Source organism: Lutra lutra, chromosome 9, assembly GCF_902655055.1.
Source record: "Lutra lutra chromosome 9, mLutLut1.2, whole genome shotgun sequence".
NCBI lineage: Eukaryota > Metazoa > Chordata > Mammalia > Carnivora > Mustelidae > Lutra > Lutra lutra.
The window spans coordinates 124,908,851-125,197,208 of record NC_062286.1 but is presented as its reverse complement, the minus strand read 5'-3'; the positions used below and the strand labels follow the sequence as shown (position 1 = coordinate 125,197,208).

The 288,358-nt window shown below is 48.3% G+C and overlaps 2 protein-coding genes across 2 annotated transcripts; both read left to right on the top strand.

Annotated features, from left to right (window-relative positions):
• Positions 1 to 90,283: 90,283 nt before the first annotated feature.
• Positions 90,284 to 93,668, top strand: MAFB (MAF bZIP transcription factor B). Its single transcript, XM_047746506.1, has one exon. The coding sequence runs from the start codon at positions 90,681 to 90,683 to the stop codon at positions 91,650 to 91,652; it is 972 nt and encodes a 323-aa protein (XP_047602462.1). The 5' UTR covers positions 90,284 to 90,680; the 3' UTR covers positions 91,653 to 93,668.
• Positions 93,669 to 252,411: 158,743 nt separating this feature from the next.
• Positions 252,412 to 253,694, top strand: LOC125109920 (V-type proton ATPase subunit E 1-like). Its single transcript, XM_047747004.1, is given in 1 exon segment — positions 252,412 to 253,694. A coding segment is annotated over 1 exon segment (681 nt). The 5' UTR covers positions 252,412 to 252,472; the 3' UTR covers positions 253,154 to 253,694.
• The last annotated feature ends 34,664 nt before the right edge of the window (positions 253,695 to 288,358 follow it).

Sequence of the window (288,358 nt, the reverse complement as noted above, 5' to 3'; positions counted from 1 at the left end):
GAGTTTTGGGAAAGTTAGAGTAGCCCAGTGCTCCCTGGGTATAACATATGAAGGACATGGTGGGGGGTGAAGCTCGAGAGAGAAGCGGGCGTGCCTCATGAAGGGCTTTGCATTTTGTTCTCCTGGCGCATTAAGGAGTATTACATGGTGGGATTAATGTGATCGTATGTGTTAGGAAGATCACTTTAGCATCTGTATTGAGGGCGTTAGATACTGGTTGCAAGGGGAAAGGGGAGATTGGAGGTTAGACCATTGAAGAGGCTTTTACATGCTTCTCTGCCAAGTTGCTTTCTGTCCTAAAGCAGACCTTACTAATAGAATACTATACTCTTTTCCACTGAGCCTAGACTCTACCTCAGAATCTTTCTTAACATAGTTCTTTTGTCAGGAACAACCAATCAGTAGGACTTGATTCACTTAACGTACAGGACATGCTCTTCTTACACTAGATAATTCTGGGGTAGGGGTAGGGGTAGGGGGGCTCTTTCTAGCTCTGATGGTATGGATTTTTTTTTTTTTCAAAAATGTGAACTCAACCAGGAGTCTTTCCTTTCCTTTCCCTTCTCTTTCTTTTTCTTTCTCTTTCTCTTTCCTTTCTAAAATATTTTATTTCTTTATATGACAGAGAGAGAGCACAGGTAGGCAGAGCAGCAGACAGAGGGAGAGGGAGAAGCAGGCTCTCTGTTGAGCAGGGAGCCCTACTCAGGGCTTGATCCCAGGACCCTGGGATCATGACCTGAGCTGAAGCCAGACACTTAACCGACTGAGCCACCCAGTCGCCCCACAACCAGGAGTATTTTCAGTTTGACACGGAATAATGCCTTAACTCCAGATTGTATAGCTCTAATGGTAAAATTTCCTTTACTTGGAGCTGTGAGAGGAGGTACTTTGAAGGAGCCCACCAGTTCCTTGTCAAAATGCATAGTTTCAATGATGTGTTGATTTTCTTCGTGCAGAAACAATATTGCTCCTTTGCCCCATGTATACACAGCAGGGCTCAAAGATCCCACATCCTTAAGGAAACTGGTTTCAGGAAAACTGATAAGGAGGCAATTTCTTCAGGGGAGAAAGTTTGGGTGTTGGTGTCGACCACACTTGGCTTCAGATCCCTGACCTCTGGAAGAAGGCAAACATCTTCTGAGTACCCTGTGTGTTGGTCCTGGGCTTGGTACTTTCGGATAAATTTTACAGATGGGGAAATGGAGGCTCTGAGACATTAATCCGACGCTTGGAAACCACAAGGCTTTGAATGAATTACCCAGGCTCTCTAATTTTCCATTTGCTCATTTGCAAAATGTGGCTGACAAAGCCTATCGCACCAGGGGTTCCAGGAATGGAAGGAGACCATCACCTGGAGAGCACCTCGTGGCTGGCAGGTGTGCCCCCAAACCAGCTCCTCCCTCCCTTCCTTTTGGCAGAAAGGCCATCTGCATCTTCAGTAAAGAGAGTCTCAGTTTCACGTCCTCAGGGAGGAACGTGTCTTTGCTCTGGGCTTCGAAATCCCTGGTGGCCACAACTTAATAGACTCACAATTGGTTAATTTTCTCCTGACATTGATCAGCAAAGGGTCGGGAGGGCACGTGCAGGCGGGCCGGGGAGGGGCGGGGGAGTGGCGCCGCCAGCCACGGGGCCTGGCCTCCCTAACCAGAAATTCAATAACTTTTTCATATAAATTGTCCGTAAGAGAAAACTTCTTGTTTTCGGCAGTTGTCGCTGCTTCAGCATTTTTCTGTACAAGATGAAAAACTTTTGCATTGAGCAAAATACAGATTTATGGTCAATAAAGTGAAGTTTAACAGTTTATAGGGGCCATACTTTCTTTCTTAAAAACTGATATTAAAAGCCATTTTTCCCAGTCTTTGTAAAAATGGCTCTTCTATCAATCAGGATCCCAGTTTGTTTAAGTGACAGGAGAATTAGGTAAAACTCTCTCATCAGAGGGCCTCCCGACAGGTGCCCATCATCCCCTCCTGCCCAAGAGCTCTGGAGGCAACAGGGGCCAATTCTGGAAAGGGAGGATGGTCAAGCTGGAAATCAAGAAGTTCCGTGGAGCTAAAAGGGAGCAGGACTTCAGATGGGGCTGGAGGAGAGGGAAGTGTAGCGTGTTGCTCATGTACCCCAGATCTGTCTGGTCCTGCTCATTCATCTAGCAAATGTCCACTGGGCAGCTGCCGGGCGTCTAGGAGAGCCTGAACTGGTCACCGGATGAGAAAGATCCATCGCATCACATTCCTGCCCTGAGTGTGCCCGCTGCTAAGAAACTGAGCCAAACAGATAGAGGGTGTCATTGGAATCAGGAATGGGGATTATGGGAACGTCAGGAAAGGATGCCTTGCCCAGGCTGAGGGCATCTGTGAAGACTTCCTGGAGGAGGTGGCGGCAGCAGCCAGGAAGGGAAGCAAAGCCCAGAAAAAGGGGCAGCAGGATGGGGTAAGAGCAAGTCTCCCTTCCAGGACCATCTTCCCCCGGAGAGGACAAGGAAAGTGGGGGTTTGTCTCCCAGCTGCCCCAAACCTCTTTGTCACTTTGTAGCTCCTTGCCCAGGGCCCTTCCTGGCGGCTCCCAGTGCCCCTGTGGACTCCTGGTTGTCCCCAAAGCCCTGGCAGGTCTGACCCCATCCATGGGAGGCTTAGCATGATGGGTAGACCATACTTCCTTTTCCTGCCTCCACTTCCCTGTCCCCATGCCGCAAGGCGACTCCCGTGGGGTAGACATTATTGCGGTGCCGATGCTTCCTGACAGAAGCGACCGGGCAGGAGAAAGAGTCAAAACTCCGTGGTGTATGACTCTTGGGAACCCTGGGAAGAAGAGCAACAAGAAAAAAGGTACTCTGAGTGGTTTGTGAGGCTTGCTTCCTTTCTGCAGGTCTGTTCTTCCTTCTGTCTCGGATAGTGTTATCCCGCTTTAGTCCTCTCTGGAGCCCAGGGTTCGTTGTTCCCCACATTCTGGCACCACCATCTCTCCGACGTGTGGAGCTTGATCCCCTCCTGGCCATGCGACCTGAACCCACACGACATGGCACTCATTGACCTAAAGAAGTGATTCTCGGAGGCACAGCAGCTGGGGTTTCCTCCCTGAAGCACGCTCTGCCCGGCTTCCCCGGTCACAAGGGGGATGGTCTTTGACACCTGCGTGCAGAACTCCGCAGCCCCCCTTGGTTCTTCTGTGGTTAGTCTGCCCAGGGCTCACCTGTACCTGAAAGATAAAGCACCTGTCACCTTTCTCTTAAAGGCAGAGGCTGCCGCTCTGATGGGACAGTTTCCTTTGCTTGAGGTTAGTCAAAATCCTTAGACAGGGCTCATTCTCTGAGCCCAGAGCTGAGAATCCTCCCAGGTACTGGAGGGACAGGAGGCTGTTCCTTCCATCCCAAATGGGCTTGTGCCGCACTCTCTTACGGAAACAGAATGCGGGCCACGTTCTGATTTTTAAAAGCTTCTGGAAGCCACATTTTAAAAGCGCAAAGAAACAGGTGAAAATAATTAATTAATTAATGTTAATTAACCCACATTTTAGCACATCTCAATTTGGATGCGGTGTGTTCAAAAGTGCCCAGTGGCTCTGTGTGACTAACAACTATTGCATTGAACAGCACAGATGTGGAATGAAAATGCATGTGTAGGGGTGTGTGTGCAGGCAAGAGAGAGAGAGAGAGAGAGAGAGACGAGGCTTCAGAGAGACCTAGGAGCCATGAGGAAGGTCAGGAAGAGTTTTTGCTGTGGGAAGGTATGCTGACTTTATCTTAAAAACAGGGGGGCAGACGTAGAAGGACTTTAAGTGGACGAGAGTTGTGAACAGATTCACATTTCAGGAAGATCCTCTGGATGTACAAAGGGAAGGTACTGGGAGGGGCAAGGAAGTCTGGAGGCAAGAAGACATAACTGGGTAGACTGCACAGATCCTGTTGGATGTGTAGGTGTGAGGGGAGCCAGAAATCAAGGAAGACATGCCCCGCCCCATCCAAAGGAACAAAAACCAGGCCCTTAACTGAAATTCAGAACAGAAGAAGACATCCAGGTTTGACGGTGGAAGATAAGGGTGATGTAGGACACATGCATTGGGTGTCCTGTGACAGTCCAAGCTGAGGGGTTTATTGGAGAATGAGTGTGTGGATCTGGCCCTGGGGAGAGACGCATGGGCTGGATGTGGAGGTTGAGGATGTACTGGTTATGGGGAAGCCCAGCCATGCCTCAGACTCCCGTGGACCTTAATGGGGTTGCTATCTCCTAAGCCCGTCGGAAGTGTTGGTAGGGACAGCACACTGTGGTGCTCTGCAAACATGAGCCGCCAGATGATCACGCTGGTTGTGGGGGGGTCTCTCCTGATCAGGAGCCTGCCCTCCTAGACTTTTGTGTCCATCCAGCTGGGCCATTTAGAAAGGTCTAGGACAGGTGGTTGTTTTGGGGGGAAGTGGGGCCTGAAACTGAGGGACCCCAGGTGAGCCTGCGTCTGTCCTAGAAACTAGCAGCTCATCAGCTCCCCCATCACGAACACCTGTCCTTAGTGTCCAGTGCTGTCCTTGGTGCTGGCGAGGCTCTGAGGCATCGCCCAGACTCCCGGTTCAGAGCTGAAGCTCTCTTCCACCTGCTGCCGTAGAGGTTGTCAGAGCAGGGTCAGCCCTCATTGGCACTCACCCTGGCTGCTCACTTGTCCTTGCTGGGGCATCAGTGGCTGCTCAGTACGGGGTCTGAAGGCATGGCCCCTGTGCTCCAACTTGGAACAATGCTGCAGGGTCATCTCCGCCTCAGAGCTCCCCCCAGGGCCGGCTGAGGCCGGGTTGTTGGGACTCATCATGGCCCATCCTTTCTCTCTCTGCCCACTGCTGCAGCCTGTCCCTCCCCACGGGCACAGAGAGACCCTCTGCATGTGAGTCTCTACCTCTGCATCCACCTCCTGGGGAACTCAGCCTGCCTGCCACAGTTGGCTTTGTTGTTCATTCTAGCCATGAGGTCCTGGTGAGATACTGCTGTTCAGCAACCCCCCACCCCACATCTCAGGCGTTTGCTCACTTGACCACCAGCTCGCATCCTCTGACCTGCCTTTGTGCTGCTTTATTCATAAACCCTTTTGTGCCCCCATTCCCACCCTGTCTCCTTCTTCCTGTCTTGTCCTCCTTGCACGTGAGGAGGCTCTGACCCAACACAGGACAGGTCCTAACCTCCAGGCTTCTTCCTCACTCCAGTTCTGTGCCCCCTGGAAACTGGGTCAGAGACAGAGGGGGTGCCTGGACACCGTCAGCCTTGGTCTCTGCGTTTGTTTGTCACAGCTTCCTCGGGGGTCCCTGAGCCGGTGAGGTGGAGAGGGCATCTGAGGGCTGTGTCCCTGTAGTCCCTCGAGCTGGGCCCCGGGGGCTGGGCTCAGATTTCTGCAAGGATCTCGAATCGGAAGAGCCTAAGTCGTAGCTCACGTCCCCACTGAACAATGAGGCTTGATGAACGGGGTGTGATGTGCAATTGCTGATGAATATCGAGCTGATTCCCTGTGACTCTCAATGTGGTGCATGTGTGAGAGCAAAGCTGTGCTGTCCCGGGAGGGCTCCAGAGGGGCTCTAAGTTTCACAACTTCCTGGCCTCAAAATCAATGTGTACAAAGACAAAAAGAAGCAGCGGAACCCGCAGAGCAATGTTTCCCAAGACGAAGCCTGACATTATAACTGTCTCTTTAAGTTCTCGTATTGTGCACGCACACACACACGCACGCACGCGCGCACGCACATATTTTTTTTTTCTCAACTGCATCTTCTGACTGACAAAGCTCTTTCTTGCCAAGAGCGACCGTTATAAAATTATGACTTGCGCATATATAATGTTTGCGTTCAACAAGAAAACAGAAATGCCACCTTATTTTGTGGTTACAGCTGCGCAATTCACATCCGGCTGGATTGATCCTATTAAGGTTATGCAATCATCTAATTGCAGAGACGAGCCTTGAGTAATAACTCCAAATGCTCACACTTCCATCGGCCCGGCAGAGCCGTTGCCGAGCCCTGATGAGCGCTGGCAGCGCGCGGGCCCCATTCTCCGCTCTGGCATTGTCTGAATCTCCATACCCAGCCGAGGCCATCTACCCACTAACGGATCTATGACAAACAGACCCATAACAGAAAAGCTGTTTGGGTTTCAGATATATCCATGGCTCTTTGGGCTGTTTCCAGCTCTTTGAGGCAGTGTCTCCTCTTCCTGGGGGGGAGACTGCCACCACTCACTTCCATTCCTTCTTGTTGTCAGGAGGGCTGTGGGTGACCGTTGAAGGAATTTAGTACATCTTCACCAAACTCACTCCTATCGAGGTCTCAGATCAAGGCTCTAAGGTCACTTTCTGAGAAGGAGTGCCTCTCCAGAATTACCAGTGATATGTGTCCTTGCTGTGCTGTTTCTTTGTAGCCTGGAATCGTTTGCAGTGGTACCTACAAATCTCATGGGCTCCAGCCTCGAGGCCTGTCCTGAACACAGTCACCTTCCCCACCTCCATTGTCACCTGGGTTCCAGCTGCCAACTCCCCTCACCTGAATTAATGCCTCACTCTCCCCGCTGGTCTCCTAGCTTCTGCTCTCTTGTCTTCTCCTCTAATCTGCCCTCAATTTAGCAGACACAGTACCTTTTCAAAATGTCAGATAATACCCTCTTTCTACTCAAAACCCTTCAATGGTTCCCCAACTCACTTGGAGTAGAAGCCAGACCCCACACAATCTTGTGGAGTCCCCTCTTTGATCTCATCTATGTCTTTCTAACCTTCTCAGTCTACTCCAGTCAGACCAGTCTCCTTCTTCTTCCTTGAGCACGCCAGGCATACGCCGACCTCAGGGCCTTTGCACCTGCTCTTCCCTTCAGCCAGAATGCTCTTCTTTCAGATAATCTACATAGTTTGTGGTTAGAAAAAGCATAGAAGGAAATCTACTGATGGAATTACATGTAATTTTTATTGTCTTTGATGAGTTTTCAGTGTATTCTAAATCTTCGGCAATGAATATGCATCACCTAATTGTTGGGAAAATAAGGTGACTGTATTCTTTTTTTAAAAAAGAAATCTTAGTTTCTGCCTGTACTTCTGATTTGACTTTGCTATTTGTAGATATAGCGTTTGGAACAAAGCTGAGTTGGGCCCTTTGCCTTTGTTTTCAATGACTTAAAGTCCTCCCTGGGCTGCGGCTGAGTGCTGATTTCCTCCTTAAGGAGATTCTGTTTCATGGGCCCTGATGTTTCATTAGTCCTTAGTTCCTGTTTTGAGAGCTGGGAGGGCATGGAGTGTTCTAATCCAACCCCTCCCCTCCTTATATGTGGCCTCTGGGTGCTCTGTCCTCCCCAGTGTTCTTGCAGTGGTCACTGACCATAGAAGCTTCCAGCTTTGGTCTTGACATCTGCTCAGGATTCCAGGAACTGTGTCTCTCCTTCTGAGCTTGGGTGACTGTTCTGGCCGAAAGTACCCTCTCCCACCCAAAGTCCTGATGGCTCATCTGGGCCTGTTGGCGCTTTTGGACAAGTCCTTGTCTGTGTGCCCTCTGGCGATGTCATTCTTCAGCCTGGAAAGCTGTGTGGTCGGGCCCCTGCTTACCCCATACTTCTTCCCACTCACATATACACAATTATTTGGGGTTCCCTCTGCATTGATTTACTCCCCCACTTTTTTTTTTAAAAACTGTATTAAGATCTAGGGTATCTCTTCCTCTGGTATGAACACGGAGGATGACTTTATTTCTAGTTTGTTGTTCAATGTAATTCACTAAAGCATTTATGGGTCTCCAGCTCAAGGTTAATCTTTGGTGATGAGGCTGGAGGGAGCATGGAGAGGGGACAAGCCTTTGCCAGCTCCGTGCAATATGCTGGGAGCTTTACCTATGGTTTTCAGTCACACTGAGTCAGAGGACCCAGATGGGGGAAGGGTCCTTATGAGGCAGCATGGCAGAAGTCCTGAGTCAAGTGCAGATGAGATGTTATGGGAATGCTAGTTTCTGCTGGGATGGGGTAAGCAGTCAAAAGATTTAGGGAGAAGGTCCATTCAAGTGGGGTCTCAGAAGATAAATGACTATGTTATAGCAGCTGCCCATCTACATGAGGGTAGATGGAGCTCTTTGCCTCTCTGAGCCTCAGGGACCTTACTTCTGAAATGAGCACAGTAATTGCTGTGATAATCACAGGCTACCTCTCCAGGCCCTTTTTACAGTTTGCTTGAGGACAGGTCAGAAGTGCTATGGAATGAATGTCCTGGGCCGGGGTTCGGGGGCCCCTCAGCCGGTTCTTTAGGTGGTCTAACTTAGAGGTGCGTGTCCTCCACCAGCCCCAGAGTTCCCGGGGTGCTTGCTTTCTTGACCATGCACCCTTCACTGCCTTCCCTGATATACTTTTCCTCTCTTCCTCATGCTTCCTGGGATGACCTCCTAAGGACACCATCTGCCCTAGGATCCTTGTCTCAGGGTCTGCTTCTAAGGGACCCAAATCCGGGTGCCTCTGGGGACAGGAGGCATCGCTCCCCACTGTCCCCCTCCCCCACGGCCTCTCTCCCAACCCTTCCCTCTTGCCCCACCACACAGCATCTGCAAGCAGGCTTTAGTTCCTGATTATGACAAACACAGCTTCTCGAGCATAAGACCCATAGACAATAGGAACCCAGAGAACACCTAGACTCAGCAAAATGCAGAGAAAGGGTGGATTTTATTTTACAGCATGTGTGGGAGCAAGTCTCGAGGGGCTGCCTTCTCAAGCCAGCCTGTCCCTTGTGATCTCCAGCCCCAGGGCTGGAGGTGGCTGCAAGGAGGGCAGGGCGCAGTGGTGGGGGAGATGGTGGGAGCCAGGTCTGTGGCTCTTCCAACCCTTCCTCCGGTCACTTAGAGCTGGAATACAAGACAGGTCTGTGCTTCTGGGCCTGCCCTTCCCAGGACCCCTTCCCTCCCAGGCCACGGTCTCCCTTCTCAGTGGGGCATTCGGGAGAAGGGGCTCAATCTGGGTCTCCCACCCTTTGGCACAGGGAACTGCCCGCTTGGCCACCATTCAGCTCATCCCATTCAGCCGCTCTCCCAGCCAGCCATTCCCGCCCTGGTCCCTGTGTCTAGTCCCTGCACCTAGATTTTTGAATCAGTTAAAACTAGCAAACAGGCCCTCGAGCACCTGCAGGGTACCCAATCCCCAGCCAGGAGGCCTGGCACACATCATCTTCAGATGAGGAAACGGAGGTTGGACAAGGAGCTCGAGAGGCACCGGCTGGCAAAGTGAGTCCCCAGCAGCAGCATCCCTGGACCGGGAGGCTGGACTCAGCATCACCTACCGGCGCCTGCTTATGGGAACTGCATTTTCGAGGTGGCAGCAGAACGTGTGGTGTTCCCACCAGCACCAACATCTGGGGCAGGGGCGGGGGCGGGGTGGGGGTCTTCATTAAAATGCAGTGACTCCATTGGCACCAAAATAAATGTGACATTTATCAGAACCTGCTAAATCTATTCAGCGCTGGCTTCCTTTGGAAGTGCAGGGTTTGTGCCGTGGGCCTGGAGAGAAAAGATCTTCAGCTGTGAGAAAGGTGGGGTGGCAAGACGGGAAGGAGGAAGCAGGAAAGGGCAGGCTAAGAGGGGGTGAGCAGCGACAGCAGCCAGCTCTCTCCAGTGCCTGGGAATCCTCCGCCAAGGGAAGGGATCGATTCTAGGGCCGAGATTAATCACGTCAAGATGGTTATCCAGCAAGGAGTGGGGGTGCTGTCACCTGATTTGGAAAATAAAACAAGAGTAATGCCCCCGAACCTAAACCAGATTAGACTAAACTTTAAGGAGCCCCCAGAATGTTGCCGGCACTTTTAAATAGGTTGTTTCTCACAATAACCTGGCAGGCTACTTTTCATTCCCACTCTACAGATGGGGAAACCAAGGCACACAGAGCCTAAGTGAGCCACTGGGGGTCACTTACCTGGTGCGTGCCGGCTCATGACCTGAGTTCTGTAAAACCATAGTGTAGGGACAGAGATCTTATTCATGAGGTCTAGAGAGGAGGGCTTGGAGTAGGAGACTGCAGTCTGAGTCTTGAAGGACCATTTGACTTTGCTCCTATTTGGACCTCATTTCTCCATGAGCAAAACATAGTCCTTAAGATCCCCCTGGTTCTGGTCACTTTGCACATGCAAGTATTTGTGTGCTTTTGGTCACCTAGCATGGAAAATCCTGAGCCACCCATTCTCAGACTTCTTGCCTGGGCTCAGGTCTCTGGATTTTAATAGAAGCTGATGGTCTGTGTGTCCTTGGGCAAGTTACTTAACCTCTCTGAGCCTTTACATGCAAATTATTTTTGTTGTGGTGAGAATGATGAATAACAATTACAGCAAAAATTACTGGGTGATTATCAAGTGTTGGGCGTTATGTCACGTACGGGAAGATTACATGAAGATTAAATGCAGGAGTTATTTTCATTCTCCCTATTTTAGAGATGAGAAACCCGAGGCTTAGACACCATCACATTACAATGATATAGCAAGATTCCTGGAGAGCAGTAGAAACTCAAGGGTTTTCTTTCTCGCTTCTTAACTGGCCTGTGTGTTGCTAATTCCTAAGGACTCCTCAAACGGGCTGAACCAGGAGAGTAGCCAGGAAGTGTGAATAGAGAAAACAAAACATCTCAGGGAGGAAGTTATTTATTTTTCTCTTGGAAGAATGGGACACGGCCAGACCCAGGGTTAGCTCAAGCGGTTAATTTGGAGGGATTCTTTCTCCAATGCCCCTGGCACCTTTGAGGAACCTCTTTTCCCAAGGCCATCGGGAGGACTTGCGTGGGTCGATGAGCCCACAGTTTGCCCAGAGTGTAGTTACTAGCTCCCCTGAGTCCTGCTGTGAAGTCATCAGGGAGGCAAATGGTTCATGGCGAGGGGTTTGTGATTAATGGGAGAACCCGAACCACCCTTGTGTGTGGGCTGCAGGATGCCTGGCCCTGGGCCGGATGCTTTGCTTAGGTGATCTCATTCTCTTCTGAGCAGTGGGCACTCGTATCCCCATTTCTAAGAGGAGAAGACTGAGGCTTGATCATGCCATCAGCCACTGGCTGGGAGACAAGAATCCAATCAAGGACCTGGTCCTCCATGTCCTGCTCTCTTTCCTCGGGACACAGACATTTTTCTTTCTTCCTCTGAAGGGTTAACGGTGAGGCAGTCAGAAAGAAGTGCTCAGTGCAATTACGGCGGAACAGTTAATACGTAATTGCATATTTTTGTAAACAAGTTTAGAGGCTTTTTCAGTGACCTCTCTGTGGCTTTGTGGTTCTGCAAATAAATTCTCTTCCCTTTTATACTCTGATTTTAATTGGGAGCAACGGCTCTGGTACTATGGCTCTCACAGCCCCTGGCGCTGTTGCTGGGTGTGTGTGTTTATGTGTGTATCCTGCACAAGTGTGCTTGGACGTATCGTGTGTGTGTGTGTGTGTGTGTGTATGCATGTGCGTGTGTGTGTGCGTGTGTGTGTGTGCCCTTGTGCCTCTCTGGGACCACAACAGTCAATGACGCTGCAAACTCATGGCCCACTTTGCTGAGAGCTCCTGGATGAGGAATCTGGCATTTCCAGACCCTGAGATGACTACAAAGATCACAGGGATCGTTCATTCCTTCGTTCCACCAATATTTAATGAGGCCCTTCATGTACCAGGTTCCCAGGAAAAATAGCCCTGAACGAGGCAGATCCAGTCCCAGAGCGCCCAGGAAACGTTCTCGAACTGTGTTTAATATTTCAATGAACAGCCTCGAGGCCACCCACGTTTCCTGAAACACTGAGCTTTGCCCTGGGCAGAAATTATGCTGGTTTGATGGGGTTACCCTTCTGGCCAGAATATTCTGGAATGGTTATGACTAGTCAAAACTGGAAATGAATGAGTTATTACTTAAGCCGTGTAGGGTGGGTGTTAGACAAGTCTTTTTGAAATAGGGTCTCTTGGTGGGGGGCTGCAGTGGGTTCCATTGTCAGCATAGGGGATCCTGGTTTCCACCACATCCTCCCCCGCAGCCCCGTCTCCCCACCGCATGCTTCCCTGCAGGCCTCTGGAGGGCTCCCCAGATGTCCCTGCTGTGGCTGTTAGCAGTGGGCAAAGAGGGCCCCGAGGGACCTAGCCAAAACCGCCCCTCGTTCAGAAGGCTGTAGCACTGTCAGATTCTGTTGCTGCTTCCTGCGCTGTTCCTCCCTGGGCTGCTCCGGCCCCGTCCTCCCAGGTCGCTGGGCCCTGGATCCAGGCCATGCTGGCCACTGCACTCCCTCCTGCACTTGTATTTGGGGGCCTCTGCTACGTTGCGAAAGAGATCCTCAGTTGGAAGTGCAGGGGCATGGGTACCCCTTCTGCAGCCAGCCCCTCTCCCGCCAACCCTGACCATCCTCCTCCTCGTAGCCCCGCAGACGCCCCCGCCCCGTGGCAGGGAGAGGCCCCTGGAGGAGCAATGTTCTCCCGGCTCCGCCTCTAATCTGCTGACTGCTGAAGCAAGCAGAAACCTGCTCCAGGAGCTCAAGGATGTGGTGTGCTGGGTACCAGCTGGGCGCCGGGTGGGGGAAAGATCGAAGGCCTGGGGGGTGCGGCTTGGTCCAGGTGTCTCAAGTATGAAGCGATCAGGAGGGGGCTGGGTTTCGTGGCCGCCCGCTGTGTCCTCAAAGACCGAGGACCTTCCTGGACTTGACACAAGACCCATCCCAGGGCAGGGGCCAGCAAGGCCTGGACCTGGACTCTGGACCTGGGACCTGCAGAGTCCCAGCTCTGATGCCCACTGGTCTTTGTGCCTCAGCTAGCTCTTTCGTGAGAGGGACTTAGCCTACACCTGCCTTACAAGGGCACAGGTGTGAGCTTTGGGAGTAAACTATGAAGGGCGGTGTACTCAGACTAGGAGGGCTCTGGGGTCAGACTTCTGGAGTTCAAATCCTGGTTCCACCACTATCTTGCTGTGTGGTTCTGGGCAAGTGACTTAACTTCTCTGTGCCTCCATTTCTCATCTGTAAAGCAGGGATAATAATAGCTCCTCATTCAGAAGGTCATTGTAGGGATGGAAAGACTTGAGAGATACACATAAAGGGCTTGACACAGTGCTCGGCGCCCAGAAGTACTTCATAAACGGCAATGTTGGGCTGGCGTAGAGACCTGACTTTGTCTTCAATTCATCCTGAAGGGCGCTTAACAGTTCCAAATCTCCTCCTTAGGTCTTTGCTCTTGACCTGGCTCTGACCTGGTGCCAAGTCTCTGCCTGTGGGGTGGGGCGCCAGGAGGGCTCCAGCCAGGGAGTGTGGGGCAGTGCATGCCTCTGTGGGGCCCGTTGTCCTGGGTTCCCTCGTAGGGGCTGTGGTGGGTGCTGAGCCCGTGACCCACAACAGGACCCTCAGGGCACTCTGCCTTTCAGAGCAGGCACGAGGCCCCCAGAGCAGCGACCAGGCGGGGATAATTGGGATGTTGCGAGGCAAAGGGGAAGGAAGAGGCTCCGTAGAGAATTCTGTCTGCTCGACAGAAGCAGCAGATCTGAGCTGACATCTGGGAAGCATTCAGAGTACGGCTGGTGAGGAAGTGTTTTACGTGGGGAAAGATCCTCTGGGTCCACCAAGCCCACCGTCCACGGCGTGGATGCCGTCGTGTTTTCCGTGGGGCCTCCTCTCCTGAGGGTGTGGTGGCTGGATTCCCAGGTCTGGGTGGTATGGATGAGACACAAGCCAGGGGCTGGCTGGGGGTCCCGGAGGGAGGGGTGGAGGGTGTCCTTGGGGCTCAGGGGCTGTCGCGCTGCCCCCCCTCCTTTCAGAGCTGGCTGCCTGTGCTTTTCCTGCTCTTGTCCTGGACCCGCTGTGCCGAGCAGCTCATCATTGCCTTGGGATCCATGCTGGCCCCTCCCTGACCACAGGATGTTACTGAGGGCTTAGTAGGCACTTTGCTGGTACTTTAGAGGCATTTGGTGTCCCCGCTTCTATGAACATCGTCCCTGAATGGACACGTGGCTCCTTCACAGCCTCTTGGCTGTTTGGCCTGAGTCACCAGAAGGTACTGATTGCTCTGGGTTGAGGAGGCCAGGACTTGGGCACCTGGAGTGCCTCAGGCCTGGCTGGGACTGGGCTGGCCAGCCTGACACGTCCCCCTGCCCTCACCCCTTGTGCCTGTGACCTTCCATCCGGACCTTTCTTCCCCCTGAAGTCTCTCTGGGCCTCCGTGTGTCCCCTCCTGGTGTTGCTCCCTTTCTGGGGGCTCCCCACCTTCTGCTGTCTATGACTTCAGCTTCTCCGGCTGCCAGTCCCTGCCAGCTCTTCCCCTCTGGCCCTCTGGGGGGATGCGGGGCAGGAGGCACTTGGTCTGCTGGGATCAGCAAAAGCCTCCTACACTGTCCACACACACCGGCTATGGTTCCTGTCTCACCCTCGGAGGCCTCCTGCCAGTTCCCGAGTCCTCAGCCCCTTCAGGTTTCCTGAGAAAATTAGTGTTGAGGTGGTCCTGGCTGGTGGGGCCAGCAGTGGCTGGGCTGGATTCCCATGGGAAAGCGTGTGTGTGTGTGTGTGTGTGTGTGTGTGTGTGTGTGTGTGTTCCCAGGCTGTGGCGACACAGCCCCCCTTTCGCATGGGCCCCTCTGCTGGCTCAGCCCCTCTGGCCACAGACCACCTGGGTTGCCCCACGAAGAGCAGAGAAGTCGGCACTTCGGACTAAGGAGGATGGCTGCGGTCCACAGCAGGGCATGGGGGCGAAACCCACGCATTTCCTGGCGTGTCCTTTCCCGGGCTCCCAGTTTGGCCCAGGGCTCATGGAGAGGCTGGGAATCAGCAAGCCCCAGCTCCTCCACGGGCAGGGGGAGCAGGACGTGGGGTTGGATTGGTGCCCTGGCTGGGTGTCTTCAGGCCGCTGGCCTCACCTCCTGGAGGTCATAACAGTGGTGGTAAAAATCTAGAAAAGTGTGTCTTTTTAGCTGTGCTGTGAGGGTGCAAGGTGTAGCCTCTCGGAGCTGTGCTGGAAGGGGCAGCCTCTCTAGCTCTTCTCCGTCCCCACTTTTTTTCCTTTTCTTTCTTTCTTTCTTTCTTTCTTTCTTTCTTTCTTTCTTTCTTTCTTTCTTTCTTTCTTTCTTCTTTCTTTCCTTCCTTCCTTCCTTCCTTCCTTCCTTCCTTCCTTCTTTCTTTTTTGATTTAATTTATGTGACACAGAGAAAGAGAGAGTTCACAAGAAGGCAGAGAGAGAGGGAGAAGCGGATTCCCTGCTGAGCAGAGAGCCCAATGCTTGGCTCGATCCCAGGACCCTGAGATCATGACCTGAACTGAAGGCAGAGGCTTAACCCACTGAGCCACCCATGTGCCCCCCGTTTCCCTCCTCTCTGCCACCAGGTTACAATTGAGAACCTCCAGGGTCCCAGGCCTCCCCTGACAGATGCTGCCTGGGGAAAATGTGTGCGTCTGCTTTGTGGCCATCTCAGTTAATATAACACAACAACAGAAAAAAATAATGTGAGATCTCAGGCTTCAGGCCTTGCCACCTCTGATATCTGACCCAGGATCTGCATTTACACAAGCTTGCGGGGTGATTCAGGTGCACACTAATGTCCTCGGTCTAGGGAACTAGCGAGGCTCGGCTTGGCTCCACTCCTTCCCAGCTGGGTGATCTGGGGACAAACTGATGAATTTCCCTGGGCCTCAGTTTCCTAATCTGTAAAATGAGGAGAATAATAAAAATATGCCACCTGGGGTGGTTGTGACAATGGAATGACAGCGTGCTGGTGTACCCTGCTGGCAAGCTCCAACCCCACGTGAATGTGACTGTGTTGCTGCCCATGCCTCTCGCTCTTCTGGCCCTGTGGATTTATTCCGATATCAGAATGAAAGAGGCCAAATCTTCCATTCTCCCACAGCACAGATCCCAGAAGGCGACCGCTCACGGGTCCTAGAGCCAGACACCCTGGGTTCAAATCCAAGCTCTGCCTTTTGCAAAGAGGGCGACCTCAGATCAGTAACTTCTCTGAGCCTTTGTTTGCCCACCTGTGAAAGGGGCTACTGTGAGGATTCACGAAGCCAGCAAAGGCCCTGAGAGGGCTGGTACCGGGTCAGGGCTTGGCAATAGCCTTTCCAACCCAGGAACTGGTGCACTGTCACTTCCACTGAACACAAGTCCCATGACCAGCCCGGATTCAAGTGGGAGGGGAAGTGGACCCCCCTTCTTGGTGTGGAGAGCAGGGTTGGGGGGAATTGCTGGCAGACAAACCACCACAGAGGATTTCTGCTGCCAGTTTTTAAACTACAAGTCCCTCTTCTTCCAGAGTAACCATTGCTATTACTAGTGGTGGGACAGACGTCTTTTCTGGGCTGTAAGAGAAGGCAGAGAATGTTCTCTCTCTCTCTCTCTGGGAAGGTAAGGAAGGCTCCACTGCCTGGGTACAATGAGAGCGGAATGTGGAGGCAGTGCGGGACGGAATCCAGGTGGAAGGGTCTGTAAGAACAAAGGCCTGGAGGGTCATGTGCAGGGGCCTGCCTGTCGTCCCAGTGTCTGTAGGCAGGCCCGAAGGTCTCAGGATGATCGGGGTGGCGGCAGATCTGTAGGGGTGTGGGTTGTACTCACCCACACTCAGCACAGGCAGGGAGAGAGGGGCCGGAGCTGTCCCCACCCCAAGGGGAGCCCAGTGTGGGTGGGGGTCTCAGTCAGGGGTCTCAGGCAGACCAACTAGCCTCTGCAGGGCACATCTGAGCCATCATTCTCCGACTGTTCAGGGGCAAGGCAGCCTCGATTTCAACCGGGTTCTCCCCACTTTCCTTTGAGAGACCAATTACGGAACAGTTTGCACCACAATTACCGGCGTTAAAACCTCTTGGTTCCGTTTGATGAATTTTAGTAGTAATTGAACAGAGGCAGCCATCACACAGGAGATGGTCCAATTGAATCTGCCCACGCGCTGAACTGTGAATCCTAGCTCTTCCCGAGCGGCCACAGCCATGGCCATGGCCATGGGGGTCGGAGGGGCTGCTGGCTTCCCTCCTGCAGGGACCTTGTCCCAGCCCATGTGAGGGAGGGACCGGAGGTGATGGGGGCTGCCTCCTATGAGGGACACCCGGCTGTTAGGGTCTGCTTTGCCTCCTGCAAGGGACAGCCGGCTGTTAGGGTCTGGCTTGGAGACAGGTCTGGAGGGGGGCTTTCAGGTCTGAGAACCTGTAATTGCTGCTGTTTCAGAGCCCAGAGCTGGACTGCATTCATGCCTGTATTTATTATTTATTGAACAAACACTGCTGTAGTGTTTATAGTGCACTGGCCTCTATTCTGAGTGCATCATAAATATTCACTTCTTTACTCCTCACAGCAGCTCCAGAGTTAGGCATGTTATTATCATTCCCATTTGATGGATGAAGAAACTGAGGCCCAGAGAGGTCAATTAAATTGCTTGAAGTCACACAGCTAGTAAGTGTTGGAGCAGTACTCCAGACCTCCTCTTCTTGTTTTCTTATTCTCTGTGCTGTCCTCTCTTGGGTGTTTAGGAAAGCCTCTGGAAAGGGCAAGGAATGGTCTGGACACTCCTAGTCTGGAGTGACAAAGAAGAGTGGGTCACAGGGCCTGGGTACCTGCTTGCCAGTGTGAGGAGGAAATCAGATAGGATCCCTATGGTGGGTGAGACTCCTGGGAGAGTCAGGGCTGAGTGGTCCAGAGCCACTCCTCACCCGGGGCTCTGTTCCCACTCTACAACCACAGGGCTCAGGTTCTGTTTTGAGCAGGGGGAGGCCATATCACCTTGTTGCCCTTCTCTCCAGCTCATGCCCAGCCCCTGCAGGGTGGAGGAAGGACGGGGAACCCTCTCTGCTTTCAGAAGTTGGATTCTTTTTTTGACTTAGAGTCAGATCAACTTGATACCAACTCGGTGCCTTGGACACTTGGCAGGAAACATTTCACAAGGAAACACCATTTACCCAAGATCACATGGTCAATGCGGTTGAGTCCGGCTTCAGAGTTGGCTCCATTTGACTCCCAAATTCTACTGTACCCCTTGTACCTCACTGCCTGCCCATCAGGACAAAAGTAAGCATGGCTGGAGATGGGCTCCAAGACCGTCTGTGAGGCCTCGCTGACCTGTGGGTGGGAGTTGTCTGTTTGGCTGTTGTCCCTACTCGATTGTTAGGGTCTGATCTGGGTCTGAATTATTTTAGGTCCACCCCAGGGCTTGGCCTACTAGTAGCTTTTGGTATTGGGGGGGTCAATGGGATGGGAGATTGAAAACAGGCAGGGGCGTGCTAGAACCTGAAAACCATTGCTGGATGGAAGTCCCTTTCCTTGAATTTGGGAATTTCTGCTTAAATTAAGGGGCCTCTCAAGTGGCCAAGTTGTTCTGCATGTCCCATGCTGCCCTCTGGGCATCTGAGGATGGTGGAGTGGCAGCTGAGTTGGTTTGGCTGGGAAGATACCCTGGGGCTCTTTCCAGCAAAATCATTGGATTCAGTCTTGCCTATTGCTCAGAGACGGTAATCCCATAAACCCATGGGGGTCACCTGGAAAGTTTATCTAAATAGGGATTGCAGGGCTCCCCCCTCATTCAGGGGGTCTAGGGTGGGGGTGGGGTGGGGTGGTGGTGGCTGAGAATTTGCATTTCTAACAGGCACCCGGGTGATATGGACACTGCTGGTCCAGGGTCTAGACTTTTCATTTTGACCAGAATAATGACTTTTGACATTTGTCCCTTGACTCCTGTCTTGGGGGATGTTCCTGAGGGCCCTTGGGCTGTGCTCTGACCCCACCCCAGCCCTCAATGTGGGGTGAAAGGGGGTGTAGGGAATGAGCTAGGGGCAGGGCTTCTCAGGCAGGAGCTCTGCAGAAAGAGCTCTGGAGCTGTGCACGATGGCCCTGGGGAGCAGCCTGATGGCCATCACTGAGAAGGGGCTGAATCTGAGATTGGGCCCCATGGAGAATTCTAGAAAACCTTCTGAGGCAAAGCTGGGAGGCTGTGTGGAGCAGCAGGAAAGAGCACACTTGGAAGGCTCTGCCTCATTCTGACTGCGTGGGTGCAGGATTTTGAGCAAAGTACTTTCCTCGATGCCTCAGTTTCTTCATCAGTAAAGTGGGGCTAATACTACTTTCCATGGTCGGTGTCAGGATATAATTGAGATTATAAATGAGAGTGCCGCCAGTGAGTGTTGGTCCCCTGTCCCTTCTCTTTCCCCACCCCCAGAGGTTTCATTACCCTGAGTTACCTTGGCTTCCCTCTCTGTTCCAGCTTCTGCCTGTTCTCTCTGGCCACTGGGCCATCAGCCTACATTGTCATAAAAAAGAGGCTGGATTTTAATTTGTGGAATGTTTCTTTCTTCTTCTCCCCCCCCCCTTTTTTTTTTTTTAAGAAAAGCCTAATTAGGAAGCCCGTTAAATGCCTGCAATTCCAATATAATTCTATTAAATTCTCCCTGTAAAGTTAATGTTACAGACTTTTTCACAGATGTTTTAATTAGGCATTGTTATTAAAGAGAATACTGTAGAGATTAAAACCAGACCCTAAATGGGGGAAGAAAGGCAGTTTTCTTGTGCTGGGTAAATGGTGGCAGCCGTTCGCAGCAGGTCATGAAAAACACACACGAAAGGAGAGGAAATGCTTGGTGTGATCCGCCGTGCTCAGCAAGAGGGAGAATGCCCACGCCCGCTCCTGCCAGCCAGTACCACCTCCGGCCTCACCAGCGTGGAAGACAGAAGAGAGGCAGCCATGGGCAGAGGCTCGCTGGCCAGGATTGGCAGGCTTTACGGGGTGGGGGTGGGGGTGGGGGGGTGGTTGCCTTGTAATTGCGGTCGTCCCATTTGGGTTTGGCTTATCTGACCTCTATGGCAGCCGTGACTTTTAACTATTATATAGATGAGGAAACTGAGCCTCAGAGACATGGGGTCATCTGCCCAGGAGGACACAGGAGGAGGCCCGGGTGTCGTGCTGGCTTGGGTTTCTAGAAGCGGGGTTCTGTGGTACGGTGTTGGCTCATCTCTGCAACAGCGATATAATCCTGTGGTTATATGTAGCCTGAGCTGGGGAGACTTCAGAAAGACCTCAGTGTAAATCTGCTCCTCACTGGCTGTGTGTCCTTGGGCCGTTTGCTTCGCCTCTCTGAGCCTCCGTTTCCTCCTGTGCAAAGCGGGGACAATAAGAGGCCCTATGAGTTTGTGGGGGTAAAATGAGATAGTGTGAAAAGGTACAAAGCACGGGCGGGGCCTGGCAGATGGTAGGTGCTCAGGGAGCAACAACAGACTTGATAAGGGCTTTCAGCTGGCCAGTGGCAGGGCTCCCGTCTAAATGGTCTGGGGTCTGTCCTCTCCCTGGCAGTGCACCCCCTCATGCCCATTGCCTGCTGTTGCTGTGCCCTGTCCTCTGGAAAGTCAGCTCACCTTTGATGCCCGCCAAGCAATGGGCTGGATGGAGAGTGTGGCTGGCTCAGGGAAACCATCCCTCTACTGAGGATAGGAGTCCCTGGTTGCCATGGAGACCCCGAGGGAGCCTTCTAGCTCCCTCAGAGATGTGCCGCCCAATTCCCCATGCATCTCGAAGGAGAGATGGGGTGGGGGGGGTGAGGTCGGGGAAACCTGGATTCAAGTCCTATCTCCTTTTGAGAGCAGTAAGGAAGCCACTGGCACGTCAGGCTGTGGCCCCAGGCCTCTGAGAGAATCTTGCTATTCCCGCCCCAAGCCCCTGCTCCTGCACCCAGCCAAGAGCCTGGGTGTGAGCAAGCACTCCCTGGAGGCGCACAGGTGACCAACCCACCCTCTAGGTGTATCCACGGACATGCTCAGATTTACCTTGGGGCTAATTTTCCTGTCCATCCTCCAAGGATGTCAGCCAGGGATTATCCAAATAATGTTTATTTCAGTCCTGTGACCCAGATTGCTCTGCCACGAGCATTTTCTAGGGATCTTGAAAAGAAGAAAGAGATGAAAGTGGAGACCCCACACAGGTCTCGTCCCTTGGGTCCTTCTCCCCCAAGGAAGCGCTGCTGATTCTCGCTTGTGAGAATCCCTCTCACCGCCTCTGCCACCACCATTCCACTCATGCTTTGGGTCCAGAGGGAGATCCCCGGGGTGACTCTTGATGAAGAAAGCACTTCTTGGGTATGTCACCACGAGATCTCTAAAGTGCCAAGGACACACCAGCTGGTAGGACGTGTTTAAGATCTGCTGGAGGTTGAAAGATGACTTCGTCTTCCCAAACCTGGACCTCCAGGGCCTTTTGTGTCGAGGACATAGAGCAATGCTTGATGATCCCCTCTCTTTGTAGGTAGGAATGTATTGTGGCCTATGAAGTCAGCTGGCCTGGATTTGGTTCCAGTCCTGCCCCTTCCTAGCTGTGTGTGCCTGAGCAAGTCGCTTCACCTCTCTGAGCCCTAATTTCCTCATTTCCTCATTTGTAAAGTGGGGATGGTCATCCTATGCCCAGGTCCCAGGATACTTATGAGGATGACATAGAACAATGTTCTAGAAAGCATCCGATGTATAGAAGTTAGTTATAAAAGGGGATGAGCAGAGCAGTGACAATGTACACACACACACACACACACACACACACACACACACACGGACAACATACATAATGACCCCCAACACTGGTCCCATAAGCTATCTCTAGAGAGTAGAGATGAAGGCTGCTACTTTTCTCCCGAGTTTGAGTTGTTTAACCGTGAGCCTGTATGATCTTTCCATTAATCAGAGAGAATCAGTGGCAAAGCCAGTGCAGAAGCCAGAGGTGGGGTGGAGGATGGTGGTGGGTGGGAGTCAGCTGTAATGGGGCAGTCACAGGTGGCTGGCTGGGCCACCCCTCCCATCCGGACATTTGACCCAGCTCTGGGCCCCAAGCAAGTAGGTTTGAGCCCTGGCTCTGTGACTTCTCAGCCGCCTGACTCCAAGTGACATCCTTGAGCCTCAGTTTCCTTGTCTTTAAAAGAGGAATAACTAAGCCTCCTGGCGGGGCCGTTGTAGGGGAAATGGGAGTGGACCTGAGATGTGGGGACATGTGCGCATGCCAGACAAGTAGCCATTTGGACTCTTAGGTCTTCACGTTGTTGCCTCTGCCCCAGGAGGCGGGACTCACGCCCTGAAGTCCCGTGAGGGCCCTGGAAGTGACTCTGGGTCATTAAATCCTACGGGGACCAGCCGGTCTTCATCCTTCTTGACATCCTAGCATCACCCATCCTGCTGCTCTCCCTGCCCCTGGAGACACCCTCTGCTTCCCTTAGCTTCTGTGTCTCCTACTCTCCCTCTGAAGAGGAAAAGGAGGGGGCAAGGCTAGCCGATGTGGATCCTGCGGGGCTGGACTGAGGGGTGGGAACTCCCCTCTCCTCAAGTGGGAGTGCAAATCATCTGGAACAATCTGTGTGTCCATCAGGAAGGATCTGGTTGAGAGCGTCACCATCCCCGGGAGGCCGCGCAGCTGTTGGGAGTGAGTTAGACCATGTCTTCCAGACAGGTGAGCGAGTCCCTCCCGGAGACAGTGAACAAACAACTAGAAAGTAAAGCGGATAGCACTGTCTCATTTTTATGAAGAAACAGGATGAAAAAATTCCTTAGAATAGCAGAGATTAAGAACTTTTTTTCTGAGTCCCTCCTGGTCCCTTGCAGGAACGTCAATGATAAGAATGGCCGGGGTGATAATCAGGTTTTTGTAAAAAATATGAGAAGCCCTTGCGTAGTGAAATTCTGAGTGGGGCAAGTCAGGACGCCCGCAAGTGGACTCAGCTTGGGGATCAGGAGCCAGACACTGCGCCTTCATGGTCAGCCTGGGGGACAAGAGCACACGGCCAAGCCTGGGGGGACAGAAGAGTCTTCTCGTGGCCCCAAAGACAGACTTGTGACCTGTGGCCGGGCTATTCCTGGTTACTATTCCCTGCCTCCCCTCCTCTGCCCAGCATCATGGGGAGGGGAATGTGGGCTTATGGGTGGAGAATGCTGCTTGCTGCCCACTCCTCCGAGATGTTCACATTTTAATCTCCAGGACCCACAAATGTTAGGTCACATTGCAAAGGGGAAGTAAGGTTGCTGATGGAATTCAAGCTGCCAATCAGGGGATCTCAGGATAGGGAGTTCATCCTGAATTACTTGGGTGGGCCCAGTGAATTCCTTAGAGTCCTTGAAAGATGAAGGAGGGAGGCAGGTGAAGTCAGTGTGGGAAGGTTTCCATGGGAGGACCAGCCTGCCCCTTGCAGCTTTGACGATGGCGGGAGATGGTGAACCCTGGCACGTGGGTGGCCTTGACAAGCTGGAAAAGGCCAGCAAATTGATTCTTCCCTGGAGCCTCCAGAAAGGATTGTAGCCCCGCTGGCACCTTGATTTTTAGCCCGGTGAGTCCCACTTTGGGATTCTGACTGTACTGTCAGAACTGTACGGTAATGAACGTGCATTGTTATAAATCACCAAGTTAAGTGGTAATTTGTTATAGCAGCTGTGGAAATCTCATACAGTAGAGACCACTCTTTCAGGGGTCAAGGTTTTAAGGGCCAGGAGTGAATGTCATCCTGTCCCATCAGGCCTTTGTGTGGCATGGATCCTCCACTCCAACCCAAGTCAGGGACTGTGAGACCTCCAAACCTGTCTCTGGTCAAATCCCGAGTCCACAGTTGAAGCGACCGGCCGCCTTTGGGATGAAAGTGGAGCTTCCTGCTCTGTGGGGTGGGCATGTTGGAGGGTCACAGAGCAGCCTCCCTCAACCTCCCCATTCCTGGCAGCCGCTTGTGGAGGAAGGCGCCGCTTGTGATCTGGATTTGAACCCCAGCCACACCACCCGTGCTGTGTGACACCAAACAAGGGATCTCATCTCTCTGAGCCTTGAAGTCTCAACCCGTCAAACGGACGTCATGCCATCCTCCGGAGCTGATGTGGACCTGGTGAGGCCTCCACTAGGCTGTTGTCCCAGGAGTCCCCCGCAAAGTCTCCCCAGATACTCTGCAGGTACCATCCGAGACTTGCCAGGGTGATGGATGGACGCCCCACACTTGACTCTGCCAATCATCCTGTTGACAGACACGTCACAGAGATCTCTCTGGCATTCCACAGCACCTTGGCAAAGTGTCTTTTCTGTCATGGAGGCCTAGTGTTTCACAGGGAGGCACCCTTAGACACTTCTAAGTGCTTTTGCCAGGCCCCACCAAAAAATTTCAGAGAGGGCTGCCCATGACGTGCGCTGGAACTCACCAAGGGCCAGAAGCACAAACGCTCAGCTTCTGTTGGGCCCAAGAGAGGCGGGCTGGCCTCATGCAGTGGGGTGGTTAGGGGAGCCGGAATAAGGGGCAGACCCCTGGGCATCTTCCCAAAGAGGTTCCAGTTCTGGATGTCTGGGATGGTCCGGGATTCTGCTTCTGAGAGCCCATCCCCAGGAGACTGAGAGGCAGGGGTCCATGTACCATTCTTCCAGGGGCACTAGGATAGTCGCAAGAGCTTAGTGCCAGGCAGGCCTGGACCCAAATCACCCTGTATCAACTGCGGGACCTCATCCGCATTCCTTTACCTTCTTAGGCTCCCTTTCCTACCCGTAAACGGCCTTGTCTTATACCAACAAGATGGAGTGTTTTCTAAGTGGTGGTTGTAATGCTAGCTGTGGGCATCCCCTACTTGGTCTTCACGATGGTTATCAAGGTGTGAGCTACTATTCCCAAACTCTGGAAACCTTGCTTGAACCCACTGCCTCCTCCTCTGTGGGACTGTGATGCTGAGTGGTAGTGAGGAGGAAAGATCTGTAGGCACAGTGCTGGGACCGTGGCAGGTGGCTGACACTCACTGCCCAAGCCCCAGCCTGTTGCTCCAACCGGGGGTGGGTTTGGAGCTGTCAAGGACACGGGGATGGGGCTTGCAGAGCGTGGAGGACTCAGAGCCCAGGGGTGGACATCAATCCCTCGGTGAGAATTCACCGAGGCTTCCTAACATAGGTAGAAGTGAACTTGGACCAGGGAGCATGGCATGCCCTGTGCTTTGGCCGGGAGAATCACCCAAGTGCATCTAGAGATAGTGGAGGATGGTCCCAGATGGGAAGCCCTCCCAGGGGAAGGTCTGCAGGGAGCTGGGACGATTCTGCTAGAGTGGGGCCCCTCAAGCTGGGTGATTCTCATGGACTTTTCAGAGGCCACCCTGCCCTGCGGGAGCCCTGCTTGGTCCAGGGAAGCCCCTCTCAGGGAAATACTGCGTCGGCACCGGGGACAAATGCAGCTGAGGGGTGGACACGAATAAAACCTAACTCACTTTATCAACAATAGAGCAAACCATGCCAAAGGGAGCATTTGAAAGTGAGGGGGAAATGAGTGAATAAATGAGGGTCACCAGTTTACCTGTTAATTTTTTTAAACCTGATCATTTTATAATAAGCAAGATTTGGCTTTTCTCACCTTAGCATTTCCCAGCTGAGTTTAAATCATTGAAATCCTGTGGATTCATGCTAAACACCCTCTGTGGTTCTCTTAAGAACCAAGGTCAAAAGTCCAGCACTGGCTTTTCTTTGAGCTGCTAGGATTGTCTCCTTTCATGCACCCAACAAATATTTACTGAGCATTTACTGTGAGTGAGGCAATGTTTTGGGCACTAGGGATGTATCAGTGAACACAGTAGACAAAAGCCCCTGTTCTCATGGGGATTAGATTCTAATGGGGGGAGAGAGGAGAAAACCCCAAACCAAAAAACCAACCAGCACAAACATTAGGATATTAGGGGTAGCTGGTTTAATTGTATATGGGAGCTGTCTCTACTGTCCGTGCTGTTTTTTTGTACATTTAAAGTTAATACGCAAGAAACACAAAAGTGTGTGTGTGTGTGTGTGTGTATTTATGTAAATGTGTGTGTGTGTGTGTGTGTGTGTGTACATACATATAATGAAGAATAAGTCAATCAGGGAAGAAATAAGGAAATTGTAAATGCTCTGAGACAGGAATAAAGGTTGTCTTTTTTAAAAGTCTGGTCTTTTTGAAAAAATGATGTTTAAGCAAAGATTTGATGGAAGATAGAGGGCTGGCCATGGGCCATGGGGATATGTGGGGAGAGGATGTACCCATTAGGGAAAGTGAGTACAGAGTCTCAGTGGTACCCAGCCCTCAGGAGGACCTTCAATGACCCTGGTGTCCAGATCCTTGTGTGGTTCCCCCCACCCCGGACACTGAACAGGGCTGCTCTGTGTAATAAGATATTAATGAGATGGGACATCCATGGCTGGGTCATAAGGGAAATGACAGCTTTGGTCTTGCTCTTTCTTGGATCTTTCTTCCCACAGGAAGCCAGTCACCATATTGTGAGGACCCTCACTCAGCCCAAAGGTGGGGTCCACACGGGGAGGGAATAAGACCTCCGGCCCACAGCCAGCACAACTTGCCAGGCTGTGAGTAAGTCACCTTGGAAGAAAACCCTCTAGTCTTTAGGTGACTATAACCTCATGGACACCCTGACTACAATCTCATGACAGACTCTGAGGCGGGAACCCCTAGCTAAGCTGCTCCCAGACTCCTGACCTGCAGAAACTCAGTGAGATCAGAAGAAAAAAAAAAGTGTATTGTTGTAAGCAGCTATAAATCGGATTCATTTGTTGGATAGCAATCAGCAACCACTACAAGTCTTCAGGTGGGGGCATGCCTGGTTGCTTGTGGAACAGCAAAGAGGCAATGTAGCTGGGCTGTCAGGTGTAAGGAAGACAGGAAGAGATGTGGGTAGATGGCCTGAGTCAATCTTCCTCCTGAAGTAAAAGCTTCCTCTCTGTGGTTATTACTATTATTTTTTTAGCATTTGGCCTTTCCTGAGTGTTTCTCAGCCCAGACCTTGGGAATGAGCTGTGATGCCCATTTTCCTCACCCTTCTGGTCTTCTGAGATGGATTTAAATCTTCTCTTCCCAGGAAATCTGTGGTGGTGTCATCCTTCCTGAAGTGGTTTCAATGAGACCTCATGTTGAAACTGGGCCAGTGCCTCTTGGGGTATTTTTTATTTTTTCTTTTAAGGGCCAGATTATTTTGGTAGAGAACTAGCATAGGTTTGAACAACAACAATGAGAGACACAGAGGGAACAACAGCAACAGAGGCAAAGATAGAGACAAAGAGAGACAGAGAGACCAAGAGAGAGTGAGAGAAGGAATTTGATTAATGTGAAATAAGTTGTGGCTCTGAGAAGAGTCAGTTGAGGCGGTGAGAGGTGGGGGAGGCTGAAAAGAGAAGTTGGCAAAGATGGTGGGTGAGGGTCATGGGAAGAAGGATAGCAGAGATAAGGGTGTATGAAGAGGACCTCTGCTTTCTGGGAATTTGACATAGTTGGTGTGGAGCCTGGAAAGAGGGCAGAGGAAACGGGTGTGGCATGCAGGACTCCTGAGTCTGAATTCCCTCTTATGGGCCAGAAGTTCTTCCCAGTGGCTTCCAATGCTTCAAGGTGGGCTCCAAATGGTGGCCCTTCTGAGTCCCAATTAGTCACAAAATCCATTCTAAGTTGGAGTTAGGATAGAAGGGAATTTACTGATTTACATAAATAAAAAGACCACAATCTGATGTCCTCAAGATCCATTTGCTCTCTTTGGTTATGTCTTCTGCCATAATGACAACACTCTCCTTTAGGCTCTCCTTTTGTGGAGCCTCTTTCTCAGGTTGAATCCAGCAGAAGAAGGTAGTTGGTGTTTGAATCATCTATCCAGTGAGTAGCCAGACTATGTCTGGATAGATGATTCAGCTCATATAGACCATGTGCCTCCTTCTAGGCCAGTCACCACCACCAGTGGATGCTGAACTTTGGCCAGATTTAGAGCCCCTAGATTGAGGATCAGAGTAGGATGGAGGCTCAGGTGGAAATCAGGGGCTTGTTCTACCAATAGGTGGATGGGGCACATGACAAGATGTGAATGGGGGCATATCTAATAGGATAGTCAAGAATGTTGCCTCATGAGTATGTAGGAGAGCATGGTCGGGGCACCAGATCTATTCACTCCAACACATGGTACAGAAAGTTCTCCCACTGAATAGTCCAATAATGGAACGTGCCTTTATAGAGTCAATGAGCTACCGTCTCACCAGAGCCCTGTTCACACTGTCATTCTTATTGATTTGTTTTATGCTATTTTGAGTCTTTCAACCCACTTTTATTACTTAGGGTAATGCTAGTTGCTATGAGAGATACATTCTACAGATCATTGGCTTAAAACGATCTTCCCTCGAGTGAAGTCCAAAATGTGAATTCTTGACTGGCGGCACAGGGGCTCTGTTCCACAGAGTCATTCAGGGATTGAAGCTCCTTCTATTCTGTGGCTCTGCCATCTCTTTGTGTCTTAGTCTTTTCTTGCAGCCAGCTGATAGGACAGGACAGAGTAAATAAAGCAGGGGCACCTGCTTCTGAAACACCTCTGCCTGGTGGGGAGCCACATGTCACTTTTGTTCATATCCCGCTGGTTCCATCTTGGCATGAGGGGAACTGGGAAATGTAGTCCTGACAGAATAGTCGTGGCCCAGCGTCTCCATGTTGTGGAGTGGGGAACCTGTGTCTTGGTGGGCAGCTAGCCAGCTTGCTGCCCCCACTGAGCGTGCTGCCCAAATGATAGATTTTAGAGTTACAGACTAAAAAATGCTGGGAGTTATTGCCAGAGGTAACTGTGGGACCGCTGAAGGGTTTTAGCAGCAGAGTTAGGCATGTGGCCATTCCATGCCCCAGTGACACAGACAGGATGCTGGTGGTGAAATAGAAAGGAAGGAGGAGACTTTCTAGAAACCTCAGTCAGGTGAGGGCCATGTTGTCCCCACCCCTACCCCAGTTTTGAATGGCACAATACCTTGACGCACCTCACTTTTATATTCCCTCCATGTACTGAGGGCCCACCATGTGCCTTTTGGAAATAGTAGCTATTGATAACTTAGCAGTGTGAAGAGGCTGGTATTATTACCTGCAACTGAAATATAAGAAAATTAAAGTTCAGGAAGGGGAGCAACCTGTCCAAGGTGTGTTGGCCCTTCATTGGGTCGTCATGGAAGATGTTGATCTGTATTTGGAAATTTGGGGGGACTCTACAGTGCCAAGCATGCATTCACCCTGTGGCATGTTGTCTTCTTGCTTAGGGAACAAAGGGGTCTGAGTATCCCATGGTGGTGGGGCGTGGCTGGCAGGTGGATTAGATAGCCCTTTGTGGCACACCTCCCCCAGGTGCAGAGCTTCAAGCAGCACTCTCTCTGTCCCCCTGCCCATCCCACTGAGTCACCTCCAAGTTCCCAAAAAAGATGCTCTGCGAGTCCCCCTCCTCAGCTTTCAGGAATCTGCTCTGGGGCTCCTGGCCCTGGTTGGGAGGGGGACTACAGCCATATTCCCCCAGCTGGAGGAGCCCGTTCTGCTGACTGGACAGATGGGGCCCACGCACCAGGACCTGGGGAGATGGAGAGGAGAAAGTGGCTGAGCACAGCTCTGCGAGGCTTGGTGATTTATGAGGAGTAGCTTCCGCGGGCCATCTGGACCAGGACCTTCAGGAAGCACATCCTGTGTGGAGACGCAGGCAGTGTGGGAGCCCTGCCAGGGAGGAGGGAGGGGCTGGGGAGGCGGGAATCGGGCAGAGCCAACATGGGAAAAGCCCCGCCAGCGAAGTCGGACAGATTCAGGTTCTTCCTTCCATGTGTAGAAACTTTGGGGCAAGACCCCAAGCACTTGGGGCCTCAGTTTCATCAATTTTAAAATGGAATGATAATCATGTTGTGCTGTTGAGAAGTCTAAATGGATTATTGCTTCTAAAAGTACCCATCCCACTGCCTGGAAGGAAGAAAGCTGGTTACTGAATGTTGTCCATAAGCTAAGCATGCAGCTGGGTGCTGGGAACACAAAGGTTCCTCCCAGTTTGCGGTCGAGTGGGGGAGGCAGACCATTTTGTGTCATGGGGGATATTTACTCCAAACCCCAGGAGCATAGAGGTAAGAACCAATAATGCCTGGAGGTGAAATTTGGAAACTAAAAGGGGAAATAGGAGCTCAGTGGAGGATGAAGAGGTGGCAAAGGGAACAGTCTGAACACAGGCATGTCAGACTGAGGCCAGATGTTGGTTTATTCATTTACAACTGGCAGCCCTGACTGATCCACTGGGCTCCAAACCCATATATCCAACCGCCTACTTATATCTCCGTTTGTATGTCTGATGGACCCTGAAACGTAGCATGGCCAAAACAGAGCTACCGGTCCCCTGCCCTTCCCTCTCCATCCACACCAGCCTTCCTCCTCGTAGCTCATCCCTGTCTTGGCAAATGGCACCACTGTCTACTCAGTGACATAAGCCAAAAAATCTAGAAGACATTTCTCCCCAATTTCTCTATATCCCTCACTATATCCAGTGGTACCACATTGTACTACTTCATATATGTGGTCCTTCCTGATATTGTGTGACGTGCTCTTGATCTCATATCCCCAGATTTATCTGTCAGCAAGTTCTGTCTGCTTTCATGTCCCAAGTACATAGAGAACCCATTTCGTTCTCTCTGTCTCCACTGCCACCATCACAGCATCTAATTCTTTGACTCCATGTCTGTCTTTTTGGGAATGAGCATCTAATCTCTTCATAGCTACCAGAGTGATCTTTGCAAAACAGAGACAAATTCAAAGACTCCCCTGTGGAAAGTCTTTACCTGACAGTCATTTTCACAGTAGTTCTGTGCAACGACTTACTCTAAAACTCTGTGCTACACAGTAATAAATGTTTTTTTCTTGCTCTTGTGTCTGAGGGTTGGCTGAGGGTTCCCAACACATCCAACACCCTCTGTTTGCTCAAAACAGGTCATGGAGCCAAGTCCAAAGTCAAGGAGAAAAGAAATGTACTCCATCACCTTGAGGTCATAGGAAGGTGTAGATATATAATTTGTTACCGTGGGATAAAGAATTAGGACCAATAACTCAATCTTCAACAAAGATTTTTAGTGGCTTTCCGTTAAACTTAGAATATGGCCTAAACTTTAACCCCCTCAGGCTCTGGCCCCGGATATGGCTCCATCCTCAACTTTTGCCACTGTTCCCTCACCTATTTCTCTCTAGCCATGCTGCCTTTGTGGCTGTTCCTCAAACTTTTCAAACTCTTCTTCTACCTCAGGACCTTTGCATTTATCATTCTGCCTGTCTGGATCACACTGCTCGCAGATCTTCACATGATAGTCTCCTTCTGGCCCCCAGGTCTCAGATGGAATGCTGTTTACACCTGGGGAGCTCGTTAAAGACACAGATGCCTTGGCTCCACCCCCGGAGACTCCAAAACGGCAGGTCTAGGGGTGTGTCTGAGGACGAGATGCCCACTAGTGATGTCAACGCTTGTGTTCTGTGGACACATTCTGATTAACGCTGCTGGGAGAGGAAAGCATGCCCCAGGAGTACTGGGGGGAGGATGTGCCTGGCCCAAGTCTGTTGGGGTTCAAGGAAGGCTTCTGGAAGGGGTAGCAGCTGAGCCCATCCTTGAGGGAGGAGAAGGAGGTGGTCAGGCAGACAAGACTGGGTTTTGGGGTTACCCCATGACTCTGCACGCTTCCTGGGTGTGAGCTTCCGAGTTACTCCCACCCCATCCAGCCCAGGCCCTGCTGGCACAGCCTCCCATTGGGAACTAGAACAATGACATTATATATGACCACTCTCCGAGCTTCTTGAGACAACCAATTCCACAGGAAGTCTTAGAAAGCTTTTTTTCTCTAAATGATCTTTTTTAGTGTCTGTCACCCAGAGTTGTAGAGATTTTATATCATCTATGAAATCCTATTAAGATTTTATTTCCTTATTTTCCTTTTATGATGACTGGGATTTCCTTCCTGAGAGAAGGCCTCAGGAAGTGGGAGTGCCTTGGCAACAGTCAGGCCTTGGCGAGGGCGCGCTCCTGGGGCAGCCGTAGCCTCAGGGGCAGAGCCACTGACAGGCATTCAGGGCTGGTGGCATCCTTCAAGGTCCAGTGGCCCATTTACCCCTGACAATACCCTCTCCAGAGCCTCCCATGACCCAGGAGAGGCAGCGATGGGACTGTGGAGTCAGGTGAAATGATCTAAGAGCCAGAGGGTCCGGGGTGAGCCTGAGCGCTACTTGGAGGGCTGGCCTTTTGGGATGCTACCCACTGGGATGGCTTCAGACAGCTGTTTACCTTCTCGAAACCTCATTTGTACCTGTGTGCACACGTGTTGCGGTGAAGGTAAGATGGGGTCAGTGCTTCGGAGGCTATGGCCCGTATCAGGACTCCTTATCTACTCTCTCCTTGGATAGAGCCAGCGAGGAGGCACCTGCTGCTTTGAAAAGCAGGGTGGTGAGATCCGGTTGGGTCTGGAGGTCATTGGCCAGCCTGGTGGCGATCTCTTCTGACTTCAGGGTCTCTTTGTGTGAATCACAGGTCCTGGGAGCCACTGTTCCCCAGCCCTGCCTGCTGATGAGACTCCCTGGCGAGGACAGTAACCCTAGTGAAGGCTCCGGTCTCCTCTCAGGGTTATTAAGTATAAATCACCAAGGTGCAGGCTTTGGTGTGGGTCTCAGTGTTCTACAGGTGATTCTAATTATGCAGCCAGGTGAGCATCTCATTTTAGGGGCATTCGGTCCGTCATGGATCCACCTTGAGGCACTAGCCCCAACTCGAGTTCTCCCACTTGCCCACAAGGACAGCTCCAAGGCATCTGTTAAATGGGCACCTGCTTTGTTCCGGACACAAGGTGCAGAATGCCAGTGGATCTAGGTAACTCCAGGTTGAAGTTGAACCTGAGACTACATTAACAAACCTCACCTATGTTTTATGTGCTCTGGGTGCACCTGGATGGGCCTCTGAGGAGTCTCCTGAGTTTTGCTGGAGAGCCCCTTGTATGTTTAGGTGTAAGTGTCATTCCCCACATAGTGGAGTTTGCTGAGTTCTTTCTCTCCTTTCCTCGTTTCCTGCGGACACCTGCAGTCCATGAACTGGGGGAAGGCATCTCACCCCTCCTGGCACGGCCTGCAAGAATGCAATCCCCATGTCCTGTGTGCAACATCCCAGATATTGGTCCCAGTCCTTGGGATCCCACAGATTAAGCTGCATTGGGTCTGGTGAGGATGTGAGGAGCTTAACCTTCCTCTCTTGGGGTCACACACTGTGTCGTGTGGGTCCCCCAGTAGCATGGCTGGTGTGCTAGCGTTCAGCCACTCCAGCCTCCTCCTGAAGTTTCTTATTAGAGGACCAGGGCATGAGTTCTCGGTCCAGATCCCAGACCTGAATAGCCCATCATGGCCTCCTTAATGTATGTCTTTGGCTCTTTCACTCCAAACCAAAGACATAACTGACTCTGATCTAAACCGACTCAAACACATCACTTTCTGGCTGGTCCACCCAAAAGTGCAGCTTGTAAGCCTGGTGTACTCAGCAGCCTCTCTTAGAAACCCAGGCCCAACTCAGTCACAGGTATGGACTCAACTCTCGTCAAAGCTGGGACTACAAATTCCAAATCTGTTTCATTCTCCTGGTCTCTCAGTTCAGCCCCACTATTATTCTGAAGGAATAATAATATCAATAACTACTATTTATTAAGTACTGAAGCGGGGCTGGCATGATGCTAAGTGTTTACGGGGTTTACCTCATGTAAACTTACCCAAGTTTATAAGAATAGTGTGGGGGTTATTATGACCCATGTTACAGATGAGGAAGCAGAAGGTGAGAATGTTAGGTTCCCATTGTCATTTAGCATATAGGCAGTGGCACTGGGGTTTGGATCCAGATCTGGATAACCCAGATGTCCCAACTCACCATCCAGCTGAGCTGTTTCTACAGCCCTTGGGTGGACTCCTGGTACTTTTTCCTCAGGGGCTCATGGATCGTTCAGAAGATAAGCAGGCCTTCAGACTTGGCAGGAGACTGGGATCATGAGTCAGGGTTTCCTGTTTTCTATTGTCAAATTCGATGGCATGTGCCCATCTCTTTCAGTTTCCTACATCCTCCACACTCCCTCAAGACTCCATTTAGACAAGAACTTAAGGTTGACTGTCAGAATGTCAGAGCCAGCAGCGCCTTGGATGGACCACCAAGTCCACCCCCGTCACCACAGAGGAGAAATGGGTTGGTCTAAAGACACACCACGAGTCCACAGGAAGTGGGTCTGGGACCCAGGGTCCTGCTCCCAGAGCTTGGGACTCACCATGTGACCTTGCATAATGACTGCTCTCTGAAGCATACAGCAGGCAGACAGATAGCCATGGAAGATGTCTGTGCACTAAGCTAAGCCTTCAGAGTGGCAGAACTTTGACAAAAAGACACCTGCAGTGCAGACCCACTCTAACAGCTGAGGCCAAGGTTGTCTATTGAATCAGGGCTGTGGTTCTGAAAGGTCTGCTCCTCCCCTAGACATCTTCCTCTCCTATCCTGGGGCACATCTGAGAATGCTAGCTACTTGCTCATGCCAGTTAGAAAGTCTGGGGCTTAAGTAGTTTGGGGACCTCAAAAGGTAATAGGACAGAGCAAATCTAGCCCTCATGCTAACTGATCTCAGAGGATGAGTCTTCCCACCAAAGGTTTTGGTATATGCTGAGCAACCTGCTCTCTGCAGAAGAAGAGGGAGAAAAGCCCTGATTTATAGCACATTCCCTGTTGCACAAATATGTCAATCACGGCCACTTTCAAGTTACTGACATGATATTAACCAACTTGCAAATTTCCTGAAAATTTGACATTTGGCTCTGTGAGATACAAGTTGACTCCAGCACACCCTTGTCTCCAAATCTTCAAATGCCTCGCCAGATTGGGATGGTTAAACTTTGTAGCAGGTTTCCATCCTCATGGGTATACCATGAAACATGGGTGGATGGGAGTGTGCCGAATGCCGGTAACTTGGATTTTCCATCGATAGGTCTTTTTCTATGATACCTCAACCTCTGTTGCCTATCTTGATGGAAACGTTGCTGTTTCTACCCTGTTGCAGAACAAATAGAAGTGTGATGGGCAGGTCCCAATCTCCAATGCTGATTTCATATAATTTTGACAGTTTGATCTCATGTCTCACAGTGTGATTTTTTTTTCTCACCCCTCCTGTGATGGCAGAATGTCATGTTGGGATACAATGCTGGGGAACTGTTTCCCTCTGATCCTTTCTGTCAGGCTGCCTTTCCCCCTTTCCAGGTTTATCCTTGCCTAAGTTCAAGGTTTTGCTGCATGTACCTTGTAAATTTTCCCTGCCCCCAGCCTGGGGCATCTGGAAGGGGGAGATGAGACTTCATGGTTCTAAATCGCTCCTTGGCACATGTTTTCAGACAGGAGTGAAGAATCAGAGATTCGGTTTGAACACAGAAACTGCAGACAGATGTGCTATTTTCACATCTGGCTACCTGGAGGTACAGCTGCATGTGGCCACCCACTCTCTTCGCACGTGTGGGGGAAGGGATGAGTTCCTTCACGGGCCTGCTGTGGAAAGGATGCTCGGGTCCCAATCGGAGGTGCCAGTCTGACTCTGGGGATATTTTCTCAAATCTGGGTGGTCTGGCAGACAGGTTGAAGGGTTGAGGGTAGGGGACATCCTTGAGTCCTTGGTCAGCTCCTCATACCTGCTGCGGGTTTGTGAAAGCACAATTACCCGTTTTATCCCTGTGACTCCGATCCCACCTCTGTGGGGGTTAGGTAAACCCATTCTCTGGATGGCACTGAGCCAGAAAATTAGCAATGATCAATGAAAGGGGAAGGATGATGAAATAAAAGTGGAGTCTCAATTATGCTCTAAATGAGCTAGGCGATGTTAAGTCTTTAAAAGAGGAGGGGCTAGGGACAGGAGGAAGGAAAAAATGATCACTTGGAAGAATTCCGCGCCCTAGTCTGGACTTAGCCATTGATTTCCTATTCCAGTCCCACAGATGGACCATAAAGGCCTTGTAGAGTGCATGTCTCCCCTGCTCTATTTCTCCACAATCTGCATAAAGGAAATGTAAGTTCCTCCGCCCTGCTTTTCTGTCCAGTGGCCCTGGATCCTGGGCGGGTCTCAGGGAACGAACGTGTGTGGGCATTACGCTAGGGATTCGCGTTTACCAGCTGCTGGGAAGTTGGATTTGTGGTTTCAGGGTACAGGATGTTTCTGTGCGAACCACGGTTAAAGTTGCTTTTGTGAAATTTTAAAAGTAATTTGTTGTGTTTGTATGAAATGGCTGTTCTTATGAAATTTCAGTGATTTAAACAAAAACAACTCCCCCCCCCTTAAACTCTGCTAAAAGGCAAAGTAATTAATGTTGAATTTGGTGATTTGCCCTGAAAAATGCAATCTTTGGGACAGCCTGTTATCAGTCATTTAGAATGGAAACCAAATGTTTTCTTCCATATCTATCTATAATGTAAGACTTATCCCCCATCTGGCAAAACCTCTTTCTGGTGAAATGTTCAGAGTGAAATTGCATTAATAAGTAGACATCAAGCAAAATTTACTATATGCACTTTCAATGGTCTCTGTAAACCAAGTTGCATGTCGGGCTTGTATCAATAAACATCTCTACCTGCGGGTTTTCAAGACAGATTAACTTAGAAGAGCCATTATGGGATAAAAGAAGAGGGCATGCTGGGAGAAAAATGAAATCAAACATTCACCCGTGCAAACACTTCCTTCCTGGATACTGTTCAGATTTTAATTTCTTTCTTTTTTTTAATATAAAATAAAATACAAGATGTTGGTGCTGTTTGGAGATAGCCCACATCTGTACCATAATGAGATGATTCTCCTGAGTGCAGTTCTCAGTGGGGTATTTATTTAATCCGTATTGGTTTTGGACCACAGCCTGTAATGAGAAGGGACCTGGGCGGAGGCAGGAGACGGCAGTTGGAAGTCTGTACCTTTTTGAACATGAAAGTACAGAAGGGTCGTGCATGTATTTAGGTTTTAGTGAAAATTCAATAACTTTAGCTGCAGACACTTTGCTCTGGAACACTAATAAAAACGGGAATGGTAATAAAGGACCCGAATTCGAGCTTCTTGGAGATGAAGGCTGGAGCCATGCCAGGTTTACAGCTGCCCTGATGTTGAAGAATGTCCTGGTATGTTTTCTAGGAGGGTGCGTGGGGCAGTGTAAGGGCTAGGATGATTTCAAAGCAGTTTGTAACAGCACCTGAGCCTCAGGGTCCTGTGAACACTGAACAGGCCTGGCTCAAATGGGATCACTGAATAGGGAGGGCTTCAGGAATGCTCAAATTTCCTGCCAGCAAGTGTCCTGACCGACAGACTCATCTGATCTGGAAAGGCCCTCTTCAAACCGGTCACTCTCTGCTGGGATCTTTTTGTCTCTCTGCAGGACAGTGGTGTGGGAATCTCATGGATAAACTGGAGTTTGAATCAAAAGGGCTCAAGAGAAGAGCCACCAACTCACAGCTAGCTGTAGGACCAGCCTTTGGAAGTTGGAGGACTCTCCCTGAATGCTCTAGCCTCTCCCTCACCATCACCAGGCACTGCCACTCTCTCCCATGTTGGGAGGCTTGCTTGCCCAACAGCACATCCTTGCACCTGAGCCCAGGCTGAAGTTACAGACATCTTAGCCTCACCAAACCTTCTGGGGGCTCTGACCCTCCAGCCTTAGGAGGAAATCAGCTCTGGAAAGAGAGATCTGGGATGAAGTCCAACCTAGTGCTGTGCCTTGGTCCTGGGTTTGACCATGTTTGCTGAGAGTCCTTTGAGAACCTTCTCCTCCTCTACCTTCTCCTCCTCCTCCTTCTCCTTCTTGTTGTTGTTGTTGTTCTTCTTCTCCTTCTTCTTCTAGTTTTATTTATTTATTTTAGGAATCTCTACACCCATCATGGGGCTTGAACTCATGACCCCAAGGTCGAGATTCCCATGCTCTTCCTACTGAGCCAGCCAGGTGCCCCAAGAACCATCTTGCAGTCACCTCTCATTCTTCTCTGCTGCAGGCTGATGCTCTCAGCTTACACCAGGGCTGATGCTTTGTTGATGGGTTTGCCTACGTTATTAGAAGGTCATCTGAGAACCATCTGTTTGAGAAGCTCAGACTTCTCTTTGTCAGCCTGGAGATTCTCAACCTGTGCTAAGCTTTGCCCAAGATCTGGAATCTCCACGTGCTAAGAGGACTGATCGTTGCTACATTGCCAGGCATGGGACACGGTACATCACGTCTCAGTTACTAGCTGTGATGGCTCCAAGAGCTTAGTGTGCCATTTTTCTCCTTTTATAGATGAAGAGAGTGATTGGATTCTGGGTCTGTCTAAATTCCAGGCTCATGGGATTAATGCTGACCAGGGAGCCTGTGGGGTGGGTCCCTCCTGGAGGGTGCTCTTGGCACCTTCTCAGGCTCATTGCTGTGAACTGGGGAACACATGGGCAAGGTGGGAAAGCCTGCTACCGGGAGGTGCCTGCTCTTCTTCCCAGCCCACTCTCGCGTCTCCAGGCATTGCTCTGGACCCTTTCTGTCCGCTCACTGGGGTTGCCTTTCCCTTCCCCGCGGAGACCTGGAGCCTCTCGCCCAGCGGGGTTGACCTGCCAATGATAAACACCATTTAATTACAGAACAGGCTTTTCTGCCGTTTCTCTCAGCACGACTTCTATTGCTGAAGATTAAACTTCATTCCAATACCACTGAATTACCTTTTTAAACCTATTATTTCAATGTGATTAACTTCACTTCTTTTCATTTAGCTGTAAGCAAAATCTTGTTTACAAGGCAAAAAAAGTCTTTGCCTTAATATCGGCAATAATAATACAAACGAACATTGCAAGAAAATAATTTATGTGAAAAACAGGAAGAAATGGCATTGATACATGAGGCTCCTCTTCAATTAATAAAAAGGAGGAAATATTTAAAAACAATTTATCAAAGGAATATATACAGTTCATACATCATGCATTTGCAAAGAATGTACTAATATCCATTCCACAAATAGCTGCATGACCCCGGGATTCTAATTTCTGTGTGTGTGTGACGGACTCTGGGTTGTGGTTAAAATCCAGAGCCAGCGTTAGGTTAACAAAGTGCCAGGAGCGGCTTGAGTCTGCCAGACACCTGCCATGTGTGATGCCACATTCTCTCTTCTGAAGGTGGCCAAAATGCATCTGAAGTTTTTAAAGAAGGGGGCTGTGGATGGCAAGCCCGGGTGGGCAGCCCAGAACCTAGGGTAGTTTCTAAAGCCCACTTCCACCATCTCGTCTGTACCTCTTTTCAGGACTGAAATCCAAAGTGTTAAAAAGCATGATTGTAGGGGTGCCTGGGTGGCCCAGTGGGTTAAAGCCTCTGCCTTCGGCTCAGGTCATGATCTCGGGGTCCTGGGATTGAGCCCCGCATCGGGCTCTCTGCTCAGCAGGGAGCCTCTTTCCCTTCCTCTCTCTCTGCCTGCCTCTCTGCCTACTTGTGATCTCTGTCTGTCAAATAAATAATAAATAAAATCTTAAAAAAAAAGCATGATTGTATTAAGAATTGCAAAAGGAAGGAATGCTTGGTGATTAAAAAAAAATGTTTTTGTTTGAAGCAAATCCTGGCAGACTGTTTCCCAAAAGTTGTCAAGGCCGGGTGGCCGCTGGGAAGTGGTGGCATCTGTCACTGATGTTATGCAAATCTTCTCTTACTGGGGCCAGAGTGTGCAGAGGGGACTCGCGGCTGCATGTTGGCAAAACATACACCGTATGCTTCCACCCGCATTTCTCCCTAATTTATTTTGACCATTTTCTTTTATGGCCTTCCACGAGATGCACTTCACGGGGCGTTCTTTTACGGGGCGATGCAGAGAAATTAGCATTTACATCATATTTAACAGTTTACAATGAGTTCTTCTGCCCACACATCAAACAACGTGCTTTTATAAGGAAAACACGGATATCGGAATGAGTCTTTCCACATATGGTACTGTGTTTGGCTGACGTGTAGACTCCGTGAGGGTCCAAGAAGAAGAATGGAGAGTGAGCGAAAGGCTTTGCATGCCAGCTGGGGTGCCCAGCTTGTGGTGCCAAGCCGCCCAGGTGTCTCTGGGAGGAGGAGGTTGAAGGGATGCCTAGAGCTCAGGCTGGGGTGCAGTGGGGACAACCCTTCTGTCCCCTTCTTCCCCTTCAAATGTTTTGTCTCCTTGTTGCTCATCCTTGCCCCTGACCAGATTTTCCTGACTTTTCCTCCCTTCCCTCCCTCCCATCTCCCTGCCTTTCCTTCATCTGTTTGATTAGGCATATTAACTGAGCACCGAAGCAGGTCTGGCCCTGACCTGGGGGTTGGCATGGTTGGAGGAGAATCAGACACCCTTAGACTGTCTAGTCCATGATGTCTTTTGACATATAAAGTCACGCACAATCAGCGTGACCAACTTTGCCTCGTGGCATACATCATGTCGAACTCATCTACAAACTTCCGATGATGGTGGTGATGCAGACTGGCCAGGAGAGGGGGCGACAGACTCTGACCTGGAGTGGAGCCCTAATCTCACCAAGGCTCTTGGATCTTCTGTTTTCCCTGTTAGCACTCTGCCTTGTTCCACCCAGAAACTGATGAATAGTGTTTGTCAGGATCTTTATTTACATGTTCTCATCTCATCCTCAAAACGACTTTTATTTTAGAAGAGTAATGGAAACAGAACAGGTGTGGCCGCTGGCCATGCCGGCCCTGGTTCTGATCCTTGTTGGGATTTGCAGGGCTGGAGCCCGTGGGGCCCCTTTGAGAGCTGTTCACTGTGTCTGTGGGAGCCTCCAGGGTCTGTGCCCCTCTTGCCATCACAGAGAGGGGCTTGTCAGAGAGTGGGCATCAGCAAAGCAGCAGAACAGACTGACCAATCAGTCCCTGGGAGCGGCGGACTGCCCTCTGGGGCAGCTACCTCTCGAGGTGCCCCAGGATGCCCCCTCCAGTGGGGGGCCAGGAACTCTTCAACCCGGTAAGTGCGTTTTTTTCAAGGTGGAGGGGAGAGTCTCTGCAAGGCTGGGGGATGTGCCAGAAACCATCAGGGCAGGTTGACAGATGTGTTTCCAGCATCTGCCTCGCTCCTGGTGCTTGGCAGATGGGGCGCGGGGACCAGGCAGCTGAAAACCTGGATCAGTTTCAAACAGCTCCATTTCCCAGGCTGAAAGCAGAGCATTTCCAGAGGGCAGTCACGGAGGCAGCAGCTCCAGAGGGCCCCAGCCAGAAAGGTTCCACTGGAGCCCTGCAAAAGCCTGGTTTTGTTGGCTCAGGGAATTGTGGGTCTGAGTGAGCATTATCTGGCATTCTCTAAAATCCCTTATTTCTGAATCTGCTTTGTAGGTCTTCCTTTTACCTTTGGTGCCTGAATTCAGACATGTGATAACCTTGAGATATGCCCACTCTCCAGATAGGACTATCAAGCTGAAGGCTGGCTTGACCTTCTAGAGCTCTGCTGTCCCATGCAGAGTAGCCACTAGTCAGAGGTGGTTATTGAGCTCTTGAAATGTGGCTAGTCCAGAATGAGGTATACTGTAAGTGCAAAACCTTCACTGCATTTCAAAAAAGAGTGTAAAATATCTTAACAATATTCTTTGTATTGCTGACACATTGAAATCATAGTACTTTGGATAGATGTGGGTTAAATAGGATATATTATTTTTCATTTTGTAAAAAACATGGCTACTATGAAAGCAAACCTGACGATGGGGCTTGCATTCTATTCTTTGGGACAGTACTGTCCTGGAGGGCAGATCTGTTAGGACCATTCTTGGTGAAGCTGTACCCGTGTCACCAGCAAAATTTTCCCAGTAACCCTTATTGCTGAAGATGGCCAGAGCCTGGAGGTATGAGCTTGCCCTTCCTCTCTTGACCAGACTGTGAGTCAGACTGGCTCCACTGGGACCCAGGCCACTGTTTCTGAAGGGAAGGGGCTGCAGGGGTTTCTCTGAACAGTTTCTGCTGATCTGGGACCACCAGGATCTAGACACAGCCTCTGGGTGAGGTCCCAGTGCTTGGGGTTTCTCCCTCCGGCCTTTCTTCCTGTTCCTGGGGGTGGCTACCCTTGTCCCTGGCTGACCCACAGGACCAGGCTTTTAAACCTTTTTGGCCCTGTACCTTTTCTACCTTGACAGGCTGCCAAGTTCCAAGTAGGAGTCCCAAAAACTGGAGCAATCTTGGGAAGTAGGCAGCAAGGCTCATCTTGCTGAAGCCACCTCCATCCCGGGTGACCCCTGCCCCTAACCCCACATGGGGCACTCTTTCAGCTTGGGGCAATTGGAGACATGCATCCTTAGGGATGGCGGCCCTCAGACACAGGGCGTTATCTCTTTGCTCTATGTGCATCTCAGCCAAGCCCCCCCGAAGACGGGTTCTTTCGTTCAGAGGTACCTCCTCCTTGGACTCCCCAAGGGTATCCAGAATTCCCTATCTACCACAGTGGAGGGGCTCTCATAGGGGTGGGTAGGAATGGGCTTCATTTTTATTCCTCTGTCACTGAGACTGTACTTACCGAGCACCTGCCCCCGAGCACTGACAACACTGTAGCAAACAGAAAACCCCCACCACCCGGGCCTCTCAGAGCTCCCTCTAGTGGGAGAGGTACGCGCTCATCAAGAAATAGCTCCCAGGAGGTCTCCTTGCAAACGGTCAGAGCTACTCGGCCAAGGAAACTGGAAACTGACTAGGTCTTGGACGGAGGTGGCTGGGGCGAGGGAAGGCTTCTCCCAGGATGGGATGTTGGAGCTGGGATTGTATTTTGAAAGCTTTGCCTTTGTCCCCCTCCCGCTATGACAAGGAGGGCATGCTGAGGATCAGGTAAGACGGGGAAAACATTTACCGGCGTGGTTGGAGGCAGAATTGTCTGGAAGGCAGAATTTTAATGAGAATCACGAAGCAATCCAGAAAATCAGCACATCCTGGCACTGAATCTTGAGTGGAGCGGGCGGTACATGGGAGAGGGAGACTGGGCTGGAATCCTTAGGGGGACAAGGCAAGGAGTGGAAAGCTAGGGTGATGAAAGGGGAATGGGGGTGTGCCTCCCTCCTGTGTAAGACACCACTGCCAGGCAGCAGTGGCTAGACGAATTTGTGCAGGCTGCACACTGAGTACCTGGGGTTGTGATGGGCCTCGTGTCTCATTGGACCTCAGAGAAGCATCAAACGGTAGAGTGTGCCTGCTGGGGCACCCCCATGTTGGAAAGATGCCTGAACCAGGAGACCTAGTTCCAGCCCTGGTTTTGTCCCCCGACCCTCTGTCTGACCTGGGGCAAGCCCCTTGCCCTCCCTGGGATATGGCCTCCTCATCTGTAAAATGAGGGGGCTGGACTGGATGACCTCCAGGCCCACGTGCCCATCTCAGGTTCCGGGACCCTGGGAGTCAATGACGTGCTTGACTGAGCTGTTCCCAGCTGTAGCCCAGAGGTCGGGGTTCAAGCCTGTTATGAAGCTGCCACTCAGATGCGGCCACTTCTGATATTAATTTCCTTTCTCCCCACGAGGCGTGGAGGGCTTACGAATGACTCTAAGAATTGCCTCCGGCCTTGGGACGGGAGGTGGCCCTGCAAGCAAATGGCTCTGGAGCCCCAGAGCGCCCCCACCCCAGGCTTCCTGCGAACTGACCCAAATCATCTCTTACATGAGTAAGCCGGAATCGCGCTCCCAAGAATAGGAGGCAGGTGACCAGCTTTTATCCTGGTTGTCCTCAAAGCCCTGAATGAGCAGGCTTTCAGGGCAAAGGGAGCCCTGATGTCATCAGAAGTGCAAAGTCACGGACACGGCACGGCTCCGTTGTGAGCTACAATCTGGTAACTGGTTGAGCACCTGCAGGTGTCTTCCGTGAGCCCCTTGCTTCCTCTCTATAAAACGGGGAAAACAGAATCACCCACACTGACCATTATTATGAGGATTAAAATGAGCTCCCGTTACTTATATCACACAGAAGCACCTGGGAAAATGCAAAGCTGCATGTCAGTGATTATTATTATAAAATAATAATAACACTAAACGTATATATCCCTCCCGATGAAAAGAAATGGAGCTTAGAGATGTTGTGGCTAGTAAATATCCCCTTCATTTAGGCACAGTGCTGTAACTTCTACCTCACCAGGACTGATGAGGCCCCCCACAACCCCAGCCGATGTTTCAGCTGGGCAGTGGCTCCTGGAGAAGCAGAATGCCCTAGGTCACAGCTACCCAGAGAGGCCTGAACCCCTTTCTGATGGGCTCTAAGGGGGGATTTCCCTGTCCTCTTACACTGTTTGGACTGGACACACAGCTCTCAGATTCTTTCTCCTTGCAGATCTAGGGACAGCCACGGTCCCTTTCTTGGAAGGTCTTGATCACTCAAAGCTGATACTGTTCTGCCAGTAGGGCCTTGAGGGTGGGCGTGCATCCCTTTACTTTTACGTGGTCAGTGGGGGGCTGAGAGCATAGTTCTGTGTGAGACCCCTTGGTCAGATAGCCAGATGCCCCACTCCCGTCCCTACCCCTGATAGCAGCTTCAGTCTCAGGTGAGTCGTGACTGTACCTAGGGTGAGCCTGCCCTTGTCCTGGGCTTATGGGTGGGCCTGGACGGGGCAGGCCACCTGCAAGGGTGAGGACTACAGGGAAGGAAGTGGATCCTGATGTGTCTGTGAATGGAAGCCTCGCCCCCCCCCCCCAGGCCTATAGCCCCCTGCAGGTCCTGCCCCGGGGCCTGGGGACCAAACACTAGTTCCTGCTAAAACTTCATTCCTTCCGAAGCTGAAGCCTCTCAGAACCCCGGCCCAGAAAAGCTGTTTGGGTGGCCACCGGATACAGCCAGCAAGGACATATCTGATTCCTTTCTAGCTCAAAATGAAAATGTTTTTTCAGGGGTGGTGGTAGTGGTGGGGGGAATAAATAAATTAAAAAAAAAAACCGGAAACAACACCTTATCAGAATAATAAAATTAAATTATAACGGGGCTGTCAGTGACACAATATCTGAGGGTGACAAGATGTAATCTCAGTAAAAACACCGGATCTGTCTGTTTATAGATCTAATAAATTATGTTAGAATTGTGCTCTTATAAATCCAGGCTGTCGAGGAAACCCAACAACGAATTCATCAGTAGCTGGAGGAGAGGTCTGCTTCTCTGTTCCAATTGCTCACCATGTAGATAACAAGGAGCCTTACAGACGGGCTGGTTAAATGTCGTTTGTTTCAGAGCTGTAACACGGCACGGATCATTGCTCACACATAGTTACCCAATTATATTAACCTGTGCAGCAATACGGTGTAATGACATGACATTAAGGCAGCCACTGGAGAGGGGCGCCAACTTCCCTCCTGGCAGAGGACTGAGCCCAGCCATCGGCTTTCCCCGGGCAGCAATCTTGTCATTTAAATGCAAAACAAAAGCTCTTGAATGCAAGGAGCTGAGAGTCACTTCTCCCTGGCAGTCTCTGAAATCTGAGAGTCTAGGCTTTATTCTCTGTCAGCTCTGAGGGGCTTGCCCGCCAAGTTTTTTTTTTTTTTTTTAAATTCAGTGGCTCAGTTTTCTTCAAGGCCAAGAGTCTCCTCCTTCTCTCCCTGAAATTCACAATTTCTTGCCTGGGGTGTGTAGTTCTGGGATTGTCCCAAAGATCTGGAACAAGGAGGTGAACGGGAATGGAAGGAGAGAGGTCGGGGGACAACCCAGGCTTTCTGGGGAATTATGGCTTCGAGGGGTTCTAGTTTTCCTTTGTTTTGTCAGAGATAAAAGGAGCGGGGAAACAGATCTAGCTGACTCCAAAGCTTTGTGTTTCTTAGTCTCGGCACTGACATGAGGCTAGGTAACTCTGTTTCGGGCTGTCTTTCTACACCACTGGATGCTTAGCAACATCCTTACCCCTGAACCCTAGACATCAGTAGCATCCCTTCCCCCCACCTTTGTGATGACTTAACAAAGTCTCCAGACATTGCCGGAGTCATCCTCTGTTGAGAATACCTGATCTGGGGCCAGGCTTTCACTCTACAGACATCGAGCAGTACTCAGTGCACCAGATCTGTGTTGGGTTGGGGGCCCTTTAAGTTGCTCTAGAACTTTCTTTAAAAAGGAGTGGCCTGTCTCTGAACTTCCAGAGTCTCTCTTCTCTTCAGAGAGGTGACTCTGCCCTTCAGGCTCTTTGGGTTGGAATCCCAGCTCCTCTGCTGCATAGCAACCAAACCTTTGGGTCTTGGTCACTTCGTCTGTATGACGGGGATGCTAATAGCCCTGATCTCCTTGGGCTCGTTGTGAGGGTTAACTAATTTTTGCAGGTGAGGTGCTGAAGGCCGGGGCGCAGGAAGCCCTAGGCACTTGGTTGTTCTTCTTACCAGAGCCCATTCATTCCTGGGGATCCCGGGGATAAGGAGTTGGCTCGAACCTCAGGGACAGAGTTTGGTCAGGGGGTCCAGACAAGGCAAAGCAGGTGTCCTTGAGCAGAGCTCTAGTCTGAGCAAAAGAAATCAAGGGTGTAGGTTGTGAATGTGGACCATGTGTACCTAGAAGGGGCTCAGAGGTAATCATTGCTGCCCACTTTAAATCAATCGGTCAGTCAGACACGTTCATAACATTTTGTTACATGCTAAGTGCTATTTTAAGAGCTTTTCAAATACTACATCACTTACTCCTCATAAGAACCCTATGAGAGAGAGGGGTTCTAGCATTATGTCCATTTTACAGGTGGGCAAACCAAGGCAGAGAAAGTTTTGTTTTGTTTTAGCAACCTATCCAGGGGCCTCCTTTTAGTAAGTTGTAGGACTGGGATTTGAACCCAGGCAACTTGGTTCCAGGTTCCACACTCAACCACCACATTTTGCTGCTAACTCCAGCTCCCCTCACTCACAGGGAAAAAGATATGGGAGTAAGGCCAGGCTGGGATTCTGGGGGTGGCCAGTGCAGAGAGCTGCTTATCCCCCATGTGGGCTTGCTTCCCTCTTTCTACACTGGTCGAAACTGTTTTATCTTCTCCCCTTCCCATTGGAATGCTTATGAAAACACGCAAATATGGCCATGTTTAATGGCACCAGACCCTGGAAAATGAATCAGTGATATGTACATAATTTCCACCAATCCTTTAAAACCCGGATTAAGTCTTGAGGCAGAAAGTGGGGCCACAAGGGGGAAAGGGCAGGAGGCAGCCTCAACCTCCCCATCTCCATTTTGTGGTACTTGTGTTCTTGGGAGCTCAGGGTCTTCAATTCCCTCCCCCACACCAGCCACACTTTCCCCCCAGTATAGCTACCAATGCTGTCATACCACTGGGGTAGAAGTGCATCATGGGAGATGATGGACATCTAGGATGTGATGTTGGCTTTGGGAAAGGGTTGATTCTGGGACAAACATGGGAGTTCAGGGGTTGGACCTTGAATTTACACATATTCCTAAAGAATCACAGATTCTTTAGGAATATGTGACCTTCTCATAGTAACATGGCCAGTTGGCTGGTTCATAAGATAGCTTTACTCTCCATGAGCCATCAGATTCACAGTAAATATGAGACAGTAACCCTGGAAAATTGGAGAGGATTAGAGAATGTCATTTGAACCAGCTCTCTGGCATATGTTTTGGGTCCAAGAATTCAAACAGTGAGGACTCAGAAAACCTCATTTGATTTACCAGAAAAATCTTATCCCTGGACAGACTTTACTTCCTTCTTTCTTTCCTTCCTCCCTCACTCCTTCCCTCCCTCCCTCCCTCCTACCCTTCCTTCATTCCTTATCAAGGGTGATTAGGGGGAAAAAAGAGGCCGTGAGACACTCTGGGAAAATCTTCACCATAAACCAGAGAACATCGTATTCATGATGTAGAGAAAGAACTTACTTTTGAAAAAGACTGATTCTAGTAAACGGAAGAAGATTTCACAGCACATCTAAATGCGTCTTTTCAGCAAAATTCGGGAAAACATGCAGTTTATGATACAAGATATGAAAAATTAGTTGATGATACATCAATGTAAGATATGAAGATATGAGCAAAGTTGAGAAGAGTTAGAAATGAAATAAAGTATCAATGAAACTGAACAAGACTAAATACAAAGAAACAAAATTAACATCAACATTAGATACAGCACAGAGACAGAACTGGCAATGCAGAAAGTAGAATCAATAATCCCTTAATCCTAGGTGCCACAGTGTCATTATCTGTTCAATGTGGATAAAAGTGCCTGCTTCAAGGAGTTGATTTGAGTAGTAATTGAAATAAAGCACATAGAGCTCTTAGCAGAATATCTGGGATGAGGCATGCCTTTAATAAATATTAGCTATTAATTTTACAATTAAAAACCTTGTATAAAAAACTAATTTCACAAGAGAGATGGTTTTGGATTTAGTCTGTTGTGTGTTTGAACCAATAGTAGGCAAAGCAGACATTATGAGACTTGCAATCAGAAATCTTGCATAAACTTGAAAAACTAGCAAAATACAAGAAAAGCAAAGAGATTAAATACACAGAAGACAGAAAATGGTGCTCCATCATAAAGCCATCAAAGCTGCCTTTCCTAAAGAAGAGACCATTGGATATATTCTTTCACATACACGAAATACCTTAAGATATTTCCCAAAATATTTAAAATAAAAGCAAAATCTTTAAAAAGACTGTCAGAACAAACAACTGAAGTAACAATTGAAGGTGAACTAGAGGAAAACTTGCTCATCCTCAAGAAAAACCTAAGTGTATTAATGGAATTCCATAGACAACCTAATTTGGGAAATGTTGCTTACTGTATTTCCCTCTTGGAGGGAAATATCCAACACGGACTTTCCTTGAAATTCCAGCTCAGCAAAGGTTGACCTATATATAACCAGGTTAACTACACCCTGTATGATCTGACTTTCCATTAAAACTCTGGTCTCAACAGCTTCCATGCTCCTCCTTGCTCATTCTCCACCTCGCCACACTGTCCTTTCTGTTTTCCCTTGGATATACCAGGCATGCTCCCAGTTCAGAGTCTCCCCATGAACTGTTCCCTCCATCTGGAATGTTCTTTGTCAGAGCCACACATCTATGTCCCTCATTTCCTTCAGGCTTTTAGTCAGACATCATCCTACTGCAAGGCTCCCGATGACCCTGTTGAAATGTCCATGTGGCCAACTCCCTATGCCCTTCCTCAGCTTTATCTTCCCTCCAGCATGTGTCACCATCCAAAACACAATTTTATTTATTCATTTTGTTGCTAACTGGTCTTAGCATGGTCCAGCTCCATGAAAGCAGAGATCTCTGTCTATTCCAGGCACTGTTTCACATACGTAGGCATCCAACAGATACTTGAGTATGTGAATTAGTAAGGGAATGAATCCTAGAGGCAGACAGGAAAAAAGAAACAAACCCAGGTTTCCTATAAAGGACAAAGGTCAGACCGCTTTCAGACTTTGCCACAGCTCTGAAGACTACAAGATAACGAGTGGGACAATACTTATGGGATTTTGAAAGGAAAAGGTTATGATGCAAAAACACACTATTCTCAGCCAAGGTTTTCGTTTGCAAAGACAATAGATAGATGTGCAAAGTGTACCATTGATGAGGTCACCCTAAAACACAAAAGCAAAATAAATAAAATCCTTGAGGGCATACTCACCATGAACGAGATGGACCAAAGTTGGAGACTTACCCAAAGTTGGGTAAATCAAGGTATAGAGTCAGAGTAGTGAATATTAAAACCAGTTAGACATAGAACTGAGACCCTTATGTTATTTCAATATCCATAAATATAATTACTTAGCAATGTCATTGTCTAAAAACAATTTTTGGAAAAAATGAACATAATATAAACAAACAAAATTAAACTTTAATCATCCGGGTTTAAAATTTCTGGATTATATTAATGAAAATATGAAAGTGAGTTAGGGAGGAATTGGGCATACACTTTAAAATGCTTGTTTACTCCTTGTATAGAGGAAGAGTCAACAAAAATGACTTAATCTATTGCATTGGTCAACAGACAAACACAGGTTCAATTTTCACAAAGAAAAGACAATCGCTTAGAGAAATATTAGAAAGTATTATACTCTTTAATTAACCAATGCAAAAAAAGAAAAGCACAAAAAACAGTTTATGGGAATATTTTTGTGTGTAATTACTAGTATTTTTTTTTTTTTAATATTTAAAGGTTTTTCAAAATTTCAAAATGAGGCACAATGCTGATGGAAGATACAACTGATGGCAAAAACATTCCAGAAACAGAAAGTACAAAATAGCAATGCAGTAAGACCCAAAATTCTGGATCTTTAAATAGAATAAACTTTAATCAAAATAAACGAATCAGTTTTAGATCCGATTAAAACAAGCAAGTAAACAACAGAAATTTTGCACAGTACAAATTTTGCACAAACCTTAAACCTAAGTTGAAATGACACAGAAAGATAAAATAGGATTTAACATGAAAAGCACAAAACTAAAATAATTCTATTTTAATAAGGAAGCGATCCATAGTAAGAAATGACAGTCATGACTCTCGTGCCAAATAACATACCATTAAAATTCATAAAATGAACACTGTTAGCAATGCAAAGAAAAGTGATAAAACATACTAGTGTCAGGAGCATTTAATATACCTCTCTCTATCTTTGACAGATCATATAGCTAAAATATAAGTAAGGATATTGATGAGGATATATTTTTTTTTTTTGCCTGTATGTCACATCAAGAGCCTCTTGACCCTTGGAGATTTAGACAAAATTTTTCCCATTCCCACTTTCATGTCTTAAGGTTGTCACATGCTCCCTAAAAGCTACTATCACATAGCTCAATACTCAGCCCTCTGCCCATTCCCCCATAAGTTGTTTCCTTTCCATAGGCCCATACTCTTCATATATGATATGACCCGAAGAAATAGATCAGTCCCTCTGTTTCAGTGGGTTCCTTCCAGACTACCAGTGCCTATGAATTCAAATTGCTTCTCTTACTTTCCTTAGAATTCTGATAAAACAAAACCTTTCAATCTCTCTAAAATTATTCTCATTGATAACGCAACTGCCTCCAAATTTTTTTTAAAGTTTTTAAAAATTTATTTGACAGAGAGAGGCATAGCGAGAGAAGGAACACAAGCTGGGGGAATGGGGGAGGGAGAAGCAGGCTTCCCTCGGAGCAGGGAGTCCAGTGTGGGACTCCATTCCAGGACCCTGGGATCATGACCTGAGCTGAAGGCAGCTGCTTAAGGACTGAGACACCCAGGTGAGACACCCACCCCACCTCCAAATTTTTTGAACGCAAATTCCTAATTGTAAAACATTTTTGAGCTTACAGCTTCAACATAAGTATATTGTAAAATTATGTAGACATACCATTGTACTAAAATGTTGAACTCCATGCTCTGGAGACTAATACTTGCTACACTTTTGACTATATACCACTATGTTTAAAACCTTTCAAGCATATACTTTCAATATGCACATATTAAATATTAATCTTCTATGGGGTGACTATGACATATGAAACATATACAAAAATAGAGGTTAAAAGGGACAAGATAAAAATATATATTTAATACGGGTTTTAACTTTTTTTTTCTTGTACCCTATTAGATAATGCTATGATCCCCTCTGTGATGGACATCCCAAAGGGGAGACTATTTTCCAGGAAAAAAGCTTCTTTTCTGTAACTCTTGCATAGTAAGACAAATTAATCATATATAAACCAGAAAGAAAAATATCCATAATTTTCCTAAAATAAAAATTATGTGAGTCACATTCTCTGAACACAATATAATAAAGTAGGAAACATTAAGGAAAGGAAAGGTTAGAGGGAAAATATTTAGATAGTGGAAAGGAAAACAAAAGCTTTGTGTTAGAGAGAACCTAAACTACAAGTCATGGGATATTTAGATTAAAGGAATGAGAATATTATTCAGGAAACTTAAAAGGAATATGGCCAAAACTGTACTCAAAGATAAATACATTTTATCAAGTGAATTCACAATTAAAATAAGAACACAAAAACCAAAGAAGCATTTTATTCAAGAAATCAGGGGAAATGTGGATTTTGGGAAAATAGATGAAAATTTACATTCAGGGACAAGAGCAGAAACTAATGATTTAGAAAGTAGAAACACAGTAAAATTGACAAATACAAGGGAAGTTCCGTAGATGTCAATAAGATCTCTTTTATCACTTATAAAAAAGTCAAAGTATGGATCTAGAACATTAGAGTAAAAAAGGGTATTTTACATCCCAAAGATAGTTTTTAAGAATAACAAACCAGGGGCGCCTGGGTGGCTCAGTGGGTTAAAGCCTCTGCCTTCAGCTCAGATCATGATCCCAGGGTCCTGAGATCAAGCCCCACATCAGGCTCCCTGCTCAGCGGGGAGCCTGCTTCCCACTCTCCCACTCCCTGTGCTTGTGTTTCCTTTCTCGCTGTGTCTCTCTCTGTCAAATAAATAAATAAAATATTAAAAAAAAAAAAGAATAACAAACCAAACACCAAGCCCAGGTGGTTTTACAGGTACAGCTTTTCTAGTCTAATTTTTAATCTAATTGATAATTGCTTCAGAGCATTAAAAGAAAAGCAAAATTAGCAAAATTTCATACCAAAACCATATAAAGACAGAAAACTCAAGGTCAATCTATTTTTGAATGGAGATACTAAAAAATGTAGAACTCCATGTCTAATTTTAAAAGAGTAATACACCATGTACACGTAAGAATTATTTTAGGACTTCAAGGATAGCTTAATATTAGGAGATCGATATTAAAAAATTAAGTTTCTATCTGTTACTATGTCATGTGAAAATGCCTGAATAAACTTTTCCCACATGTGGAGAGGATATTTGAGATTGTATGCCCTAATATTTATTGCTGTCTCCGTGGAGTATGAAAAAAATCACTTCGTGGGATGGAGAATTCTGAGATGACCTCGTGGAGGTTGGCAATCATCCTTCAGAGGAGCTGAGAACAATGGGAGGCTCATAGTGTCCACATTTAGCCATTCCAAATCACAGGCAGCAAACAATGACTTCATATATGAGTCCCCATTGAAAGCCACAGACACTCCAAATGACTGGCATTGATTTGAAACCAAGTTACTACTTGGTAGTAGCAGTACCAACGGGCTATTCCTTATTGTATGCTACAAGAGAAGAAGCAACAGGGATTTGCTTAGTTAGCAATGGCTGATGATTTTCTAAAGTAATACCAGGGGAGCCAAGAAGTCAGTCATAATGTAAGAACAGATCATATGTAAGAAACAATGTTACCATTTTCATGAAGACTATAAAAGAGTTTGGTTAAACTCAATACCTATTTCTGATTTTAAAAATATTGCTTAACACAGGTTTAAAGACTCCTTACTTAACAAAATTTTGGTCTTAAAACTAATAGTCAATCGACACATAATGGTGAGACACAAAAACAATTTTCACTGAAATCAAGAATAAGATAAGAATGCCCGTCCACCCAGGAGAGACCAGAAATATCTCCCTAGTTGTGATAAACAAAAAATGTCTGCATCCATTGCTAAACGTCCCCCAGGGGGCAAAATCATACCCCCTTGAGAATCACTGTCCTAAGAAGTTCTAGTAAATGCAATGAGAACATTTAATTTAATCTGGTAAATGCAATGAGACAATGTAAGTCTTTAAAGTATAAATTATAACTATCGAAAGAAAGAACCGTCATTACTTGCAGAAGATGTGTTTAACATCCTAGAAAACTGAAACGAAGTAACTAGAACTCTATTGGGAGTAATGAAACGAGTTCCGGAAGTGGCTGGATACGGATTAAATGTGCACCCAAGAATCTATCCAAAATTCCAAAAGCAACTAGTTAGAAAATATCAAGAACCAAAAGATTTTTATTCCAATAGCAACTGTAATAGAAAATAGAAATAGTAATAGAAAAGCTTGAGTAATAATGAAGGAAACATATAGTTTTATGGAAGAAGGTATTCTTGGACCCACCTACAGACTGATCTTTTAAAACTAAAAACATGTTACTGATTGCTTAACACTGTCAACGTCTTCCCATTGCCTTGAAGTTAAAGACCTATCACATGCCCACTCTGGCCCTTGCTGACCCATGCAGAGGTTTGCTCCTGCTCACTTCCTGGTCTCTAGGAGGGCACAGAATATTTGAATGCAGTGTCACATGCCATCTAGTTCTGCTCTGTTCCAGCCTGTACACTCCCAGACCTTTCATTTTATAGAACGTAATTTCCAACTCCAGGACCAACCCCACCATCCTTCTCCATAAATATTCCATGAGCCAAAGTCTCTCTTGATAGTGTAGTTTCTAGAATTGAATGCAATACCCTGAGTGTGGTATGACCAGAGCAAAGTACTGTCCCTTTTTTTGGTTTAATATTTTACTTCTCTGTTCATTAACATTTTAGAATGCAGATGAACCTGCGTTTAATTCCTGGCTTTATGATTTATCAGCAAGATCTATGGCTTCTTTGAGCCTCAGTTTTCCTTTCAAAAAGAGGGGGATGGAGAACAGTTGGGATAGTAGTACATGACACTTGTTCTTTTTTTTTCTTTTAAAGATTTTATTTATTTATTTATTTGTCAGAGAGAGAGAGAGAGAGAGCGCACAAGCAGGCATAGTGGCAGGCAGAGGCAGAGAGAGAAGCAGGCTCCCCACCGAGCAAGGAGCCCTATGTGGGACTCGATCCCAGGACCCTGGGATCATGACCTGAGCCAAAGGCAGAGGCTTAACTGACTGAGCCACCCAGGTGCCCCCATGATACTTGTTCTTATTCCCTTTCAGTGTCCCAGTTAGTCATGTCCTAAGTCTCCCATCAACCTTTCCCCTTCATCATCACTTGCCATCCATGCCAATGTTGTGTTTGGTGGGCTCTTATTGAAGCTGACTGGTCAGATTCCCTGCCTCAATTTGCCATCAAATTCTCTTTATAGAGCAATTGTTGTAAAACACAACTTAGGTATATACGACTCCTCTACCGGTACCTTTGATGCCTCCCCACGGCCTCCCAAAGGTCCAAGTTCTCATCCACATTTGGGCTGTGTCTAACTTTCTAGCATCATCTTCCACTTCTTCCCATGGGGCATCCTACACCCCAATCTGGCCCAGAAGTTCCTTGGCTTGATAAGCTATGATCTGAGAGAGGAGGTATTTCTACACAGGTCTTCCCTTAGAAGGATTCTCAACTAGGAAAGGAAAGATCATAACCGAATGTCTTCCTTTGGAGCTACACCAAACTGCTTCTTACCAGAGAGAGGGACCCAGGGAGGGCTGTTGGACTGGCTGGGAGCAACAAGGATTCCAGGAGGATTTCTCTCGCAGTGCCAGAGAACCAGCCCTGGGGCTCTGGAGGCCCCATTTCTGAGAACAACAGCCTCCCCCAACCCAACACCTCATTGGTCACGGACACTTCCATTTCACGGTCAATTGGCCATACTTTCAATTATGTAGGAAGCTCTTATTTTACATGCAAATTCCAAAATGCCTCAGAAATCCGTGGAGAGGTCTAGGTATAAAGGACCAGGAGTTTAGGCCTAGGAGGTGGGAATATCCCTATATTCTCCATGACTATCCCTACTGGCCCCAGGACCCTCAGAGGACGTGTTCAGCAATGACTATAGTGACAATATGGGAGGTAAAGTATCCGGAGCATAAAAGACAGTAAATTTTATGCGGTCTAATGGGTTTTTTTTTTTTTTTTGGCATGTCATTAATAAAAGTCTATCTCAGACATTATGTTTCTATCTCAGAACACCTTCTTATCAATAGAATTACAGATAAAAAATTTTTTTCGTGGGGCTGAGTCTTGAGTTTTGATTTGGAAATCCAAACCCCAATTCAATGGAGAAGATTTTAGCCTCAGATAGGATGAGTTTCTCCCTCCTCTTATCTGCCTGGCCTTAAGCTGACAAGACAGACACCGGGCTGAGTGGCTGTGAGGCAGGCTGTCTGAGCCCTGTCCCCGTGTGGAATAGAGAACGAACCTCCATTCCAGAGGTTCTCAACCTTGGCTGTCCATTGGGATCACCTGGGCAGCTTTTAAAAGCCCTGATTCCCAGGCCAGTTGAATCGGAACCTCTCAGGGTGAGGTCCAGACTTGAGGAATTTTTCAAGCTCCCCCAGGGCTGCAACATTCATCTGAGGTTAAGAACCATTACACTTTCTCCCCTGAGAAGGTGTCTATGAACGCTGCTGTGACGTTATCTGCCAGGGAAGAGAAGGGGTCTGACGTATGCTGAGCACCAGCTGTGTGTCAGGCACTGCTGGGAACCCTTCTTATACTGAAACCTCATAAGAGTGTGACAAAGTAAGTCTTACCTCCTCCATTTCCAGGAATTAGCAGCTCAGGGGAGCAAAGTGACTTGCCCAGGGTCCCTTAAACCCAAGGAGATGGTGGGGTCAGGAGACTAAGTGGGTCTTTCCAGCTCCAAAGCATGTGGTTTAGTTTCATCAAGGTGCATGCACTAGGAGAACGGAACCTACCGTCCCAGGCTGAGGGTAGGTTTTTGGTTATCACCTCCCTGTCCTAAACTGATTTGAACGGTGTTCACGCTCCTCTCTGTCCCGAGAGGGAGAAGCACCTGCTGAAGGAGGAGCAGAGATGCAAGAACGTAAACAGGCATCCCCGTTCCTGATCTTAATGGATCTTCTGTGATAACCTCAGCACTCGAGTCGCCCACATTACAAGCCCTCCCGCGTGTACACTCACGGATACTTTCCATGCATGTGCCAACACACGTTCCATGCACATTCCATACACACATGCACACTCAGGCACGGAACAAGTACCGTGGGACACAGACTCTAGGCCAGGCGCTGGGCGTGTGTGGGTATCTAGGGAGATGGTTGATTGAAGAAGAGGTTAAATGTTTAAGCTGGAAAGACGGATGATGCGGGTGCTAAGCCCAGTTTTCCAGCTGTGTAAATTCAGCCAAGTCTGTTCAGTAGAAATTTTTTCTTTGCCTGCCATTACTGCTCTGTTGGAGAATTTGGGTACGCATCTCTCCGGGTGTGGAGGTGGGAGAGGGAGCTGGGGACAGCTTGCAAAAGCCAGTGTCCTCCAGAGTCTCTCCCTGAAGTCGGCCAAGGCCCTGGTGGCGGCAGCTGTGTCTGTCCTGATCCCTCTCACGCTGAGGTGTCAGCTTCCATGGGGATCAGGTATCAAGCCAGGACCGGTCAAGGCCAGCCAGAGGTGACCCGGAGGCTGGGGTGTAGGTGCGGGCATGTAGCACTGCTCGGGCAGAATCTTGAATGGCCCCCACCTCGACTCTAACTGATGCCTTGAGCAGTGGGGGCAGGTGTGGGCATCCTTTTCCCTCTGGGGCCCCACTGGGCTGCTCACAGTGCTAAGGCCTTGCCTGAGCCCTCGCAGAGAGACAGACAGATGGACGTCCCCAGGGAGGTAGCCCAGGATGGTGATGGAGAGCATGGGCTCTGGCCTTGAACACATCTGACCCATCTGGGTGACCCTCAGCCTTCCTCTGTGCTCAGCTCATGGCCTGGGACACAATTATAGATCTCTGTTGTTGGGTCAGAGGCACGAGTCTATGCCCCTTATTTTAATATCCAGGTTTGTTCAATTTTCCCAGCTTTCATCATTAAAAAACACATATGCAAACAAACAATGACAACAAAACTCCGTAAAACTGATTCAGAGGATGTTAGGGTGTATTAGAGTCATTTCTTCCTTGCTGTCCCTTAGCTGGGCTCTGCAGTGTCACAGTGGAAACAAACTGTGCCAAGTTGGACAGCTGAACACAGGCCTTTGGCCCAGAGTCCCCAGAGACCCTTGGGAAACTACCATGGCAGAAAAGCTTCACCAACATGGGCCGGGGAGTTGGGAGACCCAGACTAGAATCTGGATTCCATTCCTGTGCGACCCTGGGTAAGTTACTCAACCAGTCTGAGTCTCATCTTCCTGCTACACCCCAAACAAGGCCAGATTCCCTTGTTAGAGACATTTTCTCCTTCGACAGGCCTCATCCCTGTACCATCAGACTTTTCTTTGGGGGGTGGTTTGATTGCTATCTATTCCACTCATATAAGAGTTCCATGAACTAGGAGCCTTATCTAACTTGCTCACTGCTCTAACTCCAGGCTAGCCCAGAGCCTGGCATTTGATAGGTGCTTAGCAAATATTTGTTGAATGATGAATTCAGGAGTGTCCAAGATTGTGCAGTCAGACGCACCGATTTAAAGAAAGTGGCCTGTGCCAAGAGCTCCTGAGGGCATCCTATCAATAGACATACCGAAAAGCTGATCCATTTTACAGATCAGACAACTGGGCTTTTTGCCTCCAGACTGAGCTGCCTCAGACAGAGAAAGGGAGTGCTGGGGAAATCAGCACCTTGTAGGTGCTTCCCATGGGTCTTGGAAGGGAGGTCAGAGGACAAGAGTTGGTGAAGCTATGTGTGGACTCCTGTTCCCCAGCCAGGACCCCTAGTGAAAGGTACTACAAGGACTGAGCATGGCGCTGGGCATCAGGGAGCAGAGTTCTGCAGATGTAGCTGAAGACCTAAGGGGAGAATCTGGAGGTCTCTGGTAATATCACCCAGTAGTCATAGGATTACATGGGTCACGTGATTCAAGCATCAGATAAGGACAGCAGTGGATAGGGACACATTGAATACAAGAAGACTCTCTGAGTCCATAGAGTTAGAAATAAATATATTCATATACGATATAGTCACCCAAATAGAGAGCAGAAGGGAAAGCTTTTCTTATGCTATTCTTACAGTAGGATGTTCCTGGGAATTGGAGAATATGTGACGGGTTTCAAAAAATCACCATTTTGCCACCATCACAGGAATCCTTAATTCAGGCAAGAGGCATCAACAGAGTCAGATGAGTGAGTGCCAGGATATTTATATGTCTCCCCCAAAATTACTTACAGACAGCAAAGGGAAAATAGCATCTTTCACAGTGGAGAAACCCAGGGCCATCCCATTAACCTAATAACTGAGGTCAGTGTCACCAGTAATGGGACAGGTATGATGCACAGAGAAAGACACCTCACTTCTGCTATTTCAGCCCTAAATTCATCACCTGAATCGAATCAAGGCAACCAACCAAAGGACTTTCTGCCAAATAACTGGTCTGAACTCTTCACCAAATATCAAGGTCATGAAAGACCATCATGAGAGGGGAACTGGGAGCTGTCCTGAGTGGAAGGAGGCCAAAGAGACATGACAAGTAAAGGCAATGTGTCATCCTGGCCCGGACTGCCAGATAAGAAAGTAAATAACTGTGAGGACAATGAGCAGAAGTGGCAAACTCTGCACGTGGCCCATGAGCCACGGAAGAATACTGCATCTGTGCTGATTTCCTGATCTTGGCCAGCGCCTTGGTGGTGTCAAAGAATGTCCTTGTTCCTTGGAAGTGTGCCCTGAAGATTTTAGGGGTTCAGGGGAAGTGAGATAATGCATTGAAGACCTCAGCCCCAGGCACAACTAAGAGGCTGACAGGTGTTGCTGTGCCTAGAGTAAATCCTGACAGCTGCCACCAACCCCATGTGACTAGGAAGCAGCGATTCTGGTCCATCACCATCTCCGGACCTTCCTGCCCCCATGCCATAGCTCCCCATTACTCCAGAAAGAGGCTAAAGACCTCATGTTCTTCTGTTTATGTACTCTCTCTGTTCCCAGTCAGAACCCACTAGAAAATGCACGGAAACAAAATTAACTTGACAGGGAAATGGATATTTGAATGAAGCTTCTGCTTAAAACAATAATTCATCATGTTCCATCGTACGTCTCCACAAAACCAGGATCACGGGTGGTTTAGCTGAAATGAGGGAATTCATTACTCCCCGAAACATCTCTGGGACTCATTTCACAGGGCTTGGGGATTGTGGTGAGTGAGCGAGGGAACAGATATCCACCAAGCTCTCCAAACCTGCCGGACACTGTTGGGGCCTTTCCACCCCCACCCCTGCCCTCACACCATCCCAGTCAGCCCTCACGGTTACCCTAGAGATAAGGATCACAGAGAGGACACCCAGTTGAGAAATGATGGGCTTTTCGAGGTGGGAAGACTCGCCCTTACTCTCATCAAGGACAGAATGGGCTGCCTCTCTTCCTCCAGGGCTAGCCAGCCTCCTAGCTGAGCCAGGTCTGTCCCTGGGGCGTGAGCAGCCAGAAAGCCTGACCTGCAGTGGGGAGGTCTCAGCTGGGTCCCAGGACATGTCCTCCTCCTGGGACCTTTAACAGATGTCTCACATCTGTTAACGACACACAAGGTATTATGGAATGAGGAGCCCCAGTGACGATGCTCAGGAAGGCACTTCGTGTAATGTACTCAATCACTTATTCATTCATTCTTCCAACAGAACTTATGCACCTACTGTGTACTGGACCCCGGGGAAGTATCATGGGGCCTGGAGTCTAGTCTCAGAATCTGTTCTCTGTTCTCTGGATCAGCAGGATTACCTGGGAACTGGATAAAAATGCAAATTCCCAGGCCCCACCCCCAGACCGGCTGAGTCAGAAGGCCCCGCAATCTTGTCTCAGCAGGCCTTCTTGGTGATTCAGATGCATGCTAAGTTTCAAGAACTATATTCGAGGGCATGTAAAATAATGACAGACTGTGATAGCAGGAGCCAGGGACAGAGGTCTTTGATAACTTTGAGGGCTCTGACCATTGTAAACAGAGCCCAGGATTGCACAGAGATGCCCAGCTGACTTGCATCCTGCGGGGAAATCTGGCCTCTCCTTGGCCCCAGACTGAGCAGCTTTACTGAGTATATCCAGTAAGTGACCCATCACCTAGACTCAGTGGGGGCACACTGGTCCTGCTAGACATCCAGGGGGCCCCGAGAGATCAAGGCAGTTGAAAAGAAGGGAGCCTCTTGGGCTGCAGGGTAGTGAACACCTTCTCTCCTTTAGAAAGTGAGGGATGTCAGTGAGTTAACCAGGATTTGCAATGATTGATGATTCTGTCTGATGGCATCAAACATTGGGCAGGGAGTTTGGGAAGTTTTTGAGGGAATAGTTAGAAAACTCTGGTGCACACACACACAAATTATACAGGGATCTTATCAAACATTCAGACTGTCAGGCCGTACCTGCAGCTGATTTTGTGGCGGGTCTGGGGGAGGCCCAGAATCTGCATATTTTTCAAGTCCTAGAGTCATGGTTTGAGGACAGCCTTTGGGAAACACTGTCTTGTGAGACAGGCTCGCAGGCCAGCTCTCGGCTCGAGCCACGTGCTCAGGCTCAGCGCCTGACCATTCCTGGCTTCCAGGCACCTGGAGATGGGCCCGTGGGTCCCTACGGGTTTCTCAGCAGAGGATGAGTAACTATTCTCATCTGATGGGTGATGGCAGGGATGAGAAGGGCCTTGAGCGTGGCTGGGAGTGTTTAATGGCACTGTGAACAGCAGAGAAATAAGGAAGGTGTTCTCATTTTATAAAAGGCGCTTTGAAATCTAATTAGAATATGAAAGTTGAGAACTTGGTCTATTTTTAAACAAAGCATGGGTTCAGCAGAAACATCAATATGGGAGCTGTGAGCTGCCTGTTGGCCGTCACCAGAGCGAGCCAGGAGCTCCCTTCAGGATGAGTTCTTGATGAGGAGACAAGTGGAAGGAGAAGGAGGGGATCTGTTAGGGACAGACGGGGCTCTACGGATGTGGGGAACAGTTAGGGGAAGACATGGGGAAGGTCATGGACTCTCCAGACCCTCACAATGTCCGGACGGGTACCTAAAGGCAAAGAGCGGGGCAGGGCGGTGGGGGGTGGGGGGTTGCTGCCATGCGGGCTGCATGTGGCGTCCTCGGCTAGAGGCCAGTACACCCTATTTTGACAGTCGAGGAGAGCTGTGGGGGTGATTTAGTGAAAAAGAGCCCGAGTTTTTGGAGCCAGATCCGAAACTGAAGCTCAGTCCTGCTCACTTTCTCCCTGTGTGATTTGCCAAGTCTTGCAACCTTTCTAAGCCTCAGTTTCCCCATCTGAAAATGGTGATAATAATACTTTGAGAATGATGAAAGGGAATTAGAATAGCCATTGCCACTAACCTGCGCTGAACATGTATTATTCTGGTTGGTCTTTGCAACCATCTTAGGAAATTCTGGGCAGGAGAACATGCCTCATTCACCATAGTGTCTGGTACAGAGTAGGTGCTCAATGAATATTTTGTTTCCTTGCCCATCCTGGGGGGCGGGGGGCGGGCACTAAGGAGACTCCTCTCGGCCGGTACCTGCCCAGCAGACAGTGACGGCCTATCGCTGACATCTCCTGAGCCAGACAGAGCCTTCCAGAACCCTGGCAGGGTGTTTCTGATCCTGGGGCTGTCCATGGCAGAGCCGGCAGCTCCAGTCCCGCCTGCCTGAGCCACAGCACGCACAGAACCCCGAGACGCTCACGTGACAGCTCTGGTGCCACTTCCCAGGAACATCCCACGCAGATCTGCCTTCCTTGAAGAAAAGTAACGCAAAAGGCCATTTTTCACTTTTAAATAGCCTTCATTCTATGTCTTAATAAATGCACGTTTGTTGATTTGTGTAAGCATGATGTGGGAAGTCTGCAAATGGATGTAATCTGCACCGAGGGCACATGTAAGCACCAGTGAGCACTTTTGAATAATGAATCCCTCCCGTAAAAGACGGACGCTATTCATAATAATTCCTTGCTTTTCTCATTTTGCCGCGTACAGTAGCGATTAATCAATTTGCAATGTTATGTCACCCGCAACAAATTGCTAGCACCAAGACAAATTTATTGCTTTATGATAAAAGAACTTGTTTAGGTAGAAATAAATTAAATTTGGGGGGCTGTTGTTTGGGGGGTGTGATGTTCACCTAGGTGACCCATGGAGAGTGGGCTGGGAAGACGAGGGTCCAAGTGATCCCAGCGATGACCTGGCACCCCAGAGAGGACCAGAGGAGCCGCTCATGGACTGTGAGACGGCGCAGCTCAGATGGGAGACGGCACCATCCGGAGCTTGAGACGGTTCTCTGGAACGTCTGCCCCGGGTCTCCGCAGAAGGAAGTGTAATGTAGAGCTTTGCACGGAAAGTTTTGGACAGTTAGCAAGGCTCCAGGGAAACACACCCTCTTCACCTTCTATGCTTCATCTGAATGATAAGATTTCAATTTACCTCGCATCGTGAGGGAAGGGAACCTACATTATAAGAGCTGGGGATGGGGTTCAGAGATCAGAGGGTGACACAGGTCCCTGTGCTTGTTTACCGAGGTGCACGGGGACACGAAAATACCAGAGGAAAAGCGGCCAAAACTGTTACCAAAATTGTGCTGTCGTAAAAGTTGCATTCAGCAAATGATGTTTTTAACACACGTAACATTTAATTCTGTGTAATGGCTCTATTCACGCAGGCACTGTCAAAAGCTTTAATTTAATACCCTTCATGGAATAAAGGCCGGGCTGAATGGGCTCCCTCCACGGCACGGGTGACTTGGAGAGATGCAATCTGTGTTCCCTGTATCATGTTCACAGAAAAGCAGCTCAGGGAAGGGAAGCATTTTGCCTGAGGACAGAGCAAGGGGGTGTGGAGAAGCATCTGACTTCCAGGATATCACACACGTTTGTCATTAATTTATACTCCATTAATTTGGAATCTGGAGTGGAATTAGGGACTGATGCGTTAATTCTGCTCTCCCCCAACTCTCTCTCTCTCTCTCTCTCTCGGGAGAGACTTTTTTCCTTAAGCAATTGGATAGTCTAACATGATTTGTGAAAAACAGGTTTCAATTAGGAAGGATGTCAGTTGCATTGCCCACGGAAGTGGATTGCTCTGCCCCAGCTCATCAAAATCCATTCCTTTCTGCTCTCAAAGTAGGCACTGGGACCACCCTTCCAGAATACCTTGACACACCCGTTCCACTTGTCAGGGAAAGCACCCCCGTGACTTTCTTGGGCCACAGTCTCTGTCATCTCATCTCCTTTCAACCTTGAGGGAGGGAGCACGGAGGCCTCCTGCTCTCAGAAGCTCCTGCAGCCTCCTGCAGTATCTGAGCGGCCACTTGGCTGGCCCCCAACCCCAGTGCTGACATCCAGAGCCCTATGAACAACAGGGGACAGAGAACTCAAGCCCTCTGCTGGGACCCTTTCCACTGTCTAGGGGCTGGAGGGGTCGCCATTACCTGGCAGCCCTGGGGGGTTGCTGGACTCACCTGGCGCTGGCTTCTTTGTCTTCCATTATGCCTGCTTGCTGGGCTCCAGGGGCCCAGGTCCTGGCTGGAGCAGGAGCAGCCCTCATGATCCTGGCCGGGCCTGCGTGCTCCCTGGACAGCTCCCCAGCCGGGGGTCATGCGGGGGCTTCCGCATCTGTGGGGCTGAGTTGCCCCTGCTCACGCTGCCTGCCTGCTGGCTAATTCTGATTATTTCTCTTTCTCCTTGCTCTCTTGGGCGCCTTTATTCCTGACCGTGCATTTTCTCTGGGCTCAGGATTAAAAAAAAAAAAAAAAAAAAACAAAAACCCACACTGCTAATATCCTTGTCAGCCTTTTCCTGAATCATGGCTGTGCGGCTCTGGGGAGCCATGGGCCAGTGCCTTCTGGCCGGCAGACTCTGTCCCTGGGCCTTCCTGTCCTTGGGGTCCCAAAGCCCCCTCTTTGGGTCTCCTCATTCCCTGAAGGGTTGCCCAGATGCCCAGATGCTCTGAGGAATGTCCAGCCGGCAAGGCAGACAGGGCCAAGAGCTAAGTAAGAATCAAGCTGAGCTTTTCCATCTCACAGGTGACTTCTCTCAAATGCTATTTAGAAAAATTTGTTAAAGTGTTGTCCTCCGTGTTAGCTCGTTTGCTGTGATTAGCCCTGTTTCACAGAGGCCTGAGCAATTTGCTCCTCTGGGTCAGGACTCCAGTCCCTGCATGTGTAACGCAGGTACAGAGGAATAATCATCCCCACTGGACAGATGGGGTGACTGAGCCTTGTGTTCAGAAGGGCACATAGCCAGGAGGGGCAGTGCTCGAAGTGGGATTCAGGCACCATGGCATCCAGGCCAGCGTCCAGCCCCGGGCAGGGGTCTGTCCTAATGTGTAGCATGTGAAAAGCCACGTCAGTCCAGGCTGTGGAAACCCATGCTAGAAATCACTTAGAAGCCCCGGGCAGGGGAGTCCAGGCAGCTGGGGGGAATAGCCTGCTGATCTCTGTCTCCTCATATGCACGCGGGGCTGGGTGAGGAGCCCGTGTTGACACTGCTGAGGAGGAGGCTGGTTAACTGCCTCAGCTCATCACGCTGTGTGGCCTGGGTGGTGTCCCCATTTCGATCCACTCTGGGAACAACAGACCCAATATGAATCTGGCTGGGAATAGAAATTTCCACAAATTCTGGCTCAAGTCTGTCCCATTAGAGATTCAGGAAGAAGGTTGCAGTCAGTAAATGTCCCCTCCCCCAGACAGCCCTCCCTGGCTCTTCAGGACAGAGTAGACCCTCCCTCCTGGATTCTGAAGCACGTACTCGTGGCCACCTTCCTGTCGCTAAGGCCAGCGGTTCCCTTACCGTCCCTCACCACAGCTGGGCTGGGGCCATTAAACCTCTCGTCGAAGCCTAATACCTTCGTGCATCCGTCCATGTGCCGACAGCCCAGATGATCGGCCATGGTCACTGATACACAGTGAGAGGCCTTAGCCTCTCCCGGAGACACATCTCCACATGGGAATGCTGTCCCACGTGTCATGGTCAGACACAGTGTCATGTGCCCGTGCACACACATCCTTGCGGACAAACCCAGGCCCACCCGGTGACCAAAAGTCCGCTCATGTCTGTGCTTGACACTTTCTCCAGGCCATCCAGCTCCCCTGCTCTGCTGTGCTGAGCTGGCTGGCCAATGGGAATTGGAATTGGGCCTGCTCGGGCCCGAAGCGTACTGGGTACCAAGCTTTAACACGGACAACTTTGGGGACGCAAAGTCTATTCCCATGGGGCCTCTCTCTGTCTCTTTCCCAGATAGACGGTCTCGGTTATCTCCAGGAGGCATCTACCCGCATCTGCTCCCTATCAGATCACACCCTTCCCGTGGGCCCCTAGGGGCCTGTCACCACCTCACCTTGCCGCCTCAGCACTTTCTCAATAACTCACCAAGGCCAACTGTAGCTCACTCAGTGATTTTTTTTTTCCTCCCCCTTTGCCTCTGAAGCTGTTTTCCCTCTGGACAAATGCCTTCCTGTCCCCTGCCTGTCCCTTGGGCTGTTTGATCAATGGAATAGCCTGGGAGGAAGGGAAGGAGAAGCAGGGTGTCTGGTGCAGGCTGGTCTGTCCCCTGGGGCAAAGACACATCCTTTCCTGGGGGTGGGGGGTGAGATAGGCCCCGGGGCAGGACCTGGATCCTGGGTCTGATGTCTTGGGCTCCAGCCCCAGCCCTGGCCCTTCCCAGGTTTGTCACTTTGGGACATTCTCTTGGCCCCTACAGGCCTCAGTTTCTGTTTCTGTAATAGGAACCGGGCATAATCATTTGCATCTTACAGGGCTGGTGGGGGCATTAGACAAGGTTCAACACATGTATAAAGCTCTTGATAAATAAATGACAGAGTACTCTAAAAATGTAAGATTATTTTTTTAACCACGGCCTTCCCTCATCCTCATGGCCTCTAGGTCCCTCTGACAGTCGGGCTGGGGCAGGGTCTGGGCCTGTCATAGAAAGCAGGAGGCAGCTGGGTAGGTGGGGGGTGTCCTCATCTCCCTGTCACCCACCATTACTGCCTGTAAGCTCCGGGGGGATCACTCTCGTCCTGGAAACCAGGAGGGAGGGAGCCCACGGAGAAGAGACCCTCCATGGATGAGGACCATGTCCTTGCGGGTCACCTTACACATATTATCTCATTAAATCCCAAAACCAGCTGATAAGGGTTATTACAATTGAGGAGCACGAGGCTCAGAACGATGGCATGGGCCCCAAGTGACTGAGCGGAGACTTGAACTCTGGATTTCGGACTTCACAGGACGGGCTCCTCCCCAGCCTCCCGACTCCCTTCGGAACGTGGAAAGGGAACTGGAAAGCCGGCTTCCTTGTCCTCGGAGGCTTGTGCTCCACAAATCCATCCTGAAGCAGCGAGTCCCACTCCACGGAGTCACTCTGGCAAAGACCCAGTTCATGCAGCTGATTGGGAAATATGGCTCGTGTTTTAGGACCTTTGTATAAAGAGACTTGTTCGTGTCACAGCTTTGAAGCCACCTCTTCTAGGAGGCCCGCCTTCTCATCCGAAGACTGGTGACTTCTTCCATGAACTCACTGCGGGGGTGGTCCCGGGTAAGTTTCATTCTGTCTCTGGGCCTCAGTTTCCCCATCTATAAAGAAACATGATTTTCTAGGGGTGATGTCTCTGGGGAGCTTCCAGTGACCCAAAACTATGTTCCCCGTTGTAGAGCTCACGTTAGCTCAACAAAGTTGGTTTTTCTGTCTTACACATTCACTTACTAGAAAATCCTTACAGTGGCGAACCATGTTAATGGCATTGGGCTAATGCATTTAGAAAATCCAAGAGGAAGTTCATGTTGGGGGTAGAAATGGCAGAAATGGCTGCCCTGGTCTGACTCTAGGAACGTCAGAAAAAGAGGAATTTTGGGCTTCTGACGCTGTGTCCTTGTCACTGATTTAAGTCCTGGTTCTCCCTCATTTAGAGAAAGCAGCTGGGTTCCTGGTCCTAGGGGAGGGGCCCACCTTTGTCTCTGTCTGAGGGGACTGAAAATCTTTGCAGGAGCCTTCCTTCTGCCAGAAACGCATGTCCTGGGGCGGGGAGCAGGGAGGCTCTCGTGTTGGCCTCTCGACTGTCAGAGAGTCTTCTGGAAGGAAGACACAGTCCCGGGAGTGTATTCTCCTGGCACTTTCTTTTGGGGGTGGGGGAAAGGCCTCCATATCCTGTGACGACCGCCACCAACACATCAATATGTTGACAGAACGGCCCTCCTGCGTGGTGTCCGATTAAACACTGATCTCGGCGTGGGATTCAGGCTGACCCGTTCCGTTTGGCCAAATGCAAATGCATTAACCTTACCACCGGGTAATCTAATAAAAAGGATCAATGGTCTGATACGGTGCTTATGGAGCCATTTACTGCAAGCGACAGCAATGTAGCCAGGACCCAGACGGGCGGCTCGGGGGAAGCCAAGGGAGAAGGCTCGAGCTGGCTGTCCGGGGCTGACGTCCCCAGGTGAGGCCCACTCTGCCCGGAGACGCCAGGCCCAGCGGGCGAGGGAGCGAGGAGAGGGTTACTCATTCATTACTGCCACGTTAATCACTTAGAGGTTCAATTAAGTATAAATCATTAGTGGTATTTCAAGTTATTTTATCCAGGCCCACACGCGGCACACTTGACTAGCGGTGGGGAGCTTTCTGTCGAGATTTAGCGTACGAGTGAACAAGGCAGTCATATGGGTTTTTCTGCTATGAAATTGATAAATGAAGCGGGCATTCGAGGTACAGCAGTAATTTCTGTGGTGCAACGAAGTACTCGCTCCCTTGTCTCCTCCAGCGATGAGGGCATGGGCCCCTTTAATACGGCAGCTCTCCCCTGGGGGGCCCAGAGGCCAGGCTGCGCGGCAGGCCTGGGGTTTATTTCCTTGCAGAACTTCCCAGAGCCAAGCCCTGCTTCATTACCAGGAATATACCTGGGAAGAGAGGAAAAAAAAAAAAAAAAGAGGAGAAAGAGGAGGGAGGGGAAGAGTCCTTCACTCTCATTCTGGCTTGATTCTGTCATCGTTTCTTCAGAGTAGCAAGCAGGCGGGATGAGGAACAGGGAATCACCGTCTCAGCAGCTGGATCCCCTCTTCCCGAGGAAGCTCTTGTCCCCGGTGGCCGGCGTCCCTGTCTGGAAAGCATATTTTCTCCTAATCGGTTTTACAGCTCTTTTAAAGTAATATGTCAGATCATTTTCCCCATATACATAGTTAATGAAAGTAACCCTACAAATTCATTTTAAATAGATGGAAGTTGTTATAACCCTGATCCAGAATTTATTACGTTCATTACAATCTTGCTGAAGTAGGTAATGTAATGGACTATTACTTTTATTATCTTTTTAATCCCTCAAAATTATTAGGAACTGACTAATATTTGGCATCACCCTGTTAATGTTTAAACAGAAATTGATACTTTAATTCGTCTAATAAATGATGGGGGCACTCTGGGTGGAAACAGAAGCCTGATTGAGTTTATCTCGATCAGTCCTAAAGACTTTTAAGTGGGACTCAGGGGTCTGAATGCAATTATTTCCAGGCAGGGTATCTTCGGCAAGTACTCAGGAAGGACAGAATAGACAGAAGAGAGGAGATGGAGATAGTGACATAGAGACCCAGCCGGCGACAAAAAAAAAAAAAAAAAAAAAAAAAAAAAAAAAAAGACAGGAAAGCGAGAGGGAAGGAATTTTCACTCATACGTCTAAGCTGCAATTCTAATTCACAGAAAGCTCCGCTTGGGCTGCTACCATCCGGCCTTCGTCCTCCCCTCCTTCCCAGATTAAAAGGATTCCCCCCCCCCCGCCCCCCCCAACCATTCCTGTGTTAGTAATCAGCTTTATGGCTAAGAATTCTCAAGTGCTCTAGAATCCGTGCGTTGCTGTGACAAATGATTGGGTCACGTTCTCCTAGTGAGGAGTAGAGATCCTGCTTGCTCCTTGGAAAATAATGTTGGCTGCTCAATTTGCAAATTACCAGATCTCCCTGAAATGAGAGGGGGGCGGGAGGGACATACTGTTGTGTCTCTTCCAAAAACGCCAGGGCTGGGCTCTAGTTTGCCCTCTGTAGCCCCCTGACTGGTTCCTGCCCTGCCTGGACGGTGGCAGGTGGCATTTAGGAGACATTGAGCTCTTGCACTTTCTAGTTTTCACCAGGCAAAAATGCAATGGTAGCCACTTGAATTAAAAAAAAAAAAATCTATGAATTCTAACAGGGAGAGAGGAACCAAGTGCTTCCCTGCCTGGCTTGATAAGAGCCGGAGGGAGGTACATTCGGGAGTAGAAACACTGGCATTTTGTGTCGCACCAAGGCAAGGGTGTGTTTTCTAACAAAGAAAGCTTCCAGTTAGCAAAGTCACTAATTAGCCCAGAGGAGCTCATTAGACTTTAAAGCTGCTTTACTGTATCATGCCTTTGCTCTCTCTAAATGCCCAGCGTTTCCAAAGCAAGAAGTGTATTGATTAAATTGACTCAGCATGAAATGGATCTCGTTTGTGCTGACCCACAGAGAGGTGGCCTCCCGGCTTTCCTAGCACATGGGCTGGCCAGGAGTCCAGTGAGCGGGGTCCCGGCCGGTGGACCGGGGACGGCATCCTGCCTGCCCGGTGGCCAGAGCTGCATGGAGGGACCGGTTGCCCGTTGTCCGGTGAAAACCCGTTTTGATCAATGGAGGGAAAGCCTGCCCTTAACTAAGTTTGTTCCTGACGTCTTATAAATTGTGCTGGGTTGCTTTCGTCAACACCGAGTTGACAAGGACTCCACGTCGTTTGGGGCTTGATAAAGAGACGAAAAGGCAGCTTCTCAGCGTGTTTATTTTTAATAGACATAAAAAATGAAAAAAGGGGGCTTTCTCACTCCTCTGAACCCTCGTTGACAGAAAGATACTGAGTGTACTGAAGTGGAGATGTACAGTGGAGATCCTGGAGTGTGTGTGTGTGTGTGTGTGTGTGTGTGTGTGTGTGTGTGTTTGCCAAAATATCCTTGTAAACACAAGGACAACTTCAGGACTGAAAATGGGAAGCAGTGGGCTCCAGAAAGCTCCATCGTTTCCTTCCCCGGCATGAAGTGCCAGGGGCAGCATTCAGGCATCAACGATTTGGAGCTGCGGCAGCATTCTCTGTGTGTCCCAACACTCAGGCTGCCTTTGTGGGTGAGACACACAACGACAAATGCCATCACTTCCTACTGCGTGTCTTACACATGCAGCATTGTTAGCCGAAGCCACGGATTCTGAGACACCTCACTGGAAATCAACCCTTCTTCCTTTCTCTAAACCTTGTCTTCAGAGCAGTAACTCCTAGATGTATATGTGGCTTCTCTAGAGGAGTACGGTGCTGAAATAATTTTCTGGAGACCATCAAAGCAGAAGGAATATACCTTTAAAAGCCAATTCAAAGATATTCGCCACAACCGTGACAAAGGGCTAACGTCCTTCATATAAAAAGAGCTCTTTTACATTGGTAAGAGAGATATCAAGGGTCCAGGAGAGAGAGGAGGAAAGTGTGTGGGAAGGAATTTACCGAAGGAGCAGTTTAAATAGCTAATATTTATTGAACACTTAGTACTTACCGGGAATAATTTACATGGGATCTTTCACTCATTCTTTACAAAGATGCAATGAAGTATGTATTATTATTCTCATCCCTACAGAAAAATGAAAAAAGCTTTGAAAAGTTAAATAGTCAGCCCCAAATCATACAGACTGTGAGCAGGGAGCTGGGATTCAAGGGCCGGTGGCTTGATCCAGCAAGGGCATCTAACTTCTCTTGCTGTACTGCCACAAATTCACAGATACAATCATGTGCTGAAGTTGGAAAACAAGTTCATGTTTACTAGTGAACGCGAATATGGTAACTGAAAATTTAAAAAATGTTACTACTACATGCTGGCGAGGTTGGATGGCAACAGACAATCTTAAGCAGGAATTGCGATTGGACAGTCTCTATCGAGAGTCTTAAAAACGCACAAGTCACTTGATCCAGAAACGCCGTGACAAATAATTTATCCCAAGGAGATAGAAGTAGACACAAACCTATAGGCACGCATCTGCCCTAAAGCACAGGAAAACAGGCTAAAAGCCCCTCGTTAGGGAAGTGGTTAAGTGGGTTATGGACGGCCCATTGGATGAAATAGTGAAAACAATTAAAATGATGTTGTCAAAGGTTTGTGATACCATGTGATACCTCTCCGGAGGATGGGGATAAAGCAGGGTTATAAAGTTGCATGAATAATGTCGATTGTGTAGAATATGGAGAGGAATCAGAATGGAAGGAAATGTAAAATGTGAACCCGGGGGCGTTCTCTCTGTAACGGGATTCTGTGTGGTCACAGCTTTTTGTTATAAAGTATTTTTGACGTTTTCTACAGTAAACCTGTTCAGCTTCTAATAGGGAGCTAGAGGCATCCTTGATGACTTTTCAGTCAACTTCATAACTTTAAGTTCCCATCTAATGGGGATGAATCCCTGGTCCCCCGAGACCACATTAGCCCAAGACAGCGGGTTTATTGCTTCCTACATGGGCCCAAGACACCTAAAAGCAACCCGTGTGTCCTTCAGCTCTCTGAGCCTCCTCATTGTCTGTAACCTACCCAACTCCTGGGGTTATTGGGAGCACAAAATATGTGCAAAGGCCCTCGAACTGTGCCTGCATGGTATGGGTGCTCAATACACATGAATAGTAGAAATAATAGTAAAGCAGTCATGATGTGGCTGTTGTTTTGTTAGTAAGAAGGAAGAGCCAAGCATCCATCCAGCAGGCACTGAGAAGTGAGCCTAGACTGGGTTGTCCTGAGATGGGGCTTAGAGCAATGAAGACTAACAGTGTCCTGGTGCTCCCCGGCTCCTGATGCTGTCCAGGTCTCTAGGCAGCCGCTACACGGGTAAAAGTGATGGTCTTCAAGTGCACCCTGACGTCTATGCAGACGCTCACTTAACCCCTACATCCCGGACACCCCCTTGGGGCCAAGCACAGTGTTACACCTTTTCCCACAAGGATTTTCTCTCTTGCAACTTTGAGAAGCAGGCTTCATTGGCATTTCAGTTTAAGGCTCAGAGATTAGAAGTCACTCTCGCGGGTCACAAAGCCAGTAGATGGCAAAGCTGGAATTTGAACCTATGTTGATTTGGCTCCAGAAATGTTGGAGAAGACAGGTAATAATGGCTGAGAACAGGGCTCTGGAATCAGAAAGATCTGAGCCTTTGACTCTCTGTGTGGCTTCAAGCAAGTAACAAAGAAGCCCGAACCTCAGTTTGCTCATCTATAAGATGGAACAGTACTACAGCCCTCTTAGTCCAAGAAGCCAATGATTGTATGTTGTGCCATTGTTTTATGTCACACTAAGAAAAACAGAATCAACATGCCAATTAAACCATGATATAGTACTTTATTACCCCTTAGAATTTTAACTTCATACTTATGGAGAGTACCTTATTTAGACATAGATTGTTATTATAAGGCCTTTGTACATACATAAGAAGGAAAATACAAGAGAAATAATTTGTTTAAGGTATTCCTAAGACCTCTTCGTGCTCAGAGATGGGCTCAGGTTAGGCGAGGTCTGTGTGTTCCTGCCACATCGCAAGCATTAGTGGTGGGGTGACTTTAAAAAATGCTCCTTTATTTTCCTTGGATCTTTGAGCCACAGATACCCGTTCTGCAAATTCTGATGTGTGTTCCCAGACGTGGCAAGGACATCAGGCTGCTGCCCGGCTGACAGAGACTGTAATGAGCATCTCCATTTCAGAGACATTAAAGTGAGAAAAAGGAAGTATGCCCAATAGAATCGATGAGATGTGGTAGCTACCTTACAGGGTTGTTGGGAGGATTGAATGAGGTTGTGCCTGGAAAGGTCTCAGACGCAAGGCAGGACTGCGGTTAGTCCTCCGTATCACCACGACCATCACTGTCGTTGTGATCCTCCCCTCTGACGTGTGAGGCAGAGAGATGCGGCTCAGGCTCTGGACTGAGCCCCCATTTCGGGGCTGATGCACTGCCCTGTGCCGGGGGCAAGTCTGCTCTATTTCCCTTCCCTTCTCTCTCTCTCTCTCTCTCTCCCTACCTGCTCCTGCCTTCTCCCCCTGCCTCCCCGTCCTCCCTCTACTTTTTCTCCTCTTCCTACTTCTCTCTGTCCCTCCTTCCTACCCCCTCCCTAGATCTTCTACAAATAAATGGCCCTGTCACTCCAGCCCTCTTGGAGGGGCAGAGTGAATAGAAGTGTCTTTTTGAAAAGCTTGTTCTGTCTGACATTCCCGACCAGCTCAGGAGTGGGGCTTCTTTACGCTCCCCTCTCTTCTGCTCTAAGATATGCTCCTTGGGTTAAAGATTTATAAGGCTTCCTCAGGGCCTGGAGTGCTCCATCCCATGGTGGAGGCTGCTGGGCTGTGGACTCTGGAGGCCGATGGCAATCTCGGAGGGGTGTGTCCGTCCTGCTTCCGGTGGCTGTAGGCCGACCAGCTTTGGGCCTGCCTGAAAAGAAACCATCTATTCTCATTTATGATTCTTTAAAAAAGAAGTTCACGGCTTTTATGATGAGCCTTATACATGCATTTAATGACATCAAAGGATTTGATTATTGCATTAAGAAGAGGTCTGAGAGCTCTCTGGTGTCCTTCGCTTTAAGTATATTTTAACTGCCTACAATGAAAGGGACAAGACCCAAAACGAGCTGTGGCAACATCTTCATAAATTCTGAGCTATAATTGACGCACCTTTGCCGGGACCAGGAACGGCCCAGGCAGGTGGACACAGGAAGACGAAGAGCAGAGTTTCCACTTTCTCCCGGGCCTGGGTGTGGAAGGGAAAGCCAGCATCCAAGCCAGGAATGAGCTCGGGACTCAGATCCATCATGGGTCTACCTTGTGCCCAGTGCTGTGCTAGGCTCATTGCACATATTACTGTGTCTAGCAGGTCCTGGCCATTAGCCCCATTTTCCAGATGAGGAAACTGAACCTCAGCAAAGGAAGGCCACGTGTCCCAAGTCTGCAAGTGTCAGAGCCATGATCTGAAGACAAGTCTTTCTGAATCAAAGTCTCCGCACCGCCTGCCGCTGGCTCCTGCTTGGGCAGTGGTTACTGGAGAAGGAGGAGGGGACTCGTTGCTGAGGCCAGGGAAGTGCAGGCCTCCAGGGGCAAGCTGCTTCCTCCCACCCGCAGGGCCCCTAGCCCCTCGGACGGTGGTAGAAACGGAATCAGAACAGAAAAAGCCACTTGAAATGAACTGTGCCCAGACAGGCCGCCATGGTGGCGTGATTGATACTGGAGCATGTAGGTGTAATGAAACGGATGCCAGCTCCTCTGCACCTGTGATTTATTGAGGACAAATTTAAGATGAGAAAGGGCCCCATACCAGGAGCAGCACCCTCCCCTCCAAGGGAAAGAGGTCATCCATCACCAGCCATTGCAAGGGCCCATTGCGAGCGGCTCATCAGATGAGCCAATAGTCTCTTTGTTGGGGTTCCTAACAAGTGTTGGATCAGCAAAAGTCTATTTATGCTGGTGGACCTTTCAGGACTAATTTGTAGTGGGTCACTGATTCTGCTGGGGTATTATCTTCTTTACTACTCGGGCCAGTTGGGAAACGCGGCAAAGATAAATGGTTTTGGCTGCCGACTTGCTGCCGTAATCTACTGCTTCTGGACCAAAGATTAAGTTTTTTTGTGTTTTACCAGAAAGGGCCCACCTTGCAGACGAGATGTGCTTTGATTTACCGACTTGTGTATGGGACGAGGAGTTGTGGAAGGGTTTGTGGTGAGGGTTTGGCAGGTGGCCGAGAGGCCTGGCATCCTCACTCTCCGCCACCCGAAGGCCCTGGACGGGGGGATAGGCAGCTGCTGGAGCCATGCACGGTGTGGCTCCTATAGGCCCCGGGAGGCTCTCCTCCTGCTCACGCGACCCTGAAGCCTTGCCTGTTTCCCAGGAGCTGGCTCTGGGTTCAGAGAGGCAGACGGTGCCCAAAACTTTATTATTTAAAACTATGATACTAAAATAAATAAACAAACAAATAAATAAATAAATAAATAAATAAAATTAGTTATGGCCTTTCCTTATTATTTGGAAAATGGCATGTGATCCTTTAATACATTTTGGAAAAAATTGGAACCGATTTTTGGAAAAAATACAACCATGCAGAAGCCCACTGCACGGTGCTATGACTGTCAGTATTTTGGTTCACATGTTCATCTAGGATTTTTTTTTACCATGCACAAATGTATGCGTGCTATTTGACACAATTACAATCAGGCTGGTGTTACGCAGGGTTGTTGTTGTTGTTGTTGTTGTTGTTGTTGTTCTATGGTTTCGCGGTCCGCTTTTTACAATGAACATTCTACCAGAAGCAAAAGCCTTTGCCCATCGCTTAATCATTTTAATAAGCCATCTCTCTTTTTTCTTTCTCGACTGAATTTGTTTGGAACGACTCTGGTGCCAGTGGTGTGTTCCTTTATTCAGCAAACGTTTGTCCTACGTCTCCTCTGGGCCGGGGCCCAGGCGGGGTTCATGGAGCTGAACCAGACACGGTGTTTGTGCAGGGGAGGTGCTGGCCTTCATTCCCCAGGGATGTGCGGGTGCCCTGCGGGGAACTGCCTCACATGTACCTCTCACAATGGCCCAAACCCTCGATGGCATGTCACTCGTGAGCCCTCCAGGGTCCTGGTCGAATCATAGTTTCAAAGAAGGAAACCAGGGCCTGCTTCCCCAGGAGAGGAGGCTGCTGATGACTTCCGATATCCCTGCTTAGTTTTTCAGGGTAAACTGGGGACTGGGAGCCAAATCATCCTGTGTGGGGACCAGCAGCCCAATCTTGGAAAACTGGAAGAAGAGCCCTGCAGCCCCCGTGGGTCCAGATACCCACAGAAATAGCCAGGGAGGCAGTAAGATGTGACAGAAGGGTGTTGGCCCGGAACTCAGGAACGCAAGGGGACCGGAGTTTGAATCTCCTGCCCAGTGACCTTGAGCAAGTCACTTTTCTGAGTGATCTGAAAAGTGGGGCCTGTCCCCCTGAGCTCTGAGGCTTCTGTGCCAGTCACCACCTGGAAAGTCCCATGTGAACACTGGTGGTTGGGCTGGGCCCGCCCTGCCTCGGGCATATGTTCCGGATAACGTGCTGACACACACAGATGGATGGGCTCTAATTGTTCCAACAACACGTGTGCACATCATAGGGTCTTTCCTGGGAGGCTTTGTCTCAGGGCCATAAATCACTGGACAACTGTCCCCACGGTTGGCTGGGACTTCCTTCCCCCGACTGGGCTGGCTGATGGAGGGAGGGGCTGGGCAGGGCACAGGGCTGCTTTTCACCCTTGGTGTTTTAAATTTCTAATTGGGAGTCTTCCTTACTCAGCGATTCAAGGCTCCCTTTGTAGTGGCCTCCTCTCTGCCCCAGGGCGGGCTCCCTCCCTTCCTCACCACCCTGTTCCCAGATTAACATTCTTTAAGTAAGCAGAGCATTTTCACTAGGCCACTGGTATACCAGCTTTCCTGGCATTTATCTTGATAGCTTGCATGAGCATTGGTCAGCTGACCCAAGGTCTATGTCTCTACGTGGTGAGTTCTTTTTATGGGGGAGAAGTTTCTCTTGGTTCAAGACAGATGAGCTGTTGATGTCCCTAGACCTTCCCCAGCCTAGCAATTCTTATCTCATACCCATCTCCTTGCTCCCTCTCTCTGCTCCTGCCAACCCTCCTAGAGTTAACATTCCTGAAAACCCCTCCTGCCCCAGGACATTTGCTCTTGCTGTCCTCTTGGCCCGAATGTCCCTTCCTGGGTGCTTCACATGGTCATCTCATTGTTCAAGTCTCAGCTCAATTGTGCTTTCCTGACCATTCTTCACCCCAGACCAAACCATGTCCCCATGTTAAACTCCCTGCTAGCATGCAAAGCACTCCTTTCAGACTTGTTAGGGTCTATGAAGATCTGTGTGTGTGATAGCATTTTAACAAGGTGACTGTCAGTGCCTCCAAGACAAAGATGAACACCTTTGTTCGGGCATCTTTCTCAGTGTCTGGCACGTTGTAGGCTCTCAACAAATGGATGAGTGGATGGATAGGTGAGCGGATGAATTGGAGAGTAAACGAGGGAACAAATGAATGGATGAGTGAGCGAATGAATGAATGATTTCTAGGGTTGTGTGCGAAGACCTATTTTCCCTTCTTTGATGGCTAAGGGGCAAGGGAGGGTCCCCCGTCCTTCTCATCTCCGGGGGGACCAATCCTCACTCAAAACCAATGTTTCTAAAACCCATACTTGTGGGGCGCCTGGGTGGCTCAGTGGGCTAAAGCCTCTGCCTTCGGCTCAGGTCATGATCCCAGGGTCCTGGGATCAAGCCCCGCATCGGGCTCTCTATTCAGCGGGGAGCCTGCTTCCCTCAGGGCCCTGCTCCACCTTCTGTCCTTTCGCTCCTTTTTAACTGTTTGTTCCGAAAATGTCCAGACACACACAAAAGTAGAGAGAATCATAATAAAGCCTCATGCCCTCTTTATGTCACCTCCTCTCCCACTGGAGTGTTTAAAACAAATCCCAGACCTCACCTCACTTCAGATGTAAATACTTTAGGAGGGTATTACTAATAAATAATGACTTAAACATTTTTAAAAGCATGACTACAATACTGTTTTCACATCTCAAAAATAGTTTTTGAAACCCAGTTCCTTTTAGATCTACTCTTTGGTTGATGTTCAAATATTCCCGACTATCTCAAAAATGTGTGTTTAACACTTAGGTTATTCAAATTAGGCCGTCAGCATTGCATTTGGTTGATATATCTCTTTAATTTTTTTTTTTAAAACCTGTAACAGTCCCCCATCTTCTCCCCATGTTTGAAAAGTCACCTTTTCTTTCTTTCTTTTTCTTTCTTTCTTTCTTTCTTTCTTTCTTTCTTTCTTTCTTTCTTTCTTTCTTTCTTTCTTTCTTTCTTTCTTTTTATTCCAAAATACCATTTGCTTCATGATGTTTCTGGGCCATTCATTCTGCAGACCATTCCCCGCACCCCCCCGCCCCGTTCCGGCTGAGGGCCTCCTTATGGTGTCCTCGACCATGCTCCTCTGTCCCCTGTGTTTCCTGGAAGCCAGCAGTCACATTCAATTTCGGCTAGAAGCCATGGGGGTGGCACTCTGCACTCCCATTGCTTTGTGTCCTAACGATATGTTCTGTAAAGATGTTAGGATTGATCGGCAGCTCCCCCTGCCTTCCTAATGAACTCCTGCTCCCGTCTCTGTTTCCAATGCTATATGAGCTTGCTTGGCAGAACATGTCAGTTGAGAACATTGATGATACCAAGCAGATGTAGGAGCATCACGATCTGGTGGTGAACACCCTGATTTACATAAGAGGCTTAATTTCCCTGTGTCTCAGTTTCCATGACTGTGATGGGGCCAACAGGAGTGGCTTTGAGAGCTACTACGTGGTGGGGGGAACATTTGGTTGTCGACACACAGCACTGAGTACTTGCAGTATGCTAGTTCACTTAATGTTCCCGATAGTTCCATAGGTGTATGTGTCATTAGTGCCATTATACATATGGGGGAGGGGAGACACAGTGGTTGGGTAACTTGCTCAAGGACCAAGCAGCTCGTCAGTGGAAAAGCTGGGAGGCGAACCTGGGCAGCTGGGCTCCAGAGCCCACGCTCTTCAGTGTAGCGCTGGGTAACACCCAACAACTCAGCAGGAGGTCCCCTTCTAGATGTTTGCCCAGTCATTGCATGGGATGGGTGTCTGTTGGTTCCCCTGCTAAGGTGTGTCTGGGGGGAGAGGTGGACTAAGGTAGCCCCCAGTGGCCAAAAGGTATCCGCCCTTTGAACTTTACAAAGTCATAACTTCTGTCTTTTCTTTGCTTTGCTATGAGAACCAGCTGAACCCTGGCCTCAATCTCGAAGCAAAAGCAAATCTTGCTGAGCCGGGATTGGAACCCAGTTCTTCTGACTCCAAATTCAGGAGAGCCAGAAGTGATGCCAGCACGTTGGCCGTGACTACAGCCCTCCCTTCCAGGTAAGGGAAGCAAGGCCCAGAGAGAGGAGTGGTCACTCGGGGAACTCACAGAGCCTTGCTATAGCCTGGGCTGGCTGTTCTCCCCGCAGACCTGGAGCTCCCCAGAGTGGTCTCCTGTCAGGCTTGTATCCACATCCAGACCCTGGAGGGTGTCTGGTGAACTCTGGGCAGCAGGCCTGGTGGCTGGGGGGCCTTCTCGGCCTCTTGAGCTAGCTCGCAGTCTGGAGGTCCCGTTTGTCCAGTTGCAAAGCCCAAGACAATAATTAAAGATGGCTTTGGGTTCCCTGGGCAGGATCTGGCGCCAACGCCTTGTGGCTCCATTGGCGCCTTGAGCCCTGGGCACTCGCTAATGGACTGAGGCTGATCCCGGGACTGATTGGCAGCCAGACTCCAGGTCCTCAGGGGGAAACCTGGAAATTGTGGCCTCCAGCCTGGAGACACTTTCCCTTCTGGGAGCTGCGAGGGAGGCGGGGGGCTTCTGGTTGGCCCAAGGCAATGGGGTGAGGGAGAACAAACTGTGTGCCTCCCAGCTGAAATGAGCCTTCCAGACTGTAAAAAAAAAAAAAAAAAAAAAAAAATACTGTCAAAATACTGACTCCTTATTTCTTCTCTCTGCTGCCCCCCCCCTGCCGCAATCCAGGGCTGGCTAGCTCATTATTCTCCACCCCTGTCAGTGTGGGAGTGGGCCCAGGAACAATGCTCAAAGATGTCCTCAGATATCATATCAGGGAGCAGGGTGCTCCCAGAACAAGCCAGGCTTCCTTCACTCCTGAGATAGAGGAGAGAAATTAACCCTTTGGGCCACCTCTGAGACCAACTCTGTCTCCTGGGCCCAGAGCACAGCACAGGCAGAGACAAAACATGCAGGGAACAGCCCAGGGAAGGGAGAGCATTAGGGGGGTGAGGCTAGAGGAGAATGCCTTAACAGCAACGCAAGAATTTCAGACTTTACCTGGTTGGCAATAGGGATCCATAGAAGGTTTCAGAGGGAGGGCAGAAGAGAGGAAACTGGAGTCAGCCCAGAGTCAGGGCTCTTTCGTGAGCACATCAGGGAGGGTGAAAGGCAGACACAAAACGGAAGCATCTGACCTTTTTCTAGGACACCCAATACTTATGTGCTTTGCTCATCACCCAAATTTTATTCATTTACCCAAAGAGTGCGAAAAAGGCGCTTTAGGAAACTGCTATAAATCCAGTGCAAGTCACCATGGTAACCTGATTAGCAGCTAAATTAAGTTCATGATTAAGAAGAAATAAATAAAAATAACTCTCCTCCTTGGCTGGGGCTACCCACTGGGCCACTTGCGGCTGAGCAGATGCCCAGGCTTTGGACAGCCTGGTCCTGGGCCCCCTGCAGAGATGCTGGGGCAGGGGTGGGAGGTATGCATTTACAGCAGAGAAGCAAGGACCAGTGTTTATACGGCCTGGGGGTTGATGAGGCCCCTGGCGGCCAGGCTGGGGAATGCAGAATGCTCTTCTGAAGGCCCAACTATGCTTTTCACAAGGGGCCTGTGACATCCAGTGGTGTCTTCTGGATGGCCTGGACCAGTCTTCATTTGTAAAAGCATCCCTTCCCTGTCCTGCTACCCCTCCAGTTCCAGGGCCCTATATGCTGGGTGCTAGGACCCCAACACGGCTCAGACCTGATTTGGGTCCTGAAAAGGCCCAGTTTAGTAGAAGAAGCAGATTTAACAGATATTCTGGGCAGTCAGATCAATGCATTGGTGGAAGTCCACTTAGGTGCTGTGGAAACAGGAGCCAGTCAGGGAAGGCTTCCTGGAGGAGGTGATATGTGAGAAAAAGGCAGATATGTGGTTGCTGGAGGTGAGCCTTCATGGCCTTTTGTTCAGAGCTGGCTGGCAGACTGTTGGTGTCCTATGGCCCACTTGGAATGTGTTGGCATTGGCCCTGATGAAACCTGCGTGGTCTTTTGGGGGCCTGTTCTATTAACACATCACAGGAATCAATAGCAGGAGAGATGGATACAAAGAGAGGAAGGAGCCTCCCACTTACCCTTTCTAAGCCTCCTCCTGGCCAAAGAAGTCTAGAGCCAAACAGGCTTTGAATCTTCCTTCTGCCATTTGCTAGGCGTGGCCTCTAGCAAGTGATTTAGTTTTGTTGAGGCTTAGCCTCCCCCTCAGTACAATGGGGGGTGAAAATGACAGTGGTTCCTACCTTAAAAGCATAGGCCCTCACATGTAGAAAACACTACGATAGTTGCTGCTCTAACTTCACTCCCTGGGGAAGTCTGCCATGACTGGGTGGAAGAGGGAGCACCTGGGGGGTCATGGAAATGGCCTGCTTAGGTCTCTTTCAAGGGAAACAGCTGTTGGGCACCCTCCTTGTGTGCTTGGGCTGAGCCTACATTTCCTTCCAGGGGCTCTCATCCAGTGATGGAGCCCGGGAATGCTAATGCTGGTCCATTCCTATAAGATGTGGGGCTCCCAAAGGGGGACTTTGGCCTGGGACTGCCCCACGAGCCTGGCCTCACAGTCTGAGATGCTCCCTTCCCCAGCTCCCTTCTTCTCTTTCTTCTACCTCCCACAGATGTCAGGCCTGGTCTTAGTCTGAAGGCTCTCCTGCCTCCTCCTTCTCCCACCACCTTTACCCTTCACAGGGGTCTCCCCCAGTTGTCTGCCAAATGTCATTTTGACATTGGCTTCTCAATAGACCCAAAATTACCCAGAGGGTCAGAGGGAGAGTGCCAGAGTTGGGTGGCAGTGGGAGTAGAAAGGACACACGGCAGCAGATCACACAGGTGCCTATGGGTGGGGGATCAGGGCCTTCGAAGACTCCAGTCTCTGCTCATGTCTTATCCTCAAATGTTCTTGTGTGTGCACACACGTGTGTGTGTGTGTGTGTGTGTGTGTGGACAACTCCCTGCCCCATGCCTTCTTTCAACACTGTGTTGATTATAGTGTAGTGAAAAAGTCGGTTTCCACCAGAAGAAGATGAGCTCCTCAGTCTGTACGCGGATCTTAGTCTCGCAGAAGGCCTCAGGCACAGCAGCTGCTCGGCCAAAATACCCGAGGGCCTGGAACTGGTATCTGATCTTCAGTTTTTCTTTGAACAAATTTTTGTTTTCATTTTCTGGTGTTCTGAATTGCTTCATTAGCTTATTTAAGATTTTTAGTTCTTTGTGTGACAGAGACATAGACACATAAACACATGCATAAATCTTCACACCACCCCACACCCCGTCAGAAAAGAAACAACAGCCTTGCTTCATAGGGACCGCACCTGCCCGCAGACTTTTAGCCTGCCCCCTTCTCTCTGCTGAGCCCTGCTCCTTCCCCTTTCTAGAAAGGAGCTTGGAGTCTCTCAGCTCTGCTCTAGTGGATGAAGATTTTCTGGGCCCTCCCCCCTCCCCTCTCTCCTCCAGTTCCCAGCTTCTCCCCCATCTCTCCCTCCCTGCTCGGCAAGATCAGGGAAGCTGCAAACCCAACCCTTACATCAAAAAGGAACTTGAAAAATACTTGGAGCAAAAATTGCTAACTGTGCATCCTTGCTCTGTGCTGGCTCTGATATTAAATCAGGAAATGGCACTGAACAGCCGCTCCAAACACAGAAACAGGGGTTGTCAACACAGAAACCAAAAGCAATCTCTAACAGGCAGAGGTGAAAGGGACCTGGCATCAGGTTGGGACGGGGGGCCGAGGCCCGGGAAGGGATTCCTGAGCCCGGCTTGTCTCTGCCCATTTCTCTAGCACCCATCATGCAGCCAGCCTCACCGTCTCTGGCACTGAGTGCACCTTGTCTCCACAGGGAATGAAAGAGAGTTACGATGTTACCTAAATGCCTTTGGGATGCCCCTTTTCAATTCTGCAGATACTTACTGAGCACCTACTATGTGACCGACAGTGAACCAAAAAGATGCTTGTGCTTGTGGAAATGATCTTCTTGCCCTTAAGATAAAGGTTGGACTCTTTGGCGTAGCATTCAAGACCCTTTAAGCCTTGGCTCCAGCAGAGGCTTGAAGCTCTATCTCTAGCGCCCTGGAAACAGCTCCCCAAGTGCCCAAGACAGTGTCCCTGCTCTATACTTATGACCAGTTTTCCTACATTTCTCTGACACATTTCTGCTCAGCCTTTAAAGCCTTAGTTAACTGTTACCTCTGCTTTGCAACTCTGATCAGCCAACTCCTCTCCCCACATTTTCCATAGAACCAAGGGCTGGGGATCCCCCAGCCTTTTGGAGACCTCTCCATCATACCACCTCTCCAGGTGGGAATGGGAAGGTGCAATGGGAAGGTCTGCAGTTCCCTGGAAGGGAAGAAAGAAGCCATGGCCTTCCCTGGGGCCTCATCTCCCAGGACTGGTCATAGAATGGGCATAAATAGAACTGACGCAACAATGAAACATCTTGATAAAATTCATGGTTGGTGTGGCTGGGGGGAAACAGCTTATATTCACGTATTTCTGATGAGAAATTAAATAGATACCGCCTTTGTAGAGGCTAATTTGCCAGCATGAACAATGCAAATCGTATTCCTCTTTCAATCCAGCAATTTTACTTCTTGCTATCTCTTCTAGAGAAATACTTGCATACATGCAAAAAGGAATCGTTTGTTGCAGGATTGTTTGCAATTGTGAAATATCAGAAATAGCTCAAATATCCCTAAATACAAGACTGGGTTAAAAAAAAAAAACACTATAGAGCATTCACTGGACGAATTGCCACGCATTAGTTAAAAGAAAGAAGATCTCTGTGTATTGACGCTGAAGTTGCTGAGTAAAAATAAAAAGCAAGCTGTAGCTCTAGACAGAGATGTTAAAACTACATTGTTGCATTTTTTACTATGAGAAAGTAGGTTTGTATGTCTTGAAGAATTCATTTTGAAAAGACGAAAGGTAAGAAAGGGACTGAGTGACCACAGCCGCTCCTAGATGAAATGAGCTTGGGCTCAGGCACAGCTAAACAGCCTTTTCTCTCCATCAGCCCCAGGCGGTGGGTCCCAGCAGTGGGACGGTGCTACCTCTGGTACCCAGAAGCTTGTTCTCCAAGCTGTGATGAACATGTGGCGGGAAGCTAGACCCCTGAGGCTCTGAAGAACTTCCAGATAGAGGAAGAGAGAAGAGGGGAGGCCAGGAGGATGGAGTCACTCAGGTCATCCAGATGTCCTCTGAGTTGGTCCTTGGTCTGAGGAGGAAGGAGTAAGGACTGGTAGGAATGATGGTTAATCAGGGGAGAGGAGAGGGCCAGAGGGGGATGCAGGAAAGGCCTGAGGGTTCTGAGATGTCATACCGCAAGGGAGCCCTCCCATATGACTTCAATGTGTGGGATTTCCCTAGAGTGACTGGGACCTTGCCTTGGCTCTTGGACTCTTCTTCCCACTCTATTCCCAGGTAGGTCTCTCTAAGGCCAGGGAAGAGCCACAGATGACTTGTTCTAGGCAGTGAGATGGCTTGTGCAAAGGCCCTGTGGAAGAACATTGCTTGAGCCGTGGAAGAACTTACAGAAGGCAGTGTGCTTGATGCGCTGTGAGGGGAATGCAATGAGAGATGAGGTGGGAGACGTTGGCAGGAGCAGGTCATTCGGGGAATGAAGGCCATGCTAAGAATTTTGGTTCTTTGAAAGAATTTGTAGTAAGCTGGTGGGCAGGGGATGAAGGTAGAATGATCAGATTCATACAACCTGAAAACTGACTTCATGACCCTGTGAACAAGAAGAAAGTCTGAGGCAAGGCCTCTGTAGTCATCAAAGTTGAAAACTAAAGGTAAAGACAATGGATGGAGAACCTGAGATCTTGAGGTGGAGGAATGGATGGATAGGTGATGGTTGGGCTGTGGGAGGTGAAGGCCTCAGCCTTGAGGGGCAATGATGAGGTTTCAGAGTCTTTAATGCTGGCCCTGGGGTCCTGGGCAGGTAGTGGTGGGAAGGGAGCTCTGAGTGGTAGTGAACTTCTCACCAGCATCGAGTCATATTTCTCTCTCTCTCTCTCTCTCGATACTTAAGGGATGGATGAATAGGGCCTGAAGTTCAAACAGCCTGAAGGTCAAACTCAGACCAGAGAGAGGCAGAAGAAAGGGTCAAGGACAAGGTTAGAGGTCAGGCTGAGGCCAAGGGTAAAGGACCAGGTAAGAGGGCTCTGCAAAATGTCTCTCCTTTGGCTTGCATCCTGCCTTGATTTGTCTCCCACCCTGAACCTCCAACCCCACAAAGTCAGGGAAGAGGACCTAGAAGGACAAGAAGCCCAAGGATGCTTGACTGCCTTTGACAAGAAGGCATGTTCATCCCTGTGCTTCTCTCTGAGCCCTCAGCAGAGGCCTGGTACTGACCAGAGGCTCTCTGCTGGGACCGGAATAGAACCACTGAGTCTGTGGAGAGTTGGAAATCCTGACCCAGAGAGCAGATGGGACACTGTGCTGATGCCTGGGTCCCCAGGATGCACCTAGTCCCGATAGATACCACAGGCTTCACAGGATTCAGAGTCCTGGACTCAGGGCCAGAAGCTCCAGCTCATTGCTGTTGGGTATCCCAACAAATCACTTTACCTCTCAGAGCTTCCTTTGTGTAGGTGAGGTGAATCCTGTCCCCCTGCAAGTGCAGAAGTGAGGACAGAACAGGTTGATCAAACTTAGGACACTGCTATATATCTGTACTCACCTACCTACCTGCCTGTCTACACATCTCTGCAAAGTAAGGATAACAATAGTTGCCACCTCGTAGAGTTGTGAGAATTGAAGAGAAAATGGAAGGAAAAGGCTTTGCAAGTCCCCATACAAATGGGAATGAATATTATGATCAAATCCCCCATCTCTGTTGGGGGCAGTACTGCCCAGTGGGTATCTAACACAGAGCTGTTCACTAGGAATAAAATGTAAGCCAAATCCGTAATTTAAAAACTTCTAGTATCTCTGTTAAAACAAAATAAAAAAGAAGCAGGTGAACAAGTTTTAATATTAAATTCTCTTTCCCAAGTGTGTGTGTGTGGTGGGGGATGGGGGTTAAGGGTGTCTCTGGTTTCCAGGAGAGGGAGTGGGTAAAGGGCTTGGCAGAGTGGGGTAACTCTGACTCCCTCCTGAGAACCACTGAGTCCTTTGGGTGTTCAAGTCCACCAGGAACCAGAAGCCCAAGAAGACCTTTCTGGAAGGACTGGGTTGGAATCTGATGGGCATTGTGTGGAGACAGCGACAGTGGCAATGACAGCTGCCTTTGGGAAAAAGGAGGAGGAAGGAGAAAAGTCTTCTGCCTCTTCTTGGAAGCCCTGGGCTTTGGGAAGCTCAGGGGGAATGAGAGCAAAAGAATGTCCTTCCACTGGGCCTAGGAGGAGACAGAGAACTTAGGGCTCCTTGGAGGAGACAGGTGATCCAACTTCTGGGTGTTGCGGAGCAGAAGGCTAGCTCCTCCCTGGCAGAGCTCATCCTGAGAGGGTTGGGAATACTGGCCTCCTTGGAAACCTGGGATAGTACATCCCACCCAGTGCTTGCTTAGGCCAGGAGCTTCTGGCTCTTCGATTCCAAGCATTGCATTTGCCCTGCATCCGCACTCAAAACACACACACACACACACACACACACACACACACACACACACACACACACACAGAGCCACCTCCAGCACGCCTCCTGCTGCACTTATGCACGCACAGAGAAGCAGACTCGCTCTCCAAATACCTGCAGTCCTCAGGAAACCACGGGTGTACGGTGCATCTTGGGGTTGTGCGGGGCTGCGGGTGGCCGGGAGCGCTGCACTGGTCTGGGGGCTCACGGGAGAGCGCGCCGCGGGGCTGCTCTGGGGTTAGCGGGTGGCTTGAACGACAGCCGGCGGGATCCCGGGATCCGCGCAGCGAACCTCGAACCTGGCGGCTGGCGGTGGGTAGTGCTCCCTTGAGGATTAACTTCTTCGTGCGCCCGCACCCCGAACGCCCCAAGGTTCCGTGGTGCACAGCCTCATCGCTCATCAAAAGGAGCTGAGGAAATCCAAGGTGGTGCGCCCAGGACGCATCGCCTCTGGCCCAACTTGGTGTGGGTTAGGGAGAGGAGGTCGCGTATGCGTGAAAACTTCAGAGTAGAGTTTTGGGAGCAAGAGACGACAAACCTCTGTAGAGGGGTCTGACCATCAACCGCAATCCTAGGCTCCAATTCGAAAGGGGCTTGGGGCTCCGCGCACTACCCTTGTGTCTTCGGCCTCTTTCCCTTTGCTTCTCCTCGACTGTCCACTTCCACCATCACCCCTCTTTCCCCTACCCGCCAGCTAGGTTTTTAGGCAAGGAGTGCAGCCTCCAGGAACTGCCGGAGACCCATTGACCGGAAGCCCCGCACGCTGATCCCCAGAGCCCCAGGAGCAGAGAGGCGGTAGCGGCGGCGGCTGCTGCTGCAGGGAGCAGGAGACTTTAGGGTTTGGGGCGAGGAGACACCGCAGCAGAGCGCAGCAGGAGCCGGCGCGGGGGAGGCTAGGCGGAGAAGTGAGGTCCGCTGCTTTGCCGTGGCCTTCGCTTGGGAGCAACCCGCGTGCCTCATTGAGTCACCCAGTTCCAACATTTTTTGGAGGTGGTTGGGGGTGGGTTGGGAGGGGAGGGACTGGCTAGGCTGGGAGAGTAGCAAAAAACCGGGTTTGGGGGGAAGGTGGACCTAGGGATGGACGGAGATAACACAATCTGAGCCCAGGGAACAGGACTGACCACAACCAAGACGGAGGCACAGGGACAAAGAGGAGCGCGCCTGCCCAGACAAAGCCCGAGTTCTAGAGACCCTGAGACGGCGGCGGGACGCCCCAGGAGAGGCGGACGTTTGTAATCTCAGAGCCAGGCGGAAGGAACCCCTAGGGCCTCCATAGGCCACACTGCGGGTGATTCGGGTTTCTGTTTCCGACAGCGAAGATCAAGCGGACCGGTGGGGCACACTGGCCCGGCGGCCTCTCCGTGTACGCAGAAGTCCACAGCTTTAGGTGTGCCCTCTGAGCTATCGGGTGTCTTTACCGCCCCGAAGGAGGGTGCCGCCGGCTGGGGGTCAGTGCTTTTGTACAGCCCTGGCCGCTTCAGCCCGGGGCACGGACCCCGGACGCCCTCGAAACGTCCCCGCGCTGAGACCGCGGTGCGAGTGCGCTCTCGCCGCGGTCTGCGAACACGACCCGGGCAGGGCGGGTGCTTGTCCGCACTTCCAGGCTTGGGGCAGAGGTGGGGCAGCGGCCGGGCCCAGACCCTGCCGGGAGACCGCCGAATGGTTTCTGCGGAGAGCACGCTCCTCGCAAGGGGTTGAAGACCGGTTCTTCCAACATTACAGCTACTGATCCAGACCTCTCAATCCAAGTTTTAGTTAAAATATATTCATTTTATTAAAGATGGGCGGCTCAAGACCACACCCCACTCCTGCTCCACCGAGGGCGCAAAAGAATAGTTTTCCGATTAGCCAGAGGCAAATTATTTTACCTTCTAATACTAAAATACTATTTTACCTTCTAATACATACATATATATATATTTTTATATATGTATATCTAGCTGTCTCCGCACTGCTGTAGCCCACTTGACCCTTGCGCGCGGCGTCAATCGTGCTGGTTCTGCACAGGCAGCGGCCGGGACACACTCACCCACTGCACGCTTCTCCTGCCTTTCTCCGCGCGCCCAAAGCCGAAGAGCAGAAGGGGACGTGGGAGGCGGGTCGGGTCTCCGGGTACAGCGAATTTGCGATTTTTCCAGTTTCTGCCCCCCGGCCGGGGTCTCAGGAAGAGACTCTTATTTCGGGCCATCCTGAACCCGAGTCAGGAGGGTGTGCAGCGCCACAGCCCTGCCTGGATGCCTAGTGGGTGCTATGGGTTCCCCGTCTGCGCTCGGGGGAGGTTTCTCATCGGACAGCCCTGGGCCCCCTCGCTGTGGCGATTCCGCGTTCAGCCACGGGCCTAACTCGGTTCAGGACCGTCCCGCGCAGGGAGCTGCCTAGGGGCATCCCAGTCTCCTTCCCAGCGCTTCCCCCAATCCGCGCCGAGCCCGGGCGCGGAGTTTCACGCGCCGCGATCAGCGCCGAACTCACAGCTGAGTCCCAGGACGGGACCCGAGGACCTGTGCGTGGCTCACGGGGAACCTGTCCTGGGCCGCGGGGTAAACACAGCCTGGGTTCTGGACAGGCCTGGATTGGACCAGATAGGAAGATCGAGCTGGAAGATCGAACCCAGGCGTCGCTCAAGCCTTCCGGCCGAGGGCCGGGCTGTGCGGCGCGCCTTTGCGCACAGTGGCCACTTGGGGTCGCACTTTATGCCTGTTTGAGACGCTCGGCCCGGGGACGCCGAGATCTGCTAAATCGTTACAAAACGTTCAAACAAAAACAGGGTCGGTTCCCCAGCAGCCGAGAGCCACCAGGAGCACCGTCCTGAGCTGGCCTCAGCCCCAAGCCTCGCGAGCTCAGGGTTCCGTGCGTCTGGCTGGGGAATGGAATCCAGAGCCTTTCGGCCCATTCTCCACCCGCTCCCTTTTCCTGTGCTTTTTGGGTGGGGTGCGCGCGGGGAGCGGCTGGGCAAGGGGAGTCGTCACCAAATTCTGCCACCGCACCCGCCAGGAGGGGACCGGCCCCTGCGTGGCCCGAGGAGGGTCCCCTGAGGCTAAGAGTTGGATTTGAACACAACTCTTGGAGCCGCAAACCCACCCCCAACACACAAACACGCGCAGACCTGCAGAAACACAGGCAGGCAGGGCACACACTCCTCCGGCCCGCAGCCGCGCGGCCCACGGAGCGTCTCCCACTGCGCGGGGGACGCTGGGGAACAAAGGGCCCGAGAGGTGTCGTCCCGGCGCTCCTTCTGAGCCTCCTTGGGGGTGACACAGGCTGGGGGTGGGGGACCGAAGGGTAAAGAGCTAGGAGAGCTCGCTGAGGGGTGGAAGGGGCGGCCCGGCCTAAAGCGGGGGGCGCGCGCCCCGAAGGCGAGCGGGCGGGGCCCGGGGCTCGGCGGGAAGGGTGTGGGGGGCTGGGCCCGGCCCGCCGTCCCACTGGGCTCCAGCCCTCCGCCAGGCCTCCGCGGCTCTCCGCGGGCTCGGGCCGCCAGTCAGCTGACGCGGGGGGCGGAGGAGCTGTCAGGCGCGCCCCGCCCTGCGCCGCCGGGCCGCGGGGGCTGAGCAGCCATTGGCCAGCGCGCTGGGCCGCCCGGGCCCCCGCGCCCCGGTGACATCAGGAAGGCGATAAAAGGCAGCGGCGGCGCCGGATCCAGCACAGCTGCACCGCCGGGCTGCGAGCGGCTGCGATCGAGAGAGCCCAAGAGCAGGAGAGCTAGAGAGCGAGCGGCGGGCGCTTGCCCGGCGCCTCCCCTCCGCCCGGCCGCGCGCCCCGCTCGCCTCTCCACCCCTCCCGACTCGGCCCGGCCCCGGAGCGGCCACAGCCCCGAGCTCTGGGGCGGCGCGGGCAGCCTCGGGACTCTCCGGCGCGCCGCCGCGTCCCCAGACAAAGGCTTGGCCGGCGGCCCCGGCCCGCTGCGCCCTCGGCTCCCCGCCTCCCGGGCTCGCCGCTCTTCGCCCCCGCTCTCGGCTCGGCGCGCCCCGGCCGGCCGCAAAGTTTCCCGGGCGGCAGCGGCGGCGGCGCCTCGCGTTAGCGATGGCCGCGGAGCTGAGCATGGGGCCCGAGCTGCCCACCAGCCCGCTGGCCATGGAGTACGTCAACGACTTCGACCTGCTCAAGTTCGACGTGAAGAAGGAGCCGCTGGGGCGCGCGGAGCGCCCGGGCCGGCCCTGCACGCGCCTGCAGCCAGCCGGCTCGGTGTCATCCACACCGCTCAGCACGCCGTGCAGCTCGGTGCCCTCGTCGCCCAGCTTCAGCCCCACCGAGCAGAAGACTCACCTCGAGGACCTGTACTGGATGGCGAGCAACTACCAGCAGATGAACCCGGAGGCACTCAACCTGACACCCGAGGACGCGGTGGAGGCGCTCATCGGCTCGCACCCAGTGCCCCAGCCGTTGCAGAGCTTCGACGGCTTCCGCGGCGCGCACCACCACCACCACCACCACCACCCACACCCGCACCACGCATACCCGGGAGCCGGCGTGCCCCACGACGAGCTGGGCCCGCACGCGCACCCGCACCATCACCACCATCATCAAGCGTCGCCGCCGCCGTCTAGCGCAGCCAGCCCAGCGCAGCAGCTGCCCACCAGCCACCCTGGGCCCGGGCCGCACGCGGCCGCCGCGGCGACGGCGGCTGGCGGTAGCGGCAGCGTGGAGGACCGCTTCTCCGACGACCAGCTCGTGTCCATGTCGGTGCGCGAGCTGAACCGCCACCTGCGGGGCTTCACCAAGGACGAGGTGATCCGCCTGAAGCAGAAGCGGCGGACCCTGAAGAACCGGGGCTACGCCCAGTCGTGCAGGTATAAACGCGTCCAGCAGAAACATCACCTGGAGAACGAGAAGACGCAGCTCATTCAGCAGGTGGAGCAGCTTAAGCAGGAGGTGTCCCGGCTGGCCCGCGAAAGAGACGCCTACAAGGTCAAGTGCGAGAAACTCGCCAACTCCGGCTTCAGGGAGGCGGGCTCCACCAGCGACAGCCCCTCCTCTCCCGAGTTCTTTCTGTGAGTCGTGGCCGGTCCCGGCCCCCGCCCTTGCCCCGGCCCGGACTCCCCGCCCCGTGTCCCCAGACCCGGACTCCCCCGGATCCTGTCCCTGCCACGGCCCCAGCCTTGACCTGTTTGACTTGAGGGAGAGGGAGGAAGGGCGCGCGGGACGCGGGCGACAGGAGGGCGCGCGGGCAGGCAGGGGACCTTGGCCAAGGCGAGAGCGGCGCGCGCGAGCGCCGCCTCTTAGACTCGAGCAGAGCCAGAGCCAGACGAGGGGGTGGGAAGTCCCGGAGCAACTTTTCTCCAGGCTGGAGGGCGGCAAGGCATAGTCCCGAGGAGTTGCCAAGGCCGTCTGGAGACTCCTGGCTTTCTGAACTTTGCGCGTTAAGCCGGGGCCGCTGCCTCGCGGCCCGGAGCGCAGTCCAACCCAGGAAGAGAGCAGCGAGGAGAGGAGAGGAGAGGGACCCTGGCGTCCCGGCAGGCGCGAGGCAAGGCTGAGCGAAGGAAGGAAGGAAGGACAGAAGGACCTGTCCGTCCAAGGTCCGGAGAACACTGGCTCTCAGCCCAGAGACGCGGGCCTCAGTTAGGACGTTCTGCGCGCAATTCTCATCAATTTTATTGCCTGCTCGATTATATAGAAAAAATACGAAAATCTGCATTAAAAATATTAATCCTGCATGCTGGACATGTATGGTAATAATTTCTATTTTGTACCATTTTCTTGTTTAACTTTAGCATGTTGTTGATCATGGATCATAACCCCCTTTGTTTCTTTGAGTGAGAAGGGATGGCAGTGCAGAAACTCCAGCGGCTGCTTGCCGGGGTTCAGTCCCGGCTGTCGGCTTGTAAATACCCGCCCCGCCAAACCGCTTAGAGAACGTGGCAGCAAGCTGAGTGTCTTCGTTTGGGTTTATTATTATGGCATTATTTTTTTGTAAGTAAATAAAAAAAAGTTCTGGGCATTTTGCATCAGAAAACAACTTTGTCTTGGGGCACCCTTGGAAGTTGCATGTTTTCTCCCCTTTCCTGTCTCCATTTGGTCCTCTTGTCCCTTCCGCTTCAGTTTTCAATTTTGTTAGTGTTGAGAGAAAGAGGACTGGGGTCCCAGCTCCTGAGTACCAGGGCAGGGCAGCTGTCCAGTTCTGCACCCCACAGCAGCAGGACTGTCTTCGCTCCCACCTGGTCTTTTGGCTAAATTGACACCCTTCACTAGAAAGGAAAGGAAAATAGATATTATTTGCTTTTTAATGCCATCGGAATCACCCCAGGGTCCCTTCAAAAGCCTCCAGGCCCCTGCTAATTGCTGTGGCTGCCGAGCTTTTAGGGCGAGTGGACTTGGCCAGCCCGGACACTGCCCAGGGGTGACCTAAACTTGTGTTGAACCAACTGCCACACTCAGAAAGTACCGGAAACCCAGACATTGGCAAGTAATTTTGCAACTTTCAAGCGCGTCCTTTAGACCAACACATTATGTGTGTTTTTTTTTCCCCTGCTTTTGAGACAGCAGGTGAATTATTGGTGGTGTCCTCCCCAACCCCCTTCAGTTGTATAGTAGCTATAGGGAAAATCTGGGTGTTTTTCTTTATTACTTTTTTTTCCTGCAGGTCAGTAAAAGGATTTAAGTTGCACTGACAAAAATACCAAAATGAAAGCGTATTTTTTAGTTCCTATTTGAAATTGCTGGCGCTGCTGGCCGGATGCATTTTTGAGTTTGTATTAGTTGATAAATTAACAGTAATAACAAGATTGTATGAACCGCATGGTGCTTGCAGTTTTAAATATTGTGGATATTTGTCCTGCATCAGAAACGAGCTTCGGTTTTTACGGATTCAACTGTGTTGAAATCAAATTTGCTGCAACAGAAATTTGTTTTTATTTCATGTAAAATAAGGGATCAATTTCAAACCCTGCTTATGATATGAAAATATTAAAACCTAGTCTATTGTAGTTTTATTCAGACTGGTTTCTGTTTTTTGGTTATTAAAATGGTTTCCTATTTTGCTTATTAAAACCATGGAAATGGTGTTTATTTGGATGAGTCCGTGTTTGCCTGAATTTGACTTTCTTCTCTTGCCTTTTTAAGAGTCGCATCAATCTGGGGACACTCTTACCCTCCCCCCCAACCCATGGAGAAACAGACCATGTCTGGGCAAATCTCTCCCTTGCTTGTGTGTATGGACGTGAGGCTCAAATATGTTTCTGCTTCTCACTCTAGGTAGACATCTCATTTGGATCTGGTTTGTGAGCTGAGAGGGCATACACTTTTGGGGGGCATTCAGGCTTGGGGATCAGGACCAGCCTGCTAGCCTGATGGCTCTGTGGTAGAGATTGGCCAATCCCTAGAAGCTGGAGCTTCCTGATGGGGAAGTGAGGTCTTTTCGGCAATCAGACTCAGTTGGTCCCGTCACTCTGGCCCTTCTGTAGGGGCTGCGAGGCTCTCAACTTTCTCCTGCCCGGTGCATCTTCCTGCCCAGAGTGAGAGTGCCTGCCTGCACTGAGTGGAGGCCTATGCCCTCTTTCCCAGGGCTTGCAGAAGCAAATGGAATCCAGCACCAGATCTTGGGGCAGAAGGTCCTTCAGACTGGAAGCGCTTCCTTGTGGACCTGTGTGTTGCGGGTGGTGTGCTCTGGGCACACATGGAGCCCTCAGACCCACAGAAGGGCACTGAGTGGCTGGACCAGGATTTCAGTGACTCTCCAGATTGGGGGCCAGACAGGGTTTGGGGCATTATTCTGGTACAGTGACTCTGCCTGTAGACTGGGAGCTGGGCCCAGTTTCTTTCCTTTTCCAGACTCTTAGAAGAGTCAAGATCTCCCACCTAGGTCCCCCCAACTCCCCCCTCAGCCTTCTTGGAATCCTGTCTATAATTCCGAGTTGGCCTCAAATATTTCTGAGGGTCAGGGTGGGATCCCCCCCGCCAATCTCTCCCAAATCCAGAAGGGTCCTCAGTTCCTTTGGCCATGGCTGGGTCCAAGGGGCTTCTGTTCTCCTCAGGCCCAATATCTGCAGTCCCAGAGACTCAGCCTTCCAGCCCTGGGGTTCTCTGGCCCAGAGTTCCTAACATGGAACTTTGGGACCTGAATGGGACGGTGTAAGGAACTCAGGCTGCAGAGCCCCAGTTCAGAGCTAGAGCCAGGAAGGGCCGGGGAGAAGGAAGCAAAGGCTAAAACTAGCAGGGAGTAGCTTTTGGCCCAGGATCGCTGGGGGTGATGGTCAGGGTCTGGTAAAGACAGACCAGGGAAAAATCCCAAATGTAAGGATGCAAATACTACCCACAGTGATTTATATTTAATGGTGCTTAGGTGTTATTTAGTAGAAATCAGAGGTTCTAGCTTGAATTAAATTCCAAGGCCCAGTTCATTTCCCTCACCCAGAGATGTACCTGGCACGGAAGGCTCTGGCTGTGATCAGGGCGGAGGATGGTGGCTGAGTCCGGCTCTACCCGAGTGTGCACGGATGACGGGGCAAGAGGCTGTCATTAGGTGGGTAGTTGTGTGTACAGGTGCACACACACAAACTTGATAAGAGAACATCCACAAGTACAAGGGTATCCCCTGTGGAGCGAAAGAGATCTCTCTAGGCCAGGCTGAGCGCTGGAAGAGCCCCCTGATGCATGGATCCGGAGACCAAGAGGGATCACCTTGATTCCTTGTCGTGGAGGTTTGACGCCCCTTAGAATAACACCAAGCGGCATCTCCCACCTCTGGAGTCACCTGGACTCTGCTTGAACAGCTTCTAGGCTGGGGAGGGTCGAAAACTTCAAGGCACTGGTTTTCCTTCTCCAGATGCTAGAAACACAGACACCAGCCCAGCGTCTAGGATGACGCGGTGGGTCGGCCGTTTCAGAGTGACCCATTACATCTCTGAGAAGGTGACCACCCCGCCACAAAGTCCTACTGACACACTGACACCAGATACACAGACACCCACCACACCCGGCACCCACACCGGTGTCCTGGCAGGTGCCCCGTGTCCCAGCACCAACCCACTATCTGAGCGCCGGTGGGCCCAGGACACTCGCGGGCTTGAGCCGGGCAGAGCCGGCAGCGCAGCGCAGCGGAGGCCGAGACCTTGAGAGACTCCGGGGCAGAGGAGCCCCGGCCACATCTCAGCCCGCAGCCCACTGTCTCCAGCCGCCGCCACCGCGCAGAGCGGGCGCCCGCGCGCTCAGGAAGAATAGCTAACTGGGTCCCGAGGCCGTGGGGGCCGTTGGCAGCCCCGCGGCTCCCTGCAGTCCCCCGGCTCCTGTTCGATTCCCCCCGCTCCCCGCGGCTCGCGGGGCCCTTGCGATCCTCCGCGACCCCGGGGGAAAATCTTCCCAGCGCCGGGAGTCTTCCACGCCCGCACCGGGGCCACGCAACCAGCCTGGCGCCTGCACTGGAGGACGCATACCGAGTCAGACACACAGACCCCGCGACGCACGTGGGGGGGTGGCACACAAGGGCCCCGGGAAGGTGGCTTGCTCCAGGCTGAGCCCCTGCCTGGGGCGGCCCGGGTCAGGTCCCGGCCGGAGCGAACTGCCTAACACGCCCCGGGCCCTGGGACCCGGGTTGGCCCGGTGTGCGGAAGACTGTACCCACGGGATCGGTCGCCGCCACCGTCCGCGAGGGGTCGGGGATGGAGCTCAGCGCGGCATCCCGGGAGCCCGAGGTTCCGACCCGCGAGGCAAGGGTGGAGGCGTCGGTCCCGCTCAGCGGCCTCCCGCGTCCTTACTCTTTGCCATTTCCCTTTCCTTCAGCCCTTCCTAGGTAAACTCTTCACTTCGGAAAACTTTCTCCCTACGTTTTCCCTCCCAGTCCCTTCTGCTTTTCCTCCGGGCGCAGCCTGGCGAGGAAGGGCTCCGGCTGCTGACTCGGAGGTGTCCGGTAAGTGCGAGGAGGCGCCGGGCCGGAGATGGGGTCTGGCGGCCCCGAGACTCCGCGCAGCTCGCGGCCGAACCAGGGGCTCTGGGCTCTTGCCCTGACGGCTCCGACTCCCCAGCCTTCCCTTCCAGCCGACCCGCCGGCAGCAGGACTGGTGTGGACCGACCTCCAGCAGGGTCCCCGCTGGCGCTGACTAGAGAGCAGGCCAACCTGGCTGTCGGTGGCAGGAGCTGGGCAAGCTGGGGCCGGGCCTTAGATCCAGACCCCTCTTTTGGTCACAGCCAGGCTTCCTTCCGTCCAGGATCTCTGCACATTTTCGTGGCAGGATCAACCCAGGTCCCTGTCCGAGGGGCCCACCTCCATCCCACGCACAATCTAACTGTCCTCTCTGGCTCAGAGTGGGAGCTGCCAGAACCCAGCAGTATGGTCATTTGGCTTTTTCTGTGACTAGAACTACAGCTTCTGCCAGGCCAGGCAGCCCCCACCCCCACCCCTCAGCCACCCACCACTACCCCTCAAGTTCTTTCTCCATGGGCCCAGGGGAAACTGCTGGGTTTAGAGATTCCAGTGGGTCCCTTACTTGCTTACAGATGCAAACCCTGCTTCTGAGCCCCAGCTTTCAGCAGGGAAAGGCCAGAACCAGCCTCTTGCATAATGCTTCCCTATACAGCCAGCTATCCGAGGGCCTGGCCTTTCCTCCCAGAGATAGTGGTGTTTGGATTTGTTATGTAAGGAGAGGAGGATTAGAGGTTTACTCTGCCCCTCCTCCCCCCACCAAAATAAAAGTCCGCAAAGGGTGCCTTTTGCAGACCGCATCTTTTCCATCAGCAGCCCTCCTAAAAGGAGGCAGTCTGGTTAGAAGAGCTGCTCCCTAGCTTGGGCCCAGCAGAGGACCCTCCAGAGACAAGCCAGCTTGCAGTGCGGGGGGGAGAGTCCCCAGTCCAGGCTGGACCCGTGGGGTGGGAGAAGCCCTCATAAGGCTACCTGAGCTGGGCTTACCTGGCTTTGGGGACTAGCTTGCCACTGGGGAAGGCCGTTGCTGCTGCCTCTGCTGCTGTTGGAGTTTCGTCCTTTCTACAGTTTCTGTTCCTGAGAGCAGGCTTCCAGGCCGTGGAGAGCACCTCTTCCAGCACCACATTCCAGAATGTGTGTGGGGGGCACACATTCCTGGGTCTTGCACACCTACCTGCCTCATGTTCTACTGGTTGTTTCCATGCATCTTCCTCATATCTGAATGCCCTTCCCCATTGTGCTACACATATTATCTTAAAAGATGCGTTTAGATAAGAGAATCAGAGCTAACTGTTCTCACTTGCGAGAAATTAAATGTCGGAGATAGGTTGCGGCTCCAATTTGGAAAACCACCTAAATTATTAATAAGAGTTTGCTCCTAAGCAAAATTCCACGTTAGTTGCCCTTCTGCATTCTTTGCATGTGAGGTTGTTTTCCTGTAAGATAGCAGCTGCTTGTTAAACATTCCTTTTTATTTGTATGAAAAGGGGATGCTGTCCTCAGGCTGGTAGAGCAGCCACAGAGTCGATGGGAGAAGGCCCGATACTTCCTGGAAGAAGCCAGGTTCAGTGTGAGAAGGGGGCAGAAGTCCACAAATTCAGTGTCGCCGAGCCGTGCTTTCCTTTATAGAGCTCTGTGCATTTTACTAGGGTTTGTACTTCTTCCGTAGATAGATGGGAGTGGGAAGCCTAGAGGGTGCTCATTTCTGAGCTGGAGAGAGCAAGGCAGGCATGGAGCCTGGCCTGTGACGCCCCCATCAGGAATCAGGAGCTCACTTTCAAGTCCCCCTCTTTCTTCTGATTTCACCTTCACTACCTTGACCCTGCAAGGGTCACCTGCACCTGTTTCCCGGGTGAGGTCCTGGGCCAGGACTGGTCTGGGCATTCAGCTCTGCTTTTCCTGAGTGGGCAGCAAACTGCTGCACTTCCCAATGCATAGGCTTGGCCTCTGCCTTCCTTTGTGTCCTGGGAGCCGGAGCCTGGTACACCCGCCCCTTTCCTCCGGCAAGGGGCATCCAGGTCACGGGGCACAACAGGTGTGGCCAAATCATGAAGTTAGTCCTGTTAATGGCATTTCGCTTAGCTCTCTGAAGTGTGGGTGACTGTTGTCCATGCAGATTGGAGATGGCTAAGTAGGCCCAGTGTCACCCAGTAAAGGACCTGAAGCTCGAGTCCCCACCTATGTGATACCAAAATTTGTATTTTTGCCACCAGACCCCACAAGTTCACAATCTCTTCTCTGAAACAGCCTGGGAGCAAGGGGGTGGGGGTGTGGGGGTGGGGGAACGCTTAGGGGAAAATAGGGAGGGGTGGGAAATAGCCCTTTTGGGGGGGAGTTCCTTTTCTAATTCCCTTTGCATAGCGTTTTCACTTTCTTGGGTGTGTAATTACTGTTCTCCATCCAAAAGGCTCCCTGCCCAGACATGGAGATGGGCAATGGGCTCTCGGAGAACCAGAACAAATACGACAAGGGGGTTGGAGGGAAACTGTAGCTCTGTCTCCCATTTTAATCTCTCATAGAGAAGCCAGCAGTTTGTGGTGGTCCTGGTGTGTGTGTGTGGGGACATTGCTGGCTTGGGCATTGCTAGCTTGGGACACTGGTGCTTTTCAAAATTCATCAACAGACCCCTCACCTTTCCTTGTTCTCGGTTGAACTTTTCAGTAAATGGATCATAATTAGCAGAGCAAGTGTCTATAGGAGGAGCCTCTAGGTGAGGCAATTTGGATGGAATCATCCTTAGTTTAACCACAGCTGTTTCTGGTGTGGTATGGAAACATTAGACCTGCACAAGACGTGTTTATACTCTTAAGGCAGGCACAGGCATCAACATGTATGCATCTCATGCTTATATGCCCAGAGGCAGGCGTGTAGGTGCACATGCTTAAGTCCGTGTGCACTTCTCTGCTGTATATATGTAAACGCTCTCATGCCGTGGCCATAAAATGTGCACAATGTTGCATATACCCACATGGATTTATGCTGACATTGAACCACAGTGATCCTGCATGTATAACACTCACATGGGTCCATGCACATCTTCATATGCCCACATGCACCGACATACGTGCATTGCATATTGAACACTGGCCTTCGCACTCATTTGCACACAAGCACCATGTAACGAGTGAAATGTGGCACTGGTGGGGTTAATGGAGGCCCAGGCTCCCATAAATATTTATATGAAGCACTCAAGATCTCAAAGTGAGAGAGAAGAGCTCTCCCCACACGCCCCTGTAAATCACGCAGCTGCTTCGAGTTACCAGTCAGATCGAGACTGCGCGATCGGACTTGCTCTGGGGCCGATGCTCACATACACGCTGGTGCACACGGCCCTCTCTGGGCCTCCAGCAGACATCCCAGCAAACGTGCTCAGGTTGGTCTCCACTCCCAGAATCCTTTTGCGAGCTTGGAAAGGAAGCATTTCCAGGCTGCTGCCGCCGCAGATGCAGAATTCAAGGGGGAACAAACCGCTGATCTTATCTGAGACTTGGCATCTCCAGGGAAGACAGAAGTTATCCTGGAGAGACGGCACGTGGGGGCCTAGTGAGCAGGTGGGTGCAGGAGTGAGGTGGAGGGTCCCAGGCCAATCCAGGCTCCAGCTTCTGGAGCTGCTCTGGCCCACCAAAACTTTGGGTCCCAGGAGCCCACTGTCCCACTTCTCTACAGCAGCTGCAGTCCTGTGTTCGGTGAATCCTCTGCTTCCAGGCCTGCCACCCAAGACTATTCATTCAATCACTGAACAAATATTTGCTGTGTGTCTCCCATATGCCAGGCATTGTGTTGGCAATATAACAATGAGCAAAGCCAGAAATCCTCCCAGTAAAAGAATCCTCATGGAGTTTACCATCTAGTAAGACAGGACAAGTGAGCAGTTAGGTATTAAACTAATCAGTGCACAGTTTTGAAAGGAGAAAGCAGAACTGGACCTCTGAGAGCATCTATACTACAAAGAAGTTGACATAGACTGGGGAAAGAGTAATCAGGGAGGTTTCCTGGAGGAGGTGATATTTGAACAAAGCTATGAAGCCTGATAGACAACACCCAAGTCAAATGGGCTGGGAAAGAACCTTCTGGGTCTAAATTTCTTTCTGGAATAGGGTGATTATTCTCCTCAGGATACGTGCTTGAGTTATTCCCTCTACCTGAACCATCTTCCCCCAGATAAAGCTGTGGCAGCCTCTCTCACCCCCTTTACCTCCTTGCTCAGATCTATCTCTCCTTCTTGATGAAGCTTATCCTAACCCCTCTACCTGATCTGACAACCTGCTCCTTTCTTCTTTCCTGGGCCTTCCAGACCGGCCTTATTCTGTTCTGTTTTTCCTCTTCTTCTCTCCCCTCTTCCCGCACCTCCCCCATAATGCTAATCACCTTGGAACACTGGATTATTTATTCATCTATTGCTTACTTTCTGCCTTTTCCTGCCAGCACAGAAGCTCTGTGAGGTCCATGTCGGATGGCTGTTTGGTTCACTAATGTTCCCAAGCACCATGAGTGGTGCCTGGTATTGGTGAGGCAGTAATTGACTTAATAAATATACAATGAGTAAAATGTATTTAAAGAAGAAAGGAGTCGGGGCACCTGGGTGGCTCAGTGGGTTAAAGCCTCTGCCTTCCACTCAGGTCATGATCCCAGGGTCCTGGGATGGAGCCCCACATGGGGCTCTCTGCTCAGCAGGGAGCCTGCTTCCTCCTTTCTCTCTCTCTGCCTGCCTCTCTGCCCACTTGTGATCTCTATCTGTCAAATAAATAAATAAAATCTTAAAAAAAAGTTATTTAAAGAGGAAAGGGGTGGTTTCTGTGAAAGCATGACTTTGAAGGCATATCTATCTATCATTTATCTATCTATCGTCTGTCTTATCTATCTCTACCCATCTATGATCTATTATCTGTATCAATCTAGTTTTTTGATACTCCTTAAAATAAATACTGCTATTTTTTTTTTTTTAAAGTTTGTTTGCATGTCATCCACCAAAATCTTGTATCCCTCAGTGGTGCACTTTGGGACACATTCTAGTACCTGTGGGGAGAGACACTGACATCTGGTATGAGAGGCAGGTTGGAGGGGGCAGAGTGGGGTGGGACAGGAGGGAGGGAAGTCTGGGAGGGGGCCTGACCAGAGCTCAGCCTCATTGTTTCCCCCTAGATTTTTGGTGGGTCTTTGAAGAGAAAAAGGCAGGGGTGGGTGGATCAGAGATGGGTCTTGGTGGGCTTCAGATGGCAGGGAACAAACCAGCTTCCCTCCTGTTTCTGATCACCTTTCCTTCCCCAATTTATCCACCATATCTAATCTCCTGCAGAAGAAAGGACTCCTCTTCCCCCTTTTCCTGTTGCTTTCTGAGCTGAGAAGAAAGCCTCCTAAATACTCTGTCCCACTGACAAGTTATTTTTAAAAAGAAATAATGTCTCTAAATCTAACATTTGTGATTTTTTTTTTTTTTTTTTTTTTAAGAAAACACTCCACAAATCAGCAGCTTTCTTGTTTTAAGCAATCGCTAGGGTTTGGAGAGCAGGCTGCTTGGTAAACGCACTTGGTAAACATCCAGAAAAGATTGTATTCAGTGTCCTCAAGTCAAAATCAACCTTCCCCAAGCTCCTGCTTTGTGTTTCATTGATGCAGGAAGAGGCTTTCTAAAGGAGGAACGCAGATGAAGAGAGGTTGACAGGGTTCCCGAGGACATTTCTTGTGCACAGTCGGGACTGGAAAATGGAAGCGTGTCTGTGAGCAGCCCTCTGACCCCCTTCCACTCCCTTGAGCTCTTCACGACTTTTGGTTCTTTAGCTCACACCGGAAGGAATCAGGCATCAGGACATTTCACAGATAGGTAAATAGAGTCAGGCAACTCTTGCTTCGGAGCAGAGCCGGGAGAATTTGTATCTCCAGTTGGCAGCTTATCCCACCGGCCTGTGAGCTCCTCGAGGTCCCTATTGTTCTACTTCTTGAGAAAGAAGCCGATCTCTTGGGGACAGATCTGCCTTCATATCCCCTCTGTGATGCACGCTTCTGGCTTTTTCCACCACTGCACCTTAGTTTGGAATGTCCCCACTTTGTTCTGGGATCGTTCCCAGAGTCTCATAAACTCGTCTTCCAGGTCCCACCCTCGACTGGCCCTCCTCAGGCTTCCAGGGTCCTCTTCCAAAAGTTTACCTCTGGTCTCATCACTGTCTCGTTTGCAAAATCGACAGCCCGCTAGTCTGTCTTTGCCCCGGAAGAGAGCAATTGCCTCAAATTCCAATTCTACCTAAACCATGGCTTTGGCAGTCCAAGATGATGAGCCAGATTCTGAGGCGATTTGGGAAAGGTCAGAGGGCAGGAGCAAAGCACGGAGGCCCTTGGGAAGCATCTGTCTGGCCCTGAGATGAGAACCTCAAATGGAACCCCTATTTGCCTGCCTGCCCAGCTTCTGTCTCTTCGGGGTCAACCGAGTGACCTCTCCCTGGGTTTGATACTTTTCTATAATAGGGAAGTCGCACATCGGTTGGATTACAGACATCACATATCTAAAAGACTTTCCTTTTGCTTGAGGTCTCCAAAAAGGTTGGCTCTGTGGCGTTCTCTTGGGTGGCCCTCCTTCCTGGCTCTGGTTGCCCGAGGGAGGAGAGTGTACCCGAAAACCAAGAAAGGTCCAGAGAGCCCTGCTCTCAAAAAGTAGCAACATTTGTTTGAATGTGATGAAATTGTTGATTTGTAGTGGATTCATTCCACAGACTACAGACCCGCAAGCCTGAAGTCGGTTCTTGGGACTCCATCAGGGCACATTGTAAAAGTGTTGGTTTGCGGGGAGCAAAAGCACTTGGTGAGTACTAGGACCCAGAATGGGATCACTGAGAACATACAACGTCCGACTCCTGTTTCCATCTTTGAGAGGGACACCAGGGGCTCTGGCCTCAGAGGTCCTTATTTGACAAACACTTTCCATGTGCCTGATAGTTAAGCGTTTTTTAGCTAGTTATTCGTGTAACCCATATGCTAACTCTATGAGCCAGGGGGATAGTGCTATCCCTGTTTGCTGGAGGAGGAAACAGAATCACACAGAGAGGTTAAACAACTTGCCCAACATGCACAGCTAGTAAGTGGCAGTGCTGGGATTCGAGAGCAGGCGGTCTAATCCAGAGTCTGTGCTTTTGACTCTTCTATTTTTTTTCTTTTTACAAAGATTTTATTTATTTATTTGACAGAGAGAGAGATCACAAGAGGCAGAGAGGCAGGCAGAGAGAGGGAGAGAAGCAGGCTCCCTGTTGAGCAGAGGGCCTGATGTGGGGCTCGATCCCAGTACCCTGAGACCAGGACCTGAGCCGAAGGCAGAGGCTTAACCCATTGAACCACCCAGGTGCCCCATTGACTCTTATATTCTTGAGCCTGGGGGTTGGATGATGGGTGAGGCAGAATTTGCAACTGGCTGAAAAATGCTTCTGGGATTTTATTCAGTGAAGACTTGACTCTGAGAGGATAGTATCCACCCCACACCTTCAGACCACCCTGCACCAACCTTCTGAGCCACCTGGGCTCCACTGGGGACATTGCTTTCTTTTTTAAAAAATTCTTTTTATTGAGGTAAAAGGAACACATAACTTTATATTACTTTCAGGTGTATAACATAATGATTTGGTATTTGTATATATTACAAAATGATCACCATAGTAAGTCTAGTTAACATCTGTCACCATACAGAGTTATAAATTTTTTTCTTGGGATGAGAAGAGATGTTGCTTTTAAATGAATTTTTCTGAGGTATTGGCAACTAGTCCTGCTCAGAAACCATCTATGGCTCCCTAGCATGTCCAGGGCCCTCTCCAAGTTCTTTGGCCTGACCTTTAGGGCCCTGTGCCACGAGCCCTTGCCCCTCCATCCTTCACTCAACATCCTGTGCTCTGGTCACAGAGACCCCAGTCCTGCCTTGGGTTCCCTAGCCTTCCTACCTTGGCCTGAGCTGTTGCCCTCTGAAGTTCTCTGCCCCCATTGTCCACTCCTCTCTACATCACCTCCTTTTCAGACACTTCTAGGCCACCAGTGCCAAAAGAAAAACACTGTCTTGTTTCTGAAATCCTCATTGGGGCCAGAGTGGGGGCCTGGAAGTAATTCAGGCTGTGGAGCCAGGTGGACCTGGGGGTAGACCTTGCCCCTCTTTTTCCCAGTGAGGGCGGGGGAGGACTTGAGAAATTCACTTTGCCTCTTGGAGCCTCTGTTGCCTCTTGCTAAAATGGCAAGTATGTTGCCCCCCCCTTCTTCTGGCTGCAGGAGGGATGTGTGGGGACACAGTCTGTCTGTGATATCAGATGGGTGCTGGGGTGCAGTGAGTGCTGGCTGCTGGGATGATGGCGGGCAGGGCTGGGCCAGTGACTGTCACCCCAGGAAGATGCAAGCTCAGGAGAGGGCTGGGAAGGAGGTGGGACTTCAGGAAATGCTCCCAGAAGCAACTTGGAAGGATAGACTTAGCCGCAAGCCCAGACTCCCGCATTGCAGCTGGGAGACTGTCAGGCAGGTCCAACCGGTTCCTCTGGCCAGGATCTCGGCTGAATTCACACTGAAATTGATTGGCAGGGAAGGCCCTGGAAGGCGGCGTGCAAACCCCAGCAGGAGCTCCTGGGAAGTGGGATTTACAGCTGTGAAAGTACTGTAGGAAAGAAGCTGGAGTTTCAGCCCTGAGTGCGAATATTCTCACCCCCACCGGCTCTTTCCAGATGCTCAGGGCCCAGGGAGCCTTGAATGACAGGGCTTGCCAGCATTTCCTGGCATGGTCACAATGCAAACTTGCCACCCACCTAGGGAGCTACTTTTTGGAGAGAACATCTTGAGTTTAGGCCAAGGGCTTGGGTCCCTAACTAGGTGACAACACAGTTGGGTTTTTGGAACCAGGGTTTGCATGAGTCCGTATGGGATCACTGTGTCTTGGTACATGCGTGTGCCCCCGGGCTCATGGAAGAGTGTGTGTGCCCACGTGTGCCCAGCCACAGAAACACAACGTGCCTCTGGGGTGCAGGTGGGGGACCCACAGTATTAGAGAGTTTGCTTCCTTCTCAAGGTGTCAGATTTTATGTCAGCCGAATGGAGCTATACTCACGTCAGAGTTAAAATCTCCTTCGTGCCTGTAGAGAGTTTGATGCAGTTTTCCTGAGGCATCGTAGGTGCCTGACAAACAGTGATAGCTTTTTCATTGTGTCATAATCCAGTAACACTGTCTGTAGGAGCTCAGACTCTGAAATTAGAATTCGAGATCTAGCACACATGAGTTGTGTGATTTGGGGCAAGTTCGTGACATGCTCCCTGGTTTGGTTTCTTCCTCTGTAAAATGGGCTGATCGTGTTGGTAGCTGCCTCACAGGGTGTGTCATACAGTGCTTGGAACCGCATCTGGGAGATGCGCAGTGCCTGTGTGTTCGCTTGTGCCCGCCTTGACCACCACCATCGTCGTCATAGTCATCTTCGCGATCGTGGACATTACCTTGTTGGCCGTTGTCAGTAGCTACTTATTCCTCCAGAGGAGAGTTTGCTGGTCGGGAGACTTCTATGGCATTTCATGCTCAGACCTTCCAGAAAGTCTCCAGGCATCATCTGGGGTAGCACATGGCCCCGAACTGGAGTCCTGCCCCACTGCTCCCCACCCCCGCCTTGGCCCTTCTGCCCACGGAGCACTACCCATTGTGGCCTGTCCCTCTCAAGGCACTGTGGGTGGGGGGGTGGGCAACTGGCCCTCCACCCCACAGTCTGCCTGCTGGTGATGACAGCTGGCTCCTTCCCAGCCCAGAGGGATTCAAGAGCCTGGCTGGCTCAGCCTCCTGGGCTCCGAACAGCTGACCGCTGTCCACTCTTGCCTTCTTGTAAAGGTTCTCCAATCCAGGCCTCAGGAGGCCAGGGGCCACCCTGCTGCCTCTGACCCAGGCAGGGGGTCTCACTGGGGCTGAGGCGGGTCTTCACCCTGTCACCTGGCAAGGGCCCAGTTTCTCAGACAGTTCTGGCCCAGAGCTCTGACTCCACCACCTGGCTGAGGAGGCAACCGGGGGTCCAGGCGACCTTTCTGGGCCCCGCTTCCTTCGTTTGCAGTGTGGGTACTGTTCTATCGATCTGGCAAAGTGGCAAAAGAGGAAACGCGTGAAAACTGGTGAGTGTAGCAGCCTGCTCAGGTTGGGGGCTGTCAGCAAACACAGCCTTGATCTAGCTTCCCCGCCAGCACTCTCTGGGCCTGGAACAGGTCCAAGGGGACAGGACATGGATAGGGCTTGAAGAGGGCAGAGGGGCTCAGACTTGCTCCCCAGCTGGGCCTTCTGATTCCCTGGGGGTGGAGAGGAAGAGGATGAGTGGGGACCGTCCTCTCTGTGGAGTCCCTGCCCTTGCTCTGTGTGTGTGTGTGTGTGTGTGTGTGTGTGTGCATGAGGGCACTGCCTCTCTACCTACTGGAAACAGGTTATGGAGCCAGAAGTCAGGGGCTGCTCATGGCTCTCTTCCTGATGTCCCCAAGGAGCCTGAATATGGGCCACTGCCCAGCAGCTGGGAGTGGAACGTGGGTGTAAATTAATGAAAACATGTTCATCCTCAGGCACAAGTCGCTCATTCACTCAACGAACAGTTGGGAGCTCTGTGTGCTCCCCACTTCTGTATCCCCAACCTCACTCCCCTGCATCCATAACCATGAGCGAATGGGAGGCTGTGCCTCCAGGAAGCAGTTCATGAAAAGACTGAGGGGTGTGCCCAAGTCCTCCTGCTAAGTGGCTGAACTAGGATTTGAACTGAGGTCTGGCTGTCCCCAAGGCTTTGCCTCCTTGCTTCAAAGTCTGCCTTTTGGAACTCTAGCCTCTTGAGAAGGCAATCAGAGGCTTACGGGAATTTGTGGTGCAGGGTACAAGGTGGACACTGCAGGAGGGGGGCAGATGGTACTGAATGGAGGCCAGAGGAGGGCAAGTACTGGTGGGTGGACCAAGAGAGCTTAGGAAAGGGAAGAGGCAGAGATTATGTTAGTCACGCACCAGGACAGACAGAGCTGGAGGAAGGGGCCCTGGGAGGGGTGGGGTAGGGAATTAGCCTGGGTGAAATCTCGAAGGGGCGGTGGAAGAAGTTTCCAGAACAGCAAGTGGATTAGTGAGGTATCCTATTTGGCTGCACACTGAGGAGCAGGAAGACGGCTAGGATTGGAAAGAGGAGGCTGCATGTAGGTCCTAAGGGGCTTGAAGGTGTCGACGAGGAGTTTGGGTTTTACCGGCCACTGTGTTGCTGCTGGGCCATGGGGCCACCATCATGAGCATGGCCCAGCCTGTGGACATGACTACTTGAACGGGGCGTGGACACATGATTCAAGCTGGGCCAAAAAGCATTTACTTCCCAGGAAATTAGAAGTTGATCCTGGGCTGCCGGTCAGAACATGGTGGGAGCTTGAATCAGGGGGAAGGGTGAAGACAGGGAGCTGGGGCGGTCTCACCTGGGCCTTGTGCATGAGGCTCTCTGCAGAGAGGGAGGGATGAATGCTGAAAAGGTTTCAGATGGCTTACTGTGGCTGGGTATAATTGGGTCAGCCAAACCAGACTACAAATTAGTTAAAAAAAAAAAGAAAAAAAGGAGGCAGAAAGTAAAGGCAGGATAGAAGAGTGAGATGGAACAGAAGTGATGTTATGGTTTCCATGTTATATGGAGTCATGTCGTGATGGGTCCCTGAATTGACTCTGGGCTTCCTGGCGACCAATGGGAAGAAGGAAAAAAGATCACCTTTGAAATCTATAGTGCTCCTCAAGGAAACAGACAAATCCACTGCTTGGGAGACATGTAGTCATTGCTGGTTCTAGGGCAGGAGAGAAATTACCCTGGTGGATGGCCCAGTATCTGGAGAGATTTTGGTCAGGGAGGAGGTGAGTGGAGGCAGAATCCTGCTGTGGGAGTCAGAGACTCGATTCTACTGCCCACTTCATTGTGACCCTAGGTGGTTGCTTAGGCTGTCTGAGATTTCGTTTCTCCTACTACAACTTGGGGCGCCTGCTTAGAGGGCTCTGAAGGTGGCTTGGCATAGGTGATGGAAGTCTCAGACACACCGTTGTCAGTCCAAAGGCCTAGCCTGCCTCTCTCCTTCCCTCCATCCGTCCCTCCCTCTGAAAGCAGTCTCCCTTCAATTACCCTTTTTATTGCTCTCCTGCCCTCTCCCTGCCATAGGCTAGCTCCTCCCCAGGTCCACCCCTGCCCCTGGGCCAGGGCACAGCTAAGTGTCTGCTGGCATGGTGTCTCCTGGAGTCAGCAGGGCCCAGCCTGTGTCCACAATGGAACAGAATTCAGAGTCAGGACGCTGCTCCCCCCACTCCTAGCCTCCATTCTCCTGCGACCTCTTCTGTGCCCAGCTCCGGGGCGGGGGGTGAGAACCATGCCCCCAGCACAGCTAGGCCCCCCTCATGTGCTCCTTACCTCTTCCTAGCACAAATCCCAGGAACAGAGAAATAGTTCTATGCAATAAGTTGTGTTAATATCCATTTCCTGGTGAGGACATGTGTGTCATAAGGCATAGTCTGTTTTGTCCTCCACTGTTGTGCTGGGCCACAGGGCCTGCTACAGAGTCAGTGCTTGAAATATATGAATGAATGAATGAATGGAATGAATGAATTCAACAAAACCTTGTCATGGTGGGTTCTGTGAGGTCCTTTAAGGCCAGGACCCTATTTTAGAGTTAAGAACACTGTAACTCATCTTACCTTTCTGCCTCTTTACCAGGTCACTTTCGACTCATTCTTCAGGCCTCCCTCAGGAAAGTCACGCCACAGCTGCAGACTGGACTGAGCAACCCCCCACCCTTTGCCGTTACCCCCACCTCTTCAAGGTCTGGTCAGATTCCTGTCCCCACACGTTCACCTCCTGGGGACTGGTTATTTGATTTCATGACCCTCTTGAGTCCATCAGTTATGGGATTTTCAGGGCCCAGAGCAAAATGGAGACAAGGGGCCTCTTGTTGAATGATAATTGAGAAGTTTAAGATGGCAACACAGCATAAAAGTGAACAGTGCCCTTTCTAGCTGTGGGGTCTACACAGGTGACTACAAAGGTCACATGCCTGGGAAGCTGGCCCCGATTCTGTGACAGCAAGGACATGGTAGGGTAGTTTCCTGCTCCTTCCTCCTGCCCTGGGCCTAATCCAGTGCCTGGTCTTCATTAGCATCTCATTGAAACATCTGATGAATGAATGAATGAGAGCAGATTGTAAAGATCCCACTTTAGGGTCGTGGGATCATGGGGTGCTTGTCCTAGAACCAGTCAGAGGCAGGTGGTCAGAGCACAGCGGCCAGCTCTGTGTGGGGCCGGAGCAACCCAGCCTGATAAGACCAGTGGACTCTGCTCTCTCCAGGCAGCCAGCCCTCTTCTGATGACGTCCTCCTACCTGGCTGGAGGCCAGGGGCTGGGGAGAGGCTAGGACCTCTCTTCTGTAAAAACCCCTTTTATTGGGTATCTCCCGCATATCAGGTACGGCCCAGCGCATTTTTCGTGCATGATCTTTTACCCTCATTTGGCAGATGGAGAAATCAAAGGTCAGAGCGTAAACATGGCTTGTCCAAGGCTGCCACTCAGTTGGCAAAGGGGCAGAGGCAGCCACGAATGCCAGAGCTGTCATCTCTTAGACCAGTGCTCACTGAGAACAAAAAGTTTACCTCATGAGGGTTGTTCGCAGAATCCCACATGCGTGTGTGAACGTGGGCTTGTTCCAGAGTACAGGCCTTGGGCAACATTTGTGTCTCTGCTCCAGAGGCTGCTGACCTTCCCTGAGGCCCGAACAGGGACTGTTCTGCAGGTCTGCCCATCCCTGAGGCTCGAGGCGGCGCCGGTTGCTGACCTGCTCTGGTCAGTGTCACTGTCAGGCCAACCCAGCGGCCTCTGAGTCCCTGGTTTCCCTGTGTACCAGCTTCCTACACAGATCTGATTATGTATTTACTTCTGTGTCTTCATTTTTTTTATGATTAGAGAAATACTGGTTTTTAAGCTTAAAACTGTACCAAGACTTTGGGATACCTGTATAAGCTTGTTTTAAAAGATTAAGAAAAGGCAAAATGTAGACAGAAAAAAACAAAGGGCCAGAGGTCCTGATATCCTTCATTCCCACTACAGATCAGTCATGAATTTCTACACCCCCACCCCAAACACATACACACACACACACACACACACACACACTACACACAGACAGACACACATAGACACACAAACACACACAGAGACACACACACAGACACAGATGCCCACACAGACACACATAGACAGGCACACACAGACACCCAGATACGTACAAGCACACACACAGATGCACACAGACACACACACGTGTACACACACACACACCCTTTCACAGACTCCAGACTGCCCGCTTTGAGAACTGGGATATGAATGTTTTATGTGGAGGTCCCTTGTGACTGGGTCTGACTTACCCCCCCACCCCTCACCCCACTCCCAGAGTCTTATACCTGCTCATGTCTGCCTTGTGCCTTAAAAGCATTTGCTTTCGGAAACTTGGCAAGACACTTTTTTTAAAAAAAGCAAATGGGTCCAACCTATACCCTGTGTTATGAAACTCCCTCTTTCCTTTTACTTAACAACATGTTTTGGACATCTTGTCTGCACAAAGTCTGACCTCACCCTTTTTGCATGATGTTCCGAAGAGTTGCAGTTTGAAACTTGTTCTTTATCATCAAGCATCAGGGGGAAGGTCTCTGGAACAGAATGTGTTAAACAGCAGACTTCGAAGAAGGGTCCTGCTTGGGGCATCTCACTGTGGTCAGGTTCCCCGAAGCAGCAGCGGCTGGGGACGGGGGGTGGGGGTGGTCTGTGCACCATCTTGCAAGGCCCTTGGAATGCCTTCCAGATGAGAAGATCTGAGGCTCAGCCAGACAGCATTGTCTTGATGGACACAGGGGACACTGCCCTTTTAGACCTGGAGTTGCTGCCCAAAGCTGGCCAGATGTGGGGCCTGAGAACCTTCGCCGGGATGCTTCTGACCCTGGGGCTGGCAGCTTGTCCATTGCCAGTCTGCCTACGTCCAGCCTTTCAGAGCGCCTGGAGGAGGGCCTTTTCTTCTTCGTGGGGGGCAGAATAATCCCTACCACGGCCATGTCCAAATCTCCAGAACCTGCAAACAGGTTATCTTACGATGGAAGAAAGGACTTTGCAGATATGATTAGGGTTAATGACCTTGAGATGGGGAGATCGCCTTGCATTACCTGGGTGGGGCAGATGCCATCGCAGCGGTTCTTAAAGGTGGAGAAGCTTTCTCCGCCCTTAGCAGAGGGAGATTTGAGTGGGGAAGCAGGCTTGGGGAGAGGAGGCCGGGGGTGTGAACCAGGGATGCAGGCGGCCTCTAGAAGCTGCAAAAGCTAAGGAGATCAGGTTCTCTCCTAGGCCTCCTGCAGGCCCCTTGACTTTCGTGTCAAACTTCAATCTATCGAGCTATAATTAAAACGGTAATATTCTCCATTTATTCACCCACAGGTTCCTTCCTTGGTCATCTCTCTCTCTCTCTCTCTCTCTCTTCTCTCTCTCACACACACACACACACACACACACACACACACACACACACACACACACACAGTGTTACTCAAGTTCAGTGCTGATGCGTCCAGGCATGGCTGTAAGCAATCATTCGAGCAATGATGGTATTATTACTACCAATACTGATGTAGCAAACACGTCGATCACCCCTACCACGTGTCCTCTGCTAAGTGCTTTACACTTATGAATTCCTTCAGTTCTCATGACAACTTGAGGAGGCAGGCTATGCTTTGTTTGCCCATTTCACAGATGGGAACACCAAGACACAGAGAGGTTCATAACTTGCCCAGGGTCACACAGCCAAGAAGAGGTGGAGATGGGCTTCGAACCCAGGTTCTCTGGCTCACGTTTATAGGCTCACACTTAAACATACCCGTGCGCGTGCACACAGACACACACGTCCCCTCGCATTCTCACTCGAAGTCACACACTTCACCCTGCTCTGACCAGCAGCGTGTGCTTTCCTTTCTCCCATCACCCGCCAAGGGGCAGGAGGCAGACAGAACGGAGTCTGGAAACTCGGTCTACAAGGGGGATTTTCGTGGATTGTCTTCATGTCCAAGCGACAAACAATGTATCAATAAGAACCAAAGTTGCTAATTCCACCCCTGCCGCCCCGAATTTCTCATCTCCTTTTTGAAACTTCACTCCTTTCAACCGGATGATGGGTTCAATGTGTAATTAAACGTGAGTCAATGTGTCTGGCGTGGCAGAATTCCTCTGACCTGTCGGGTCTCCGGAGAGAGCTCTCAGAAGCTGCGCTCTGCTTGGCCTTCCTCAGCCATGGGGTCTGGAAACACAGCCCCTGCCTCCGTGGTGTCCTCCTCTCGATTCTCCCCTCCCCCAGGCCACAGGGCTGGGCCTGCTGAACAGCTGAAAGAGCCCGTGGACTGAAGAGATAATTGGTGTTTTCAGGCAGCCAGCGGCTGGGGTGGGGGTGGGGGGGTCACCGCTCTACTCCTTACCTGCCTCTGGGGCAGGGCTGGGTTCCCTGGAACCTGTCGGGCTGGTTTGGAGGTTGTTATTACCCAGGCTCCCTGGGAAGGGATGGAGAGCTGAAGAGGGGGCAGGGGTAGACAGGAATGAGGGATGGGGAGCATCGGGCTGGAGATTGGGGCTGGGGATGGAGAGGGGGAGGTTGGGAGGGGAGCACCGGGGAGAAGAATGGGGCTGGGAATGGGGAGGATGGGGATGAAGAGGAGGAGGGCTGAGGCTCTGCCTGGGCTCACTCCTGACCTGGCCTGGCTTCCCCAGTTCCCATCCTCTCCCCAAACTTCAGTCCCAGGAGAAGGATTAAATCTGGTTCTCTGGTTCAGCACAGTATATACTGTGTATATACTCAGTATATACTGAGCGGGGGTGGAAGCCTCTTTGAGAGTCCCCCAAATTCTCACCTGAGAGCTCACCGGGTGTGGGTTTGAGGCCATCTCTGTTTCCTGAGGCTCCCCACTCAATCCAGTGAGGGGGGTTGGGAGCTCTGAGGCTGATGTGCCTTGTGAGAAGGGGGCGAGAGGGCCATGGGGTCCACTCGCGGGGGCCCTGAGCAGTGATGGGGCTGTCTACACAGCCTGGGTTCTGGGTAATCAGGTTGGATACAGTTGCCCTTCTTCTTGCCCTCAGCCATTTTGCACCTAATTAACAAAATAATTAAGGCCCAAGTTATTTTTCTACTATTAATCTCCATGTCCAGTCTCACTACCAGCCCCCCAATGCCTTCTTCTGAGCATTTCCTTCTTTCTCTTCCCGAGTCCCCCTTCCCTGTCCTCCTTTCCTCCTCTCCTTCCCCTTTTCTTTCTCCCTCCCTCCCTTCTCTCCTCCCCCTTTTTTCCCTACTTTTCCCTCTCCCCCTTCCTTCCTCTTCCCTCCTTCCCCCTCCTGTCCTTCCTTCCCTCTCCCTTCCTTTCTTCCCCCTCTCTTCCCTCCTTCCTCCCCCCCTTCCCTTATCCTTCCCCACTTCTCTTTCCTTCCCCCTTCCTTCTCTCCTTCCTTCCTTTCTTCTCCCCCCTCCCTTTTCCTTCCCTTCCATCCTCCCTCCTCCCTCCTCCTACTTCCCTCCTCCTCCTTTCCCACTTTCCTTCCTTCCTTCTTCCTCCCTTCCTCTTTTCTTCCCTCCTCTTTCCCCTCCCTTCTTCCCTCTCTTCCCTCCTTCTTTCTCTCTTTCTTCCTCTCTCTCTTCATCCCTTCCTTCTTTCTCCCTCTCTTCCCTCCTTCCAATAAGCATCACAACACAACCAGCCCTGGGGTTTGGGCTGGGATCTTCCCAGAGCTCATAGCTCCTGGGGGGCTGGACTCTGTCCTCTGTCTGAGCGACTCCCTGCAGGGATCTCAGAGGAGGTGATGTTTGATCTGAGGTTTGATGACTAAGCAGTTAGGGGGAGGTAGTGGTGGGGCTGAAGCCAGCTGAGAGAATGCCCCCTGCATTCCCACTCTGTGCCTGTCACTCTGCATTCCCTTTCTCAGTGAATTCTCATGAAAACAGTATGAGGTAGACCTTGGGGCTCCAACGTTACCATGAAGGAAATCAGTGTTCAGAGAGGTCAGGTCACTTGTCCAGGGTCACACAGCTGGACCCAGGGGCAGAGGTGGGATTCAGACTCAGGCCAGTCTGTCACAATGCCATGTTCAATCCACTGGAGAGCTCCCTCCATCTGGAAGGGGATTCTAGGCTGAGAAGTGATCTGGGAGTTTGGAGACTCATCAGTGGCTATGAATGGTGGCGGCTTGCCCGATGTCATGGTGGAGTGGGGCTGGAGGGGCCCTTACAGGGCATGGCAAAGGCCAGGTGGGACAGCCATGAGAGTCAGGCTAAGGAATCGGGAAGGAGACCCTGAAGAACTTTACTGGGGCAGCAGCAGGGGTGGTGCTGAGAACACTCGGGACTCCAGAGCCTGCCTGGCGGGTCGGAACCCTGGGCAGACTGCTCACTGCTGTGTGACCCTCGGCAAGTCCACTAACTCCCAGGACTCGCTCATGTGGCAATGGTACTCCCTACTTGGTGGGGTTATTCAGGGCACTGAACGAGAAGAGTGTTCGGCACAGAACCTGGCACAAATTAAATTGAAAATTATTCACGTTTTCTTTCAGAAAGTTAAGGACTGGGGCTGGTATGGGGGATTGTCAGGAAGCCCCCGGAAGGGTGGTTTCAATTTCCAGAAGAGACATAGGGAGGCTGAGGGTGGCTGGGGGGGTGGTGCGGAGAGCGGTCCGGCAGGCTCGGGGAGCCCCTCCTCACAGTGCCCGCTGTTCTTACCCAGGAGCAAGGGATGGGATGGGGGTGGGGCTACAGAGGGGAGACAGAGATGCCAAAGGTCACCCGTGGGGCCCCAGCTCCTCCCAGGGAGACAGAGCCAGGAAGCCAGGAGAGGGCAGAGGGCAGAGGGCAATCCAAGCGTCTCACCACCTGCCGTGCTGGGGGAAGGGCAGGGCTGGGCTTGGGGCAGCCTGGATTTTCCTGCTGTTTCTCTGTGAGTACAAAATTGGTCCGGTCCAAGCACCGCCCCCCCCCCCCCCCCCCGCCCCCGCAGTTGATTGAGCTTTCCTGTCTCGATTGTCCAGCTGAAGAGGTGAAAATATCTCAAGGTCTAGAAGACGTCCTGCAGGGCTCAGGGGAGTATGTCCCTGGCTTTCTGGGAGGTTTTAAGGTCTATACCCCAGAGGAGTGGCTTTGGTTATTTTGCGAAGAGATGGACCACTTTCTTAGGTATAGAGATCACACCCCTGAGACATCTTTGCCCAGCACTTACCCCCCACTCCCCAGGCACAGCCAGTACTCTGCAGGGGCCCGTGATGCTTGGGGGAGTCCCACAAATATAGTTGTATTTCTTTAAACTCAGATGAAAAAGAGGTAAATCTAATTCAGCCTGGATTGCATTTTTCTCCATAGCAACACCGTCTTAAATGATCATTTTAAATATATTTTTATGGCATTAGGAGCCCATTCAAGCAAAAGTTCCTAGGTCACAAGAAAGACATGACACAACTTGGTCTTGGTGCCGTCTCCTCCCCCTACAGGACAAAGTCCTGGGGGACAAAGGACACAAGTTCTCTGGACTCGCAGGGAACTGGGTTTAACCATGATTCTAGCACTTGCCAGCTTTGGGCCCCGGGATAAGTCTCTTAGCTTCGCCGAGCCTCAGTTTCCTCTTCTGTAAAATGACACGATGAATGAGCCGAGGGCTTTTAGCTAGGTTACCTCTGAGCACATTAAAAGCATCCAGCTTATCAAAGCCATCCCCACCCCCCAAAAAAGGCATCAGCCTGCTATTCAAAATCATTCTTTTAATATATTTTTGCTGGTCCCTAATCATTCAGCTGCTGCGTGTTCCTCCACCTTTGCAGACTCTGGTCCCTATGCCACCCATGTCTGTACCCCCATCATCCTGCTTCCCGGTCCTGGGGACCTCCAGTGGAGGTTAGCTCTCTGCTCCTCGATTTCTGCTCCCTGTGGAGGCTCTGGCCTAAGATTTGTTCCCTTTCCTACCTCTGTGTTCCAATGGGTCCCCCTTGGACCCGAGACCCCCTGCCCATCCTCCACAGATCTGCATTCAAATTCAGCCCCAGAGTTGTCTGCGTTCACTTTTCTCCAACAATCTCCAGAAACGGAGGTCAGGCAACCTCTCATTTGAAATGTTGACAAGCTCAGCTACCTAATAAAATAAAAGCCTGTTTTTTCTCTTATTGCTGCCAAAGACATCATGAATGATTGATTGATTGATTTAAAGAAATTAAAACATGTCACATATTTTATAAGCAACTTAACCACCCATGCTGGAGTTTGGGTACCTGACATAAAGATTCTGGCTTTAAATGTGGAAATAAATATTTTTGAATACCGAAATCAAGATAAAATAGGAAAAGATGAATGGTGAGCAAAAATAATTTCTTTTTTTCTGAGATGACACTAAAAACTTCTGGAGCTCTATATTTCCCATAGTTGGATCCATGGCTTAAATTAGGGGAAAAACACATAAACTAAGAATAAAAAAAGAGTAACCATTGGCACAAAGATCCTAGGTCAATGAGTTGAAAAAACCCTTACCTCATTCCGTCTGCTCTCAGGCACCCAGAACCTCCTGGACCCTGGCCCATTGCTCCAGACTTGGCTTCCCAAGGCTCCCTTCACACGTACTTGCCCGGTAGACCCATTATGCTCCATCCCCAAGGTATGCCTTCCCACTTCAACTGTGTCGTTCCTTCTGCTTAAGAAGCAGAATGTTCTTAATGTTCCTCTTGAATGTAAGTCCCAGCAAGGAAGAAATCTTATCTCCTTCACTGATAGATCCCAAGCTTCCAGAAGAGTGCCAGGCACACAACAGACACCTATTAAATATTTGAGGAATGAAGGGTCAGCTCAGAAAACTCCTACCTATACTTCAAAACCTCAGTCAAATGTTTTTGCTCTTGGTGCTGCCCCTGTCCCCCTGGGAGCTGTGATCCCATACTGCTTTGCATTGTCTTCTCTTAGAGCAGTTTGCATATCAGCAGGCCAAGGAGCTCCTGGGCCTTTGCAGGAGGTAGACCTGGGTTCTAATCTTGCCTTTGAGACATCACTAACTCACTCAACAAAGATTTACTGAGCATCTGCTTCTTGAGTACCAATCCCTGGGAATTAAATGGTGAGCAAAGGCAGACTGGCGTCTGCTTGTAGAATTTCCTAGAGGCACAGCCCTTAGCCTGTCCTCAGCTGTGACACAAGTTCTACCCCTTCCTCAGTGGGGCATGGGACAGATTCAACTAGAAGTCACAGCCAGGCACTCAGTGCCTGCTGGGTGCTTGTAGATTTTGCCCAGGCCCCAGCTCCCTCACTGAACTCTGAGGTCCTTCTTGGGGTAGGGGAGGTTCCCATTTACTCTCTCTTCCCTGGGCACAGAAAAGGTGGACAACAAACCAAGGATGATCGAGTTACGTGCGCATGCGCGTGTGCGGCGCACACACACACGGTCAGACCTAACCTGACCTGACCACATGGGCTCTTCCAAGACCCAGAACACCGTCCTCTACCTCTGACTGGGCCTGTGCTTGGGACAAGCCAGGGTGCCAGAAATCCAGGATTCCCAGGTCTGGGAGGGCTCTGGGTTGTCCTGGGCTAGGGTGTGCCCAATCTCTGACCTGAGGTGGCTGTGACCCAAGATACGGTCCACTTTGACCCAATTTCTCAGAATCCCTGGGGACAGCCCATCCCACCCCCACTCCGGGCCCTCTGTGTGGCCATTCATACTCCAATGCCTGACATGTGGCCAGAGGGCCAGGCACCCGCCCCCTTGAGCAAACAGCAGTGCACGTGAACAGCATTTGGCCTCAAGTCTGGATGTGGCCAGCTGATCACTCAGGACTCTTACCCCCATTTTTAGGGGGTGGAGGGGCAGACAGGGTGCCTGGATTTGTGGGTTCTTGCCCCAATCCCTACCTTAAAGCCAAATCTGGTGCATATCTCTTCTTGTCTCTAGGCCTCAGTTTCTCAATCTGTACCAGGGTCTGGCTGGTTGGTAGGAGCAAGGCTTGGAGTCTTTTTAGTCTCTTAATTTCTCTATCATATTCTTCGGTTTGGGATGGAGAAGAACATGTGGGCATTTCAGTTTCAGGTTCTGCACACATTTCTTGTGGCCCTGCTATGTGCCAGGCTTAGCAGTCTCTGGGGTCATCCCCAAACTCCTTTTGTCTTGTGTTCTAATCTGACCAACCCGCTGTCTTCCTCATGTCCCTCCAGAATTTCTCACACTCTTGGGGACCTCCCAGGTTATGTGTCTCTCACTGCAAAGAAGTAGCATCTGAAGCTGGCAGGGAGTGAGAATTCCTGCTCCAAAAGAGAGCGGGAGAGTCTGATTTCTTAATGGGGGCTCAGGACTCTAAGAGCAGTTAAGTAAAGCGGAAGCTTCATGGTGGTGACAGCCTAGGAAGACAGACGGTGTTACTTCTGCCATATTCTATCGGTCCAAGAGGTCACAGATCCCTGTTTCAAGGGGCGTAGCACAGACTCCACACCTCAGTGAGAGTACTGTCAGAGAAATTAGAGCGATGCTTTCAAACCATGATACTATTGTGGATTTGGGGGATTAGGTCCATGGGCAGACGCTGAGCTAGATGATCAAGTAGGTCTCCCATGCAACTTCGCATCAGAGAAACATTTTGAAATCTCTCAGGCAGAGGAGGAAAGAGGCCTGTACCTGGACAGACCCGAGTTCAAATCCTGGTGTTGTCACTGAACGTCCTGAGTCTCAGTTTTCTCAGCTGAAAAATGGAAGGATGTATTATCCCTTCCTTAGGCTGGGGCAGCAGGGGGGATGTGGGAGCTGACAGAGTAGGGTCTAAGGTTTGGGCAGCAACCAAGAGCAGCTACTCTTTGGTATCATAGATGCTTTTGTATGGAAATGACAGTAAGCAAAATGCTGCACAAGGTTTCCAAAGCTTCCCGCCATCTGCCGCCATCCACCGCCATCCGCTGCCATCAGCGAGTAGGGGTGAATTCAACTGATGTTCTTGGGCCAGTCACTCTGCAAGGATCTGGAGATACACGGATGAATACAACAGAGCTATCAGGTTTTGGGAGATCCACACTGGGGGGACAGGGCAGACAGAGGAGCGACGGGGGGTGGTGGGGGTTGTGGTGTGTGACAAGAGCTCCCATGGCTTGGCGCTCTGTGGGTCCTGCTCCTTGGCGGAGTTTCCTTTGGTCCTGTCTTAGTCCATATGCCGATTAGCAATTCAGTTCCAGTCCGACAGCTTCCTGAAGTCACAGGAATGACCAAAGATGGGAAAAGCCCATTTGATAAGAACCCCTGCGAATAAGGCCCAGTTGTGGGTGTTGGCTGGCTTCTCAGCTACGTAAAGCTTCTTAGTTCTGTGCCAAGTGTTGTCTGTGCAGCTCTTAACCAGTAGTTTCTGGGGTAGGTGCCTGTGTTGATCCCCTTTACAAATGGACACTGAGATTCACAGAAGCCATGTGGTGGCTTGTCCAGGGCCGCATGGTGTCAGAGTGGCTGAAACACTAATGTCACTCCTGAGTGCATGAATGGAACTGAAGTGTCCTGAGAGTGGCAGAGACACCTGTGTTCTGTGCAGATAGGAACCCCTCCCTGCCCCCCTCCTCGGGGTTGATTCTTACTGAATTCCACTAGAGTCCCTCCAGGGGAGGGAAAGGGAAAGACCTCAAAGTCATGGCGGTGGGGCACTCTCCTTGCTACGGGACACAGAGGCCGACCAGAAGAGGTAGATTACTCTCTCAAATCTCCAAGGGGCTTTTGTGGGCCAAAGAGAGCTCTATGCTCCCTGAGAAGCCAAACTTGACCAGCTATTAGCTAGCCATCTGGAGCTGTCTGAGAACCAGTCTGGTTCCCCTGTGAAGTGGTGAGCTTCTTGTCACCGGGGATGTTCAAGTTGTGTGAGGTTCGAAGTGCTGCAGAGAGCAGGTTCGTGGCAGCTGAGTAGTTGGGTGGGCTTTCTGCCTCTAGCTTGGCATTGAGCTGGTGCTCACACCAGGGGGTCATCCAGGTTCAGGATTGGGGCTCCCTTGGTTGCTCAGTAAGAATCATTGTTTGGCTCCAGGGAGCCCCTTGTTTGCTAAGGAGGTAGGAAGTAGTTTCGTGATGAGCAAGGCTCTTATGTACATTATTTCATTTGAACTTCGTCTCAATGCTAATCATTGTGGGTATCATAGGGGATTATGACAGTTGAGCAAACTGAAGCACAGAGAGGTTAAGCAACTGGTTCAAAGCCACACAGTTACTGGTAGAACTGGGATTTGAACCCAGGCCTCTGGCTCTGCTCATTGTTGTCCTTGCCTGAGGACCTGGCAAGAGCAGGATGGACCCTTGGCATCTCTGGCCCATTCTGCTGATAAGGAAAGTTGTTCCATTGATAGGACCCCTGAAGCACTGCTGGGCTGGGGGACCCTCAGCTAGACACAGTTTTGACCCACCCAGTGGTTGGTGCTGGACCCAGGAATTCGGCCCCAATCCAAACAGGGCAGCAGGGAAGAGGTGAGCATGGTGCAGGAACAGGGCTGGAGGTGTCAGGGGAGAGCCCCAGACAAGGATGCGACTGGTGGGTGCTCGTCCAGGACTTTCCAGAGTGATCCTCAGCCCGCTGTTGGGGGGACCTGCCTGGTACACCCCCTTTCCTGGCTGCCTTCGTTCCTGTCATTAAGTCATGGGACAAGCCTGGGGTACTCTGTGAACCCAGAAGAGGGGCACCTCGCCCAGTGGAGACAGAGGTCCAGAAAAGATCCCTGAAGGAAGAGAAATGTAAACGGAGGCCTCAAGGGAGGTTGGGGCAAGTGGGGGGTGTGACAGGAACGGGGGAGGTGGGCAGGGATGCTGTGAGAGGTGAGACAGATCCCAGACCACGCAGAGACTTGGAGGCCACAGGGAGCAATTTGCATTTTGTCCCTGGGGACCAGCCAAGGGCTTGGTGGCAGGGGCCAGTCAGAGAGGGCCTGGGGGCTGGGAGAGTGTCTGTGGAGGGCTGGCATGGGGGTGGGGGGCTGCCGGGTCTGCTCTCTGAGCCCCCAGGGTGGAGGATGGGGAGAGGCTCTGTTGAAAATTTCCTGGGTCCCTTTCAAGGAACTTCCTCCTGCCGCCTGGTCCCCCATCTCCAGGAGCCCATAAAGCCAGTACTCTGGGTAATTATAGGCTGTGAGAGGCCCAGGGCAGGGAGGCTGGGGACGTGAGGGGGGCGGATGGGGTGCTGGCCAACAGGAGCTGTCACGCCGGCCTGGCTGCCAAGGAGAGAGGTGCAGACACCGAGGCCCCCATAAAGTTACTCCTGGGACGGTCGTTTTTTATGGGCATTCTGGGTGGGGGCATGACATCACTAGGAGCCTGCTGGGGGCTCCCCCGGCCCTTTTCATTCTCCGGGGCCTATCTCTGTGGTTGCCGATGTACATTCTTGGGAACGCGGCTGCCTTCCTCTGGAATGCTTGGACCCAGCTGGTTTCGCAGCCACTGGCTGCGCCGGTCCTCTTTCAAGCAAAACCAGCCAACCCGTGGGTCCTACTTCCAAGTCCTCCCTGGCAGACTGAGTGGGCCGCCTCAAGTTCCCTGTAGGCTGCAACTTCCAGCTTCTTTTAAAGAATCCGCTTCTTTGAAAACACATCCATTTGAGAAGAATCATCAGTGTGGATGGAGAAGCAAGATGATGAAAACCAGAGACAAGAGAACAGAGGGATATGGGCATGAGGGGGTCCCTGCTCTGCGCCTTACCACCACAGCATCTGAGCCTCAGTGGTCCCATCTGTAAAATGGGGATACTACCAGTCACCCAGCAGGGCGGGTGTGGACGGGGATGAAGTTTTCCATAATCCTTCACCAGTATTTCCCCCAAGTCCATTCTTCCTCACAGCCCTTGATTCAAAGATTTAAAAAGCCTTCCCAGGTCTGCCTACTTCCCACATGACATTTATGGGGACAGATGATCTTAAGGAAGGTGGAAGTGGAGCCCAGACAGGCAGAGGGTCTTGTGAAAGCCATGCTGTCTAATTAAGCTCTGTTTGTGGTTCTTTTGTGAAGCATGATCATTTGTTAGCTCGGGTTAAAAGACACTATAAAACCCATATACAACCCAACTGAAAATTTAGAAAACAAGGGGGAAAAAAGAACCCTTCTTAACAGGCTACCAGCCTAGCATCACAAATGCAGTGACTTTTACGTTAACCCATACTATTTACTGCTGGTCTTGACACTAGACAGGAATCATGAACGCCGTTTTCCTACTTAACTGACTAAAGTCACCTTTGCCTGCCACTCCAGCCTTATGGGTTATCGTATTAATGGATACCTACTACTTCACAAAATTGATGTTGAATTTTACCTCCTTTTTTTTTTTGAAAGATTTTTATTTATTTATTTGACAGACAGAGATCACAAGTAGGCAGAGAGGCAGGCAGAGGGAGAGGAGGAAGCAGGCTGCCTGCTGAGCAGAGAGCCCGATGTGGGGCTCGATCCCAGGACCCTGGGATCATGACCTGAGCTGAAGGCAGAGGCTTTAACCCACTGAGCCACCCAGGCGCCCCTGAATTTTACTTTCCATTTCCCCCTATTCTAAATAACTCTTTCATGAACACATTTTTTTTTTTTTTTTTTCCCACGGAGTGTTTCTCTTTATGGGTCTCATTTCCTTAGGATAAATTCCCAGAAGAGGAATCAGTGGGTCTCAGGGTAGGAACATTTTTGTGGTTTGTGATACATATTTTCCAATTTACTTTCCATAAAGCCTGTTCTAATTTACTTTGCCTCCAGCGAAGTTTGCCCGGTTAGCAATTTCGGGGCAACCTCACCAGCATTAGGTGTTGGTGTTTATAATTTTGTTTGCTATGGGATACACTGTTACTCCTTTTTATTTTATCTCATTCACGTTTCTTTCTGGATAAAAGATGTACATATATATATATATCAGATGTATTAATGGATTTGCATTCTCTTTTAAACATTATCTGACATTTTTGCTGGATTGAAAAAGATGAGTCTCTTGCTACAACATGCAAGAATGCCATTCCTAGGGGGACCGGTGAAAGGCAAGTGTATTCTCTTCCCTGTCCGACAGTAAGAGTTGTAATAAACTGGGGCTGTGGCCAAAGTTGAAGTAAACAAATGGTTACAGCAGATAACAGAAGCACAAACCTGACCCTGATTAATGAAGTTGCTAATGTGGCTTCCTGGGGAGGATGTCAGCCAAGGGTTTCCCCTGTGACTTACATTAGGTCCTAGTGATAGCATAAGTGGTTTGGGGACTTGGGGAGGTGACAGGATGCTTGTGGGGCTGGGGGGTGCTGGGCTTTGGAGTGGGTGGGTGGAGTCTGGTTTCTACAGAGAGCAGAAAAGGACTGATGTGGCAGAACTTCGCAGGGAGAGGAGTTTGCACGGGGTGGTGAGCAGACACCAGTGGGGAGGATCTGAGGCAGGGTCCTGTGGTGCTTGGATTGGCCATCCCAGACTGAGTCCCATAACCCCGCCCAGAACTGAGCACCCATGCTGGGACAGACCCAGGTTCACTGTGGACCGAGGGACATCAAGGAACCTGGGCAACACATCCTGCCCTCTTTGCTTTCCAGCTGGGTCTGGCCCCCCAGCTGGTGTCCTGCTGGTGTCCTCCCTGTCCAGCAGTGTGCTCTGTCTCTCTGCTCAGGCTCACAGGTTGCCCTTGAACAGCCTTTCCTCCTCTTGGTTCGAACGAAGGCTTCTCAGATTGCTGTCCTCAGAGCTCCTGTGCGATCAATGCATAAGGAGCAAAACGTGTCTGGGTTCCCCTGTCTTGTGTCGTCCCACACATGCTCACCTCGGTCAGACTCATGCCCGTTCATCCTTGCAGTGCCAATGCTAGCTCCCTTCCCCCAGGAAGCCTGCTTGACCTCCCCAGCTATCTAATGACCCCCTCTTTTGTCCTCCTTTTTGGAAACTTTTATTGCTGTTCTTGTCATACCAGACCTCTGATTGCCTGGTCATAGGTTGGCCCTCCTCCCCAGGGGCTGCCAGAAACTGTGGCCACATCCAGGTCTCCTTCCTCCATCCCCAGGTCCTGCCAGGGCTTCTGGGACCTTCACTGCAAGAGTGATCGATAAACACTCTGTCATTTACAAGACACTCTCCCCACATATTCTGACGTCTGGTAGGAACATTGTAAATGCAGCCGGGCTGAGTGTCGTTATGTGCATTTCACAGAAGCCAGTAACAAATAAGACCAGCTGACTTACCAAGTATCTCCGTGTGCCAAGACAGTGCTCAGCATTTTACAGGTAGTTTCCTGTGTCATGGTTCTGGCAACAAGAGGCGGTAGGTACGCCCATTGTCCCCACTTACCTGGGAGGAGGCTGGGGCTTGCTGAGGTCAGTAACTTGCTAAGGTAACACTGCTACGACAGGACAGAGCCTGAATCTGAATCCAGTTCTGCGTGTTCCCGAAGCTTCCACTCTGCTAGGCTACACCTCCAAATGGCATCATCTTCCTTGTCTCCATGTCTGGACCTCAAATTCCAAAGGGAAAGAGCAGTGTCTTATTTGTCCCTGGACCTCCAGCATCTAGCACAGGGCTGGGCACAGGTAGACGTCCATAGTACTGAGGAACTGGATGGACAGACAGGAAGGATGGACGGTTGCAAGTCTTCCCCAGTTCTGTTGCAAGTGGGGAGTTTCTGCTTTAGGGCAGTGCAGTCAGGAGAAGGGAGTTGGGTTTAACTTGGGACTGGTCCCATACCTGAGTGGTTCTGGTCGTAAAACACGAGGGTGTGTCCTCATGGGGACATGGTGAGCCGTGTGCCTACCAGTACATCGGACATGTCTTGCCAGATGCCGAAGGCAAAATGAAATGTCCTGGGAGAGCAAATGGCCACCTCCCTCCTGGGCCAGGCAAGCAGGATCATTTTGCTCCGTCTACACACACGCTCCTCTCCTTGAGATGGCCTTGGGAGATAATGTGTCCTGCGTGTGTCCCAGAGCGTGGGGAGAAGCTAGCGTGAGTGTGATGGGTGCCATCTGGGTGGGGTGGGCTCCCTCCCTTTCCAGGCAGCAGACACTGGAGGGAAGAAGGAGCGCCCATCCTGGGCCTGCACTGTCACACGGGGCCGCCGCTGTCTCTCTACCCAGCACTGGCAGGGCCTGAGTGCCAGGCCAGCAGACTGTGGCCCACCAAGGTCGGAGCTGGAATGAGTTGTTCTGTTCCAAACCCTGCTTGGGGCCCACTGGCTGGACATGCCGCCTAGTTCCCGATCTGTATCTGAGGTCCAAGTATAAAACACAAGGCCCCCCGTTTGCATATATAACCTGTCGGGGTCCCAAGCTTCACCCATGTGACCTTCTTTGGGTTCTGAGGTGGAAAATAATAGATACGAGAATGGTTAAAATCTATGGAGCGTCTGCTTTGGGTTAACTGCGAATCTCATTCCAGCTATTGGTATTTCAAAGTAGCTAACAGCATGGATGTTGGAGTCAGCAAGACTTGGGCTCAGATTCTGACCCTTGGACTAATAAGAGTACAGCTCTGGGTAGGTCACATCACCTGTCAGAGTCACGGTCTCTGAACCTCACAGGTGGCTGGGGAGGTTGACGGGGAGCCCACATACACGTACATGCTGTCGGAGAGACAGGGAGACAGAGAGAGAGAGAGACAGAAGGGGGCGGGGGATGCGGAGTGGGGAGGCATGAAGGGCCACAGGGAAGGAAGGTTAGCCTGTCAGGCCCCCACTCTCTGCTGCTAAGGGTTCATTCTTGGGGTCTGCTCAGGACTGCAGAGTAAGACCCTACCCTGGGAGGACAGTGGCCAAACCAACCTGCTCTCTGTCCTGTCTGGCTTGTACCAGAGGTAAGAGCCAGGATTCTCTGAGCAAGAAGGAGAGGCAGGCCCTGGGAGGGGGGCGGTCAGAAGAGGGGGGCTGGGGCTAGGGATGCATCCTGCAGCCTGACTTCCTGGGGCTCAAGACTGGAGGGGGCTGGTAGGTCTGCCCTTCCTCCTTGGGTCTGGACTCAGCTTTGCCTGGCTTCTCCCTGGTTCTCTATGCTGCTTCCCCTAACAGTGACAATGACTCCTTCTCCCAACTGTATTCTGAAGGCCATGGGTGTCTCTAATCCTCTCCTCTGATGTCCTAGGGAATTTTCTTGTTGAGAAAAATGTTTGTTGAGTGAATGAATGAAATGTGAGAAAATGCAAGAATGTTTCTGGTTGCCTGGGGGAGTAGAGATTGTTGGAAACAGGCTTATTCCACAACACATGGGGCAGGGTATGTAGCCATGCTGGGTAGAGTGGGCGTGAGTGTGTGTTTACACGTGGGTGTGAAAGGTACGGGGAAACAGGCAGCCACTCCCCTAGAGCCACTCACTGTCCTGAGAGCCTGAGGTTTCCAAGGCAGGATCTATCTCCACTCACCCATCTGGCTGCTGGGGGGTGGGATGGGGGTTGGGGAGGCTGCGTGTCCATCGGGGGCTCTTGTTTTCCTGGGAGGGGCACCAGCCTTCACTGGGGGATTTGTACCATCAGCTAAGCAGATAATTGCTTGTCAGATTGATTGAAGGCTTTTCAAAATGTCTTTTCCTTGAAATGTCCTCCCATCCCCCCAATGAGCAGATTATTTGAGTTGGAACGTTTCCCCCTCAGCTTTTTCCCTCCTTTCTCAAAGTAGTAATTACTGCCCAAGTAGCCCTCCATGGCGTTTCCTGTCATCTGGAGGCTGAAGCCAGCGGCTGTTTCCTCTGCTGGGTGAATGAGCCAATTAGGGAAACACCCTACCCCCAGACTCAGCCCTGATGGCTCCTGGTGGCCTGGACGGGGCCACACAAAGACCTGGCTGTCCCCAGTGGGGATGGTGGATAGGAAGGAACAGGCTAACTCACCAATGGAGATACAACCCCTTCCAGATCCCAGAGCTTTCCTTATGCTTTGTGTCCTTTTTCTTTTGTGTGTGTGTGTGTGTGTGTGTGTGGACACACTCCTGCATATATGCAGACCTGTGTGTGGACATGTGGGTCCCTTTGGACCCACCAACAACCCCAAATCACTGCAGTGATTTTCCCAGGGGAGCTCAGCCTTGTCTGCAAAGGGTCTCCCCTTTTAAGGGGGTCGATGGCCGGCAACATGGATAGATAACGCAAAAATGCAAGTATAGTGAAATGTTGATCACCAAATTTAGGTGGCTGGTTTATGAGTGTTCATGGTGCAATTCTTCCAACTTTTCCATATTTCTAAATATTTCCAAACAATTCACAATAAAATATGGGTAAAAAGTTTGCAAGGCTGCTCCACCCACCCACCACACCCACACTTGGGATTTGTAAGGACCAAGAGCCTTGCATTTTGCTTTCACACTGTTCTTCTTCCTCTTCCTCCTCTTTCTTGCCATTGTTTCCTCCTTCCCCCAAGACTTACTTCTCAGATGCAGCGGGCAAAACCGAGCAGGACTCAGTTCCAGATGAGATTAACGACAGAGGCTCATGAGTCAAGATAGGTTGGATCAATTTCAAGCTCTGCCAGTCTGTGACCTTGGGCAAATGACCTGACCACTGTGTGCCTCACTTTGGCCATCTGTAAAATGAGGCTAATAACAGAACTTTTATAAGGTTGCAGTGAGCACTGAATCAAAGAAGGCATGTGTTTAGCACGAAGGTATGACCATGATCAGGGCTTAACAAATGTTTAGTAAACAAATAGCAAAAATAGATCTCATAGGCAGATACATAGCACTGAGATTCATGGGAGGGAACATGGCAAAAAGATGACTGTGGCAGAGAATTGTGTGTTTAGGAGACCCTAAGGGGTTCACTTGGCTGGAGTATAACATGAATGGGCAGAGTGTGGAAGGACAGTGGTGGAGGGAGGCTGGAGTTGGGGGAGGGTGTCAGACCACTTTGCTTTGATGATAATAGCATGGACTGTGGGATCAGATAGCGTGGTTAGAATCCCAGCCCTGCCACTTACTAACTGTATAACTTTGGGCAAATAACTCACATCTCCATGCCTTACTTTCTTTATCTGTTAAACATGGGGGTCCACTGCTGTTCTTAGCTGAGGGGGCTGGAGTCACTGAGTTAGTAACTACAGAGCACCTAGACCAGTGCCTAGCTGCCAGGCCCGTGGGAATGTGTGATGAATGTGTTTCCTAGGATTATCATTCTTACACGTGTGGCCATGGACTGCACGCAGTCGTGCACCTGTGGCTGTCTCACACGTTCCCGGTGCCCATGGGTACAGGTGCATCTTCAGCCACATGATGGCTATGTGTCCATATGGAGTGTGTGGTGGGCCCCGGACCCAGGGAATCCCACAGGGGAGTGAACCCATGGGAGATGGCACATTTGTCCTGGGCAGAGGACCTCCTGTGAGAGTCCCGGGGGGCCTAGCCACAGTGGAAGGAGTCAATATCCTTTCCCTACTTGTAAATACCTCCAGTGGCCATTCATTCATTCATTCCTTCACTCAGCCAACAGATGTTTCTGGAGCACCCAGTGCGCACTGGGCCCTCTGCACTTGTTGTTGGCTTTGTCTGGCTTGCTCTCCCACACTCGTTCTCTTGGACTTTTAGACTCCAGTCCAATGTCACTCTGTTTGTGAAGACTTCTGGACAGCTGCAGATCATGTGAGTGGGCTCCCTTGGTACCTAGGTTTTGAGCCCTGTGGTGAGACCACGGACTCCTGCCTCTTTGCTCTTGAATCCCTGGAACCAGGCACAGCTTCAACATATGTGTTTTGAATGAATGAATGAATGAATGAATGGTTGGATGAATGAATGAATGGTTTAGTGTGAAGACACCACAGAGGGTCTGAATCCTGCTGACCCGTTCAATGAAGAGCCTGGGAATTGGTTCATCAACTTCTTAATCCCTGCCCTCTTTTCCACCAGGTCCCTGCCTGGAAGGTGGCAGAGGCTGGAGGGGGCTGCTTCGTAGGAGCCATGGGAGCCGCGGCATGGTGGTGGGGGTTGGAGGGCGTGGCGGGGGGAGGCGGGTGGGTGATGAGTTCCTCAAGGCTGCTGGATGTGTTGGGAAAGCAGGGCAGGAAAGTTGTTCACGTCCTTCAGATAACGGGGACATTGCGACCTTGGGCTCAGCCCAAGGTCCTTCCCTGGAGGCCCCTGTGGCCATGGCACTCCAGGCCCTGATACCCAGGGGAGGCCAAGGGAGCTGCCTTGACTGTGGCCGCATGGACACTGAGCTACACTTTATCTGCTTGTGCCACACGCCTGCTGGCAGTGGTGGGTACAGAGCGCTGCGTGGGGCGGGGGGCTCACAGGAAGCCGAGCGAGTTTCCTGCTGGGGGCGGGGGTCAGGGGTGGCTGGAATTTGGCAGCCAGGGAAACGTGGAGCTTCCTGTGGCCCTCCTTGGAGCTGAGATCGGCAGCGGAAACCCAAGCAGAGCTGGCAGCCTGTAGATGCCAAAGCTGTGATTTTCATGGCCAGTTCCTCCTGCAAGACACACGGTGGGGCTGGATTTCACAGTTTATGTGAGCACAGAGTGTGTGTTGTGTGTGTGTGTGTGCGCCCGCATGTGTGCTGTAGTGTATGCACATGGGCACACATACATAGTGGGTGCACGTGCACAAGTGTGTGTATAGTGTGTGCACACATGTATAGCGTGTTGTGCATGCGCACATATATGTGTGTGTGTGCGCACGACGGTGAGGCAAGAATTCCTGGTCTGTGTGTCTAGATAGACCTGTGTGTGTGCCCAGTTCAGATGTGAGTGCTCTTGGCACACGTGTGAATCCGGAATTTGTATGTGTCCATGTGTGTGCTTACATATACATCCTGTTTGGCTGATAAATGTAACACTTACACTCAAACACATGAGACATTTTTATCTCCATTAAATAAGATTCCCAGTCCCACCCAGCCGGGGTTATTAATCAGAGGTGGGCAACTGATAGGATTGGCAACGGGATTGTCTATGGGCGAGGAGCAAGCAGAGGTTCCCCTCTGCCTGGGAGGCGCCCAGTTCTGGGAGCCCAGCCCCACCTGCTACCAGCCAGCCAGCGAACTCAAACAGCATCAGTGGGGGCTCCAAGACCTTTGGGTTGAAAAAGGAGGTCCTTGCCTTGAATGGCCACAGATACGTCACTGAACCCATGGCTGTGGGAACTGAGAGGAAGGGCCACTGATACAAGGCCTCATGGGGGAGGGGGAGTTTGAGTAGAATCTTTGCCTTCACAGCATTTAAGAAAGTTTGTTATTTGTAGTTATTAGGTATTGGTATGATACATATTTCTGTGATATCTCTTTCTAACACTAGACCCAGAGCTGGCAAACTATGGCCCATGGGCCAAATGCGGCCCGCTGTCTATTTTTGTAAATAAAGTTTTATTGGGGCACATCCACACCCATTTGTTTATGTATTTTCTTTTCTTTTTTTTTTTTTAAGATTTTATTTATTTATTTGACAGAGAGAAATCACAAGTAGGCAGAGAGGCAGGCAGAGAGAGAGGAGGAAGCAGGCTCCCTGCTGAGCAGAAAGCCCGATGTGGGGCTCGAACCCAGGACCTGGGATCATGACCTGAGCCGAAGGCAGTGGCTTAACCCACTGAGCCACCCAGGCGCCCCTGTTTATGTATTTTCTGTGGCTGCTTCCGTGCTGCAATGGTAGAGTTGAATAGCTGTGATATAGACCCTTTGGCCTGTAAAGCTTATATATTTATCATCTGATGTTTATAGAAAATGTTTGCTGACCTCTGTACCGACCTGTTAATTTCGTGAGGGTGGGGATTACAAGGCTGACACATAGCAAGTACTCATGTATGAAGACATGCAACCAAGAAATAGCACTGGGTGTCCTGGTGATGAGGGTGTTTGGTGTGGTTGGAGTTCAGAGAACATAAACACACACACACACACACACACACACACACACACACACACACACGGGATTGTGGGGGCCCAGAGATGAATATGGCACAGTGTTTGGTGAAGGAAGGTGAAGGAAGGCTTCCTTGAGATGGTGACATTGAACAGAGCCTTGCAGATGTGTAGATATTTTCCAGAAGGTAGAGGAAAGGCATGCCAGGTGGAGGGAGCAGCAGAAGTCAAGGCTGGAGACCCAAGAGAGACAAGGTTGGATGCTGGGTGCGGGGCCCTGCTAATGACTCTGAGCTTAGATGAACATGTGATGGGGACCACTGGGGCCAGCATGAGGATGGAGAGGTTTTGGGGGCGACATTTGCAGGGCCAGGAAAGTTTCCAACAGGGGATTTGCTCTTTGTTTTCTGGGCACTGGGGAATCTCTGAGGTGTCAGCTGAGGTTCCAGGGAATTGTGGTGACTTCCTCCCAGGGCGAGGCTAAGGGGTATGTGACATTAGAAATATGAGCACATCTGCTCCAAGCCTGGTAAATAGAGGCAAGAAGCACGGTTGCCAGTTACAGGACAGGATGCCCAGTTAAATCTGAATTTCAGATAGATGAGCAATCATGTGTTACTGTAAGTATGTCCCAATATTACATGGGACATACTTGATATGTTGGTTTTCTGAAATTCAAATCTAACTCAGTGTCTTGCGTTTTTACCTGTGAAATCTGGCTACCCAACTACTATGGGATCTTGGCTGAACCTGGGTCTTTGTTGGTGGCTTCAAGGTTGTGAAAACCTGCCGGTGAAGCCAGAAATGGGATCCCAAGCAGGGGACTGGACACTGGAGCTATGAGCCCAAGCTCTTGGCTTATGGGGAAGGAAATAGAGGCTCAGAGAGGGGAAGAGGCCAACTCAAGGCCACCCAGCCAGGGGTGGTCTTGGCATTCTGCTTTTCTCTGGGGTTGGTCAAGGAAAGCTTTTGCTCTTGGAGAAACTCCCCAAGATAGTCCAAAGGCAAGAGGGAGGATTGAACCAGAGAACTTACGGAACTCTTAGTGTGGCTTCTGGGATTTTTGGAGCTACCCTGGTCTTCACCGTAGATGAAGTTTGTGATCTCAGTCACATCCCTTACCCTATCTGTGCCTCAATTCACCCAGCTATAAAATGGGGCTAATTACACCTACCTCACAGGTGAGTTGTGAGGATTAATTAATGTTTGTAAAGGCTTTGTGGTCCTCGGATGAAAGACGCTCCTTACATATAAAGGGTCATTATATTTATTATTATTATACAAGTGCCAAGTATTATTACCTTAATTAGCTTTGCTAGATATCAAAAGCAATTAGACTGATCACTTGCTGAACTCGACTTTGGAAACCCAAGTCAAAGAAACTCACACACTGACCTGTCAGCTGGTGTTTTGGCGAAGAGCCGCCGCATGCCAAAAGAGAGGGCTGAATTTACAAAAGAAATTTGTTTCTGGCTCTGGTCAAGGTTCGTCCCATAGCAAAATTTTCCAGGCATTCAAAATTCCTCCCAAATGGAGGTTTTTCCTTGGGAATGATATAGGGAGCTCTAAGGGGAAGGTTTAGCTTTGCGGCCAAGGCAGACTCGGCTGGGTGTGGAAAAGTGTCCTGTTTCCCTCTTGTACCTGGAAGTCCAGGTTTCAGCCTCCAGGGCCAGTGCAAGTGAGGGGGAGGGACCCCCCATCTCCAAAGGAGGCCTACTGTGTGTCAGGTGCTACATCGATGTGTGCCTATCTTTAATCACAACCCTATGTTGTAGGTAGGAAATTTTTGACCTTCCTTCTACAGATGAGACCACTGTGGCTCAGAGAGGTTAAGTGATCTGGGAAGGTCACACAGCTAGGAAGTGCAACAAGAATGCAAATGCAGATCTTGCTGATTCCTTAGCCTACACCAGGGTTTGATGTGGTTGCCCTGCTGTGTGTTACCTGCAGTCTATCTGTCCAGGGTCTAAACCAGTCCATACGTCATCCGTTTTCAGATTGGCTTGTATTCAAAAGGATGGATGGTACCATCTAGGTCTGAGTGCCTCACTGTGCTGTGAGGCCACCTGCAACCCCAGGCCTTGGTCCAACATGGCTTTGCCTGTTTGGAGTCTTTGGATTCAGTTTAGAGCCCCAAGGCTCTGGCAGAGGAGGGGCCTGTGGCCTGAATGTGTCCCATTAGGGCAGCAGGACAGGCCAGGGCAGAAATCAGTGGGGTGAGGCTTCTTCTGTACTTTCCAGTTAGCTGGGAGTGTGTGAAGATGGCTGTAATTAACTTTACCAGCATCCTTAAGAGAGGGGAGAGGACCTTTGTCCCACTCCCCTTCCTACTCTGTCCAGCTTCTTTGGTGGCCTTGAGAACCTTCCCAAGTCTGTGACAATGCAGGGATAGCCCCCGATGGAGCTATAATGCCAGTGTGTGCCAGACCAAGATTACATTGCATGCATGTTCTAGAAATACATTTTCTTCTCACTGTACTACCCTAAGTACTAGATTGGGGCATTTGTACAGTTAGTGGGTGCACTGAGAGGTAGTTGAAGTGTTGAGGACCTGCTTGCTGGGTGAAGGGGTAAGCAACATAGGAAGAGGTTAGCATATTAATGGAAGGGTTGCTGGCTGGCCCTCTGGCTTGGATGGTGGATGGGGTAGGTATTGGACAAGGAGTTGTACATAGAGATGGAGGGAAGGCCACGCATGAATGGAAGAATTGATGTGTGGGTGTAGTGATAGGTACGGATGGGTCATAAACATATAGATGGGTTGGAGATTTGGGGGATGGAGAGAAGATTGGGAAAAGGATAGAGGGGCTAGTAGGTGGGGAGCTGGAGGAAGGGCAAGGTTGGCAAATGTATGGGTAAGGTGGCCAATGGGTGGAGGGGTTGTGAGCAGATGGATGGAGGAATTTGGAAGCTAAGTGGAGAGCGATGCACAGGGGGAGGGAATGTCAGTTGGGGAACAGGTTGGCAGAGATGAGGGCTGAATTAAGAATGCAGGGGGTGGCAGATGGGTAACAGAAATGGTGGAGGCTGAAGGAATTGGTGGAGAGGTAGGGACGTTGGTTAATGAAGAAGGATGGGTGGGTGGAAGAGAGGTTGGCAGCTGGGTAGAGCAGCTGGTGGATGGATGAGGGGTGGGCTGACTCATGGAGCTTTTGATGGTTTGGTGGTTTGGCAGAAGAGTTGAGGCAGGTCAATGAAGGGCGGTGGCTCAGTGGAGGAGACATCAGATGGGAGAAAGTATCAGCAGATGGGAAGAAGGATCGGCAACGAGGTAGAGAAGATGACAGATGGGCAAACTATTCAGTAGCAAGATGGAGAGGTTGTTGGAAGGAGGGCTTTGGAGGAGGATAAAACCATTATCTGAATGATGGACAAGTTGACTTTGTGGTCCAGGCTTCAGTCTGAACAGACTTCTCTTTATCTCTTGGGACCTCAGACACCTTTTGTCTGTGGGAGTCTGAGGAAGGCCTTTTCTGGGTGGCAGAAACCTTCAGGGGTCAGCTCGGTGGGTGGCAGTGACCATTCTCCCTCCTTGTGTCTGCCCACCCCTCCAGCAGCTGAGCTCTCTCCTGGCTTGTAAACCCTAAGCTGGGCAGGCTTTCTGTAATTATCCCTGGAATATTAACCCCAGAGGTGGGGCAGGTGGGGCTGGGAAGAAAGAAACTGACTCAGAGGCCCTGTCTGTCTTTGGAAGGTGCATCCAGCACGGCCAGTGTCCCTTGTGCCAGGCCAGGAACCCCGTGGCCCCTCTCTCCCCACCTGGCATCTCAGGTGCCCCCTGCCCCCCACCGCCTTCTCGGGGAGCTTGGGTCCAGGAGGAAGTGTGAGTTAGTTAGGATCTTGATTGGCATGTCCCCCTCTGTCCCCCTGTCTCTCCCTTTTTCTTTCTTTGTCTTGGTCTCTGGCTCGAACTCTTTGCTCCATTCTCCTTCCTGTATTCTTTCCTTTCTCCAGCTTTATCACACCCTCTGTCCCTGTTGCTGCCCTTCTATTTTGTTTTCTATTTCTACTGTTTCTGACTCCTCTGTTTTCTCTTCTGCCTTCTCTCTCCCTCTCTGTCTCTTCAGTACTTGTCTTTGCTGTTTTGTTCCTTTCCCCTTGGTCATGCTCTTCACCTGATCTCTCCCCTTCCTGTGTCTTCTCCTGCCTGCCTTCCTGCGTCTCTCTCATGGGCAGGCCTCTGCACCTGTTCCCGTGGGGGCTCCATCTCTCATCCCTATGTGCCTCGTACACAAAAGCAGAATGGTTTTGAAGGGGGTGCTCTTCTGGGCTTTGTGTTACGTTCTTCCAAGAAAGCATTTTCCCTTCTTCTATTGATTTGTGATGAAATGATGTAATTAGCCCACAGGAACTCTGGCCACAACTGGAAGGGCAAAAGTGAAGGGGACACAGTGGCCACTTGCTTTCTGCAGGTGGCAAACCTTGGCCAAGGAAGACCCTTCCCCCAGACCAATGGTGGGGGTGGGTGGTCGAGGTGGGATCAGGGCATAGACCCAGGTGAGAACCCAGTGTTGACTATCTCATGGGGCCACAAATATCATGTGGTAGAGATCCCTTTGAAGTTTGAGAGGCCTGGGTTCAAGTCCCGTCCCCCTCCTCCTTCCCTGGTTGTGGGATCTTGGACAAATGGCTTAGCCTCTCTGATCCTCATTTTGTCCATCTCTAAAATAGGATCAACAAGACCTCCCTCATGGGTGGTTGTGGAAATTAAATGAGAACGTGAAAAGAAAAGCCACTATCAAGTTTTAAGCAGAGAAGGCAAACCACTGAGAGTGAGAGATATGAAGCAAGAAATTGAGGATGTGGTCCCAGACGACGGTGGGAGAGGAGTAAACAGTTTCCGGGAGGTTGTCGCATCGATGTTTGAAGTCGACAGGGCATGCAGTCAAGAGGGAAGGACAGCCGTGAGCAGAGAGCAGGGACAAACGGAATCCTAGCTGGAACACACCAGGGATGTGTGGGTCCCCAACTTCGAGGACAGAACTGGCATCCTACAGAGGCTGGATGCCGTGTGTCACAGAGCTCAGCGTGCTCCAGGCCTAAAACTTGCGGGTGCTGCCCCACGTCACCGAGGTGAGCCTGCAGACCGGCAACAATGTGCCTGCGCCGCGGACCCTGCAGACCGTCTGAGCTTCAACAGACTCTGCCCGCTGCTTCTCTTCCACCTCCCACATCTCACACAAGAGGTCGCCGAAGCGAACTCCAGGCTGGGCAGAGGGGGGTTAAACTTAGTCCCAGTTCAGCTACAATCGCTCTGTGGAAGCCTGCCACAGCACCCCCACCAGCCAGGAGCTATTGGCTTCCAGTAGCTGTTATTGTTTACATCACCTTGTGTGAGTGAGTTTTGGGTCCGAAGATGATTTCTTTTGTTGCCAAAGTGATTTAGAACTTTAGAGTAAAGGTGATATTTAAAAAAATTTCCCCCCTTTTTAAAAAAAAATTAACATATGTATTATTTGTTTCAGGGGTACAGGTCTATGATCCATCAGTCTTACACAATTCCCAGCACTCACCATAGCCCATGCCCGCCTCAATGTCCATCCCCCCAGCCACCCCATCCCTCTCACCCTGTCCACTCCAGCAAATTTCAGTTTGTTTCCTGAGATTAATAAGAGTCTCTTGTGATTTGTGTCCCTTTCTGGTTTGGTCTTGTTTTATTTTCCCCTCCTTTCCCCTATGATCCTCTGTCTTGTTTCTAAAGGTTAAAGATACTATTTTAACATAAGCTTTTGCTTTATGTGTTTTTAAAGCTCACCAAGTGTTTTTATTTTTATTTATTTATTTATTTATTTTTTTAAAGATTTTATTTATTTATTTGACAGAGAGAGATCACAAGTAGATGGAGAGGCAGGCAGAGAGAGAGAGAGAGGGAAGCAGGATCTCCGCTGAGCAGAGAACCCGATGTGGGACTCGATCCCAGGACCCTGAGATCATGACCTGAGCCGAAGGCAGCGGCTTAACCCACTGAGCCACCCAGGCGCCCATCACCAAGTGTTTTTAATGCGCAACTGGGCATGGGGGCCATTCGTCCATGTGCGAAGTGAGGGGAGCGCTGGGGTTCACGTGGGGCTGGCAGGTGGCGCGAGAGACCCAAGGTTGCAAAATGGTAAGTGATGGCTCTTCCATCTGACAACAAGACCGTGCTTCTGCTCTATCACACTGGACCCTGAGAGGACAAGGCAGAGGGTGGAGACATTGGTGAGCTTATGTCCTGCTCACTGGGAAGGGACCTGTGGACCGGCCTGTCGTCATCTCTCTGGAGACTCTGCTCTGCTTTCCCTCTACTGCTGGCAGGAGCTCTTCAGCTCTGGGGCTGTGGCTGGGCTAACCCACTTCCCAGTGGCCAGTCCAGGAATAGGAGATGGGAAAACACTTGCCATGTGCAGCAGTGGCCTTTGGCTTGTCCTGTTCTTGCACAGCTCGGGAAGAAGTGGCTTGCTATGGAGAAGCTACCGTCCACCCAAGGGCTATATTTCCTAGGTCCTCTGGCAAAAGGTGGAGCTGACCACAAGTCCTTGCTGATGGCACAGGAGGGGGAACGATGACTATGGCAGAGAGGGAGCAGAATCCTCACCAACCAAGAACACCGGGATTGCGCAGTTACCCGGTGGGATACAAACTTTCAGTGGGACAAGTCATGGGAGTTTTGGAGTTTGTTACATCTAGCATCACAACAACCCAATGGTTCTCAAACTGTGGGTGCTGGGCCAGCAGCCTGGCATTGCCTGGGAACATGTTAGCAATGCAGGCTGTCGGGTACCACCCTGGATTTCCTTAATCTGAAAACTCTTGGGGTGGGGCGGGGGGGTGAGTGCCCTGTCCCCAGGGGATTCTGATGAGTTTGAAAGTTTGAACCCCCCCTTTTCCCAACCTATACACTTTTCATTCTTAGTTCCTGAATGGAGACTAAGGACCACTTAGGTAGCTTTATGTGGCCCCCCCAGCCCCACCATCCTCACCGCATCCAGCCTTGCCTCCCAGGGGCCTCTCACAGAACAGAGGAGGGACTCATGTTCTAACTCTTGAGATTAAGGCAGCACAGGCAAGTGGCTTTCTTCTGAGACAACTCAGGATAATTCTTCTCATTGCTTTATTCTCTCGACTGTCAGAGATGCATTGGACATTAAGCTGATGGACAGTCTTCACTTGGGGAGACACACAGTACAGTTCGGACCAAAAGCCTGGCAAGCAGTTTTCAGTATCCAGACAGTTTTTGAGAAACAAAAACTGAGCCTCAGGGGTGCCCACGAGTAGTGCGACTTTAGGCACTGTTATTCCTTTCGTGTCTGCTCCTTCCAGACAGTGGGTCTCTTGCAGCCAGAACTCACCAACTGCAATCTCTTTGCACCTGGGGAAGAATCCCATCAGGCATCCAGGCCATTCAGGGAAAATTGGCTTGTCCTACTTTTCTGAATATGCTAGACACGGGCATATGTCTGCTTTATGTCTGTACCCGTGAGTTCAAGACATCCTGGAAAGGTGACGGAATGAGTTCGCCACTTAATGGGCATTTGGGTAACTTGCTTGCATACCTCATCTAACTTTGCACATTTAGAAACTTCTTGTCTTCTTACACTCAGAGAAAACACTTTGGGGATTGCTGCAATTGTTTGTGGAGGACAAACAAGTGAGAATGGTCCTTGCAGGCTTTGGGTCTGCAATGGGAACTTGCATCAGAATCCCCTGCAGGGCTTGTTAAAACATGGATTTCTGGGACACCTCCTACCCCCCACCTGCCAGAGCTTCGTGAGCCCGAATTTTGCACTTCTAACTATTTCCTAGGTGCTGCTGCTCGTGGGTAGTTGGGTAACCATACTTGTAGAGCTCCCGGGTTTGAGTAATGCTAACTGCTAGAGCACACAAACACCCCAGTATCAGTGGTGGACACTGCGGAAGTGCATTTGCCACTCATTAAGAGGGCAACAGTTGACTGTGTTGTGGTATCGCATAGGCTACAGCTCTTGGGAAGAATCAGATATGAATGCGGTGTATGATCTCTTGGCTGAGAAAAGCGATTTGGAATCTATATAATGGGATCCTTTTTTTTTTTTGGTCGAAACAAAAGCAGAAAACAAAATGAAATAATCCATTTCCCCAAACTCCAAACCCTGAGTATGTTTTATAAATATAGTAAAAAGTACATAGGACTACACCAGTTCTATTAATATAGAGCTTCCTCTGAAAGTTAGGGGAGAGCATTAGCGTTCTAATCATATTCCTGCATTACTGAAGAGGATGTGATTTTTAGTATAATGTTAATAAAACGTAACAAAATTATGAAAACTCCTCAACTCATAATGGGCTGGATTTGAGCCTGCCCTGTTTTTCTGCAGTGTGGTCCCATGCAGGAGATGTGGGCTCCATTTCTCCTGTTATGGGCCATGGGCTGCTGGAACTCATGACAGTTTCGATGAATGAACGATCATGTTAGTTATGATATGCATAAGCTGCTCTTGGGACCAGGAACTGCCCATGGGAGCAAACCACCTGGAAGGCTCCCAATAGGGCTGTTTGGAAGGTGCACCTACTCCAGGGTGTTCTCCGGGATGCCCTGGCCGTCGAAGGCTGACTATGCCCCAGAATCTTCTCTTCCTGTGTCCAAGTCTTTGGTGGATCCCAGAGATTGGTTCCTGAAGCTGCTGGTAGATGGCAGGGACTTCAGCATGGACGGGCAGAGAAGGATTTCTCCCCGATGACTCAAATGGAGATCAGACTTCATTACACACTGTGCTCAGAGTCCCAGGACCTGAGGCATTGGATCCTGGGGAAGTCAAGGTAGCATTTGATACTCTGCACTCCCAGGCACAGTCTGAACCTCACTGGTGAGTGGCCAGGCCAGTCCTAATGGGGGAACTGGAGCTCTGGCTCCTCAAGGTGGGGAGTGAGGACCATTGTCTCCAGACTGGAAGGGTTGGTGGCAGAGTTCACTTACTAACACCTCTGGGCTGGCCCAGGAGTCTCCTGGGTACGGTGACCCAAGGCCATCGTGTTGGGGTCTCAGCTAGCCCTCCTGGCTGCCATGCCTGGGGTCTGCCCCCGTCCCCACCTGGGGAGAACTGGGTGGGACAAAGCAGCTTGAGAGCCACTCGCATTTATCTGGTGAGAATGTGGGAGGTAAACCCCATGTGGGGGGCAATGGCAGAGAGGGAGCACCTCTGGGAAAGGTTGGGATAGAAAGTCCTTTATGGGCATCCAACCCAGGAACAACTTGATTCAACACTTGGTACAGGGGAGTGAGCCCTGAAGAAGAAATCTGGATCCCATTTCTGCCACTTGGTTGTGTGACCATATGCCTGTCTTTCTGCTTAGCTGATATGTAACAGATATTAGCTGATTTCATCTTCCTAACAGTTCGGCATACTCGCTGTCAACGTCCTCCCTCGTCACATTTGCCCACGGGGACACAGCTCCGAAGACGTCAGGGCGAGCCACCAAGGGAGGCATACCTGGTCCCAGGCTCTGGGCTGCTACTGTCTTTACTGATATTCCCATACCTTCTTCCTTAACGTCTCTGAACTCCACTCCGGGCTTCACCTGTCAGATGGATTTCTATTAGTCTGGTTCCAGCCAAGAAATGGGAATTGCTTTAGGTATTCCCAACAGAGGGAATTTAATACAGGGAACTCGTCACATAGGGGACTGGAGAGACGGAGAAGCACCTCAGGTGCATGTAAGAGCAAGAAGCTGCTGCTGCCTTTAGGGCCTGAGGAGCAAAGCAGGAGGGACTGAGATTACACCTCAGCAGAAGCAAAAACCATGGTAGTTTATGCCCAGAAGAAGGAGTGCCATGGCGAAGATGGGATCCCTCCCAGAGATGCCCCAGGGAGAAGGAAGAAGGGAGGGGCATACCGTGGGGACTCTCCCCCAGCTTCCTCTAGTGTTTCCTATTGGTTGAAACTACTAGGAAGCCAGGGGACACGGTACCCGGTACCCCAGGGGAGGGGGATTCCCAGAGCAGGGCAGAAGAAGGGGTCTGAGATCGGATGGGCATTTGGCTAGTTCCGAGTTCAGGGTCAGTGGGAGCACTAAAGAAGGGCCATGTGGAGCAGGGGATGACATCAGGTGGGGCAGAGTGTGTGGGACCAACTTGCCCGCCACTGTCATTCCATGGTCAGGGGATGACGGGTGAAGAGAGGGTGTTTGGTTCCATGGCTGTTGAACCTTCTGGAGACCTAGAAAAGCTATTTGAATGAGACACAGAAGGAAGGCGGTCAGCTCCATGGCCAGCAGGGAACTTGCCCATATCCCTGACCTGCTGACATCTTCCCAGACTCTGCGCCAGTCCTTTAGGCCATCCCTATACTCTGTCTGCGGCTGCTTCCCAAGTGTGCCCAGGGGACCGCTGACAGATTCGGCCTGTCCTGTCTTCTTCCAGCTGGGGTGGGCGCCTGGCTGGCACACAAGGAGAAGTAACCACAGAAGGCACAACGTCTCGGTCTAAGACTCAGATATTCCAGAAATTCCTCTGAGATGTCCTGGGTGGGGACTGGGCGTGGGTGCTATTCTCTGCTTGCTTCTAAGCATGGCGATGTTCACACCAACAGCAGAGCTGTTAAAATTTGTCTCAAACCAATCAGGTCCCTCTATGACCTCCCTCTCTCCAACCTTCCCTCCACCCTCCCCTCCTTTTCTTTTTTCCTCCTTCTCCTTCTTTTATTTTGTCTTCCAATCATTTTCGATCATTTATTATCCACTGGGTATTCTGCTCCATAAATATGAGTAAGGTAGCTTAAAAAAAAAGTACATATAGTTTTAAAATTTGGAAACCTATTTCTAAATAGCTCATGGCTCAAATGAGAAATCATAAAGCATGTAACATAGTTGCGATTTAGAACCGGAGAGTAATGAAAATACTATGTATCAAAACTTGTAGAATGTACCTGAAGCAGTATCTGGAGGGATATTTATGGCTTTGAATGCTCATCATGAGCTTAAGAAGAGAGGAAAAAATAATAGATTAAACCCCAAAAGGTTTAGTAACAGAGGAAGGAAGCAACATAAGCGCAAAAATTAGTAATATACACAGATAATATTGGGGAGGATCAACATATCACACGTTGATTCTGCAAAAACAAGAAGGGAAAAAGAGAGGCTGATTTCCTACACAGCAGACAGGCATTCCAAGAAACAAAAGACTATGTGAATCAGTTTATAGTAAGATATTGGACCTCTTTTTGAAGGGGATACTTTTCAGAAAAATATAATTTACCAAAACTTAAGGAAAAAAAAAGGTCAATTGATCTATAGTCATCATCTTATTATCCCAGATAAAATACCTCGTTTCTATTTTATGAATAAGGAAACAGAAAATCTGAGAGTAAAAAATGTTGCCTACGATCCTACGGGCGGGGAGTGATGGAAGCAGAGGCCAGTCTGGGTGCCAGGCTTCTCTCTCTGGCAGTGAGAGCTGGTCTACCCTGTGGCCTCTGCTGGGAAATTCCCCAGAGTTGCCTGCTCCTAGGGTTGCTTAATGACTGGATACTCCTAATATACCTCTAGGAGGGCATTTGGCTCCTGAATTTTCCCTGAGTGTTCCACCATCTTCAATTAGTGGACATGCACAGCAGCCATGCTCTGCCTCCCAATCTTTCAATACCGCCCAGCTAGAAGCAGTAGGGCTGAGCAGGCTGCTCTGAGGCCTGAGGCCCTTTGACTCACCACCTCCCCGGCCCCAGGATGCTCAAAGCCTGACTCGATGCCCACAGCCACAGCCCAGACCTCAGAGCCAGGTCGCCTCTGGTAGAAAGCAGGTGGCAGCTTGCCTGGGAGTCTGGGTGGGTGACAGACTCCCACGGTCAGAAGCCTGCAAGGAGCCTGCCTTTTGTGATCAGAACTTTGGGATTGGTGATGGTGGTGGGGTTTGAAGATCCAATGGTGCGCCTTCACCTTGATAACTCTTGAGAAATGGTGTCCTTCATCTCTGTTTCTCATTCTTTCATCTCTTCTATTGAGAATATCACCCATCCTGCCCTCCTTGAGGGTCTGGTGGTGTTGCCAGGGACAGGGCCCTGCCATCTCTGGCCACATGACTCAAGATAACCAGTTCTTCCCTTACTTTTGATATATGGGTATATATACCTTTCAGTTTGCTAAGTAGGAATGATGTAAGCCTGGAGTTTGGGGGGGCATCCCCATCTGCCTCTGTGTCATGACAGCCAGAGAAGAAAACAAGGGAGTGCACAGAGATCATAACGCTGGGAGCAAAGTAGGGACACTTGACAGTGGTCTCCAAGTTCCTGGATGCAGACATGCCTGCAGTCCAGCTTTCTCGCTTCTCTTGGGGAGTGGGAGACAATATGGTCTCTTTGTTCTGAAATTTGTGGGAGTTAGGCTTTTGTATTTTGAAACCCAAAGAACCCTGACTAACACAGTTTGTCTTGGCTTCTTGTTCTCTCTCCATCCCTTTTGAGTGGTGACTCACCTCCCCGCACCTTACAGCTCCCTCCAGATCCTCCACTCAGGGAATGGGCTGCGGCGTGTCCAACTTGCTGCCTCAAGCGGAACGCCTGGCCTGCTTCTGAATGTTGCCATGACTGATGTGGTGATAAGAGACCAGGACAGAGACCCTGCAGGTGTGGGGAACCCACAAAACCTATCTGCTTGCTGGAGGCTCTTGTCAAGAAATAGTAACCACGGCTAACACTGGGGGAATCAGAAACGATGCTTCAAGCTCGGAAGGTTTTAGCATTCTTGCAGCGACTTTATACCTGGGTTCTACTCTTTCTCTTATTTGGCAGACGAGGGTCCTGGAGCTCATGTTGCTTGCCTGAGGTCCCACAGGTATGAAGGGCTGAGGCCAGATTTTGAACGGAGGGATTTTATTTCACAGTCCCAATTCTTAAGCACTCTCTTGACTTCATTATGTCTATGTGCTGGAATTCGGTGGGGTCTTTTTTCAAAATAAATTGCCATATCCTTTACATTGTTTTCCTCAATGTAAAGGCACTTGAATCAACAGGTTGAATCCATTTTTGTCTGTTTGTATGTTTGGGAAGGAAGGGATTCCATAAGAAATGTCTTAAGTTAAAGGGGAAAACTAAAGCAAACCCCAACTCCTCCTCCCCATACAATACTTTCCATCACTGTCAGTTATCCCTGTAAAGCACAGTCATGATGTTCTTTTTATAATAGGAGGAGCCTTTGTAGCTCTCCTCTGCATGGAAGTTAAAGGCAAAAGTCCATCATCTGAGTTTCAAAGCCCTCTGCAGCCTGTCCCAGCCACTTTCCCCAAATTCTCTAGACTATGCTCCTTTTCTGGAGGCAGCTTCCCCCTGCACCTATGAAATTCCAGCTCAGGGCCCTTGCTAGGGGTCCTGGCGACATGTTCCCACACTCATAGGTTGCTGCCAGATTTGCAAAAGTAAGATATTTTCTAACAGAGATAGGTTAAAACCACTGACTGTTTTCTTTGGCTTCGCTACTATCCCTCCGTCTCTTCTTACTGTCCCACTGGCTCCAGGGTCTCTGCCAAGAGCAGGTTGAGCTGGGAATGCACTCAGCTTGGGTTTATAGTGATGTGACTTGCAGTTGCTCTCATGTATTGTTAAGCAATCCCTCGTCATCCTGGTATAGAAGTCGCCTCCAGGGAAACCCGTACCACCTCCTGGGCCGACTCACACGTGACACGTGACATGTTGTGACAAGAAGGTTCAGGGCCAGTGGCTGTGTCACGGCATGAACGTGTCCTGTGGCGCCCCAAGTATGGAGGAGAAAGCAAGTAGACATGTACAGAGCCAGAAGCTCGTCTCTGGGAAATTCTCACGAGTCTCAGAGCCCAAATACGAGAAAACCTAATAATGGGCTTTGCCAAATGTTCTAATGATCCTAAAAAACAGAGGGGATATTAACAAAGAGTTAGGCAACAGGGGGACATTTTCTCAATGATCAATAATAAAAAACAAAATTTGACCCGCCATCGATATTAAAAAAGAAATTGTGATATAGACAAGTGCAAGAGACAAAGAGAACGGAGGCAAAATGCGCAGGGGAAAGAGGGTTACAGAAGTCCATCAAGCCGTCAGCGAACACACAACATGGCCATTTTTCTGGATACTGCCGTGTTTGTGGTATTTGTCAACTTTCAAGACTTGCAATTCATTATTTCTTTTCTTATTCTAAACGAATATTCCCTTTGTACCCAAATTTTTATATATTTATTTTAAAAAGCATCTTTCTTGTGGTATAAGTCACATACGTATACCTAAAGGCATAGTTTGTGAGTTGTGATGAATGTACACACCCAGGCAACCATCAAGATATATACTATTTTCATGAGCCCCAAACTTTCCCTCTTCCCCCTTACGTCCACCTCCCTGAGTGTTCCTGCCCCAGGTCACCATTAATCTACTTTCTGTCCTGATGGATTTGGATAGTTCTAGAGTTACCCATAAACAAGAGTTGTGCAGTACCCTTTTGTATCTGGCTTGTTGTGGGGTCGGGGGAGAAAGCACAGGTCCGCCTTGTGCCTCCTTTTGCCTTCCTAATAATTTTATGTTTTTTCCTTGGCAAAGACCTCCTGATTTGGTGATGCTGGGTCTGGACTTGCTGCTGTCCCCATGTCTAGGTACACCAGGAGGCCCTCTTGGTCCATACACGTCCTGTGTACATGTCTGAGTTCATACCTGAACTCTCTGCTCCCTCTCCTAGAATACCTTCCCTCCTGTTCCACTCAGTGGGGGCCCAGGTTAAATGTCTCCTACCTTCTGGATTCTCTCAGTCAGAACCAAAACACTTCTTTCTCTGCCCCAGGAAGCACTGACTTAGACTTCTTGTTACTGCTCACGTGATTGTTGCATACTGGAATCAGCTTAGTTTTGTTTTGTTTTTCTGGCTGTCTGGGATCTGAGGTTTCTGGTGTAGATGTTGCGTGTTGGGCAGCATGTGACACTCCCCTCCGGCTCCTGCTCATCCTAAGTTGGCAGATGTCCCAATTCATAGCAACCAACATTGGTTGGAAATGGGAAAAAAAAAAATAAGGGTAACTCTTTGTCTGGGGCTATAGAGACAAGACACAATGATCGCCATTTCTCCTTGGTTTCTCGCTCTGGATTTAGTGGGATCTGGGCCCGCGCTGTTCTTCTAAAGGGACTGGAGTGAACTTGTGGGGAACCTCAAAGGACATTCTGAGCTAGGTCCCTGCTCTGGGACTGCAGTGGGTTGAATAGTGTCTTCCCCAAAAGACAGGTTTCAAGTCCCAATCTCCAGAGCCTGCGAATAAATAGGCCCTTCTTTGGAAATAGGGTCTTTTCAGATGTAATTAAGGCCAGGATTTTGGGTGAGATCATCCTGGATTTGGATAGGTCACAGAGCCAATGACAGAAAAGGAGAAGACACGCAGAGACACAGAAAGAAAGCCATGTGAACACAGAGGCAGAAATTGGCTAAGAGATGGCAGCAGCCACCGGAAGCAGGAAGAGGCAGGAAGAGGCTGGAGCCCTCTGGGGGGAGCACCGCCATGCAGGCACCTTGTTTCTAGACTTCTGGCCTCCAGAACTGGGAGAGAATAAATGTGTGTTGTAAGCCTCTGTGTTTGTGCGGAGTTGTTGCAGCAGCCTTGGAAGATAACACAGGCTGGTCAGTTTGAAAGGATTGCATACACGAATGGATGTAAGCCAGCTGAGATGTGGTAGGAACCTGGAGCTGTAGTCCCAGGTTTGTTACGAAGAATCAAACTCCCAGAGAATTTTGTGAATGTTTCAAGCGATCCAGACAGCAGGATGCTACCTTTTCTTTTGTTTGTTTGTTTTTTTGGAAATGATTTAAACTACTGAAACAGTGAAATGATCCAAATGAAATAAGAAGCCATCATTTTCATGCATTAAAGTGACAAAGAGAGGGGTGCCTGGGTGGCTCGGTGGGGTAAGTGTCTGCCTTGGGCTCAGGTCATGATGCCAGGATCCTGAAATTGAGCCCTGCATGGCATCGGGCTCCCTGCTCAGTGGGGAGTCTGCTTCTCCCCCTCCCTCTCCCATTCCCCCTTCTCACAAAAAGGACAATAAAAACATTAGTCAGTATGATCCTGATTTACTTAAAAATATGCATATAAAACTGGAAATTTCATGGTTATTTTTGAGTACCAATACCGAAACTGGTTTTATTTTTCTGTCCATACCCATTTTTGAGGGGAGGAAAAAAAAAAGGCAGTATTTTGGTAATCAGGAGAAACAGCAAATAGAATTTTAAATAGTACTAAAGGTTTTGATTTTATTATGGTCTATTAGGGCTTATAGACAAAAAAGCCTGGGCTCAGGATTCAAAGGGCACTTAGAATTAAATTATATATATATATATATATATAAATATATATATATATAAATAAATATATATTTATATATATATATAAAATCTGAGTCTTCTCCTTGCTAGGTGTTCAAGGGGAACTCAACTTCCAAGTGGCCACTGTAGGAGGGGGCAGGGCTGGCGGTTGGACCCAGGACACCAACAAGAGCTGGTTCCTCTTCCTTCCCTGCAGCCTGGCCAGATCCCAGGGAGGTGGTGGGCAGGTCACCTCCCCAGGGTTCCTCAGCCTTTGTTGCTCCTCTGCAGGCTTGGGGACACTTGGGAGCATTTGGGTTGTGCTTAGAGTGACAAGACATCCCAGTTTCTCCAGGGATAGTCTTAGTATAATTGTGATTCCTAGTGTACTCATTAATAGTGTCCATTTTGACTCTCTGATTTGGAAGACAAGTTAAACCACCACTAGAGTTTTAGTCCAAATGCGAATTATAGTATCTAATTCATAATACAAAAACAATACTTGTTGTTACCATTTATTGAATATACATGCCATGTGCCAGATCTCATGTATAGATTTAGTTAATTTTTACAAACTTTTAGTCACTATACTCCAGTCAGTGTCTCACAGACACCTCAGTCAACATGACCCCAAGTCATACCATCCTGCTCTCTTCCCCTCCTAGCTCCTCTGCCTGGGTCTTCTCTCCCAGGGCATGGAACCACCATGTTTCTGGTTGCCCAAGTTGGAAATGTGATGTCATCCTTGGTCATTCCTTCTCCCTTCCATCCACTTCTAATCAGCCCCCAGGTCCCAGTGATTCTATCTGCTTAATATCATACTGTACTCTAGCCACACTGACCTGTCTATTCTAAGAACTTTCCATGGTGGTTTCGATCTCAGAGTACGTACTATTTCCTTGCCTACTTCTGCAAAATTAACTCCTACATTTTACAGTTTTCAGGTGACTCATAACTTGATCCCAATTCCAGTAGGGTTACCCCATTAAAAAGACCAGATGATGCTTCATATTTCTTTTATGGCATTTGCATTGTTACTTGAATGCTGTTTGTGGACCCCCTAAATTGTGAGCTTGTGAAAGTGGGAATCTTGACAGTCTTGTTTCCTGCAGATTCCTGGGTTTTAGCATAACATCTGGCAAATGGAAGTTTCTCAGCAAGTATTGAAAGAAAATGTGCTTGAATGTATCTAGTTTTCTCCACTCCTCTGCCCCTGCTGCTGTCCAGGCACCTGTCTCTTTGCAGTGGCCTCTTGTTTACGTATTACTTCTCCTCCAATCCATTCTCCACCAAGGAAGATCTCATAAGCTAGACTGTGTCATTCCCATACTTAGAATCTTCAGTGACTCCCTGTTATTATTGGGATAATGCCCAAATTCCCAAACACAGGCTTTTTGTTTTGACCCCAGTTGACCCTGAACTCTCTGTGGCTTGGCCAGGTGTCTCTTATCTCTGGGTCTTTGCAAAGGAATACACACTTCCATCCTATCCATATCTAGCCAACTCCTACTCTTCCAGATCTCATGCCCCCCCACCCCCGGGGGACTTCCCTCCATGCTTAGGTAGGGTCAGACTCCTCCTCCATACTCACACAGCTCTCCAACACCTGGATAATCACAGGTTATTGTGTTTAATTTGTTTTTATATGTACTTTTTTCCATCAAAGACCTTGGGTCTGGTGTATTCAAGCTGTATTCAAGTTTTGCTCTATTCAGATTTCTAGCACAGTCTTCATGGCATTGGAAAAAACAAAATAATATTTGTGAAATGGATGAAATTATCCCTGTTTTAATGGTAAGAAATTTCAGTAAAGAAAGGGGAAATCCCTTGAATGCCATACAGCTGAACACAGGTTTCAAACCCAGGACAGTGCCATACTGTTATAGACTGAATTGTGATTCCCCTTCTTCCTGCCCAACCCACCCTCACTACCTCCCCCAGCCCTCAAATTCATATGTTGATGTATTAACACTCCAGTACATCAGAGTGTGACTGTATTTGGAGATGGGGCCTTTAAAGAGGCAATTAAGTTAAAATGAGGTCATTAGGGTGACCCTAACCCAATATCACTGGTGTGTTTATAAGAAGAGGAGATTAGGGTACAGATGCACACAGAGGGAAGTTCCATGTAAGGACACAGGTAGAAGACAACTACCTATAAGCCAAAAAAAAAAGAGCCTTGGAAGGAATCAGCCCTGCCAACACCTTGGTCTTAGATGTCTAACCTTTGCAATTGTGGGAGAAAATAAATTTCTGTTTAAGCCACCTAAAGTGTAGTACTTTGTCCTGATTGCCCTTGCAAACTAGTACACATGGCTAAGAATTTCCCACTACACTGTATTTTAACTGTCCAGAGCAGAGCTGTCCAACAGAAAAATACTGTGTATCCCGTATGTAATTTAAAATTTTTGTAGTAGTTGTATTACCTAGGTTCAAGAAAGGAGATGAATTTAATTTTAGTAATATTTTTATTTAACCTAATATTTATTAAACATGATCAGTTTAACATACACTGTATGTGAGACATTATTAGTAAAAGAGTTTACATTCCTTTTTCATACCAAGTGTGTGTCATCTGGTGTGTATTTTGTGCTTAGAGTGCGTACCAGTTCAGAGCAGCTACATTTCTTGTGCTTCATTCAAACACCACACGTGGCTACCATATTGGAAACTGCAGGTATAGGAGATAATCCCTTCCTTTCTGTATACCATTTTTTTTTTTAAAGATTTTATTTACTTATCTGACAGATAGAGATCACAGGTAGGCAGAGAGGCAAGCAGAGAGAGAGGAGGAGGCAGGCTCCCTGCTGAGCAGAGAGCCCGATGCGGGGCTCGATCCCAGGACCCTGGGATCATGACCTGAACCAAAGGCAGAGGCTTTAACCCACTGAGCCACCCAGGCGCCCCCCATTTTTTTTTAAACGTTGTTGTTTTATTCTGAGAACACATGATCCTTGTAAACAATTAAAAGAAGAAATCCAGCAGGTCTGCTAGGGATGTCATTCCTGAAAATTTTGTCTTTGCTTTGATGTTAGCCACTCTACTTACTAGCTGGGTTAGTTGGTCTTCGAAGGACTAGACGATTAGGGCATTTTGGTTCTTCATCGCCTGCCTGGCATCTGATTTGGAATGTTCCTGGGAGAAAGCCTCTTCCCCCTCATCCCCTCACCTGCATGGCCCTACTAATTCACCTAGAAATTCAGAGGCAACAGCTCATTGCTACATGCTTTCATCCTTCAACCTCCACCAGAGTCTGAATCTAGTCTGTCTCTTGGATGATTGTCACTGCCCAGCTGGAACTCAAAGCCTCTCTGGCCCAATGCAGGTCCGGTCACCCCAGCCTGTTGCTCACTGCTGACTCCTGACTCCTGGAGCTGATGATCTGGGAGTCTAGAGGGCTACCCCAGGCAGGGACCCACTATGCTGCCTAGCCTGTCCCCTGAACTTCCTACTATACTAGGAGCAGAGAACTCCCCTCACAGAAGGGGTGTAGCAGTTGCAAAAAACAGAGACTTAGGGCGTCAGGTAGTTATCCTCAGATCCGCTGGCCACCCTGGTCCTTTTCTTGAGGACATTCTTGAGCACACTGTGGCTCAGTAGTTGAGAATGTAGTTTCAGGTATAAGACAGATTGCTTACATTTTTTTAAAAGATTTATTTATTTGCTTGAGAGAGACAGAAGGAGGAGGGGCAGAGGAAGAGAGGGAGCAAATTCTCAAGTAGACTCCCTGCTAAGCATGGAGCCCAATGTGGGGCTTAATCCAAAGACCCCAAAATCATGACCTGAACCTAAGTCAAGAATCAGCCATTTAACTGACTGAAGCCCCCCAGGAGCCCCAGAAAGACTGCTTTTTATCTTGCTCTGCCAGTTGCTAACTCTCATTTTGGATGCTACTTTCACTTCTCTGGGCCTTTTCTTTAAAATAAGAATGATAGGGGCTCCTGGGTGGCTCAGTAGGTTAAGCCTCTGCCTTTGGCTTGGGTCATGGTCTCAGGGTCCTGGGATCGAGCCTCACATCGGGCTCTCTGCTTGGCAGGGAGTCTGTTTCCCCCTCTATCTCTGCCTGCCTCTCTACTTGTGATCTCTTTCTCTCTGTCAAATAAATAAATAAAATAAAATAAAATAAAATAAAATAAGGATGATAGCAATGGTGTCTATATTATTGGGCTCTGTAATATAGTTCTGATATAGTTTACAACTGTATAGTGCTTATACCCTAGAGAGTGTCTAGCATGTTGCCTAGTTCATGGGAAGCTGTCAGTCAATGATGGGAAAGAACCAAGCATGCCAGTCCGGGTCAAGCACCAGGAGTCTGTTCCATCATTGTTTGTAGTTGTAATGACAGAAGCCCGCTTGTATTACAAGCCCTTGATTATAAGGGCTCAGGCTGTTTTACAGAGTGCAGCTTGGCATCAGGGAGGGATTGGAACTAGATATGGAAGATTCTGGAACCTGGAGAGCTCTTAGTTTCTGCCTCTCATCTCTGCTTCAGAGTATGTGCCTCTTCTCTTCTTTTTGCACACTGGCATTCTCAGTTTTTCTGGCCATGTATTGGGTTGATCTCAAGCTTCTTAAGATCTCCTTCTTTCCAGGGACCAGCCTAGAGTGTGTTGGATTTCCACATCCTTTGGAGATGGTTGGGATTGGCCTGGTTTGAGTCAGATGTTGACTTCTGTCCTGATCAGCTGTGATCAAGAAGGAGTCATAGAGTACATGCATGACCTTTTTTCCCCCTTTTAATGTTGTATTTGGTTGAAAGAAATAGAGTTAATGAGATAGAAGAAAGAGGTAAACATGCCTTGGTGAACAAGATGATCACATCTTGGTTAACAAAGTGAATGGAGTTGTAGACTTAGGAAAGAGCAAGAAACTGTACAGTTTTGACTCCCAGTTGTGACCGCAAGAGAGGTGGGACTTAGGAAAGTTAACTCCAAGGTCAAGAATTGAGACCTTGTAGATAGAGGCTCAAATTGTGGTTTAATAAGGGAATCATTGAGCCTGTTTTTGTGTATGGCCCATATCTGTCATTCATTCATTCATTCATTCATTCATCCATTCATCCATTCCATACTTTTTGAGTGCACTGGAGATGTAATAGTGAACTTGCTGTCACAGAGCTCACCTTAGCTTTTCCTGTTGGTGTGGTTTTGCACAAGGAAATAAATGGAGTACTTGTAGAGCTCCATTGTTGTCTCACTTTTCCTACTTGAAAGCACCAGTTCAGGGAAAAAACAAAAAACAAAAACCAAAACTCTGGGCCTGAAAATGGTGGAAGTCATCTTCTTCATGATTTTGGAAAACTGGCTTGTGGTCTGGTCAGTTATGGGAAACTTTTGCTTTGATTCATCGCTCCATCCTTTTTTTTTTTTTTTTCCCCAACCACTGGAGAGTTAAACTCATCCAGAGGAGGCAGCAAAGGAGGTAAGGGAGTGTGACATTGTGATTTATAATAAGAAATATATATTTGGTCTTCATCCCAGTTTCTGACACAGAGCTCCTAAAACCCTTGGAATTTCCTAAGTGATAAGAGTGATAAAAATGTCTTAATATTTATAACAAACCCCTTTCAACCACACCTGAGTTTCTGTTAATGAGGTGACTTTTGGAAAGCCCCTAGGGATAGGGGCTGGTTGCCAAGGGAACCAACCATGTGATTGCAGAATTGGAACTTTAAGTCACACGCCCTGACCTCCTGTGAAGGGAAAGAGGCTGGAGTATCATATTCAATCACCAATGGCCAATGATTTAATCAACATCCCTATGTAATGAAGCCTCCAAAAAAACCCAGAAGGATAGGATTCAAAGGGCTTCCACGTTGGTGAACATGTGGAGGGCTGGAAGAAAGGTGTGTTCAGAGAGGGTGTGGGAGCTATGTACCTCTTTCCACACACCCTGGCCTATGCATCTCTTCCATCTGGCTCCTCGGGATTGGGACCTCTTGGAGTATCCTCTTTTTTGATCGTTGAAATCCCCCTTTGAAAGCATTTGTCAGCAAGTAAGTGCACAGATGCATGCATATTATTTGTAGAAGTTATAGGAAAATGGTTCTCCTTCCTTCATAGACACCTCCCATCCAAGTTTTAATTTGAAGGTAACTGAGGCACATGAACCAGAGAAAACTGAATGGATTCAGGGGACATTTCCAGGATCTTCAGATCTTTCCAGGGAACTTCAGATGGTATTTCCAGGATCTTAAAAAACTCTGGAGTAACCAGGGGGTGTAGCTGAGTTGGGAAAACTTTGGGACCCGCAGGCCATGGTTGTCAATCTGTTCTGACTCTTTTTTTAAAAAAAAATTTTCATTTTTTTATTAACATATAATGTATTATTAGAGGTACAGGTCTGTGAATCATCAGGCTTACACACTTCACAGCACTCACCATAGCACATACCTTCTCCAATGTCCATAACCCAATCACCCTCTCCCTAACCCCTTCCGCCCAGCAAACCTCAGTTTGTTTTGTAAGATTAAGAGTCTCTTATGGTTTGTCTCCCTCCAGATCCATTCTGACTCTTGAAGGGAATCTTATTTTTGGAATGGACTTGAGGACAGGATCATCTGGTTTCACTGACATTATGAACACATTGATCCGTTTCCCCCAAAAGAACCGTCAGGTCAGGTGACTATAGTTGGGCAATGACTGGGGCAGAATGTTGGCAGAAGGAAGGGATAAGTGCCCTGCTGTGGGCTGAACGTATACTGTGTGCCAGCCAGCATTGTGTCTGTAGAGGAAAGCTTTGTGGGTTCTTGAAGAAACCAGCTGGAACACATCCAGTTTAAAATGGCATCTGGCTAGCTATAGCTGCCCCTGGCACAGCCTCCCTTGCTTTCCAATTAACCTCTCTAATGAAGATGTAGAAACAGCACAACCCCACCACCATAAAAGTGGACCCCCTCTCTCCTTATCTCCCTCTTTGCACTGGTTTCCAGACATAACATCTGCAGCAATTAAGAAAATCACATGGCCATCTCTTAAGTCTGTATTGCTTTTCTTGCCATCCTCGAAATATTTTTTTTGGAGAATATGTTTTTTAAAGAAAGCAGCAGGGTAGAAGTTTGGGGCCATATTACACTGATCCTTGGAAGGATAGATACCCTAGGGGAAGTTATGTAGATTGAGGATGAGGCAAAGAGGATTGAGGACTGAGACAAAGAGGGACCAGATAGCAGGGTCTGTTGGAGACTATAGATTTTACTGTATTCTCTTGGTTTTGAATGTCAGAAAATAAGGCAGTGGGGGGAGGAGAGGATTTCAGTTGAACAGAATTCTATTAGATAAAAGGCTGAAAAAAATGAACAGCAGATTTAAAAATAAACCCATTCCCCCAAAACACAAATAAACAAATACCAAATTCTTTATGTAAATGTAGAGTCAAAGAAGTTAAAAAACAATCTTTCTTCAAAGAAAATTCCAGGCTTACATATTTCCACCAGTGAATTCTTTAAAATATTTAAGCAAGGAATAACACTAATCTCATGTAAACTCTTTTGAAACTAGAGGAGGAAGTATTGCTTTGCAATTCATTTTATAATATTTATGAAATCATTTTACAAAAATCTCACAGAAATTCCAAAAAGAGAAAGGAAAAAAGACAAAAAGAGAGAAAAGAAACAGAACTTCTAAAATCCTGCATGAATATAGGCTAAAAAAATCCTTAACAAAATATTAGTAAACAAATCCAGCAGTATTCAAAAAAGCATAACACATCATGACCAAGCAGGAATTATCCTGGAAATGGAAAGTTGGTTTAGCACTGGCAAATCCAACGGTGTAATCCACTACATTTATAGAATTAAGAAGAAACATACACCAAAGAGAAAAGGCATTTGATAAAAATGAACATCTATTCATGATAAAAACTCAGTACGCTAAGAATAAAAAAAGAATGTCTCAATCTGATAAAGTTTATTTATGAAAAAGTTATAGCAAATATTATACTTACTGGCAAAATACCAAACACAATCTCACTAAGACTGTCCTTTCTCACCATTCCTGTCTAACATTGCACTGAAGAAAAAAAAAAAGCACCCCCCAAAAGCATACAGATAGGAAAGAAAGAGGTCAAATTGTATTTATGTTCAGATGTTAGGATTGTTTATGAGGAGAATCCTAAGAAATCAACCCCACAATTACTAGAACGAATAAGGGAATTTAGGAAGTTCATAGCATTCAAGGTTAATATACAAAGATCAATTTTATTATTTATATACTAGCACCAAATATTTGGAAAGTGAAGTTTAACGATCCCTTAGCCAGAGCATCAAAACCAAGCCAACAAAAATATACTGAGGATTAAATTCAACAGAATATGTGCAAGACCTCTGTACTGAAAGGCATAAAACATTGCTGAGAGTAATTAAAGAAGACCAAAATCAATGGGTATTTATAGATAAGAAGGATCAGTGTTGTTAAGATATTAATTCTTCCCAAATTGCCCACTAGATTCAACATAATCACCATAGAAATTCCATAGGGTCTTTCGTGGAAATTGATAAACTGACTAGCATTTATACAGAAATGCAAAGCACTGAGGATATCAAAAGCAATCTTGATACAACAGAGCAATCTTGGAGGACTTACACTATCTGACTTTGAGACTCATTTTAACGTTATGATCATCAGAAGTGTGGTACCGGCCTATAGAATGACAAATGGATCAATGGAACAGAACCCAAAGCCCAGAAATGAACCCAACTGGCCAACTAATTTTTAAAAAAAATCTTATGAAGTTCTGCATTTTAATTCCAGTATAATTAAAATACAGTATTGTATTAGTTTTAGGTGTGCAATAGAGTGTGGACAACTAATTTTTGACAGAGGCACCAAAGCAATTCAGTCCAGAAAAGAAAGTTTTTCTTTCTTTACCTTTCCTTCCCTCCCTCCCTCTCTCCCCTCCCTCCCTCCGTCCAACCTTCCTTCTCTTCAGACAGTCTTTCAACTAATGAAACTGGAAGAGTTACTCACAAGGGAAAAAAAAAGATGTCAATTCCTACTTCACAATATATACAAACCCACAAACCTTTCAGGAGAAAACGTAGGAGAATGTTACCATGACATAGAGAGAGGCAGTGTTCTTAGCAAGGACTCAGAAAAGAAAAACAAGTAAGTTAGACTTCATCAAAATGTGAACATTTCTATTTGTGAACAGACACTTATGAGAAAATAAGTAAGGAATCCACAAACTGAGAGAAAACATTAGTAAAACAGATACTTTACAAAGTATCTGGATATAGAAAGTATCCCAGTATCCGGGATATGGAAAGAACTCCTGGAATTTAGTAAAAAAATGAACAAACAAAAACAATCAAAACAGGCAAGGCAATTGGATAGGGATTTCACAAAAGAAGATGAACATGTGGCCCGTGGACATTCAAATCAAAACCACACTGTGATACCCACACATAGCCTTTAGAAGGTCTAAAATTAAATGTTAATCAAGAATGTGGAGCAACTGGAATTTTCATGTGTTGTGGGTGGGAATTTGGGAAAATCTGACAATTTTTTCATAAATCTAGATGTGTATCTATCTACCCTGTGACCCGACAATTGCACACCCAGGTGATTGTCCAAGAAAACTGAAAATCCATGTCCACAAAAAAGATTGTACAACAATGTCTAGCAGGACAGCATTAACAACAGTCAAAATCTGAAAACAGCCCAGGGGTTTATCAATAAGAGAATGGATAAACAAGTTATGGGATTTTCATATAATGGAGTACTATGCAGCAACAAAAAGGAACAAATCACTGATGCATGCAACAATGTGAATGAATCTCAGAATATTTTGTCATATGAAAGGAACCATACCCACCAGTCCATATCTTATGATTTCATTTGTATGTAGCTCTAAAAAAGGTAAAACTAATTTATGGTGGGAAAAAAAATCAGAAGAGTGATTGACTCTGAGAATAGGGGATGGGCAGTCACAGGAAATCTAGTTAATTATATGCAATGTGAAATATTTCACATTGTATGCATTTGTCAAAAGTCAGGAAAGTCCCTAAGTCAGATTTGTGCCTTTCACTGCATTTAAATTTTACCTGAAAAGAAAAAAAAAACCCCGTAAACAAATATTGAAATCTAGTTAATTATATGCAATGTGAAATATTTCAGGAGATGTCTACGGATATATGTAATTTAACTTGAAGTGCATCAAAAAATCAGGATGGATGGCTGGCTGGCTGGCTGGACAGATACATGATAAAGCAGGTAAAGTGTTAATTATAGAGTCTATAGAAGAGCTCACAATACAATCCTTTCAACATTTTTTATACCTGAAACTTCATTATAAAATGTTGGAAAAAACTAAAATCCAAATTGCATACTTTGAAAGATATGAAAAAGAAAGAATGCATGGAAAGACAACAATATACCTCGCTGAAAAGAGTGTGTATGGTGAAGATGTTAGCCACACGTTAAGGCAAACATTTAACATAGTTTGGAATTTTGATTTTCAAAATGATTCTAAATTACATAAAGATGTAATTACAAGAAAACAGAAATGACATTAAATGTTGTTAAAATTTATATATATTATATATATTAGTGAAAACAACATGGCATTACACCACAATTAAAATCAAATGACATGAAAAAGAAGGGATCATCTTGAATTACACAGTAGAATATCTATGAGCTTAATAGAAGATTAAGGAAGTGGTGTGAATTATTTGGTAGGGATGGATTTTTCGATAAATATTGAAATGAAATCAAATTAGAACTTTAGCTCACACCATCTCTCAAATTAAGTTATAGATAAATGAAAGAGAAAATTTTTTAAAATGCTAGTAGTTTTCTCTTCAGATGGTTATGATATGCACAAATTTTACTTAACCCAGCATTATGAAAAGTTAAGATTGCCTGTATTTGACTACAGTAACGTAGTGAAAGACCTTCTAAGCCCAAGATCAAGGGAAGAAATCCAAAGGATGAGAAAAATGTATTTGGCCACTTAAAATAGAGAATTTCTAGGACTTCAAAAAAAATTATAAGCAACACTATAAGGAAAAACATCACTTGCAGTAAATATAGCAGAGAGGCTTACTATCCTTAACAGACATAGAGATCTTTCAAATCAATGTGAACAAAAAGAAAAACCTAAAGAAAAATGGCTATAAGATTCGCACACGTAAGTTGCTGAAGCATAAAAATACAGTATTCTGTTCAAGTTTTCTGTGAACCTAAAAGTGCTCTAAAAAATAGAGTCCATTAAAAAATATTCCCAAAAGAAGATTAAATCTCTTATTACTTATTATTACTTATTATAAAAAAATCTCTTATTATTATTAACAAATTTATGTTAAAAAATGAAAGATTCTCTCTCTTTGTCTCTGCTTAGCGTGGAGTCTGGTTGGGATTCTCTCTTTCCCTCTCCCTTTGCCCCTCCTGCTTGCATGCTCTCTCTTTAAAATAAATAAATAAGTCTTTAAAAAATGAAATATAAGATTTTGTTTTACACTTACAAAGAAAAAACTTCTCAGAGATAGTTTTGTGTTTGCTTTGCTTTGGTACAGGTGATGCGGTGGTAAGCATTTTCAAATGTTTTCAATAAATCTTTGCTTATCTCCTCAGTGTGGTTACACACGTTGATGGTATTTTATTTTATTAATGCTGTTTATTCCTCAAGTTGGTTGAGAAGCATGTGAGAGTTTATTAAATAACTGTTTTTTTAAGAGTTCATTTATAACTAAGGATGTTAACCATTTGCCATGCATTGCAAATGAAAAGTCATGTTTTCTGGCCAACATTCTATAGTGATGTTTTACTTTTTGGTTGTACAGAAGTTTTCTATTGAAACATAGTAACGTTCTGCTTATAAAAGTATTTTTAACATGTTTGAAATGGTACCTAATTCACTGAAGGATTTCTGCTTGCAAAAGGCAGAGAAGATGCAAGGAAAGAGAAATAGTGGCTATCACTGGGTAGATGATTTCTATCTCCCACTGTTTTTCTTAATTTTCTAAAAATTGAAGAAGAAGAATTTAAAAACTGAGTGAGATACTCAGATAACAGGTTTGAAATGACTTGCACTTGTTATCATGGCTGGCACATAGTAGGTCCTCAATATGCCTGAAAAAACAGCTTTATTGAGATCTAATTCATGTCATACAATTCAAATTTTTTTTTTTTTAGTATATTCACAGTTCTATGAAGCCATCATCATAGCCAACATCACAGCCATCATCACAACACATTTTCATCATGTCAACAAGGTACCCTGAACAATTTAGCTGTCACTTCCCTGTCCCCCTACCTTCCCCAACCCTAAGCAACGACTGATCTATTCCCTCTCTCCATGACTTGCCTGTTCTGGACATTACATATAAATGGAATGACCCAACATATACCCTTTTGCAACTGGCTTCTTTCACTTACCCTAATGTTTTCAAAGTCCATGCATGTTGTAGGATTTGTCTGTATTTTGTTCTTTTTTTTTTTTTTTTTAAAGATTTTATGTATTTATTTGACAGAGAGAGAGAAATCACAAGTAGGTAGAGAGGCAGGCGGGGGGTTGGGGTGGGAAGCAGGCCCCCTGCTGAGCAGAGAGCCCAATCCGATGCGGGACTGGATCCCAGGACCCTGAGATCATGACCTGAGCCGAAGGCAGAGGCTTAACCCATTGAGCCACCCAAGTGCCCCATTTTATTCTTTTTTTTTTTTTTTTAAATGGCTGAATAATAGTCCATTGTGTGGATATTCTACCACTTGTTGATCCGTCATTAGTTGGTGGATATTTAGGGCGTTTCTACTCTTTGACTATTATGAATAATTATGCTATGCACATTTGTCTAAAAGCTTTTGTGTGGACATAGGTAATGTGTATATTTCTTTTGAATATATATCAAGGGGTGGAAATGCTGAGTTGTATGTTTATTCCATGTTTAATATTTTGAGGAATTTTCAGGCTGTTTTCTAAAGCCATCACACCATTTGAGGTTTCCACCAGCCGTGTATGAGGGTTTGGACCCTCCCACCACCCCAACCCTGACATTTCGTTGTTTTCTGGCTTTTGTTGATATCCAGGCTATCCTAGTAGCTGTGAAGTGGTGTCTCATTGTGGTTTTGATTTACATTTCCCTGATGACTAATGATGTTAAGCATCTTTTCATGTGCTTATTGGCCATTTGTATATCTTCCTTGGAGAAAGGCCTATGCAGATCTTTCGCCCATTTTTAAATTGGGTTATTTTTTTTTTTTTTGTTATTGGGTTATAAGAGTTTCTATTTCTTTCATTTTCTGTTACAATTACCTTATCAGATGTATGATTTGCAAATATTTAACCACTCTTTCCCTCGTCTTTCTACTCTGATGGTAGTGTCTTTTGAAGCACAAAAGTTTCTAATTTTGGTGAAGTTCAATAGATGTATCTTTTCTCTATTAGCACTTTTGGTGTCATTTCTAAGGTACCATTGTCAAATCCGAAGTTGTGAAGATTGGCTAGTATTTTTTTTTCTATGATTTTTATTGTATTGGCTTTTTTCATTTAATCTTTGGATTTATCTTGAGTTAGTTTTTGTACGTGGTATGAGATACAGCCTACCTCTGTTCTCTTGAATGTAGCTAGGCGTTGGCCCAGCAACATTTGTTGGGAAACTCTTCTTTCCCCACTGAATGATCTTGGCACTCTAACCAAAAATCAGTTGACCATAGAAACATGGGTTTATTTCTGGACTCTCAATTTTATTCCATTGGTTTATATGTCTATCCTTTGCCAGTATCCTATGGCTTGATTTTTATTGCATTCCAGTAAATTTTGAAATAGGGAAGTGTGAGTCCTCCAGCTTTGTTTTGTTCTTTTTCAAGACTTCTTTTGGCTATTCTGAGGACCATGCAAATGGATTTCAGAATGAGTTTGTCAATTTCTATAATGAAGCTAGCTGGGATTCTGATAGGGGTCACTTTGAATTTGTTGATCAACTTGAGGGATATCACCATCTTAACAGTATTAAGTCTTTCAGTCCATGAACATGGAATGCTTTTCCAATTTTACAGGTCTTCTTTCATTCTTTTTGTCCATGTTTTATAGTTTTCAGGGTGTACATTTTGAACCTCTTTTGTTAAATTTATTCCCAAGTATTTTACTTGTTTTGATGTTATTGTAAATAGAATTTTAAAAATTTTATTTTTGGGTTGTTCATTGCAAGTGTATAGAAATATCACTGATTTTTGTGTGTTGATCTTGTATCCTGCAACCTTGCTGAACTCATTTATTAGTTCTAATAGTTTTTTAGTGGGTTCCTTAGCGTTTTCTTTATATAAAAGGATGCCATCTATAATAGCTTTACTTCTTTCTTTCCAATCTGGATGTCCTTATTTCTCTTCCTTCCCTATTGCCCTGGCTGAAACTTCCAGGATGATATTGAATAGACGTGGGAAAGGTGAAAATCCTCTTGTTTTTAATCTTAAGGAGAAAGCATCCAGTATTAAGTAAGATCTTAGCTGTGGGTTATTCATAGGTGTCCTTTATCAAATTGAGGAAATTCTCTTCTACTCCTAGTTTGTTGAGTTGTTTTTATCATGAAAGGGTGTTGGATTTTGTCAAGTGTTTTTTTCCTACATCAATTGGGATAATCATTTAGTTTTTGTTTTTTATTCTATTGATATGGAGTATTACATTAATTGACTTTCATATGCTGTCAGTGTACTTTTATTAAATGTGTCCTGTGCTAGTAGGCACATTTGGGAATGCCACTGAACCCACTACATGGTTTAGGGGTTACAGGCTGCCACACGGCAGTTTTGGGATGAGGGCTGCCCGAGCCTAGTCTCTACCAGCTCTTGCCCAGTTTCCTTTTCAGTGCTGATGCAGTGCCTTTCACCAGTCAAGTACAAACTTACACCTCCAGCCAGGTAGACATGTTTCAGGTTAATTAGGGGCCTCAGTCAATTTAGTTCGTAGGCTGTAATTACAGGCACCTGAGACCTGCAATTTCTGTTTTAATTAAAATAAACAATGTGGAGGGACTGACATCACATAGGGGCAACCGATGTGCAGGGCATAGGTAATTACACCAAAGTTGAGCCTCTTGCTGTAAAGAAGTCTGTTGGGATCCATGATGGAACGCTGGGCCTGGCCATCCTGGTGAAGGTTAATTACCGGCTGTCAACCACAGCTCAAACCAGACGGGTCGGTTGGTTGTGGTGATGATGTTAAAGCATGCTTCTTTCAAGTTGGAACTGAGCTGTGACCTCTGGGGCATGTGAGCATGTGTGTCCATTTACATACACGATATCCCTCTACGTGTATTTACCTATATAACACGCTTCCCTGTACATATGCAGTGGATGAAAAATTCTTATTTTAACTGCTGATTTCAGAGATCCTCTTGGGAAGGGAGTCACCCTTGCTTAGAAAAATAATAGTTCACTTGAAGAAGGTCAGATGTATCCTAACTGCTCAGCCTTAGCAGTTACAGGAATTCGGGGTGGGGTATAGCCGGGAAAAAGAAGGGGGAAAGGGAGAATGGGGAGAAGCAAGGCTGGAACCTGGCAGGAGCTCACAGTCTGAGAAGAAGGTGACCAGTGAGAGATGCCTGGTGGCCAGATTGGCTCAAGGTCATAGAAGAACAAGGTATTTAATATTTATTTTATAATTGTTTGCAACCTACGATGTAAACTCCCTATGGCACTTCAAACCTGCAGTGAAGTCATCAGCACACACCAGTGTTCTGGATGAGTGAGTGTCTTTTTTTTTTTTTTTTTTTTTTTGTGGGGAGAGGTGAAGATCAAGGAAGAAAGATTTAATTCTATATTTGGGTAGGAGTGTAGGGGATCATACATGAAAAAGTGAGTCCAGGGCAATGGGGAGGAAGAAGTGAGCAAGGATTGTAAACCTTTAGGGCTTTTCAGAAATCTTGGTCTGGGAGTTGGACTTTCCGGAGACATAGGAGAGAAATCCCCATTCGTTTTAGAAAAGAAACCTCAACATGGCACTCTGCCACCTGAAACCTTCCGATGGCCCCCACTGCCATCAAGACAAGGTGTAAACTTACATAAATGGCCCCAAAGATATCCAGTCCTGATCCCTGAAACCTCTAAATGTTATCATTTTTTTTTTAAAGTCTTTGCAAGGTGTGATTAAATTAAGGATTTTGAGATGGGAGATTATCCTGGATTATCTTAATGGGCTGTAAACACCATCATATGTATCCTTATAAGCCGGCGGGGAAGGGGATTGTACCACACACAGAGGAGGACAGCACAGACAGAAGAGGAGAGGCAAGGACTGACTGCAGAGGTGTAGGTTGGAGCCATGTGGCTGAAATCAGGTGATGCCAGTAGCCATCAGACTCTGGGAGAGGCTGGGAGCTGATTCTCCTCTAGAGCCTCCTGAGGGAGCACAGCCCTACAGATACTTGGATATTGACCCATTGAAGCTGATTTTGGATTTCTGCCCTCTGGAAGTGTGAGGGTGAACACTTCTGTTGTTTGAAGCCATCCAGTTTGGGAAAGTAAACAGGTGGCTTCACAAGACCCCTTGGGATCTGGCCCCTTCCTTTGTCTCCAGACTTGTCTCTGACCCTGTCCCCCAAACAGCCCCCCCACCCCGCCACTGCACTCTCGCCATACCTTGTATGTGCTGATCTCCTCACCTGGAACATTCTTCAGTCTCTGCCAAGCTTGAGAGATATGGAGACCTAGATCAGTTTATGGATGAGGAAATATTATGTAGACCATGACCCTCAGGGCACTGCTAAGATGGTCTCCAAGTCAGTGCCTCCCTGGCCACAGTCTTAGGCTGGGACAGTGCCCACTTGCCCATTCTCCCTGGCTGAGGCTCCATGTCATGGCGGGTTGGGAAAACCCAGCTGTCTTACATCTGACCTCACCAGATTGCCTCAGATTCATGTCTTCTGGGCACAGTGGAAAAAGGACAGGCTTTGGCATAAGCAAGAGTGGGTCAGAATGTTGTCTATTCTGCTTAGAGGCTGTGTGACCTTGTCTAAGTTACTTAACCTTTCTGAACCTCTGTTGTCTCATATATAAAATGGAACTCTTTTTGAGGATTGTTGACATGTATTTATGGAGCGGTCAACTCCTGTGTGAACCCCAGGTTCCTGTCTTTGTGGGGGATGCATTTACTTAGGCTACTGAGAGAGTAAAATGAAGTTTGAAACATGTACCCTTTCCCCTGCCTCAACCACATTGTCTGAGGTTCCCTTTCCCTAAGGGGGCCATAAGAGGCTCACTCACCCACCTTAAGGGAAATCTCCCAGCGGTCAGTTTTGGCCCAAGAGGAGGCACGGGGCTGAGCGTGCAGGCTGTGGCTTTGGTTGGGGAACAGCCTTTATCTTCCTCTCATGCCATAGCCCAGACTTTAAAAGCTGGGAGGTCATAGTCATCTTTGCAGAAAGAAAGGTGTGAAGTACGGCAGGTAGATGGGTATGAGTGAGCTCTGGATACCTCTCCTGGACCTGTAGTGTGTGACCATGGGCAGACAGGGGACACCCATGAGTTCTGATGCACACTCACAAACCTGCCCAGGCAACTACCACACTCAGAGACACACATGCGCACACAGGTCTCTATGTACACTCCCCCATGCATTATATTTTTATTGCCTTTGTGTCTGCCCAGGGGCATACTTGTCCTTCCTACACACACACACACACACATGCACGCACACACGTATTTTCTCCCATTTGCCCAGCAAGACATCACAGTGGGACAGTTGTGAGCATGGGCTCCAGTCAAATCCTAGTTCGGCCGCATTTTAACCATGTGACCTTGAGCAAGTCACCTCACATTTCTATTAGAACCTGTTGCATAAGGTTGTAGTGACCATTAGAAATAATGGACATAAGGTTCATGGCTCCTTGCCTAGCACATAGTAAATGCTCAAAGAATGTTTATTTTTGCTAAGTAGCAGGCACCTTAGTAGGCCCTGGGATCCTCATCAAGTCTAGTACCGTGCTAGGAATATTACTGAAATATTGTTTCCAATGTGACTTAAAATGAAAGGCAATAAACTGCCCAGCAGGCTTGAGTTCTGGAGGAAAAACTAAGAAAAGCCTAAGGACAGAGCCCTGTGGTGACACTGGGATCCTCCCAAGGGTCTGCTATTTGGGGATCCTGTTCTACCCACGTCCCGCTCATTTCAAGATCTTGGGTCCTGTCGGGCTTGGAGATGTGAGCCCCACGACCCGGGCAGCTTCCTGGCCAGCCCTGAGGACGGGAGGGCCAGTCCTTGCTTGCCTCGTCCCAGAGACCTGTGCAAGCTGTAACAGGCTCATGGAGGGCAGGAGCCAGCAGCGACCCAGAAGCTTCTGTGGTTTTTCTGGGCAGGATGCCTCCCTTGCCGGGCTGGGCTGTCTGTTCCCTGGGGCTGCTTCCAGGTCCAAGGAGTCAGGATCTGCCCTGCTAGGCTCCCTGTCCCCCTGTCCTGTCCTGCACGTTCCCCCACAGCCCTAAGCCAAGCAGAAGGATTTTTCGCAGCTCATGGTGGCAATTTGAGCCCCTTTACACTCACAGGCAAAGGGAGGTTTATGATAACCCCTACCTCATTAGGTTGCCATGAAGATGACGTGAGATAGTGTCAGACACACTGGTTTTGGTATGTAACAGGTGCCTTGTCATCGTAGCAATGACTATTGTTCATGATTATCACTGCCATCGTCATCATTGCCATCATGGGCATCATCACCACCATTGGGTCCTGAAGGCGGCTAGTCATGGACGACATCCAGTCCCTAGCCATGTGACGTCAGGCAAGTAGCAGCTCTGTGCCTCAGGGTCTCTCGATGCAAAGTCGCCACTCTTTTTGAAGTTTCCTGCCCCCATCCTGTTCCGGTGTCAGAATGTCTTGGGGAAGCATTCCAAGAGCCTTCCCTGTGGGCAGTTGGGCAGGTGACCTTACTTACTTCTTTGAACTGCCATTTCCTCAGCAGATGAATGTGGGCAAGCATCGCATTTCACTTGAGATGCAATGGCAAGGATAAAACAGACAAGAACATAAGTGGCCTCACATAGCACTTGCACTATGTCAGCTAGGCCTACTGGTCTTCCATGTTGTTGACAGCGAGCAGGCTGGGAACCTGAGAGTTCTGGTCCAAGCACTGTGGAAGCAGAAACAGAAAGATGCCTTGGTTTTGCCTGGGTCCTTACAAAGCTGGCCTTTGATTGTCTTTTGGCCCATAGACTCAGCTCTCTAGAGCAGGTCTTGGTTTTCTTTGAACTCCTGACAGGTTTTCCCAGTGTCTGTTGTGAGCAAGTCTTTCTCAGGTCATCTATAAATGCTGATACATTTCAGAATTCTATCCTTGGTCATTTCCTCTTTTTGCCAGGGGGTTTCTTCCGCCTGTGGTGATGCTCATTTACCGACTCTGTCCTGCTCTCCCCCAAGTCATCATCTGCTGCCCTGAGCTTCCTCTTGACCTCTGCATCTCGATATCCAAGTATCTGCTGAAGATCTGTCCTTGGAGAAAACTGCCCAACACCCTCAAACTTGACTGATTATCTTCTCCTTAAACTTGCTCCATCTTCTGTCTTCTGTGTCTTGGTGATGGCAGTGCCATCCACGAAGCTGTCCAAGTGGGCATCCTCACTCTTTCCTCTCCTTTCCCACATTACCACTGCCTTCCTCCCTCCCCACACCCCTCCCTCCATCCTTCTCTTACTTCCTCCTTTCCCTCTGCCCACTAGATAAGGATCTAACATCTTTACTAAGTATCTGCTGTGTGTCAGTCACTGTTCTGTTTGTTGGGCCACTAGGTCACCAAATCCTCTTAATATTATCCCCAGATGTCTAAGAATTGTGTCATCCCTGCTTCTCAGTTGCAAATGACAGCATACATCCCTAGGAAGAAAACAGAGTGAGTAGACCCCAGAACTGATGGGTGAGATGGAGAAGTTGACCGAAGGCCAACTTCTAAGAACATCTAAAATCACTCTGGCTTACTTGTGGAGCTGCCGTGGCCATGGCCAAAGCTTCTGCCGAGTACTAGACACCAAAACCCCGCTTTCACTGGAAGCGACAGACGTCACCCGCACCGGGGAGGCTTCTGGGTGGCCAATGGGACTTGGCACTGTGCTGGCTGGAAGCTGAATGTGTTTGTCGTTTCCTATACCAGCAAAACTGCAAGCGAGCTCCAGACAGAGCCTCACACTGACCACTTCCTATCTGGAGCGTGTAAGCGATGAAGGCGGGTCATGTGTTTTTGGCACAGTGGCAAGGAAGTCTGGAAGTTATTTGAGTTCTGATTTCTGTCTTGGAGATAGCAACTTGGTAGGCTTATTTCCCCCAAATTGTAGAGGACTGCTAAAAAGGTGATGGACAGCCACCCTGAAAATGACAACCTTGGCATATGGGAGTCTATCTTGTCCCCTCCATTCTCTCTGTGGCTGCCCTAGGCCCACCTGCTTCCCTCTCACTGGCCCCACCCCGCTCAACCTTCTGCAGAACATGTCGTTCTGACACGTCCGATCAGCGTCCTTCTGCGGCACTTTGTCTTCACACTTTGGCCACCCACTAGGGTCCCTCACGCTCTGTCCTTTGTACAGTTCTTCATCCCCATCCTCTGAAAGCCAGGACAGCCATTGGAGGACAGTTTCTCGGCGATGTCTGGAGGATGGCACGGCAACTCCTCTCACGGACCCAACGTTACTTAGAGACCCAGCAGAAGTTGGGGAAGATCCTGCTGACTGAGTGTGCATGCAGGGCACACCTGGGGCTGACCTGGGCACAGTTCGGTGAGGGCTTTTCTCGTATCTCCTCCCCTGGTCCAGAAAGCTCACCACCAACTTCCACACCTCTGAGTTCAGCAGCTCTGTGTATCACCCTTTTAGTGGTAATCCATTAATCCCTCATGAAGCTCCCAAGGCTTTGAAGAAAGGAGTATTTTTGTTCCCATTTTTTTTTAAGTTTTTTTTAATTCCTTAGCTGGGGCCCAGCACTCTGCTCCATTCCCAAGCTAACCTGAGACAGGTGCACCTGACAAAAGCCAGGAAGACTGTGAGCTGTGAGAGAACAGGTCAGGAGGTGGGGGGAGACCTCACCCTCCAGGGAACATGGGCCACCAACCTTAAATAGAAGAGGATGAATAATTGTTTCAGAACAAAAGTTATGATTAGAGTGTGTGACGTCACCCTCCACAACCACAGACTCAGAGAAGCAGGGTCATTTCCAAAGATAAGCTTTCCTGGTATTTTAACAAGGGGAGAATCTGAGGTCAGCGGGAGCCATGGTCAGGCTTTCCATTCTGCCAGGACTGACCTGTCTCACAGTGACTGGGGTTGAACAGCCATACCAGTCACCCCCAAGCTGCCTGGACCATCTCGAGCTGCCCCGCCTAGCCCTGCCCAGCTTGAGAATTGCGTTCTGAACCTGAGCCCCACCCTGGATGGGGTTTGGAGCTTTCTTTATTCCCCGGAGGGGGGTCCCAGGCCTTGTGTGTGCAATCCTGTGATGCTCATGTTCCCCAAGATTCAGCTTGTGTGTGTACATTTCCTTCAACTCAGCCTCTCTGCCTCAGTTTCCCTGTCCCATTCTCTTCCCACTGAGGTCTCTCATGAAATCTGCTCCGTCCAGCCTGAAACCTAACCCTCCTGGGCTGTCCTTCAAGTTGGAGGCACCCCACATGCTCACATGCCCGTGACCTTTACACTTTCGGGGGTGGACTTTAATGATCACCTTGCAAATAACAATATCATTACAACCATGTACTGAGTGAGAATTCCTTAAGTGTACAGAGTGGGTTTCCTCTGTGCTTTGGAGGCAGTATACTCACTTGCTGAGCCTGAGTTCTAATCCTGGATTATTTATTAATAGCAAAACTTTGGCCAAATTATTCCACATCCTTCCATGAGCCTCTGTTTTCTTGTCTGTGAAATGGGAATGGCGTTAGTGTCCATACATCAGTGGGCTTTGAAAGGATCAAATGGAATGACACATATAAAAGTCTTAGCGCAGTTTTGGGGACATAGCAAATAACAGTAATAAACCAACAACTTCTGTTCTTTTCTTGTTACAAAAATCATTCCTATGGTAATTAAGGTATAATCATCATATTATAAGATGCGCCCACTTTAAGAGTCCAGTGATTTTTGGCAAATCAGTATACCCACTGACCACCACGACTACCAATATATAGAACATCTCTATCAGCCCCAAAGGACTCCTTGGATCTCTTCCCTGAAACCCTGGTCTCCCACTTCTGCTCCAAGCCATCACTGATCTGCTTTCTATCCTTTTAGATTAAATTTATCCTTCCTAAAACTTATAAATAAAATCATACAGTATTTATCCTTTTAGGTTCTGTATCATTTTACTCAGCAAGGTGTTTTTGAGGTTTATGCAGACTGTGGCATACTGTGTTCTTTTTAATTTCTGAGTGTGATGTTATTGTAATGGGCTCCCCACAACTCGTCTATCTGTTCATCAGCTGATGGAAATTGGAGTCCTTTCCAGTTTTTCTCCCCATGGATAAAGTTGATCTGGATATTCACACATGAGTCTTTGTATGGACTTTGGGCTCATTTCTCCTGGACAGATATCTAGAAATGAGATTGCTGGGTTATATGGTTAAGTGTGGGTTTAACTTTCTAAGACACAAGCAGACTATTTTGTAAAGTGACTGCACTATTTTGTAATCTTGCCATCAGTGTGAGACTCCCACCTGCTCCACATCCTTGCCAACACTTGGTGATGTCAGCCTTTCGAATTTTAGACACTCTCATTTTAGACATGTCGTGTTATCTCATTTCACATTTAGCTTCTATTCCCTGGTGACTAAAGATCCCTTCATGTGCATTTTGGCTCTTCATCTGTTTTCTCTTGTCATGTGTTTTGCTCACTTGAAAAACTTGGGTTCTCTCTTTCTTTTCAAGTAGTAAGAGTTCTTTCAACATTCTGTGTCTAAGTCCTTTTTCGGACATGGGTATCATGAATATTTTTTCCAATATTTACCTTGTTTTTGTTTACGTATCTTAACTGTGACTTTCAAAAAGAAGATTTTTTTCCCCCAAAGATTTATTTATTTATTTGACAGACAGAGATCACAAGTAGGCAGAGAGGCAGGCAGAGAGAGAGTAGGAAGCAGGCTCTCCGCTGAGCGGAGAGCCCGATGCGGGGCTAGAACCCAGGACCCTGAGATCATGACCTGAGCCAAAGGCAGAGGCCTTAACCCACTGAGCCACCCAGGTGCCCCAAGAAGACATTTTTTTTTTTTTAAATTTTTTTTATTTTTTCAGCATAACAATATTCATTATTTTTGCACCACACCCAGTGCTCCATGCAATCCGTGCCCTCTACAATACCCACCACCTGGTGCCCCCAACCTCCCACCCCCCACCCCTTCAAAATTCTCAGATCGTTTTTCAGAGTCCATAGTCTCTCATGGTTCACCTCCCCTTCCAATTTCCCTCAACTCCCTTCTCCTCTCCAACTCCCCTTGTCCTCCATGCTATTTGTTATGCTCCACAAATAAGTGAAACCATATGATAATTGACTCTCTCTGCTTGACTTATTTCACTCAGCATAATCTCTTCCAGTCCCGTCCATGTTGCTACAAAACTTGGGTATTCATCCTTTCTTTTTTCTTTTTTCTTTTTTTTTTTTTTTTACAGCTTTATAAACATATATTTTTATCCCCAGGGGTACAGGTCTGCGAATCGCCAGGTTTACACACTTCACAACACTCACCATAGCACATACCCTCCCCGATATCCATAACCCCACCCCCTCTCCCAACCCCCTCCCCCCATCAACCCTCAGTTTGTTTTGTGAGATTAAGAGTCACTTATGGTTTGTCTCCCTCCCAATCCCATCTTGTTTCATTTACTCTTCTCCTACCCCCTCAACCCCCCATGTTGCATCTCCTCTCCCTCATATCAGGGAGATCATATGATAGTTGTCTTTCTCCGATTGACTTATTTCGCTAAGCATGATACCCTCTAGCTCCATCCATGTCGTCGTAAATGGCAAGATTTCATTTCTTTTGATGGCTGCATAGTATTCCATTGTGTATATATACCACATCTTCTTTATCCATTCGTCTGTAGATGGACATCTAGGTTCTTTCCATAGTTTGGCTATTGTGGACATTGCTGCTATAAACATTTGGGTGCAAGTGCCCCTTTGGATCACTACGTTTGTATCTTTAGGGTAAATACCCAGCAGTGCAATTGCTGGGTCATAGGGTAGTTCTATTTTCAACATTTTGAGGAACCTCCATGCTGTTTTCCAGAGTGGTTGCACCAGCTTGCATTCCCACCAACAGTGTAGGAGGGTTCCCCTTTCTCCGCATCCTCGCCAGCATCTGTCATTTCCTGACTTGTTAATTTTAGCCATTCTGACTGGTGTGAGGTGATATCTCATGGTGGTTTTGACTTGTATTTCCCTGATGCCGAGTGATATGGAGCACTTTTTCATGTGTCTGTTGGCCATCTGGATGTCTTCTTTGCAGAAATGTCTGTTCATGTCCTCTGCCCATTTCTTGATTGGATTATTTGTTCTTTGGGTGTTGAGTTTGCTAAGTTCTTTATAGATTTTGGACACTAGCCCTTTATCTGATATGTCATTTGCAAATATCTTCTCCCATTCTGTCAGTTGTCTTTTGATTTTGTTCACTGTTTCCTTTGCTGTGCAAAAGCTTTTGATCTTGATAAAATCCCAAAAGTTCATTTTTGCCCTTGCTTCCCTTGCCTTTGATGATGTTCCTAGGAAGATGTTGCTGCGGCTGAGGTCGAAGAGGTTGCTGCCTGTGTTCTCCTCGAGGATTTTGATGGATTCCTTTCTCACATTGAGATCCTTCATCCATTTTGAGTCTATTTTCGTGTGTGGTGTAAGGAAATGATCCAATTTCATTTTTCTGCATGTGGCTGTCCAATTTTCCCAACACCATTTATTGAAGAGGCTGTCTTTGTTCCATTGGACATTCTTTCCTGCTTTGTCGAAGATGAGTTGACCATAGAGTTGAGGGTCCATTTCTGGGCTCTCTATTCTGTTCCATTGATCTATGTGTCTGTTTTTGTGCCAGTACCATGCTGTCTTGATGATGACAGCTTTGTAATAGAGCTTGAAGTCCGGAATTGTGATGCCACCAACTTTGGCTTTCTTTTTCAATATTCCTTTGGCTATTCGAGGTCTTTTCTGGTTCCATATAAATTTTAGGATTATTTGTTCCATTTCTTTGAAAAAAATGGATGGTACTTTGATAGGAATTGCATTAAATGTGTAGATTGCTTTAGGTAGCATAGACATTTTCACAATATTTATTCTTCCAATCCAGGAGCATGGAACATTTTTCCATTTTTTTGTGTCTTCCTCAATTTCTTTCATGAGTACTTTATAGTTTTCTGAGTATAGATTCTTAGTCTCTTTGGTTAGGTTTATTCCTAGGTATCTTATACTTTTGGGTGCAATTGTAAATGGGATGGACTCCTTAATTTCTCTTTCTTCTGTCTTGTTGTTGGTGTAGAGAAATGCAACTGATTTCTGTGCATTGATTTTATATCCTGACACTTTACTGAATTCCTGTACAAGTTCTAGCAGTTTTGGAGTGGAGTCTTTTGGGTTTTCCACATAGAGTATCATATCATCTGCGAAGAGTGATAGTTTGACTTCTTCCAAGAAGACATTTTTAATGCTGATGAAGTTCAATTGATCATTTAGAAAAAAGGGTCTTGGAGGAGGAGTCAAGATGGCGGAGAAGTAGCAGGCTGAGACTACTTCGGGTAGCGGGAGATCAGCTAAATAGCTTATCTAAAGATTGCAAACACCTACAAATCCAACGGGAGATTGAAGAGAAGAAGAACAGCAATTCCAGAAACAGAAAATCAACCACTTTCTGCAAGGTAGGACTGGCGGAGAAGTGAATCCAAAGCGACGGGAAGATAGACCGCGGGGGGAGGGGCCGGCTCCCGGCGAGCGGCAGAGCAACGGAGCAAAATCAGGACTTTTAAAAGTCTGTTCCGCTGAGGGACATCGCTACAGAGGCTTAACTGGGGTGAAGCCCAGGCGGGGTAAGCGCGGCCTCAGGTCCCGCAGGGTCGCAGAAGGATCGGGGGTGTCTCAGTGTCGCAGAGCTTACCGGTATTAGAACGGGGAAGCCGGCTGCAGAGACAGAGCCGAGGAGTGACTCTCAGCTCAGGGTTGCCTTGAACCGGTCGCAGGCTCGGTCAGCTCGGAGCGTGGCCGGAGGCCAGGGTGACGGGAGTCATTTGGCGCTGTTCTCTGAGGGCGCACTGAGGAGTGGGGCCCCGGGCTCTCGGCTCCTCCGGGCCGGAGACCGGGAGGCCGCCATCTTTATTCCCGTCCTCCGGACTCTACGGAAAGCGCTCAGGGAACAAAAGCTCCCGAAAGCGAACCCGAGCAGATGACTCAGCGCGGCCCCGGGTAAGGGCGGTGCAACTCCGCCTGGGGCAAAGACGCTTGAGAATCACTACAACGGGCCCCTCCCCCAGAAGATCTACGGGAAAACCAGCCAGGACCAAGTTCACCTACCAAGGAGAACGGCGGAATTCCAGAGGAGAAGAAAGCAAAGCACGGAACTCATGGCTTTCTCCCCATGATTTTTTAGCCTTGCAGTTAATTTAATTTTTTTTTCTTTTTCAATTTTTTTTTTCTTTTTCTCTTCTTCTGCTAAATTTTTTTTAACTTTTACCGTTTTCTTTTTTTAATGTTTTTTAAATAGTTTATCTAATATATATATATTTTTTCCTCTTTTTATATTTTTTCTTTATCGGCTTTCTTTTTTTTAATATTTTTTTTTCTTTTCTTTTCTTTCTTTCTGAACCCCTTTTTATCCCCTTTCTCCCCCCTCACAATTCAGGATCTCTTCTGATTTGGCTAAAGCATATTTTCCTGGGGTTGTTGCCACCCTTTTAGTATTTTACTTGCTCCTTCATAAACTCTTATCTGGACAAAATGACAAGGCGGAAAAATTCACAACAAAAAAAAGAACAAGAGGCAATACCAAAGGCTAGGGACCTAATCAATACAGACATTGGTAATATGTCAGATATAGAGTTCAGAATGATGATTCTCAAGGTTCTAGCCGGGCTTGAAAAAGGCATGGAAGATATTAAAGCAACCCTCTCGGGAGATATAAAAGCCCTTTCTGGAGAAATAAAAGAACTAAAATCTAACCAAGTTGAAATCAAAAAAGCTATTAGTGAGGTGCAATCAAAAATGGAGGCTCTCACTGCTAGGATAAATGAGGCAGAAGAAAGAATTAGCGATATAGAAGACCAAATGACAGAGAATAAAGAAGCTGAGCAAAAGAGGGACAAACAGCTACTGGACCACGAGGGGAGAATTCGAGAGATAAGTGACACCATAAGACGAAACAACATTAGAATAATTGGGATTCCAGAAGAAGAGGAAACAGAGAGGGGAGCAGAAGGTATATTGGAGAGAATTATTGGAGAGAATTTCCCCAGTATGGCAAAGGGAACAAGCATCAAAATCCAGGAGGTTCAGAGAACCCCCCTCAAAATCAATAAGAATAGGTCTACACCCCGTCACCTAATAGTAAAATTGACAAGTCTTAGTGACAAAGAAAAGATCCTGAAAGCAGCCCGGGAAAAGAAGTCTGTAACGTACAATGGTAAAAATATTAGATTGGCAGCAGACTTATCCACAGAGACCTGGCAGGCCAGAAAGAGCTGGCATGATATATTCAGAGTACTAAATGAGAAAAACATGCAGCCAAGAATACTATATCCAGCTAGGCTATCATTGAAAATAGACGGAGAGATTAAAAGCTTCCAGGACAAACAAAAACTGAAAGAATTTGCAAATACCAAACCAGCTCTACAGGAAATATTGAAAGGGGTCCTCTAAGCAAAGAGAGACCCTCAAAGTAGTAGATCAGAAAGAAACAGAGACAATATACAATAACAGTCACCTTACAGGCAATATAATGGCACTAAATTCATATCTCTCAATACTTACCCTAAATGTTAATGGGCTAAATGCCCCAATCAAAAGACACAGGGTATCAGAATGGATAAAAAAACAAAAACCATCTATATGTTGCCTACAAGAAACTCATCTTACACCCGAAGACACCTCCAGGTTTAAAGTGAGGGGGTGGAAAAGAATTTACCATGCTAATGGACATCAGAAGAAAGCAGGAGTGGCAATCCTTATATCAGATCAATTAGATTTTAAGCCAAAGATTATAATAAGAGATGAGGAGGGACACTATATCATACTCAAAGGAACTGTCCAACAAGAAGATCTAACAATTTTAAATATCTATGCCCCTAACGTGGGAGCAGCCAACTATATAAACCAATTAATAACAAAATCAAAGAAACACATCGACAAGAATACAATAATAGTAGGGGATTTTAACACTCCCCTCACTGAAATGGACAGATCATTCAAGCAAAAGATCAACAAGGAAATCAAGGCCTTAAATGACACACTGGACCAGATGGACATCACAGATATATTCAGAACATTTCATCCCAAAGCAACAGAATACACATTCTTCTCTAGTGCACATGGAACATTCTCCAGAATAGATCACATTCTTGGTCCTAAATCAAGTCTCAACCGGTATCAAAAGATTGGGATCATTCCCTGCATATTTTCAGACCACAATGCTCTAAAGCTAGAACTCAATAACAAGAGGAAATTTGGAAAGAACCCAAATACATGGAGACTAAACAGCATCCTTCTAAAGAATGAATGGGTCAACCAGGAAATCAAAGAAGAATTGAAAAAATTTATGGAAACAAATGATAATGAAAACACAACAGTTCAGAATCTGTGGGACACAACAAAGGCAGTCCTGAGAGGAAAATATATAGCGGTACAAGCCTTTCTCAAGAAACAAGAAAGGTCTCAGGTACACAACCTAACCCTACACCTAAAGGAGCTGGAGAAAGAACAAGAAAGAAACCCTAAACCCAGCAGGAGAAGAGAAATCATAAAGATCAGAGCAGAAATCAATGAAATAGAAACCAAAAAAACAATAGAACAAATCAATGAAACTAGGAGCTGGTTCTTTGAAAGAATTAATAAGATTGATAAACCCCTGGCCAGACTTATCAAAAAGAAAAGAGAGAGGACCCAAATAAATAAAATAATGAATGAAAGAGGAGAGATCACAACGAACACCAAAGAAATACAGACAATTATAAGAACATACTATGAGCAACTCTACGCCAACAAATTTGACAATCTGGAAGAAATGGATGCATTCCTAGAGACATATAAACTACCACAACTGAACCAGGAAGAAATAGAAAGCCTCAACAGACCCATAACCAGTAAGGAGATTGAAACAGTCATCAAAAATCTCCAAACAAACAAAAGCCCAGGGCCAGACGGCTTCCCGGGGGAATTCTACCAAACATTTAAAGAAGAACTAATTCCTATTCTCCTGAAACTGTTCCAAAAAATAGCAATAGAAGGAAAACTTCCAAACTCATTTTATGAGGCCAGCATCACCTTGATCCCAAAACCAGACAAGGATCCCAACAAAAAAGAGAACTACAGACCAATATCCTTGATGAACACAGATGCAAAAATTCTCGCCAAAATACTAGCCAATAGGATTCAACAGTACGTTAAAAGGATTATTCACCACGACCAAGTGGGATTTATTCCAGGGCTACAAGGCTGGTTCAACATCCGCAAATCAATCAATGTGATACAACACATTAATAAAAGAAAGAACAAGAACCATATGATACTCTCCATAGATGCTGAAAAAGCATTTGACAAAGTACAGCATCCCTTCCTGATCAAAACTCTTCAAAGTGTAGGGATAGACGGCACATACCTCAATATTATCAAAGCCATCTATGAAAAACCCACCGCAAATATCATTCTCAATGGAGAAAAACTGAAAGCTTTTCCGCTAAGGTCAGGAACACGGCAGGGATGTCCGTTATCACCACTGCTATTCAACATAGTACTAGAAGTCCTAGCCTCAGCAATCAGACAACAAAAGGAAATTAAAGGCATCCAAATCGGCAAAGAAGAAGTCAAACTATCACTCTTCGCAGATGATATGATACTCTATGTGGAAAACCCAAAAGACTCCACTCCAAAACTGCTAGAACTTGTACAGGAATTCAGTAAAGTGTCAGGATATAAAATCAATGCACAGAAATCAGTTGCATTTCTCTACACCAACAACAAGACAGAAGAAAGAGAAATTAAGGAGTCCATCCCATTTACAATTGCACCCAAAAGTATAAGATACCTAGGAATAAACCTAACCAAAGAGACTAAGAATCTATACTCAGAAAACTATAAAGTACTCATGAAAGAAATTGAGGAAGACACAAAAAAATGGAAAAATGTTCCATGCTCCTGGATTGGAAGAATAAATATTGTGAAAATGTCTATGCTACCTAAAGCAATCTACACATTTAATGCAATTCCTATCAAAGTACCATCCATTTTTTTCAAAGAAATGGAACAAATCATCCTAAAATTTATATGGAACCAGAAAAGACCTCGAATAGCCAAAGGAATATTGAAAAAGAAAGCCAAAGTTGGTGGCATCACAATTCCGGACTTCAAGCTCTATTACAAAGCTGTCATCATCAAGACAGCATGGTACTGGCACAGAAACAGACACATAGATCAATGGAACAGAATAGAGAGCCCAGAAATGGACCCTCAACTCTATGGTCAACTCATCTTCGACAAAGCAGGAAAGAATGTCCAATGGAACAAAGACAGCCTCTTCAATAAATGGTGTTGGGAAAATTGGACAGCCACATGCAGAAAAATGAAATTGGATCATTTCCTTACACCACACACGAAAATAGACTCAAAATGGATGAAGGATCTCAATGTGAGAAAGGAATCCATCAAAATCCTCGAGGAGAACACAGGCAGCAACCTCTTCGACGTCAGCCGCAGCAACATCTTCCTAGGAACATCACCAAAGGCAAGGGAAGCAAGGGCAAAAATGAACTTTTGGGATTTTATCAAGATCAAAAGCTTTTGCACAGCAAAGGAAACAGTGAACAAAACCAAAAGACAACTGACAGAATGGGAGAAGATATTTGCAAATGGCATATCAGATAAAGGGCTAGTGTCCAAAATCTATAAAGAACTTAGCAAACTCAACACCCAAAGAACAAATAATCCAATCAAGAAATGGGCAGAGGACATGAACAGACATTTCTGCAAAGAAGACATCCAGATGGCCAACAGACACATGAAAAAGTGCTCCATATCACTCGGCATCAGGGAAATACAAATCAAAACCACCATGAGATATCACCTCACACCAGTCAGAATGGCTAAAATTAACAAGTCAGGAAATGACAGATGCTGGCGAGGATGCGGAGAAAGGGGAACCCTCCTACACTGTTGGTGGGAATGCAAGCTGGTGCAACCACTCTGGAAAACAGCATGGAGGTTCCTCAAAATGTTGAAAATAGAACTACCCTATGACCCTGCAATTGCACTGCTGGGTATTTACCCTAAAGATACAAACATAGTGATCCGAAGGGGCACATGCACCCGAATGTTTATAGCAGCAATGTCTACAATAGCCAAACTATGGAAAGAACCTAGATGTCCATCTACAGACGAATGGATAAAGAAGATGTGGTATATATACACAATGGAATACTATGCAGCCATCAAAAGAAATGAAATCTTGCCATTTGCGACGACGTGGATGGAACTAGAGGGTATCATGCTTAGCGAAATAAGTCAATCGGAGAAAGACAACTATCATATGATCTCCCTGATATGAGGGAGAGGAGATGCAACATGGGGGGTCGAGGGGGTAGGAGAAGAGTAAATGAAACAAGATGGGATTGGGAGGGAGACAAACCATAAGTGACTCTTAATCTCACAAAACAAACTGAGGGTTGATGGAGGGAGGGGGTTGGGAGAGGGGGTGGGGTTATGGATATCGGGGAGGGTATGTGCTATGGTGAGTGTTGTGAAGTGTGTAAACCTGGCGATTCGCAGACCTGTACCCCTGGGGATAAAAATATATGTTTATAAAGCTGTTAAAAAAAAAAAAAGAAAAAGAAAGAAAGGATGAATCCCCAAGTTTTGTAGCAACATGGACGGGACTGGAAGAGATTATGCTGAGTGAAATAAGTTAAGCAGAGAGAGTCAATTATCATATGGTTTCACTTATTTGTGGAGCATAACAAATAGCATGGAGGACAAGGGGAGATGGAGAGGAGAAGGGAGTTGAGGGAAATTGGAAGGGGAGGTGAACCATGAGAGACTATGGACTCTGAAAAACGATCTGAGAATTTTGAAGGGGTGGGGGGTGGGAGGTTGGGGGCACCAGGTGGTGGGTATTGTAGAGGGCACGGATTGCATGGAGCACTGGGTGTGGTGCAAAAATAATGAATACTGTTATGCTGAAAAAAATAAAAAAAAAAAATTAAAATGTTAAAACACTGGGGGAAAAAAAAAAAAAAAAAAAAAAAAAAAAAAAAAAAAAAAAAAAACAGAAACTATCCAGAAATATATAGAAATTAGTTTCATAGGGAGAAAAAGAAAACAAACACCAGGCTGCCAATGTCTACTTTACAGGTCCAAAACAGTGACAGTGTTGAAATCTTCTGGAAATTAAAGCTGTATTATATTGAATTTAAAAAAAAAAAAAAAAAAAAAAAAAAAAAAAAAAAAAAAAGAAAAAAGGGTCTTTTTTTTTTTTTTTTTTTTTTTTTTGGAGGGGTCCTATGTAAGAAATACTGCTTATCCTAATGTTGCAAAGATTTCCTTCTGTTTCTCATAGAGCTTTTCCAGTTTTAACTTTGCCATTTAGGTCTGTAAATCAGCATTAACTTTATGCATAGTGTGGGGCAAAGGTCAAGATTCTTGTTCTTTTCTTTTTATTTATTTATGTATTCTTAGATACAGATATCCAGTTATTTTAGCATATTTGTAAAAAAGACTTTCCTTTTCTCATTGAATTACCTTAGCATATTTGTCAAAAGTCAGCTGACTGTGTATTTATGTGGGTTTATGTCTAGACTCTCCATTGTGTTTCTTTGATGTATATGTCTGTCTATTCCTACTTTTTTTTTAACAAAATCAAAAAGACTTGTTGCAAATTACAAAATGTTTGAATACATTCAAAATGTTAGTGCAAAATAGCGGGTTTTACTTGGTGGACTGGACCTAACGAAGCACTTTCTTTGAAGCATTTCATTCAGAGTATTACACTTTTTTTTTTTTTTTGCCTGTTATTCATCTTCTCACTCAGCATCACATTCTCTGTTTGCTAAAGTATCTTCCTTCATTGTGAGAAGTATCAGTTTCCAAATACCAAGATGCACTCGCAATGGGGCTCCGTACCACAGTGTGTGTTGGTTCTTGACAGATCGTCACATGTCTGCTGATAGGCATTCCCAGATCCAAAACCCCGCACCACTGTATAGACAGTTAGGAAGGCTCGCCCCGTAGTCCTTTACTCTTTATAGCCTCTGATGGGCATTCAGTGAGCAGTGAAGGTCACACACGTTCCGCTGATTCCGCCAGAAAGACAGAGGCCATGACACATGTTTGCAAAGCCGGACAGCACAAGGTTCCAGAACGTAGTACAGGATACTGCCTTGAACCGATCGCAGGCGCGGTCAGCTCGGAGCGCGGCCGGAGGCCAGGGTGACGGGAGTAACTGGGTGCTGTTCTCTGAGGGCGCGCTGAGGAGTGGGGCCCCGGGCTCTCGGCTCCTCCAGTGTCTATTCCTACTTTGAGAACACACTGGATCACATTGTTGTATGGTGAGTTTTGAAATCAGGTCATATAAGTCCTCCAAAATGTTCTTTTGCAAAATTGTTTTGGCTCTTCCCACGTTCACATAAATTTTAGAATCAGCTTTCAATTTCTTAGAAAAACAACAACAACACAAAACAACTACTGGGATTTTGCTTGGGATGGCATTGAAATTAGAGATCCACTGGGGACAAATCTACATTTTTAACACTCCCGAGCCTTCTAATTTGTGAACGTAGTGTATCTTGCCACTGATTTATGTCTTTTTAATTTTCTTGCAGCAAAGTGTTGCAATGTTGACAACATAGTTCTTGTGCAGATTTTGTTGAATTCATCCGTAAGTATTTCATGGCTTTAGAAATCATCCCTGAGTTTTTTGTGATGACACTTTAAACATCAACTCCCAGTCATTTGTTCCTAGCGTGAGCTGCCATTGGTGTCTGCATTTTGCCGTGAATGCCAAGATCTTGCTAAACTTGGTTCCACCAGCATTTTGGTAGTTTTTGTAGTATCTTCTTCATTTCTTCTTCTGTACCATGGGGGTGATGTGAGTACAAGTATCGGAGGGCTGTTGTGGAGGCTAAATAATATAATACACCTAAAGGACTTGTCCTGGTTGCTGGCCCATATTCCATAGTAGCAACTAAACCGATAGGGCCATCTTCAATGAGGCAAAACCAAGTTGTGCAGCCAGAAGTAGGGTTAGGGGTTGGTTAGTAGTGGAAAGAAGTAGGTTAAGGTTGGGTAGTAGTGGAAAGGTGTGGAGTGGCATGAGGGTGGGGGCTTCTGGGATGCTGGGCATGTTCTGTTGATTTGGGTGCTGGTTACATGGGTGTTTTCAGTTTGCGAAAACCAGTGAGTTATGTACTTACAATAGGCGCATTTTTCTTCATTACACTTAAATTGAACGACTGATGTCTTTTGAGGGCTCATCGTGAACTTGGCTCTTGATATGGCTTATCTCATTTAATCCTGTGAGCTGATTGTTTTCATCCCCATTTCATAGAAGACCGCACTGAGGTTCCAAGAGACAGAGCCCCTTTCCAAGTTCACAGAGTGAAGGACAGTGTCAGGCCAGGTCTTGTGCCCTTAGCCACTGTGGTGAGTGGCCTTGCATTAGAGTTTGGTTGGAAAGGAAGAGCCATAGTTTGGGGATGATGGGAGAGCTGGTGGGACAGCATAGGGCAGCTCTGGGGAGGCAGGGATAGTAGCAGAGGGGCCAAGGGTTCTGGGAAAGCCCAGGGGGCCAGCAGGCTTTCCTCCCTGCCATTACTCCTCACTGCAGACCCCGTGTCTCAGAGTCCCTGCCCGCATTCCCCCTCCCCCAGGACACAAACAAACCCTGTGTAATTGCCTGATCTGGACTAGTGAACAGGACGGAGGTAGGGGGACGTTTATTTTTCATTACAAGGTCAGAATGAGATGATGGGAGGTGGCGCTCAGCGAGGGGGAGCTGCCTCAGAAAATGTGCTGACTGGTCCAACCTTATCAGACCGAAACACATGTTTCTGGTACCTTCCGCCACCCAAGTGGGCCTCACTATTTTCAGCCTAAATAATTGATATTGGCAAACTTGCCAAGCCTCTGTGGATGATGGCCTGAGCTAATGGGGGAGGGGAGTGAGAGAAGAAAGAGGCCAGGTTCAGATTTTCTTTCTGTCATGTAGGTAGTAGATTTTGGCAAATTTCTTATACTGTTCTGAGCCTTGGGTTTCTTCATCTGAAAAATGGGGATATAGTGCCTATCCTGTAGGGTGTTATGAGGGGCCAGCTTTGTATAGATAGTAACATACCTAGCAGAAGCCCAGAGCACAGTCAGTGCTTGGTGCTTATATGCTTATAAACTAAAATGCTTATAAACTAAAAAATATGGTTAAAGTAGCTTTGACTTCTCCCAATCCTGGGTCTCCATGTTGCACATCCCTGATGAGGTAACTCTTGGCTGCTGGGAGAAATAATAATAATTCCTTCCAGAAGGCTCTTCTGAGCATTTGTACAGAGCTGTACCACATCTGCATGGTCTACATATGTAACTGAGATGAGGCTAAGTGTCTCTTCTTTGGGCCATATAGTGACAAACAGGACTGAACTGGGCAGGAATTTGGGTCTCCCACCCTCAATCCCCACCCAGGATCTGGTGCTGTCCAAGATGGCAGCCTTCTTGCCAGCTACCACTGTGCTGGAAGTAGGGAGGGTAAAGGAGAGGGACATAAAGGACTCCAGTCATGGCTGAGACATTCCTCTCACTCTTCCTTGAATGATGAAGTCTGGAAGAGATCTGAGCTGCTGGAGTTGGATGTCAAAGGCCACCTTGGCCCAGTGGGCTTGGTGAAGCTGACTCTCTAAGCCCATAACTAAAGTAGGAATGGGGTGTCAGGCAGAGGCCAAGTCTAGGCTCTGCCCCCTACTGTCTGCTGTCTTCCTTAGCCATGTGTGTAGACAGGATGAAGCAGGCAGGCTTCATACTTGAGGGACTCAACTCCAGATACAAAATATTTATTTATTTTTTAAAGCCTTTATTTATTTACTTGAGAGAGAGCAAGAGAGAGAGAGAGAGAGAGCGAGAGCAAGAGTGTGTGGGGAAGGTACAGGTAGAGGGATAGGGAGAAGCAGATTCCCTGCTGAGCAGGGAGCCTGATGAGGGCCTCCATCTGAGGACCCTGAGATCATGATATGAGCCTAAGCAAATGCTTAACTGACTGAGCCACCCAGGTGCCCCCAAAATATTTACATTAATAAGAATAAATAGGAGTTGTTTTAATGGCTATAAAGGCAAATGTAATTCCAGGAAGCATGTGAAACAACACTGGGGCATAACGATATCTGGTGTGTTTAGAGAACTGGAAGATACCCAAAGTGGCAGATCTCCAGGGAACCTGGGAGAAATGATGGCTAGAGAGGCTGAAGGTCAGACTGGGGCCAGGGTCTTGACTACTCGGCCACGGTGGAAGAGACTCCTGGGAGTTTCCAAGAGGTGACACCATCAAAAGGATGCTTCAGAAAGATCCCTCTGGCAGCTGTGCAGGGGAGGGCCTGAAGTAGGGTAAGACCAGAGGCAGAGATGTCAAGAGAGGGAGCTATGAAAATGTCTACCCAGGGACAGCAATTTTCAGGGAAGAGCATCCCTACATAAGCTAGTTCCAATGAAGTTCACTTTTGTAAAACAGATTTGGATTCCTTCCTTGAATACCCATCTCATGATCATTAAGTGACACCAAAGTCCAGGCCCAGGACAAGTGCAGATCCTCATGGCCTTGGGAAGGGGCAGGGATAGATAGCAACCACAGTCTGTGAAGCCCTCTAGACGGTGATAACTTGTACCTTTTCTCCTCCCTTCCAGGTGGAGAAATCCTGTCTTACCAGGATTGGGTCTCATCCTAGCAGCTTCTGAATGGACTGCAGGAATTGCAGACTCATTGGTTTCTGAAGTGGCCAGTGGCACCTGGTTGCATTGGCAGAGAAACTTTGGAATGGTCTGCCCATTAAGACATTTTAATCAATCTCAGAACTTAGTCACACTGATTGTGGTCAAATGCTTTTACTACTGACCTTGGGAAAAAATTCTTCCAAGATGTTGGCTTCAGTTTCTCCATCTGAAAATGGGTAAAGTAAAAGAAAATTCAAGGGGCTTCTACTGTTATTTGTTCAGGAGGTCTAAGCTCAAGTTGCCCTGAAGAGCTGGTAACTTACTGACAGTCTCTCTTGACTAGCCCAGTGGCATTTCTTACCATGTTGTTGAGGTCAACCTTTGGCAAACTCATTGGCTCATATGTGTTCATATGTGTCGACTCAAGAAGGCACACAGCTTAGGCACACAGTTTAGACTGGAGAAATTTTGCTCCAAAATTTTTTTTTTTTTGGTAAATGGGATGAGGACGCAGGTTGTGCTTTCACTGATGATTGGAAAAGAAAAGAGAGAACAGGGGTATATGTAGATAGTCAATGATGAAAGCTCGGCCAAGGAACTCAGCGTGACTTCCAATATGTGGATGATGGGCTTTTATCCCTCAGTGTCCTTCATTTTAACTCTTGATTTTCACTCCATAATAATTCCTTCAGTGTCAGTGTTTTCCAGATTTTAAGTTTCCATCTTATTCTAGAAGCCTCTCTTTGGGCTCCAACTCAACCAGGATCCTCTTCAGGCCAGACTTTAGTCCTGACTGCTGAATGTGTTTCCTGTCTCCTGGAAACCTCCTCTTCTATATCCTATAGCTCCTTTAACTTGGCAAGTCTCAGCCTGAATTGATCCTCTTTCCTGCCTGACTTGCTCTTCATCCTCGATTCCCTGCTTCAGGAATGACACCATTCCCCACCCAGTCACCATGGTTGGAACCTGGGAGTCATTCTGGGCTCCTCGCCAACACTCACTCCTACATCCATTCATTGTCATATCCTGTGTGCTTGGCCCGTGCTTGGTCAGAATCTACCCCGTTCTCTCCTACCGCTGACTCCTTACTCAAGTTCAGTGTTGACTTACTTCATCTTGTACTGGAGGTTCCTATTTGTTTTCTCACACACTGATCTCCTCTTCTCCCAAGCTGACTTTTCCTTTGCTGCTACAGCAATTTTGCTAAAATTCCAATCTGGCCATGTCTCTCTTGCTTGAGATACCATGTAAGGTCTTCATGGCTTATAGAATAAACTTTACATATCCTAGCCTAATATATGAAGCCATCCATAAGAAACCATCTGATGTTTCCTGGATGCACCTTCTCTTTTTGAAGCTCTATGCCTTTCCACATGCTGATCCGGCTGCTTGGTTTGCCCATCCTCCCAGTTCTTGTGTACCTGACCCTGCTGACCTTTGATCCCTGTTGACTTCTCAAGCCTCATACCTTATTACTCTCCCCCTACCTGTGTGCAATCCTTGCTGCTAGCAGCTCATCTCTGGAACAGTTTTCAGAGTGGCCATGTCAACCTACTCGGAGGGCTTTTGAGATGGCCAATGAGTCCCTCTCAACAGTGGCCTCTCTTGCATATGATGGATATGTGATGTGCTCTTCTGGGTTGGCTGTAGTCATGTGGACAAGGGACAGACATTTCTTGTGTGAACAGAACCACTTTTCTTGCTTTTCCCTGGGCCCCTCATCTGTGCTCACCGCTGGTAACTGTGAGTGGAAAACAGGTATGTGGTCAACAATGAAACATGTGGGCATGTTCTAGGAATACAGTGATTATGGCTGAAAGATTTCCAACATGATTGAACATGATTGGAAGATGTCTTTCTCCATGTATAGTTTGCAAAATTCCAAGTGATAAATTTGACATAGCTGGAATGAATCATCATTCACATTTCCCTGCACATTCTGGGTAAGATTTGCATTTGTGATCTTCATCAATGGAACTTAGTAATAACCTTTGAGTCATTGGGAGCTGGTATTCATGGGTGGCATGATTGATGAAGCAGCATTAAAGATGCTGCTAGGGAACTACATAGGCACAAGGATCTGTATTGTCTCCAAATAAGCAGGCTCTGAAATGCCATGTCATTGGAAGGAAATACAGCATTAACACATTTTTTTCTCATTGTAGGAGATATAAAATCAGCTAGAAATGGTACATTTGACAGCAAAGAACACAAATAGATGGTTCTTGGTCATGAACAGGAAGAGATAGTGCTTGGACCCTAAGAAAAATCTTCATGGACAATAGACAAGTACATAATTACCTCTTCTTTACCCATGAGTCTAAGTCTTCATTGAGAAGTCACTATGTTTCTTAAGGATCTATGAATTTTTTTTTTTATTTGACAGATAGAGATCACAGGTAAGCAGCGAGGCAGGCAGAGAGAGAGAGGAGGAAGCGGGCTCCCTGCCGAGCAGAGAGCCCAATGTGGGGCTCGATCCCAGGACTCTGGGATCATGACCTGAGCTGAAGGCAGAGGCTTTAACCCACTGAGCCACCCAGGCGCCCCAGGATCTATGAATTTTATAACATATTTTTAAGTTAAACTGACTATTTGTCAGGGCCCTACAACCATTTGCTCAGGGCCCCATATACTCTAGAGATGGCTCTGTTCTAGAGAAGGACTTTGTAAGTATCTTGAAATGTCCTTAACTCCCCAAAGGCAACAGTATGCATGCTGTAGAGCTAATATTTTATGTTGTATCATCTCAAAGAACTCTTTAAATTTGGTAGATATCTGTCCATCTGTTTTTAAGTGATGTGATAGCAGGAGTTCAGGCAAACAGACAAAACTCTATGTTCACTGAAGGGAAGATACCTAAGATAAATTCAGTAAAAGCAAGCCCACGAGGGGCTGTCGCAATGATACCCACTCTGTATAGCTCTATGAAATTGAGTAGCTATTATTATCCTAATTGAGAGATAAAGCTTACACTGTTAATGAGAGAATCAGGTGACGTTCAAGTCTCTGTGAATCCGAGAAAGGGCACACAGCCAAACGCCTGGGGAAAATACCCATGTTTGTAAAAATCGTGTCCGAAAGGCTAATCTTGAGGACAGCTAAGGCCTTTGAAAAGCCACTGAGAATAAAGACGAAGGTTTTTCTTGTTTGGAGATAGTTGGCAGAGAAGGAAGGAGCGCCCATAGCATGGTGTGATGGTACAACATTGACAGTTATCGGAGAGAATTGAGAGAGCTGCTCAATTCATCAAGGCAAAAGCCTTTAATCTGGAAAGATTGAGCTGAAGATAGGGGAAAGGCAGAAAGCACACCTTACTGCTCTTAATTAATTCAAGTCTCCATCCCCCATGAATTATAGCCCAGGGTCCTGAAAGGACTTGCAGAAGTCTTTGTGGGATCCCTGTCAGTCTTATTTGGAGAGCTGTGGAAGGAGAGACGCCAGGAAACCGGGGATGGGCACGTCCTGTCTTGATTTTCAAAACCCGGGTTCTAGAAATTATAGGCTTAAGTCCAGTTTCTGGTGATGATCTAGAAATGATTATTTAAATGATATAGGGGTTAAGTATACTTAGAAGAGGAAGTAGGAATCAATTCAGAGGCATAACAGGTTCACTAAGTACTACTAACTCTAAAATATGATTCATTTTTTAAATTTAATTTTATTTTTTCAATGTTCCAAGATTCATTGTTTATGCACCACACCCAGTGCTCCATGCAATACGTGCCCTCCTTAATACCCACGACCAGGTTTACCCATCCCCCTATACCCACTCCCCTCCAAAACCCTCAGTTTGTTTCTCAGAGTCCACAGTCTCTCATGGTTCATTTCCCCCTCTGATTTCCACCAATTCACTTTTCCTTTCCTTCCCCTAATGCCCCCCATGTTATTCCTTATGTTCCACAAGTAAGTGTATAATAATTGACTCTCTCTGCTTGACTTATTTCACTCAGCATAATCTCCTCCAGTCCCATCCATGTTGATACAAAAGTTGCGTATTCATTCTTTCTGATGGCTGAGTAATATTCCTTTGTGTAGATGGACCATATCTTCTTTATCTATTCATCTGTTGAATTTTTTGATGTTTCCTAGATTAGTGCTGGTGGATATTTATTATTCTTCATTTCCATACCATCTGGACTGATTTGGGAGAACTCTCACATTTATGGTTCTTGGAGAGATGTGGAACCTATCTTACATGGTAGAACTGAAGTTGTCATGTGCTCAATTTCCTAGGCTCCCTTGGAGTGAGATCATTGCCAGAGTTATTTACCCAGGCTAGTCTCCAAGGCAATCTCTAGTGACAAGCTATGGCAGGCAGAATAATGGTCCTCCAAAGATGTCCACATCTTTATCCTTGGAAACTGCAAATATGTTAGATTACATGGCAAAAGGAAATTAAGATTGCAGATGGAATTAAGGCTGCTCATCAACTGTCCTTAAAATAAAGAGCTTAACCTGGATTACCTGGGTGGAACCAATGTAATTACATGGGTCCTTAAAAGTAGAAGAAGGAAGCAGAAGAGTCAGAGAAGAAAGATGGTGATGGAAACAGGGCCAGAGAGATGTTACATTTCTGGGTTTGAGGATGGAGGAAGTGGGCCATGAGCCAAGGAATGTGGATGGCCTTTAGCCGCTGGATAAAGCAAAGAAACAGATCCTTCTTTAGAGACTCCAGAAGGAAAGTAGCCCTGTCCACCTTTGATTTTAGCCTGGTGAGACCTGTTTTGAATGTCTGACCTATAGATCATAAGATAATAAATTTTCATTGCTTAAGCCACTGAATTTGTTATAGCAGCGATAGGAGACTAGAACATTTGGTGTGTCTCCGCAATTGGCCTTTTCTAGTGGAGTGTTTTATTAATGACATGGATCAATTGTTTTCAAAGTAGACTGGTCAGAGTTGCAATGGGGTGTCTTAGAGACTATGAAGAAGGGAAGTTGGAAGGGAAAGGCAGAGACAATGGGACTCTGGGACACCCCATCCATGCTGCCACTAGAAAAATACTGCTTTTATCTATCTTATATATTGGAATTCTATGAAAATGTTTGAAAGCCATATTTGACATCATAGATAAATGTATTAAGTATAATAATAAAAGATAACATTTATTGAATGTTCACATAGGCTGGACACCATGCTTAGTAGTGTATATGTCTTAGTTAATCCTCATAATAGTTGTAAGAGGTAGATATCACCTTTCTGGATGGGGAAAATGAGGCTAAGGGGAATTAAGTCATTCAACCAACGTCCCACAGTGTGTAAGTGTCAGAGATGGCATTTTAACTTGGGGAATCTGACCCTACAACCTGCACTTCTAAGCAAGTGCATCAAGCATTTCACTGGAAAAAGCTAGTTGCAGTATCATACCGATGGTACAATTCAGAACTCAAATGTGTTTGTATGATAGAAAACATTTGCTTGGGAAAGAGGCAAAATCCTGCATTTGAGTTTAAAAACAATTACATCCAAGTGTGGGCAGTTCAAGAGTAATAATCAGGTTCTCTGTAGGTTTGTTGCAGAGAGGTGTTTGCAATGGGTGGAAAGTTACCACCTTCTGGGTATATTACAAGTGTAAGATTCCAGGACCCTATGATAAGAAAGTCCTTTACACAATAGGACTGGCTGCCTCATGACATTGTGAGCACCCTGTCATTGGTAGCAGTCAAAAAAGGATTGAGTTTGTGGTAGTGGGGAGTTGATTTAAGTAAGGACCCTTTAAAATTCTAAGATCTAAGGGTTGTTATGCATGGGGTGAACTGATGGGAAGTCTTAGTGCTTGGTTTAAGCAACTGCATCTTCTCTAGAGTAATAAGACAGAGGGAATTCTAAATGGATAGATCCTGCTTCAGGGTGAGACCTCCAACCTATTGGGCTTGTATTTTATCCTAGAGGAAAGGGGAATCCATAGTAAGTGTTTAAGCAGCAACCTGATATGAACAGATCTGCATTTCTGAGGGGTGTGTAGATCAGAGGGGAAGAAGTTGAGTTGGGGGAGCAGCTGTTGAAAAAACTTGAGAGAGACACATTTTTGGGGCCAGGGCAGACAGAGCCAGAAGGCCTAGGCTGAGAAGGGAAAAGAGAGAGAGGGTGGAGTACAGACAACACCCAGGTGAGGGCTGGGCTGGGTGGAGCTGTCCAGAACAGGAGGTGCTGGTGCCTTCAGGCTGCGGGAACTCCAGGGCACAGAGAAGGTCCGCATGGAAGGTTGTCTGGGGAGGAGCCCTGTGGTTAAGTGGGTCATAGACTTGGTTGACTCTACAGATGTATTAGTCAGAAGTGGGTCAGGAGCTGGAGGTCCAGTGCCAAGACAGGTGGAGCCCTGAGATCTCTACTCTGCCTGTGATTTGAGGACCTGCTGAGGACAGAAAAGAGCCTGGCAATCTGCTTGGCAATGGGCCTGGGTTCTGAGTGGGATGTGGGCTTCCAGGTGGGTTGGAGGCAGTAGAGAGAGCCTGCCTGTGAATCCCACTGACCAGGAGTTCTGGCACCCCTATCACCACCCTCCTCAATGAATCTGTATTTACCAGACATGAAGGAAAACACATTCACCAGCTGCCACTTCCCTCTGGCCTTCAGATTAAACCAGTTCCCTCTCTCCAGGAATTCAACCACCTCCACCTGTCACTCTAGGACACTCATGTTTCCCAGGGCTAGAGCTTTTAATCTATTAGTCTTTTGCTTTTACCTCCTTTCTCACACATGAAATGGTCGGAGCCTCAATTTCCTTATCCATAAAATGGAGATAATAGCAATCCTTATTGTACAGACAAGTATTGCATAAAACACTCGTACATAGAGTGACTAATCAGTAAAAATTAGTTATTGTCAGGCAGGTGCTCTAAACCAAGTAATGAGGAGTCAGGTTATTCTGATGGGAAAAATGGTGTGATAAGTCTTGACCGGGCTTTGTTGGGAGGGAGATAAGGAGAAGAGAGCCATAACATGGACGTGAGATCAGAAACACTGGGGAACAATGTCATGAGGGGGCGGGATGATAGTTTGGGGCATGACAAGGCCAGAGGGTAGGGAATGGCCTAGGGCTATGTGTCCAGATGCACCTGCTCCTGTCTCTTCTAGCCAGAGTCTCATGGTCAGGTAACATGTGTGTGAGGCTCAGGATGAGTCAGCATAGATCTGGATGTCTGGGTGACTCTCTAGAATCACCTGTAGAGTCCAGAAAATTTAGTTCCATTTCCTGTTTTTGCTCTTTTCCCACCATGTAACTTTACAACCCACTTCCCTCTCTCCCCGTAGATGTCTTCATTTGTCGAATTAAGGGGCTGGGTCAGGTTGTCTCAATGACCCCTCCCAGATCTGAGCCAATTGTCTGCCCAAGCATTCTCTCTGGCCAAAATTAAGTCAGACTGGGTGACAGCTTTAGGTTACCTTTACTGAAGGCCATAATGTGCCAGGTCACGTGTTAGGTGTCAGTATATACATAGAAGTCTTTTATTTCAATTACGAGGTTTATTACCGTCAAGAGGTTCTGAGCCCCACCTTGATAGCACGTCATTGCTTTTATTTCTTTCCATGTCTTATTGCATTGGTGAAATGTTGCCATCTTCCTAGCGCTCTTGAACAATCTCACAGTGATTTCCACTTTCTTTCTAGCCTCAGATTGCTTTAGGGAACTCTGCTCTTGATTCTACCCTTCCACAATCCTCTTCTGTTTGCGATATTCCCTGAGGAACAGGTCTTATCTGTTCTATATGTCACGTAGAAACATTTCCAGGGTTTATCAGGTTGTTGACAGTACCCATGACTCCAGGTTTCTTGAATCTGGGGCCACTGGCTAGTATGCAGGACACTGGGATCAGGCATAACTCTCACGGGGCGGTGCTGACAAGATTTGCACAGGGACCAGAGACCATCCAAATAGACTGAGTTCCAGCAGCCAGTGATAATAATGGTGAACATTCATTAGGCATATTTTCCAGGCACTGGGTTAAACCAGTAGTTCTCAAGCAGGAATGACATCAGAGGATTTTGGAAATGTCTAGAGATACTTTCTGTTGTCATAACTGAGGGGAAGATGTGCTACTAGCCTCCAGTCGGTATAGGTTGGGCTAAACATCCTACAATGCACAGGATGCCCCACACAGCAAGTGATGATCTAGTCTGAAATTTCACTAGTGCTGGGGTTGAGAAACTTTGGGTTAAATCCTCTACGTGCATTATCTCATGTAGTCATCAAAACAGCCCTGTGAAGCAGCTGCTGTGTTATTACCACCCTCTCCTGTTTAGAGCTGAAGGAGCTGCAGAAACAATTTACCCAAGTTCACCAAGCTGGAGAGTGACAGAGCTCAGCGATGATCCCAGGTTTGGCTAACTCCAAAGTCTGCATAAAAGATTGGGCCAACTGAGCTTGTAGGTCAGGACAAGGAGCATGGCTCAGGAGCTGAGTCTCAGGGGTTCCTGAGAACCCTAGTGCCCCCTAAGGCCCAGTAACTACTACCAAGTCTTGTTGCCACTGCAGGAGAACATGGAAGCTCAGCCCCACCTGCTGGGGCCACGGTCTCCCAAGGGTGCTTGGATCCACCTGATCTTGACTGCTCTCAGCTGAGCTGAACTAGGGAAGGCAGGACATCATTCTAGTAACTGCAGTATCGGTCCCATGGCTCTGATGTCTCCAGCTCTGGACTCAAGTGCAGGGAGGAGACTCTGACAGCTGGTGGCATATGCTCACAGCCAAGTGAGAGATGTGGCAATGTGCCAGAAGTCAGGTCTCCTCCTCTGATGTAGTCTGCAAATGCACTCAGAATATTGACACAACGGGAATTGACATGTGCGTAGACACAGGCCTGGTATCCAGTAGGTCCCCAATAATGAATGAAGGAACCAATCAGATGAAGGGATGGACACCTCTCCTATGAGATCAAACCTTGGAATATAGTGAGAGGGCTGGGCAGAGATCACGGAGGGGAAGGCAGAGCCCCGTCTGTGGGGTGATTCTTTGGTGGATGGGGTAACACCAAGTCTTCCAGGGGTCGGCCAAGCAGCAGCTGGAGCTGCATCTTCTGGAACACAAGCCTCAGGAGACTGCAGGGAAGGCTGACTCCAAGCACCTTAGGGGCTTGAATAATTTCTGGACTGCATTGTTGGAATGTTTGGCAACCAGGCCTTAAACTCAGTGACCTCCCAGACCCAGGAGTTGCAGAGCCTGGAGGAGCCTTCTTCCCCAGGACATCCCCTGGGTGAGGATTGAGATCACAGATGGACTCAGGAATTTAGTTTATTGTTCCTGAGGTGGAAATAATTCTCTTTATTCTGGCTTCCCCTTTCTAGGTCCTTTCAAAGACCATATTTATACCACTAAACTGGTGTCATGGAGTCCAGAGAGATCAGCTAAAGGCACAGAACTCTGGGAAGTTTCTTGTGGTTGTTGTTGTTTTCCTCTATGGAAAGGGGAGGACGGAATGGGGGTAGGAAAGGGAACCAAAATTCATCAATGGTTTATTTTGGGTTGAGTGCTTTTCATGGTCACATTAACAAGGTGGCAGAGTGACCTGTAATGGCACCAGGCAGATCTGGGTGGCCAGAGACTCCCTAAACTTCAGTTTACTCCTTGGTAAAAAGGGCTAATACTTGTACCTATTTTCTAGAATTTTGATGAAGATTTAATGAGCTGATATACAAGATGGGCTCAGTTTAGCAGCTGTCAAGGAATTAAGACCTCACTGAATGTTAGCCAGCGTTGTAGCTATTTTAAATGTATCACTCTTCCCTACCCTGGGAGGGGGGACTAATTGTCCCCATTTATGTATGAGAAAGTCAAAGCTTGCCGGGTTACTGTGGTTCAGCTTCGCTCTCAGTTCCTCTGGCAAGTCTCTGCTGGCCTCCAAGGCCAGGGCAGGTGTCCCCTGTCCATGTGGCCCAGGCCCCTGCTCTTTCCTCCCAGCTTTCATTGCAACATAGAGTGAGTGCCTGCTCACAGTCCCAGCCCCTGCCATGAAGACAGCCTCCAGGCCCAAAGGACCCTTCTTGGCTGTGATGAGCACCAAGCAGAGCACTGGTACATGATGAAAGCTGAGGAGACTTAGGTAATTCAAAGCCATTGGACCCAGTGGTCTACAACTGGGTTTGCTTCTTTCTTACGGTGTGTATATGTGTTTGTGTTCTTTCTTAGGAGTGCTGACTAAAGGGGGTGGCTGAGGACATCATTTAGTTGTTAGTAGGTCTTTTCTCTTGCATAGTGACAATGGCAAACCCAGCCTATTTTCCCTCTCCTTGCTGCCCACCTCTCTCCACCAATTTCTACACAACCTAAGATTTCCAAAGAGAGAAAGCCAATGTACCATCCATCTAGAAGAGATTGGGAGTCAGTTATAGGTTTCCTTGGTGCAGAAATACACAAATCACAATGGAAACTTGCAAGTGGGGAAACAGTAGCTGATTTCAGCATAGGGTTCTGAATCTTTCAACGCCCTTGTCAGTTTTCTTCCTTCACTTTTCATTCTCAGCTCATCCAGTTCTCCCATATCCCATGAGGATTGCTCAACATGGGATCTTGGCCAGCTGATGGAGGGTGAGCTCAACTCCACAGAGGAGCTATTAATTAATTAGTGCAATGGTTTGAGCTCCTACTCTGTGCCAGTCCCTGCACTAAGCACTGAGGGTACAATGCAGGATGAAAAGAGACAAGGGCCTGCCTTCCATAGCTTACAGTTTGGTGGGAGATAGAGGTGATACTCATATAGTCACACTTTGGACTTCTTTAATGAATCCAAAACTACACATAGATACAATTGCTCTGGAGGAAAAAAATAGTTCTGTGAGGACTTGACCTAGCTTGGATGATCAAGGAAGAGTTCCCTTAGGAAGTAAAACTGGGCAGGGATCTGACGAATGGATAGGAGGTGGTGGTTAGAATGTTCCAGACAAAGGGAATGGCTTGTGCAAAGTCTCTGTGGAGACCTGGAAATAAACAAAGGCCTGAGGGTGAGAACATGGAAGTGGAAGGTGCACAGGGTGTAAGCTAGGCTGGAAAGGCAGGCAGTGACCCATTGTGTGGGGTCTTGCAGGCTAATGTTAGGATTTGGCTTCAAGTCTAAGAAAAGTGGGAATCCATAAGAGGGGATTTAGAAGCTGGGATGCAATTTGGTTTATTTCTTTAAAGATTGTTCTGGCTGCTGTGGGAAAATGAAGAGTGTCTGAGTGCACATGGGGAGACCAGTGAGGAGACAAAGCTGGCTGTCTAGGGGAAGGCAATGGTTGCATGGACTTGAAGGGCAGAGGGGATGGGGAGCAGAACGTGGGCTTCAGAGATAGCAACGCGAGGACCGGGACAAGGGGAGTTGTCAATGGAGACTTCCAGGTTTCTGGTTTGGAACTGGCAGGATGGTGGCCCCACTTTGGGACACCAAGGATGCTGACCGAGGGTGAGGTTAAGGGGTGGAGGGAGGCAGATGAAGAACGTGGCCTTGGACCCAGTGGGCTTCAGGGCCTGGAGGACATCTGAGCGTAGATGCTAGTAGGCAGTTAGATGTATGTGTGTGCCCCTCTCGCTCTGCAATTCTTCTGAGAACTGATCCAGGAACACTTTAAGGCTCAGCTTCATTTCTCTGTCGTTGCCAGTGGGAAGGGTTCTCCTGAGTAGGAGGGGGCATCCATCTTTATCCTGGCCAAGCAAATGTGCATCTTTCTTTTATCATTTTTAATAATGTCATTCATCTATTTACTGATTTATGTAGCCAACTTTTATTGAGTACGCTGATTTAGATTCTGGACACAGAGGAGAAGACAGATGGAGTCTCAGCTCTCATGAAGATTGCACACCAGTTGGGGAGATACACAACAATCAAGAAAACGAATATGCAAACAAGGTAATTTCCAATGACTTTAGGGAAGGCATCTCTGAGGAGTGACACTGGAGGGGAGCCTGATGAATGAGCCAGCCAGTCATGTGAAGTGGCAATGGGGGACAGCTGTGGGAACACCCACGTGTAGGTCCCAAGGTTGCATATTTGAGCAATAGAAAAGAGGCCAGAGTGCCAGTTCAGTAAACAAGGCGGAGAGTGAGAGGAGATGAGACTGTGGAGACCACAGGGGTGGACCACATAAGCTATGGTGGATTTTGTTTTAAGTGCATTGGGAAGGCATGGAAGGCTTTAAAACAGGGAATGATCTATCCTGCTTTGTCAACTAAAAAGATCACTGTGGCTGCTGTGTAGAAAATATGCTGTTGGAAGGCCAGGGGTAGAAGTAAGGAGTCGGGTGAAAGGATGTTCCAATTGTCCTTGGGAGAGGTGCTGAGGCCTGGACGAGATGGTGGTGGTGGTCATTGGCTCTGAAGCCTTTCTTCTATGTGCTTACATGAATGACAAATGTCCCATGCCCAGAAAGACTTTATAATTAATTCTGTCATCCATTGCTTACCATAGCTACCACTATGGCTATTTTGCAAAACAAAGAAGGGTGAATGAGTATTTCTCTCTATTAAGCAATTTATTAAGCAATTTATTAAGCCTCATTTCTCTTACAGTTCAGTATCATTTTTTTTTTCCCCACCAGCTACATTATTGATCATTGTGATGGTTAATTTTATGAGTCAACTTGAACAAGTCATTGATCAAATTTTCTTTTGGTTGTTTCTGTGAAGGTTTTTTTGAATGAGATAAACATTTAAATTGGTAGACTGAGTAAAGGAGATGGTCTTCCCCATTATGGATGGGCCTTGTCCAATCATTTGAAGACCTCAGTCAATCAGTTGAATAGAAGAAAAGGACAGAGTAAGACAGAATCCTTTCTTGCCTGACTGCCTTTGAGTGGGAATATCAGCCTTTTCCCTGACTTCAGACTCAAATAGAAACATTGGTTTTTCCTGGGTCTTGAACCTCCTAACTTTTAGACAGAAATTATACCCTCAGTTTTCCTGGTTCTCAGGCCTTTGGACTCAGGCTGGAACTAAACCATTGGCTCTCTTGGATCTCCAACTTTCTCACTCACTCTGCAAATCTTAGAACTTTCCTGTCTCCATAACCACCTGAGTCAATTCTTTATAATAAATTTATATATATATATGTGTGTATATATATATATAAATATATAACATAATATATATATACACACACACAAAGAGGTTTATTAGAAGGATTGACTCTGTCTATGTTTTTTATACACACACATTAGTAGGCAGAAGGAACAAATATACAAATATATATGTATATAGATACACACATATATATGTGTACACACAGAGATTTCATATATATATATATATGTATACATATACACATATATGTACCATGCACACCTCCTATTGGTTTTGTTTCTTTGGAGAATACTGACCAACACAATGAACCAATGCTTTGTGTTACCATCGGGAAGACCCAGGAGCAGAGACAGAAACATGGTGGCTCCTCTGGGCACAGAGGTGATTCTGCAGTCTAGATCCGGCAACAGACATCTAGGTTTTGGGAAAAACTCCTGGAAGATTGCACTTTATTTTCCTTTTTTCTTTTTAAAATTATGTTATGTTAGTCACCATACAGTACATTGTTAGTATTTGATGTAGTGTTCCAAGATTAATTGTTTGCGTGTAACACCCAGTGTTCCATGCAATCCGTGCCCTCCTTAATACCCATCACCTGGCTGACCCATCCTCCCCAGCCCCCTCCACTCTAAAACCCTCAGTTTGTTTCCCCGAGTCCATAGTCTCTCATGGTTCATCTCTCCCTCTGATTTCCACCCCCTTCACTTTCCCCTTCCTTCTCCTAATGTCCTCCATGCTATTCCTTATGTTCCACAAATAAGTGAAACCTTATGATCATTGACTCTCTCTGCCTGACTTATTTCACTCAGCATAATCTCCTCCAGTCCTGTCCATGTTGATGCAAATGTTGGGTATTCATCCTTTCTGGTGGCTGAGTAATATTCCATTGCACTGTATTTTCAAAAGCATGAAGAGGCATGATTGGTTTAGGAAAAGCCAGATTGTTCACGGTGCCCAGATCATAGTTTTGGCACTAGGAGCAGTCATTTAGCTGGAGAGGTGTGTAGGGAGAGCAGGGAGGAAAGGCTTTGCCTGATGAGATCTGGCAACATTAAGGAGCTGAAGAAGGCTCTAGAGAGAGGACTGACACACTCAAAGGCTCACTCCAGAAAGGCTGGTTGCTGTGAGAAAGGCCTAGAGAGGGCAAGGCAGGGAATAGGGAACAAGATTAGGAATCTGCTGCCATAATCCCAGGGACTGAGAGGCAACCCCTGGATTCATGCCTGGGTGTGGGGATGGAGGGGACAGGGTACCTTGAGGGATGCTTAGAGGTTTGGTGGCAGGGCTTGGTGGTGGTTGGACACAGAGGGAGCCAGAGACACAGGCTGGAGAATTCCCAAGGTTTCCATCCCACTGCAGCTGTCCTGGGGCAGCAAGCTCCCGGCTGGCGAGCCTCTCCGACTAAGGTCTCTGAGTGGGCCAGCCAAGGGGAGCTGCCCAGCTGAGCCAGGCCCAAGTGGCAAGCCACAGAATTATGAGCAGAATAGATGTCTGTTGTTTCAAGCCACTAAGCTGTTGGGTGGCCGGTTGGACAGCACAAGAAAGTGGTACAGGCATTTACGAAGTAGACATAAAGCTAAAATCAGCAGGGGCTGGTGTGTGGTCATTATGATGTTAGTTTCACTGCACTCTGCAGGCGTTCATGAAGGCGAAATGAGAATAAGAAAGCTCCTTGATTCACCCTCTCATAAAGTTCTTACAATACTTTGTTTAAGGAATCAGCGTACACTTTTCCAGAAAATTCTGGAATTTCCAAAAAATTCCAGAAAAGTGCTTTGCCCCTCTGATACCTTTAGGTCCTCATCCCTGTCATAATGGAATTGTGCCCTATTTGAAGACAAACAGTCCAGATGGGTGCAGAACTTTCCTGGTTTCAGTATCGAAAATCCCACATCCTGGGAAGCCCTTCAGCATCAGACAAACTGGGGACTGTGGGTCACCCTGTTGTGCTTTGCTGCTTGCAAGTTCATGTTCACCCATTGGCTTCTGATGGGGGCGGTGGGAACCGGAGGAGGGGTGGCAGTGTGCTGTTACCCGTTTGATAGACAGTGAAGCTGAGCTCTGGCAGGTCTGAAATGCCCCTCGGACCGCCCAGCTGGAAGGCAGCCAAGAGAGGAGCTGAACCCAAGGGCAGCCTGATGTGCATACCTGAGCCTGTTCTTGTACACCTGCTACACGGGGCAGTGACACCAGCCCCTGATGGCACAGCCGTGGAAGTGAGGAGCCGTACCCCAGACACACTCCAGCATGCCAACACCTCTCCATCTGGATCATGTTCAAATGTATCATTCGTGGTCTGATGCCAGGAGAGAGGAGCTCACGACTTATTTCGTAGCTCACTCCATGGAGAGAGGTGACTCGGGCCACGGCCAACCCTGATCCTACCCTCTGAGGCCAGGGCAGCTGCCAGCTCCAATCTGACCATGGCACTGAGGACGAGACTCGGTTGCAGAGTGCAACTTCGGAGAATCCAGAAAAAGATGAGGCAGGCAAGGGGGAAAAGGACAGGAATAGAGAACTGGTTTCGTCTCTTTCAGGAACTGTGTTGATTCTCGATCGTGAACTCTTTGTCTGAAAAGAAAATCCATTTTTCATACATTCAGAATTCCAAGCTGCCGAACATTTCCTTCCGTGATGAGACGCATTCAGAACAAAAACGTGCAGCCTGATTTGTCTTTCCCTGAAATCAAAGGCACTGTTCGAAAGAGGCTGCGCTCGCCACACAAAGGTAGCAGATGTTTGCTGAAATTGAGCCACGCAAGCATGCACACGTTCAATCTCGGGAGCATTTCGGTTTTTGAAAAGAGGAACAGTTTTGTGTCATTCTGTGATGCACGGAAGCTTCTGGTACTGGTGCTCAGGTGGGGTGTGGATGAGGGCAGGTTTGCACCGGAAGGCTCTGCAGGGGAGGATGGGGCGGGGCACATTCCATCATCCAGGGCCCAAGGAACACCCAGTGTCCACCCAGGACGGTATTAGGTGCGGCAGCTGGGGGGCACAGGGCCTTCAGGGTGCTATGATCTTAATTCTTGCCCTCCAAGAGTCTCTAAGACTTCCTGCCCTCACGGTTTTGGAAAGCCAATTGTAAAGCTGAACTAGCTTTTAACTTCCCAGGTGTATTTCCCTTGTGTCATTCCCGTCTCTCGGAGATTTCTCCCTGTCCCTCACTCCTGGGATGTGATCAGTCACAGAAACCTGCATAGTCTCTCCCCCCAAAATGGAACTCAGAATTCATCCCCTGTTTCCATTTGCAATGCAGATTTGATCCCTTCTCCTCTACGCCCAAGCCACCAGAAACACCCTGGTAACCGTTCCCACGCTGTTGTGCTGTGATCCCTCCCCAGGTCACACTGGGAGCTCCTGGAGGTTAGGTTCACCTTGACCTTCTCAGTAGCCAGGACAGGGTCTGGCATCTTCCTGGGGTTCATCAATATGCATGAGTGAATGTGGAAGGAGGAAGGTAAATGATGGGATTTTCCTTAACCACCTCCCACCATGCCCTTAGGATCCCTCCATCTCTATTCCCACAGCCCTCTCTCTCTCTCTCTTTTTTAAACATGCCAACTCCTATTCGCTCTTCAAGATCCAGTGTCCTTGTTGCCTCCTTCAGGAAGTCCTCCTGACATCCTCAGCCTGTGTGGCTTATTCGTTTCTCTCCCTGCGCTTCCACAGCGTCCTAGACGTGTGTGCCTAGCAGAACACATACTTTAATGACGTGCCTGAGTTCTTGCTTGTCCCTGCCAGGGATGGCAAGTCGATTTAGCTTCACAGCTCTGTTCTGCCTGATGTTGCTGCCCGAAGCAGCGTTGAGCTGGATTCTGAGGGTGCCTTTGAAGCAGTATAGTCATATATACATAATGTTTATAATTTCTATAATACATTTAATTTTTCAGTGTATTTGGAGAGAGCAGACCAATTTCCTCAGCAGCAGTAAATCCAAAGACCATGACATCAATGATAAGAGGTGATGACGCAGACAGGCACATGTAGGTCAGCCTGCCGGCCGGTGCGGCTTCTGGAAGATGAAGCCTGGTTAGTGCAGAGAGGCTAAGGATTACTGATCCCAAGACCCGGATGGGGAAGGGGCATGAAGCCATCCTTTAGCTTCTGTTCTCTCCCTGTGCAAGATGGTTGCTCAGAGAGGAAGTTCTCTCAATTCTCAGCTTACTCCGTGCCAGGCAGGTGCTGGGTACACGGCCCTGACTCTGATGGTTACGGGCATACACTTTAGGTTTAGGAAAATTGGGTTAGAACCCCCACTCGGTCAGTTCCAGATGTCTGATTTAGGGCAAGTTACTTAGCTTCTCAAAGCCCTGATTTCCTTAAAAGGAAACGGAGCTTCATACTCCATGTCGGCCTTTGTACTGGCACGTGGCAGGCAGTGTGTTTCATGTTATCCACTCTTCCCAGGCCTGAGGGAATACCATTCCCGCCCCCACATCACAGAGGAGAAACTGAGGCTCAAGATGCTTGGGTAACATGTTCAAGGTCACTTAGCTGGAAACCTCCAAGTCCGGGTGGACACCCAGACAACCTGACTTCACGTCCAGTCCTCTTAGCTGTGACTCTCATTAATTGCTTTATGATGAAGATTTCTGTAAGAATTACATGAGCTAATTTTTAAAATGGGGCTCTAAGTTGCTTAATAAGTAATAGTTTTTTTACAATACTTAACGTTTCAAGAAAATGCGAAAAAGGCCCTCGGAATTTTGGACACATAATATTTCAGTTTTAATGATACCTTATTTTTATACTGTAAACATCAAGGAAGAAGTAGCCAACTCCCTATCAAGGCTGTGAAAATCGGCTGTCTTGAGACTTCTCCTTTGCTTGCTTTCCAAAAATGGAGGAGCCCTTACATGGTTTCAAAGGGGGGAAGATGAAGACCTAAGAATTTTGAAGACTTCATAGTTCCAGGAACAGGTAGACAGTCTTTCAGGTCCAAGGACACAAAGAGACTTACAATAGAGATGGAAGACAAATGAATGGAAAGAAGGCGGGCATGGGGGGACGCTGGTATCAAAGGACGTGTGATTCTTTCTTTTTGAATCTTAGACCCCCAGTTCAGAAATCCAGGAGTCTGTATGGTACTCCTGTGTCCGTGAACTCTCATTATTTCGCTCAGCTACTCTTCTGCTTCTTCACCTTCCCTGAGACCAAGAAATACATTTCCTTATGATTTTTATCTCTTCCTTAGTATGAGTTCTATCATTTAATTCAGGAAAATAGGGATTAGGAGGCCCAAAGCAGTGAGCAGACTCACCGGGGTCCCACAACTATTGAGGGGTGGTATGGAATTTCTCCCGGGCTCTCGCTGACACTGCTTCTGCCCGACAGTGGAGCCCACCACCCCAGACCAGAGTTGTGACTGCCACAGACCCCTTGCACCTGTGCGGCCATTTTAGCAGGCTGCCTGGTTTTCTGGGATTTGGGGGATTGGAGGCTGCTGCCTGCACTCTAGTGCTTTCTTCTGGGCCAAAGGGCAGCTGCTGGTCCTACTTGAGGGTCCCAGCCGAGGTCGCTCTGCAGAGCAGGAATGGAGTCTCCCCAGGCCAGGCCTGGCCCCAGAACTGTTCTGCAGGAGCTTTCTTTAGGGAAGTCTCTCTGATCCTTGGCCAGGAAACCAAGAACGAGCAAATCTTCCTCTTTCAAGATAGCCCTCTCCACTGACCGAAAGGCCAAGACAGAGGGAAAGGCTGCACAGAAAGGGCCTGACATGTCACACTCATGGTTCTGGCCTGGCTTTTTTTAGAAAAGGAGCTCTTTCCCATGGTAAAGGGGAGAAGTCAGACTTTCCTGTTCCTCTTGGGCCGGGCATGAAGCAATCTTCAGCCCCGATGTTGACACCAGGTCAAACCCCCAGACCTTCTCTCTAGGCCTGGCCCCTTGGACTTCCGAGCTCTGATCCTGGCAATAAGAAAATGATCCACAGGCTAGGGGTTCCACAGCAGCAAGATCTGGAGCAGAACAGGGGCAGGGACCCAGCCCTGGGGCACACAGCTTGACTTGGCCCCCAGTTCCCCTTCACTCTGGCTGGGAGGCCCTGGACAAGTTACTTAGCTTTTCTGAATCTCAGTCTCTCTACCATGAAGAGTGGAGAAATTGCGCTCTCGACCCAGAAGGGTTATTTATAGGAAAAAATGAGATGATCTCTGTGGAGACCTTGGTGTAGGGCTTGGCATAGGGTATACCCTCAAGAGACATTAGTTCCTGTCAAGGTTCCTGAAGTTTGCACCTCAGTCTTTATCTGAACAACCACACAGTACATGGGAGTAAGGATTGTAGACTTAGAGGGGGAGCCTCTGGATTTCACGAGAACCCGGTTCAAATCCTGTGCCCACCCCCCATACCAGTAACAATGTGAACTTGGAAAAGCTTGTTCTTTTCTTTCAGCTTGAGTTTTTGTCTCCCTTGCTTGGTTCTTGTTGGTGCGGGGGATGGTGGGGATTTCTGAATGTGTGATAACCATTCCCATGATTACAAAGGGATCAAGTCAAACCCATCCAGTGGATGGCCTGAGCCTCTGTGTGTGGCGTGGACCGCCATCAAATATGAGCAGATGAGTCCGTCTCCTGGTCTGGTGTGTGTGGTGGGGGAAATCCAATGGAAAAATTAGGGTCTGAGTGGTTTTCTCGGTTTGATCATTCACTTTTTCGTTGTTCTCAGAGGCTGGTAAAGGGCCTGGCTTATCTTAAGCCCTCAGTGGATACTTGTCCAATTAAAAAAGGCTTTGCTAATGCCAACAGAGTTCTGTTCTGACCGGGCTGGTTCTGTGGGCAGGTCTCCATGCTTGGAATTGCCCCGTGCATTGTTTAATGCTCTCCTGTTGCCATCTTGAAGCTCTTAATACTTTTTGCAAAAGGGCCTTTCATTTCCATTTTGCTCTCAGCCCTACAAATTATGCTGCAGGTCCTGCGCACTGGCAAAAATACCCAGAAGGAAATCCGAGCTGCTCAGGCTGACTTGCTTGCTCCGCCCTGTTGCCTCTCTGACCTCTGTGGCCAGGTACCACCAGGCTTCCTGGTGGTACTCTAGCGACCCAGGCCTGTTCTTTTAACAGGTCATGGCCCCAGCCTCTCCCCAGCTGATCCTGTGGTTGGCTCCTAAGTCACCTCCACTGGAAGGCTCACCCTGACTACCTTCCCAGTCACTTTCTGTCTTATTAACCTGATTTATACTCTTTATATCATTATATCATTATATATATATATATAATATATATATTATATATATATATTATTATATATATATATAATTATTCTTCTATCTGAAATCCCCTTGTTTCTTATTAGTGGACTTGTTTGTTTTCTGTCTCCTGCAGTAGACTAACTCCAGCAATGAAGGCAGTGGTCTTCCTGTCTTATTCCTTGCCTTATTCTCCAAGCATCGTACAGCCCTCGGCACACTGTTGGTACTCAATAAATGCTTATTGGCTTGTGAATGAATGGAATTGGCAGGGTTGGATTTTCATCTCTGATCTCCTGGGACTCTCTTGGATGGGAAGGTGAGAGCTGAGTTGGCAGCAGGCACCCGAGGTGAGAATGGGGATGGCTGTGTGGGTCCCCAGTCCCTGCCACTGAGCAAAGTGGCCACCACACCCGTATTCTCCTGACAACAGAGGCTGGGCTCCTGGCTCAGGCCCCTGCAGTGGGAGTCCACTCCACACTGGGACTTAGAAAGGTCTGAGCAGCTGCTGTGGACCAAGAGGTGGGAAATCAGAGCTTGACTGCTGTAGAAATCCTGGATCAGGGGCAATTAATCCATGGCTCCATTTTGCAGGTAAGAACATTGAGGCTTAGGGAAAGGAAGAAACTTATTCAGTAGCCATAACATTAGCAGCAAAATCCGAGCCCAACCCAACCCAAACCAAACCAACTAATCAAACACAAAGAAACAACGCAATCAGAGGCAGTATAGCATACAAGGATAATATTAAATGCATCAATATTGACAAGGTGCTTAGACAGTTTCCTAAGCATTAAGAGTTCTTTCCCTGTTCCAGGAAATTTGCAAGACCCTTACTCGTAGCATGTCATTGAATGCTCCTGGCAGCTTATCATATTGTATTCCCATTCTACAGATGAGGAAATGAAGGCCCCAGCTAGGGAGTGGAAGGACTGGGATGTGACCCTGGGTTGGCTGACTCTAGGGCTGAGTTCTTAACATCTTCCCTGGATTGCAGTTATGGCTAGAGCGGGCCTGGCATCTCTGTACTCTTTCCCAGCACCGAGTAGGCGACTGGCCCGAGTGGGAAATGCCTCTGATTCACATTTGCTCTGCTGGGAAGCCACCTTACTCATTGAATCATTCATGCTGGAAGTATCCTCTGCCGTCTCCCTGTGCGTGGGGTCATGCCAGAAGCTGCGGGCAGCTAGGTGAAGCCAGACACCTTGTGTGTTAGAGCAGCAGTCCCAGCTTCAGGGGGACTGGCAGCAGGTGGGCTGCACGCCAGAGAGCCACTGGGCTCAGGCAAGCTGACTCTGAGGCCCTCCTGGGGTCCTTGGCCACCCTCTGTGGAGGGTTCAGCTGACACAAGGGTCATGAATGGCTGGGATCCCAGATACACCAGAGCAGACCAAGGCCAGGCATTGTGCTGGGCTCTGAGGACACCTCTGAAAGCAAATCAGTCATAACTTCCCAGGCCCATGTTTTTAGAGGGCCAGCCGACATAGAAGGGAGCAAAGAGAAAAAAATAATCACTCACCCTAAAAGGTGCACAGAGTGAAAGAATGAGGAGGGTATTCGGTGGTTTGGGGGCTGACTTCTCTCAGCTCATGAGAGACAACTGTTAAAAATTCAGGAGTTTTGTGAGCTGGGGGTCAAACACAGCCATTATAAAAAATCAGATTGTGCAATTTACAAGGAAATAAATGTTAAAAATTAAAAAAAAATGCATTACTTCTTAATTATCTTACTCCTCTCTATGTCCTGGAAACGATCTACTCCTGTTGTATCCATCCAGTGGAGGTATCCTCTCCTGGTGTGTCTCCCATCCCAACACCACAGTCAGGGACCGCACACTGGGAGCCTGAAATGGGCTCTGACGGGAGTCTTTATTAAAACACCCAGAATGGCAAACACAACAAAATCAGAGCTTCTGTTTTTCTTTGAGAGTCAGTTCTTAAACTTTTCTAGCACAAGAGCATAACAGAAGAACGGACCTCAGGCAGGGAGGCCGCTGTGTTTTTGGCGAGACCCCAAAGGACCAGAGGGGTCGACCACGTAACTGACCGTACAGAATTTCACCTGGAGGGAAGACCAAGGTTGAAGTCTTGAGGCACAGTTGTTTCTGGGAATGAAAAGGAGACCAAGAGGGCTGTTGGGGAGTACAGATAGTTCTGGAGCCCTGAGTGAGGAGAGAGGAAGCTGGAAAAGTGGGCAGAGAGCTTGCATTTTATTTGAGGTGCAGGAGGAAGCCAGCAGAAGAGCCTCGGGCATCCACTTGGATTCCAGAATGCTGCCTCATCCCCACCACTGGGGTGCTCTGTTTCTCTGCTCCTTCTGCCCTGGCACTTTCTCCAGAACTGCAGGGGGTGGGGTGGGGGGGCGGGCAGGACGTGAATTCTCTTGGGGGCCACCTTCCACCACAGAAGATGGAAAGTGGTGGATCAAACCTCCTGTTTTGCAGCTGGAGAGTTCTAGGAGGCCTCCCGAGTACTTCTCAGGGACCCTGGTGCTCTCAGGCCCCTCTGGCTACCAGAATGACCTCAGCAATGTCCCCTTTGGTCAGCTGGGGCCCTTTCTCTGTCTCCCACTCTTGGCTCCTTCACGCATGCTTCCTGGGATCAATCCCAAATCAATTACTTGCCCCAAAGTCCCTGTCTCAGGCTCTGCTGTGGGGGTCCCCCTTCTAAGATGAGGGTTCTATGGGGGTGATGGGAACACAGTGAGCACAGAATGGGTGGATTGGGAATGGGCTGGAGGTGCCACTTCTGCCCTCCCCCTCAGCTTCCTTTATCTGTGCCTGGGGCCCTGCCCTTCTCCTTCAGGGTCCCCTCTCCGGGGCCCCAGAATTAGTCCTGATCAGGAACAGCCTAAACCCTTTGCTGAGGCCTGAGTGTATCAGCCAGGAGGCAAATCAGAGCCGGCACCATGGTGGGGGGACCCTCCGGAGGCCACACTGTATCTTTGCCTAGTGTCCACCCCTCCCTGGTGGCCTGGGGTCAGCCTCCTGATGCAGGCCCACTAGGCTGGCCTCTTACCTGCTGGTCCCCGTCTTCTCCTGAGGGTGTCCTCATCCTGTTCTTCCCCCATGGTTCTGCCTAGATCTGCTGGTTTGGCGAGCTGTCTGAGTCCTCGTGTGGCAGTGTGGCTGGTCCCCAGCACTGGTCTTTGCCACATGGACCTCCATCGTGTGGGTTTTTCAGGTCCTCTGCCATTGGGTGCAACCCCACCCTGTTGACCCAGCCTGTGACAAGTAGGATACCCTCTTCCTTAGTCTCCCCAATTCAGCATAGGTTAGCAACTGACTTAGGGTAAGCTTTGAGATGTGCTTCTATTGTAGTGAGAGGGTCTGGAACTGAGCAGCTCAGGGTTGGGGTTGTGGCTGGCTTGTGTGCTCAGCACAGCCTCTATACACCCCTTTCTGAATCTTTCCCTTCTTGGCCCTCCAAAAGCCATGTACTTCTAATCCCCCTCCACTTTGCAACCTCCCCCCTGCCGCAAGGCAGGCCCTGCATCAGGACACACGTTGCCTGCAGCAGTGGACCCCACTCCTTCTAGGATGTTCTTCCTTGGCTCCATGCCCGGGAAACCAGCCTATTCTCCTCCCTCTCCCCTGGGGGCCTGGCTCTCTTCCCCACCATCAGCTCCTCCTGCTGCTCCCTTCTGAAGCTCTCCAGAACATTCTGACTCATCCTCTGACTCAGGTGGAGTCTATTTCTGTTCCCACGTTCTGCACCCTGATGGGCTAGAGATCACAGTTGTCATTCTGGGGGTGGGAGGGGGGACAGCTATGTTCCCGTGTGTGTGCTTGTGCCTGTGTGCCCATGTGCATGTGGAAGGCACTTCCTCCAAGAAGCAGGGGAGGGTGGTTCTCCTCTTCCTTTCCCACCGTATATCCCCCCAACTTCCCAAGAGCGGACAAGCATCCTCAAGGCCCCTGGAGGGATGCATGGCGGCATCTTCATAAGATGATTGTACTACGGAAGACGATTTTTAGCAAAGAAAGTCTGAGCTGATGACCCTTTCCACAAACTCTGGATCTCAGAATTTCTGCATAGTAGAGCTGACAGGAGCCTAGGAGTTGAAGGCAACCACCCACTCGATATTTTGGGCTTAAAAGAGACCCAGAACCATGTCTGAAATTAGCCAGCAAGCAAGTGGCTGACCTGGATTTGAATCATAATTAATTCATGCCCCCAGCTGATGCCAGACAGTTTTCCTGTCCTCTTTCCTTGTCCCTCTCTAGGCAGGAGCCCCCTTCCACTATAGCCACTTGTAGCTGTTAGTTGAAATGTGGGGGTCTGACCTGAGAAGTGAGTGTAAGTGTAAAATGAACACCAGATTTCAAAGATGTAGCATAAAAAATAATAGGAAAAAAAACTCATTAATGCTTTTGTACATTAATTGCAGGTTTGAGATGGTAATATTTTGGATATATTGGATTAAGTAAAATGCCATAAAATTAATTTCACCCATTTCCTTTTATTTTTAAAAATGTGCCTACTAGAAAATTTTAAATTTCATGTGTAATTTAAATATGTAATGGCTCATGTTTGTGGCTCACATTATGTTTCTATTGGGGCCGATCAACCCTCAGGCGAAATCTGGCCCAGTGCCTGTTTATATAAATAAAGTTTTATTGAAACATAACCAGGATCCTTCATTTACATAGTGTCTATGGGCAACTCAGCTTTACAATGCAGAGTCCGGTATTTGAGATGGAGACATTTTGACCCTCAAAGCCTGAAATACTTACTCTCCCGCCCTTTACTGAAAAATTCTGCTGACTCTTGCACTAGACCATCAATTTCATGAGAACAAGGATTATGAGCTTGATACAGAGTAAATGCTTAATAAGTATGAATTGAGTGAATGGATGACTTGGTTAGTTTTGGAGGGTGAGTTTGTTGGAATTCCAGGCAGAGGGGATAGTGTATGTCAAGGCAGGGGGCCAGGAAATGGCACTGAGCCTGCTGGTGTTGGGGGTGTGTGGGGTGGTCCTTTATAGAAAATTAGCTGACTCTTGCTCTAGGTGCTTATACCGGCCTCCTCCTTGATCCCTTGCCTGGTGTTGCTCTTTCTCAGGCAACCTCTATTCTGCTTACACAAACCCACCAAATCACTGAGCTGTCCAGAATCTTCAACGGCCTGGCCATCGCTTGGAGGAGGAAGTCAAAACTTCTTAGCGAGGACTTGCAGGTCCTCCCACGCCGGCCTGCCTTCTCCCCTCCCTCAATCCTGGCCTGCTCCTGCCCGGGAGCCCCACCTGTTCTGGTCTTCGTGCCTTTCTTCGTCTCCGTCTGCCTGCAAACCTTGCCTTGATCTCTGCTAGTCAAATATCCACCCTTCCAGGCTCAGCTCCAATATTTCTTCCTGGAGACACCATGTGGCGTTTGGCCAGTTTGAGTTTCTTTTAAATAATTGTTACTGTAAGATAAATGATAGGAGGCAGTCAGTTCCCACAGCACGTTGTACCTTTTTTTTTTTTTTTCTTCACTGCAGCCCTAATAATTGAAAGCAGGAAATTTCACTTTTTATCTAGTACTTACTGTGTTCACCCCACTAAGCTCTCCCCACGTACGGTCTTTGAAAATTCTCTCGACTTTATGAAAGAGGATCCACTTAACCTCCATTTTACAGATGAGGAAACAGACTCAGAGATGTGATGTAAGAATAGTGAATGGTGACCCTGAACTTCCAATCCAAGTTGGTTGGACTCTGGAACGCGAAGTCTTAACCTTTTGTGCTCTTTCCTGAGGTTACTTCCTACTCATCCATGCCTGGACTCCTCTTTCCTCCCACAAAGACCCCCATCCCAGGTCCTAAAAGCGGTTGTGACTGGGGACAGCCTAGTCCCTGCTCTGAGGGCTGTGAGTCAGCCAAGAGGTAATTCAAACCCAATGGGTTTTTGTGGAGACCACTCCAGACCTCACTTCAGACCTCACCATATGCCGCACCTTCAAGTTAAGTATAAATGAACTCTGCTCCTTTTTAGGTCCTGACACAAAGGTCACCTCCACAGAAAAGTCCTCCATGATTGCCTAGACTGGGTTGGATCTTGGATATATGCTCTCATAGTGCTCAGATCTTCTCTTTCCATAACTCTCATCACATCTGAAGTTTTTTGGTCATGATTCCTTTATCATCTGTTCCCCCTGCGAGACTAAGCATCATGGGTGCAGGTGCAGGGTCTTTGTTCATCCTTGGATTTCCAGCGCTGCCCCAATGCCTGGCACATGGGAGGCACGGTGTGAATGGCACATGGGAGGCACGGTGTGAATGCTCGAATGGATGAATGAAAGTCAGCTTGTTCTCCTTGCCTAGATATCATATCAACCTCACTGGTCTCCAAAGCCATAGGGAAGCAGAGAAGCATGTGAGTTTCTGTCCTCTCCCTGCCCCTTCCTGAATGACTTCGTGTGGAAGATACTGGTATGTGTTGAAAGGAGACTATGAGAGATCGATGATCATGAGGCCAGCAATGTCTGATCTTGAGCAGAACTCGAGACAGAAAGCCCCTTCTTTGGCCTCAGCCAAGGCAACCCACCCACCATGTGCCCTGTGGAGGCACAGCCTGTGGCTGACGACCCAGTTGAGGGAGAGGCGGGGGCAGATCCCCGGCCTCTCAGATGGGCCTGTGGCGCAGGCAGGGAGCCGGGGAGCCAGGCCGATCCACCCCCCCACCCCCCGCCCCCTCTCCCTGCCCTGAGGGAGTGCTGAGAAGCCTGCTGATCAATCACATGGGACAGCTCCCCTGCTGCGAGGAGGACTTGGAGGAGGAGTCTAATCCCAAAGTGTAGCCAATGGCTACCCCCGTTTCTCCTCCACAGTGGGCGTAGCTTGAGAACTTGGGTTTTCACCTGGTTCAAAAGAGTCTGGGGCCGGGAAACCTGGCCTGCCCTGCTCATCCTCCCCCCTCCCACCCCTTTAAAAGATTTTTATTTATTTGAGAGAGAGCAAGCATACATGCGCGAGCATGAGCCAGGGCAGAGGGAGATAAGAAAGGACAAGCAGATGCCCTACTGAGCATGGAACCCAATGTGGGATTCGATCCCAGGACCCCGAGATCACGACCTGAGCAGAAGTCGGAGGCTTAACCAACTGAGTCACGGATGGCCTCCAGTCAATCTTATATATCTCAGAGCTTGGCTGTTGGGTGGGAAGGTCAGCCTGCGCTGGGGTGCTGGAGAATCCAGTCTCACCGGCTGGATCCAGTTGTGACCAAATCACTATGGTTTGCCTGGGACTGTCCTGTTTTTAGAACTACAAGTCCCCCTGCCAGGACCTCCCTCATTCCTGGGCAAACTCAGAAATTGATCACCGTTCCTGAGTGACCATTGCTCTAAGGGATCAGCTGCAGTGTCAGACGCCCATTGCTGGGCGCAGGCTATCTCTTCATCATTTTGGCACAAGACTGCAAGATTTCTGGGGGTTCATAGTTGGTCTGGGGCTGGGGACAGGCAGCAGCCAGCTCAGGCTTGTGAATCTGACCGGCCCACAGGGACTGGTATGAACCGTTTTAGATCCAGCGCTAAAAACCAGTGTTTTTAAGCAAGGTGGTCTGGTCTGCTGGGCTCTGATGTGGCCACATAGAGCTGGCCTGGGTCTTGGGAGATATGTTCATACATAGCAGAATAAGCCAGACCTGAGTATACAATGGAAATCTAACATGAGCTACTTGTGTGATTAAAGATTTTCTAGTAGCTATATTAAAAAAAAGAAACCAATGAAATGAATTTTAGCAATACACCCTATTTAGCCCTATTAGCCAAAAATGTTATCATTTTAACTTGTGATCAATATAAAATTTTTAATGAGATAATATACTTAAAAAAAATTCAGCACACCTTGATTTTGACCAGCCTCATTTTCAAGGACATAGGCGGCTGGTTCTGGGCAGCGCAGGACGAGGCACTTTGATGAAAGGCGGAGGATCTCTGTTCAGATAGGGCTTCTGAGGTCTCAGCAGGCCCATTTTGAGGGGATATGTGGGGTCCTTGAAGACAAAGACATATCTGTAGATTTCAAAGTCATTGGTTGTCCCGGTGTGATACTGAAGCTATCTAGGGATCCTATTGGGGGACAATAGGTCCTCTGGGGCAAGAGTGGTATTGTCATAGTTCTCCTTGGTAGGGTAGCCAGACTGCAAGGAAGAATGCCTGTGGGTATGGTTGGGGAGGGGCTCTTTCTTATTCTTGGAGAAGACCGGACTCAGCCTGCAGTCTTGGCAAGCCTGAATCCTAATGGAGCAAATGGGAGCAATAAGCTCTTGCTGGGAGACTGTGCCAGGGACAGGGCACACCTCAGGGGTAGATTGTGAACTCTGTTCTGGGTCTGGTTCCCGTCTCAGCGTCTGGCTTCCCATCTCAGTGTCCAGGGAGCCCCAGCCTGCAAGTCCCAGTGCTTCTTAAGAATTGTTTTGCAGGGGCACCAGAGTGGCTCAGTGGGTTAAGCCTCTGCCTTCAGCTCAGGTCATGATCTCAGGGTCCTGGGATCGAGCCCCACATCAGGGTCTCTGCTCAGTGGGGAACCTCCTTCCTCCTCTCTCTCTGCCTGCCTCTATGACTACTTGTAATCTCTGTCTATCAAATAAATAAATAAAAATCTAAAAAAAAAAAAAGAATTGTTCTGCAAATGTCGATCACCTTCTTAAGAACAGTGTTTCTGGGTGCCGGGATTGCTCAGTTGTTAAGCATTTGCCTTCGGCTCAGGTCATGATCCCAGGGTCCTGGGATCAAGCCCAGTGTCAGCCTCTCTGCTCTGCAGGAAGCCTGCTTCTCCTTCTCCCCCTGCTTTGGTTCCCTCTCTTGCGCTCTCTGTCAAATAAATAAAATCTTAAAAAAAAAAAAAAAGACAACCACACACACACATTAAAAAAAAAGAGAGAGAGCAGTGTTGCTTTGGTTTTTGGAAAGTCGTGTTTCCTTCCCTCAGGAAAATGGATACCCCAAATAGGCACACACTTTTAAATACAGTTGTAGGGGTATCGAGGCTCCCAGAAGCATTCTTTGCCCTCAAGAGTAAGCATTTCCACTTATGGTGAAAACAAAACAAAACAAAACAAAACAAAACACAAAACAAAACAAAACAGGGAGTCCTCACGAGGCACAGAGTGAGAGCTGAGCCCCGTTCTGTGTCCCTCTGCTCCACATGGAGTCATTCACATTGACCAGAAAAGCTCTTTTTAACTTTATTGTTCCCTCTCTAGGAATGACGAGGTTGAAGTCTGCCTATGAAGAGCCCACGTGGAAAAGCTGTCCACAAGACGCCAGAATAGGACAGCTCTTTAGGACAACGTGCTTTTTTTTTTTTTAAATTTTATTTTTTATAAACATATATTTTTATCCCCAGGGGTACAGGTCTGCGAATCGCCAGGTTTACACACTTCACAGCACTCACCATAGCACATACCCTCCCCCCCCAATATCCATAACCCCACCCCCCCTCTCCCAACCCCCCTCCCCCCATCAACCCTCAGTTTGTTTTGTGAGATTAAGAGTCACTTATGGTTGGACAACGTGCTTTTGTACTCGGGGAAGTGTCTTCTCATAAATCGTCCGCAAGACAACATGCTTTGGAACTCAGAGAAGCATCTCTTTTCACATAACCAATTACAGAACTAATTACAAACTGTTTTTATCTGTTCATTAAGGTAGATATAATTAAGGCAACATTTTGTTGAACTAGTTAGCGTGTGTGCTCTAGAGTATTAATTACTACTTTTATTTCTTTGCGATCCTTTCTAATTTGTCTTGGCTTCATCTAAAGCCACCTCCTGTTCTTCCTTGCTCTCTGTTCTTCATCAGAAAGACTTGGGTCCCTTGTCCTGTGTCCCTGCCACTTTCCTGGTCACTTTCCGCTTCTCCTTCCACTGTCCCCTTTAATCGTGCTTCCTCCGGAGGCCACCCTGATGCCGCGGGCTGGCGGAGTCCTCTAGTGTACATTTTCCCACCGCTCACCATCCCACGGTTGCACCCACATGCACCTGTGACCGGGGCTGCCTGCTGCACCGTGAGCTTCGTAGAGCTCATACCTCGTGTGTGTGTGCCATTTCCTGCCCTGTCCCGAGTGCCCCAGACAATGCCTGGCCTAGGGTCATGTTCAGTAAATCTTGGGGGGATTGGTTCATGGTAGATTTGGACTGGCTTTGCTCCTTGTTGGCCACCATCAGAGTCTGCTCAGATCTTAACTGGGTGCAGTTGTCATCCCATCCTCCACTCTCTACTTCCTCTTCCTCCTCCTGACTTGTGAATGTACACTTGGGTGTACGTGCACACACACATGCACACACACACACACACACACACACACACACAAACAGAAGGGATGAGCAGTATCTTTTTACATCTCTTCTTTGCCTTTAGCCCAGAACTCCCTGGTCCTTGTTAGCAGGCCTGACTTCCAAATTGGTCTAGAGAAGGAGAAAGAGATCTCTGTGCTGCTTATGAGAGGTACATGGTTTTCGGGGGGCATCTACCTTCTCAAGGGGCCCTGGGAATGACCTGTGCATCTATCACCTCTGCCTCTGACCAGCCACCCCCAGTTGGGGGGGCTCTTTTTCCCTGAAGCTCATAGTCTGTGCTCCATGTCTGCCTTTTCTGCCCAGAGGTGTGCTGCTGCTCAGACAGGGGAGCTGGAGGCTGGAAACACACCTCCTCCCCTCCCCACACCTGCACAACAGGAGTCTCAGGTGGGAGGGTGCCTCCTTCCAGACTCTCCAGGAGATGAACCCCCCCCCCCCCCCCAGCCAGCACAGTGCTCCAGGCGGGAGGCCAGGCTGTAGTCCCCAGGGGAGACTGGCTCCGGGAGCACCACCCTCTGGAGCAAGCCCAGGGCAGTCTTCACACAGCAGGCTGTGAGATCCACGCCCCAGAGTTGAAGACCTTTGCCTGTGGAACCCTTTGCTTTTGGAAACAGTTTAGACTGTGGTGATGTTCCCCATGTCCCCATTCCCAGCCCGACTCTGCTCCGCTCCTCCCCACCTCGTGCCCTGTAGGGGCCTTTGCCCTGAACCTTGCCCCTTCCCAGTGTCCACGGTATGCTCCACCTACTGCCCAGACCAATGAGAGGCCAGGGGAGGAGAGTCTGATGGGGGTAGGGGGTGGAAATGCCTTCACGCCTAAAGTTAGCATTTTAACCGCCCTCCCCAAGTGCTCCAGCCTCTGCCAGCTGACCCTCCTGCCTGTCTCCTCGGCCTACCTCCTGCTGCCTGCCCATTCCTGCTCTCCAACATCTCACACTGAGACGAGTTCCCCTACCCGCCTCCCCCAGCCTTGCTCCTTATTTTTCCCACCAGGATATGCAGAGTGTCCGCTAAGATTTTTGGAGGCCACAGACTTGGGTTCAATATTTGGCCATTTGATCTTGGATGTGTGACTACACCCCTTCTCACCTCTGTGTTTCCTCATCTGTAAAATGGGCTTAATACTCCCTTTCTAAGAGGGTGGTCAGGAGAATGACATAAGGCCATGCACCTCTTTAAAGATTTTATTTGTTTATTTGACAAACAGAGATCACAAGTAAGCAGAGAGGCAGGCAGAGAGAGGGAGGGGGAAGAAGGCTCCCCGCTGAGCAGTGACCCTGATGCAGGGCTTGATCCCAGGACCCTGAGATCATGACCTGAGCCGAAGGCAGAGGCTTTAACCCACTGAGCCACCCAGGTGCCCCAAGGCATGCACCTCTTTAAGGCACACTTCTGAGCATGTGCTATGTGACAGGTACTGAGCCGTGTGCTGCTGGGTGACGGTAGTGATTCAGACAGGATCTGGCTGGAAGGAGCCCACCACCCAAAGGTGGAGACAGGAAACTCTCACACGTGGGCACAGAGAGAGCCCAACAAATCAGTGGAACCCTACGTTTCCCCTGCATGTTGAATGGTGTTGAGAGGCAGATGGATGGGAAGCCGTGACAGGAAGGGCCAGGGTGAGTGTATCCCGAGGCAGGGTACACTAAGCGGGAGGCGGTTCTCACCGGAACCCTGGAGGTGAGGAGAAGTCTAGGACTGGGGAGAGTAGACCAGGTAGAGGAACACTGAGCAGGCAGGTTCTTAAGATGAGAAATCCTCTGGAGGGCTTATTGACCCCCATGGGGGTCTCTGTGGCTTGGGCACGGTGAGCAAGTTCCATCAGGAAGAGGCGAGCCCAAGACAAAATATACTGGATCCTGTAGGCCAGAGGTTCTCAACGTGTGGCAGAACCAGTGCCACTTGGGAACTTGAAAGGAATGTGTGTTCCTGACTCCCATTGTTGACCCAGAGAATTGGAAACTCTGGGGGTGGTGTCCTGCACGTGGCTCAGACCACGCTCAAGCTTGAGTCTCTGCTGGGCGAAGGGAAGGAGTTTGCATATCCCTCCTCAGCGTGGGAAAATGCTATCAGAGGTTCTGAATCAGGGGACAGGGTGTGGAGGCAGGATGTGCTCTGGCTCATTGATTTTTGAAGAGTCCTCTGGCCAGAGGGCAGTGGGTGGACTGTGTGATCCGGGGTGGCCGTTTGCACTGGGCAGAGGGATTCACCTGATGGCCAGAGTTAGCACTGTCTTCATCTCAGCTTCCCACACTCACGCCTGGCCGTGCACATTCTGCTTCGAATGGACATTGAGCAGTCAAGCTGTCCCCTACCCAGAGCTCCTGCCTAGGGCCTCTGCTTCAGGGATGGTACTCCCTAGGGGCAAGAGGCTGGATCTTAGTTTTGCAAAGACTTGTGTTTGAGCAACTTCCTTATGGAAAGACTAAGAAAAGAAACCCACCAGCCTGGGTCTGCCAGCCCACGTTCCAGGAAGGGAGAAGCAGGTACTGTGATTGCCAGGGCTCCAGGGGCCAAGGATGGGGTCCTGACTGCCCTGGGGTTGCCCCCCTACCCCCCCAAACTTCTTCCTCCTCCCCCTGCAAATCTCCCGTGGGCAGGACTGGCAGAGGGAGACTTGCCATCTCCGCCCTTCCCACTGCCAGCCTGGCACTGAGGCCTTAAGTTCTGGAGCTGTAGTGGAGGGTCTGCCCTTGTTGAGCTCCTGAACTTGTGGTCAAGAAGCTATGGCCCTCATGATCCCACCAAACCCATCATCAGCGGCCAATGTTAACAGATTATTTACGTGCTCAAGTGCTGGGAATGTTGGCCGAAAGAGCCGACGTGCTCAGGGAACCCAGGAGACGCTGGTGAGCAGTCAGTGCAGGTAGGCGGCCAGGATGGAAGCTGGTATGGATTTCCCTGGGGGGTCCTGGCTTTGCTGCATGGCCTTGCCCTTCAGAGCCATCGTTTCCTCTTCTGCAAAGTGGAGACCATAGCAGCCACTGGTTCGGCTCTTGGTAAAGACCGATGCAAATAGCCAAATCTGCAAAGTGACCAGCAGAGAATGGGCACATCGTGAGCATGTCCCTTCTGTTCAGCTATGGCAATGCCCCTGGGGACTGTTCCTACAGCTGCATCACACTCTGCTCTGAACTCAGTGCTCTAGAGAACAGCTGTGTCATTGTGCCCAGGGACTCCGTGGGCTGGGGGCTTCTGAGAAGGCATAGTGAGGATAGTTTGATGCTGCGTCCCCATATCTGAGACCTCGGCTGGGAAGAGTCAAAGGCCGGAGGTGAATAGAATAGTAGGGGCAGGGGTGGCCAATTGCACGATTGGCTTGGTTCACGTATCTGGGGCTTTGGTGGGGGAAACCTGGACGCTGGACTTAGCGGGGACTGCACGTTCTCCTGTGGCACGTTCCCTTACACGGCAGCACAGTGGTCTGGAGAAAAAAAATGGAAACCTCATGGTCTTTTGTGGCAAGCCTTGGAAGTCACTTGGCATTATGTCTGCCATGCCCTGTTGACTGGGTCACAAGCCCACCCAGATGCAAGGAGCAGGAACAAGCATCTGCCTCTTGGTGGGGGGAACGTCAAAGCATTTGTGGCTGTTCTTTAAATCTGCCCTGGTGACAAGCCTTCCAGACCAAAGTTGGTGATGACCAGGCCTGCCACCCACCCCGTCGGGTCTGCGCTCCTAGCCCTCTCTGGGGCGTGACGGAGAGTCTTCTTCCAGATGCAAAGGATGCAGCCTCTCCAGCTCCTTGGAAGCCTCAGGATTCAGCTAATCTTGGCCTGTGCCCCGAGGCGGGGTATAGAGTCTGTCTTCCTGCAGTACTCCGAGGTTGGCTGAGCTGGGGAAGACATGAATAACACCCTCTAGGTTCTCTCTCTCTCTGAGCATTTAAAAAGCAGTAATAAATAGATGAGAGCCTGGGAGGTGTGATTGATTTGTTTTATGAATCACAGAAGAGGCTGTAACTCATGGGAGATTAGGGCTGAAGTAAGTTGTACAGATCTTGCATTACACGTGGAGATTAATGGCTGATCACACGAGGCCCCACCGTTAACCCAGCTCACCCATGGGAGGTTTAAGAGTTGGGCCATACGGGCCGACTTTTAATTCTTGAACAAATGCTCCTGGCGGTGTGCTGCCCTAATTCTTGCCACTGAGCCCCTTCCTGCTTGAAGCTATGGAGGGCTCAGAAGCGGGGGGAGTGGGAGCTGGGGATTCCAAGTTTCCCCAGGTCCTTCCTGCAATTTCTCAAAGCAAGGAGCGAAAGTTTTCAGGAGGGTGACGGAGGAGGCCACTTCTATTCCTCACCCCAGCTAGCTTCTACTCGCTATTCCTGGGGCCTGTGCTGAGGGCTCCAGCGAGTCTCAGTGGGAACCTGCTGGCAAACCTTGGGGGTGGGTGGGATGGAACCGAGGTGACAGATGAAGAGTGTGGCCTGGAGGCTCGTGGAGGAGCATGGTCGGAATCACGTGCAACTGGGCGGGAACCCAGGGGAGAGTGTCCTTTACTGCTTTGCCTGCTGTCTCGGAGCTCTGGTTGCATCTGTAAAATGGATGGGGTAGGATGTTTGTTGAGATGCTCTGAGGTCTGTGGGGTCACAGTGCCTTGCCCTTCCAAGGCGTTCATTTAGAAGTCAGCCCAGGATGCTGCTGGGGACGAGAAAGGGACAGCGGAAGGAAAAGCTACCAAGTACTTCTGAGACCAACCTGGCCTCCTGTGGGCGCCTCTGGTGCCGTGGGTGGGAGCTCAAGGTGGAGGTCAGTGGGCTGAACCCATTGATGGTTGAAGGGATTCAGGCTAGGCTTGCAGCCCGGCCACCAGATGAAGTTATGATGACAGCCCTGGAGGGTCCTTGTCATAGAATGTGGTTGGAATTCAGGAGCAGGAGGGCAATGCATGGGGCAGACTCAACCCTAAGCTTGCGTATCCATCCTCATCAGAGCAGCAGCTGCCCGAGGTCCCCGCCGAACTTCCATGGTAGGCCAGAGGCACTTGTGTCAGTGGTGGGCAGCCAGCGGGGCCACGGGGAGCCCAGGACACTCCTTCCTCAGTCTGTCCATTTTCACATCTTTGCTTCTGCTTCTGCTCCTCTGACCAGCACACCTACTGCCTGATGGGATTGGAGCCGGCTTGTGGACCTGTTGTCCCACAAAGACCCAGCTGTTGGCTTGTGTCCAGCTGATTGAGTGAGGTGGAACTCTCGGCTTTCTGCCCACCTGGTCTTCGTACCTGCAGAGAAGACCTCTTTGGATTTTTATGGTCGTGTGCCCATATCCCACCAGAGTTCACCACATGGCTTGGAAATCTGTTTCCTGCTGGAACAGCCCAGATGAGTGCTCGTTGAGTTTGATCCACGTTTAGTTTGATACTAAAGATAGGGTCTCCCGCCTTCACACATGCCCTCGGCATGCCGAGCTAACGTCAGAACAAATTAAGAGACTCCCCCTCCCCCTTCTCACAGAAGGAATCCCAATACTAACCCTCATGGTCCAGGGTCTTTACATTTTGCACATGAGACAATCCTTCCACCGAATGCATCTGCATCTCCCTTCTTACTTCGTCTCCCACTTTTCTTGTTTTAACTTTGCATGGCCCTTCAAACCTTCTACTTTATAACATACATATTTGTTTTAATTGTTTGCCTGTCTCTCCATACCCACTAGAGCATATGCTCCACAAGGACAAGGGGTTTTGTTTGATGCATTTATTGCTGTATCCCCCCCCCCCCCCGCCGCAACTAGACAGTACCTGACACACAGTAGATACTTAATAAATACCAGTGAAATTGATTGAGTGGGTAAGTGTTCATGAGCTTTCAGAGGTCCAGGTCTCCCAGATGGCTCTCCCCTACCCCCAGCCTCTGCTGTGTCTTCGCTAGGCTCATGGACACTGACCCTTGGGCAGTTCACCATGGGCGTGTTGACCTAACAACCACTCAACTTTGCTCCCTGGATTCGGTCTTGGCCTCTGGCCCAGGCTTTCCAGGAAATTCAAACCCAGCTGTTCTCAGTCTTGACTTTGCTATTCCTTACTGATCTCTGTAACTTTGTGGGGCTCTCACTCCTCTGTGTGGCAGATACATGAATGGTCAGCACTATTGGGTCTGTTGTCAATCCTATGGTCACATAGCAGGTCTTTAGCTGGGCAGTCAGTCAACAAGCACCTACTCCAGAGAGCCAGAACTCTAGAACCACATGGCCTGGGTTCAGTTTCTAGCTCTGCCACACATTAGCAACCTCTCTGAACTTCATCTTTTTTTCATCAGTAAAATGAACTTAGTGATGCTTAGTTGGAGGTTTCGATGAGATTAAGTTTGAAAAGCAAAATGATTTTGGCATATAGCAAGTGCTCAATAAATGTTAGATAATATCATTACTAGTGAGTCAGGCATCGGGTTTGTTTTAGGGGTGACAGAGACGAATGAGATGCCATTCGTGGCTCCAAAGGACTCATATTCCAGAGGGAAGGGCCAACAAATTGCCAGAAAACCATAGTGTAATGTATTTGAGGCTCTGATGGTGGAAACTATGGTGCCACTCAGGAGGGCTGCTTGGCCCAGCCAAGATCAAAGACAGGAAACCACAGAAGACCTCCCTGGACATGTAACACCTGGGTGAATATGACTGCAGCAAGTTGAAAGTGTATGTGTTAGTATGTTATTGCTACGTACGTTATTGCTAGTACATTATTGCAGCAAGTTGAAAGTGTATGTGTTAGTACGTTATTGCTACATAACAAGTTGGCCCAAACTTTGTGTCTTCAAACTACACATTCATTATCTCATGGTTTTGATGGGTCAGAAGTCAGGGCGTGGATTACTCGAGTCTTCTGGTTCAGGGTCTCTCACCTTCGAGGTGCAATCAGGGTGTTGATTGGTTCTTAGGTTTCATCTGAAGGCACAGCCGGCAGGAAGGCGCCCCTCCAAGTTCACTCATGTAAATGTTGGAGGGATTCACTCCTCATGGGCTGTTAGACTGGAGGTCTCAGTCCCTCACTGACTGTTGGCCAGATGCTTCCCTCAGTTCCTTCTGCACAGCATGGAAGCTGGCTTCCCCCAGAACAAGAAAGCAAGAAAGGGGGAACAAGACAGAGAGGGCTTTTTGTAACCTGATCTCAGAAGTGACATCCCCTCAAATTTCCCAGGAGCAGCAAATTACTAGGTCCAGTCCATATTCAAAGGGAAGAGTTCCAAAGGGCAAAGATCAGAAGGCAGGGTCACAGGGAGCCATCTTAGAATCTGCTGGGGGAAGTTTCTGATGGGAAGGGGGAAAGTTCTCCAGCAGGGAAGTTTCTGAAGGGAAGGGGAAACTTTGTGCAAAGGTACTGAGGGGGGTGGAAACTGCCTTGCCTGCTTGGGAAAAAGCACGTGGTGTGGGGGGAACAGTCCATAGGAGAATGGTGGTGGTGATCCCAGGTGGAGGTGATGGCAGATGGCTTCGAAAAGCAAGGTGAGGGCAGTATGTGAAGAGCCTTGAAGCCCTATATAGAATTTCTCCTTTAGTCCTAAGACAATGACAAGCCACTGAGAGCAGAGAGGAAGGGAAGGACACCAGAAAGACGGACAGGCATGGATCACTGCTTCTTCACATGACCTCGCATGTCTCATCAAGAGAGTGAAGATGGAGCAAGAGGTGGCATCTTGGGTCTGATCGGCACACATCTCCATGCCTTAGAGCTCCTTCTTGTGGGTTTTACTCCCTGGACCCCAGTTTTGTCTCCCCTGGCCCATGGTTGGATATTCTCCCTGTTCTTGCCAAACCCCTCTGGAACCATTGTGGGTAGCCGTGTGTGTCAGGCAGGTCCCTGCTGGACTGTGGTTGAGAGGGGGCAGAGGGGGGAGGGGCAAAGGAGAATCCAAGGAGAGCAGGGCAGACCCGCCACATGCTGGGGCTCAGTCAAAGATGTTCACAGAAACAGTTAACATCTATGGAGGACACACCGTAAGTTGGGCACTGTGTAAAGATTTGTAGAAACCGCATCTCATCAAATTCTCAGCCAACCTCCTGGGCTTGTACCATTACTCATCCTACAAGGGTTGAGCAGATATTTTGAGAGGGGACTGAATTGGTGACTGGCAGAGCCAGGCCTCGACCCCGTAGTCCAGCACCAGAGCCCAAGCTCTCAGACGCAGGGCTTCCCAGCACCCCACCCCCCGGGCCGTCCCGTCCCCCCTTTGGATACAAGAGTATTCTGCACCTTGGTAATTTCTCTTATTGATCATGACACAAAGACAGACTTACTGTACAACATTTTAAAATAACAGACAAAAGTAAGAAAATAAAAACCAACCGTATACAACCTCAAGTGGAGAGACAATGTGACCCTGCTTTAAATAATTTTTCATCTCTTATGTCTCTGGCTAAGTAGTGATGCCTGTTATATTGTCTTCTGGTTGGTCGTGGTTCTCCAGAGAGATGATGGAGACTGCCTGGGTCAATGGCATAGAGCTTGCAGAAATTCCATTTCTGTTCCTTATCAGATATGATTCTAGATAAGTCAAATTCTTTCCAGCAACACTGTCAGTGTGCCGGCTGTATTCCCCCAGATCCCTTTCCTGTTTTTGCACACACCAGCCAGCCAGTAGCCAGTGGTATACCCTCCAGCTGCAGAGACCGCCTAAGCTCAGGCACAGAAAGCCTGAGCTTAATGTGACTACAGGCTACGGGGTGGGGTGGGGCGGTCTGTGTTCTGCAGCTTTTCCCCCAATTAGGACAACTCTGAGGTGTGACCCTGTTTGCAGAGATTCCCTGGGGACCGAGCCAGACTTAGTCTGCAGAGGTCTTGGCTTCAACGAGCACCCATGCTAACCTCGGTGCTTCTCGGTGCTATTTCTCACTACCTGGGAGTGCTTTCAACCATCTTTGTCTCAGACAAACCAAAATGGATAGACATTCTACAAAAATGCCCGGCCAATACTCTTCAAAAATGTCAAGGTCAAAAAAGACAAAGATTAAGAAGATGTTTCCACTTAAAAGAGACTCAAGAGTCAGAGTGATTAAATGCTCTGCATATGGGGTACCTGGAAGGCCCAGTCGTTAAACGTTTGCCTTTGACTCAGGTCATGATCTTAGGGTCCTGGGATTGAACCCCACATTGGGCTCCCTCCTGGGTGGGAAACCTGCTTCTCCCTCTCCCACTCACCCTGCTTGTGTTCCCTCTCTCTCTGTGTTTCTCTCTGTCAAATAAATAAATAAAATCTTTTAAAAAATACCATGAATAATCCTGGATGGGATCTTGAGCTAGGAAGAAGAATTGGCTCATAAAAGATAGTATTGGGACGATTGACAAAATCTGAATATGGACTGCACAAGTAATAGCATTGAAATGACGTTAAGTTTTGTGTGTTTAACTGTCATACTATGATTATATATGCAAGAACGTCCCAGTGCTTAGGACACGAACCCTGAAATGCATAGTGATAAAGGTGTGTGAATCCTGTCTCCAGCTTCGGTGAGTCCGGGGAGAAAGGATAGACAGGAGCTTCTTAGACCACTATTGAAACTTTATGTTTGAAATTGTATCAGAATGAAAGGATCCTTTGTCTTAGGGTCTGTTTCTGGGAAAGCCAACCTGAGACCCTCTCTGAGCCTTGTGGAACAGGGTGTATATACCGACTGGACCATAGCTGGGGGGTTACCGTGGTGGGTCTCTGAGCCAAGCCTGGCACAGGGAGCAGACTCTCTATGTACCCCCTTCCCAGTGTCAGCCACACATTCTTGAACACAGGGGTTGGGAGGACTGCAGAGAGCTCCAAAAACCTATTGCCAGGCCCCAGAGAAACACACTGTTGTTCCCGGTTATCTGGGTCTGCCCTTGCTCACCCGGCTGAGCCCATGTCTCTGTAGAACCTTTCCTGGTCCACAGCTGTGGTCAGTGATTTTTGTAGATTAAAAGGAACTCCGCGGGGGAGAAGATTTTCCGGGGGAGATCAAAGAGTCAGCCTAACATAAAAGAAACCATATAAAACTATGTATATGAAGAACAAAACAAAACCAAAAAAACCCCAACCCAGGAGCGTGATCCATATGTCAGAGTTGATAAGGCCGACCTTCCGTGATCTGCTCTATAGACTTGCCAACCGAGGCAGGAATGTTGCCTTGTCCAGAAAAGGCAGCCGCATAAAAGGGAGATTTTTATGAACTTTGGCACAGGATGAGGCAGGAACCGTATGTCCGAGGATTTGAGAGGAATCTTTAGGACTGATGTGGTTTCTTTTACCCTTACTTTTAATCAGTTAGTGTATTAGCCAGGGTTCAACCAGAGGAACCGAACTGATAGGAAATAGGTATTAAGATTTATTGTAAGGAACTGGCTGATGTGATGGTGCGGCTGGCTTGGCAAGCGTGAAAACTATAGGGCAGGCTGGGGCTCGGGCACGGGCTGGAGCTGCTGTCCACAGGCAGAATTTCTTCTTCAGGGATATCTTAGCTCTGCTTTCCAGGCCTTTCACTTGATTGAATGAGGCCCACCCAAGTTATACAAGATAATCTCCCATATTTAAAGTCAACTGATTATGGACTTTAATCACATCAGCAACATACCTTCACAGATACTTCTAGATCAGGGTACAATTAAACAACTGGAGATTGTAGCCTGGCCGAGTTGATACACAGAGCTGATCATCAGTCTACCAAAACCAGTTGGCCCCTCCTCTTAATATTTTTAGAATCCCTCCCCTTCTCTCCATTTTTATTTACAAACCCCAAGGTCAATGGCTCATCTCTGGTGTCCCTGTGTCCAGGCCAATGGTCTCTGATCTGATCCAGCAAGCCATAGACCAGGTCAGAAACAGTTTGGTTTATAACCACTGACTTTGGGGTAAATATCATCTTAAACTGGGTGGTTCCTACCCTTCATTTTGTATCAAACCCCTAAGCCTCACTGTTCACATCTTTCTTTCCACCCATGATAATGGCTGATTTTTTCCCCTTCAAATTTTTATTCAAATTTTCGTTAGCATATAGTGTAATGCTGGTTTCAGGAGTAGAATTTAGTGATTCATCACTTCCGTACAACACCCAGTGCTCATCACCACAAGTGCCCTCCTTAATACCTATCACCCTTCTAGCCCATTCCCCTCCCCGCCCCGGCCATCTCCCTCCACTGCCCCTCGGTTTGTTCTCTGTAGTTAAGAATCTCTTATGGTTTGCTTCCTTCTCTTTCTGCCCCCCTTCCCATGTTTTGGTTCTTAAATTCCACACATGGGTAGAATCATGTGGAATTTGTCTTTCTCTGACTTATTTCTCTTAACATAATACACTGTAGCTCCATCTATGTCATTGTAAATGGCAAGATTTCATGCTTTTTGGTGGCTGAGTAATATTCCACTGTGTGTGTGTGCATGTCTGCATATGCACATATGGACATTTGGGCTCTTTCCATCTTTCTGTTGTTTGGCTATTATTGACAATGCTGCTATAAACATTGGGGTGCACGTGCCCCTTCAAACCTGTAAATTTGTCTCCTTTGGGTAAATAACTAGTCCTGTCATTGCTGGGTTATAGGGTAGTTCCATTTTTAACATTTTGGGAAACCTCCACACCATTTTCCAGAGTGGCTGCACCAGTTTGCCTTCCCACCAACAGTGTACGGAGGGTTCCCCTTTCTCCACACCCTTGCCCAAATCTGTTGTTTCCTGTGTTGTTGATTTTAGGCATTCTGACAGGTGTGAGGTGGTACCTCATCATGGCTTTGATTGGCATTTCCCTGATGATGAGTGACGCTGAGCATCTTTTCATGTGTCTGTCGGCCGTCTGGATATCTTCTTTGGAAAAATGTCTATTCAGGTCTTCTGGCCATTTCTTAACTGGATTATTTGTTTTGTGGATGCTGAATTTGTTAAGTTCTTTATAGATTTTAGGTACTAACCCTTTATCAGCTATGTCATTGGTAAATATCTTCTCCCATTTTGTAGGCTACCTTTTAGTTTTGTTGATTGTTTCCTTTACTCTGCAAAAGCTTTTCATCTTGATGAAGTCCCAGTAGTTCATTTTTGCTTTTGTTTCCTTTGCCTTTGGAGACATGTCAGGTGAGAAGTTTCTATGGCTGAGGTCAAAGAGGTTTCTACCTGTGTTCTCCTTTAGGATTTTGATGATTTCCTGTATCACATTTAACCTTTTATCCATTTTGAATTTATTTAATTTATTTACTTTTTCAGGATTTATTTATTTGAGAGAGAGAGAGAGAATGTGAGTCAGTGGTGGGGAGGGGCAGAGGGAGAGAATCTGAAGCAGACTTCCTGCCAAGTGCAGACTCCAGTGTGGGGCTCAGTTCTACAACCCATGAGATCATGACCTGAGCTGAAATCACAAGTCAGATGCTTTTACCCAGGTGCCCCTTTTACGAATTTATTTTTGTGTACGGTATTAGAAAGTGGTCCAGTTTCATTCTTCTGCATGTCACTGTCCAGTTTTCCCAACACCATTTGTTGAAGAGACTCTTTTTTCCATTGGACATTCTTTCCTGATTTGTGGAAGATTAGTTGACCATAGAGTTGAGGGACCATTTCTGGGTTTTCTATTCTTTCCATTGATCTATGTGTCTGTTTTTGTGACAGGACCATACTAGATAATGGCTGACATGTCTTGGACACCTGTTCCCAGGCACTGTGTCCAGTGCTTTGCCTTAGATTGTCTAATCTAATAATCAGATAATGGTGTTTTGCTGATGGGGAAACTGAGGAATGGAGAGATTAGGGCCATCTGTCTCTAACCCCAAGGTAGAGCTGGCCTAGTCTATAATCCCACAGACTCTGACCACACAGCCCATAAGTGACAACATTACCTGATGCTGTGCCTCTCAAGGTTCTCTTCTCATTTATTTGATGATTTTCAGCTTGTCCTTCAAAGCCCATCTTAAGGATCACCTCCTCTCTGAAGCCTTTAGATTTTGTGAATGGAACATACAGTCTGCTGTTGGGCCCCCATAGCTCCTGGCTCACTCTATTTTTTGTGACCGTTGCTATGACGATCTGCTAACTTGGCTGCATTCTCACTTGATGTAAGCTCCTCACGGAGAGGAAGTGTGCTGGCATCATCTGCTTCTGGAGTCCCAGCACAGGATCCGACCCATTATCGACACCCTTAATTATGGCCAAACGATTTACTTATCTGGGGACTTACTGTCTCTCTCAAGTCCCAGCTAGCAGCCAGCAGGGATGACAGTCCTCAGTGTCTCTGCTCTTTTGTCTTACACCAGTACATTCCTGTAATAAAATTACCTGTTAGATTCTCTAATCCTTGCAATTAACCCCACATCTGAACGATGATGGCCAACAGTCTGCTGCAAACTGGTGTCTGACTGATTAACAAAGGCACAGCCATGGGGGCTTTTCCTCCTTGAAGGAGCCAAGTGACTGTCTCCACTGCTCTGCTGACAAACAGGAAATCCAGTCTCGGAATGACAGGCTCCCAAGTCCCCAAGACTCCAGACAGGATGCTATTGGATTTTGCCTTAAGTGAGGAATGTCCTCTGGTTTGATGGCGGCACCCAATAATGTGTCCCTGTAGTGGGACCCAGAGAGACCATCATCATGGGGATTCCTAGAAGAGCCTAATATGCCCATTCTGGCAGAGAGCAGAGGCATGAAGCCAGAACAGTAGGCACATGAAATCTAGTAGCCCAGTTCGCCTCCCACCCCTGAGGACTGCTGTCATTATACAAGGTTTTAATGATGGTCTCTCCAGGCCCTGTGGAGGGAAAGACACATCGAAACCCTTGCTGTCCCTTTTATTCTTCCTCAGAGCTGGTGGTCAGCTTCATCCTTTTTGCAGTCATGACCAGTCTGCCCCCTACTTGCATGATTTCCCTGCCTGCTTCCACCTGTCCCAGCACCCTCCTCCAGGTTGCTGCACACCGTGGCTTCTCCAGACTGGGAAATTCCCACGGGTGGGGACTGTCTCAGTCATGCGTGTCATCCTGCCATCCAGCACAGGGCTTGGCACAGCCTGAGGACCCAATAAACATGGGGTGAATGAAAATGGGGCACAGATCACAGACAAGACACAGTTGCTTCATCTTTACAGACAGGATGATTGGCTAAGAGGTGCTCTAATTTCACTTATGTGCGTATACAGCTGAAGAAATCTGGCACGATCTAGTTAATTTTATTGGTCTTGACAATTATGATAATGAGGATTCTCCTTCTCCTTCCCCTCCACAGATCCCAGTTGGGATGTCTGGGATGGGTATCTGCCCATTATCCTTTTCACTCTGTACCTCGGATGTGGCCTTGATCTCCCACAGGTACCGGGGGAGAAGTGAGTTTGGGAGTTTGGGTTCATCAGAAGGTGACTCTGACCATTGGTCAGATGGACTGGATGGTGGATTATCTGAGGGACAGTGACAAGAACATGAAACTCAGGGCTGAAGCACCTGCGTCTCATCATGATTAAGGCATTGGCTCTACGTGATTTTGGGTAAATCAGGAGCCTGTTTCCATATCTCTGCAATGAGGATAATCATATTTACTATGGAGCATTCATTGTGCTGAGTATTAAGACACAGTAGGAAAGAGCCTGAGATGCAGAGCTCCACCTGATGGAGGATACCGGTGAGCGATGAGCACGATGCTGATTCGTGATACCTGCGTCCAGGCGGAGGTCCGTGTGAGGTCCACCACAGGAGCCCTGATGACTCTGAACTGGAGCCAGTGCCTGGGACCTGGCAGGGCAGGGACGCTTCCCGCTTAAGGCTCATGTTCTCACCTCCGCACAGTCCATGGCCCGAGTGGGTCCCAGGTTGAGCTCTCCGGCCCCATCCGCATATAATGATGAAGGATTTCTTTAGATGAGGGGTCCCGGACCCCTGTGATTTTAGCTCCCGGTGCATGTGAGTCCCAGGAAATAGCCAATGAGAGCTTTCTGGAGGCAGTATCTCCATACACACTGGGTGAACTAGTAGTTGGCTCATAAGGATTGAAACCTGTCCCTCTAGTAAACCACACGAGAAAGGAGGCAGACTATGACTTTGTGCAACATGGAGGGTTCAAATGGTAAGGTGGGGTCAAGGCAGAGGCCAGGATGGGAGGTGGCTGCTTTGTTCCACAGGACTCCTCCATCTACCCCAGCGGGAATGAAAATAACTCCAGCAGGAAACACATCAGTGCACCTGGCAGGGGTGATCTGGCTGGAGGGTGGTCCGTAGGCACTGAGAGCTATGTCGAGGGGCTGCGTGGCCTCAGCCAGCTCACCTGGCCTCTCTCTCTGCCTCAGTTTCCTTCTTTGAGGTCATGGTGCTGAGCCGTGTGCAGGGAAAGAAAAAAAAAGGACGGTTGTAAAGTTTGTTGATGACACAAATCGCTAAATAATAGCATTTAATTATTTATAACGTGTTTTGAGATCTTGGGATGAAAGCTGTGGGGGCTGTGGCATGTTATTAAATGGTTGTCAGCAACCTTTGTGCAGGTAATAGACTTAATTGCGGCGTTAATTGGACACAGTGGTGGCGAGGAGTGGAGGAGTGAAGGCCCTCCCATCCTGCTTCCTCCTCACCCTCTTCCCAGCCCTCAGGGGCCACTCCAGGGGGTTCAGAGTGTGCCCACTTGTTCTGAACCCTTTTCCTTAACAGTGGGCCCTCGCACCAGCACCCTGGGCAGGACCAAGGTCCCCCGTGCCTATCACCTGCCAGTGTGTTGTGGTTAGGGGCTTTGGCGCTTTTTGGGGTTGACGAGGCTGTTCTCTGCCAGCCCTGTGTATCAATCACCAGCTCTAATTAGACTGTAAAAGTCCTTTTCCCCCCCTCTCTGTGTGCACATTGCAGGTCACATGGTTGATATGTAAATCTCAGCCCCCAGAGCAGTTTAATGGCTATAGTGACCACAGGTAGTAACTCAGGCTTCCCTATAAATGGAAAATAAAAACAACAACCCATTACGGATGATGGTAGGTCTGCAACCTGCACACGGCACGTCGTAAACTTGAGGGATTGCTGCTGCACTTGGCTGCGGACGGGATGGGGAGGGGGGCTCCAGGTGGTAGGAGGACAGATTTGTGACCTGCCATTTCCAGGTTGTCTCCCTGTCTCTGTCCTGGCCTGGCCGAACCACAGGTACAGAATGACTCCCTACCTGCCCTTCCTGAGGAGGCGGGACGTGGTGCTCCACAGCCTCCTGCACCGCCTCTGGGTTGGCCTTGGGGGGTGAGACTTGCTGTCCTTGTTCAGAAGCTGGCATGCGTCCTGGGGTGGGCTGGCCTCCCTGCAGGCCTGCCACCCCTCTCACGGGTGCCACCGGTTTTAGAGGAGAAATGTCAGTGTAGTGAATGTGGAGGTACTGGCTCCTTTCGGTCACGGCTATAGCCCCAGCATTTAGAGGTAGGCCTGGTATACAGTAGGTGCTCATTAAAGACTTCTTCTTTTTCTTTTTTGAATGAAGCAATGAATGAATAAGTCAAGTGTCTGGGTTTGGGAACCCAGGCCTGAATCCTGGCCCTGTTGCTTACTAGCCACGGTAAAGCAGGGTAAGTAGCCCAACCTCTCTGGATCTCAGTTTGCTCCTCTGTAAAATAGAGATTAAGTGCCTGTGTACCTCGGTCATTGGGAGGGTCAAAACAGACGAGACTTCTAAACTGCCTAGCAGCACGTGTTCCCTTGACGCATGAGGTTATGGAGGCTTTGGAAGATTAAGAGGCTCAGAGCGTGCAGAAGGGAGGACCCAGGTATCCCGAGTCAAGGTTCTCTTCCCTGTTCTAAGTGATGTCACAGACATTGGAGGGCATTTTCATGGTTCCTTTGTCCACCCCCGGGGGATCAGAGAGTCTCCAGAAACCATTCAGAATCTGATGTCCATTTCAGTAAGTGGGTGATTAGGGTCCTTGGTCTGTTGGGCTGGATTCGGGATAGGAGTGACTAAAGATCAGTCCCAGCCTCAAGGGGTCTGGCAGAGAACACAGAAGACAATGGAATATGGGCAGATCAGGACAGTGTGTTACACAGAGCTTTGTAAGAACCTGTGGTGGGAGGGCTCTAACTCTGTCCGGGGATCTCTGGGACAGCCTCACAGGGCACACACGATGCAGGATGAGTCCTGAGCAATGAGAGCAAAGGCTTCTCTGGTGAACAAGGGGGTTGTGTGGAGATTAGAGACAGAAAAAAAAATAGGGTATGATTTAAAAGTGTGAATGTGCGTGTCATTTTCACAGACTGTTGGCTGGTTTGGTAGGGAAGGAGCAGAGGTAAGTGGAAGAATGTGAGAAGATCAGGTAATGAGGGCTTACAGCCTTTTTAAAAGATGGACATTTTCTTAAGGGCATTGGGGAGCCACAGAGGACTATAAGCAGGAGACTGATAGGAACATGTTTATAATTTGTTAAACTAACTGTTGTCTGGCTGCTGAATGAGACAAGGGACTCCAACACTAGGCACAGGCAACTCAGATCCAGATGTAAATAAACTTAACTGACTGTGTGCCACCTGCCTTGCTGTCTGCATATGTCATCTTGTTTATCCTCTGATGTGGCTCTGAGCTAGAGATCGCCAAGCAGTGACAGCAACCGGCAGATGCTGGAAAAGGCTAGGAAGGACCCTTCCCTTGAGCTGTGAAAGGGGGCATGGCCCTCCCAACACCTTGGTTTTGGACTCCTGACCTCTAGAACTGTGAGAGAATAAATTCCTGTTGTTTTAAGTCACCCAGGTCGTGGTTATTTGTTATGACAATCGTAGGAAATGAATATACCATCCACAGTCTATGAAGAAGACACTATTTTTAAGAAAATTGATTCTGGTAGAGACTAAGACTATGGTTATCACCTAGAAAGTGCTAGATCTGGGGTTCCAAATCAGGTTGATCTCATCCAAACCAATTTTGTTTTTCTTGTACTGGTGAGGACTGTGAGCAGCTCTCCTGGGAAACAGGTTAGCTATGTGTGGACGCTCCACCTCTGCAAGGTAAAGAAGGATGCAAACTGTCTTTGGGACGCTCCAGAGAACATTCTGGAAACTCACTTGAAGCTGGTAGGGCCCACATGAACAGCTTGAAGAACAAGAGAGTCACTGCTCCCTCATTTTTTTCCCCCATCAATCACTTGAGTCTCTCCTTACATTTTTGGTGTGAACCCCCCTGATTTCCAAGGACCACCTGGTGTCATGTTCTGTCAGAAGGGGGCCCGCTCTGCTTCCAGATGTCAGGTTCGAGAACCACAAAGTCCGACCCACTCCGTGGAATTTCATTTGGGTCCTGTCCACTTGGTGTCGCTGTTGAACACCAGTCCTGTACAGCCCTGGGACCGTGAAGGAGTGCAGTCCTCGCGGGTCTAAACCCCTCGCAGCTCGCAGCTCGCTGCGAAGCTCTCCGGTGTAAGACTCCAGCACTTGGATTTCCAAGCCAGGTGGAGGATGGTCTCTAAGATCGTTACTGAAATCGTCTTCCTGTTTGTATTCATAGGCGCTCTGTCCCAGAAAGGCAAGGAGGACTAGACCCCAGCCAGGGGAGACCAGGATGGGGTCTAGTTACTCCTACAGGTAGGCTCTTTTTCGCCCCTAAGTTTAAGTGAGGGCCCCTCCACACACACGGTTCTCAGTGCTCTCATTTTATTGCATGTATCAGATTTGTCATCTTGTGGGTATTTTGTATTTACATTTTTGTGATATTTGCATCATTATTTGTCCCCATCTCCAAGCCGGGACCCCATGGGGGTGGGTGCCAGGCATGCTCTCCACTTCCGTATTCCTAAGACCTAGCATGAAGTCGGGACCTCCTGGAGACTTTGCAGCTATGAATGAATACAGGACCAGAGGCCGCCGTTCCAACCTCTGCTCCAGTGCAAAGCATCTTGGCTGGGAGGGCTGGGGTTCCTTGTCTAATCTGCCCAAGCTTCTGCTTCCCCCTCTGAAAAGAGGAAATAAAAATATACCCACTTCGAACGGCTGTTGAGAGGACCAAGTAACATCGTGTCTGGTCCAGAGCATATACTCAGTATAGAGTAATTTAAAAAGTTCCAGCTCCTTCCTTCCCTCGTTTCCTTCCTTCCTTCCCTCCATCCTCTGACTGCTCACCTCCCTTCCTTCTAGAGTTTTGTGTATGTGTCTATCTGTGCGTGCATGCATGTATGTGTGTTGTGTATATATGTGTGTATATGTGCGTGTGCTTGTGTGTTTGTGTGTGTATATACGTCTATGGCTGTGCATGTGTGTCCGCATCTCTGCATAGCAGACTTGCCCTTGACGAGTGGGACCAGGAGTAAATCTTGGGTAGAAGAATCTGTGCTACTCATTCAGGCCTGGGAGGCCTGGCCTGGAGAGGGCAGGTGAGGACAGGAGAGCGCTAAGAGCTGTCCTCACCTGCCCTGATGTTGTGTCCGCCCCCGCAAGCCACAGGCAGGGGAGGAGGCCTTGTTTGTAGTGAGGGCCAAGTGCCCACCCACCTGAGTCCGTCTTCCACCTGCATCATCCTGGGTCCTTCTGGGGCTCCTCCTGGCCCCTAGGCTTGGCACTAGAGGGTGTGGAAGGTGGAGGACAAGGGGACTTGTGGGGCTTTCTTTTCTCCCTTGGGGATTGAGCAAAGGCAGTTCCCAGGGAGCCCTGGGGCTTCTAGCCACTGGTGACCTTGGCCACTTATAAAGCTCTTGGTGCCTCAGTTTTTCTTTTCCTTTCTGTATAATGGGAATTTTTGAGGTAAGAGTAGAACAGAGTCTTAAACACAAACATATACAGAGGTCAGGTAGCCAAATGAGTGAAGCAGGCCAATTGGGAAAAAAATGCTGTGGGGAAAATATCCCGACCCAAAGGGACAGATGTGTTTCAGCTTCAGCCAGCTGTTGCTATGGGAGAAGTTTACTCATTTAGAACTTCTAGCTTTCTATTATTCACGAGAAGGCAGAAACCTGGATTTTTATAGGGGCGCCTGGGTGGCTCAGTTAATTGAATGTCTGCCTTCGACTCAGGTCCTGATCCCAGGGTCCTGGGAACTAGCCCCATGTCTGGCTCTCTGCTCAGTGTGGAGCCTGGCTCCTAATCTCCCTCTGCCTGCTGCTCCCCCTGCTTGTGTCCCTTCCCCCATAAAATAAATAAATAAAATCTTTAAAAAAATCGGGATTTTTAACATTCAGGTTTTCTGAAAAATTCTATGTGGCAACAACAAGACATCTTCGTGGTCCAGGTATGGCAGTCAGGTCAATGTTTTGTGATGGGCGTGTACTAAATGCTGTATAATATATATATTCCCAAACTGGGTGCTGCTTCCCCTGGGATGAAAGAGGGAGAGAACTAGGTGTAGGGAAAGACACAGAGGGAGATGTGGAGGGGAAAGGCAGCCGGGAACACTCAAGAGAGCTTGAGGGGCAGGGGAGGCAGGGATCTAGTTGTGAGCCTGTGTCTGGCCTCCTTCTGGTGCCTGGACACACTCAGGATCCCCCTGCCACTGTCTCCATGGATGCAGATAAAACCAGCCCATTGCCTCAATGCTGGGGTGTTCAATATGAGGGCTACCAGGATGTTTGAATCCTCACTCATCCTGCTGGGATCAGAGGGTAGAATGGGCTCTTGTTTTCCCTCATCTACCATCACTGAACTGCAGGAATGGGGTCTCCAAAATGAATGGAGTTTAGTTCAAAGGTGGAGGGATTCCTGAGTTGCTCTGTTTGGCTTCTGATGTAACCCAGCTAAGCCAGCTGATGCTGCACCCTCTGGGTTTACAGATGCCTTCTAGTACTTTCTGGGCTGGGGCTGGGGTGGTGCATGTCAGGGAGCTCAGCTGTCCACCTACCCAGATGCTTTCTTTCTATAGCACCCCAGTCAGTGTCCAGGGAGCTATAACTGCCCTGGGCAAGTGACTTCAACTTCCTGAGCCTCAGTTTCTACATCTGTAAAATGGGGATACTAACACTTGGCTCTCACGGCTGTCAGAGTGTCTGGTGTGCTCCTCTCTGTCTTTCTCCCCATCTTGCATTTGCCAATATTACACAGAACTGACCACTATACTCTCTTCTCTTTCAAGCAAGGGGACTTTCACAGAGTCCGGCCCTGTCTCTTCTTCCAGTGTCCACCTGGGGGCCTGAAGAGTAAAGGCCCGAGAGGTCTCTGTTTATTCATTGAAGTCATCTGTTGACACACATAAGTGGAGACCTCAACACGTTTGCTCTGGAAGAGTTTAGGCTTCTTCAGACTTAGAACTGGCAGAAAGAGGGGCAGAGGGTTGTTGAGGTTAATGTGGAAATGGGTAAAAACTTCAGAGAAGAGAAGCTCAGTGGAAATGGGTGGAATGTGAGTGAATTAAGTGGAAGATATTTTTTTGAATATGATCCTAGGCACCCGGGGCAGCAGCCAACAAGATCCATGTGGTCTGGGATCCACTCCTAGAATTCCCAGCCATGAGGAAAGACAGACACTGTGCAGAAATGGCAGCTGTAGAGAAATCTACAAGGGGACGTGCAGGGCACTGTGGGAGGAAATACAAGGAAACCAGCAAGCTTTGGTGCAGAGTCCCTCAGGTGAAGCATGTAGACATTTTAAACAGTGGTAATAATGACTAACCATTACTGAGGGCTTCCTGTCTGCCGGATACTCTGCATGCATGACCTCATGAAATCCCCAGCACCAGCCACTGAAATGCTGGGCTTCCAGAAGCCATGGCTCTGGGAGGGGAAGGGATGCTCACAGACACGTGGCCATCCAGTGGCGAAGACAGATTTGGGTTCGAGACCTCATGTTTGTACAGCATATGGACACAGAGAACTCTGGGCTCCATCTAGTCCTGCCTGAAGGTTGGCAACTCAAGTGACACCAAGGGACCGAACTCAAGCTTCCCTTCTGTTCTCTTCCTCAAGGGCATGAGCAGATTCTCTCTGGAGAGAGACCCTCGAAAAGCAGACACGCTTGAGGGAAGGCTGAACGCAGGGAGGAAATGATGGAGGGCTCCTTCTGTCTCTTCTTCTTGGGTGATCACCTTGTTGTTGTTTTCCTTCAGGGATGCACAACCTCGGGATTCATTCAAACTTCCTGGGAAGGTATTTCTTTAGAAGGTTCCTACTACCTAGGAAGTTGGGTCTTCCAGGGATGTTTCCAACTTTCCTCTTTTATTTGGCATCCATTAAGGTTATGGAGATGCCTGAAGTCTATCTTCTGAAGAGTCAGGGACGAAGGGAGGTGCGTGATCTCCAGCTCTCTGCACTGCCTCCTTGGGCTTCATGGAATATCCCATTGACCAGCCCCTGAACTCTGCAAATGAGGAGAGAGCATACTTTTGAAGTCACTCCAACACTCTGATGATGCCAGAGGCCCATGGAGAAGGACTGGATCCATGGCATACAGTCATCCCAGACTCAGGCAATAGCATGAAGCTTGACCACTAAAAGTGTGCTTGGTGTTGGAAGTTTTCTTTCCAGACCCTTCAGAAGTACTTGCCTGCATGACTGTGGCAAATGTGCCCTGCTGGGATCTGATCTACCAAGCAGAGGAGAGTTGAGCCAAGTTTTAACTGGGCCTGGTTGAACCCAATGAGAAGAAGAGGCACAAGGCATATTTTTAGAACCAACTGGACAACTCCTCTTTGTGGTTCTTAATGTTCAGACACTTTCTTCTTCTCCTTCTCCTTCTTCATCTTCATCTTCTTCTTTTCTTAACTTCTGCTTTCCCTCTTCAGCTGGAAGTGGTCAGAACCAAAACTGAAAGTGATGGCACCTAGGAGTGAGGCTGACCTCTCTTTAGTGGAGCCTTTCATCTCAGACTGGCCAAGGTGAGGCTTGGGTGGTGGTTCAGTTTGGTGAAAACTTCATAGGACAACTCCGTATTTAGTGGTAAATTCAACAAGAATGATGACTATGTTCTTGATGCCAGGACTTGTTCTGGGAACTAGAGATTCAGAGATGGGGAAGATATGGCCATCCCTGATCTCTTAGGACCTCAAGGACTGAAGCCAGACAGGATACATAGTCAAAAAATTTATCTAAGTGTGAAGACTTAAAACAGGGCTTATATAATAAAGCATTGTGGTTTTATATAGAGAGGACTGATTAATTCTGCTGGTCAGTGAAGGTGGTTGGGGCAAGCTTCTAGAACTTTGATTTAAACTCTAAAGAACTTATAACCTGAATAAATCTTGACATTCCACATGGCTCAGTCTACTTTTGGTGTTGTGACATAAGGGATAGTGAAAAAAGTAAATGTAATTTTTAAAAAAGATTTATTTACTTATTTATTTGACAGAGAGATCACAAGTAGGCAGAGAGGCAGACAGAGAGAGGAAGGAAAGCAGGCTCCCTGCTGAGCAGAGAGCTCGATGAGGGGCTAGATCCCAGGACCCTGGGATCATGACCTGAGCTGAAGGCAGAGGCTTTAACCCACTGAGCCACCCAGGCACCCCAGTAAATGTAATTTTGTAAAAGTAGTTGAAGTCTTTATTTAGTTTCTGGAGGAAGTGCTAAATGGGAGAGGAATTACTCTAATAAATATCCTTCCAATTCTCCAACTCAATATCCTCCACATGGAGGCTCCCCCAAACTTCCTCTGTCTCCCAATCTCAACCATCCATACCATAAACTTCCCCAACTCTCAGCTCTCTCATATTTTAAAAAAATGCATCTCTTCCATGTTCAACCATCAGCTCTTCATTAAATGGATAACTCTGTCTTTGCATTCCGTAGGCATTTTAATGAAGGATATTGCCCTGATTCCCCCCGAGGGAATGGGGAAGGGAGATGATCCTGAATACTCATCTCTTCCTGATTTCTATTCTTGTTGCTGTTCAATGGGGTTTTAATTAAGGTGGGGATTGGAAAAAAGTGCACCCTGACAAAGGCATAGGACCATAAGAGAACACAGTGCATTCAGATGTGAACAGAGCTGGGGACGATCTGAGGAAGTAGGAGGGAGCTAAGGTGGGAGAGGTTAAAAAGGGCTGGATTGTGAATGACCTTGAGGCTAAGGACTAGGAATCTAGATCTGATCCTAAGAGTAACGGAATATGTTGACAGTTTTTTTTTGCTAGTTTGTTTTTAATTTGGTTAAGATGGGATCAGTTTTGGATGCAGGAAGATCACTCTGGTGGCTTGTAGGAAGTTTGGATGGATGGGAGAGTCCAGTAACCAGAAAGCCCATCAGGAAACTGTTGCAAACACTGGGGAATGAGACCTGAATTGGGGTGACCACAGAGACGGAAAGGAGGGAATGGATGTCAAACCTATTTCAAGATGGAACAGGCAGGGGACATGGCTTCACATGCTCACCAGTTTTCACTCATTTGCCAAAGTGATTGTGAAAGAAGGTCTCAGACTTAACACACATGGATCTCTGGTGCCTCAGCACCCAGTTTGGGTGCACAGTAGGGAGAATATACCTGTAATTAATTACAAGTCCAGGCTTGGAAGCCTCTTGCTGAAGAAATGGACCAATGGATTCAGATCAAGCATCTGGGTGGGGCTTGCACACATTTCCAGCTTTCCTGGCAACTTCCCACACAAAACTCTGGTCTCCAAGGACCAACCTGGCAGTACCACTCTCTTTCTCAACCTCCTGCTCCTCCCTGCCTGGCTTGAAATCTAGGTGGAGGCCTTAAGGACTTCTTTCCCAGGGTGCATCCAAGAGAGTAGAGGAGAAGGGACATAACCTTCAGAGACAGACAGATCAGAACTCAAGTCTAAACCCCACCAGCTTGATGAGTCCCCTCACCTCTTAGAGCTTCAGTTCATCATCCAGAAAATGGGAAATAGGACCTCCCTGAAAAGGTGGTAACATTATGAGACGTAAAGACCCCGGGCCATGTGCTCACCACATAGTAGGTGCTTGATAAATGTTAATTTGATTCCATTGAATTTGGCCTCCATTTTAGCCCCAAGTCATTTCTTACGTGGAGAGGAAACTGTGTCTGGGTAACTGTTCTAGTGTTCATTTTTGTCCTACAGATGAAGACACACACACACACACACACACACACACACACACAGGAAAGATGAAGATTTTGGAATATGGTTTGTACCATCTTACTGCTGGAAACTTGCCCCACTTCAAGCTAGATCCTGAATTCTGACTCCAAAGGAGTCAGAGACAAGGTACCCATAGGATGATGACACACAGCACTAAGTTGGCCAAGGGCCCGAGAAGCTGGATTCTAAGAGTTGCCATAGAAAGCTTGAGTCTCTGAGATTTCAAGATTATCTTCAGTCTTCTTAGCTAGAGTTGCTGGCCAAGTGCTTCCCTTGACAAGAGGTTGGACAGAGCCCCATGGAGGTCAGACCAGCTCATCATGGTCTCAGGATGGGATCACACCCCTCTGTTGTAACTGTAGAAGGAGAAGAGCAAGGGAAAAGGAACGAGCCATATCTCAGACTCAGAAGGTGAGACACTAGAGCCTTTTGGCCACAGTTCTCAGGCTGGAAACTTAATGAAGAAAACCTCGGGGAATCTCTTCTTCCTGCCACGAGGGCCAACTGAACCCCTGAAAGTTGTATCAGGAAAGGGCTTTATATTTTACAGACACTTAACTTAATTCAGTGTTGAAACAAAAAGGAAGAGAGGAATTAAAACCTGGAAGCACACAGATGACTTTGGCCATTGATCTCAGTGAGCATCGGCCTGGAGTGAGCTGGGTGGGGAGAAGCGAATCTGCCAGCTGAGTGTCAGCTTCAAGTTCATGTGCCTTTCCATTAGCAAGTGTCTTGCAGTACTAGCCATGGTTCTGAGAGTTCAAGGTTTGAATATTTTCATGCAACATTGCCCGGAGTGCCCATCTCTTTTATCCTTTAATGCTCAAGTGAAGAAATGGTGATTTGTTCCAACCCTGGAGACAAATCTGGCCTTGTGGACAGATTGAGAAAAGGTATGTGAGTCCCCCCCGTATGGATCCCAGTAGTGATTAATGATGCTCGCTAGCTCCCAATTCTTTTTTTTTTTTTTTTTCTTTCTGAGTGTGCAGAAGACTGGACAACTCTGTGTTTGGGTGGAGTATGTGACAGGGTCTAACTCATGCATGATGTGCATTACTACTGGGTCAAACTATTTAACTGAAAGGGCAAGAATCTCCAAAGCTGTCTCTTTCCCTTTGGCATGGCGGCAACTGGTGGCTGCTTTGTGGGCCTGGGGCCCTGAGTGACTGTGACAAATGGAAACTCCGTGTCTGTCTGTGGGAAATGTGGCACTGAAGAGACATCAATCTTTGTGATTTTACCTGAGATTTTTGGGCTTGCTCGTTATAGCAGCATAACCCAACACATCCTGACTGATACAGAGAGTGTTTACAGGGGGATATTGGGTACTCGTGATTGTCACCTCACACTGTGACTTGACAATCTGGATTGTGCTGGTTCATTTGTATAGCAACAGGTACCAGCAGGAACCTTATTCTCTTCTAAGCACTGTGCTTGGTACTTCACACACATGATCTGATTAAATCCTTACTACCCTGAGATCACTAAACTGATCTAAAGTCACAAAAATGAGTTTGGAGGGGTTAGATATTATACCCAATTTAAAATGGCAGGGATAGATTTTTAAGGTCTGGTTTTTCTGACATGAGAGCTAGTGTTCTCTCTATTCTATCACTTTGTGCTGGCAGCCTCAGAGCTGGTACCCCCCGAGAGAGCACCAGGGGGCTGGGAGTTTGGCAATGGAACTGCACTGCCGCCTTTGGGCACCCCGGGGCCGGCACAGTCATGGCCGTGCGCCAAGACTCTGAGTATGTCCACGTACACCTCACCTCCTCCTACACTAATGGTATTTACTCTTGCCACCCTGGCAGGGCGTTCCACGGCCTAATTACCATTTAGAAACCTCTGAGGATGGAAAACACAATGTTCAGTGCTTAATGGTTAGAGGATTCATATCAAGTCTAGAGAAGACTGGGAAACGTGAACGTTGTTGGCACAGGGCAGGCCCGGGACAGTAGGGGTTCAGACCAACAAAGGTATATGGTGTCGTACAAGGGCAGGGACAAAGGCTCTGCCGTGTCTGCTTAGGCTAAAGGCAGGACTCCTCTACTATCTGAGTCACGTGGCTATGGGGACCATGAGCCACCTTGGGCTCTCCTACATCCCCCTCTGGGGCCAAACCTTTGTTTCTGTCATGCTACCAAACATACAGCAACCCATTTTCTGAACATTTACTTGGTGCCTGGAACCTGGCTTGCGAGTCTGAGAGACACAGTCTCATTTGTTCTTTGTCACCAAGGAGGTAGGCACTTGTTCCTGTTTGGAATCGAGGCTCAGAGGGTAGAAGGACTTATTCAAGGAAGCGGGGCTGGTGGGCAGCAGAGCTGAACCCAGGTCTGTTTGGCTCCTAAGCCTGGGTTCTTAAACTCATGCAGCCACGTGTTTCCTTCGAACAAAGTTTGGAAGCACAAAGCCAGGCATTTTTGGAGTCACAGTGATCTGACTCTGAGACCTTAGACTGTGTAGCTGAGTATTTTAATCTCTCTGAATCATGGTGACCACTTCTCTAAAGTGGGAATTGTGACTAGAGATAGATAGAAATAAAATTATGAGATTTGAGGTTTTCCGAAGTGTTTTTGGTTCTTGGTTTTCATCACAGTTCAGTGATGACCCTCTGTACCCTAACTGAGAAAGTCATCACTCTCTTGAATATCTCTCAAGATGGTCAGCTCACCACCTTGCAAGGCATCCCTTTCTGAAGTTGTATGGCGCACTGTCTTAGAGAGCTCTGCCTCAGTAAAGTTGCAGCCAAGGAATAGCCCTCACCCCCAGGGGACGGGGGAAGAGTAGGAGGAAGAGAGGGGGTGGGCATTTAATGGCTGCATCCTGATGGGTGTCCAGGGGGACACACCTGTGATGGCATGACTAGATGGTGATGCTGGGCCATTTTCCTAATTGGCATTAATAACACCATCTGGTCTGAACCTCCCCCTTCTGCTTTCTCTCCTGCCACACCTTGCTGAATTTCTGCTCTGACTGGTGACACCTGACCTGTCGATATCCCAGCTTGTCTGTCAACACCAGTTTCTAGAAGCTGGGGCAAAGGATGTACCTTTCCAAACGCAGACTAGGTTCTGCCATCTCTTGCCCTGGAAGCAAGTAAAAGCTTGGTTTTCTTCTCAAGTGGGTGTGATAGGTCTTCCATGGCTCAGGTAATGGTCTGGAGCAAAATTCCCTCCTTGCTGATTGGACATGGCATCTGGTGACTGGAGTTGGACTGCCCACAGACCGTATGGGAACAGAGCAAAGCAGAGACCTAGAGATCCACAGGCAAAGGAAGGCACAGGGAATCAGAATGAGCAACAAGAGGGAGAGAAGGAAGGAAGGGAGAAGGAGAGAAAGAAGGAAAGGAGGAAGGTAGGCAGGAAGAAAACCATAAGACATACCTTCACGGATGTTGTTTTTGGGGAGGCAGGGCTCCTTAGGCGCCCCCCCTCCCTCCCTCCCTCCCTCCTTCCCTCCCTCCCTCTCTTCATTTTGCCTTAGTTGTACCAAGACTCTTCAGTCCTAAGGGGTGGCTGGGAAGAAGAGAAAACCCAGGTGCTCTAGCCCTGCCACTTAGCTGAGTCACTTCAGGCAAGTGTCTTGCCATCTCTGAAATGTAATCTTTGCCAGGAAATGGAGTTCCTCCCTCCCAGGTGGACACAGAGCTGTTCTGAGCTGTATTGTTCACGTTCCTTGGACTCTGGGGGATCTCCAGCAGAAAGTTAGGGCCCTGCCTCACAGAAAGAGGCCTGCAGGGCCAAGGCTGGGCCGCCTCATGGGGGGGCAGCAGCGTCCCTTGAGAACTTTTCTTGCTATCCGTGGGCAGAGGCCTGAGTATTCCTGGGGCCTGAGTCCCTCTGTAGGTCCCAGCAGTGGCTACTGTGAGAACAGCCAGGGACATGGGAGTGGCACGCTGGGGTGGGGCCTGGTGGGAAAAGGTCGCTGGGCACAGCTACGGTCTACTGAGTGCTCTGCCCTGTGTTTTTGGCTGGTACACTTTTCATTAACTTCGCAAGGTGGGTTTTATCATCCCCATTTGAGGAACATGAGGAAACTGAGGCACAGAAAGGCTGAGTGTGTGCGTGCGTGTGTTTGAGCAAGGGCAACTGGTGGAGTCTGTACCTGCTTGAGATGCAAAAGCAGAGAAAGGCTCCGGTCCTTGAGGGGGTGAAATGCTTTGAGTGCCCCAGAACATGGCCTGTTGTGCAGCCACTATAGCCTGGTAGGGGAGGGGCGGCAGAAAATCTCTTCCCTGCTCCGTGCTCTGGCCAGGACCAACTGGCCAGAGGTACCAGCCCTCCTGGACCCTCCTGCCACCCCACACACCTCTCACTGTCCTCTGAGCCTGGCTAACCATGACTTGGGCCATGCAGGGTGGATTGGCCGTTAATGTGTGCCTTCCCCTTCTGGGCCCCAGTGTTTCCAGCTGTAGAGGAAAGAAGTGGCCCTTAGGCATCTGTCACTCAGATCTGAGCCTGTTTCCCTCCCAAGAGACTGACCTGTGGGTGAGGAGGAGGTGGAGGCCTGATGGCTCTGACTTTGGAAACTCACAGTCAAGGGAAACAGATTTAACGCGTCATCATCCCACAGACATTTTAGAAGTTCAGATTGTGCTGGGTACCAGGAAGGGAAAGCACGAGGCGCTATGAAGGATGGTATCGGGGTGACTTAATTGAGATTGTGACTTAATTTAGAAGGAGTCCCTAGGGAATGACAGCTCACCCGAGGTGTGAAAGGTGAGTAGACGTAGTCGGTGCTGAAGAGGGTCCTGAGCTGTGGGCATGAGCTGCGGAAAAACCCTGAGGTGGGGACGAGGCAGGCGTATTAGAGACCTCTGCTGGGAGCCCATGTGTTATTTCGTCTCATCCAGATAAGACTCCACAAGACCTTGGGGTGCCTGGGTGGCTCAGTGGGTTAAAGCCTCTGCCTTCGACTCATGTCATGATCCCAGAGTCCTGGAATCGAGCCCCGCATCGGGCTCTCTGATCAGCAGGGAGCCCGCTTCCCCCACCGCCCCACACCCCTCCTGCCTCTGTGCGTGCTTGTCATCTCTGTCAAATAAGTAAATAAAATCTTAAAAAAAAAAGACTCCAGGAGACCAGCGCTGGTCAGATCCCCCATCAAAGAGACGAGAAAAGCCAAGGTCAGGGAGGTACGATGGCCAGCATTTATTTTCATTTCCCATGCTTTCCTCTGGATCTCAGGGACTGGGAGTCCAGCAACCACATTCCACAGATTCCCTCACCCCAGAATTCTTCCTGTGAGCAGGCTTTTGCCCATGAGGTGGGTTCATGGGAGATCCAGAAGGCAGAAAGCCCCAGAAGCCATTCTTTCTTCTCAAGCAGTGATGGACGACGTGTGAGCCACTGTCCTCTGCCTTCCTGTCTCCTGCACCTTATCTTTTCAGAGGGCACCTGCAGCGGTCCCTGGAAGCTTCTGGGAAACTCCTCAGTTCTGCAGCAGGGGCACATGGCTGGCTTTGGACTGCGGATAGGACATGGACCAGAACACTAGGCCACACTCTGACTTTCTCTCCTCCAATTCTGCTGCACGCTTTGCAGTTCCCCAAATTAAGCTCCTTTCTGCTCTGTGTATTTGTCTATTCTAAGTACCTCACTTAAATGGAATCATATAGTACTTATCTTTTGGTGTCTGGTTACTCTGCTTAGCAGAATGCCTCCAAGTTTCATCCAGATCATAGCATATGTCAGAACTCCCTTCCTTTTTTGGCTAATATACCATTGAATGGAGAGGCCACATTCTGTTGTTCTGTTTACCTGTCGATGGACAGCTGGGTTGCTTCCCTGTTTGAGCTCTTGTGAGCAACATCGCTGTGGACACAGGTGTTAGAGGGCCTGAGAACCTGAGAACCTCACTTGTCCACCACCTGGTTTCCAGCTGCCCAGAAATCTCCACTTTACATGCCCCTGTAGGCAGGTCACCACTATCGCATCTTGGAGGCTGCAGGATGGAACACTGTTTTCCCAAAGTGGATATGCAGGATTATCAAACATTCTTTGCAAAACCAGGCTGTCTTCCTACCCCTCTCAGATGCTGATGGGGCGGGCTGGCTCATCAGGCTGAAGAAGGGCCTGAGTGGGGAAGGTGAGGGATGGGTGAAGTCTTAGGGTGGTTTGAGAAACAGCAAATTAACAGCCAGTCTCCGAGCCCAAGAAGCAGACGCTGGAGATACCTCCCTGCTCTGTCCGACAGCTGGCTCGGGACACTTCCTATCTGACAGGTGGGCTGTGGGGCAGGAGATCACAGGTAGGTTTGGAGTGAGTCGTGCTCCCAAAGTAAGATATCTAGGTTGCCTTGGGTCCTTGTGTTATTGCTTAATTTATGCTTTTACCCTACTTACCCCACAAAGCTGGTTCTCCACAACTGGTACTATTCTCCATGTTTCTGTGGGACAGAAAATTTGCACTAAATGCTACCTGTCTCGGACATCTGCTGAAAATGGAGCCAACTCCCCACACCCCCGTCCTAGTTTCCCCACCTCCTCCTTCCCCCCATGTCTCCTCGTGTCTCCCTTCATCTTTCCTGGTGTTCCAGCTTGCTCCACACCTGAGTCCATGACGCCAAACACCTCCTTTTGGACACAGGTTCTTATTTAACCTTGAGATCAGGGAATCATTCCCCAGAGGCAGAAATTTGTCCATCTCTGATGTGGTGGGCCCTGGGGCACATGGCACTTGGCATCTCTTTTATTCAGACTGGGCAAGGCAAAATTGATGTTGACAAACGCATCATTCATTCAGTCATTTATATCAATAGTTAATTGAGCACCATCATCAAAAGAAGTAAGAGTAAGAACACAATGACAGTTAACGAGGGGGAAGTTAACCAGGAGGATATATTTTAAATGCACTTAACTGGGACCTGGGGCTCAGGCAAGATTTTTTTAAGGAGGACCTGATGTGTAAGTTGAAACCTGAAATATGACTAGGAATTTGCTAGAGAAAGAAAAGTATTTCAGGTTCTGGAAACTGCATGTGCAAAGACCCTGTGGTGGGAGAAAACAAGAGGGCATTTGGGGAACCTCGAGAGGTTTAGACAGACTTAAGAGTTGTTTATAAAGGACAGTGTATGTGGAAGAATCTGGCTGGGAGGTCCTCTAGTCTATAGTACACAGATTCCTCTGGGTTTGTCCAATTCTTTTTCCATCAAATAATCTTTTTCTAGAGAATAAGATTAGTCTCAGGGGTAAATTATTGCAGAGAAGGAGCAAAGATCAAAAGTGTAGTTAACTTCAGTTTTTTCTTGTGCTTTGCCTTCTCAGACAGAGGGGTCTCTGTGGGCATCCCCCCGGCCTTCTGAGTCTGGTTCTCCTGCTTCAGGCTCCTCTCCCTGCCTACATGTCTCCCCACTTTTCCAGTTCCTTATCTAGCCACCTTTATGTCATTCTTTGGAAAACTCTACCCCTTCTGCTTGTGAGTTCTGAGCTACAGTGCTCAGTCTTGGATAGGCAGACCCCAGCTTTGTCACATTATGGAGGGAGAGAGACCAGTCAGGAGGTGTTGGGGTCTCCCAGGACAGAAGTGGTGGCAGAGTGGGTCCAGAGGAGTGGCCAGGTATCAGAAGTCTTCAGGAGGTCTTTTAGAAGGCTTGAGCATGGCTTGGATGAACTTATGGATGGACATAGACGCTGAAAGAAGAAACACAGGGAGGTGAGGAGGGGCAAGGGAGAGGGGCTGGAGTCTTTGAGACCAAGCTGTGGAACTCTGGAAGCATGCAGCACAAACTTGGGCAAGTCATTGAACACCCTGATCTTCTGTTTTTCCATCTGTGAAGTGGGGATAAGAACAACATCTATCTCAGACGGTGGCCAAGAGAATGAAATGAACAATGTTCAGTGCTGTGAATGGCACATCCCAGCTCTATCTCACTCTTGGTTAAATATATGCTGATACATTCCAATAAACGCACGGTTACCATAGATCTCAAGTGCAGAAGGCTGGAAGGTAGAGACGAGAGATTTCCTTTCCTGGGTCATCGCTCCTGCCCGTGGAGTAAATATTTGCAGGGTTAATGTAGAGGCATTTAAGAGAATCAACTCTTCCCAGATAGCCTCGGATTCTTTGGAGTGCCTTATTTGCATGCGAGCAATTAATATGCCAATTGCAAACCCAGCTCCTCCACTCATCCGAGTTCCCCGGGGGGACTAGTTGGTGGGAACACTTGAGTCTTTAGTTTGAGTTATGGTATGAGTTCTAGAGCAATAAAACTACAGACCATTTAAAAAAAAATGCAATTTACTTCTCCTTCTTCTGACTGGTCTTCCTCCCCATTAGCCTGGATTCATGGAATGTCTGGAATCACTTTGAACTTCCTTGTATTTTGGTTCTGAATGGCAGGCTGCTGTGTTCTGAGATGAGGACTGTGGGACTGCTGTGAGGGCCCCCCACCCTCCTCTGCCCCCCAGGGAGTCTGTTTGAGCGGCCTCTGGGAGCAGCTGTTGGAATGAGGAGGTAAGCATTGCACACCACGCCTCTCCAGGCTCCGGGCTCTCCAGTTTTCCCATCCAGAAGGCTAGTTGAATGAGAGGAAGTGAGAAAGTGTGCTAGTGAAAGAGGGGACAAGTGGACAGGAAGTTGGGTGCCTCCTATCCGTTCTCTCCCTCTGTGTCAAACAGAGCCCCAAACTCGCTGGCTCAGAACAGTGGCTCGTCTGCCTGGGGGGGTCTTCTGCTGGGCTCACCAGGGCTCATCCTGGGGCTCCATCCAGTCTGGTCTTGGACCCGGCCTGGAAGCCATGGATTTGGATGCCCAAGCCCCTCTCTGAGGCCTGGGTCATCCTGACCCTCCTCGCATTGCCACCAAACTACACGTCCAATCCGAGAGTCAGCGTCGGGGGGGGGGGGGGACTGCAGCAGTGCGGACTCTGAGAAGAGGGATTTGCTGGGGTCACTACCGTGGCGATCTGCTCTGGGAATCTATGTACTTTTTTCCAAGATTCCCAGGTTCCGCTGAATCACAGAATGGTGATGATGCAGATGCTGTTAATAACCCCAATACTATCATTAATAACCTAAACCTTTTTATTTAGTACTTATTAAGTCCTGGGGTAGAAATGATGTGTTCAGTATTTAATCTTCTCAACAATTCTGTCAGATCAGTATCCCTCCCAGTTTGTGGATGAGAATACTGAGGTTCTTTCTTCCTTTTTCCCCTTCTTTCTTTCCCTCTCTTTCTTTTTTTCCCTCCCTCCCTCCTTCCCTCCTTCCCTCCTTCTCTTTCTTTCCTTCCTTTCTTCCTTCCTTCCTTCCCTCTTTCTTTTCTTCCGTCCTTCCTTCCTTCCTCCCCCCCCTTTCTTTCTTTCTGAAAGAGAGAGTGAACAGGTGCGTGAGAGGGGCAGAGGGAGAGGGAGAATCTCAAGCAGACTCCACACCCAGCACAGAGCCCCGTTCGGGGCTCGATCCCATGACCCAGAGATCTTGATCTGAGCTGAAACCGAGAGTTGGATGCTTGACTGACTGAGCCACCCAGGCACCCCAGACTGAGGTTTGGAAGGTGAAGTTTGTTTCTCTAAGTGCATCTAGTGTCTGTAATCCTTTCTGAAGTGTGAGAGGTCTGTGTTGGGAAAAGCAGGCCCTAAGTCCTCCCACCCTGGCCAAGAGATCTCCGGACACAGCTAAATCACATTTCCAAAGGAGGTCGTCCGATGTGTTGAAATGTAAGCAGCTTTCACCAAAGAGCAGTTTGATGAGCTGAGCATCTGTGAATCAGAAACACGAGGTTGATGTTTTCTTCATCCGCACAGGGGTTTGGCCGTCTCCAAGCTCCCTTGGCAAGCAGGACTTGGGCCCTGCCAAAACCTGGAGCTCTGGCAGAAGAGCGTGGACCTTCCGGTCAGGCCAGGCTTCCCTTCCTGCTGTTCAAATCAGAGTCCCAGCCTCCTGTGGCTTCTGGCTTCTCCCGCCACTTCTCCTGGCCCTGGAGCCCCAGGGACAGAACAGCAGGAGGCGTTTGCCCAGCCCCAGACCCAGTGGAAAAAGATGGCACAGAGCATGGTTTCCTGGAGCGCTGTCAAGCAGCAGTCCCTGAGGTGCCCGGAAACCCAGCGACGGAAATTGTGGCTGCAGGACCCATCCACGGGGCATACTGTCGGGAATCAGCTTGGAGTGAGGAGGAGTGTGGCCTCACAAAAGGGCAAGACTTGTCCAGGGCCGACCAGGAGGTGACCTTGCCGGATCCCTTTAAGATCATGGGATGTAATTCTGAGAAAAAGCAGCTTTCAGGGGGAGAGTTTAGAACAGACCTGGTTCATCAGGCTTTTCTGTAATTGTGCACCTTCTCAGAGCCTTTACTCTCTGAAGTGTGGGGCCAAGGCGGGGAGCAGGGTTGTGGCAGACTAAGGCTGTCATTCCGCAGGATGCCTTAGAAGGGCGCTGGTTGAAGTGTGTTCTCCCTGCAAGGGCCCTCACGACATAGGGATCTCGTCTGCTTTACTCATATTCCCAGAGTCCAGTGCAAAGTCTGGCACATGCTAGGTGGCAGATAAATAGTGGATAAATAAGTAAATGAATGCATAAGTGCACGACTCACTGCTTCATTCTTCTGTCTTGCCCTTCCTCCCTCCCATGCCTTTCCTCACTCTCTTCTTTTCCTCCTTCCAAGTATTTACATGGCCAGCTCTGTGCTGATCCTAGGGACACAGTAGTGAAACAAAACAGGTCTGCTGTGTGGTAAGTGATGGCTTCATTATGATTTTTGACTGCAGGTGAGTGTCTGCTTTTGTCCAGTAACTGGAGGAGGTGAGAGATGGGGAGCTGCCCAGACCCCTCGTGGCAGACTGGCTCCTTGTTGGTCAGGGTCAGACCTTGGGCTCCTCCTTGCTTCCTTGGATACCCTTAACATCTCATTGCCCTAAGGTCCTGGCAGAACAGGTCACCAGCACCCAGTTTTCCTTGCCTGCTGCTGCTGAAGCAAGCCGCTGGCCGGTGACCTCTGGGAGAAGAGGGCCACATCTGTGTGCTTCCCAGGGCACCTCTAAGAGGTGGTGGGAGCTGGCCCCAAGGAACCCTGGATGGGCCATGAAGCCCGGGGATGAGGCTACTTTAAGGCAAAGGTCCAGAGCCAGAGGTGAGAAAGAAACAAGAAGGGCAGTGGATGTTGGGACGTTCTGGAGTTCCTGCCCATGGTCCCAGCTCTGAGGGTTCAGATGCCCCTCCTGTGAGGACTGAAGGATGACCCTCTTAGCCTCCTTTATTGAACTCTCCTTCTCCTTTCATGGCCAATTCTTCTTCTGGGGATCCAGAAAGTTCTCTTGGCCCTATAAGGAACCTTGCAGGTGCTGTCAAATAAAGCAGAGTTGGGGGCGCCTGGGTGGCTCAGTGGTTCAGGCCTCTGCCTTTGGCTTGGGTCATGATCTCGGGGTCCTGGGATCGAGCCCTGTGTCTGGCTCCTTGCTCGGTGGGGAGCCTGCTTCTCTCTCTCTGTCTGCCTCTCTGCCAACTTGTGATCTCTGTCAGATAAATAAATAAAATCTTAAAAAAAAAAAAAGCAGAGTTGTTACTCTGAAGGGAGAAAGCTTGTGTGTGTATAAGATAACCAGCTTGCTCCCCATTAGCTGAATGCTCCAGGTCTCAGAGCGTCATGGTCGGGGGAGACCCTGGGACCTTTTCTAACCTCATGTCTGCCTTTGGTGCCTGCAGCCAGTAGTGATGGTATTTGGTCCATCAGATGATGGAGCTCCCCTTGTTGGATTCAGGGCAAGGATCTGAAAGTGTGGGGAACGTCACCATTGTATTAACATTTATATGTGAAACCCACTTCAGACCATGGTGAGGTGATTATGAGAAAGGGGGACTCAGGGGGCTTCCACCAGAACTGAGCCACCGCAGTGTTCAGAACACTGGCCTAAGGCCTGTCCTCAGGCCCCATATAGTCCTACAGGGCAGGGTTGCTGCCCCACTTCACAGATGAGAAAACTGAGTCCAATGAACAAAAGTGACACATCCAAGTTGGTGACATGGGGTTTGAAATCAGGTGTGGCAAATTTAAAGCCCGGGTGATTTTCAGACCACCCTCTGCCTCCTGTGATCAGAAAGGTGTGCCCTCTGAGGTTGCCTCCTATTGGGAACCTTGGTAATGGAGGGGGAAGACCTAGGGGAAAGACAAGGAAAGTATGCCCAAAAGGCCACATGGGAAGGGGAGAGGAGTAAAGTTACTCCTTCATTCATTCAGATAATACTGAACATTGACTATGACCAAAATGCCAGAGATCCAGCCAAAAAAGAAAGCCAGCCCCTGACCTTGGAGGGTCAGTAGATGAGTCAGGTATTTTTCAAGTATCTATTACACAAAAAGTGTAAATTGCAAGAGATTCCCCTTGATGGTGGTCACCTCAATCCTGACCTGTGAGCAGGGCTCAGAAGGTGAAGTACAAACCACTAAGAGATATTCTGAGAGGGCTCTGGCATGGTCAAGGGGGTCAAGGTGGCTTCCCTGAGGAAGGAATACTTTAGCTGAGATCGCAGACAAAAGTAGGAGTTAGCAAAGAGAGTGTGATTGTGGAAGGGGAGGAACAAGAAATGTGCCAGAGAGAGTCAAAAGCACATGCAGGTTCCGCTGCCCCCTTCCAGTGTAAGCTAGAGCCAGTGGGGCCTCCGGCCTAGCCCAGCTTTCGTTATGGCCCTCAGCGATGCTGACGTGCAAAAGCAGATTAAGCACATGATGGCTTTTATTGAACAAGAAGCCAATGAGAAAGCAGAGGAAATTGATGCAAAGGCCGAGGAAGAGTTCAACATTGAGAAAGGTCGTCTTGTGCAAACCCAAAGACTGAAGATTATGGAATACTATGAGAAGAAAGAAAAGAAGATTGAGCAGCAGAAGAAAATTCAGATGTCTAATTTGATGAATCAAGCAAGGCTCAAAGTCCTCAGAGCAAGAGATGATCTTATTACAGACCTACTAAATGAAGCAAAACAGAGACTCAGCAAAGTGGTAAAAGATACAACCAGGTACCAAGTGTTGCTGGATGGACTGGTCCTCCAGGGTTTGTACCAATTGTTGGAGCCCCGAATGATTGTTCGTTGCAGGAAGCAGGATTTCCCTCTGGTAAAGGCTGCAGTACAGAAAGCGATTCCAATGTATAAAATTGCCACCAAAAAAGACGTTGATGTCCAAATTGATTAGGAGGCCTATCTGCCTGAGGAAATAGCTGGTGGAGTTGAGATCTATAATGGGGATCGTAAAATAAAAGTTTCCAATACTCTAGAAAGCCGGCTGGATCTCATAGCCCAGCAGATGATGCCAGAAGTAACGGGCGCCTTATTTGGTGCAAATGCCAACAGGAAGTTTTTGTACTAAACCTTTTGTCAAGGTGGAGTTCATCCACTGCTTTCCTGTCATGTGGAAGTTTCTGATATTTGAAGAAACAAGATATCTGTGTGACTTCCTCTTCGCTCTTCTAATATTCTGTATTTATCAGTGGATCCTCTCTGTAGCTAATGCCCTTGGCCTAATTGTTAACATGAGAGAAAGTTTCACTTATTATGATCAGGAAACCTTCTTAGCTTATCTAAAAGCATGACTTTCATTTGCTTTTGTAGCATGAAGGTGAGGGTATCAGATGGTGGTCACTGGAGCTTCACCGAGTCTCTGCTTTTCTCTCATCTTCTGCTGTCAGTTCTCGAGCCTAGAGGGTGAGGTGTGTGGTGTTTTCTGACATTTGGTCTCTGCTCTTTAGGCTGCAGATGCGTGGGGAGCATGCATTCCGGCCCGCAATAGTAGCTTCACTGTTAACCTGTTTGGGCCTAGAAGTGCTCCTTATCTGTAAATGTGATTTAAAATCTAAGCCATGAGTAGGTCTTATTTATTAAAACAAAATGTTTACATGGAAAAAAAAAAAGCACATGCAAAGGCCCTGTGGCAGAAGGGATCCTGGTGCCCTCTGAAGAATAATGAGCAAAAGGCTGGGTGGTTTCTTGAAGTTGGAGCAAAGGAAACCAATGAAATAGCTCAAGCAAAGGATGGGGTGTGGTTATATTTGAATTTGAAAAAGATTCCTCTGACTACTGTGTAGGAGGATAGGTTTCCTCTTAACTCCTGAGAGCAAGCTTGGCAAGAAGGGACTGGGTACTAATTGGCAAGTCAATTTCTCTTGCCAGGGTTTAGTTTTCCTCTTTCCATAGTAAATTTGGCTGCAGTGATTGGTCATTTCCATCTAGTGCAGATGATCTCTCTTCCTCATGCCCTGCGTTGCCTCTCAATAGGACACTGAGTCCTGGGGGTGAAGAGAGTCTTTGTCTCTCTCAATCTTTTCTTGTACCATTTAACACAAACCCTTCCAAAGTGAGTTCCCATGTGCACATGGACACATACATGTAAATATCTGGAAAACATATAGGATAGGATATATATCACCATGCGGTGATATCCAGTAAGACGAAGCGTGCTGGGGTACATAAATTCTACCAGCTGGCATCAGTTTTCGAGAACTGCCTGCATTTGGGCAAAAAAAGTGTGGGTGGACGGTCATGTTAGCGTTGTTTATAAACAGTGGAAAAACTTGGAGCCAACATAGAAGTCCACTACTTGGCAACCGTTAAAAAATTATGGCATACACATGGTATGGAATAGTAAGTAGCCATTAAATGAAATCGGTGCAACCTTTGTGTGCTCAGATGGCAAAGCTCTGAAGCATTGTGAAGGATGAAAAAAAGCAAGTTGTAGAAAGATACATCCCATGCAAAAGTCAGCATAGAAATGCACCCGCCTCACCCCCCAGCCCTAGCCTTTCCTCTGAGTTCTTTTTTTTTTTTTTTTAAAGATTTTATTTATTTATTTGACAGAGAGAAATCACAAGTAAGCAGAGAGGCAGGCAGAGAGAGAGGAGGAAGCAGGCTCCCTGCTGAGCAGAAAGCCCGATGCGGGGCTCGAACCCAGGACCTGGGATCACGACCTGAGCCGAAGGCAGCGGCTTAACCCACTGAGCCACCCAGGCGCCCCGCCTTTCCTCTGAGTTCTATGCCACATGTAAATACCATACAAAGACCAGAAACTTGTAAGAGAAATGCTTAGCTGATAGTACCGGTTGTCTCTGGACGGGGTCAGGATTGGCGGTAATTGCTGTAAAGGGGGATCCCTTGCCTTCTTAATAATATTCTACTTTTTTAAAATGAAGGATGCATTTGGCAGATTTCAGTGTAACTTAAAATTAATTAAAAAAATAAGAGGGGCACCTGGGTGGCTCAGTGGGTTAAAGCCTCTGCCTTCAGCTCAGGTCATGATCCCAGGGTCCTGGGATCGAGTCCCTCGTCGGGCTCTCTGTTCAGCAGGGAGCCTGCTTCCTCCTCTCTCTCTGCCTCTCTGCCTACTTGTAATCTCTGCCTGTCAAATAAATAAATAAATAATCTTAAAAAAAAATAAGATAGGGTACTTGAACATACTCAGGAAGATATTGACCAGATTTTCTGGTTGCCGAGGGGCGGTTTCCGGTTCCTGGGGTTCTCTATTGGATTGTCTTTACACTTTGCAGAATGAGAATATATTCATAAAATGAGGAGGTTCTTCTAATTTGGTCTTCTTGTAGTGACCTCAGCATCTAGGAGCACTGGGGGGAACTGAGGCCCAGAAACCCATGTGACAGCGAGCCAGCCTGTGGTGAGTCAGTGAGCGAAGGAAGAAAAGGCCATTCCCAGAGCCTGCTGAGTCACGTGATACCTGAACACAGCAAACTGGCTTGTTTTGCAACCCAGGCAGGCCCTTTAACCACAAGCCTGCTGGCTGGCCCCATGTGGCGGGTGGTGGGGGGAGATGATGCCAGCACTCTTCCCTCGATGAGTCATGCTCTTTCCCGCAAGAGCTAGGGCAGGATGTGGAGAAGATGGGCTTGGGGGGCAGAAGTTTCTGCCTATAGGCCCTGCCAGGCAGGGTGCCCTGGAGGGTGACAGGCTCCGGGGCCCTTGGGGAAGTCCCCGATGGGACTGCTGCTCTCCTGTGTAGACTGATACAATCATGGACGAGGGCTGCAGACCACTGTAGTGAGTTCCTGTGTGGTGACCAAAAGGAGGTGGAGTTTATAGGCTTCCACTTCTGAGAACACACTCACGAGCAGGGCACTGTGCCCAAGTGATGTGATCTCTTCCAGGGCAGGGTTTACTGGCCCCTTACTAGAGATGAGGAAACTGAGCCTCAGTTTCCTCAGGAGGTAAGGGACTTGTCCAAGGTCTAAGGTCCAAGCTGGTAAGTGGCTGAAACACGATTTGAAACCAGGTGTGGCTGAATTCAAAGCCCAGATGGCTTTTACCATGTTCTGGTTGCTTCTGGAAAGGTGTGTGCTCCCAGGTCTGTGTCCTTGGAAGCTATTCCTGGTGGGTCACACTCTCAGGTTTGCTGGTGGAAGGGAAAGTCGGGCAGGAGAAGTGGGAAATCTCCTGAGTTGGTAACAAGAACCTGACGCACTATTTCCGGGGACTTCTCTGCCAGATGCTGGACTGAGCACGTTACTTGTGCTCCTTAGTCCCTTTGACAACTGGTGAAACAACTATCTATTTTCTAGGGACAGGTTCTGTCATCTCAAGAGGACATCTTAAGAGGTTCAGATAGTGAAATGACTATCTAACTGCACAGCTAGCAAGAGGAGGCAGAATTCAAAACTGGGTCTGATTCCAAAACCCGCCATCTGTAGTTACCCTTTCTGCCTGCAGACACACATTCCCTGCGAGGCCCAGCTCTTGGCTCTCCTTTTCCTCACTGTTTGACACTTGCCCACCTGGCGAGTTCTCGTGCATGCTCAAGACCGCATGGGGAATCACCTCCTCCAGGAAGCCTTCCTCAGCTCCATGGCAAGGGGTTCTGTCCGTGTTCCCACAGCTCCCTAAACACATGTATCTGTTACATGTGCTTTTGTGACTCTTCCTCCTTATCTTCCCAGAGGACCATGATCTCTTTTAGGGCAGAGATAACGTGATGGTAAATTTTATGCATCAACTTGACAGGACTAAGGGATGCCAGTGAAACATTTTTGGGTGTGTCTGTGAGGATGTCTCTGGAAAAGATGAGCCTTTGAATCCATAGAGTAAAGAGGATGGGGGAGGGGAGGCAGGCATCATCTAATCTCTTGAGAGCCTGACCAGAAAAAGAGGCAGAGTGAGGGTGAATTCACCTTCGCGGGAGCTGGGACATCCAACTTCTGCCCTCAGACCTCGGAACTCCTGGTTCTCAGGCTTTCCACCTGGGAATGGGACATCTCAAGTCTTTGGACTCCAACTGAATTACACCGCCCACTTTGCTGGTTCTCCAACTTGTAGATGACAGGTTCTGGGATTTTCAGCCTCTATAATCACATGAGCCAATACCTATAATAAGTCTCCTCTGATACATACAGCTCTATATAGCCTCTTGGCTCTATTTCTCTGGACAGACCCAACTAATGCAGGAAGTATCATATTCACCAACTATTTTTAAAAATCCTTTGGTCATATTTTCTATCCAGAGGCTAGAGCAGTGGTTACGTCATGAGCTTAATCAACCCCATAGATCTGGGTTTGAATCCTGACTAGTCTGGGGGATGTTGGGTCAATAACTTGACTTCTCTTTGTTCCATCTGTCAAATGGAGAGTCCAAGGTTTACTCCTCAGTGTCACTGTAGGGATTAAGTGAGATGTTTATGGAAAGTTCTGAGCACAGTGCCTGAGGCATAGAATGCATTCATGTCCGTAGCCTCCCAGTCTAGCTCCGTCAGGAGTCAGCAGATGACTGGCTGGGAGAAAATATGGCTGTCCTTCTGTATGACTGCCCCTCGGCCATTGTGAGGACCCAGTCCAAGCTTGAGTGCTGCCTATGATTTATAATACCATTCCCTGAATATATCACTCCTTATTTTTCAGAGGGTGGTGGTTCACACCCACATTTACAGATGCAGAAAAGAGGTGAGAAGAGGGACTGAATAAACCAATTAACTAAAATTCACATATAAAATAATATAAAGAATCAACAAGCGTTTTAAAAAATCTCCTTTCTTAATTCTGTCTGAGGGAATTACAATAACTTACATCAATCATCTGGGGGAAAAAATTATTTAATGCCCAAATCTGATGAGGGTGGGTTCACAGATCATACAGACAAGCACTACGTGTGACCCTCCAAATTCTTACAAACTTGAGGGATGATGCGATGACATATTGTCACACCCTGATATTTATCCTGAGAAAACAGTCTTGAAGAATAGATACAAGCAGAGATGTTTATTACGTCAGTGTCTGTAGCAACAAAAACCTGGATAAACCTCGAAGGACCATTTATGGGGCACTGGCAAGTCAAGTCGTGGTTGTCATTGTAATTGTCAACTATGTCCTTGATGCAGGTTTCACAGAAACACACAAGCTGTTTATTACACAATTACCAGGAAAGCAGAATGTGACCTGGAATTTACTCTGTGAATGCAACTATGTGAAGTTTGTTTAAATGTGAACAAGATCAGGAAGGTCAAAAGGAAAAAGAAAGAGTTTCTGGAGGGGGGAGCTGTGGGTTGCTCTGATGTTTGTTGTTCAATGGAGTCGCTATTTCTGGGTCACACTCTAAGTGGCCTGGAGAAGAAATCCCCTCACCCTGGGATTTCATACCCAGAATCCTTCCCACCAAGCTGTCTAGCTCCTCTAAGCCTGTAGTGCAGCCACGTCACCCCAGCCATCCCTAAAACAGCTCCCATGCCGCCCTCGAGATGCAAATCCACAGAATGGCTTCTTGTCTGGCTCCCAAAAGCTAAGCAGCCTTCACCAGCGACCTATAGAAAAGGCAAAGCACTCTGAGCTGGACTGGAAGGATCCCTCTTGGAGTGCTCTTCGGCACTGGCCAGCAGGAACTGGTCTTGCAAAATGGTTCCTGAGAGCATTTTCCATAGAGGCAAAGAGCCTTGCAGGGGAGGGAGGCTGTGTTAGTCCTAATGGGGTTGATGGGAGTCCCATTAAGTTAGGGACTTTTGCTGCCCAAGAGGCATGCAGGGGAGTCCTGCGCTTTTGCCCATAGCACCATTTGCAACTTTACACAAAAGGATGAAACCATTTCTGTCGGGACGGAGGGAAGTCCAGAGGGACCCTCAGAGCAGCAGGGAAAGTGTCAGCCACCTTCTACCTGGGATCCTCTTTGGTCTCGAGGCAAGTCCCTGCATCCTGCTTCCACCGGTCTCCATCTCAGCCCAGCTGCCGGGCACAGGCACACATCCCCACTCAACACCCCACCCTGCCACGGAATCGTGATTTTCTAACCTGGTTGGCGGAAGGAGCCAGAGAGGAGGTCTTGAGGATGATTCTCCTTCATTGCCATTCACACATGTGTTCATTCATTCATTTATTCATGATCTGTTCTTGATTATTAAGTACCACCTATTCTGTGCCAGACATTATTCCAGGCCCCAAGGAGATGGCAAGGCCATGGTGGGCCTGGGAATAAATAATACACAAGTGAATAGTAAAAAGCTAGGAACTTCTATAAAAGAAATCAACAATGCAGTGTTCTTTTCCAATGGAGAACAAGAGGGTAAGAGTGAGGAGGACAGACCTCCCTTGCCTGGCATGGCCACTGGAGACCTTTCTGAGGAAAGAGGAGAGTATGAGACTCAGCCAGCAATGCAAGAAGGCAGGCCAAGGGTCTCCCAGGCAGCAGGAACAGCTGAGCAGGGGCGCAAAGTGGGTGCTTTAGACATACCCCCTGCTCTCCTTACTACTCTTTCCTTTCCTCCTTACTACCCTTCCCTTCCCTTCCCTTCCCCTCCCCCATCCATTCCCTTACTCTCTCCTCTCCTCCCTTCCCCTCCCCTCCCCTACTCTCCTTCTTTCCCTCCCTCCCTTCCTCCCTTCCTTTTTTCCTTTCTTTTTTTCTTCCTTCCTTCCTTCCTTCCTCCCTCCCTCCCTCCTTTCTTCCTTCCTTCCTTTCTTTCTTTCTTTCTTTCTTTCCTTTTTTCTTCCTTCCTTCCTTCCTTCCTTCCTTCCTTCCTTCCTTTCTCTTTCTTTCTTTCTTTCTTTCTTTCTTTCTTTCTTTCTTTCTTTCTTTCTTTCTTTCTTTCTTTCTTTCTTTCCTTCTCTCTTTCTTTCTCCAGATTGTATTTATTTATTTCAGAGACAGAGTGCATAAGCCAGGGTGGGTGGCGGGTAGGGAGAAGCAGGCTCCCTGCAGAGCAGGGACCCTGATGCAGGGCTTGATCTTAGGACTCTGGGATCATGACCTGAGCCGAAGTCAGATGCTTAACAACTGAGCCAGCCAGGCACCCTTACTATCCTTTCTTTTTGTCTCTCTGTCCCTTTGTCCCATCGATTATTTGATCTCAGGTCTCTTTGGGCTCCTGATTTACTTAGTCTGCGTCTGGCAGGTGTCTCCCTGGCTCTGTTTTCTACACCCCTGCAGACTTCCAGGGCCCCCAATTCTGAACTGCCCTTTCTCTACCTTTGTCTTCCATTTCCTTCCTGTCCCTTCATGTTTCTCTCTCCCTCTGTCACTCCGTCTCCCCTAGACTTTGGATCCCTCTCTCCCCACTTGGGTCTGCCCTGTCTCTTCTGTGCCCGAGCAGAGGCCACTGTGAAATCCTGTCTGATTGATATTGCCACTGACAGCCGAAGTCTTGAAATCTTCCCACAGAGCAACGCTGGGAGGGGTTAAGCGGATGGTGGTGTTTTGTCTGCACCCGAGAAAGACAGGGGTTTTAAAACAAATATATACATTCTCAGAAATCCAAGCGATTGTGTTTCTCCATTGATCCATTATGATGTGGAGTAAGTATCCAGCTTTCCTGGTGCCTGCAGGGGAATTACAGAATGAGTAGGCTGTGCTGGGTGCCGATGGGGACGGGGACCGGGATGGGGATGGCAGCAGAAATCGTCCCGATGGGGGCCGAGGTGCAGTCTGTGCTCCAGATACCTGACAAAGGGGCTACTGTGTAGAAGGGAGAAAGATGATTTCTCTTTGGGGGAGTCAGAGGAAGCTTCGTGAAGCTGGAACATCACCCCTCCGGAAGAGCCTCTCTGGCGGCCTCCCTGCCCCCACAGGGGAGGGAAGGCTCACTCTTTTATCTCCACTCTGCTGTGTTTGAATGTCTAGCTTGGCACCAGCAACACTGAAAGGCCTTTATTTGCTGCAGATTCCTCTTCCCCACTGGACCATGAACTTTGTGGCAACAGTGATCCTGGGGGAACTTCACATCCCCAGTGGCTATCCTGCAGCCCGTCTCCTGTCTGGCTGGGTCAGCGTCCAGTTTCCCACCCATTAGGGAGTCTAGGCGAGGAGCACACGGCAGAGGACACTTGGGATTTGGGAAAATGCCTCAGTTTCCTCACCTCTAACATAAAGGGTTCAGAGAACCCATGCAGGAGAAGCACTTGGAACATTGTGAAATGACTCAGCTCCGTGAGCTCCCGTTCTTGTGACCATCACCGTCACCGTCATTGGCACCGGCTTTACCGTCTCACTCCCCAGGCTTGGGCACCAGGCAGATAATTGGCCACAGAATTCTCCCTCTCTTCAGTATGAATGGATAGAAGATTGATTTTTTGTGCAAAAGGCTAGCTATGACCTGTGTGAACATTTTTTATTCTTCCAAACATGTTTTTTTTTTTTTTTTTACAGCCTGGGTCCCTGCTGTGAGATACTTGAACAACTCGGAGACGAGCTCGGACATACCAGAGGGTTAATTCTTCTCTTTTCTTTCTGCACATCTCTGCTTGGCCTGGAAAGCTTTTTCTGTGGTGTGGCTTCTTCTCTTCCTCCGGGCTGGCTTGGTTCCTGATTCCAGGCCCTCACAGGACTTTGACAGAGCTGGGTCACCCCCTTTCAAGTTTCCATACCTGCTCAGTCCTTGCTCTGTCTGCTCATTTTGACACTGTGTTGGGACACTCCGTTTAGCTGGTTCCAGAACTTTTTGCCACTTCTCTCTGGGTCTTAGATGGGACTATCTTAGAACTTAAATGTGACAATGAAGGGAGATAATGCATGAGGTATGGACGGTGTCTCTCAGTCAACAAGTCTTCGTGCTCTGTCCTCACCCGAGTGTGAACTCTCCAAGGGCGAAAACCCTCTGTGATGCATCTTCCAAGACCCAGAATTGGAAGGTCCTATATGGTAGCCACGGACCTCATGTCGGAGCACTAGAAATGTGGCTAGGCCCACTGAGCTGAACTGCACTGTGCAAAGGACAACACTGGGTTCCGAAAGTTTAGGATGAAAAGAAGGTCAAATAACTGGTCAATATTTTTATATTGATTATGTTGAAAATGATCATATGTTGGCTATATTGAATTTGTTAAAGTAAGTAAAAACATTATTAAATGATACTTATATTTTATATTAAGATAGATATATGAAGTATATTGAAAGACATACTGTGTTATAATAAAAATGATTATTACATGATGTAATTATTATTTCAATTGGCTTCATTTGTGTCTTTTTCATTTTTCAATGTGGCTCCCAGAAAATTTGAAATCACTTCTGTGGCTCACATCATAGTTCTATTGGGCAGTACTCCCTTAGAACGTGGCAAAGAGCTTTTGTAGCAAAGTGAGCAGTGTTTGTGGATGGGATGGACAGACGTGTGGGTAGGTGGAAGGAAAGTGAAAACGAATGAGTGAGTAGATAAACAAGTTAATAAACAGCTAATAAATGGATAAATGAATAGACAGACATAGACAAATGGGCAGAGGAATGAATGCATAAATAGAAGAGTGGGAAGATAGAGGGATGGAAGGCTGTTAGAACAGAATTGGTGATAGAATAAAACAATAACTAGAAATAAAAAAAAGACAAATCAGTAGATGAGTGAATGACTGAAAAGATTAAATAATTAAGTCCCTAACTACAAAAATAAATACATATGCCCAGAAAGGATAGAGGCCCCGGGAGCCCAGGGTTTGACTTTGATAAGAAGCCGAGCTCGTCTTGCTGGGCTCATGGAGTGTAAGCCTTTGACCAAGAAGAAAGGTTTACCCTTGTTCTTGGGGAATTTATTATTTTAATTGTTAGTCTTCATCAGGGGTTATTGGAATTTTTTTCCCCCTTGGACAGTTTATCACTTGTAAATTATTTGTCACATCGTTGTAATTCCATCCAGATCCTTAACTTTCTAATCATGCATCTTTTATGGGGTCTCCTTTAAAGAAGCACTATAATTACGTGCCAAGGGTCCCAGTAAATTTTATCAGGCCATAAAATATTATACTTTAATTATTTGGAAGGGGAAGGAAGGCAAATGCTCCCTCTGCAAGACTACTGATCGATACCATAGGGATCGTGGGGGCTCTGGCTGGTTTCTGAAGTCCTTGTCTTCCCCGTGTCCCTCCCAGGGCTCTTGCTTCCTACCCCAGCCAAGTTTGCACGGAGCAGTGGGGCCTGGTATGCTCAGGCCTCTTCCTTAATTCTGTGGTGGGTGTGTTGGGCCCAATGACTCACAATGTGCGTACTTGAAGGGTTCTCACTGTGTGCTGCAGGTCCACGGGGAGATTGAGGGGAAGCTGTCTTTTCACCCTTTTCACAGAGGGGGAAACTTAGACCCAAAGAGCAGGTAGAGATGGTACTCTAACATCACTGTCCTGACTTCATGGTAGATTTTTCTTTCCTCACCATGTCACACCTGCTGTGAGGAGTTCAAACCAGAAAACATACAGGTGCTCAGTGGATTGGACTTTTTTTCCTTTTCCCTCCTGAGGGTTTGGATGTAGACAAGCTACGGGGCCAGGGCTTTACCTCCAACATCTTCATCATTGAAATCAGTAGTTTAGTCAGGTTCCCACCTAGATGCCAGGCCCTAGTGCAGGAGCAAAGCTGTAAATAATACACATGTCTCTGGGTCTCATGAGGTCTTTGAGGAGAGAGGCAGGCATTGGTTAAATCTTCACATTGATCATAGAAATTGCATCTGTGGGAAGTGCTAACAGATGGGCTTTGGAAGTTTAAGAAGGGAGGTTTCCAGTGAGTTGGGGGAGGTTAGCAAAGGCCTTTCTGAGGAAATATGTGATCTGAAAGCTGAAGGATAAGTAGGGGTTAATTAGGTAAGCAGACAAGGGGAAAATATTTTGAGTAGAGGAAAGAGCCCGTGCAAAGGGCCTGGGGTAGGAAAGCCTGGAAAATAATCCAGGGTGGCCAGAAACAGAGTTACCAATGGGAGACTGTAAGGTGAGGCTGGAGAGGTTTTAGGAACCGTATCACGCAAGGTCTAGTGGGTTATGTTATTAAGGCTTTTGGTCTTTATCCTAAAATCACTGAAGTTTCAGTAAAAGTTTAGGTGAGGAAAAAGAAATGTTTTAAAAGGCAGTGTAAGCAAGGGAAGGACTTGGCCCAGCAGAAGGGAGGAGGGGTAATCTTGTGCATGGACGGATGTCAGGAGGTGGATTGTCTAAGTGCGGGGGGACTCAGGAAGAGGTGGAAAGCAGAGGATGATGACTCATCCCACTCTTTCCCCCAGTCTTGGCTTTAGTGTCATTTCCTTGGGGAGACCTTCCCTGACCCCCAAGTGGGCCAGGGCCTCCGCCCCCAAATGGTGGTCCCCACCCTCCACTTCCCCTTTCACAACACATAAGACTATTCCTGCCGTGACTTACATAATGGCCTCTTCCCCTCGCTGGAGGTGGGCCCCCTCCATGAAGCAAGGGTTGGAGTGTCTTGATCACTTGCCATGACCCCACTCCCAGCCCAGGTCCTGGCTCCTAGTTGGCGAGTAATAAACAGACTGGGGTGAGGGAGGGAGTGGGTACCCGAGAGAGAGGGAATTTATGGGGGGCACGTTTCCTCCAGCCTCTCCCCCATTATTGCCCCTCCTGGGCCCTCCCTCTCCTCCTCCCTTACTCACTTCCTTTTATTGCCCTAAAGCTGGACTCTTCCAAAATTCCTGCCCAGGGGCTCTCAGCTGAAAGATATGATGTCCATGTGAGGAAACACCTTAGCTCTTGATCTGAAACATCAGTTTCCCTGGGAAGGTCTGTGATGTGTGTGCTCGTCATACAGCTGAACTACCTTGATTCAAGAGGTAAGGAGACTTGGTCAAGACTGCTCAGAAGAACGATGGCAGAATAACTCCTGAAACTCCTCCTGTCACCAACTTAGGGTGACTCATCTTGTAGCTAGGTTTGCTCATTATCTCAGCGTGAACACTTCTTGGTGAACCCTGTGGTTACAGGGCTGGTAAGATCCCTAACCAAGTCTTCTGCCTAAAGAAAGTTGCATTTAGATCAACAATAATAATACTTATGCTAATGGAAGTTAGCATGCATGCCAGGAAATTTCCCAATCCTTTAATGCAGGGGTCTGAAGTCTATGACCCACAGGTCAGATCTTGTTTCTGCAAGAGACATTTCCCTGGAACACAGCCATGCCAATTTGTTTATGGATGCTTGTGTCTGCTTTCTTGCTGTCATGGCAGAATCTAGTGGTGATTCCCCGTATGGTCCTTGAAGCCTAAAATATTCACCATCTGGGCCCTCACCAATGGGGCTTGCCAGTCTCTTTTATATTCATTATTGTAACCTGATGACCTAGGTCTTATTAGATCACTGTTTTACAGATGGAGAAACTGAGGCTCTGACAGGAGAGTTCATTTCCTTGAGGTTTCACAGAGACTGGAAGAGATCTGGAGATTCTCTGTTCCCAACCTGTAATCATCCTCACACGCTCTCCTGGAAGTGACAGCATCGGTCTGACCTTGAAGGAGAAGGCAGGGGTTGGGCTGATCCCTGCTAGATTCTAGGACTCCAAACACTGAATGCCCCAGCGGCATTTGCTTTCTGGACAAATGCTATGATTATCTATTGTTGCATAAAGATAACTGCCAACAGGTGCCTGAAAACAGCAACAATTATTTCCTTTGCTTTCAAATCTGCAACTGAGCAGGGCTTGGAAGGGATGGCTATTGTCTATGGAGTGTTGGCTGGGGTGGATCAAACCGGGCTGAGGATTTGCCTCCAGGATGACTTACTATGGCTGGCAGGTTGGTTCTGGCTCTTGGTCTCTCTGTGCAGGAGCTTTTCTAAGGCATGTCTTGGGCTTCCTCACCATATGGTGGCTGGATCCCAAGAGGGAGCATCCCTAAGACACAGGAGGTGGAATTTGCCAATTTTTTACAGCCTAGCCCTGGACACTGCACGAGACCATTTCTGCTGTGTGCTGCTTGTCAGGTGTCATAGACCTGCCTAGATTCAAGGAAGGGGTCAGAGACCCCATCTCTCAATGAGACAAGTGTTGAAGAATTTTGGGGCCATACTTAAGAAGACCCACCACAGGGGCACCTGGGTGGCTCAGTGGGTAAAAGCCTCTGCCTTCGGCTCAGGTCATGATCCCAGGGTCCTGGGATCGAGCCCTGTATCAGGCTCTCTGCTCAGTGGGGAACCTGCTTCCTCCTCTCTCTCTCTCTGCCTGCCTCTCTGCCTACTTGTGATCTGTCTGTCAAATAAATAAATAATAACAAAAAAAGAAGACCCACCACAAATATTCATAACAATCTCTGGGGTCCCCAGGACCATCATTTTGATGCAATGTCACCTATCTCTGGTTAAGGTGCTGTGCTCATTTCTTTTCCAAAATGGGATCTCCAGCAGAATGATGGGATGATCTGATTACTACCACCAGGCAGTGAGTGCAAAACAGAACTATCTCAACAACCTGGCTATGCAGTCACCCTCTCCCTGGGGGCAATGGTTAATGTCTCCTTGATGTCCTCACATCATCTTGGGAAGGTAATATTAGGACCTCTGTGTTGTTTTGGTACAGAACACATTTAGGAAAATGTTGGTTAGTGGTTTAAAAACGAAAAGTAATTTTTTCCTGGATGCAAGCCTTCCGTTATCTGGAAAACCCATTTAAACAAAGCTTCTGCTCCCCCGAATCTTCCAGTTAACCTTACAGCTCTTGTGGGCTATGGCAGCCTCAGATGCAGAGCCTCCCGGAATGCTGTGGCTGTGGCCGGACTGGTCTCTCTTGCTGAGCTGGGTACTAGGTCCTGGAAAAGCAGAGACGGGTCAAACACAGTCCTGACCTCCAGCTGTTCATGACTTCTAGGCAAACTAGTCCAGGTAATAAGCCACTGCAAGGCCAGGTGAGAAGGGTCCTCAGAGAAACGGAAACAAAATACGATGGGAACCCTAGAAAATCGCTCCGTGGAAACATCCAGGAAGATTTTGCAGAGGACATAACATTCGAGTTGGGTGATTGATTTATTTTTTGATGGCCTAGTATGCCTCCGGCCCCTTGCGAGGCATTTTCCATATATCATCTCATTCAGTATACAGAAAGCCGCCTGTGAGGTGGGCTTTTCACATTGGGCGTTTAAAATGGGCTTTTCCCATTTTACAGCTAAGGAACCTGCCTTGAGTCTAAACAGGCCACGAGTAGCCAAAAGCAGGACGGGGGCCGGGGATGGAGAAAGGATGTGTAGGAGTTTTTAAAGCCTCAGAGAAAGAGAGGAAAATTTTAGGGCTTCAGGGGTAAAGACAGGCAGGTGGAAGAGGGTTGGCAGTCTGGGGTCTATCTGGCTGTTTGGCATTTCTGGAACGCAGTGGAGGGTGGAGGGCGTGCAGTGGGGTCCTGGCTAGGCAGGAATCTTGTAACACAGGGGGCTTGGGTCTTCCCTCATAGGCATTAGGGCTCCTTGTTGACACAAGGGAGGAGAGGAAAAGTAGACTTAGCCAGCACCAGCTATCCTGCCCTGGGGCCCCTTGCCGTTCTAGGTGTGATCTACGGACCAGGCTGGAATGCTATGCAGCATCTCAGGGGCGCCTGGGTGTCTCAGTCAGTTAGTCAAGTGTCCAATTCTTGGTTTCGGCTCAGGCCATGATTGCAGGGTCATGAGATCGAGCCCTGAATTGGGCTTCATGCTCAGTGGGGAATCTGCTTGAGATTCTTTCTCTCTCCCTCTCCCTCTGCCCCTCACCCTGCTCGCACTCTCTCTTTCTCTCTCAAATAAATAAATAAGTCTTAAGGAAAAAATAAAAAAGTAACAGAGCATCTCGGGCCTCGCTCCGGACCTACCGAATCAGAACCTGCGTGGTGACAAGGTCCCTAGGGGTTCAGCTGCCCGCGATGCTCGGAAGCACGGGCCTAGCACAGCACAGTTCACACAGCTTTAACTCTGTATCACGTTTGCTCACCATCAGGATCTTCCAAGGATGGCTTCCAGTTTTGAAAACCTGAGCAATGGCCAACAAAGATTTTGGGGAAGATCAGAGGTTGGTAGCAATCCACTAGATTTTCTAATGGATCATTGTAACCATGGCAGCTTGGAACCTTCTGGAGGGAAGCCAGATCCAGCCCTGGCTCCTTCTCACACTGTGCACAGACTCCAAGCGGGTCAGCTTGATGGCACTATCTGGGGTCCTGAAGCCCTCCTTTTTTTTTTTTTAAATTTTGTTTATTTATTTGACAGGCAGAGATCACAAGTAAGCAGAGAGGCAGGCAGAGAGAGAGAGAGGAGGAAGCAGGCTCTCTGATGAGCAGAGAGCCCAATGTGGGGCTCGATCCCAGGACCCAGGACCCTGAGATCATGACCCGAGCTGAAGCAGAGGCTTTAACCCACTGAGCCACCCAGGCATCCCCACCTGAAGCCCTCCTACCCAGAGAGTCTGCAGTATTAATGCACCAGGTGCTAGTCTCTGGGGACAGGCCCGGAGAGGAACAGAACTCTGCCCTGTCCAGCTCCCAGAACCACTAGCCAAGGCCGCAAGGGAGGGTGACACGGACCTCTTACCAGGGCAGAAGCTTGCTCTGGCTGAGGTTGGGGGTCCTGAAGTTGATCCCTTTGGCCATCACTTTACCTGCCCACTAGGAGATGCTCTGGGGCAGAAGAGAGAGAGAGACAGAGAGAGAGAGAGAGAAACCAAGAGGCTCCGGTTGCAGAAATAGTGGCCCCTACATTTTCCTCCTGGCCCTCAGAGAGTCTTGACTACCTCCTGAAGCTCGAAGTGGGGATGCTGGTTAGACAGAACATTTCCATTTTTCCTTCTTTCCCTCTCCTCCATTCCATGAACACCTCCCGCACTACTGGGCTGCTCCCTGGGGACGAGGCACACAGAACTGCTCCCCTTCATGTGCTGAAGCAGCATGCCCTTGGTGGGAAGAAGGAGGAGAGACAAGTGAAAGCATGAAGCTGGTGCGATGTTTTAAAGGGCCCGAGAGAGGGAAGCCGTTGCAGCTGAGGGAAGGAGAAGGAACCTCTGGTTCTACATGGAAGTTGGTCCTACCATTCGCCATCTTTATGTCTTCGAGCAAGTATCATGCTCTTCGATCCTCATGGTCGCAGCTCAGGTCAAGGTTATGCTAATTCCCCCTTTCAGGGTTTGGGTGGGTATGGGGGGGTGCTATGCAGAAGTGCCCAGCTGGGCAGATGTGGCACAAGGTTGCTGTTCGTCGACTCCTGGGCCCTGACCTCAGGCCAACCCTCCTGGCTCACCATGGCCAAGAAACCAAAGCACCTGGTTTTCTTTCACAAACTGCACTTGCCTGGACCTCCTTCCTGTCTTGCAGGGAAGTGACCTTCCTCACGTGCCCACGGGACACATGTGATGATGGCGTGCCACAGGCAACCCAGCGGATCTTGCAACACTTGCGATTCCCTCACGGCTGCAGAGGAATGAGAAGGAGAGAGGAAGTGGGAGTCCCTTGTTCTCGCATGCTCCACAAGGCTAGGCTTGCAGTGGGATCTTAAGGCCATTTTTATGTAGATGGATTCTGGGTGGTTGGGGGACTTGTCCTGAAAGTCTTTCTTTCTCTCCTTTTCCTCTTCCTCCTCTTCTCCTTCCCTCCTCTTCTTCTCCTCTTTAACGACATCTTCTAGATACTTCCTTGAACCCTCTTCTGTAGCAGGGAATACTCAGAGAGTGGTGAACCCACCGAGGCTCTGCTGGGCTTGCCCGGAAGGCTGGGCAGATCATGGAGAACAAGGGCAGTGTTTGCGGGGGAGCAGCAAAGCAGGAGGCTGGCTGGCAGAACTCACAGAAGCTTCAGAGACCTGGAGCAGACAGGCTGAAGCATCTCTGTGGATTGGGTCCCTGAGAGGAGGGGAGCCATCACTCTTCCTCCCAGCAGACAGACTCTACTCATTCTTGAACGTTCAACCCAGAGATGTTTTCCCCCGAGAGTCTGCTTTTCTAGACATCCCCCAGGTCTTCCATCTCAGCAGTAGGTGATGACTAATCCCCTCGTGGGAGCAGCCAGAACTCCGCTGTCCTTTGAAGAGAACATGAGTAATGGAGGCACTTCTGCTCCGTGGCTCAGCCTCCTGTCCCAGGGGTCAGTCGGTCCCCTGAGGTGACCCACGCTGCTCTTACAGGGCTCACACCCCTGCATTCTTTTCTGCACAGCTACCGGCATGTGCACACTGGCTTTCCCCCATCCACACCCTTATGTACCCTGCACAGGTGCGGGCACCCAGCCCTGTGGCTCACGCTCCCCTCCACCAGCCTGTCCCACCCGCCCGCTCCATTAGGGAGCTTTATTGCCTGAGCTTGCAGGTGTTTGCAGACCTGACATTGGCAGTGACCGAGTGGGCCTTTTGGTGACACTTCCATAAAACCTCATAAATCGCCTCTGCGCAGTGTCACGTGCACACTTTTATTTTCCTCAATAAATACACACATTCTTATTTCCTAACAGCTCCAGCCTTGGCTGAGTGCCCAGCAAAGGGTCTACTTTCTGTACACTTGGCCGGGATGCATCGTGGACAGGAATGGGGGGACCGCTCCGTCGGTTGTCGGAAGCCCTCGACGTCCTCAGGGACCTGGGGTAACAGAGGCCTGATTTGAATGGGACATTCTGGGTTATCTTGTCCAGCTGCGAATTCTACCCCTCTGCTTGTGGGCGATCCCTCTTTGCGTTTGTTCATTGCTCTGTCTAGACTTTCTTGCAACCGAGGTTTTAGGTGAGGGCTGCTGTGAAGCCTGTTTTTCAGACCTGGAAGCTGAGGCTCAGAGAAATTAATGGTCAGTGCCAGTGCCTGGAATCTGCATTTAAACAATACTCCATCTCATTGTAATGCAGGTGGTTTGGGTCGCACATTGAGAATGAAGGCCTTTTTTGTGAATGACTGGGGCTCAGGGTAAAAACTGTATTTCCTCCTTTCTTAAAATGAAAACGTTGTGGAAATAATAACTTTGAAGAGGGAAGGCATGATTCCCAGGACATTTTTTTACTCAGAGCTTTGGTGGAACTTAAAGATGTAAGAATTTGGGGTTGACTGTCTGGAGAGGCCAGCTGAGGACAGCTGCCTGGCCCTTGCCTTGGCCAGTGCAGCCCATCACCTCTCCTGGGTCTGCTATCACTTTGGTCATCTGCCCCTCCTTAAAAAGTAATTTCACTGCTTCTACAGATTGATAAATGTTTACCCCTTACGAAGGTCTTTGGGAGGCTGTTCTCATCTTCCTTTTTACAGACGGGGAAGCAGGGATGGCTGGGGAAAGTCTCAGGGCCAGTAAGTGACAGAGCCTGGATGATGAGTCCAGGTTTCTGACCTGCAGTAGGGCTCATTTTCTATTCACAATGCTTCCCGAGCTCTACCTGCCACCCACATGATGTCAGGGGCTTGGAGGCCCGTGAGCTTCTGGGGACCAGGGCCATGTGTGTTTGGAGTTCCGAGACCCAAGTACCAATGGCTTAGCTAGAAGAGCTCAGGGAAGGGGCAGAAGGCAGGGAAAAGGGAGGGGAGGACTGGGGGCAGTGATGCGAGGGAGAAGGGGGAGGGTCTCGCCCTCTGCCTCACCCTATTTTTTGCCATCAATTCATAGTCATTGGGTGCTGTGTCAGAGCAAAAGGGTGAAATGTAAAGCAGAAGAAAGAGGCCTTTTTTCTGAGGCTTTTAAAGTTAAAAGCTTCATGAAGGCAGAAGGGAGGGGGTGTAGAGCTTCCTTCTTCACTTTCATTTGGTCCATTGGGAGGTCCATTATGAAGGAGCCATCAATAGTCCATGAGGCCGCAGAGCAGAGAAGGGCTTGCGCCCCAGGAGAGCTCATCAGCTTGGATGCATTCACTTCTCTCTGTGGGTCCCCCAAATCAGGCCGCTAGGAAGTGGGACAGGACATGGTCTTTTCTCTCGGGAATGCCCGAGCAGCTGCATGTGGTCAATCACTTACAAGTTCTGTGCCCTTCGAGATACTTCCAGAATACAATGTGAGAAAGATGTTAATGTTTCCCTGACTCTTCTGACCCACCCAATGCCCAAACATTGGCTCTGGGCGCTCCAGCCTCTTCTTGGAAGTCCTGGGTCTCCCTGATTTCTAGTAGGCCTGTTCCCTACTTCCTGCTTTGCTCTTGTGCTGGCTCAGCACAGTGAGATGTGACCCATGAGTCTCTTGGAACCTCCTCTGCTACCCAAGGCCTGCATCTCACCCACCCAATGGCCACAATGACAGGGATCAAAGTTTCTTATGGGCTCAGCAACAGGAGCTCTCATTTACCAAGGCTAATCTGGCTCAAGTGACAGCCCAGGGCTGTACCTGCCACGAGGACCAACCACTCTGAGCCCCTAATATGGCGCCATTCCCCTAGGGGGACCAGCCTGGTTCCAGAGTCAATGCACTGAATCGTTTCCATCGCAGAAGGAGCAGTGCTTTCTTCTCATTGGAATGGAGACATGGATATCACTGGAACTCTGGAGACAGATTTGTCTTCCCTGCCTGCAATCCTTCTGCCAAAACTGCCATGGATTCATAGAAGGCCTTACTCACCATGACAGTATACCCCACAGCCTCCCCTCTTACCAAGACACTCATCGGACAGCAAATGAAGATCAGGGACAGGCTCATGTCCGTGACATTCACGGGCCTTGCAAGGTTCCCTGTAACTTTCAAACTGTCAGTCTGATAGAATTCTGGAATAAACCATTTAAAGACTTTTTATGGTGCTAACTGGATGGCAGCAATTTGTGGGGCTGGACTAATGTTGTCTAGGACGCAAAATTCCACTAACTTAGTGAGCAGTCCCTGGTGCTGGTCTTCTCCATAGCCAGGGTTTACAGGTTAGGGAATAAGCTCCTCTTACGACTACCCCAGTGATCTGATAGCAAAAGTTCTGCAGTCTGCTCCCGTGATGTAAGCTCTCGTGGTCTGGAGGATTTAGAGCCCAAGGCCCAAGTGCTTCCAGCAGGGGGCACAGCAATGGATCAGTTAGACTGGAATTTTTGATGGCCTCCTGGGCTCTTTAGGCTCCTCAGTCTGGGGAACCAACAAGGAAGGAATTACAGTGCTGGCGGGGTGATTGTTCCTGAATATGAAAGAGAAATTAGATTGCTACCCCACAATGGGGAGAAGTGGGGTCTGTCTGTGCGTAGCCCATTCGGGCTGCTCTAACAAAACACCGTAGACTCGGTGGCTTATAAGCCATAGACATTTATTTCTCACAGTTCTGGAGACCGGGAAGTGTCTGGCCAGGGCCCATCTCCTGGCTTGTGGTTGGTGGTCTTCTCACGGGGCAGAAGGGATAAGGGACCTCTCGGGGGTCTCTATCATAATAAGGGTAAACCAGAAACAGTTCATCCTGAGACCATTTGCTCTGTAACTGTGAATGTGTGAAACCAGACAAGTTCTGGGCTTCCAAAATACAAGAGTGTCACAGACATGGAATTGGTATTCCCATTCCCAAAGGGAGAAATAGGAAAGAAGAAAGGGTTAACAGGTCCCACATCAGCCTAAAACCTAATGGGACAAACAACATGAAAGCTTGAAGCTTGAGAATAATCTTTGGCATGATTCTCTGCCCTTAGACTCAATGGGGTCCTGCCACCATAGCTGTCTTGGGTTGGAGTTGCCGTACTATGTATGATGGAAATAAAGGACGGTGATTAATATGACTAAAATAATGGAAATACAATTCACATTACCATGTAGTAAAATTGTGTGTTTTTCTATTGTATTATTTTCTTTCTTTCTTTCCTTTTTTTTTTTTTAAGATTTTATTTATTTGAGAGAGAGCGAGCACTAGAGAGAGCAGGCATGAGTGAGGGTCAGAGGGAGAGAGAGAAGCAGTCTCCCCACTGATCAAGGAGCCTGATGTGGGGCTTGATCTGAAAAACCTGGAATCATGACCTGAGCCAAAGGCAGACACCCAACCAACTGAGCCACCCAGGCACCTGTATTATTTTCTTTCATGTCTAGTGGAAAATGTTATAGTTTGTTAATTTATCTTTCACATTTATTAATAGGTTATTACCAGATGTTTCATGTTTAAGATAGATAAAGGAGATCTATATTTTTATAGATGTAGAACTGATAGATTTCTATTCCATTTTTCTAATATGTTATTATTGCAATATTGAAATATGAAGTCCCTTTAAATTAAAAAAATTCAGTTTTTATTTTATTATTATTATTTTTTTTCCATTTTTTAAAAAATCTATAAACATATATTTTTATCCCCAGGGGTACAGATCTGCGAATCGCCAGGTTTACACACTTCACAGCACTCACCATAGCTATTATTATTATTTTTAAAGATTTTATTTATTTATTTGACAGTGAGAGAGGGAACATGAGCAGGGGGAGTGGGAGAGGGAGAAGCAGGCTTCCCGCTCAGCAGGGAGCCTGATGTGGGGCTGATCCCAGGACCCTGGGACCATGACCTGAGGCAAAGGCAGACTCTTAACAACTGAGCCACCCAGCTGCCCCAATTTTTCCATTTTTAAATTAATGTTTTTAGTTGATCATCTTTGGGTTTGAGGTAGGCAATCATATCATGAGCAGATACTCACAATTTTGTTTTCTCTTTTTAAAAAGTTTCATGTCAATTTTTTTTCTATCCTTATTCCCCTGACTAGAATATCTAGAGTGATTATTAGCGGTGATGCTGTAGGGAATATTTTTGTCTTCCTCTTATTTTTAATAGTGATGTTGCTTATATATTGCCATTAACCATAAAATTGAGATAGATCTTTCCATCATGCCATATTAGACTTGACTACTCCTATTCATTTTATATATATATATATATATACATATATATATATATATATATTTTTTTTTTTTTAGATTTTATTTATTTATTTGACAGATGGAGATCACAAGTAGGCAGAGAGAAAGAAGGGGAAACAGGCTCCCCGTTGAGCAGAGAGCCTGATTTGGGGCTCGATCCCAGGACCCTGGCATCATGACCTGAGCCAAAGGCAGAGGCTTTAACCCACTAAGCCACCCAGGTGCCCCTATCCTATATATATTGTTTTGAGGGAATGGGCATCAAATTCACCGATTACTTCTTCATATTTATGGAGATGATTGCATTTTAGTTGACCTGATATACATATTTGTAACATATTTCCTGGCATTAAATAATCTCTTCGTCACTGGTTGTAAGTGACTACGCTTTTTATAGTCCAACTCATTAGCTTTGCTGGTGTGCTTTGAGAGTTTTTGCAACAATCTTTAAAACAAGATTTGTTTCTAATTCTGATGTTAACACAGTACATGCAAACTGAAATAAAAGAAGTAGAAACAAAATAAACTGTTAGCAGAGGTCTCCTGCCTGTTAGATGGCAGAATAGGGTCTATTTTGTTACTCTTCTCTTAAAATGTAATACACATTTTAAGATGATAAAATCGAGCATTTTATCAATTATATATTGTTGTGTAACAAACCACCTTGAAACATAGTGGCTAAAATAGCAACTAGTCCATTTGCTCACCATTCCAAAAGTCAACAATTTGGGCTGGGCTGAGATATGCGTGTCTTCCACTGGTCTTGCCCATGGTGGGACTTTCTGGGGTCTTTAGCTGGTGGGTCTGCTGGGGGCTGGTTGCTCTAGAAGGCCTCAGATGGCACAGCTTATCTCTGTTTCTTGTCATATCCTTCTTTTTGATGAAAGAAACTGTAAAGGCACATTGAAAAGCGGGTTCATGCAGAGATGGGAAGAATTGATGTAGACAACTTTGCAGACAGTCTGCTATAAATACGTTACAATTAAAAATAAAACAACCCCACAGATTATAAAAAGGAAAAGAAAGGGTAATACCCTATGTTAATAAGGTTATGGCAAGATGGACTTTCTTACACATTGCTAATGCGCTTATTGAAAGTATAATAAAAAAAAGATTTGACAATGTATTTCATGAATGGTAACATCTATTTTAATTATTATTTTACTAAATTTACCAGTTTATTTAAGGATATAATAAAGGATATGAATCAACACCCAGATGAATAAATACATAGGATGAGGTTGGGCGGAGGGAAAGCATGGAGCCTCCATGCCCTCCCCAGGCAAGCTATGAGTGGTAAAATGTTAATAGAATTTGACCTAGTTTTCCTATACTTTGGAATTTATCCTAAGGAAAAAAAAAAATCAGAATTCCACATACAGAAGAAATTATGTGCAAAGATTTTTTTTATGTACAACATTATTTGTGAGTGAAAATCTAGATCTAATCTAAAGGTCAGCTCTGAAAGGAATTGATGACATCATCTCTATATGATGGAACATTGTGTCATGATTAAAGGCATGTTTGAGGATATGAAGAGAAGTTTAAAAAGAGGATTTCTGTGTGTTCATTATAATTCAAATTTTGAAAGTGGATTGTATTCATATACATACATATGTTGTCTTGCATTGTATGGCATATATTGTATTCATAACTATATTTGAATACAGTCAACTCTTCATATGTGTGTATACATAAAATACTATACATGAGCATAGTAATGGTGATTATTTCTTGACAGTTACTGGATTTTTGGTGTTCTTTATATCATTAATTATTTGGGCCACAGATACCAGATGGGGTCACCCTGCCATTTTGAACTAGAGAGAGTCTACTGTAACTGTCTCATGTCCTATGGAAAGTCTCTATCTTCCCTATTAGTTCTGGGACCTCTTGAGGGTTTTCATTCTCATTAGAACCTCTGCTAGTGACTCCCTATCTTTGGAATTCTTTTGTTCTATCCTGTCTTTTGTGGTTCTTCTTATATCTCTGCCCTGGCATCATGATTGATACCTGGACCATCCTCTCTTCTTCCTTATTTCGACTTCTGATCTTCTCCCAAACATTCTGGGACATGAATTTGCTGCACATACCACACTTTTACTAAAGATCCCTGTTCCCTGTCAGCTCATGGAAATGGATTATCCCTGTACAATACAAAAGTCAAATGAGTCCCATATTAGACTAGAGGTCCTTAAGGGTTGTTTTTGTTTGTTTCTTAGACCCTATGGGCTGTCTTATGAGAGCTGTAGGCCTCTTCCAAGTATATTGTTTTTCAGCGCATATAATAAAATGGAGAGGATTACAAAGAAATGACATTGAAATATAATTATCATGTATTTAAGAAAAAATGAAGTGGTGAGGTGGTGGTGCATGTGCTTCTTTATTAGTAATGCATTAAACAATATGCAAGAAGTTCAAGTTAGCCAGAAATTGAGTATAATGCAAAAACAGCAGTAAGTATAAAGGATATTTTGAGATTTGTACAACAACTATGGTATGATAATATCTGTGATTTCTATTGATTATAAAGCTACAAAAACTGTTAATACTGTGATGATGGTTTGTTTCTATCCGTAATTGTAACTATGCTAATTTCCAGTTCGAAACTGGTAAAAATCAAGATGTGATACATGCCTCAACTCAGTTCAAGGATCACCTGAATTCTGTCTGTGAACCATTTGGGACCCAGGCGCCCCCAGTGCCCCCGGTGGTTTAGGACATTTCTGTTCTGCCACCAGGCTGTGTGAGGTCCTATTCTCTTAACCATGTTACTTTACTTTTTCTCCCTTTCTCTCCCTCCAGTTTGTTTTCTGGAAATTTGAAATTCTTTTCACTCTCTGAATTTGAGTGATTCTTCAATCTCTGGTTCCTAATTTTGAAGTTAGCTCTTGCTTTATCTTTGTTTGTTTTTATTTTTAACACCTTTGTTGAGATATAATTCACTTATTTACAATTCATTCATTCAAAGCGACAAATTCAATACTTTTAAATATATTCACAGATAAATAGCAACCATCATCACAATTTTGTTTATTTAATGTTTATTTTTATTTATTTTATTATTATATTTATTTATTTATTATGTCATTCACCATACAGTACATCATTAGTTTTTGATGTAGTGTTCCATGATTCATTGTTTGCATATAACACCCAGTGCTCCATGCAATCTGTGCCCTCCTTAATACCCATCACCGGGCTGACCCATCCCCCCACCTCCCTCCCCTCTAAAACCCTCAGTTTAATTCCTGGAGTCCTCAGTCTCTCATGACTCATCTCCCCTCTGATTCTCTCCCCTTCATTTTTCCCTTCCTTCTCCTAATGGCCTCCATGCTATTCCTTATGTTCCACAAATAAGTGAAACCATATGATAATTGACTTTCTCTGCTTGACTTATTTCCCTTAGCATAATCTCCTCCAGTCCCATCCATGATGATGCATAAGTTGGGTATTCATCCTTTCTGATGGTTGAGTAATATTCCATTGTGTAGATGGACCACATCTTCTTTATCCATTTGTCTATTGAAGGGCGTCTTGGCTTCTTCCACAGTTTGGCTATTGTGGACATTGCTGCTATGGACATTGGGGTGCATGTGGCCCTTCTTTTCACTACATCTGTATCTTTGGGGTAAATACCCAGTAGTGCAATTGCTGGGTCATAAGGTAGCCTTCACTTTGTCCACACCCATCAGGGTGTCTTCAGCCCAAAGAACTAGTCATCTACTCATTTCGATATCATCATAGTCAACACTTGTGGAATATTGTCCTCATGGCAGCTGGCAGCTGTTGCTTTCAAGAGGGCACAATTTATTTTTATCTGCAACATGGGAGGTTTGCTTAAAGCCATGCAGTTATCAAGCTGCAAGCTCTAACTTGTGTCTGATGGATGACCTGGCTTCTCTTCAGTGGAACCCAGAAGAAAATGAAATTCATCTACTTGGGTCCCTCTTTTCATAGAATCAGCCATCTTTAGGAAGCGATTGTGATTTTAGAATACTATTTTCTTTCCCCTGGTACATTTCTAAATCTTCCACAATGGTCATTGATTTTCAATGTCATGTCTGCCCAGGCTCCTGATCCTCTGGGAACTGCTAAGAGAAAGTGAATACACAGGATGGGTGGACACTGGAGCAAGGACTCTAGGAAAAACAGAGAGGGGATGTGTCTGGGTCTTCCTGATTCCAACTGCTTCTGAGACTTGGCTGGTGCCTGTACTTTGGGTTCTGTATGACCCCATATGGCTTTCTATCCCAGGCCCCTTTAGGTTAAGCTGGCTCCCCTTGGTTTCTGCTACCTGTCACCAAAATTGTTTAATACATAAATAATAGACATGCTTTACTTTTAAAATTGGAAAGAGAAAATACATTACTAGCAAACCATTACTAGTTGTGGGAAAGGTTTTGTCATCCCTCCTGGCCCTTGCTCCAGAGGCTGCCCCATTCTGGTGATAGTAAAAGTGATGTACATGATGGTGGAATGTCACCTCCTTTGTGTCTCTGATCACCCAAGGAGAACACACATCCTTCTTTGTGTTTCTGCTGTAGTCAGACTCTCACATGCTTCCTACCTTCCTACCTTAGTCATTCTTTTTAGGGACAATAGACTTCCATTGGTTGCAAATATTTATTTGTTGAATTTGTCTTTCTGTATGAGTCTGTCAGAGTATATACTTCTGCAGAGCAATGGCTTCCTTTGTATCTCCTGGAACCAAAAGCCAAGGAAAGGCCCACATGCTTGATGGCCACCATGATGCTTTTGACACTTGGTGGATTATGGTGTTGGTGAGGGTGGTGCCTCCCATCTTGATTTATATTTGTCAGACTTTTTAAGTTAAGTTCCTATCTCTACTACCAAAAATGTTCGCTATAACACAACACACTGCACCCAGCAATAACATTCTCAAGGGGAACGAGTACTCTTCCTAGTGTTGGAAGCAATCCTCTCAGATTGTCTGCCCTCATTGCAAGCCCCAACTTATCCTAATTCTTCTAGACTTGAAGCTTGTGTTTCATCTTCTCGGTGTAAAGCACCTGATCTACCTTATGGAATCTGGCTTCATCTCATCCCACCACCTTTGGGCTAACTTGAATAGGAGAGGACAGTCAGCCCTTTGAATTTTGAGCCCAGGCTTTGGCTTAGCAGCCCAAACTCCAAAACAGAACCCCAACTTTAAGTGTATTCTGGGTGGGGATGAATAATATAGACTAAAGGACAGGATGGTTGTTTTGGTCAGAATTCTTTCATTTTCTGCATGAAAGAAACCCCATTGTAACCTGTTTACATGAAACAGGCACCATTTTGACAAAAGTAATTGAAAATATAGGCATGGCTAGACCTAAGGGGCTATCAGGGGTCCTCTTTCCTTCCTTCTGGTCTACCGTCTCCAGAGCACATTTCACTTTAAGTGAGCTTTCTTTACCCTGTGGTGGTCAATGGTGACTAGCAGTTTAGGCTTTACCCAGTCCATCTTCGTGATCCTACCCACAGAATAAAGAACAAATATGCTTGAGTCTTGGGCCCCAGTTTGGACCGATGACAGATCCACATGGATGGGAGAGGTGGGAGAGGGAGAGGAAAGAAGTGTGATGGGAAGACCCCCAACAGTGGGTGATCTCCTTCAGGGGAGACGGCCAAAGGCCAGTGACTGTGGGCCAGGTGGGTGGGGCAGTGCTGAGGAAGAAAGAAATACTACGTGCCATGCATTTGATCATGACCATGGTGACGCCGCTGCTGGGGTTGGTGAGGTGTTGGTGGGCATGACAGTGAGGCAGACCAGATATTCCTTCTTGCTCCAGGTCCTACTGATTCCAAGACCACAATCCCGAGGGATGGTGCCTCCAACCCCATTCGTGGAGACACATGATTTCCTGTGGTTCTTGTCCTGAGGGGCAAAGCAGGCTGCACATTTGTTCTAGAACGAATCCAATGCCTCCTGAGTCAGCAAGCTCCCCGGGCTGTGGAAGCAGATCACGTGGTATCTCAGAAACATACCTAAGCCTGTTAGCAGAAAAACAGAGCAAAACAAGCCCCCACCGCCGGGATGGCAGGAAATGTGGTCAGCTTTCTCTGAGCACCAAGGGAGGTGAAGCCAAGATGAAAGGTCATTGGCTTTTCCTAATGAAGAGGCACAGAAACTGCTGATTTAAAGGATAATAATAAAAAAGCACCCTGGGGGACATTTTATTGCACTTAGAAATGTTCAATTTCATCCTTCATATGAAAAAATGAAAAAAGAAACAGTTTGATTTTCATAAAAGCCGATAGATTAATATAAAAGGAAAAAAGTTCCCAGCCAAGAACGAAGGCAGAGTTGGGTTCATGTGTGTATGCCTGAGCTGACTCCTCGGGCTCATGTGAGCATCTGCATTTGGCACACAGATCCCTTGTTCTGTAAAAACTATTTCAGGAACACTTTGAAAAGGCTGCCCAGTGATGGCTGCCTCATTTGGGATTTATTATAATATCATTAGGAGGGGTTATATCACTTGGTATAATGTCAGACACATTGTAGCCTGTGGTTTTATGATGTGGACAAATATCACACTCAGGAATAAGATGGCTCTGAGCAAATCAGTTCCATCTGGGTCCTACTGTAAATAGAGCTTTTCCCTTCTGTTGCGGGGAGATGGATTCTGATTTGCATTCACTCCCCGATCTTCTCTCCTGCAACCTCTTTTCCTTCTGGGTTTTCCTCTTCCTCGGCCCTTGGGGCTTGGGAGCTGGAGGGAGACAGAGACAATTGTGGAGGACCCCAAAACATAGTAGAAGGGAGGGAAGGTGCAGGGAGAGGGAGAGGGGGAATTAGCTTTTATCCAGTGTGCGTCATGTGTCTGAACCAGCACGAGATGGTTTCACCCCATCACCTGGCTTCATCCTCATAAAGAACCTGCAGAAAAGGTAGATGTCTCATGGCTATTTTACAAAGAGATGTTGAGATGACATGGTTAAAAAATGTGTCTCACACGAGGCCTGTAAACTACTAAGTGTGGGTGGAAAGTTTTCAGGTTCATCTGACCCCAAACCCTGTGACCCTTCATGGTATCTTTTGGGGTCTGCATGCCCAAGAGCTAACTATTCACCAGATGGAAGGGACAGGGGATGGGTGAGGTGCCAGTTGTCTTCAATTTAAAAACTTGGCCATTTTCCAAAGCATAAAGGAGCATGGGATAACCACTTTGGGAAACTATTGGGTAGTTTCTCATAAAGTTACATATTGGCCTCCCCTATGGCCCAGCAATGACATTCTCAGGGGGGTAGTACCTAGGTCCATAGACAGACATGTGTGAGAATGTTCACAACAGCTGTTCCATCATAGTCAGGAACTGGAAACAACCCAAATGCACATCAGTAGGAAAATGGATAAAGACATTATGGTGTGTTCATGTAATAGATGACTGCTTCGCAATGCAAAATAACAAACCAACGGTAGACGCAATGACATGGAGGGACCTCCGAGATGTCATATTGAGCTAAAGAAGACAGGCACCAAAGACAACATAAGGCACGATTCCAGTTCACATGAATTTCAAGAATGAGGAAAATGAAACAAAGCTGAGGGGAATCATAGAGTGCTGGCTTCTGGGGTAAGAAGAAGAGAGGGCCTGGGAAGGGCCAAAGAAATCTTGCTGAGTGGTGCCTGGCTGGCTCCATTGGGGGAGACTGTGACTCTTGATCTTAGGGTGGTGAGTTCGAGCCCCACGTTGGGGATAGAGTTTACTTAAGAAAATAAAGAGGGGATTAAAAAAAGAACTTGCTGAGAATTGCTATGGGAAATACTCTACCTGGTTGGTGTGACATAGGTGTAGATTAATTGAGTATTTAAGATTTTACTGGTGAGATATCTGGGTGACTCTGTTGGTTGGGCGCCAACTCTTGATCTCAGGTCAGGCCTTGATCTTGATCTCAGGGTCATGGGTTCAAAAGATTTTACCAGTTATAGAATATCCCTCAGTTAAAAAAGAGAAAATAATAAAGAATTTACTAGAAAAATTAGGAGAAAGTAGTCAAAGGTGTCATGTTTCAATTTTTTTTAAACTGGCTGTTTGAGTAGTTTTGACTGTAGTCATAAAAAAGAAGTATGGAAGTGGGGAAAGATACATGCTTATGCTGTAATACCAGCTGTTGGATGTTCAGACAGAATAACTAAATGAACGGTTGGTTGATTTATTTCCAATACTTCATACAGAAAGTCAAGTGTCATTTTCTTACCTCAGTAAATTGTAGCCTGCATCTCCAACAGCTGCCTGCCCATTTTTCTTTTCCTTTTTTCCCCCATCCTATGATTGCTATCACAGAGTGCAGCAGAACTAGAGATTTTAGGTGAAAAGAAAGAAGAGGAAAAGGACAAGTGCACCACTTTCCTTTTGGTGTTAAAATATGCTAAAGTACTTTGCACAGTTTTGAGTTTTTCAGAAGAGATCTTGTAGGTTGACTCACAAATTGTCATAACAACCTGTTTATTTCTGCCAAAAGAGGCAATCAAAATGAAATTGTTAATTTATTTGAACAGACATGTGTCAAATTCACTCTGAAGAACAATGCCAGGATGTTATGATGGTGCATACTATCGAGGAGGGCAAACATGATTTTATTTCTGTACCTCTAAGGAGAGCATTTAACCACTGGGATTTGGGTCTATATTTTTTCCACCAACACTCTTTATTTCCATGGCTCAGTGAAGGCTAGGAGAGGATAGCTGTCAAGTAAGTTGAGGCTGTGTAACCAGAGACACTGAATAGTTTAGATAACTCTTCTACACTGTCTTTTGTCATGAGATAGTGCTCAGTTCCTTGATTCTCTTTATGGGGCCCCAGATTATTTGAACCAGAGACTCAACCACCCTGAATTCTCTTCATTTGGGTTCCCTGAGCATGACTCTGGCCATCTCTGATTTTCAGAGGCTGTCTTTGGCCTCCCTGACCTTCTGGGTGGGTGGGGTGAATGACCCCCATATCTGGGCAATGGCAGCTTATTTTGCAGAGATCTTTATTCTGAATACACAAGGGAGAATAGCCAAGGGGTCAGGGTGAGTGGGAAAGTAAGTGTTTGACGGTAGAAATTTAGGGAACGCTTGGATTCTCTCTTCCCATGAACCATGACATGCACTCTCCACTTCTAGAGTTGGAGAACAAGTGAGAGCACAGTTTGTATTATCGCTGGTGGGGAGTAAGTTGTCTGGGCTGGCAGAGAACTGAGGACAGAGGAGCCAAGTGCTGACCTCAGTGATGTATGCCTAATTTCTAGTACGAGGCTTGGCTTGGTAATGGGATCTTGGTCACAATTACTCATGGATGCTCATGGTTATCTGGACAGAACCCACACCCTCCCTGTTCATGGCAGGAAGTCATATGAGGCCGAGAGATGTGAAATTCATAAAATCCTTCTACATACCTAAGTCTGTGAATACTATTAGTCTGTGAAACATGAGGATAACAGGACCAATTTTTTCCCCCTTAAGTCAAACCTTCAGACTTTAATTTCACTCTGTTCCTTATAAAATGGATGTTTTCTCAGCTACATTGGGACACTTAAATTTTTAGTCTGCTGAGTTTTCAACAGCATCCAAATGCTTTCGTGTTTCCTTTTCCCTGTATTGTGGTTATTCTTTGTCTACACAATCCATTCCCCAGAATGTTTATTGAGTATCTGGTAGAGGCTAGGCAGAATGCTAGGCAATGGAAACAAAGAGGCAAAGGAAGTGGATGGCATCCCCCTTATTACAGGGCTTGTATTCTGGTGGGGAGACAAACAGTAAAGGAATAAACTAATACACTATGCCAACTGATTAGATACACTACTGAGAAGCAAAATGGGGTTTGAGGGTGGAGCAGGGACTGTGCTTGTAGTAGGAGAGAAGAGGAAAGGGCTTGCTAGTCAGGAGTCAATAACCCAGTCACTGTCCCAGCATTTGTAAGGGTGGTAGTCCTTAGGAATGGTTGGCCATAGGGGTATGGAGAGGAGCTCACAACAGAGTATCTCAAGCTGCTTTCGAGTGAATGTGAGATAATGTGCTTATTCAAAATATCCTTGGGTCCCCGGAGTTCTGGAGAAGGCTCGCCGGCCCATTCCCCAGCCAACACCACCTCAGGCTCCTGGAATCTTGATGGCTTTTTCATTCCTTCCCCTTCTCCATCTCTTCTGTTCATATCATCTTTTCATGAGCTGCTCTTGGAACCTCCACATTCCTTTGGTATTGTGAAAAAATGTTCAGTTCTCCCCAGCTTCAAACCTACTTTGGGTCAATACTTATATATCCAAGCTTATCGACGTTCTCAGCAGGGCGAGGACCTTTTAGTAAACATGGTGCATTTTCTTTAGTAGAAAGCAGGGGCTGGAGAGAGAAAAATGCCAAGCATGAAGCCCCATGTGTGTATAAATCTGGGACGGATGCTGGGGCGGTGACTTCCGCTGTGTTTGTCTGGAGGGCGAGTCTACAGTTGCATCCTCATGAAGGGAAAGAAATGAATGTTCAGGGTAAGAATCACCCAAGGAAGAGGCAGATCCTGAAAAGGGATCTGGGTATGTGGAAAGCAGACCTCCGACCAGAGAGTTTCTTCCCTCTTTAGGTTTTGCTCTCTGGGGCTTGGATATTCAAGATGCATTCAAGGCTGCCAGGAAGAGAGGTTGATATTTCATCTGGGATTGAGCTCTATGACTTGGTAACCCTGACAGGCTTCTGCGAGAAGGGGCCACACACAGCCAAAGAAACACAGCTAGAAGCCAGCTTTTAGGGACACTGGGTGGTAATTCTGCTCTAAGTATTCTCAGAGAAGGCACAACCCCGGGGAAAGGTGCATATCCATCAGAATTCAGTAGGCACATTCTCTTTGGCCACCCACTCTACTTCTAGAAGTGTGACCTATAGCTACACGTTTATAAGGCAGATGTACAAGAATTATTTACCAAATTTGTGTTCATGACAACAGATCGCTGGAAAGAACCTCAATGTACAAATCTGGGAGATTTTTACATTTAAGAAATGATACATTTCAAGATAACCAATCATGCTAGTCATGGAACAGAAGGCAGGCACTGTTCATGAACTGTGATGGAAGGCTAGGTTGTCAAGTGGAAGAAACAGAGCAATGGGAAGTATACAGCTGGCTCCGTAGAGGCAGTCTTGTAAGAATATTTCCAAGTAGAAGGCTTCTGTGGGTATCAGTGTGATGGAGCTGTGTCTCATCTGGGCATGGTCCCTCCTAACCTGGGTGTTCCCATTCCCCCGGGGACAGACATCCGAGTACCTGGCATGGTTTCTGGCGCATAGTAGGTGTCCTTTCTTGCTGGAACTCCTCCAGGGACAGACCTCACCCCCGCACGTCTTCCATTCTGGACAATGCCAGTTCTCAGGAGAAACCTGATTTGAGCTTCTCTGCTTTTTTTTTAACCCCCGGCAGGAGCTCTGGCTTGGCTCAGAGCAGGGATCGCTCATGCAGGGAGAGCTAGCACCTTGCATGGATGTGTAGGTCCTCGACCTGGTCTTCCTCCAGATTCTCAGCAGCTCCCACATTGACTCCAAAGCTGGGAAGAACTTCCACACTCTTGAGATAGAGTTTGCACGCAGTGTTGCCAGCGGCACCCCTGCTAACACTCTCCGACGTCTCTGGACACTGAGACCTCTCTCCCCCGTTGCATGAGTTCTTCATAGCTGTGCTGTTGGCCCCCTCCTGGAGGGGGAGAGAGCTTTCAAAAGGTTTATTTGGCTGCCTCCAAGTTCAAGGCTGTTGGCCATCTCAGCTCTGTTTTATGTATTTTAATTAATTGTTACTCTCTTGTGCCTGTGCCCTGAGGTGATTTTTTTTTTTTTAACCACAAAGAGCAAGCTTAAGAAAATCAAATAAATAAATACTAATGAACAGAGGAGTGAGGCCCCAGGGAGGTTAATTGACTTTCTGGGGTTGCAAGGTGGTCCAGGAGCTGTGGTCAGCTCTGAGGGGGCGGTGGCTGGGGTAGCCCACTCCTCCATGCTGACCACTTTGCCATTTCACTGCCTGGACGAGGGCCTACTTAGTAGCAAAGATATAAATGGAAGTAACTTTTCAGCCACTTACTCCATCTTTTCCCACTTAGGAATATTGATTTTTCTCTTCACTCAGCCTGGGATGGAGCAGAATAGGTGAGTGTCTCTGGGTACGAACACCAAGTCGGTGGGTGTGGTGCCAACGTGTGTGAACGCCAGTGAATGAAGCCTGTGGCTATGTGTCTAGGGGCCCATGGCCTCACCGGGACGGCCAGCTTCTGTGAAAGCTCTGAGACACCAGAAAAACCTTGCCCAGTTTATACATGTGAGGTGGAACTTATATCATATACGTTACACTGTTCTAATCCTACCACTTACTTTAATGAGATACAAATTATGCCAGTTTCACAATTGCGATAGATATCAGGGCTTAACTGTATGTAAAGTGATGGCGTGTTTAGTGGAGTACATGGGAACGGAGCAGAGACACTCACTCTACCTGCTTCCCCCACTTTCCCCAACAAAGAAGCATCCAGACCTTATAGGCAGAGGGGCCTGGTGGGGAATCGACTCATACCACACACTCACATCTCCTGGCTTTCAAAATAATGAGGAAACACTGGAACCCCATGACTGGGGAGTTAAGGAGACTGAATAAATAAAAATGAACATGATAAAAATATCGCGGCTTTCGATAGCCAGGCGAGCGCATCTGGCTTCAATTTGTAGGGATTTTCTCATTTGTTAAATGACAGAAAAAAAAAAAAAAGAGAGAGAAAGAGCTAATAAAAATTCTGTGGTTAAAGGTCTTTTAAAAAGTACTTGAAAAGCAAGTTCAGAGTTGTTGCTGCATATTTTTTTTTTCCTGATTATGGGCACAAATGGGGACAAACATTGACCCTTGTGACTTGGATCCAGATGTGCCGATGGAACTCTGGGGACCTGGGTGTGTAGGACTGTCTGATGCCTCTGGAACTTGGGTGGGGAGGCAAGAGGGAGAAACCCAGGCCAGGCCCCTGTTTTGTTGCCTGTGTTGCTCTGCGAGGGTCATTCTTGCCTTCTGGATCCACTTTAGGACATGTCTCCAGTAAGAGGGACCTTGAATGAGGGAGGACGCAGAGTGAGAAGGGAAACAGAAGGGAAGAAGGAAGGATGGCTGACTGTCTACTGTATGCCTGGTTTTGGACCTGGTGTTGGACAGCAAGGCCAAGAGTGACTCCATAGTTCCAAGAGGCCATGAGGCAGATAGCTGGGTTTAGGGACCCTTGTTCCCATACAGAACCCTTGTTCCCACCCAGCTGGGTTTAGGGAACGTTGTTCCCACCCAGCCTCTAATAGGCGCTTGTTCAAATGCCAAGACCTACATTTCTATAAAATGAAGGAAACCTGATCCTGCTCTTGGGAACTGTGTGGCCCAGTGGCTATGAGAAAATATATAATACTTGTGGTAGGTCTTGTCCTACCTGAGTTATACAGAGGCAGGTGTATAACTGTTGCCCCTAAGTGGGCTTGATTTTGCAAAAGAGATGATGGCTGAAATAGCCAGAGAATTTCAACAGGCTGGAGAGAATTTCTGGTCAAGGGATTTGAGACATAAAAGACAAAAAAGCCCCAAACAGTCAAGGGTTTTGGGAAGTCTGCAGTCTGGCCACACAGAAACTGGTTTTTAATGAAGTGTCTTTGTCA

What these genes read in the sequence shown, in the direction of transcription:
- MAFB (XM_047746506.1), top strand. Translation starts at nt 90,681, where the DNA reads ATGGCCGCGGAGCTGAGCATGGGGCCCGAGCTGCCCACCAGCCCGCTG.